The 248,445-nt window shown below is 36.5% G+C and overlaps 10 protein-coding genes across 20 annotated transcripts; 3 read left to right on the top strand and 7 right to left on the bottom strand.

Annotated features, from left to right (window-relative positions):
- The first annotated feature begins 27,740 nt into the window (after positions 1-27,740).
- Positions 27,741-80,969, top strand: LOC127958641 (cell surface glycoprotein MUC18-like). Of its 5 annotated transcripts, none has more exons than XM_052557555.1 (16): positions 27,741-27,895; positions 67,556-67,680; positions 68,483-68,705; positions 68,806-68,876; positions 68,975-69,062; positions 70,134-70,313; positions 71,342-71,469; positions 72,525-72,672; positions 73,280-73,395; positions 73,518-73,659; positions 73,753-73,883; positions 73,968-74,115; positions 75,058-75,096; positions 75,965-76,094; positions 77,900-78,014; positions 78,134-80,969. In XM_052557555.1, exons 1-16 carry the CDS (start codon positions 27,814-27,816, stop codon positions 78,152-78,154), a joined length of 1,887 nt encoding a protein of 628 aa, XP_052413515.1. In that variant the 5' UTR covers positions 27,741-27,813; the 3' UTR covers positions 78,155-80,969. The 5 variants fall into 5 exon arrangements, with proteins under 5 accessions (XP_052413515.1, XP_052413513.1, XP_052413514.1 ...); XM_052557553.1 differs by having other exon boundaries at positions 27,742-27,895; positions 77,885-78,014; XM_052557554.1 differs by having other exon boundaries at positions 27,742-27,895; positions 68,480-68,705.
- Positions 80,970-88,488: 7,519 nt separating this feature from the next.
- LOC127958640 (TLC domain-containing protein 5-like) lies at positions 88,489-92,054 on the top strand. The gene is made up of 2 exons (XM_052557551.1): positions 88,489-88,846; positions 91,197-92,054. The coding sequence occupies exons 1-2, from the start codon at positions 88,651-88,653 to the stop codon at positions 91,724-91,726; spliced, it is 726 nt and encodes a 241-aa protein (XP_052413511.1). The 5' UTR covers positions 88,489-88,650; the 3' UTR covers positions 91,727-92,054.
- Positions 92,055-93,451: 1,397 nt separating this feature from the next.
- On the top strand, positions 93,452-171,314 carry LOC127958637 (rho guanine nucleotide exchange factor 12-like). 3 transcript variants are annotated; one of them, XM_052557546.1, is made up of 39 exons: positions 93,452-94,928; positions 128,974-128,994; positions 132,501-132,595; positions 139,290-139,388; positions 139,727-139,776; positions 141,000-141,057; positions 141,153-141,346; positions 145,118-145,237; positions 145,970-146,098; positions 146,212-146,337; positions 146,415-146,507; positions 147,839-147,949; positions 148,111-148,203; positions 148,313-148,355; positions 148,597-148,729; positions 148,871-149,008; positions 152,715-152,747; positions 153,581-153,695; positions 153,776-153,872; positions 157,297-157,503; positions 158,405-158,549; positions 159,505-159,540; positions 160,232-160,386; positions 161,404-161,550; positions 161,628-161,713; positions 161,961-162,086; positions 163,952-164,066; positions 165,047-165,147; positions 165,227-165,304; positions 165,590-165,665; positions 165,808-165,975; positions 166,132-166,219; positions 167,312-167,389; positions 167,477-167,571; positions 167,739-168,008; positions 168,167-168,409; positions 168,796-169,010; positions 169,865-169,940; positions 170,027-171,314. In XM_052557546.1, the coding sequence occupies exons 1-39, from the start codon at positions 94,897-94,899 to the stop codon at positions 170,035-170,037; spliced, it is 4,296 nt and encodes a 1,431-aa protein (XP_052413506.1). In that variant the 5' UTR covers positions 93,452-94,896; the 3' UTR covers positions 170,038-171,314. The 3 variants fall into 3 exon arrangements, with proteins under 3 accessions (XP_052413506.1, XP_052413507.1, XP_052413508.1); XM_052557547.1 differs by having other exon boundaries at positions 93,470-94,928; positions 153,584-153,695; XM_052557548.1 differs by lacking the exon at positions 128,974-128,994 and having other exon boundaries at positions 93,470-94,928.
- Positions 169,710-174,946, bottom strand: LOC127958638 (centrosomal AT-AC splicing factor-like). Of its 2 annotated transcripts, none has more exons than XM_052557549.1 (11): positions 174,747-174,946; positions 174,089-174,252; positions 173,914-174,012; positions 173,705-173,771; positions 173,557-173,619; positions 173,305-173,366; positions 172,201-172,315; positions 172,078-172,108; positions 171,913-172,008; positions 171,699-171,831; positions 169,710-171,578 (listed from the first exon to the last, which is right to left on the bottom strand). In XM_052557549.1, the coding sequence occupies exons 1-11, from the start codon at positions 174,861-174,863 to the stop codon at positions 171,473-171,475; spliced, it is 1,053 nt and encodes a 350-aa protein (XP_052413509.1). In that variant the 5' UTR covers positions 174,864-174,946; the 3' UTR covers positions 169,710-171,472. The 2 variants fall into 2 exon arrangements, with proteins under 2 accessions (XP_052413509.1, XP_052413510.1); XM_052557550.1 differs by having other exon boundaries at positions 172,201-172,306.
- Positions 174,947-176,502: 1,556 nt separating this feature from the next.
- foxr1 (forkhead box R1) lies at positions 176,503-179,299 on the bottom strand. Its single transcript, XM_052557545.1, has 6 exons — positions 179,092-179,299; positions 178,882-179,004; positions 178,055-178,287; positions 177,653-177,921; positions 176,801-177,033; positions 176,503-176,720 (listed from the first exon to the last, which is right to left on the bottom strand). The coding sequence occupies exons 1-6, from the start codon at positions 179,210-179,212 to the stop codon at positions 176,692-176,694; spliced, it is 1,008 nt and encodes a 335-aa protein (XP_052413505.1). The 5' UTR covers positions 179,213-179,299; the 3' UTR covers positions 176,503-176,691.
- A 1,672-nt stretch (positions 179,300-180,971) lies between these two features.
- Positions 180,972-192,935, bottom strand: LOC127958634 (POU domain, class 2, transcription factor 3-like). 3 transcript variants are annotated; one of them, XM_052557543.1, is made up of 13 exons: positions 192,826-192,935; positions 192,376-192,432; positions 190,338-190,372; positions 189,780-189,881; positions 186,065-186,170; positions 185,848-185,936; positions 185,188-185,361; positions 184,227-184,368; positions 183,960-184,093; positions 182,956-183,120; positions 182,314-182,353; positions 181,992-182,106; positions 180,972-181,892 (listed from the first exon to the last, which is right to left on the bottom strand). In XM_052557543.1, exons 2-13 carry the CDS (start codon positions 192,422-192,424, stop codon positions 181,853-181,855), a joined length of 1,191 nt encoding a protein of 396 aa, XP_052413503.1. In that variant the 5' UTR covers positions 192,425-192,432; positions 192,826-192,935; the 3' UTR covers positions 180,972-181,852. The 3 variants fall into 3 exon arrangements, with proteins under 3 accessions (XP_052413503.1, XP_052413502.1, XP_052413504.1); XM_052557542.1 differs by lacking the exon at positions 192,826-192,935 and having other exon boundaries at positions 192,376-192,522; XM_052557544.1 differs by lacking the exons at positions 192,376-192,432; positions 192,826-192,935 and adding an exon at positions 190,544-190,604.
- Positions 192,936-205,900: 12,965 nt separating this feature from the next.
- Positions 205,901-214,997, bottom strand: LOC127958633 (high affinity cGMP-specific 3',5'-cyclic phosphodiesterase 9A-like). Its single transcript, XM_052557541.1, has 20 exons — positions 214,934-214,997; positions 214,648-214,772; positions 213,327-213,397; positions 213,164-213,241; positions 212,996-213,039; positions 212,814-212,868; positions 212,637-212,707; positions 212,470-212,557; positions 212,298-212,379; positions 212,100-212,174; positions 211,506-211,592; positions 211,318-211,422; positions 211,170-211,252; positions 210,883-211,039; positions 207,676-207,789; positions 207,490-207,594; positions 207,064-207,192; positions 206,892-206,987; positions 206,547-206,616; positions 205,901-206,407 (listed from the first exon to the last, which is right to left on the bottom strand). Exons 2-19 carry the CDS (start codon positions 214,714-214,716, stop codon positions 206,566-206,568), a joined length of 1,560 nt encoding a protein of 519 aa, XP_052413501.1. The 5' UTR covers positions 214,717-214,772; positions 214,934-214,997; the 3' UTR covers positions 205,901-206,407; positions 206,547-206,565.
- Positions 214,998-217,254: 2,257 nt separating this feature from the next.
- On the bottom strand, positions 217,255-227,751 carry LOC127958626 (glucose-6-phosphate exchanger SLC37A2-like). The gene is made up of 18 exons (XM_052557533.1): positions 227,123-227,751; positions 226,310-226,391; positions 226,044-226,134; positions 225,203-225,281; positions 224,979-225,114; positions 224,459-224,535; positions 223,388-223,554; positions 223,056-223,093; positions 221,924-222,067; positions 221,230-221,320; positions 221,076-221,138; positions 220,898-220,983; positions 220,371-220,419; positions 219,789-219,862; positions 219,519-219,597; positions 219,183-219,280; positions 218,983-219,047; positions 217,255-217,633 (listed from the first exon to the last, which is right to left on the bottom strand). Exons 1-18 carry the CDS (start codon positions 227,176-227,178, stop codon positions 217,618-217,620), a joined length of 1,491 nt encoding a protein of 496 aa, XP_052413493.1. The 5' UTR covers positions 227,179-227,751; the 3' UTR covers positions 217,255-217,617.
- A 1,317-nt stretch (positions 227,752-229,068) lies between these two features.
- Positions 229,069-237,059, bottom strand: LOC127958627 (coiled-coil domain-containing protein 15). Of its 2 annotated transcripts, XM_052557534.1 has the most exons (10): positions 236,634-237,058; positions 235,365-235,514; positions 235,077-235,226; positions 234,859-234,975; positions 234,593-234,769; positions 233,144-233,239; positions 232,317-232,420; positions 231,382-231,576; positions 230,595-230,743; positions 229,069-229,390 (listed from the first exon to the last, which is right to left on the bottom strand). In XM_052557534.1, the coding sequence occupies exons 1-10, from the start codon at positions 236,835-236,837 to the stop codon at positions 229,341-229,343; spliced, it is 1,392 nt and encodes a 463-aa protein (XP_052413494.1). In that variant the 5' UTR covers positions 236,838-237,058; the 3' UTR covers positions 229,069-229,340. The 2 variants fall into 2 exon arrangements, with proteins under 2 accessions (XP_052413494.1, XP_052413495.1); XM_052557535.1 differs by lacking the exon at positions 233,144-233,239 and having other exon boundaries at positions 236,634-237,059.
- Positions 237,060-238,029: 970 nt separating this feature from the next.
- On the bottom strand, positions 238,030-245,426 carry LOC127958630 (hepatocyte cell adhesion molecule-like). Its single transcript, XM_052557539.1, has 7 exons — positions 244,987-245,426; positions 242,097-242,438; positions 241,721-242,002; positions 241,545-241,638; positions 241,366-241,451; positions 240,621-240,691; positions 238,030-240,278 (listed from the first exon to the last, which is right to left on the bottom strand). The coding sequence occupies exons 1-7, from the start codon at positions 245,072-245,074 to the stop codon at positions 239,949-239,951; spliced, it is 1,293 nt and encodes a 430-aa protein (XP_052413499.1). The 5' UTR covers positions 245,075-245,426; the 3' UTR covers positions 238,030-239,948.
- Positions 245,427-248,445: the final 3,019 nt, after the last annotated feature.

Genomic DNA, 248,445 nt, shown 5'->3' with positions numbered 1-248,445 from the left:
GTGCAAGGACGTATGAAAAATATGCTATGTAAAATCAGTTGCATTTTTTTTTTTTATTGGTAAAACCAGACTGTGAGAGACGTCAATGCAGCCGAGCAGCTCATGTGGGGAATCAATAGACTCTTGAAAGCCCTGCTTGTATCAGCAAATCTACTCCTTGCACAGTCAGAATGAATCAATTCTGCATACAGATTATCCTTTTTTAAGCCAACTCAGGATTTTCTTTAAAAAAAAGGCTGTTAAATAAATCTATAGGCTACATACTGATGCAATCATTTACACAAAGACATTTATTTATTTTTATACCATTTATAATTCATTCAGCATATGCAGCATATATTGCTAAACAAGGATATAAGATGAAACTACATGATATTTTTGGTTCTCTTTCTGCATTCAGCTCAAGAGTTTTTGTTCAGATCTTTAAAACAAACAGAGCACGGCTCACTTCTGTCCCTGTTGCATTGCATAACAGAATTGGTACAAGATATTTTGTTGCTTTGGGGATGATTGAATCATCTGAGGCAGGGCCTCAAAGTTACGTGAAACGAAACCCTATGGCACTATTGATTTCCACAACGAAGGTAACGTGTATCATTTCTGAGCTAAAAATAGTCTCTCTCTGGCCAAAAACATCAAGGTTGCTTACTGAAGGTATGATTTTAATGTTCATAAACCAGGTCTTTCTTCAATACTTCCAACAAACTGTGATTTTACAAAGATTATCTAAGCAAAGGGCCGCTTCCCAGGGTCCTGAGAAGTTTTAGCAGCTGAGAGTGAACACTTAGCAGTGTTTTATAATTAGCAATGTTTGCTAACGCCATCATGACTTTTGCTCATACTTCAAGAGATAGGCTAGTTCTCCCAAAAATGAAAATTCTGTAAGCATCTATGTCACCTGCCTTTCTTTCCAACAATATTTTTCAAAATATTTGAATATATATTCAGATTTGTGTTTCACAGGACTCATACTCAAACACTTCACACTGCAACTACAACACTATACCAGGTGAGGTACTAAGCAAGTTTACTATATCAGAAAAAAAAAGATATCAAAATGTATTACAAATTTACAAATCATGCATCATGATAAAAGTATTGTGAGGTCATAACATACAGTATTGTATAAGGGACCACACAAAAGACTTTATTAATTGATCTGCCAATGTAATCACAGTTTGTGTGAAAAGGAATAAAAGTATTGTTTTACTGCCACTATTGTTAATTTCAACTGGAAACTAGCGAATTGTACGTACAGGTATGTTTTTAAAGCTTTGCAAAAATGAAGGTAAAGGGGTGTTTGTGTTTAATAATGTTCCTCTACAGATCAAACGAGCAAATAATTAACCAATTGATTAGTTTAAAAAAGGAAACAAAGACTCCATAAAGTTGCACTAACAGCTACCTATGTTCAGACCCAATTTATTTATTGATTTTTATTATTATTTATTTGTATAATATATTTTCGCAGGGCCAATTTAAGCCACCTTTGCAGATGTAGGTGTAGGCAGACTTTTGTTAAGGTATCTTAGCCTGACCTATCAGATCTTTTAAGTGTTTTTTAAGTGTTATGTGGCTATTTTTTATTCTGTTGTCCAAACAAATATGGTTATATTTGTATACCGCCCTCATAAAAAATACACTCTATGGCAAAACATCTTGCTGAAGTCTCACGCATGTTTGTTTTGTTTCTATGACTTCTAGTGAGGATGTGTAAAAGTGACTGTAATCTGAAAAGAAAATATCAGATCTGGCCATATATAACTTGCCATTTTAGTCCATCAGATATAAGGGGGGGGGGGGGGGGGGGGGGGTATTGATTACTTTTTAGGTATTGATTACCTAAAAAGTAATCAATACTCTTAAAGGGATAATTTAACCAAAAATGATCATTCGGTTATCATTTACTTATTTATAAAGTTGTTCCAAACCTGTATTAAATATTAAGAGGATTTAATACAGTGCAAGTCAAGGGTCACCAAAACTGTTCGGTCAAGATAACATATGCCCATTTTTTCCTGTGTAGAAATAACCCCCCCCTCCCCCCCTTTTTTTTTTTTTTTTGCTTTTGCATCAGCACTTATAATAAGTTACAGTGTTGGTAGATAACACTGAAATATTTGGGGCCTCCCAAGCAGCTTTATTAATCCCCCAAAAATCTATGTGAGGAGCATTTCCACAGTGTGCCCATCCCTTGGCCTTCTGGCTGTAAGCAACAGGAGTGCATTGTGGGTGGGAGAGCAGTCTTGGCGTATTCTGGGGGACAGCTGGTGACAGACTGTTTGTTCTTCTTTAGGACGACAGCCCGGCGCAGTCAGGGAGAGGTCACCTTCTCCACGCCTTACCGAGCTCTGAGAAGCCTGAGATTCAGATTCGTCCTTCACGATTCTCAGCCACCAAATTGGCGGCAGGTACAATGTATGTGCAGAGATTCTTTGATCTTTAACTGTTTCCACAAACACTGGATGAACTGATATCTTATCTAGCAATATAAGCAGATTAAGATGGAAGACTGGCAGAAATATTTTGTCTGAGTGAACAACAATGATCATGATGATTAAGGGAAACTAGTTTAAACAGCAATGGTGGTTAAACCATTGGACCATTTAATACTGATTTTAATGACAGGACACAGAACTTGTTCACAGTGTTTGATGTATTAACAGTACTATTGAAGTTTTTTTGTTTTTGGCATTTATTTGATCAAAATAAAGTAAATTAGTAGTATTGTGAAATATTACAACTTTAAAATTCTTGTGTTAAACCAAGCTAGTGTCACATGATCCTACAGAAATCATTCTCATATGCAGATTTGATGCTCAGGAAACATTGTTCAACATCTTATCAATGTTGAAAAGTTGTGCTACTTAATATTTTTGTAGAAAGCATGACATTTCTTTTCAGGATTCTCTGATGAATAGATAGTCCAAAATAAATTTGAAATTGAAATCTGTTTACAAAAACATTATAAACATCTTTAATGTCACATTTGATCCATTAATGCATCCTTGAAGTATAAAAGTAATCATTTCTTAAAAAAAAAAAATCTTACTGACCGCAAACTTTTTAAAGGTATAGGTTTACCTGTTTTGAAGAATGAATGAATAATGCATTATTAAAACACATCTTAAAACACATCTCTTCCATCTTTATTTGAACCTCTAACTTTAACACTCACTATTCTAATTCAATCCAAAATCTAACTATATGAATTCCAAACTTACAGTGACAGGGTTAAAACAGTAGCATTTTATGATACTAATAAATAAATATTAGCAAATTCAAAGCTGTAACTTCAAATTTTGAGGTCATGGTTTAGGAAAAACATATTATATATACATATTTGTGAATATTTTTGACATTTTTTGATAGAAAATTAGTGGAGATTTTTTTAAAGTTGCGTATTCCCCCCGTATCTCCGGTGGGACAGTTCTGTCACAAAAGACTTCCACAAGAGTAACCCTTAAACATATTGACCAACACCCCAACAACACTAACCACCATATAAACCAGACTGTGCCAAAAAAAACAACAAAAAAGTTGGTCTTTTAAGAAAGGAGGGTGTGTATGTGAATATGTACACCTCTAGCCATCAGCACAATAGAGGGGCGGCCCAGGATGTAGAGCAGTGGTAATGAGCAGCGCTAAGGAGGTCTGGGGCTCCTTCTATATTCTGTCACTCATTGAGGGGGTGTAGAGCAATTTCCCGCCGCACAATTATCCCCCCTCAGAGTTAACAAAGAACCCTTAATGACATCCCCATTGGCACGGCTCCAAATACGAGTGAACAAGGCGGACGACTGGGGCTTTCACAAATGTCTGTCTGACCAATTGTGAAATTGTGGGCTTTATCCATGCATTGGACCACTCAATAATCATATGCATGTATACATGTGTAAACCCAAGGACATTTTGGTTGTGAATTTGTTTCTGTGAGATATTTAGAAATTGTATTCAAGTTCAAAAGAAGAAATAGAAATCTTATGTAACACTATGAACGTCTGCTACTTTTGATTAATGTATTGTAAAAAAATAAGCCTTTTTTTTAAGATTTAAGCAATGTAAATGAATAGTAAAATTACATCAAATTGAACTGGATAATTGTTCGTATTTTAATTGAATAATTGATTAAGGATTATTCAGTTCAGTATGATGGAAGTTTACAGTTACTTAAAAAAAAGCTTACTTTTTTTTGTTGTTGTTCTTCGAATCTTAACACAGACCTTTAAATCGTATTATATGGTTTCCACAAAAATATTTAACAGCCAAAAAGCTGAGAGCTGTGACATCAAGACTTAAACAGAAAACAGTTATTTTAAATGTTAATGTTATTTCCAAAACTACTGTTTTTACTCTCTTTTTAATCATATAAATGCAGTCTTGGTAAGCAATATATTTTTCCTCGTTCAGTTTAATTTTGTGTGTGGGTTTAAAATCTACTTGACCCCATGAGTTTGCAAAGGCACGATGCTTCTAGAAGGGGCTTTTATAAAGGGTTTTAAGATGGTGGTCTGCTACTCCCTTCAGCTCCTTCAGAGTGTTAATGAAGAACTTCAAAGGTGAAACTGTCCCTTGAGGTCACAGCGCTCAGCTACTGTAATTGAAATACGTGAAATGCATATGTTCAAAAACAGAATAGAGTTACTAGCACATAGCTGGGACGAGGGGTTCAATTTGCATAATTTAAAATTGTACTGGCAAAATGGTTCTTTGCAACTCAGCAATCTCTGTTTGGGAAAGGTAAGTCTATGCATTTATTTAATTTAGTGTGTGTCACGCTCTCTTTTGTAGATATGCTGTTTGGGAGTTGATAATTAAGATACAATTGGAAAACTAAAGAAATGCTTTAAGTCTGCCTGTCAAAAATGTAAATTTTATCCACACAGCCTGAATTACTCAGTTCATTTCATATAAATATAATGAAGGTCGAAATATTTCTTTAATTAAGAATAACATTAGCATAACAGTTGTTCAGTTTTTATCATTCTTTTTTTTATATAACACAAAATAAGCATTCAAAGGACATAAAAACATATTTTTTTAGTCATGCATTCCCAGCATTCTGCATACATAATATATAAGGTCAGATTTCAAAGATCTGTCATTCTGAGTCTTATAAAAAAAAAGAAAAAAAGCTACATACATGTCAGTGCTGCAGTGCCTTCAGGCCGATACCATCTGTAGCATTATGGCCCTGGCATCTAATGGCAGCCATAAGAAGACATGCCCTACCTAAGAATGAGATCTCTGTTAACAGCTCATAGCAGTTGAACTATGCGGTTTGGTTTAAGGCCAGGAAGAAAATTGACCAGGTGTTACTCTGCTGTGTACAGCAATGTAATGATATAACAAGCACTGCATGTTAAATCATGCTACCTGGATGCAGTGTGAAAGATGTCTATCTAAAAGCAGTAAAATAAATAAATAAATAAATAATATTCATAAAAAGAAGCTTATACTTATGAATTCATAATTAATTAATATTTAAGGGAATAGTTAACACAAAACCGTCAATTTGCTTAAAACATACTCACTCTCACGATGTAGAGGAGTTTGTTCCTTCATTAGAACAGATTTGGGGAATATTAGCAAAACATCACTTGCTCACCAATGCATCCTCTGCAGTGAATGGGTGCCGTCAGAATGAGAGTCTAAACAGCTGATAAATACATAATAATTATCCACAAGTAATAAGTACTAAGTCATTCTTCACTGCTAAAATAACATGCGCGTAAATTATAACATTAATAATTGTTTAGCTTTGCAGGTAAATTTATCTTATTTTGAGAATATGTTATGTTGCTGGAATTTTTTATGAGATACTGGTTAACAATAACATTTTTGTTGGATAATGAAACTTGACAAGGCAGAGACTTATTTTAACATCTATTTTTTTTTTTTATATGTGATGTCATTGACCAGTATTTCAGTCCATAGTCTCACATCATCCTCTTAACACAGCACAGATAATGAGTCAGTAATTCGATTCGTGCCATTGTTCTGCTCAGTTACTTCAGGCTACACAAACGCAAAAGAATATAGTCCACCAGCCTGTATAATTATAATCTCTTTTGACTAAACATGTCAGGTAAAATGCCTTTTGAATAGTCAGGATGTCAAATCAGTTTACTGCTCAGAGGAACAATTCTGAAGTTGAATATTACAGTAGAAATAAAAAAGCCTTTCCACTCTTTCAGGTGCTGTCTTCTAATACCAAGCTTTTCCTCAGTTTGTGATCACAAAAAAATAAAATAAAAATGGAAGTCTTGGGTAATACAATTTCAAAGCCTCTTTCTTTGTGTGTGAGTGAGTGAGTGTGTGTGTATGCGTGTGTGTGTGTGAGTGTGTTTGTGTGTGTGTGAGTGAGTGTGTGTGTATGTGTGTGTGTGTGTGTGTGTGTGTTTATTGTATTGTATTGTATTGTGTATTGACTGAAAGTTAATACCTTTACATGGTAAATATTTTTTATTTTATTTTAATTGGACTTATACACTACTGTTCAAAACATTTGGCAAAGGTAAAGGCATTCACATTGCTAAAAATATTTCTTTCTTTTTTTATTTCTTTTATTTCTTTCAATTCATCAAAGAATCCTGAAAAATAAATAAATAAATGTAATCTACATATCAGGAAATAACAATAACAATACATATAAAATAATGTAGTCGTTTGTATTTATAATGTAATGTAGTTGTTTTGTTTGCAAATCCAGCTGTGTGTTGACTACCTATTAATAATTTCTTTGAATGTTTTCTTTGAAATTCCGTTAAACTGCTTTTCTGTCATGCATATTCAACATCTTGTGGGTGTGGTGAATTCATTTCATATGCACACTCATGAGTTGTAAAGGAGCCAGTTCTTAAATTATGAATTTTGTCCAACATTGACCTACATCTATGTGGGCAAGAGGTTCACTTTATATGTGAAACCGATCAACAATCACATCTGAGATTAAACACCGTTTGAGAGAAATTCATTATGCACCCTTTGTTAACATTAAAATGATGAGTTCCCTTTACTAATGGAAGTCTTTATCACATTATGAGTCTGAAAAGCCATTACGCCTCATGCTAGTAATTTATGATTTATCTTGCCTGTGTGATTGCCCTGAGGAAATCTGTAATAGAACAGTCTGAGGCCTCCCTTTGACAGCATATGCCTCTCACCCCCCTCTCAAAATGCCATTTTTGAAAGCCGGCTCATTTTGGAAAAGCTCTTATCGAATAAACGCACAAGTCAAATCTGTGGCTGCTAGCTGTGCCTTTCGATTGCAGCGGTCATGTGATTATGCCTGTCTACTGAAAGTAAAGGCAATTCTGCCCCTCCTTGCAAAAGAACATGGCTTTCCACAAAGAAAGGATTGTGTTCAGGGACTTTTCTCCATGTGAAATGGTCCCCACCTACTAAGATCTAGTGTTAACATATCAGACATTCATCAGGGCTCTTTAATGGCAGATCCAAACAAGATCAAGCCTGCATTTGGCCTGCAGATTAAAAAATACATCTTATGTGCTTCCCACCCATAGCCACATTGCAAGTTCCTGACAGGGGCATATTTTTTCTGTATAAGACATTATAAAGAGACAAAATCAGATCTATAGCGTTATATGTGCCTCAATCCTGAGTGAGTACGTTTTGAGCACCGAGAGCTATATTTTGCAAGCACATTACATTATATTTTGAACAGAAATTAACAATTGCAAAAAAAAAAAAAATTTGTTTGAGCAAAGAATAAACGATTCCGTGCTCAATAAATGTATTTGCTTGTTTGCTATTATATATTATATTGACGTGCAGTAATAACCCCTCTCACGCAGTTTACTCAGGTGCTCTCTCACAAACTCTCTCTCTCACTCTCTCTCTCTCTCAACCTCTTAATTCTGTGCGCGCTCAACTCTTGATACACGCTCACTCAACTTACAACAGCGTTACAAGTGTGCCACAAAATCAACCAATCGGATCAGTTTAAACATCAGTTTAATTATTGCATTATCTTAGGGACTTTTAAAAGCCTTCAAGTAAAATTTGGTGTTGAACTTGTCTAGTGCAGTTTGTGCTATATGAATATAATAAACAGCGAGGATGGAAGTAACCTTAAAAGATAAGTTTGCTCATTTTCAACAATTTTATATTGTTACAATGTCAAGTGAACAACATGCACTCTCTCTCTATGTTACCTGCACCCAGATATTAAATTTATTTTGTTGGTAAAAGTCTAATGACAATTGACAACTGCAGGGTTTTTGTTAAAGGTGCTGTATGCAACTTTGACTGTACTAAAGCATAAAAATACCATCATGTTTACAGATATTTAAGAAACATTCCAAGTTCAAATGCTTATTTCTCCAGATAACAATATGCTACATCCAATTATTCCACTTTGATTGTGAGTTCAATTTCGGAATGTCAGTTTTTGATTTAATCTGTGTGATTCCACCAACTGTCAATTTAACCAATAAGATTTTGACACTGGGGTTGCCAGATGGTGGAAAACATAACGTATAATAGCCAAGGAAACCAGCAAACGAACTGGATAAAAGATCACTGATTATACCTGACCTAAAAGCCTTCTCACCCATCTAAAATATTATATTAAAACACGGATAAATCAACTCATCGACTTATAATAAGGTTTGTCGCCTTCCATTGTCAATTGTGATCATTCCTATTATGAGCCCTCAATCTGGCAACCAGCATGCATGTTGCATCTGAGGGGGCGGGAGAATCAACTCGCTCCAGTATTTTGAATTTGGACTGCAGTACCCATTAAACTCCAAGCTATCAATATTACACACTGCACCTTTAAAGGGCATCTATGATGTACCTTTTTACAAGATGTAATACAAGTATGGTGTCCCCAGAATATGTCTGTGACTTTATAGCCCATACCTCAGATATTCTACCAAAGAAAAAAAAAAAAAAAACACACATCTGAAACACTCTTTCATGTCTTATTGAGCTTAAACAAGTTTATGTTTAAAATAGCAAGCAAGAACAACACAGTCGGTTTTGTCTATGAAGTTAAAAAGCTGGGAAAAAATTGCATGTTTATAGTAATAGTAAATCGATGTATTAAATGCATTAATCAACATCTACAATGTTAATATGACACAAAATCACTCATTGCTTTGGACTGAATAACGCCTATAGCTTCGGTAAGAAGATATTTTTTTTACTTGAATGCCGCTTTTAAATGCTGTAGCAGGAAGACAAACATGACGGACTGTGTGTGGGACACTGCTTATGATTTATAGGGATTAAAAAAAGGAGCAGGTGGATTTGTATCATTATTGGGTGGTTGTGTACACACACTGCCAACACATATTTATGTTCAAACAACACATAAAAGATAATTTTGCATAAAAGGTGCCCTTTAAATTCACAGACCGAATAGATGCACTTTTATACCCAACCATGGACCCTCGACTAATCAAAGCGGCTACAACAAAACCAAAAGAAAAAGTGCATTGTGGGTGTGCCAAAAGGGAATGCCACAGCTTTTCTTCTCTCAATCAGTTTTTCATCAAATCTTCCTATTTCTACTGCATGGACAGTCATGTTTTATTAAAATCTCATCTTTTAAGGTACAATACCATTTACCTAACTTTTAGTCATATCTAGAAATCAAAATATCATACATTTGGTGGGCTCTGTTCAGTTAAGGCAGTAACAAAACTCCCATAACCCCCTAGCAATGTCTTAGCACCCTATATATACACACCCACACACACACACATACACACAAAAAAACATATATACCCATTTGTATGTTACCCCCCAAAAAATGACATGATGCATTTTTGGAAATCCTTCTTTCTCCCCTGAAAGCCTCATCCATTTTCTGACAGCTGTTTGTCTGCCTTGGTCTCTCCTCCACTCCCCCGCTCTTTCTCTTGTCTCCACCCATAGCAGCTGCTCCCTTCTTATGGGCTACCATGTAAAACTAGCATAAACTATCCATGAAATCACGTCACCATTCTTTGCCAATCCACCCCCATATCCTGGAATGACTCTTTTGCACTTAACATGATATACAGGTGCATCTAAAAAAAATAATAATATGTATTTTTTATTAATTGAACTTTATTTTTTGTAATTTAATTCAAAAAAGTAAACTTTCTTATATTCTAGATAAATTGCACACAAACTGAATATTACAAGGGTTTTTTGTTTTAATTCTGATGGTTTTCAGTTAATTAAAAATTCATTATCTCAATAAAATTGAATATTTTCTCAAAGATCTATCAAAAGAAGATTTACAAAACAGAAATGTTCAAGATCTTCAAAGCAGGTTTAATTATGCCCTCAATACTTGGTTGGGGCTCCTTTTCTATGAATTAGTGCTTCGGTGCAGCATGGCATGGAGGCGATCAGCCTGTGGCACTGCTGAGGCATTATTGAAGGCCAGGTTGCTTTGATAGCGGCCTTCAGCTCCTCTGTATTGTTTGTCAGATGTTACTTATCTTTCTCTTAACAATACCCCATAGATTCTCTGAGAGGTTCAGGTCAGGCATGCTGGCTGGCCAATTAAGCACAGTAATATCATGGTAATCATGGCACAGTGGGCAGGTGCTAAAGTCCTGCTGGAAAAGGAAATCAGCATCTCCAATAAAGCTTGTCAGCAGATGGAAGCATAAAGTGCTCCAAAATCTCCTGGAAGATGCCTACATTGACTTTGGACTTGATAAAACACAATGGACCAACACCAGCAGACTTCAGGGCTCTCCAAATCAGAAACTTCATACTGGACTTCAACGCTTGGATTCTGTGCCTCTCCAGACTCCAGACCTTGATTTCCAAATTAAATGCAAAATTTACTTGTGGAACACTGTTCAACAGTCCAGTTAATTTCCTCCTTACCCAAGGTGAAATGCTTCTGATGTTCTGGTTCAGGAGTGCCTTGGTTTTAGGAATGTGACAGCTATAGCCCTTTTCCTGAGGACGTCTGAGTGTGGTGACTCTTGATGCACTGACTCCGGCTTCAGTCCACTCCTTGTGAGGCTCTTGGCTTTTCCTGAAAATCTTCCCAAGGCTCAAGTCAGTAGTCTTTTCCATAACTGTGGTTGCATGTTCTAAACTAGCCCAAGAGGTACCCAGTAATTATATACTAAATAAAAAATTAATCAAACTAATTAAGTTCAAAATGGAATATTCTAATTTTCTGATACTGGACATTTTATTTTCCTAAGCTGTAAATTGTAACCATCAGAATAATAATAATAATAAAAAACTCTTGAAATATTTCAGTTTGTGTTCAATGAATTTAGAATATAAGAAAGTAATTTTTTTATTATTATTAAATTACAAAAAATAAAGACCCTTTCCATGATAATCTAATCTTTTGAAATGCACCTATAGTCTTTATCGCAACACCATCCATTATAGAATGTACAACATAAAACTGGATGCCTTACAGACAGACTAGTGTCTTTTTGTCCATGTCTGTTAGCTTTGAGGTCATCTATATGCTAATGTAATCCTAAAACCTGACAAAATTCACTTTTAGCAGACATGCATTTGAAACTTACAGTGTGGGAGAATAGACCAAAATATTTATGACTTATGCAGATGGGAAAAAAGGCTGGTTCACACCAACACAAACATTCGGCGCAAAAATTCTGTTCAGCCTAATGCATAAAAAAACAGCAGATGGGCTGAATAAATATTCAATTTCACTATTTGACAGTAAATGATGCTTAGAAAAGAAGCAAAACTATCTCTCGGTAAACAAAGCATTGTGCAACTTTCTGTTACTTAGACAAGCAGTAATTACAGACGTACTATATCTGGGCATGTAAACAAAAGTGCATATTCTTATTGGCTGGCTAGCTTTATTCACAGTGAGACATATCTGGAACAGTATATGTTGCATTGATTGCATGCAAATGTTTGTGCCGGTGTGAGCAGATGCATCTGAGCCAAATTTTCAAATTAAAATGTTTTATTGCACCAGATGTTTGCACTGAACATTTGTCTTTGTGACAAATGAAGGCCTTAAATCTGGTTAGATTAAATTGTGTTCCAAATTTCGCACTGTACTTACTGTATCCTGGGTCAGAGTAATCACATACCCCTTCAAATTACTGAGCCAAATGTTGTCATCTTTTTGCAGAGTACTTGTATATGTGGATTTTTTGCATATAGAAAATGAAGCCTCACAATTGGCAAGTAGGAATATATATTAAAGGGGGGGGGGGGGTGAAATGCTCGTTTTCACTCAATATCCTGTTCATCTTGAGTACCTATAGAGTAGTACTGCATCTTTCATAACTCCAAAAAGTCTTTAGTTTTATTATATTCATAAGAGAAAGATAGTCTGTACCGTTTTTTCCCGGAAAAACACGACCGACTGGAGGCGTGACGTGTGGGCGGAGCTAAAGAATCACGAGCGCCTGTAGGCTTTTGCGTTGAGAGCATGTGGAAGCTGTGACATTACCGTGAGGAAAAAACCATCATCCCAAACAAACCATGGCTAACAGTCAGATTCGGCGTATATTTATGATCCAGAATCAGATCCAGAGGCTGAAATTTAACAAGAGCAGCATCAGCAAAGACGTCTCTATGTGGTATGTACTGAAACTGTATATATTTGCTTAGCGGTTTTGGAAAATGACCCACTTTATGTTGTCTTTTTTTTTTTTTTTTAAGCTGTACATGTGGAAAGTGCAGTTTTATGCCAACATCGCATGTTGTTTACTTGATGTGCTTACGCGCCGATAGCTAAGTTAACAACACAGAGATATTTGAAGCAGTTTTACTCACCGCCTGCGGTTCCAACACACGATCATGACCCTTTTTCGTTGGGACTGCATTATCCTTAAGAAATAAACGATAAGCAAATCCGGCGTCAAACTGGGCCTTGTTTGTAAAACAAGCATCTTCGAAATGCAGGGAACAAACACAAACACTTGCACAACTCCATTGATGCTCTGTAAAAATAAACTCCATCCACTGGTCCCTTAATGCTGTTTTTTTTTTGGTAATCTGTGCAGGGTTGTCTTGCCCTGGCAACCAAAAACACACTTCTTTTGTGACAATTCGGCCTCTCGCTATGATCAGTGAATGTCCTCTGCTCTCTCTGCTCTGCTATACAGGAGCGCGCGCTCTTCCGGCAGAAGTGCCCTTAGGACCCATATAAGGGTCCTATTTTTTTTTACAGCTTTTTTTATATCAACAATTTTACTACAAATACTATGGTTAAACTATGGTTAGTGTATTAAAACCATGGTAAATGTGTGGTTACTATCAGTGGCGGTTCTACATTGAAATACACCCTGGGCGAGACCCCTTTCGAGCCCCCCCCACCAACCCCACCCCCCACACACACAAAAAATAGCAAACAAAGTTCTGCATAAACAGCAATATTTTATTATAACAACTGTTTTCATATGATGTGATATCATTGCATGCATGTTTCCAATTTGCCATTCCTGCACTTGTTAAATTGATGTTCCTCTTGGAAAACAATTTGCAGCAGAAGCAAAAGAGGCTGTTGTTCTTAATTGAATAAATCAGCCAACTTCTTGCCATCTTTTCACCACTTACTAATGTCTTCTTAAAATATTAATGGTGGCAACTTCTCCCATTACTCTCATTCCTACGGAAAACAAAGCCAGGTGGCACTTTACTTGGTCCTCTGTGAACCAGCTCAGTCCGAATCCTGTCAGTCAGATATGAGGCCAGTGGGGCTCAGTGGGGGTTCAGCTCCAGGCATTTCTATCAGACAGCACATTGGCATATTACTCAAAACACATAGCAGTGAAAAAACACAGTCCTACTCATAAATTATCAGAAATATTAAAATTACATTAAATTGCAGTTGTCTTGTAGCCCACACACACACACACACATACACACACACACACACGATATGCACACCTGAAAGCTCATGCTGGGTAGAAGTAGAGGCAAAGAGGTCTTCATCCTCAATATCAGATATTTGTGGAGACATATGTGTAGCGGAGGAGGAGGTTGGCTCATCCTGACCAGTGGCAGAGGATGCTCCAAAATATTTTAGAAGTGCCCCTGAAATTGCAATTTAACTGCATTTGAAATCAAAAGACCATAGGATAATGTTTTATAAAGTTAAAACAGCCTAGGGTCAAATTAACTCAAAACATAATAGAAGGGTTACATAAACATGCTCTTACAAACTAAATGTCTGTCATTACACACTATATCCTCCTAGACCCGGAAAAAAACATTTATTTATTTCATTTTTTCCCCCATGTCATCACATTGTTTAGAGCATAGAAACAAGTAGTAAAACAAATACATTGAAAAATTATATTTTATTCACGTTATGCTATGGTCACTGGGACTCAGTTGTTTAAAAAAATAAAATGACTTTAAATTATATGTATAGGCAAAAACAAAAACTTTTTGGGTTTCAGGATATTTTTCAACCAAAATTTGTATATCAATCTAACTTTCATGGAGGTACCATTAGGTTGCTGCCTCAAATTATACGCATGACACACTTTTAAAGCATCATAGCAAAAAGGCTAACAAAGAGTTATACCCACCACCAATTAACATTAGCCCTTCATTCATGAAATGGATACTGTAATCATACAGAGAAAATAGTTGCATACCTTTATCTTTTGCTCGTTTCTCCTCTTCTTCTTTTTCGAAACTGGGCACCTGATGGCTTTGACCTTTTCTTTTCCATCTCTGTTTATTTGGCACTCGACAATCAACAGATTTCCCATCCCCCCAACTGTCACTCAGGACCAGAAGTCAAAGCTAAACCAATTCACCTTGATGACCGCATAATCGTTTTGTATTACCTAGTTTCATTTGCAGGAACTATAGGCCTGTATATAGGCCTGTATTATAACATTATGAATGAAATGTGCGTTATTTGGAAGAAAGTCGAGGTGTGTGACTGACTTTAGCCCAGGCCCGTCGTCAAGGGGGGGCATCGGGGGGCAGTGCCCCCCCAAATGACTTTTTGTGCCCCCCTAAACGTAACGCACAGAACAATTAACCAAACTTGCATTACTGTGCATTCACACCGCCGGCGTCGAGAGCGTCAAAGTGGCCGGAAGTCATTCATTTTCAATGTAAACCAGCGTGCGAGGAGCGGCGCGGCGCGACTTGGCCTTTGAGAGCGTCGAGCAGAGTTGAAATCAAGGCAACTTTATGGTAATGGGCTATGACGCGGTTGGGCAGCAACCAATCGGAACGTAGAAGTCAACCGCTTGAGAGAATTCCAGAGGACGCAGCTCCGATCACATTAGTTCCCAAGCAAAATAGAAGACAGGTTGATTATTGCTGTTTCGCGTTTGCAGTAATCTATGATGTGTCCCTGTTTGAGTACAGGGACATAAAAAAATAATTAAAAGTGATACATGGACCAAGGTGTCTGAGATCGTTCATTTTAAGTAAAGGATCTTAATATTTCGTCCACAACAACATTTAATGAGATTAATTTATAACGTTAACCTCCTTGTGGTTAGTCTAAATATTAAGATCAACAAGTCTGTTTGCTTTGCGGCCACTTTTAATACAAATTAAGCAGTCGGTCAACGTCAGAGCACTCACGCATCTTTCTGCAGTGTCGTGAGCAGAGCGGCAAGAGCGATTTTTGACGCTCTCGACGCCGCTGGTGTGAACGCGCAGTTAGACGTTTGATATTGATTTAGATTGTTGCAGTTGCACTAATAACGTTGTTTCAGCAGAACTTGGCTCACATGAACAGTAATCACTACAACGGTAACACTAGAAATGCATAACACATTACCTTCAGAAATGATTCAGACGATTCATTATTAAACGCATTATTACACAGAACATAATTTTAAATATAATTATATTCATAAATGACTGTTAAAACATCCCAAAACAGCACCCAAACCTTGCAAAGACCTACCTCATTAATTATTCAAATACAACAACCAATGGCAAGTCTCCAGCAGCAGACCTTTCAATATGTTATTTTTGTGTTAGTAGTTTTATTAATTCAAATTACAATATGCAGTTTGTGTGTAAGTATATGTATATATAAATCATGCAATTCATTTAGTTAAGCATACAGTATTGTATTGTTTATACACAATTCCTTTGCGCAGCTGAGCTGCGTGTTGCATGTGATCTCAGAATAAATGTTTGGCGGTTTTGGAAATGTTAAAAGACAATAAACAGATACGTTGAGATCAAACGGTGAAGTATTTTATTTGAATAATTGAACAAAACAAGACTATTGTGGTCTATTTTAGTTATAGCCTAATATGGGTTTATGTTATGGTCCGTCTCAGATCATTAAAAAAAGTGTGCCCCCCTATGAAAATTAAATGCCCCCCCATTTGGTTTGTTCTGGCGACGGCCCTGCTTTAGCCTATTGTTAATTATATTACTAGTGTGGATCCCCCGTCCCCGTCCACCCCCGCCCTGTCCGTTCCATTTGAGAGAGACCCAGAGGTGAAATGTCGCACGCGCCTCTCGCCCCACTCCCTTACACTTCTCTCACAACACAAAGCTTCAGTGGATATTTTCAGCAAGCAGGGGCGCCGGCAGCTGCAGGGAGCGCCAATTTGCCAATTCCACACACAGTGAAATGATATAAATGACGAAAAACCGCTTCGAGACACAGAGGATTTTTTGTTTATCTACTCGTGCTGCCGCCCCCAATGTGTCCCGAAAAAATGACGCCCCGGGCGGCTGCCCGGTTCGCCCGTGCCTAAAACCGCTACTGGTTACTATGGGTTAACTATAGTAACGTCTCAGTTACATATGGTAACCCTCGTTCCCTGAAGGACCGAACGGAGATGTTACGTTGATGACCGATGAATTGGGATATCGCTTCGCTAGACCAATCTACATCGAGTGTAAAGTAAACGACATTATTGCACTACATTATTATAACCTTCAACTTTTTAGTTTCTCTTTTTATACATTTTTTTTACCATTTGTATGGCCAAATAAATAGAATAATGTTTGTGCTTCTTTATTACATCCTGTCATGTACTGGTGAATTCAGTCTCAGAGAGCAATTAGGAAACATGTGAATTTTACTTTATTAGGGTAAGTTAGCCGTGAACAGCACTATAAGAAGAACTTGTTATCTGTGGCTGCGTCTGTTTGATATGCAGCCATCTGTAGTTTCATTGAGCCAGTCTAATTTCTCTGCGCTCAGTCAGAAGTCTGAATGAGATTGAGTATGTAGAGGTGCAGTTCACAAAGCCCAGAGCACAACACGCTAATGACTGCCGCTGCCTGCAGGCTGCTCTGCAGCACTTACAATCACTGCGCCACTGACTGTAATATTAGCCATATTTGTTTGCTGAATTTGTTTTCTCCTGGGCTTTGTGGCAGACCATGTCCCCCGAACAGCTGAGCTCTAATTGCTTTTCTTGCTTGATGCTCATGGCCCACGCCGAAGGCAGGGTTCTGCTGATTTTGTTACCCTTGTCAATTGGGGAAATTGGGGACCTTGTCTCGAACATCTCAGAGGAGTCCACGGGTTGACCTGTGCCTGCAGCTTTTTCCTTTTCTCCTCTGATGGGTTAAAGCAAGAGCGGTACAGGATACCAGTCAGCATGCATATACTGTACTGTGTCTTTTTGTAATTAAACGCTTAAGCGGTTTGTTTGTTTATATATTATGAATTACTTATTGATAATTAATTGTTTATGATTATTAAAATTATATTGAAGTACCATTTATATGTTTATTATTATTATTATTCATTCTAATTATCATTAAATTTGAATATGCTTTATTACAATACTTTTTTTTCTTACTTAGTTTCAGTTGTTCATAATTTCTTCCTCTTTTTTATTTATTATATTTATTAATATTCATTTATTAATATTCAAAAAAGCACCTTGGGCTAGTAAGTAACCACCTAGCAAACACATAACAATGCACTTTAGCAACCACCTAGCAGTGGCCAAGAAACACAGAGAAAACACATAGTAATGTCCTAGCAACCATATAGCAATGTGCTAGCAACCACATAACTGTTTTGCCCTAAAGGGATAGTTCACCTCGTAATAAAAATGTTGTCATCACTTACTCATCCTAATGTGATTTCAAAATGTTATGGCTTCTTCCTTTGTATACCTGGGTGTCTTTCCTCTGCAGAATATAAAGTAGATATTCTGAAGAAAGTTGGTAACCAAACAGCTTTAGTGACCATTGACTTGCTAATTTATCCAAGTATTTTATTTTATGTTCCACATAAGAAATGTCACAGACGTTTGGGACGACATGAGGGTGAGTGAACAATGACAGAATTCATGTATTTATTTAGTGAGCTAACCTTTTCTCTTTTTCCCTGAATCTCTTCAAGCTACCAGTGCTAAAATTTTCTTCAGAGGATTCTAGTTACCTATAGTTGTGGAGGTTGTTGTGTTTTTTCTTGATGTGTTGTGATTATACAAGTGAAGAAAGGAGATTTGACAGTTACATCACTATAACAAATTTTGAGTTGTGAAGCATATCCCTTCTTTTGTACTCCAGCGTAGCATGGATAAGTGATTCAAATGAGTCTCAATGATCATAGAAAAGCGTTTCCACCTCTTACAAATCACCATTTTGAGATATCAAGTGTGAGTTCAAGGGTAAGGGAAACTACAGTCATAATGAGGTAAATGCAAACTGTCCATCAGCCTAATGAAGATTAAAAGGTGCCAATACTGTTTAATACTTCATATTGCCCTCTAAGTAGCCACCTGGGTCCCTACAATGTCCTGCTGGCAGTCTCAAGAAACCACCAGGCACTCTAGGGTGTACCATTACTAAAACCCCGCCCACTTTCCTTTGTGGTTTTCTGCCTTCTCACACATTCATCCAATCAGAAAGTAGCATGTCAGTGGTGGTTTACCACAGTGATTTATTAGCCAAATATTGCCACTTCGAAGGCTGCTATGGTAACGGCTGCTACCGGAGGTCAACCAAAACCAGGTCTCCCTCCTAACACACAGGCACACATGGAAATACATTTACACACAGCAGTGCCTCCAGGGACTGCCTTTCACCCCTTCAGCAAACAGTCACACTCATATATCTACTGTGATGCACTTATCTATTCACAAGAGAGACTGAGCATGACACTTTCAGTAAGAGGTTTGTTGCACAATGGGAGGAAACAAAATGTCACAGAGGAACTTTTTAAACCAATATAGCTGATAATGAACAAAATTATAGTTCAATGCTTTTTTGAACAGATTACCTGTATATTGATTAATAAGTACCACTACAATGTTTAAAAATAGTATTTGAAAGAGTATACTGTGAAATAATTTTTACATGTAATCATAATAAATCATAAAATCAGTTTGTCACAAAATAATGTATAGCAATTTTCTTCTATGGGAAGCGAGATGTTTTAGCCTTATTTAGTGATGTACTAATTACGAATAACATACATGATTTAATGAATACATTGAGTTAATCCGTAACTAAGGAGAAGGGGTTATTGATTTCCACATAAGTGAACCAATCATGGTAAAGTAAAATAATGTAATGTGACATGATGCTACCTTTGCTATGTACCTTCCTTATATAAACTGTTGTATCCTTGTTGCTGGGGGATTAAAGCATATTCAAAGGCATTGTCTGGAGTCAAATGGGGAGTCATCTCAATTACCACCAGTAAAATATGGAGTGCCACAAGGATCTGTCCTAGGTCCTCTGCTATTTTCAATATACAAGTTGCCCCTTAGTCAACTGTTATGCTGATTATAATATCTCAACAAGACAATGTAAAACTTCCAAATTATCTAAGCTAACAGAGTGTGTTAAAAATGTAAAAATTTTAAATTATAAATAATTTGCAAATAATTTTCTCCTATTAAATTCGGACAAGATAGAGATATTACTTATTAAATTTTTTTTATTATAAATAATTTGCAAATAATTTTCTCCTATTAAATTCGGACAAGATAGAGATATTACTTTTTGGACCAAAAAAAACATTACACAGAATCTAGTAGATTACAGTTTGAAACTAGACGGATGTACAGTTACTTCAGAAATCTGGGTGTTATAATAGACAGCAACTTGTCTTTTGAAAAACATATTTCCCATGTTACAAAAACAGCATTCTTCCATCTTAGAAACATTGCCAAGCTATGAAATATCTTACCTGTTTCTGATCCAGAAAAACTAGCACTATTTAGGTGGTTGTCCTGCATCTTCAATAAAAAAGTTACAGGTAGTCCAAAATGCTGCGGCTAGAGTCCTTACCTGGTCAAGAAAATATGATTATATTACCACAATTTTACAGTCTCCTGACTGACTACCTATTAAGTTCCGTATCAGTTACAAATTATTATTACTTACCTATAAGGCCCTACATGGTTTAGCTCTGCCATGCTACAATCTATCACACTCCCTGAAGACACAAAATGCTGGACTTTTTGTAGTTCCTAGGATAGCAAAGTCCAATAAAAAAGGTAGAGCTTTTTCGCATTTGGCTCCCAAACTCTGGAAGAGCCTTCCTGATAATGTTTGGGGTTCAGACACACTGTCTCTGTTTGAATCTAGATTAAAAACACATCTCTTTTGCCAAGCATTAAAATAATGCATTTCATAATTTGTGACTGCAGTTGTATCTGATCAAATGCGTATTATTATTCTTTAGCGTGGGTTAAACTAATTAATTTTACTTGGTTGGAACAGCAGCTACACTAATTATGTCTCTATTTGTTTTTCTGATTTACATCCTGTGGTAACTAGGATTTACACAAGCTCCAGTCTGGATCCAGAACACCTGAGAAGAGATGATGTCACCCCCTCAGAGGACCTCAGATGATGCTAATCCTGAAACAACATACAGAACTACGAAATATTGCTATAAGTGTGATTGCATCATAGAATAATTGCTGTTAATAATGTTCATCATCTGGTTGACTACGTCTTGTATTAATTTTTCTGAAAACTTCTGTCATATGCACATAAACTGACAGTCACCACTGATAAGCTACTACTAAATATTGTAGAAACTGAATTTTCTGTAAACTTGCTTTGCAATGATTTGTATTGTAAAAAGCCCTATACTAATAAACTTGAATTGAATTGAATTGAACTGCTGTGCAGCAAGGGTCAAAATAAACAAAGGGTCAATTTGATGTTTATAATGAGTGTTATAATTCTAGGTTAAACTAGGCACCTCCTGGAGCAGTTGCCTATCAAGTGGAAAAGGATTAATTGGAGTTTGCTGAACAAATGTGAGCGAGAGGCAGAGGCACGCTACGAGAAACTAAAACAAAAAATGGAAAGGAGGCTACTACAAAAGGGGAAGTCATTCATGTTGCTGGAGGTTCTGTAACACTACTGCCTCAAGAAGAGAAGGACTTCGAAACAGATGGTGAGACCTCTTATAATGAGACAAAATCTGTGAGAAAACTATTACATTAAACCACAGACCCCTGAACTTAAAGAAGCACTCAGTCAAGTGTTCAAAGCGGTAAAGAGAGAAGCTGGAAAGCCACCTTTTATACACCCAAAGGAAACTCTGTCAAAATCTGTGAGAGGGAAAAATCTAAAGGAGCTTGTAATTTACCTATGCTCCAGTTTCCAGTTGCAGGTGTGGGTGGAGAGACCATGGGATCTCTGGAAACTTCAGAATGTGACAGCTGCCCTTCTGGACCCAGAAAAGGGTATAGAGTGCTTTATCAGGGCAGTAACACATGTTGATATCACTTATAAATCCACAGGTCAGGTCTGGGCTGCCATTTTCAGTGGAAAGCTGGGCTTGAATAGGACAGAGGAACAGGCAGAGAGGATGCTTTTAGCCCTGCACTGCAGCGACTGGATAAAAAAGGAAAAGAAACTCAGGAATGGAGAGCTCAGCGGACAGAAATAATTAAGAGGCTGAAGTTGGCTTACTCTATACGGCCTGACTGGGGAGCCATAACCAACACCAAGAAACTGAAAGAAAACTGTGAGTGAGGCTGACATGTAACCTGGAAGTGGTGTTGCAGCATGCTAAAAACGCTGAGCAGAATGAGGAAATTGTTTAATTGAAAAGTATTTTTCTAAATTTCCAAACAAAATTTTTGAAGTCACAAATTCTGTCATCATCAGGGGTACAAGATGAGAATATTTTGTTTTTGGCCATGGATCCAAGGGATCTCCAGTCTTCCTCTAAGTGAGCTCACGAGCAACCACCAAAAGTTGGAAATTATACTTGCGCAAAGAATGACAAAATTGTTTAAGAAATTTTAATTAGCTCACTTAAATGCAGGCTTAGGTCTATTGAATTATTTTAAACCATTTAATTGATTCCATTTTGAAAAGATAGGTTTATGTCCAGAAACTCAACCCATGGTGGCCAACATCAGATGGACTGTAGTTAATATCCTAATGTTTAGACATGGTTGCATGGGGAATGCCCCATAAACCATTTAAAGATGACAGGCCAGATAAACAGATGACAAAAATACTTAACCTGCAGGTGAAAGCAGTTTTATCAGTGTCAGGGAATTGTTCATTCTAAAATTAAGGATGAGTATAGGTGCCGTTGTAAGCGGCATCTATCCATAACAAATGTTTATTTTGCATTTTTAATCAAATTTTGTGTCAGAATCGTCTTTGATATTACTATTTAAATTGAGTAGTATAACCGTGCTATTTTAAACATATCTATTTAGTGAAGAAGACGTTACATTTTTGCAAAATCTGCTCATGACCCATTGAGGGATAGGTTCAGGGGTGGGGTTAGAGGCGCTCCCCCCCCCCCCCCCCCACCAAATATAGAATATTTTAGTACAAATCAAATCTTTAATTTGAAAAAAAAAAGCTTTTCTCATGAGACTGTATTGGCACTTCTGTAAGAATACTGGAATTTTTCAGAATTCTTTCAGTATTTTCCCCCAAAAATCCAATGTCAATTATCCAATCCCCCTTTTTTAAGCCATCTCACAATTTGCCTAAACAAGCCACAAAATACTACACACAATACTTACTGGTCAAAAATAAAATAAAAATAAAATAAATAAATAACCCAAACACGAATATAAAAATAACCTTTCACACCCGAAGGGTCACTGAGGAGGTTTGGGGGCAGTATTGTTCTCTCCTGGTCAAACTCTCATATTTCATCCTAACATTTGGCTGGGGTGAGTCTGACACCCCTGTTGTGACACGTACTGCTCTTCAGTCTGTGAAACTGGAGCTGGTGAGCATGACAGTCTCTGCCCCTCTCGTGAGGTGGAGAATAGCCAATCTCATCACATTAACCACAATCACTGGCCTTTTTCTATTTTTCTTGGTGTCAGGAAGTAATATGGCTGGATATGTTCTGGTGTAATGGTGTTACACCCATGACCTGCCCTGGTGCCATGGCAATAGCCAATTAAATGTCTATAAGCGGATGTCTGTTAACAATCAGATTGGTGTTCTGACACAAGAAGAAGCAGCTACAGGCTTGGAAGACACAGTGAGAAGAATAGGGAATATTTTTTACCTGGTGTCATTGAGAGATGACACCAGTAGATGTGATATTTACCCAAAGGGGTGGTGTTGGATGACTGAATAACCAGACTGGGACTGCAGGTGCTGGTGGGCATGGAATCTAGTCTTTGTGAGGTCAAACGCATGGATTCCACACGCACACACTTACTGCATCATTACCATAACTGATCCCATAAAGTAGGTGGTCTCATCCATCCACATAAGCCTTGTTAGATAATCATAACAAATAATTATCATAAATCTGGATGATTTTTATTATTATTATTTTTTTTTACAGCTGTCTCAAAAATGAAATTCTGTTATCATTTACTACATTACCTTATGTTGTTTCAAACCTGTAAGACCTTCTTTTTTCTGTAGAAAACAGAAGGAGGTGAATTGTGATGTTTTACAATTAAAGCTGATAGTGACCTGCTGTCAAGCTTTAAAAAGGACAAAAGTTTGGGCACCTAATGCCAAGTCTTCAGTGTGTGGAACAGGCAGAATTCTGGGCTGTGACATGAGCTTAACAGCTACAAAGAATGTCTAACTTACTGTTCTTGGCAAAGTAAACTGATGTTGAATAGATAGAATGTGCACACCTGTGGATCAGACAAACCTCTCTTAACCCCCATCACTTCATCAGTGACAGCAAAGATCCAAATAACCCCCATTAACTGCACACACTATAGTGTTACAAAATGTATACATACAGTGGACCCAGATAGTATTTGGATAATGATGAAGACTTAAAATGTCTAACTCTCATTGCATTAAATACAGAATATCCAACTAAATCTGTAAAAGATAATATTTTGCACTTCCATCCTTTTTTTTAAATACTGTTTAGCACAGACATGTTACTGTGGCCAAAACAACAAACAAAAACAGAACTTATGTAAATAAAGGTAGTGCACAGTAGTCAACTGTAGTCAAATTACAATTATGCATGCTGGCCAACACAAAATGTTTTGCTGGAGACAAACTAATTTTCCCAGCATGGATTCTCATCCAAGTTTTCTAAACAAGTTTTCATCATTTTATGTAAGACCTCTCACTTTATGTCATCATACAATACCTTCTTGTTCATGCTAGAGTCCTTAAAGAGATAGTTCACCCAAAAATAACAAACCCAGAAGACCTTTGTTCATGTTTGGAACACAAATTTTGATATTTTGATGAAATCAGAGAGCTTTTTGATCCAGCAGACTGCAAAGCAGGTGACATGTTCAAGGCCCAGAAAGGTAGTAAGGACATCAGTGACATCAGTATTTCAGCCATAAAAAGTGAAAAAGTGCAAGTTAAGTAACTTGTGGCCAAGTATGGTAACCCAAACTTGGAATTTGTGCTTTTAACCCATCCAAGTATAGGGGATGAGGAAGAGGAGACTTGTTAATAAAGTTGTTATTTTTGTTTTCTTTGCACACAAAAATTATTCTCGCAGCTTCGTAAAATTACAGTTGAACCACTGATGTCACATGGACTATTTTACAGATGTTCTTGCTATGTTTCTGTGCCTTGATCGTTGTAGTTCCCTTGCTGTCTACGGGAAAGTCAGAGAGCTCTCGGATTTCATCAAAAATATCTTAATTTGTGTTCCAAAGATGAACAAAGGTCTTACAGAATGACATTAGGGTGAATAATTAATGACAGAATATTAAATTTTTTGGGTGAACTATGCCTTTAAGTTTGTGTTTGGCAATGCTACCCATATCTCCTGTTTGCTGGAACCTGTAACACCGCTATGAGACATACAGATGGGATGGTGAGATGAAGTAACCTGGACAAGATAGTTGAACATATGGGACAATTTAGGGGGTTGAGTGGATAGAGACAGTAAAAGGACAGATAGGGATTGTTTTGAGAATGAATAATGTAGAGCGATGCATAACAAATGTGCAATGCAATTTCTTCCTTCAGAGTTTAGGAGAATGTTTGTGGACAAGAAGATGGAGCAGGGAAGAGAGAGGGAGCAGAGAGAGAATTCTGGATTCTGACTGAGTCAACATCAAAGCTGTATGATTCTCTTTTTTCCCTCTTTGGTCATATATGATTTCCTTCAGGGGCCTCAAAGCGCACTTATAAGTCTTAAGGCTCAGTGTGTGGAACCCCTTAATAATACTGACCTGGATTTGGTTCACTGCCAGCTTTTGTTCTAATTACAGCTCAAGTGCACTCTCTGGGTTTTAGACTTTCTATTATTTTAGAATAGAGAGACTTTTCAGTTACGTGAACGTTTACGCTTTTCCTCAGAATGAGTTTAAGTACCATTTTCAGATATTATTAAAGGGATTGTTCAGCCAACCTTGAACATTTTGTCATCCTCATTTGGAGGTCTCAAGCTCCAAAAAGTACCATCAAACCACTATAAAAGTATCCATATGAGTTGCATGCTAAATTCCAAGTTTTCTAAAGTTGGCAGCTTTGTGTGAAAAGCAGACAACACTTGATTGGGTTCTCTGATAAATTATGATATGATAAATCATATTCTTGTAAATAGGGGAAGCTTTACAGTGGGTTACTCAGAAATAAAAATATTTTGTCTTCATTCATCTTCATGTCATTCTAAACCTGTATGAATGTCTAGAAGAGTGTTTCAACTGTTTTGAGTATGTATGTGATCATAAATATTTTGGCCAGATATGAAAGGAGTATATTTCTTATATCTTAAATAGATAAAAACATTCTTTTCTTCTTTCAAAGAAAAAAAAGTCAGGTTTGGAACAAGATGAAGGTGAGTAAATTCCTTTACATTTCAGTCGGTTTCTTACACAAAGTTGTGCATACAACTTCAAAAAACTTACACAGTTAATATATATATATATATATATATATATATATATATATATATATATATATATATATATATATATATATATATATATATATATATATATATATATATAATGTTCTAAATGCCCTTGTCACAATATGATCATATGAAAAAAGCAGCCTGAACATTATCCAAAATATCTTTTTTTTGATTTACTAAATTAAAAAAAGGTAATAGGCGTTTTAAACAGCATTAGGGTGTAGTATGACAGAATTTTTTTTATTTTTTATAATTAGAGATCTTATTTAAACACTGCTTTATTTTTGCCCCTTTTATGTTGTATACTCATCCTCAGCCCCTATATTGGGGAAAAAAATATAAATCTGTTTACATCAATCCGCTTCAAGAACTATATGAGCGCAGTTGTGAATGAATGTTGTGTTGTTGTTGTTATGGTCTAGTTTTGAGTAAAAGGAGCATGGAATGATGGCAAGAGGCTGGGGAGACAGCTGGAGTGACAGACCTCCACTGCCCCTCTCTCACTCTACACACACACACACACACACACACACGCACACACACACACACACCCACACACCCCTCCCTCCAGCAGCTGTTAGTTGAGGTGATGGAGGAGTGGTGATAACAGTAGAGGTTGTTAACAACCTGCATGCTGACACACTGGGTTGGAAGAAGTCCCAGTCCTAAAACAACACACAACCATCAACAACACCTCCTTCCAGAACAATGTGAAACATTTTTCTCTCTCTTGTGGAGAGAGTTCTTTATAAAATCCGGCCCCAGGAAAAAAATGCTTCATTGTTTACCATAGGCATACCTGACATCTGATTGATTTAATATTTCTATATTTAATGCTACAATCCATCCGAATTTGCACTGATTATAATTATTCAAAATCAGTATTATTCATGCATTATCATCAAGGAGAAACACAAATATCACATAATCAATTATATAAAGACCTACAAAAGACCTTGACAAAAATACTGTGGTGAAATATAGTTTATACCATATAAAATACACACTTAAAATGAAGGTTTTTGGTAGGCATCCATGGGTCCATTCGACAAAAAGTTCTTTATAGTGGAAAATAGTTGTTTGTATTATTAAACTGTTCTTTGTTCTAAGAAAAATATGGTTATTTAAAAAAATATTTGGGGAACCCAAAAAACTTTCTTCTATTTTTGTTTTTAAGAATGTACCATCCATATACCAAGTTTATTTACAGTGAACTCTAAATTACTTAAAATAATATGATGATATTATTTAGGTACATGTCCATTAAGGTGATATTAACAGGTAACATGTCCAAAGCATCCTAGCAGGGCACTTTTAATGTTATTAGAACAATATAACAGAACAATAAGTCGTGTTATACACTCTTACGCTCGGGTTAAACAAATCAAAATATATTAAGCGACCAAGAAATATGATTTTAACCTGATTTTGTAGGGTGGAGAGCACTGATTGAATGTCCCAAATTTCCTCCCACTCGCAGCAGGACAGCACAATAGCGAACAGACGAGCAGCATTTGTGCAACTCGACTCCATCTTCCTCCCTCTCTCGCGCTCCTCCTGGCCAAAACTGCCGCGCTCCTCTCGTGCGCTTCATTCAGATGGATAACTCCAGGAGCATGGCTATGACAAACACTTCACTTTTACTGTTTGTTCTTCAAATGTGCGCTCTTGCTTGGCAAGGTAAGACAATTTTAGCCTAATCTTGGTATGCGGTTCTGTTTTTTGTTGCGGTTTAATTCTGTGAGAAACTTTGTGGAGCGTTTCGACCGCGCGCGTTTGAATGGGATGCACTCGGATGTTTGGAGATGCTGCAGTTATGGTATACTGTAAGATAATAATGTGTTTCAACCGCGTTGTTTAAACCGTTCTTTGTGTAATAGAGGGATATCGACTGTTTAAAGTTACTTAGACGCCATTTGTGAAGCGTATTCACCTTTTCGCTTTGGAAAAGAGTTGAGTTTGTTATCAAAACACTCTGCACGTGAGCCCATAAATATGTTTAGCTCCTTCAAACTCACGTTAGCCTACTGCAGATACATAATTGTAAAGTAATTAAATGCACTATTAAATACACTGTCTGCATTAATACTTGCAGAAGTCAATTTTAGAATTTCTCATATCCTTATGTTAAATTCGCTGAAAATGTTACTTATACTGTTAAAACTGGCATACTTGACAGAAAACAGCAGGTGGACTAAGTGCTTTGAAACATACTGTACTAGAAAAATATACTATTTAGTCTACCAATTATCCTGTTTTATCTAGTAAAGCAAAGGAAATATGTTTAACTAAGCAAATATTTCAAACTGAGAGGTTTTATGTTCATAATTAACCAATTTGCTGTTGCCTCTGGTTGTATTATTATGTCTGAAGGGGTTCAGATCATGAGACTAGTCACAAATACAGGCTTTGTGTGTGTCTGTCTTCAGATACGATCTGTGGAACTCTATTAAAGGGCGCTCAAAAATGTGATGATATGAGAAATTTTCACAGCGATAAGAAAGCTGTTCACAATGTGCAATATTCAGTTTTTAAATCATACTTTATTATACTAACTCTGTTAATGCTTATATATGTTCAAATTGCCCTGAGGGTCTCATTCAGCGTGGCACTCTCTTTAGTACATGACCTAGACAACTACTGAACTAGCCCTTCTCATTAGGTAGCAGATGATGGACCCCCACTGCCTAATCCTCTCCTTTTCCATCTCTCTCTATCCTCTGTTGTGTCGTCCATCTACTTTTTTTGTCTACCTTTCTATACTGTTTTTCCACCCTCATCTCTTTTCCTCTCTCTCTCTCATAACATATTTTGCTGGATGTGAAGCAGGACTGTCCTGTAATGCTGGTTTCTCTAAAGGGTTTTAATAAGCCCCTATCCTACCTTCTGTTCACCCTTGTGTTTAGTAAGGTCCCTCCAGTTCCCTAGAAAATGAACTAAAGCTGTCTGTCCTGGGTTATTGACTGAACACCCCGTTAGATAACAGCCCCTATGATTAAAAGGGGTCACCTTGCTCTCTCAGGGTAGGGGGGCGATTTTTCATCCAAGAACTTGACATTGAAAATGTCATCCTTACAAATTATAGTGACTGTGATGTGGATGACAGAATGTGTACTGAAAAAAGGCTTTGAAAAGTTATTATTAATATAATTAATAGTATCATTTATTACTAATTTTATTTATATTTTTAGTAATTTATAATTTTTAATATCGTGTAAATTGTGACACTAATAACTTATGTATTGTAATGAACCATATAAGTCCCAATATCAAAACAGTTACTCGAATCATAATAATAATAATGATAATAAAACTACAGCATAATAATATAAGATATAATAAATAATATATATTTATATAATAGTAATCATTTTCATACTGTATTTATGTGTGTATGTTACATTATAATCATTACTCATTTTTTAACCTTTGTAAAAACAAATATGTAAATGTATTTAAAATACAGGACCTAATACTAAAACAGTTAAAAATAGTAATATAAAATTATTCATATTCCTATTATTATATTAAAATTAATTTAACTGGTATTATATTATTCATCAAATTAACTGACATATACAGAATGACAATGGGAAATATCTTTATATCAAGGCCCTGTCAATAAAAAGGGAAAACCAGAGCTTGAATGAAAAATCCTAATATAGGACATCCGCCAAAATATGCATTTTAGCCCAGATGTCCATACTCATTCCTTCAAATTCATACGAGCTGCATTGTGTGCCAGCGACAAAAATGCTTTGCGTTAGACTTCCTGCTTCCCATAGCAGCCTGTGACCCACAGAGGAGGCGATACAATTGAGTGGCTGTTCCTGGTTTGAGGGGGTTTCTATGACCACAATCCTGGGTTGAGCCCCTGTCTGTCACTCTTCACAGTGAATGTCATGTACCAGCCTGTGGGAATATTGTTTTGACTTGGGAGAAGGTGCAAATCAGTGAAGACCTCTATGTATGGATAATCTGCATTGTTGTTTTGGTGTTCGGCTTCAGTGAGCGACAACGTGGATCAGATGAAGGTTGAGAGCCTTACACAATATGACTAAATTGTCATTATTTGCAGCTATGTGAAGCTGAGTATTGTTGTTTATGCACAGCTGTGTGTATTGGGTACCATGCAATATGAAACATCACTGATAGTAAGGAAAGATGATCTTGAGTTGAAATTAATCTCCTATCTAATCCAATCACACTAAATCTCTGATGACTCTTACCAGCAGGGGGCAGCAAGAAGGCAATTACCTGAACAAAACTAAACACGTGTTATTGATTGTAAACATGTAAGCATGCAACACATATGCATTATGTATGATTGTGTGCTGGAGGTCTTGAATTGTGCATTGTCTATTTTAGTCCCACCATCCTTACCTCATATTCAACTTTACTGCAGCATTGCTGCACACATTCACAATTCAAAGTTCAATTTGAAGCATGCAGTGCTGCATTTTAGTGAATTGCTGCAGATGATCTCATCAGAATCGCATTCATTCAAAAAGACATTCATGTGGGTGTGCTTTTAAACAAACTAAATGATTTGGAGGAGTCCAGCATACATCGCCAGAGAGAAGTGTGTTGTTTCACCAGAAGAACCAGATATGACATTTTGATTAAAAAAAAAAAAAAATGCAGTTGCACAAATAATGACTGTTTTTATACAGTTTTCTGAGCATTCACAACAGCTTCCAGCACACAATGGAAAGAAAGCCCTGTATAATTAGGCTGATTACCTTCTTAGTCTGTATTTGCATAATTTTGTTATTGCATTCTAAAACCATTAGGTCGAGTGCAACAGAAGGAAACATGCATTTTAAAAGAAAAACTTACTAGCCACAAAAAAATATTAAGCAGTACAACTATTTTAAACACTGATCAAATTAAGAAATGTTTCATGACCCCAAACCAGCATATTAGAATGATTTCTGAAGCATCAGGTGACACTGAAGACTGGAGTAAAGACTGGTGAAAATTCAGGTTTGCCATTACAGGAATAAATTACCTTTTAAAATATATTAAAATAGAAAACATTTGTTTAAAATTGTAATAATATTAAACAATATTAACATTTTTAACTTTGCTCAAATACATGCAGCGTTTGAGGCCCCGTTTACACTATTGCATCTTCATTTTAAAATGGCGTTTTAGAGTGAAAACGATCCTCGTCTACATTGGCGTTTCTGCTGTATTTCAGAAACGATCTCCGTTTACACTGCAGAACCTAAAATGCATGTCACGTGACCATTCATGCAGGTAGAGCCATAGATATGAATAAGTAGATTCCCTATTATTTAGATTATGGATTCATCTACGTGCTTGACATCAATGCACATGATGTTATTGTTTACACAGTCGTCAAGGAGCAGCGGTGCAAATGTGGGCAGCCATGCCAATGTTTTCAAAACTCTCCGTTTTGGTCCGTTTACACTGAAATGCAACCCCGGAGTTTTCAAACTAAAACGGGTTCTGCAGCGTTTACAGAAGTTTCCGTTTAGAGTTAGAAAACGCTGGAGCAGTGTAAATGATAGACGTAACCGTAGCAAATGTTATGTGTTATAAAATGAAAAAGCACTAGTGTAAACGGGGCCTGAGAGCATAAGCGCATTCTTTCAAAAATATGTAAAATTCTCACCGACCCTTTTAAATGTTAGTATATACATTTAACATTATACAAGTAGGGAGTAAAAAAAAGTAATTGGACACATCCAAACTAACACCAGCGAGTCCCTGATTTTTATGGGTTATCTTCTGGTAAACCCCAGAAAATACACTGTATAAGGTCAGGCAGAAACTATGGGGGACATTTCACTCATAATGAAATATTTTACACCTGTTTACAAAAGATTCATCCCAATGAGACGACTCAGTGCTCAATCAAAGCCCTTTGCTTTCAAGTATAATTTAGTATTAGATCTCTTTTGATCACATCCCTTAAATCAAGGTTTTGATCTCATGATAAGATTTCCCAGTAGTGATGAGCTGAGACACAGGCTAGACGAGTGCACCGCGGGCTGCTCCTTGAAGTCCCCCGCTTTGAGATCAGCCGAAACAATGGCATGGCATTCCTCAGTTAAATGCACTCATATCTCTGGCAAGAAGCTGAATGGGGGATGGTAGCTGAAGGTGTGCATGTCTTAGATCCACAGGTGAGTTTACAGGGTTAGATCACTATCTAATGGAGATTGTGCTTATCAAAGCCTTTTGTGAGTTGACAATTGTGTCGTTGACAGGAAAAGGCTCTGTGTTTGTCATCTAGTCTTCATCTGAGCTGTATTTGAACAAGAGGATACCTTAAAAGCACTGACTGTTTCAAGAATGAAGATAACTGTGTCTAGCCATTTTGAGAAGGAGTCCAGCCCGTCTCAGTCTGGCTTGGCTGCTCCACGTTTTTTGTTGGCTTAGATTTTAATATTAGTATGGTCCGGGAAGTCTGTCAAAAACTTGCTGCTGCCTTGAACTGACAAGGGCCGTCGGAGCTGCCAACGTGTTTTATGTTACTTCATTCAATGATCTGTGTAGATTCTTGTATTTTCAGGCAAGCTCTGTGAGGCACAACCTGCCATCGTAGTTGTGATCCAACTAAAGAATAAATCTGTAAAACCGTAGTCTTATGTGGAATACAGTGATGGCATGTTTATCAAAGTCAGATGTGGAGACTGACCACATTAATGAAGCATGAGAATGAATAACAATCATCCAAGTGCAACGAAGGGGGTGAAGAATTTACAGTGAACGGATGCCAGCTCTTTTTGCCCCTCTCCCTTTCTTACAGACTGTTTTTTTTTTTTGTAAGCTGTAAAAGGATTCCCAAATTAGTTTTGACACACTCAAATAGTCCCAATTGTATTTATTTATATATATGTATTTTTTTTTATTTATTACAGGCTATTCAATAATAAAAAGAGCAAATACTCTTTAAAGGATATTTGAAGACTTCTTTTCTTCTGTGGAGAATATTTTCAGTGGCTGAAATTTCAGTACACCTATACTACAATAATTGTTCATGTATAATGCTTTTTTGTTCACTTTTCAAAAATAGAGAAAAAATAACTTTAGGTTTAAATTGGTCTAAAGGGAAACTAAAGAATTTCATTGTACATTGTTAAAAATGTCTTTTTAATATAAATGCTGTTCTTTTGAACTTTATTTTCATTAAAAAATCCTTTAAAAAGTATCAGTTTCCACTAAAATATTAACCAGCAAAACTGTTTTCAACATTAATAAGAAGAAGAAATGTTTCTAAAAATTCAGCTGACTAAATCACATTACAAATCTCCTTTTGTGTGTCAAAGAAAATGTCATACCAGTTTGAAATAACATTCAGGTAAATTCATTTCTAGGTGAACTATCCCTTTAACATTGAAATATTTAATTATTAGACTGGTTATCGCTTTCTAAATTTCTTTATATGACATGGAAAGTACAAGAACATTTTCCCCACCCATAAATTCAAAATAATCTCCTTTTGGATCAATAGCAATTATATGCTTCATGCAACAGTGTTAAGGACACAGCTTTAATGCCATTAAAATAAATGGGAAATACATAGTATATACTGATAAAAGACTTAATTTTGCAGACCACGTCCCATGTGATTCTCCGGCTTTATCTCATTATTATTCTCCACACTTAAAACCAGCTTAGCGCACCCTTCCAAAATGCACAATTTAATTGGCTGAATGCAGCCCGTCACTTTTGGAGAGCCCCATCTGTGGGACACGTAACTGGCCAGGAACAGATTCGAGATCTGGCAGAAGTCCTCACAATGCAAGGGGGATTTCGGAAGTCCTCGGATAATGTTTTCTCCAAAATCTCCCTCTAAATCACTGCCTCTCACCCCCCTCAAACCTGTCCGTCTTTATCTCTTTACATCTCTCTGTCTGTCTCTGTTTACCATAAAATCCACAGACAGCTGCAAACACCTGGTGGCGAACTCATTTCTGAGGAGGCAGATGTGGATGTTTTTTTCTGGATGTGTGTGCAAGCGTGTGTGTTTAGTAGGTTGCTCATGTTACCGAAATCATACACCACAATAGTAGCACCTCCAGTCTTGCTGTCTACCCCCATCCCCCATGGTCTTAATCGCCTCCTCCCACATCTCCCTCATGCTCACATGCCCTTCACTCAGGCTTGGCTACCGGCCCATTCAGAGGAAGCCAGGGGCTTCAGGCCCTTTCGTATGTTTTACTTTCTCCAAAATCTTTATTGATTTTTGCAGACATTCCTGCAGTTGCTGTGTTTGTGTTTCAAATGGTTGCAAAGTAATTCTCTGTGTCCAAGTCCTGCCAAATAACCTGGCAGAAGACTTTTGCTTTTCACTAATGTTATTAGTTAATTAGATTTTTGTGTTTTTTGGAAGAAACTGTGAGTGGGGTTTTGCCAGGGTGTTGTTAAGTTGTTTCCAAGGTGTCATCAATGTGTTTTTTTTTAGTTGCCTTAAAGGGAAAGTTCACCTGGTAATCGAACTGTTTTAGTGCCCCGTTGACTTACACAGTTTTTTGTCATACAGTGGTCAAAGTCAATGGGGAAATGAAACTTTTGAAATTTTTCTTTGTGTGGACTATATCTTTTAATAAGAATCACTTATGACTATTTACGGAAGTCTAAAGAGGCCATGCATTATAAATTTTTTCTGTCTTAGGGTCAATGACGTGACCGGACATAATTTTTTTTTTTTTCGGATCTTTTAAATTATTCAAAAATACATAAAAATGCTATTCATGTAAACAATGACTTGAATTCACATCTTCTATGATGAGCATAGTTTAAGTATTAAAATTAGTTTGAAATTTTCCTTGGGCATAAATGTCGAAATTGTTAGGGTGTTACATATCATTAATAACTGAATACATTATCCACTAATAGTCACGTGATGCAACCAGTAGGCATCATAATACATTATACAAAAAATACAGTTATAAGAAAATGATGTAAAAAAAATATGATTTCTATGTGGTGCAACCCCCAAAATTTTTATAATTACTAGGGGTGTAACGATTCACTTGTTTTCTCAATGCATCGATTACAAACCCTGACGATGCATAGGCATCGAACTTGAAAAATGATTTTTGAATCGTGAATCGCCAATCTCAGACTGTAATCAATTTAAAACGCTAAGAATCGAATGAATCGTGATTTCTATAGCGATTCATTGCTTTCAAAATATATACCATATTTTTCTGACTATAAGTCGCACCGGACTATAAGTCGTATTTATTTAGAACCAAGAACAAAGAGAAAACATTACCGTCTACAGCCGCGAGAGGGCGCTCTATGCTGCTCAGTGTAGACTACAGGAGCAATGAGCAGCATCTCTGGCAGCATAGAGCACCCTCTCGCGGCTGTAGACGGTAATGTTTTCTGTTAGTTCATCTCTCTTGGTTCATGTCAAATTAATTTTGATAAGTCGCACCTGACTATAAGTCGCAGGACCAGCCAAACTATGAAAAAAAGTGTGACTTATATACCGGAAAATACGGTACACATTACAATAACTACACTCTCTGTATCTTACCGACAGGTTAACTGAGCAGTCAAAAGCTGCGTATTTATTGCATGGACGGAGCATAAATGTGTCTAAATCATATGCACAGTTCCATTGAATTAATGTTTTTAACAATGCTGATGAACCGAATGTACGAAGGGACTGTTAAAATAACCACAGCATTAACAATGACCTTGAAATAAGAGCATGGGGTTTATCTGATAATCCGATGCATGAAAGTAGCATTTGTTGCTTTAGCAAACAGACATCTGGCACGTTTTCTCTCAGGATCATCATTCGCTGATGGAGAGGAAAAGTTTTACTAGGGGTGTATTTTATTTTGTGAAAATGAGATAAAGAAGTTTTCACACTGAAAGTGAAGTGATCTCGCTCTCATAGACGTGCCAGGCTATATCGGCAGCTAAACTGAATAAAAGCAGAATGAACTGATAAAACGTTAAGAATAAATAAATAAATAAAATGTACGAATGATGCAGTGCTAATTTACATAATTTATTACAGTACAGAAATTATAAACTATATTTTCTACCTTATTCTGTTCAGAAAATTTAAACAATAGCTAATTAAATGTAGTCACCAATATAAACAACCATAAAATTGCCATTATGAAAAAAATATCGATTACAAATGATTATTGTCGAGCAGTGTATTTGATTTCTTACAGCAAATTAAAATTAATAAAAAAAATTAAAAAAAACTTTTAAAGCTCTTTTTTTTAAATCTTGGCTTACATACATTTTTACGTATGCCATAGCATCCTTAAACTAGCATCTAACAATGGACAAAAGGTATTTATTTATTTTTTCCTAACCTGTGGTTCTCTTACCATAAAGGCTGGTGTAATTTGCCCCCTGACTAAGCATTTAAAGAATTTAGGGGAAGCATTTAAATAATCATGTGAATGCACTTAAAGAGTGCAAAATCGAATCGTTATAATCGAATCAAATTAAATGTAATTGTGAATCGAATCTAATCGTTGTAAATTTTCAAAAATTGTTCTTGAATCTAATCGAAAAAAAAAAAAATTATGAAACCAACATGAATACAAAGTGCACATGTTAAAGAACTTGGTACATGTGTTTTAAAGATTTAAGATTTTCCCTCTTTTTTTGTGTACACCATTCAACATCTTCTTTACTGGTTCTGTTTTGTGCCGTTAATGTGGCAGAAAAGTAATCCACCTTTACATTTTCTAGATATATCATCATGAGCTCTTCAGGTGTTAGTGGCATGTGATCCTGCACACGTCTTATTATGTAGTGGAATGCCACGAGATGTATTTCAGTGCTTTTTGAAATCTGATCAAGACATATGTCATCCTGTGTGTCTATATGAGTATCTTTCTTGACAAAGGAGCTGTCCAGATATTCATTGTGATTCTCTGCTGATTACTGAGGGCAAAAATTCCTCCAGAAGCACCACACCCTTCACATCTCTTTGTCCTCCAGCATGTTGCACTCTGCTACTGTCTTGTCTTTTCTTTCTTCTTTCTTTCCATCTCATTTATAAAACAAGTCATTTCATCATTCCCGAGTAATATTCAGGAATGTGCCAAAATTTCAACCAAACTTTACAACAGTAATGTTGAAAGAATATAAAATAGTCCACAAAATCTGAGATGTTTTAAGATCTTCTTATAACAGAAACCAAATGACTGTCAATTTAAAATATGTAGTTTAGTTTTTTGGCTGTTATACAGTATTTACCAAGAATATTGTTTCAGTGCATCACTAAAAATGTGTCACTGTTAGGAATGTAACAATTCACTCAACTCACGATTCACGTGAAGATAAGATGAGATTTAAGACAAATTATAAATTAAATGTGTCCTTTTATTATTGAATTGAATTTATTATTTAAAATGCTGCCCATTTCTTTGTGAAATTGAAATATAACACTATAATATATTAATATTATTGCTCTTTTGTTGGTTTTGATTGCTTCTATTGTCCTCATTTGTAAGATGCTTTGGATAAAAACGTCTGCTAAATGACTAAATTTAAATATGATGTAAATGTAAATTTAAAAATGTAAAATGTGAAACAAGCCACAAATCAAATAAGAAACACAAAATAAATCTCTTCATAGAAACAAAATAAAGCTTTGTCTATACTCTTTCCATTTAAAATTAGAGGCAACCACTGCATTTTAATCATGATCCAAACAAAGATGCTGCATACATGCAACATGAGCATTTTTTAAAAAATCTTAATTAGATTATATAATTTCAAAATTTGAAGCAAAAACTTTAATATGAATTATACAGAGGCAAGGTGAAAAAAAAATACCATCTAAACTTTTCTAAAGACAGTAAGTTCCCCTCAGATATACATTCATATAAACTACTCCTAATTGAATTGCGATTTGTTTAGCATTTCAACCGATTTGAATCGTCACATATTTAAAACAATTTTCAACCGGCTCATGGTTAATCATTACATCCCTAGTCACTGTTGTTATTTTTTCAGTTGTTTTTTGTTTTTTAAACATAATATATCTTTTTAGTACCATATGCTGTTGCAGACACCAGATTGTGTGGGCAAATGATCTTTTGACTATGAGTGATGAGTATACAGTCTGATAAATATCATGCGGGTAAAGGTTAGCGCGCACATATTTCAGTCAAATCAGTAAAACAGAAGTAAACAGAATGTTCTTCATCTCCGAAATGTCATCCAGGACCACACAAACAGTTTGCCCTTTCTCTCCTAAAGGTACGTCTTGTTAGAGTCAGATTTTGGGCAGTGTGCAGGCACACAAAATAATGCTTTAGTTTCTTCTGTCAAAGATATATCAATACGGCTATTCCAGCTGGGATAGATTTCCCTTTTCTGACCAGAACATTGCCATATTGAAAGCCCATATGCTCTACAGTGGTTCAGACTAGACTGATTCATGCTCAGTATCTTGCATTCAAACTCTTCCCAAAATACTGTGGGAGAAAACATGTAACTGATCAGAGATCTGTCGAATGGGGTAATATCACCCGACACCCACAGCGGTGGGCACTATGCCAACATCCTGCCATCAGCGGCCCTCTTTTCATTCTTTCCCGTACTCCCCGTAGATCTGATAATCAAGCATAGTGGGTTCATACTGGCAGATCCCGTACCTAGATATGAGTGTGTGCATATGCACATGCATATTCAATAATGTACTCCCACAATTCATAGCCCCACTCAAACCCTGCTGTTGTGCTAATGCAAGTCTTTGTAGTTGTTCTCAGCTGGGAATATGGCTGGTAATGAAGGCCTGTATGTAATATGGTGCCACTGGACTGTAATTTATAGACATTCTTCAGGAACAAAGTCATTGAGTAAAGACCACAGCCAAGATTTTCTTTGCCATTTTATGATTTGTGTCATTAATAGGGGTGTAACGGTTCACAAAATTCACGGTTCGGTTCGATACGATTCACTGGTGTCACGGTTCGGTTCGGTACGGTTTGGTACGTTTTAGATACAGCAAAAAGAAAAAATTGGCAGATAAATTTCCTTGATTTTTAAAAAATGTTTTATTTATTAAAACTAACAAAGTATGTTTTTTTTTTTTTTTTTTTTTTTTTTTACATTGAACAATGATGGAGCTATTCTTTACCCATATTCTATGGGTATACTGTATAAACAAAAACAGCTCCTTATAAAAAAAAAATGAAAATGTTATATTGTTGTAGTAGTTATGAACAAATACAAAGATGTAACTTTTTATATGGAACTCTATAACTCTTTATATTGAGTGTGTTTTTACTCAATTGGTTCTCTATAGGGCTTATGTTTTTTGGAACAAAGCAGGGATTATGGTCTGGCTGAAATGGGCTCGTGAAGGAATATTGTAACGGGGCTCAATTACATTCAGCATGTTCTTAAAACCTGCGTTTTCCACTACAGAGTAAGGCGCTCGCTCACTCAGTACGCGCTGAAGGCTCGTTGGAAAATGGCCAAAGGGTCTTTCACACAGGATGCGGTATGCGCGGCGCTGGACCCTGGGCTCAACGTTGCCCTTCAGATACAATGCGATTTGCGCTGCGCCATGCCAAGAGCAAAGTAGGTGGAGTTTTCAAAACTGCCCGTGCATACGTTCTATTTATAACAGTTCTTCTATCTAATAACGTGCAGGCCTGTTAATTGTATCGTACTGCTCAGGAAATTCCGACACAGTACAGTACTAGTCCATTTTGATTTCCGTGTTTGTTTGGTAAAGTGCATCCAAACACCAGACCTGTTGGTTATTGGAGGATTTTCTATTTCTGGTCTTTTAAATGCATTAGTCATTTTTGAAACGAGCCTTCAGCGCTTAGGCTACTGAGTGAGCGAGCGCCTGACTGAGTAGCCTAACATAAACATATAAGTTGGTGTTTTTTTCTTCTTCGGGGGTGTCAGGGGCGTTGCCTGTTACGTCGATTGGGTTATTGGGCTACCTTGTTGAACGCATATCATTATATTTAACAATTTTTTTTTCCAAATATAATTAAATAGTCCAACGAACCGTTCGGTACATACTGCGTACCACGTACCGAACCGAAAGCCTCGTACCGAACGGTTCAATACGAATACGCGTATCGTTACACCCCTAGTCATTAAGTAAATTTATATTTATTCACAAATCTGTTACAATTTTATTCAGATTTGTTTTTAAACCTGAAGGGTGTTTATTCCATCTGCAGTTGGTTGGACGAACAAGTAGTTTTATAAAAATGTTGACATGCACAACAACAATATGCTGAAAAAACTTCCAACAACAACACAAGTGCCTCCCTCCAGCTCAGTCCAGTGGTGTCTGAAAGGTAGAAGGGCAATGGTAGTTGGCCCTGATCCAGAACGGTGAGTTCAGCACAGCGTCATCGAACACCATTACAACGGTGCGCTGGCTGAGCTCAACCGCATACTCCAAAAAAAACCCCCCCAAAAAAACTTGTTCAACACATGGAAACAAAGCAGAGGGGAAAACATACCAATAAACTATTTTGTCGATCCTGTGTTCTGTCAGGGATGCTTACGGAGAGGAGCAAGGGATGAGGGATAATCATAAACAACAGGGGTGGGAATTGCAGGGTACCTCACGATACAATACGAATCATGATACATGTATGTGTAACCCAACCTGAATACAACATGGGAACTACTAGTGGCTAGTGGTACTGTTCTAGTACAAATGGCGGTGGTTAATGCTGTATGGTGTTTAAATGTAGTGAATGTACTGTGACCATCAGCTCAATGAGTAGATTTAAGAAATCAAACAAAGACTAAATGGATCATTAATGCCAGCATGCCATATTTCACAGTAGCAATGTCAAACTACCAAAAACTGGATGTTTGCTGCAAGCCTGTATATTAATACTTGACAGTGGCCATTTTGCTTCCAAGGTTCCCCCTGGATTCTGGATGAAACTTTTGCTATTTAATCCCTTTGTTGACATGATCATTTTATCTGGCACTGAAAGGTAATATAATACAAGGAATATTTTACTCTGATGCCTGAGATAATCTTTGTGGTGAGGTATTTCTTTTTTTTTTTTTTTTTTATCTAGGAGCTACACAAACCTTGCACAGCAAATGTGGTGTTATAGTGTGAGAAATGTAAATACTTGTACTCTTCTGTTTGATGAAAGATTCACTTTAATTTATTTAAATGTTTTGTTCACTAAAATTCCCAACCTTTTGGAATGTTAATATGAGCTAAGGTGCCATTTAAACAGAGAGAGACAGATAATGTTAACAATACATAAGCTAGGCACCAGGCAGTATTACTCACATGGAAATGGTTACCGGTCAGAACAGCTGGATTCAGCCAAAGGAGACGTCTTACTCGAGCCTTTTATTCACTGAGAGCATATCAGACCAGACATGACATGCAGAATTATGTCAAAGCCATCGAAAATAATTGAGTTCTCGTGTACAGATCAGACTGTTAGGATTATTCCATGTAACTTATGCTGATCATAACTGGCAGCTCAGACGTTTTAGCTCTGCCAGTAACAACAAAAATCACAACTGAGATCTCTTTATTGTCCCAAATGAGACCACATTAGAAGCATATTTAGATTCTTCTTCAGAAAAAAAAGACCCCATAAATCTCACACTAGAGTTACAGATGACATCTCAAGCTCTCAAAAGTCTTCAATATGAACCCAAAAATTTTTGCCCATGTTAATTTAATAACTCTGTATTCTTATTGTATGTCAACAATTTGTCATGAGGAGTTTTAGGGGAAAGATCTGATGATACAACTTAATTGAGAACACACATTACATCTTCTGTGCAATAAAATGTCCTAACAAAAATTGTATATATACTGTAGAATATGCTCCACTGTTTTGGGGTCAATTAGCCTTTTTAAATTATTAAAAGAAGTATTTTATGCTAAATAATGCTGCATTATTTGATCAAAAGTACTATGTAACTGTAATATTGTAAACAATTATTACACATTAAAACAACTTCTTTCAAAGATGTGTTTATTGTTCCACAAGCCGGGACTCAAACTCAGGACGCCCAAAACACAAAACCTGCTTAAATACATTTTAAAATCTAATTTATATCTTTGATGAAAAAAGCTTAGTCTCCAGCATCATTACTCCAGTCTCACACGATTCTTCAGAAATCTCTCTAATGTGCTGATTTGGTGCTCAAGAAACATTTCTTATTATTTTCAGTATTGTGCTGCTTAATGTTTTTTTTTTTTTTTTGTGGAAATGCTGATGTTTTTATTTTTTTAGGATTATTTAAAGAATAGGATAAAACAGGTTTATTTTCAATAGATGTCTTTGATAACATAAACATCTATTAAAACTTTCCTTTCAAAAATGACTCCTTTCAATAGAAATTAGCCTCATGTTATTTAAAATAAAGTTTGGTTTTACATTTTGTTCTCAGTTTCTAGTGCTATTCATCAAATGATGGAGAAGAGCATTATATCCAAGAACTCGTAATAAGCAAGTTTTTTTTTTTTTTACTTTGACAGAACAATTCATAGAAATACAGAAATAGAGAGGTAAAGGGAATCAGGAAAGTCCAACAAGTGGGGCAAGAACATCAGGAGCCCAAAGACCTTTATTTGTCTTCCAGAAGGCTATGCCTTCAAAAGTTTTACAGACATTTCTGAGTCAAATCTAATTCCATCTTAATGAACTCCATGAACATCAAACAAATGCTAGATCAAAAAAGATAATTGATGATTTGAAATGAAATCACATTAAATATTAGCAGAGGAGATGAATGACAAATATCAACAGATACAGCTGTCCCACAGCTGTTACATGGTTCTCTTCTCCAGACTTGAAGGAGTCCCTTGTTTTTAAGACACTAATATACTGTTCATCTTTACCCTACCTCAACCAGGTGGTATCAACTAGACACATGCTTTTAAACTCTTCATGTCAGGCTTCATGAGATACATGTCTCTGGACAACTGCCAGGGAGGACTTGAGTTGAGCTCACCCATGTTGACAGAATTCATTTTAGAAGAGTAACTTAGTAAAGCTGTGAATATGTTATATGGACTGGGAATATGTAACATTAAAAGTGGTCCATTACTGCAGTGGAGAGCTATATAAATCCTTGTTGATAGTGAATAAGTGCAGCCATTGGAAGTGCATCCTTTCCCTCACAAATTATACAGACTCATGGCGCAGGTCTTCATGCAGTGGGAACCCTTCTTGGTGGGTCTTGGGGGCCTATATTTAAGTCTGATGTCTTTTGTCTTTAACCTCTCACCCTATAAGTGTCTGCTTACAGAGTTGCTCTCATGGGCCCCTTTTTGTCCCTTAGGGGCCAGATTTATGATCTGCCTTGTGGAATTTCTTAAAAATTTGCCTCAAGAGTCTTGACTTTCCCTTATTACATAGGCTACACACTTTATGTTTGTAAAGGTTCACTTTCTTTTGGATTGAAATACATTGACTGCAGTGTAGATAATTCTTCATGCAAGCAATTAGTGAAAACCAACAGAGTGTCCATGATAAAAAATAATAATTAAAAACACCTGTTTAAAAGTAGTTTAGAACAATCCTGTGTGCCAGCTTCTTAGAAAATGTTAGTAGTCATTTAGTGTCACACCTTGAATGCACAAGTGTACACCATAATTTAAAAAAAGGTATTCATTAAGGTAAAAGTTAATATATTACAAATAACTTAAAGGGATATATCACCTAATAATCAAAATTATGTCACTAATAACTCGTCGTTCCAAACCAATGAGACCTCCGTTCATCTTAGGGACAGAGTTTAAGATATTTTAGATTTAGTCCGAGAGCTCTTAGTCCCTCAATTGAAACTGTGTGTACAGTATACTGTCCATGTCCAGAAAGGTAATAAAAACATCATCAAAGTAGTCCATGTGACATCAGAGGGTCAGTTAGAATTTTTTGAAGCATCGAAAATACATTTTGGTCGAAAAATAGCAAAAACTACGACTTTATTCAGCATTGTCTTCTCTTCCGTGTCTGTTGTGAGAGAGTTCAAAACAAAGCAGTTTGTGATATCCGGTTCGCAAACGAATCACTCGATGTAACCGGATCTTTTTGGACCAGTTCCCCAAATCGAAACTGAATCGTTTTACACGGTTCACGTCTCCAATACGCATTAATCCACAAATGACTTAAGCTGTTAACTATTTTAATGTGTCTGACACTCCCTCTGAGTTCAAACAAACCAATATCCCGGAGTAATTCATTTACTCAAACAGTACACTGACTGAACTGATGTGAAGAGAGAACTGAAGATGAACACCGAGCCGAGCTAGATAACGAACAAAAGACTGACTCGTTCACGAATCAAGAACCGTTTCTGTCAGACGCATCCGATTCGAGAACTGAGGAGCTGATGATACTGCGCATGTGTGATTCAGTGTGAAGCAGACCGACACAGAGAGCATCTGAACCGAACTGATTCTTTTGGTGATTGATTCTGAACTGATTCTGTGCTAGTGTTATGAGCGTGGGTAAACCGAAGGCTTGAATCAAGGGCAATCATCGTCAATGACGCCATTATGTCGAGCGCAAAAGAACCGGTGAACCGTTTTCTTCAACCGGTTTATTGAATCGAACTGTCCGAAAGAACTACTGGTGATCCGAAAACCGATGCAACCAGTTCTTGACTCGTGAACGAGTCAATCGTTCGTTCATTTTCTGGCTCGGCTCGGGGTTCATCTTCAGCTCTCTCTTCACAGACTGAGAGCTCTCGGACTAAATCTAAAATATCTTAAACTCTGTCCCAAAGATAAATGGAGGTCTTACGGGTTTGGAACGACATGAGGGTGAGTTATTAATTACATAATTTAGATTTTTGGGTGAACTATCCCTTTAAGTTATAATTCATAAATATATGTTTTTGATTAGTTTGACTTAATGTTTAATTACTATTTCTTAGAAAAATGGCTTATAAATATTTGAAAACCTTCAGAGATCAAAGATATACAGTATAAAGTACTGTGCTCCAACATGCAGAAATATACATAAAATAAATGTAAAAAAATAATAATAATAATATGGAAATTACCATCAAACCGTTATTATTGAGTTTTAAGGTCAACATTAAGATCACATCATCTGGTGTGACTCCTTAATAAGGATTTTTTTTTTTTTTAATGAAGCTTTTTCTTTAGTATGATGTCAGGATATTATTATTTTTTTTTTTCATAAAAGAGGTGTGTTCAAGTAATATGAAGTGCATTTTTGAGGTTATAAAATAAATAAATAGATCCAGACCAAAAAATGAGCACATGACATCAACGACCCAGATGTCGTCTGACACTCTATTACGACTTGAAAGAATATGTGCATATTGTGTTTCTTGCCTGCAGTATGACCTCACACCTTTACTATCAGGTACTGATATCTGCTCTGATATATGATATGCTGGACAGAGCTGTATGGTTCTACTTTCACAAAGGCAACAGATCTTTTTTTTTTTTTTTGTACATATTTCTTTAGTAAATGACAAGCTGCAGTGTGTCATGAATGGGGTGGTTGAGATCAACTATCCCATTCTGTCCCAGTATTCATTATTGAACTGAAGACTTTTCCACTTGGTTTGGTTGGAGCGCTGCCACATGTACAGAGCCATTTTAGGGTGTTTTTATAAACAAAATTGTGTAAAAAAAGTAAAGTCTATTAAAACCTTCTCATCTGGTTTTTGAGGGTTTTTTTTTTTTGCATGCTAAGCGTGTAACCTTTGTGGCCTGCATCCTATTTAATTTCATTAAGGTTGCTTCTAAAAGCAATTTATATGCACTTAGTCACTGAAACAAAGCCTTTAAAGTGCTTTCAAATCCCATATTCAAGTGGTTCCAAATTTCTGATGTGTAAATGAGAGTTCAAATGAAATGCATCCTTTCATTGATTACAGCAGGTTATTAAGGATAAATGACATAGACAGTTTACAATTTTGATTGAAATCAAAATCTAAATGACTTATCAATACTAGCATCAGCCAATTTTATAAAGAAAAAAAAGAACATGGGGTAAAACTTTATTTTATGGTCTCCTTGTTACATGTTACATGTATTGAAAACAATAAACTGTGCAAAACTAAATGCAGCTAACCCAGTGCCAAACCCTCATCTTCTTAACCCTAACCATATAGTAAGTACATGTAGATAACTAATATTACTCAGTATGTATAATTACTTTACACTGTAACAAGGACACCTTAAAATAAAGTGTAACCAAAAATATAAGTATAATAAAATATTATATGATATAACTACACAAATAAGTAATTAACAATAATTACACCACTTTAAATAAAAGGCTAAATGTCTAATATTTTGCCTACAATTAGTGCATAATATGTACAAAAAAGTGTTAGGTTTAGTGTGGGCCTTAACATTAGTAAAACTCAGCCTCGCATGGCTAAGTGTATTGCTTTATGAATAAATCATTCACAGACTCATGCAGGCTATGAAGAACCTTGTTAAGACTGTCAAGTGTACGAGTATTGACATAAGAAAGCACCCCCCATATCAGTCATGATTAACACCTGGTTAATTATTCATTTTTCTGGAGGGAGCACAGCTAGTTGCTGATGATCCTTGACACATGAAGAATTTTATCCTGTGGTTTTTCAGACACAATTTAGCAATTTTTCAAATATCATATCAAATGTTTTTCTCTGTTTGAGTGGCTGCAGACATGGAAATGAAGCCCTGAACTATTCCCAAAGCATGATCATAATGACAAAGAAGCACGTTTGTTGTACTGTACTGGGGTATAGATTTGTGTAAAGGCCAAGTTGGTCAGGATGATGAGTCAGTGTGTGAGTAGTCACAGCACAGCAAGCCAGCTCTGCCTCCGACCGACTGGCATCTGCTCTCACAGCTGACGCCAGGAACTCTAACACCGCAAGAACCAAAACAAACACACAACGTCATACAGCCTTTAATTATTGAGATGAGGGACACAGGTAAAGGAAATCTCTCCTCTCAATGGGAAATTGAAGTGAGAAACTCATTTGTAGGACTAATATCTCTTTTTGAGTCATTTAACGTTGTGAGAGACACCTGTGGAAACTTCGCTGGATGCTACAGCTCAATCATCTCTAGCTTGCTGTCAATTACCACAGAACTGTAAACACTGGTGTTCAAACGTTTGGGGTCCATCAAATATTTTGGAAAGAATTCTCTTGACGAGAAAAATTTATTCTTATTTTACAATATTATTACAATTTGAAATAACTGTTTTCTATTGTAATATAATGTATTTTAAAAGGTCATTTATTCCTGTGGTGACGAAGCTGAATGTATAGCAGCCATTACTTCAGTCTTCGGAAATCATTCTAATATAATGATATGATGCTTAAGAAACATTTCTTATTACATGGTAGTCTCTGCATATTAAGATAAAGTTATTATAATCTATTAAAATCTAAATATAATTATGAAAAAATAATTTTATTTATAATTTTAAAGTATTAATTGAGAGCAGGCAACAGATGCTGTTGATAGATCTCAACTTCTTTCTTTTCAATCTTTTCAATCTTTTTAGCTTGAAGGACTGCTTTAAAATAAAAATCTCTTCCATTTCCAGACCCTACTGTAGTTAAAGTCACTGTGATATCTAGCCGGTTGAAATGTTCATTTTTAGTGAGAGGATAGGATAATAGATAAACACTGCTCATTACACTTCATAACAGCTTATTTTCCCCAATGCTTTCTCAACTGAATCACTAAAACAAAAGTGACATGACTAAAGTTCAATGACCTGATGAAACATATGGAAAGTTTGAAAAGTTTAGATAGAGGAGAAGGTTTTGACTCTTTTTCATAAGCTGTTGCCATTAAAACAGAACATATTGAAGATGTATTATTGGGAACAAATTAATCAAATAGATATAAATATACAGTAATTAAAATTCCAGAAGATCTTGGAAAATGAAATGCAGAGAGTGTCCCAAAGAAGAAAAAGATGTATTTCAGCCTTGACTAGATCCCAAACAGCTCTTTGGATTCACTCCATTTCAGCAGGGTGGCAAATGAATTTGACACTGGGACTGACGGAGTCTAAATGAACTGGTGAGACTTCACAGACATATTTTATAATGGTCTTGAATGGCACCAAACCACATAGCTGAGGATATCTATTGCAGGACTAAAGGAGATGCTAATCCACCAGCTCTGGATGCTTACAGAGCAAAGCACTTTTCAGGATAACACTGATAAATCCAAAAGTGCAGTCATATCTGAAAGAGAAATTGACCAAAGAAAGCTCTATTCGTGCGCGGGTACTCTACTTAGCCAATATGCTAATAATGAGGGACATCATTTAGATTTGGGCCACACAGAAAGCAACGCTCTGATGTAGAGTGTTTTTTGGCCCTCAGATGAAGGTGATTGGTGTTATCTTTGAACTTGACGTTTGAAGAGATAACTAAATATCACATGCCTCTCCTTTCTCCAAGTATTAGCTGGTGTTAAAAGATCTGTATAGCGAAGGGGCGTGCAGTTGTTCAAACATTCAAGCAAATATTCTTGAGAATTGCTGTAAGTGATGAAGCTGAGCAGATTTTGTACTAAGCATAAAAAAGAAATTAGCGAGAGATTATTTTGTCTGAAGTTTAAAAAAATAATAATAAAAAAAATAAATGTAAGTATACCTTAAAGCAAATCTGTGTAGGCTACTACAGAGAGAATTTCCAAGAAGCATTTGCCAGTGTCATCTAAACTGTGCTGTTTTCTTCATGGTGGTGTCACATCCAGTCAAGCAGGAAGGAGATTTGAGCTGGAGAGCAGCCAAACCGTTAAAACTTTGCTAAAACACCTGCTGCCAGGAGCGCAATGGGAACACCGGCCAGTTCCGGATTCCACGACAGCGGTGCCGTGAGAGAGACCAAGAATGAGCCGTCTTCCTCTTTGTTAGAGAAAAACAGATAAAGAGCGGAAAAAAGAGGAGCAGTGCTTGTCACTCATAGTGTGTGGTCCCACCCCCTGGTCGTGCACTGGCTTTCTCACCAATCCCACAAATCAGTTGACGAACAGACAAGCAACAGGTGTCACAAAGGAAGCTCCTTTTTCCCAGCTGTGACTGTCCTTTACGTGGGAATCAGAAAGATGAGGCTATTGTTTGCCCCCCTGTGTCATGTCAGGGTCACCCTGTCCCTGGTGCTCAGAGCTTAAATGCTGTGTTTATCCCATAAACCTCTTTCACAGTGAGTCTGAAACGCAGCAAACACAGTAAAGCCCAAAGAGAAGCTTTCCTCAAGGCTATTGATGCCTCTGTGTGACTTTGAGACAAGACTAGAACTGCTGATGTTCTTGATGGTTAGGTATCTAACCTACTTACTTGTACAGGAAATAAGACTGAATAAAATAAAAGCAAAATAGAATGAAATAAAACAATAGCGTATATATATATGGATCACCAGCTTTCTGACAGATAGTGAGTTATGGATCACCAGCTAGTCTAACAGTCAGTGAGACTGGGGAAATTCATGTCAAACAGCTGCTCCACCAACACTGGTGCCCCTCAGGGATGTGTTCTCTCCCCTCTGCTCTTCTCCCTGTACACAAACGCCTGCACCTCTAAAGACCCCTCTGTCAAGCTCCTGAAGTTTGCAGAAGACACTACAGTCATCGGCCTCATCAAGGATGGTGATGAGTCTGCTTATAGACAAGAGGTTGAGCAGCTGGCTGTCTGGTGCAGTCTTACCAACCGGTAGCTGAACACGCTCAAAACAGTGGATGATTGTGGACTTTAGGAGAAACCTCCGCCAGCTGAGGAAGTTTAACCTGCCACAGGAGCTCCTGAAACAGTTCTACTCAGCCGTCATTGAGTCTGTACTGTGTACTTTAATAACTGTCTGGTTTGGTTCAGCAACAAAATCAGACATCAGAAGACTACAGAGAACTGTTCGGACTGCCGAAAGGATTATTGGTGCTCCTCTGCCCACCCTTCAAGAACTGTATACATCCAGAGTGAGGAAAAGGGCTCAGAAAATCACTCTGGATCACTCACATCCAACTTTTGCCATCTGACCGGCGCCTCAGAGCCGCAAATACCAGAACAGCAAGGCACAAGAATAGTTTCTTCCCCCAGCAATCTACCTCATGAACAGTTAAATGTTCCCCACTTATGCTTATGCAAAAAAATGTGCAATATCCTTATATTTATTTGTTACCCCTCCATCCTAGTACATCCCTGCATTTTATTCAGTCCTATTCCATTATCATTTATAGCACAGTTGTTTATACACTTATTTATTTGCCTTTATTTTTTTGTCTGTGTGTTGTTGAAACCTATGAACTCTTTCAGAATAGTGCATGGCATATAATGATTATTTTATGTGTTGTACATTTTTGGTATATTTATTTACTATCAAAAATACTGGGTGGATAAAGTAAGTTCTAGATTCTGATAAATATGGGCAGTGTACGGGTAGTAACAGGAATCTGGATTATGTAATAAGATTCCAAAAGAAGCCTTAGTTAGAGTATATTACATTTTAAAATGCTCATAATTAGATAACAGTTACTGTTTCATGGACTACATCAGTAGGCATACGTGTTATTGTCGCAACAGCAGTAATATTCCAGCATATTATTCTGGGATTCCCAAAAGGTTATGTCAGCCAAACCCCTTAAATTATATATTTATCTCTGAGGAGTTAACAACACATTTGTACGTTTACAGTTCTCTGATGTCAGTTAATGGCCACATTGACATTTAGTGTCTAAATTATTATTTAGTTATTTAGCCAGCACCAGCATTTGCCCATCAAGTGTTGTCCCGCGCTGCTCTTTGTTGCGTTGGGTCGCGCGATAGTGCAGGTCTCTACTCGGAAGGTGTCTGTTATAATGTTATGATCAAGGCTCTGGACTCTGAACATGACTTGATTTTCTATAACAAATTATAAAAAGCTTTAATGCCCTGGCAGTGGCAAATAGCTTTGGTTTTATATTTAATTCGATTACATTAATGTTTAAAGGGTTAGTTCCAGATGAATCCAGTTGGAGTTAAAATTAAAAATTGTCTTTGATCTTTCGAGCTCTATCAATTCAGACAGCGGGTGTTGCATTTCTTCAGTTCAAAAGCCTGAAATAAAAAGCGCTCTTCCAAAAAAAGTGTCTCACATGACCCCGAGGGGTGAACAAAGGCCTTCTGTAGTGAATTGATGCATTTTTGTAAGAAAAATATCCATATTCAAAACGTAATAATCACTTGAATCTAGCTTGCGCTCACTGTTGTAAACGGAAACAGTTCCCGGGAGCATGACGTATGAGGTCAGCTTTGCGCCGCGCAGAAGTGATGCATGCGGAAACGCAGTGGAGAAATAAAAACAAAACAATGGTCACTATAATTACAAATTCAAATCAAGGATTTGTAAAAAAGAATGTCGGAGGATTTCGATATAAGCCAAGAGGAGACTGGTTTTCCTTTGCTAAAGTAAGGAAACTTAGGTTCTTTTGATCCTGTAAACGAACGCTGGTTTTCACGCGACTCAGTAGCGCATGTGCAACACTGACCTCATACTTCATCCACCCGGAGCTGCTTTTGTGTACAATTGTTGGCACAAGCTACATTAAAGTGATTATTTAATTTTGAATATTGATATTTTTCTTACAAATGTGCATCGATTCGCTACAGAAGGTCTTTGTTCACCCCCTGGAGCCATGTGAGACACTTTGTTTTATGGAAGGGCGCTTTTTATTTCAGGTCTTTTGAACTGAAGAAATGCAACACCCACTGACTGAAATGATAGAGCTTAAAATATCAAAGACAATATTTTTTATATAACTCAGACTGGATTCATATGAAAGAAGAAAGTCATATACACCTAGGATGCCTCGGGGGTGAGCAAAATGCAGCCTAATTTTCATTTTTGGGTAAACTAACCCTTTAAGTTGAGATTTACAAGAAATATTTTAACTGCTTCTATGTAAAAGGAATAGCTACAGCTGTTAAAAAAAACACCTTATATGTTTAAAATGTTTGCAAACCAAATGTTATTGCACTCCTGTTCATATAGCAGTACTTTTAATTGAAAAAAGTGCGCAATACACTACTTTTGAATACATTATTGAATTTTGTGAATAACAATGTGATTAATCATGGTTAATGCAAAACAATCATGCGATTAATCGCAATTAAAAAAATAAACGTTGCCCAGATGTCTGTTTTTTAAGCACACAAATGTGTCTTGTGTGAATGTGTCTCCTGTTTTTTGTCAGTATTATTGTCGTAACAGAGCGGTGAGAGTATATACAAGGTTTCTGTATAAGTCTGTGTTATAGTGAAAAACAGAGTGAGTTTGTTGTGAGTACAGATGGGGCTCTGCTCTTGTTTTATCAGTGTGTTGCTAAAATCAGTTGCACTGAGCTGGAGGGGACGAGAGTTCACAGTGTGGGCGTTTAGTGAAATGAATTTAGCTCGGGAAAGAGCAGCATTAAGAAAAAAGCAATTGTTTGTCTTGTTGCTCTCACCTTGGGGCAATAAGTTAATGTATAGAGATCGACCCGAAATCTCTGTTAGTCCCAGACTAACCTGCAGGGTACTGAGCGCAGAGGTAGGAACGACTCATAATGTTTCTTGTTTCGACTGGTTTGTTTTTGAATGGATTTGACTGCTGCACTGAACCCTCAGTGATTAACTTAATCCCAATTAATTCCAATTCTACCTCTTCCCAGAAGCAACAAATTAGTTTGAACTTGCACTAGAAAATAGCACAAATCAGTAGAGCTGCAAAAGTTTTCTTTATTAATTAAAATCAAAATTATTAGAGAATAGTACTAGAAACAGTAAAGAAGATTTTTAGCTGTATTTGCTCTTTGTATTTCATAAAATGCGAATCATTTCATAAAATGTCAAAAAGAACCACTTGTGAAAAAGAATCAGACTTCGCCATTTACCTGAGGCTATGGATTACAGATAATAATGTTGTAAATAATTTTGCACAGACCAATCATTTCACTTCAAAGACCTTAAATTTAACTCTCAAAATAAGGTTAGTCGCTGCTTGCATTTTTTTTTTTTTGAATCACCAAGGATTATAGTTTCAGCTAATTACTTTTTATTTTGAAAAAGTGACCTACATCTTGGAGTAAATTAACAGCAACTTTTAACTTTTGGGTGAACTGCCCCTTTAAGGTGGTTGTCAGTATATTATAAAAGTAAAAACAGTTTTAGTAGTTTTGTATATTAAAATAATTTCAGTTAACAATGTAGTTTTACTGAATATTTGAACTGGAAATTTAAATTCAGTTAGCACAATTGGAAATGTTACTAATGTACACTGTAAGTCAAATTACAGCTGGTGTTTGTTCCTGTAGATTTAACAGATGAATGATTGACTGGAGTCCCAAACACTGAAGGAGACTGAATGAGAGGGAGGTACAGGAGGGTCGGCTAGAGCAGGCCGCCCTGAGCTCATTAGAGATGGAGTGAACCTGTGATCACTCTGTAATTCTCTTTGAGGGCATTAGACTGGCTCTGCAGGGGGTGGCAACATGCTCGCTCGCTGCAGTACAGTATGGGGTGTGCTTAAACCCCCACCCTGACCGGAGCTCTCTGATGGGTGTGATGAAAGGCATGATGGAATACCAATCTGGCTTTGTTGTGGACTTGTTAATATTTGTCAGAATACAGAGGACTGGGGGTTATGCACACGCTGATCGTCTCGATACCTCAAGCGATGGAGAGTCTAATGATTGACTGGGATGTGGTGTACAAGGACCTTAGTTAGCCCCCAATTCCAGATTTCAGACTTTTTTTATCTTCCAGTCACTTTCAACTTCATAATGCTATTCCACATGAAAGCCGCAACCCATAAAAGCCGCACTAGGGTTGTTATGAAATATACAGTAGAGCAGAAGCATTGATTTTTTTCACGCTGTGAGCGTGGTATTCTGTTATTCTTGGACAGAGTGTCTCTGCCAGTGGAGGGTTCCTCACACCCTCTTCCTCTCTCCCTTTTAAGTGCAGTCTTCCAGACAAGAGAGCCTTTTGTTAAAGTCCCGCTCGACACGAGAGTTGACGAGATACAGGGCCACTAGTTAGAGGGCTGTAATAACAGAGTGGCTGATATAGGTTTTGTCTTAAGTCTCATTTTACTGACCTTCTCTGTTTAATGTCAGCAAAGCTTATTCTCCATGGTTCGATTTTTAAGAGGAGATAACTTGAAAAACAACTTCACTTTCCTCTGAAATGCCATGTTTGTTTTCTGAGCGTCTTAACAGACCTGAAGGTATAAAATATGAAATGCACCAGCATTTTTGGGGTTTTTTCCTTCAGTTTATGATTAATCTGATGAAAAAAGTCAGCTGGGATTTCAGTTTAAATGCTTCTTAAAAAACTAACTTAATAATATAGAAAGAATACTTTTACATTTAACCCCAAAATCAAAAAAGATATTATATAATAATTTATATAATAATATAATAATCATCATAATTATATAAATATTTTTAAATATTAAGATTTGCGTAAAGTTTGGGGGCAGTTTGGTTTTATTACACTTTTTAATGTTTTGTAAGTGTATTATGGTCACCAAGATTAAGTTTATTGGATAAAAAAATACACTTAAAAACAATATTACTTTTAAATATTATTACAGCTTAAAACTGTACTTTTAACTATTATAATTATTTAACTATTATAATTATTTCTGTGATGGCAAAGCTGAATTATGTCTTACTCCATTCTTCAGTGTCACATGATCCTTCAAAAATGACAATGTTAGCTAAAGAAAATATATTTTTGATATTATCAAGGTTGAGAAAATTTGTGCTACTTAATATTTTTTTGTAGAAATATAATAAAATGTTCAGGCTTCTTTGATGAATAGAACATTTTACTGTCAGTTTTGGTTAATGTAATGCTAAATACAAGTATTTATATATGTATTGCAGTATTCAGAAATTGTGGTTTTCTTCATTATTGAAAAATAATAGCTTGCCCTGTGTTTTCCTGCATTTGGATTATTAAAGACTGTTTATGATTATCCCTCGTCTCCAAGTTCTCTCCCCTCTCTCTGTAGCAATCGTGACAAGCATTGTGTTGGAGTTTTATGTTGTTAAGAATCATCACATTTTCTTTCAGAAAATATACAAATGTTGTTTTGCACTACATTGCTTTAGAACGAAGAAACCTTGAGTATAAATTGCTCATACTCATGTCATGGGACAGACAAGTGGAAATGGATTTTAACATGGAATTCTCACTTGTGGTTCTACCCCATTGGGCAAATAACTTTACCCTCATCAGGGGCTTGTAATAGAGCAGTTATTATTTAATGTGCCTGGGGGGTTATTCCTGATTGGCCTCCTTTGTTATGTTAATCAGACTATGATTGGCCTCTTGGGATCAGATGTAGTGTTCAACTGGATCAGCCTTTAATGGCCCAGAGTGTCATCCCAGTACGCTGACATTGTACTGAATAGTAGCGTGTAGAAATTTAAAATCTATGCAAACTGGATTTTATTGTGCACCAAACATTTGCAGTGCAATGTTTTTGGCTTGAATGCATGATTTCTACTAAATGTATATCGCCATAAATCTACTATGTCTTGCTGGACACTCAGTGGAGAGAATATTGATTCACCAGCATATTTACAGCGTGTTGTCTGTAAATAAAACATTGATTTAGCTCTTGAAGGGGGCTCAGCTTGCATACAGGCTGCTGAAATATTCATGAGGAGGCATGCTGCACCAGAGGGAGTAATTTTACTCTTTTGAAAAAGCACTCTCAGCGATATTTTGTGCAAAACTTGTCATAACAAACAGCAAATTAGCGATGCATTAAGTCTTGCTTGTTATCACGGGAGTTCAAAATGCTAATGAAAATGAGTCAAACTGCCCTGTTGCTAGCTATGTGGCATAGATCTTAGTATTATAGAAGGGATAGTTCACCCAACAGTACAATTTTGTGATTATTTACAGAACTACATTTGAGAAGTATCTGATATAACAATATATATTTTTTTGTTTATACAATGGATGTCGATGGTCACCATTAAAAAAAGGCAGCAGACACTGAATGGCCGTCTCACTCAGGGAGCTCCATCGTGAAGGATTTGTGCCAGTTCTTGCTTCACAAAGACAGAGCAGATCTGGAGACCACACAGCTCAATGTGTGCATACGTGCATGCATGTGTGTGTTCCTCAAGTTCCTTAGATCTCATGTTATGTTGTGTATTAAGATACATTTGGAAAAGTGTTGGTGGAGATTGTGTTTGTGTGTATGTAAAGGAACTTTGGATTAATAAACAAAACTTGGGAAACAAGATGGCAGTAAGACACGTCCAAGTCTAGTGTTTGTGTAGCAACCTGGATTCTATTATGTCTTGGTTGATTTTTGTTATTGATTTTTCCTTCATGATATCCCACAGTCCAGTGCATATAGTTTTTGGATACTTTACTTCTGGAAAGAAGTCAATTATTTTTTAAATGTTTTTCTTTATTTTTTATGTATAATTGTAATTCTACTGAGAAATAAACAATCATTTAAGTAGGGATGAACTGATATTAAAATTCTGAATGAAAAAAAAATAAAAAAAAATAATTTTACAGGTAAATTTAGGCATCAAAACTGTATAGTAAACACTATGAACACTATAGCCCCTTTCACACTGCACGTTGGACCCGGAAAATTGCTGGAACATTGCAGTGTCACCTTCTGTGTGAACGCAAACATGTCCAAGGAGCTCTGTGTGAACAAAAGCCAGAACCAATGCCAGAAAGGGCGTGTCGTAGTGATGACGCATGTTATCATGCAACTTTTTTACCACATGTTTTGAAGACAGATCAACGTTTGTGACGAAAAAATATGTGCAAACTGTAATGAACCAGAGATCAGTTAGTTCCTCACTTTCTGTGGTGATGCTGAGAACGTTCGCTAGCTTAAGTCAAAGTTAACCTGCCTAGCGTTTTCAACTCGTACATTACATGTCACATCTTGATGTCACTTGTCTTTACAGGACGCATGCACATATTCCAGGTAATCACTGGCAGTGTGAAAGTGCAAAATCTAGCGCCCCGGGAACAATTGCTGGGACACATTACCTGTGTATTTTGCGGAATTGCAGTGTGAAAGGGGCTTATGTTTATTTTTTGCTGAAGATTACACTTAACAGTTGTTTAAATCAATAGTTATTTTTTTATTTTTATTTAATCTAGATAAATAAACTTTTAAACTTTAAAATAGTCTATTAAGAATAATCATTGCACATCATCGCTTCCAAAAGGGGGTTTTCACAGCGAAGCCATAGAAGAACCAGTTTTGGTTCGACAAAGTACCTTTCAGTGAACAGTTCTTCAAAGACACATTTCTTTTTAGTGTGAAGAACATTTTAATAATCTAAAGAACCTTTTTTCCACTGTAAAGAACCTTTTGTGGAAGGAAAAGGTTCCACAATTTTTTGTTCTATTAAAAAAAGAAAGTCATACAGGCAAATTTTGGGGTGAACTATTCACAGTAAGGCAGTAAGATAGTGACGCAGCCATTGTGTGTGACCTCTTTGATCCCAGGTGCGTGTGGGGTGTGATTGGTGATTCCCTCCATGTCAAAGAACAGGTCACGCTTGCCTTTCTCCAGTTCTCTTCACCTTTCTCTCACAAGGCTTACGCATTCTCAACTCAACAAACTTTAAAGAGACAGGTGAAAGAGCCTTGATTTAGAATGTCTAAAGCTATAGATTAGCAAACTTTACTAGGATTTCAGGATCAAACAGCAGCTATTGAGTCTGAGATAGTTCAAGATTAGTGAATCCTTCAATAAGCATGCTATCTTTGAGAAAACAGATCGAGCATAGAGGTTCATTTGGTGCCCAGTCATACTAATGTGATCTATGTGGGAGGTCTGTTGTGACACATTAGTGCCAGAGGGGGAGGGTGGGCATCATGTTGAAAAACACCCTGTTCTCAGTCAGCATAAAGCCAACAGAACACAACCCAGAGATGAGTCGAAGAGATAGTTCAGCCAAAAAATTAAAACCAACATTCATGTCATTCCAAATCTGGATGACTTTATTTTTTCTGTCGCACACGAGTTTAGCTACTCTTTTACTTACAATGAAAATGAAAATGTATAGTCTTGCACAAAGCACCATAAAAGTGCTCTATATGACCTCTGTGATCTAAAGTCTAGGTCTTCTAAAGCCATATGCCAAAGCTCCAAAACGTCTTGGTTAGGTTCATTTTAAACATCACATGAAAGTCACAACCTGGCATAAAATATCTTGAAGCATCTCATATATACATGCATATATCTAGATGTTTTCATTGGGCACACGCACCTGGCCCTAAGTTAAGTGCAGTGTCTTCTACAAACGCAGTTAAAGGCAAGGTGATGAGTAGATTGAAGTTGGGCTCAGGTGGTTGTGCTGTGGGATGTGTTTTTCATACATTTATTTATTCTTGGAGACTGGCCACAATTTTAAAACTGATCGATTTTCAAAAAGGCTTCGTTGAATAAACATGAGTAACGTTACGTACTGCACGTTTAATAATAATAATTCCTTACATTTATATGTTTAAATATCAAAACGAGGCACAGGAGTTTTTATATCACTGTTTTTCTGAAGGAAGACTTGCATGTTATATGCCTGATAAAGCAGCGTGTGAGCGTACCAGCTCTGCTTTGTTTACAGCTGTTACTGGGGAAACCTCTATTTCTCGCACTTTATGTCTATGCTTTAAAACATCTCCTGCTGGCAAAGAATGAATTTGCATTTTCGCTTAGTCCGCCCGATCCACACAGCAAAAATATTTAGTTTGTTATAAAAAAAAATCTACTCTAGAGGGACTTGGGAGTTGTTATTGATTCTATTTGGAAGTCTACCGGAAGTTAAGTTAGGTCCACAAAAGCGCGCATGCACAGTAACGTTTGTTTATGTTGTTGCCCTTGAAACCGTATATATATATATATATATATATATATATATATATATATATATATATATATATATATATATATATATATTAGGGCCGGGACTCGATTAAAAAAAAATAATCTAATTAATTAGAGGCTTTGTAATTAATTAATCGAAATTAATCGCATATTAATCGCATATAAATATTTGACCTGAGAACAGTGAGAAGTAATTTTTTTTTTCACATGGATTTATAGTATACCATTGAATAATGACTGAATACATAAGCTTAAGCAACAAAATATTGTTTATTTTTGTTCAGCCAAGTCTAGCAGACCAGTGCAATTTTTGCCATGAAGTGTAGCAATAGCATATTTAGAAACAATTTAGAAATAGTACATTTCAGAAATTCAGGAAGCTTATAGGTGCTGGAACCTTCTGTAAAGTGTTTTTTAAGTAAAACACAATACTGTCAATTACATTCAGAACATTGGAAACACTGACTATTAGAAAACATCTCTCTGTTGCTTCAGAGGCCATAACATACTAAGTCCAACTCTCAATAACCTTGGCCAAAACGATAAAGAGTTCAACATAAACTGCCAGTAGCACCAACAAAATAATACATAGTTCAACATAAAGTGTAAAGTCCACGCTAGCTGCTATATGTTTTGCGTTGAGGTGATACTTGAGGCTCGATGTGCTGCTGTGATATGCTAGTTGGTGCTCCAGTATAATCGGTCCGCCGAAACTCATCCAGTGAGAAACGTTCCGCGGTGCAAAAATAAGTTCTTAAAAATGCGGGAATTATTTTTCGGTAATTAATTAATCTTAGTTAACGCGTTATTTTTTGTGTAATTAATTAATCTCAATTAACGCGTTAAAGTCCCGGCCCTAATATATATATATATATATATATATATATATATATATATAATAGTTCTAGTTCATAGTTCAATATATAAAATAGATCATATATACAGTGTTTCTTCATTTCATTTTTGCTCTGCAATACTGGATTCTGATTGGAAAATCATAGTATATTATATTATAATAGTAAGCAATACAATTTAGTATCACAAAATAAATGGCAAAAGAAATTGCATTTATACTGTTAACTGTATATACACACACACACACTCGCTGGCTACTTTATTAGGTACACCTTGCTAGTAACAGGTTGGACCCCCTTTTGCCTTAAGAACTGCCTTAATTCTTTGTGGCATAGATTCAACAAGGTGTTGGAAACATTCCTCCGAGATTCTGGTTCATATTGGTCTGTCTCCTGTTCTTAGCTGACAGGAGTGGCACCCGATGTGGTCTTCTGCCGCTGTAGCCCATCTGCTTCAGGGTTCAACGTCTTGTGTGTTCAGAGATGGTATTCTGCATACCTTGGTTGTAACGAGTGGTTATTTGAGTTACTGTTAGCTCTCTATCATCTCTAATCTGTCTGCCCATTCTTCTCTGACCTCTGACATCAACAAGGCAATTTCGTTCACACAACTGCTGCTCACTGGATATTTTCTCTTTTTCAGACCATTCTCTGTAAACCCTAGATATGGTTGTGCATGAAAATCCCAGTAGATGAACAGTTTTTTAAATACTCAGACCAGCCCGTCTAGCACCAACAATCATTGCACGTTCAAAGTCACTTAAATCCTCTTCCCATTCTGATGACCAGTTTGAACTTAAAGTCATCTTCACCATATCTAGATGCCTAAATGCATTGAGTTGCTGCCATGTGATTGGCTGACTAGCAATTTGTATTACCAAGCAATTGAACAAGTGTAACCTAATAAAGTGGCCGATGGAGTGTGTGTCTGTGTGTGTGAGTGAGTGTGTGTGTGTATATATATATACACACACACACACACACACACACACACACACACACACACACATATAAAAAATATAATTTTGAAATAAAGACTTTACATTACCCCTTATGTATGTTCTAATTAAAATATGTCTGAAATATTTCCTTTTGTTTTGTGAAAACAGAAAATGAAGCTGGTATGTATGTAGGGCTGCTTGATTAAATAAAAACAATTTAATAATTGTAAAACAATAATAATTAAACATTTACAGTGGTAATGTGAAATACACTTATTATTATTATTATTATTATTATTACTATTATTATTATTATTATTAATACAGTAAATACAGTAAAATTTTACAATACAAAATATATTTGTATAATAATAGCAATAATAATTATTATCATTATTATAGCCAACCTAGAGTTTTTGTGTAAGAAATGTCAGTTTATATCATTCATTAAAAAAAATGACTTTTTCTCCCAAAGTCATGAAGCCCTTTTTGTACAGTTAGGTAAATGAAGACATATCTTTCATTTTGTCAAATACTGCTTTAACTATAATTTTGAAATGTTTATCATATTGGCAACACAAAGCCTTTTTCTATTCAAAAAGACAGATAAGGCCCATGTACTTATCACAGATCATTGAAGACTGACTGTTTCAAGACTCCTCAGAGTTCAGTGAGAGGTAGGGAGTTTGTGTTTGCTTGTTGGGCTTCGCATTTGTCTTTAAGGTGAGGGAGTCACAACTTCAGGAATGAAAAACAGCGGGAGATGTAATTCATGTCAGCTGGGGCTGAAACAGAAGCTGATCTTTTTTGTTGCTGATCAGACAGACTGATGTTTCCCACTTTTGTGTGGGTAACAGGGACACAGTGTATATGTGGCAGTATAACTGGGTTAGTGTGTCCCATTGTTAGGATAATATCTAGGTTTTTACAGGAACTCTCTTTCAGTTTGTCGCCCACAATTTCTCCTCCCCTGTGTTCTGATACACACACAGACACACACATAGCTGGTCATCATCCTGCAAAAACAATGTGGTTTCAGACATCCTTACTCTTGTTATTTGAAACTCTGTCAGCACGTCCAAATATTCAGCGGTGGTTTCCAGACGTGGGTTTGCAGGGTACGCAGGAAAACTGCCCCGAATGTTAATAACACAGAGCAGCGTTTTGACATACATGGGCCTTAGGCATCTGTCTCCTCTCTGTCTCAGAGTTTCATTGGTCAGTGAATGACACAGTGTTTGATCTGGATTTGCACATTTATTCAAAATACATTCAGAATTCCTATATACATAACCTTGAAGATGAATTCATTTATTTATTTTTTACATTGAGGAGCCATAAAGATCTGTAACATATTCTCTTAATTAACTCCTAATTACCGCTTACTGATAGTAAGTAAGGTGTTTGTTGTCGTAGTAAAGTTTAGGAATGGGGTAGGGTTAAGGAATCTACAATATTGCCATGCAGAATAAAGCATTAATATGTGCTTTAAAAGTACTAATAAACAGCTAATATGCTATAATATGCATGTTAATAAGCAAATAGTTTATAGTGAGTAGTGTTCCCTAACTTAACGTGTTTTTAAAAAATCTTTACATATATGAAATTCTTAGTAGTTTGTAAAAGGAGTCCCAAAAAGTAGTGCAGCATGTTATTGTTATTTCTTAGAATCTCTTTTTAGCAAAACTGCTTATTAATATATGAAAAACAATTGTTTGACTAATCAAAGTCACGTGGAGCAACTAACAGGTGGAACCATGCAGACAGAAAAACATACAAGAGGAAATTATTTCATATATAGGACCGCAGCAGGCCCTCATGATGTGTGTCAAAGGTAAATAGACCTAAGTCTTCTAAAATATCAGATCATTTCATACTCTTCAAATCGATTTGGCTCATTAACCTTGTCCTCGTAGACACAAATTTTGTTACCACATCATCATATGGAAAATATGTTGCAAAGAATTTTGTTTATGCACATGTAATTTTGTTCATATATCTTTGTAAATTTTAGTACTTTACTTTCTTGTCCTTTCTGTTTACTTATGTTTATTATTATTTATAAGTATTGGTTTCATCTTATCTCTTTTCATCTTTCATCTTATGCTTTTTGAAGTTGTTTTGGTTTATTTAAAAAGGTTTTCTTTAGTTTAGTGTTGTTGTTTTCATTGGTTTTTGTTTGTTTGTTTCATTTAGTTTTGCTTAGCTTTGTTCCATTGTATTTGTTTCCCCCCATTTTTTGTATAATAAAATGTATAACAAGGCAAGGTTAGGTAGTTGAATATATAAATTGTTACTATTTTAGTAAGTTGAAAGGCGGTATTCATTAATTGAAAATTAAACAAAAACAAATGAAACAAACATGAAGTTTGCTTTCCTAAGAACTTGGCAGACGTTTTTTAGACTCTTCTTTCTTTCTCTCAGATAGGAAAACACCATGTAGGTCTTTGCCTCAGATCTCCTTTGACAAGATATTCTGCACAAGATATTCTGCTAATCTGATTATCCGGCAATGTTTAAGGAAAAATCATTGTTAACTTGTTTGTTCCAGGCTTTTTCAGAAATGTTTGTTTGAGAAGATAAGAAAAACACCATTTGAGGCAAACAATGTACTTCTGTTCACCTTTCTGTTTACCTGAAGACTTAAACAGGGACATATTTGAGATACTTCGGGATGTTTTAAGCTTAGATAAGGCTTGGAGGCAGTCGAGGAGAAGGAGATTTGCTCCCCAGGTGTTGGAACAATGGCTTGTTTCTGGAGGCCATGGGTGGATGGACGCAGTCGGGGCGCCTCAGTGAAGCTGTGCTAAAGGACAGAGAGGTCTGAGCAAATAGGGCCAGCGTCTTAGTCACAATGAGTGAGGCGGCTGCTCTCGGGTTGGGGTGGGGTGGTCGAGGGAGGGTGTGAGAGAGAAAGGCAGCAGCCCTGAAAATGGGGTGTGAATGCAGAATGGGACCAGCGGGATGAGACTGTGAGTTTAATAAGGCTTTGTGTGTGGGTAGGGGGGTTCAAATAGCTCTACTTTAGGGACCAAATTGTGTACACACATTGTAAAACCTGAGAAAATCTCTCACTGGGGAAATTCTCAAAAGTTAAAATGGTTTATTGACAAAGTTATTTTTTTTTTATTCTAAATATATAAGAAGTTTTTTTCTTAGAAGCAGGATGCGGGTTTGGGTTGAGTACGATCAGCTTTATATAGGCTAAAAACTGTGGTTATGGTATGTCCACATTTAGATAGCTAAACATGTGTGTAGGTCTTCAGAGTTTTACTAGAAATATCCACACATGACTGAGGTTTCTGTAAAATTATGTTTTCATGGTTCTGATTTGTCCTTTAAGTGACATTTGTGGCTATAGTCCACAATAATCTAGTGTAAAAAGACCTCAAGTATATCAGTGCTTTTGTCTTGTTTAGAATAAAATAAATAAATAAAATCTAAACATATTTAATAAATAAATACATTTACTAAATTTGCTTATTAAATAACCAAATTTCATATTTATAAAAAAAAAGTATTTGTTTTGACATTGTTTAGAGTATAATTTAATATGGCAGAATAAATGTATTTTATTTTGGTCGACTGGCAGATTTTTCTCAAATTTTTCAAATGCAAGCTCAATTTCATGACTTCATATGAAAGTTTTACTTCATAACAAAGCCCCAAGGGGAGCTATAGTAGGTAAAAGCCCAAGTTGTCTTCTTTTATGGCCAACTCATTTTTTGGTCAACTCATAGGTTGAGGGTTTTGCTGATTAAAACGGCTGTTAGCCCCTGCTGGAAGATGTAATAATAGCTGCAGTATCTGGGCACAGCATCTTCATGTACGGAGCCTTGCACATGATATGCAATAGCCATGATTAAATTAATACAATGGAATGAAATCACAATTAATGTAAGATTATTACATATTTATTACATATTAAGTAGTAGTTAATCACATTTGCCATACACTTTACTCCCATATGCGATTCATACACTTGGCAGATTTCTCTATAATGTACTTTTTTCAAAATGCTTCTGTAATGATCATGTCATCTGAGGATAAAACTTAACTATTTAATGTTTGATTCATTGCTCTTATGTCATACTCCAGGGTTTCTTTGCCCATTTATGTACATACAGTACACAATCCAGATAAAGATTAAAGACACAAACATTTGTGGCTCTATCATGCACCCAGCACAATGCGACGCAAGGCACAGCGCAAGTGTGTTTGCTAGTTTCAGTCCTTATGTTTTAAACAATCACATTTAACTTGAATCCCTTGTGAACCAATCAGACAAGCCAAACGAGTGCTGAGCTCCAGCCATTCCCATGAAGCACTGCAAATGAAAAACAATAAATCTGCACATTTTTCATATATATTTACAATCAACAACTTTAAATGGATATTTTTCCATAATTTTTAATTCAGTTAGGTCATTTGCAATGGTTCATGGGATTGTAGTTCTTTTTCTGTCATTACAGCCATTAAAAACACTTTTTGTCTGATTTTCATTTACTTTTTCGCTTTGAACTGTTTGTAATGTTTTGATTCACCTTATAGCTGGTTGGCTTGGTTCAGGGCTTATAGCACTTTAACAAAGTTTTTATTTATTTAAATTTTTTTATCTAATACACAAATACAATCTATGCAAGATCACACATTAGTATATACTAAACCCAGACCTCATTACATTATTAGTGCATCTTGTTTTAAGCAGTATTTAGTGTTATTTATTGAACAAAGACAGTGATTAAGGATATGATTAATGCAGTTTTGAGGTGAAATTCATAAAACCAAGTCTCATTGATCACTCAATCACAAGCACACCATGTGCTCCGAGGCCAACCCATCTCGGGTGTTGTTGACACATGCAGACCCCCTCCTTCCAGCAGGAGCTGTGCCACTGACCTCATACCGCTGAGGGGAGGGAGACGAGTGATGAGGTTGTTGTGTAGCCACTTCACCCCTGAACCCTCGCCAACGTCTCTCTCCTCCACCAGTCACTTGCCAAGGACGTGGAAATCCCATAATAACCCGTCTCCACGGCACCCCACCAGCCCAGCTCCCTACTTCCCAGATGTTTCCAATTAAAAAGGAGGCCTTTCAGTCCGGGCCTATTTTCTGCATGCTGGGAGAAAGAGCGAGAGAGAGACAGAGAGCAGGTTGCAGAGAGATAGAAAGGCTGAAGGGAGGAAAAAATAACTTTCTTTATAATACAAAAAGGCGGTTGAGGGTAGAGAGTGACATTTGAAAAGTCACAGTAGCTGGACACTTGTTTTGATCGCAGATATCTGACGAGCGGAAGATGAGAAGATGAATAGTATAACTCATGTATGAGTCAGACAAAGATTTTCAGTATAAAATCACGCCTGTGGTCACAAAATCTGGGTCTCGTTTTGAAAAATGCTGTTTTCTCTCTGCTTCATTGAAGGTGTGCTGCCAAATATAATCATGACACACAAAAGACACATGGTCTGTATTTTTTCAGTTGGTGTGGTGGCAGCTGCCAACAGGTCTGTGTGTGCCACTCAAAACCTCAATGATGCCACAAAAGAGACGGCCAGAAAGTAAAGAAAGGGTGGATTTTAAATGAATAGTTCACCCAAAAATGAAAATTGTGCCTTTATTTACTCAGCCTCACACACAAAGCTATTGTCTGGATTCAGAAGACTTGGAATATGCAGTAGTATTACATTATTCAATTATTAAAGTTTTATTATTAATAGTATTATTATTAGTACTAGTATTAAATTATTACAATTTAAAATAATTATTTTCTAAATGCCATAAAATGACATGGTGAATCTATTGCTTATTTGAAATGTTTCTAATTTTACTTTTTTCCTTGCTGAACAAAGTATAAATAAAAAATAAATAAAAAAATTCTTACTGACCCCAAACTTTTCCATGATTGCTTTATACCATACATTAATAATTCATAATTTCATGTTCTCAATATTTTTTACAAAAACATTAATTTTGTTGACTTATTTGTCGCTTATAAGTCTCGCTCCTCTCAGTTCTCTTTATTGTAAAGCAGAATCTGATTCTCAGGACAGTTAATTAATACAGCAAGAAATAAAAATAAATATATAGTTTAAAGTACTGGGCACATTATAGTAATAAGAATATGGAAATAGCTTGTATGGAGTTTAGATTTAGCTTATTTTCCTATGATTCGGTCATTGCTGATGTGGTATGGTGGCCTAGAGCATTCTTCAGAGTATTGCCAGCCATGTGAAGCTGTGCCAGTGTGGTTTAGCTTTCAACTTCTGCGAGATCAGTGCATCTACAAATGTGGGTCATCAGCAAGGCTGCAGAGAATCTGCCTGCAGAATTACACAAAAAGTTCTTACATTCCTCAGTCAATGTATGCACCTCTTACACCAAATATATTGTCTAATTACAATGATTTTCCCCAGAAAATTGATAAAACCTGCTTACCATCTTACCAAGTGCCTTGTCTTCATGCACAGACTTCAAATGACCTTGAACAAATTTGAACAAAGAGAGTGTTTTACTGTTGGTGACCTATCATTAACAGGAGTTTAACTGAGTTTTCTCTAAGGCTGTGGCTTAAACATTAGTACACAATCTAAAATGCATTAAAAGCTTGTTAATGTGTTTTTTTTTTTCACGTGTTGATAAAGCTGCCTTTGTTCTCTCATGGCCTCAAGCTCACAATCTCAGTGTGTTTCCTTTGGCAGCTTGGGCACTAGTGGATCTGAGGATGGAGGACACTGTAGAGGTTTACATGGATGAGTCTGCAGAAATCCCCTGCCTGTATAACTTCACCGAGCAGCCCATGATGGTCATGATCCAGTGGTTCGTGGTGAGTCCTGAAATCTCTCAGGCTCTTTCATACTTTTTCATTTAAAGGGATAGTTCACCTTCAAATTCTTCCAAAATCTCTGTTCATCTTCAAACACAATTGAATATATTTCTAAAGAAACCTAGAAACCTTATGTCCATGCATTAAAAAGTCCACGCAACCAAAATCTTTACACTGCAAAATGTTTGCAAAGGCACTTTAAAATAATCCATATGAATCAAGCAGATTAATACAAGTGCTCATACCGATGCTTGTTTCCACTACTAAATAAAAATAAAAAAAGCTAATTGGGTCTTTTTATCTTACAATTCTGACTTTTCATCTCGCAATTTCTCAGAATTGCGAGTTTATATTGCAAAGTTCTGACTTTATAACACATTTGCAAATCAAAATTGTGAGATATAAAAAATAGTCAGTCTTTTTACCCCTTAGAATTGGACTTCATAACTTGCAATTTCAATTTATATCTTACAATTCTGAAAACAAGTAAAAAAAAAAACCAGAATTGCAAGATATAAACTCACAAATGCGAGAAAAAAGTCAGAATTGCGAGTTTATGTCTGAATTTATTTCTCACAATTGGAAATTTACGAGGATGAATAAATGATGACAGAATTTCCATTCTTGGGCCAACTAAGACGTTAATGTTTCTAGATATGTAGATATGTGGATATTTGTGCTCAGACTTCACCTGGCGGTTGTAAAAATTACTCAAATGTCCCTTGGACTTACATTTGAATGAGAAACTTGAGTCAAATCTACAGACCATTTACCAAGTTTTACTTCCCATCATCCTCAGCAGGAACGTGAAGGTCACCGGGTCCGAATCTCATTCAGCGATCTGACCATGCAGAAGGTGGATGAAGACACGAGCTACAGCGATCGTATCAGTGTGCAATCAAACAGTGATGGAGAAACTCTGACCATTCAGGATGTTAAGCTGTCTGATGAAAGAGAGTTTTTCTGTCAGGTCAGTGGATTGTCAGCAGGCAGTGCAGAGGGCAAGACTCTCTTGAAGGTTTTTGGTAAGTCTCTTCTGTCAATTGAACATTCTCGCTAAACGGCTTAATGTTGTTGCTTCTTTTCCTTTAATTTATATGTAAATGTGAACTTGCTGTTTTTCAGACCCCCCAGAGCCTCCCGTCATTGAAGGTGTCCTGTCAGGAGTTTCTGTGTCTGGTGAATCCCCAGCTAAGGTACATCATGCTCTCAGATTCTCTCTGTGTGCATATATGATGTTTGTGTCAGTTATTTATGGTGGATTTAAGCCGACACATTTTTTGGATTTGGTTAGGTTGCGTCTTGTGAGACCAGGGAAGGTTTTCCCAAGCCGAACATCACATGGTACCGTGATCACATCCCCATCCACCCGACTAGTGGCTGTGAGTAAAAAACTGACAGATTTATTATATATGTATTTTTGTCTATATATTATTATCATTAATTTATCTTTAAATACAGTATAATATAACTGTATAATTTTAAGTTCTTCAATATTAATTATTTTATATGAATTAATTTGTATTCAAATGTCCTAAAGTTTGGGGTCAGCAGGTTTTCTCTTATATTCTTGAGAGGTAATGCTAACAAAGGCTTATTTATCAAAAAGAAAAGGAAAAAAGAAAAAATATTTTTACAATTGAATTGACTAACCATTTTTATATATTTAAAAATGTATTTTGTTCCAGTGGTGGTAAAGCTGAATTTTCAGTAGGCTTTACTCCAGTCTTCAGTGACACATGGTCCTTCGGAAATTATTCTAATATGCTGATTTACTTCTAAAGAAACATCTCTTCTTACTAAAAATTCTGGAAACCGTTGTTCTGCTTAATATTTTTGTGGAAACCATAATACCTCCTTCAGGATATATATTGTGCATGACTCATCAGTGCAGATTATACAAAGAGAAATGGATTTATGTGTGTAATTGTACATTAAAGAACAATAACTTGCCTCACATCTGAAACTAGAGATGTACATATGTTAAAATTCTAATAAGCCGACAGTTATTTTTTATGTTTTGGTCATTAACTGATAAGCAGAGATAAATAAATAGCAAAATTGCTACAAGTTGTCCAACCTTAAAGCTGAAATTAATTGTTTTAAATGCCACAAAAGAATATAGGCATTTGAAATTTGCTAAAGATTACATTTAACTTTGTAATTTTAGGCGAGTGTAAGATGACAGTTAAGGTAATCTACATTTAAAATATAGTAAATGCACAATTAATTATCTAATATTTTAATAGCTTATATTAACTAATTAGAAAAATTGCTTATTATTCACAATCCACTAATGGCCAATAGCAGAGTTCCAAAAACCAGCTAGACTCCTTAAGATGGTATGACCTGTTTTTTCCAGCAGGGTTTATATGAAGAATTAAGCTCTGTTTCCTCTTGAAGGTTGCCACTAATGGGAATGTATGTCTGGTGGTGTGTGTGTTTCATGTCAGTGGCGAACATGGTAACTCTACTGACGAAGGAATCCAGTGGTCTATATACAGTGCAGAGTGAGTTGCATTATAAGGTGACCAAGGAAGACAAAGACGCCCACTTTTCCTGTGAAGTTAGCTATTTTGTCCCAGGAGCTGTCAGGACATCCGAGTCCAAAGGCATCAATATTACAGTTCACTGTAAGTTCATTTATGAATAAGAGTTTTGGATGAAATGGAATGTGATACATTCAAAGTCTTGCAGCTGTGACTACTGTATTTTTCGCACTATAAGTCGCACCTCAGTATAAGTCGCATCAGTCCAAAAATACGTCATGACGAGGAAAAAGACATATATAAGTCGCACTGGACTATAAGTCATATTTATTTAGAACCAAGAGAAAGCATTATCATCTAAAGCCGCGAGAGGGCGCTCTATTTTTTCAGTGGTAGACTACAGGAGCACTGAGCAGCATAGAGCACCCTCTGGCGGCTGTAGGCGGTAATGTTTTCTCTTGGTTCATTTCTCTTGGTTTATGTCAAATTAATTTTGATAAATAAGTCACACCTGACTATAAGTCGCAGGACCAGCCAAACAATGAAAAAAAAGGTGCGATTTATAGTCCGGAAAATACTGTAGCTAAATAACACTGCTTGGTTATTTGGATTTGTGCTGGGTGCTAGTCCAAAATCCCACTTCACATAACTGCATATACATCATATTTTATCTCACTGGCTATGATTCTGTCTTTAAACATAGTATTTTTACTTTAATTGTGGAAAAAACTGAATTATTTAGCTGATAACACTCTTTTTGTGAATATTAGGTTAAAAGATCACATTAGATCTGACATGGTTTTGTTTTATGTTTTTTATATTTCACATAGCTTTAGAATATTACAGAGTGCTGTGTAAATTACTTCCAAATTGTAGCCATTTACCCCTTAAAGATTACATGATGTAAATTAGCAGCGTAAATTATTAGATTACACATTTGAAATGCTACTTTTTTGACTGTTTTACTTTTGACTCAAGTCACATTGATTTAAATAGGATTATTTTGTACCACACTGATAAAAATAGAACGATGACACACCTACAAGGGTCTATGCTTTGTCAGCACTGACTAAATGACTGAATATGAGAATTATGTTGCCTTAGCATGATACATTTGAATGAAATAAGATTCATGGCCCCTTGCTCTTTGTGTATGTGCATATGTCATATAGACCCCACGACCAGCGTGGAGATATGGAAAGAATCGCCCGAGGGCTTGGTCAAAGAGGGGGACACAGTGGAGCTCCGTTGTCAAGGCGATGGGAACCCCCCAGCACCCATCATTTTCAACCGAGAACAAGTGAGAATAGCCTCTTTTTCTCTTTTATTTGGATCCGTTTTTTTTTTTCTGAATGGGAGGCTGTAAACCATTGAGGAGAAGCAGACATAGTAGATGTCTGGCCCAGACAATGTGCTTGATATGCTCAGAGTGAACAGTACCGTTACTGATTTGCAGCTTTAAGTGTTTAATAAGCATTTGTTTTAATGACAATATGACAAAATGACAACAGTGGATTTCAAATGTTTCAGATGGCAGAATTAAAGCAGAAACCAGAGAAGTACTAATGATCTCAAAACAACTACCTGCAGTTTTAAATGGCGCAAAAAAAGAGAAAAAAGTATTTTCCAATCCATGCTAAAAAAGCCAGTCTATAAAAGTGCCAAATTGCTTTTTTTCTTATTTTACTGAAATAACTAACTAATTAGCTAATAAACCTTAGATTGTTTCCTAGCTAAAACAATTTAGACTAAACCCCCTACATACATAAATGTCAGTGTTTAATAATGTTACACTACTGAAGTGAGAAAATGAACACTAATTAGTCCAGAAATCATTTAGTCAAATTTTTTAAATCTTTTTTTATTTGTTGCTTTGTGTTTTATTTTCAAAGCAACATTTTTTCGTCTAGTATTTATATTCATATTGTATTTTATTTAAGCTTTATTTCATTTAACAAAAATAATTTTTTTTGGTCTTATTTTTAATGAACAATAACAACACTGGTGAAGGCTAGACCACAGTGGGAAAACACTGCTATAGAATGACTGCTAAATAGAGCTGTTGAATGTTTAGTTTAGTGACTAAAAATTTTTTTTTTCATTCAAAAAACATAAAGGGATTGTATCATAATCTTACTCACCGTATAATATCGCTTGTGGTTTTTGGACAAAAAAAAAAACAGTTGTTATGTAGTTTTAATGATCCTCACATCTTTACAGCTATCTGAGGCATGATTCACTATGTGTTATTTTGTAATTAACTCAGCGTAAAAGAGAGAGAGATTTACGTGGTTTTTCTTCAAACTTAAATCAAATTCCATGAACAGACTAACAGAGTGACTTCCATCATAACAGTCAGACGTGGAGCTGGATTCCTCTCAGGGGCTGCTGGTCCTGAAGGAAGTGTCTCGGGCAGATAGTGGTGTGTATGAATGTCACTCTCTGGGCTTGGATGCTGTGAACCATGACGAGGTGCTGGACACCCTTCAGCTCACTGTGAACTGTGAGTTCAACTTCCAACTTCTCATTTTTACACAGATTTGGAAACTAGTAAAGAAAATGCATTCCAGGAACCACTGTGATCTAATCATCATTGTTGCCAAATATGCTGACACCTAATAATGTTGAATAATTAAAATCTAGTTCTGTTTCTATTTCAAATGTATGCTGCTCTTTTGAGCTTTCTATTCATCCAGAAAAATACTGTACAAATAAATGCAGCCTTGGTGAGCATAATAGACAAAAAAACAAAAACAATAAAAACATCATACCGACTGTTAGAGTCTATTTATTTATTTTGCAGATACTTTTTTCCAATCCCAAGTAATTCAAATCCCCAAAAAAGTCACTAGGCCTGCTTTGTTCCACATTTGCTATTTTGCAAAATACAGAAACTGTAATAAATTCAATCATTTTAATTGTAAAAATTTAAAGAATGTGAAAGCAAGAAAGATTCTGTTTTGCTTAAGCAATATGAAAGCAATACTTCACCCCAGAATAACAATTCTGTCATCATTTACTCACTTTCATTAAATGAAGCAGATATAATTCAAGTCAAGCTCACAGCGAGGCTTTTACTCTGAATTATTGAGCTTAATGTGTGTGCTCAGATCTGGACCCAGCTGTGGTGGTGCCCAAAGACTCGGAGGTTATGCTGAAAGGAGAGAGTCTGACAGCCACCTGCAATGCCCTGTCGTCTTTAGAGACCTCCACTGTGTGGTTTAAGGTAACACTGCAGTGTGATTCACAGTCTAGACACATTAGTTTGGTCTTCCACATTCTGTTTAGAGCTTCTTCTCACCCCATCCGTTCCTTACCAAATTTGTTTGTACACGTTTGTTTGTGTAGGACGGGGTTGAGGTTGGGAGAGGACACATAATGCAGCTGCAGGATGCCACGTTTGACACAGCTGGACAATATGACTGTGAGGTGACTGTACCGTCTCTTCCAGGCCTGCTGACCAGCGGTTTTGTCCATATCATCGTACAGGGTGAGGAAGAGCGCATCAAGTGTTAAAAAACGGCTGAAACTCAGCAGAAGAGCATATATTTAGTTCAAATTGTTACTGGATATGTTCCTCCAGGCGCGCCTCAGATGAAGGATGCGGAGAGAGAGATTGAGCTGACGGAGAAGGTAGGGGGTTGGGTGAATTTGAGCTGTGAGGTGAGAGGTTACCCCAGACCCGTCATCACCTGGAGCATCACCGGCAGTCAGGTGACACTGATTTCCTCTCAGCCCTCTGCTTATGTTACACTGAGCCGTGGATTGACGCTTTTGTCTTGTGTGTGTGTGTTGTAGTCTCAGAGCTGGCGTGAGGTTGTTAAAGGAGAAATGGAGGATCAAGTCTACAGCGTTGTGATGCTTAAGGTCACCACTGACACTGTTGCTGTCTGCAATTCAACAAACGACTTCGGAATAGAGACCAAGACTTACAGCATCAGGAGCAGTAAGAGGCGAATTTCCTTATTTCCACTACAAATCAGGACATCCAGTTGATCATTAATAATAAATTGTATAATAGTAATGATTATTCATCACTATTATTTTCTCTCTCTCTCTCTCTCTCTGTAAAACACATTTTTTAATTTGTGTTTTTTAATCACGTCTTTATAACCACATCAAACTGGAGACAGAGATGATACTGGCCTTCAGTCATAGAAAAAGATGCCATTAAACAAATATAAAAATAAACTGTCTTTATTTTGTTTGTACATTTATCATAGGATTGAATGTGAATTTATTGCAATGAAAAAATTATATTATTAGGTGGAATTAATCATGAATAATTGCGATTAATTTCAGAAAAATGTGCGATTATTAATTTTTTTTAATCGATTGACAGCACTATTTTATACATTATTTATTTTACAATAAAGTATGAAATTGATCATATTTAATTTACTATTCATATATGCATTTATTTTTATTTTTTTGTGTTACATTTTAATTTATTCTTCAAATGTTTTGTCAGATAATTTTTTTAATGCCACTTGAGTCACTTAGGCTCACGAAGGCTATATTTATTTGATAAAAAAATACATTAAATACAGGAATATTGTGAAATATTGTTTATATTTAAAATAACTGTTTTTAATGTAATTTATTCCTGTGATGGTAAAGCTGAATTTCCAGCATTATTTCTCCAGTCTTCATTATCCTTCAGAAATCATTGTATTATTATCAGTGTTAAAACCGGTTGTGCTGCTTAATAGTTTTATGAAAGTGTACTGTTGTAATGTCTTTATTTTACAAGGACATATATCATCATCAGATTTATTATATAATTTTAACCATTTAATTCATTTTGAACTTTTAAATGAATAGGATATGTTTGAATATTGATTGTTTGGAATCAAAAATGCTAATGTCGTCTGTTGTTTTCTCCCAGTTCCATTCCCCCAGACTCCAACAGCTAGAAAAACTTCAGGTAACTTTTTGTTCCCCCTTTTCTGTCTCTCTATTTGTCTGTTAGAAATGATAGTATGTTTTAAATCAACACCCAGTCCATTCATCCCTGCAAAATCCAACCCTTACAAACAATGAAAGATCATCTAATGTTCATGAATAATTCATGGGTTTGATATGGCGAAGCCTCCGCAGCAGCTCGGTTAGCTTGGCTCTTCGTGTCGGCCTCTGGGCATATTTCAAATTCCGTGTGAAGAAAAGTCATAGAGCAAAAAAAAAAGCAAGCGAAAATTGAAGCAGACATTACTTCAGATACAGCGCAGAATGTTTTTCCAAGATGAATGTATAATTAGTTCTATGCGAATATTTTAACAAATGTTTTGAAGTGCTGGGCTGCAACTGAGACTGTTAAACTGTTATGGTGAAGATTGTGGTGGCGGCCTGCTGTTTTTATTGAGTAGATTTAACTCATAAAATTCATTCCCAGACAATTGTTTGTCGTCTCTCTGTGTTTATTTATAGCATTTGACAACGCACCTTAATTTTCATTATTTGACTCTGAGGAATATGAGTCTCATTTCATTTTACTGAAACACTCATTATATGTTTCATACCAAACTCATTTCATATACAAGGGCATGCGTCCTTGTCATGTTACGTGCGTTTTGAATGCAAATGTTGCTGTCTTTGTTAAAAAGTGCAGTGTAATGTGTCCTTCAGTGCTCTTTTTGTGATTTAGTATGGTATTTCACTTCTGTATTTTGCCTGAAAGCATGTTAATTGCATTTCAGCATGAATTAATTGTGTCTTGTTGAAATGCTAATACTTCATTGGTTATTATATATCAGTCAGTCATGCCAATGTTGACATGTGTTGTTCTCTCTCTCTAGTTGATAATAGTGGAGTGATTATTGTGGTGATTATTGTCAGCATCCTGTTGCTGGCCATCCTGGGCAGTGTCTTCTACTTCCTGTATAAAAAGGGCAAGTTACCCTGTGGACGATCAGGCAAGCAAGACATGTATGTAATGCCTTTTCCTTCTATCCAGTTTAATAATTAACATTAGTACAGTTAGTACATTAGTACAGTAACATTAGTACGTCTGCTAAATGCATGAATGTAAGCAATGTACAGGGTTTTTAAAGTGGGGTCAGGGGACCCTTGGATGCTGGGAAATCTGTAGAAAAGATTAGAGAAAAACTGTGTGAAAATTAAATAAATACATTTAAAAAAAAATAAAGATTTCAGTTAAATGTTAAAAATTATAAAAATAAATAATAAATGCATCTAACATTACAGCACCATAGTGAATAGAATAAGTCACAATACTGTCATATAATAAATATTAATACTTTCCAAATATTTTACACATATTTATAATGTGTAAAAGTATATAATCCCTTTTACATTTTAAATTTAATGATATTCTTTAAAGTATCCTGTAGCACCATTTAAAAAACATGGTAAATTACATATGCAGTACCATGATAATATATCAAATATGTTCTACAATAAAGTACCATTTAAAAGTTTGGGGTCAGCAAGATTTTAAAATATTTCTAAAATATATACAGGTGCTAGTAATATAATTTGAATATCTTCAAAAAGTTTATTTATTTCACTAATTCTATTCAAAAAGTGAATCTCATCATTCATCACAACCAGACTGATATATTTCAAATGTTTATTTCTTTTAATTTTGATTATAACTGACAACTAAGGAAAATCCCAAATTCATTATCGCAGAAAATTAGAATATTACTTAAGACCAATGCAAAGAAAGAAACATGAAAATGAGCATGTACTTCACTCAATACTGGGTCTCCTTCTGAAAGCTCATTCTTTTCGGCATGGCATGGAGTCGATCAGTCTGTGGCACTGCTCAGGTGTTATGAGCAGTGGTTGCTCTGATAGTGGCCTTCAGCTCTTCTGCATTGTTGGGTCTGGCATATTGCATCTTCCTCTTCGCAATATCCCATAGATTTTCTATGGGGTTAAGGTCAGGCAAGTTTCCTGACCAATTAAGAACAGTGATACCATGGTCCTTAAACCAGGTACTGGTAGCTTTGGCACTGTGTGCAGGTGCCAAGTCCTGTTGGAAAATGAAATCTGCATCTCCATAAAGTTGTTCAGCAGCAGGAAGCAAAAAGGTTTTTTCTTAGTTGTCAGTTATCATCAAAATCTCCTCCTATAATAGGATTACATTCATGCAAGGTCAAAAAATGCTTTTGTTTTCTCAGAATATGCGGTTAATATTAGAACATAAGCAGGCATTATGCAAATGTTTTACCCCATGATGGCTACATTCAAATTACTAATGACTCGTCGTTTAGACTGTAGAGACAATTCTTTATTTTGTTAGACTAATTTTATCATGCAATTTCAGCTTTACAACTTTGCGGATCATTTACATTTGCATACAGCCACATTACACACTTCCTGAAAGTCAATATTGGAAATATCATAATAAGGGGGACTTCAAGCTTAATCTTTAGATCAAAAAAATATTTTTACCTAACTGAGACTTGTTATAGCACTTATATATCATTGCTCTTTTTGTTGTTTTTGATAGCTTCCACTGTCTTCATCTGTAAGTCGCTTTGGATAAAAGCGTCTGCTAAATGAATAAATGTAAATGTAAATTAAAAAACCAATTCTGTCAAGTGTGTCCAAAGTTTTGTAGTGGTAATTTGATAAGACTTTCTAACAGCGAATTGCATATGCAATGTATAATTCAGTACAGAAGTGCAGAAAAACGTCTGTGCTGCCCAATGTTGCAGTCTGGTGTATCGGTGTGTTAATCTCTACAGCATTAATGCCTACAGCACCAAGGAGAAGACTAACAAAGATGACATCGTCGTAGAGATGAAGGCAAAAAAGATAGAGGAGTCTGTGCTACTGAAGGGCGTCAACGGGGAACAGAAACCTCCCAATGACCAGGTAACCATATATAATATATACTTAACTCTTTCTAAAAGAACATAGCAATTATCATGATGAGATGACCACGAGGACTCACTCTCTAACTTTATTATGTGGCGCTCTTTCCTGGAATAAAGAACAGCACCCTTAGCTCATAAGCGGTGACTTGTGGGACACTAAAGATGGCGTCTATACCTCCCTGCTGACCCAACAATCAAGTCTTAAGAGCTGGAGGACCTCTTGTGGAGCAGCCACCTCCTCTGGATAAAGTGGACTGGACTTTTGTATCTTGTGTGAGAGCAGCAGTATTCATGCTTGGATAAATGGGACGTAAGCGATAAAGGAAGATTGTTCTCTATTTTCTACTGTTCTTCATTGTTTTTCTTCAACCATCGACCAATTTCAAGACCAAGAGTTTCATCCTTTAAACACAAGCAAAATGAATTTCTGAGTAAAAACATTCTTACACTCTGTGTGCACCATGTTGCATCCAAAATCAATAGAGCGTTGCAGGGATTACATATGTTTGTAGGCCAAAATCTGGAATTGAGTTTCCAGTTCCATCATTCTTTTGGATAATTGTCTGAAAAAAGGTCTGTGGTTAATGCAAGCTGAGGATATTATCCCAGTTTATTCTATGACATAAAATATGGTAATCCAAACGTCTCTTTTGTCCAGGAAACCAGGATGATGCTTACTTCCGGGTTGGCCTACAAAAATATATCATCACAAGCTGTTGGAACAGGCATGATGCTGCATGAATTAAATGATTACTTCACTTCCAGAATAAACATTTCCTGATAATTTACTCACCCCCATGTTATGCAAGATGTTCATGAGTTTTCTTTATTCAGTCGAAAAGAAATGAAAGTTTTTGAGGAAAACATTCAAGGATTTCTAGGTGAGCCAAGGGGTTGAAGGTTTAAGAGGGCTCTACATGATCTCAGCCGGGTCTTATCTAGTGAAACCATCAATCAGTTTCTGAAAAAAACAAAAACAAATGTATGTACTTTTTAACCACAAATGCTCTGCGATTGGAAAGGTCATGCATGGTTAGTTCTTGGTCTGTGTACTTCAGTTTAACAAGGTAGGGCAAATACACATGTTCCAATGTGACGTGTGTATTTGCATGAAGTCGAGCTAGAGCAAGATGAGCATTTGTGAACACAAATTTTTGTATTTGTTATTTTTTTAATGAAAATGTTTCACTAGACAAGACACGTCTTCCTTGGCTGGGATTGTTTAGAGCCCTTTGAAGCTGCAGTGAAACGGCAAGTTGGACCTTCAACCCAATGGCCACCATTGAAGTCAACTATATGGAGAAAAATCCTGAAATGATTTCCTCAGAAACCTTACTTTCTTTTCGACTGAGGAAAGATAGACATGAACATCTTGGATGACACTGGGGTGAGTAAATTATCAGGAATTTTTTGTTCTGCAAGTGATCTAATCCTTTAATGCACTGATTTAAATGTGACCATTATGTAAAAATGGTTTTACTAAAGAATTCATTCTGCTTGTTTCTCAAATTAGGCTTAATGTCCTTTTTAGACCACAAAAATGTATATATTATAAATATGTTTAGCGATAGATCCTACTTGTGACCTTATTTGTTCTAGCTGTGCTTTTCTAAGCTCTGTTCAGAAAATATTTTAGATTTCCGGTTTTGGCATAATGCTGCAGAAAGCTTATTTAGTTTTTTTATTTTTTATTCTATGAACAAAAAAAGTCGATTTTGTTTTATATGTACAGAACAATTAGTCGTCTCCTGATTTTCCGGTAAACCCCAATGGACCAAATAATAAATGTAAGTTCAGTTTCAAAGGCAGTTAATTAAAAACCCCACATTAAGACACTGAGAATAACAACTTTGAAGGCTTCATAAACACAGCCCTTCACGATATTAAGGAACCCCATCCAACTTGGATAAACGTATAAACATGACCCCGGGATTCAGTCAGTTATACTTAGCTGACACTTAATAGTGTGTGTACGGTCCAACTCAAACTACTGCAGAGCTCATGTACTGTTTGTAAATAGTCGTAGGGAAGGAAATTGTAGCTCTTTGTGTTTTGACTGCTGAGGGGAATTGCAGCTCCCTCTGTTTCTGCCTCAACTGCAGTGCCTGCGGAAATGTGTCTTCATTTCACATCAATGCTAGTTACACTGAAACCTTTGTGCTGTCTTGTTTGTTTTGCGCATGTCTTTGTATTTGGTGAAGGGAAATTTTTGTTGTTTTCAGAAATGCCATGAATAATAATACTTTTTATAAAGAGAAGCAGTGCATTTAAAAACTTAAGGCTCCTTTACATTTGTCACTTTTTCAGATTTCGAAAAGCTCATTTTTTTTTTTTTTCCATTCATGTGATTTGATCTAGTGTGAAGCTTTTTCTTGTTTAATGTTGTTGAAAGTGGCTTTGGTTATTACTTTTGTAAATTAAAGACATGACACACATGTTATCTACATCAGTGCTTGAGGACGCTGAACTGTGCCTGAACGACGCTATAACCATGATCATGCATTCTTTTAGTCTCAAGTTGTGTTATGCTTATATTCCATTGAAAAATCTAAAAAAGTAAGCTGATTTTGTCCATTCTTGTTTTCAGCTTTTCTTCTACAAGTCATGTTCACAGCCTTTGTGTTTATCGAAGTATAACAGAAACACAGGTATCTTTTTTGTAGTTTAATAAACTTTCATTGTCTAAATATTAGTGTGAGCCATTTGAGACTGTCAGAACACTGTCCAACCACTGCATACTACACTGGCACCTTTTCCCTGCCTGTCCTTGTGAGCAAATTATGTTGTAATAGCACAAATTATCATTCTCATTGTAGATTGTTCGCAAACACAGTCACGCAGTGTTTAATGTTTGATTTCACTTACAGTTGAAAATTAAGTACTTGTGGTATGCGTTTGATGCTTGCATTTTTTCTATCATATTTGGCCAAAAAATAAAAATAATCTACATTTAGTGTTTGTCTCAACTTCTTTGGAAAGCTTCACTTTTGTCACATCATTTTCAGTGCAGGTCTTTCCTCAGTTGTGTTTCCTCTGGCAGATATGGATCCAGAGGAGTGTTTTTACAGAGGCTCTGTAAAGCATCCAGTGCACTGACAACAGTATCTGCTGATACAAGATGCTTTTGTTTAAATCAAGGTTTCCATGATAACTGTTTCTGAGATGACTGCTTGCAAAGTGTACATTTAAATTCGTCATTCAGTCTCATTGAAGGTATTGCTCTTAATTATTGTGTTATTCAGAGTTTAATTATGTAGTGCCGAATATAAAATATGTATACCAGACACATAATTGTAATAATAAGATAAGAAAACTTTTGAGTCACTCTTGATTATAACGGTAATCAGAAATGTCTTAAAGACAGGACCAAAGTCATGAAATATATTTAATTCAACCTAATTTAGTTTTCAGACTCCTCTTTACTCAGTTTGGGTGGAAGAGGAAGGCTGCCCTCTACAGTTCCCTAAAATAACACACCGGGCTTGTGCGGTCTTGGACAGGGCCGTGTCCAGGATTTTATATTTGAGATGGCAAAGAGGGGGCAAGGGCAGAATGCGGGGTGTCAAATATAGATCTGTTTGTACTCCCCATATATTCTATTCCATAACACCAGTGTTGGGAGTAACTTACATGTGATGGAATGATGTAATTTAATTACAAAAAATAATTACGGTTACTTGTGTAAAAATTAACAATTACAAAGGGGGTTACATTTAAAACAAATATTTTTAACACAAACACGCACATACATTTAATTGATTTATTTCTTAATTGCATGATTTAGAGCACCAATGTTTAGTACACAGAATAAGATGCATGCTTATTCAATAACTGTTTTGTTTACTATTTGGGTTTATGCATATGCTTAAAGTGACTGTTTTTTCCTCCCCAAGGTATTGTTAGATGCCAGTGTTTCCTATCACAGCTGTGGAAAGATTAGATTTTAAAAACAGTATCGTAGCTATTTCTTGTTATGATTTGAAACCTGTATTTAACCAGAATGATCGGAATTGAATCAGAATCAGATTGAACTCAAAGTAAAAAAAAGAAAGTTAAAGCTAAAGTCTGATTTTGTGGTTGGCTGCGGTTTTAAATTAAATGATTATAATCTTAATTTTAGTGATGAAGGCCTTTGAAAGTCTGCCAATAATCAGTGTTGATACTGTAAGGTTAACCCTTCCTGCTTTAAATGTTTCAAAATGATTTAAAATATTTTATTTAACAGTTGAAAATATTTTACATTAAGAAAAGTAATCAATTGTAATCTGTTATATTACTTTAATGAAGTAACTGAAATAGTTACACTATTATTAACCTGTAAACTGTAACCTATTACATTTCCAAAGTAACCTTCTCAGCACTGCCTAGCAAGTAACCGTCACAGAAAATCTTCTGCAAATCAATGGTGAAAAATTGTCAAAGATTCATGTATTCACTTGCCCTTTCCATTCCCTTATGTATACGTTTTGTCAAAGTTCAGCACTGTTTTGTATTGAAGTATGAAGAGAAAGTTTAATTTTCTGCAAAATGTGAGTTGAGTTGTCCTCATTTTAGTGCATTAACTGTCTATAACATTAATGTCAAAGGGTGAGTGATTTATGTAGCTACTAAATATTTTGATCTCATTTAAAATTCTAAACAAAAAAACTAACTTTTTTGTTATCTTTAGAATTTAAATTTTTTGTTTTGAGCATCACAGCTAAATTAATTTCCCTGATATAAAGCCTTTTAAGGTAACAAAATATGAAAAAATTGTGGCAGATATTTAGGCCAAAGTGCGTGGGTAAAGATCAAAACTTTGTCATTATTTTACCTTTGTTATTAAAAAACTGTCACGGTTTATGAATTCACTGTCTCTCTCTCGGCTTGTTTAGTGTGCAGGTGTGTGTCTGTGGGCGTGGTCCCTGATCACTACTGATTAACAGCACCACCTGCGTCCCATTGTGTGTGTCTATTTAAGTGCAGTAACTGGTGTCTCATGTTGTCAGATAGTTGTGGTTCTTCCCTGTGTTCCGTTCTGTTCTCCTGGCTGTCTTGGATCATGGATCACTTTGTTCTTCATCGGGTCTTCTTGTTCCCTGCACTGGAATCACGAGCACCTTCACCTGGAGATACAGCACTGGATCACCGAGTATCATCACTGTTGTCCACCGAGGTCCCTGCGTCACACACCAAGTGAGCTTGTGATCGTCACCACTCTCCTCCTGTGGCTTCAGCGTCTTTGTTGTCTGTTTGTCTGACCATTTTTATATCTTGTCATTAAACCGCCTTGGAATTGCATCCTGTCTCTGAGTCATGATAGAACGATCTGACCCACATCATGGATGCAGCAGGCGCTACCAGTTTGGACGAGTTAGCCTCTCGTGGCATGGCGAGGATGGATCAACAAGAGGAAAGCATCGCCAACACAGGTTGGGTGATCCAAGCTCTTGTAGGCCAGGTGTCCGAGGCCAACAACTCCAACATCTGAGAAGCCCCGCTGCGCCACCCCCACAACCCATGCTACTGTACCATTTAGTCCCGAGCCGCCTCATCAACACGAGCCCCGTTTACCCACATCAGAGGGATACTCAGGTGAGCCCGAGTATTGCAGAGCATTCCTTACCCGTTGCTCTACATATTTCTTATTGCAGCCACAGACGTTTTGTCAGGAGAAGACCAAAGTAGCGTGTCGGGCAACTTCATCCACTCCTGCCTGGTAAAAGATCAAGTCCGGTAGTAACAAGGAGGCTACTATTGGGTGGGATCTCCGCTGAGAAAACCACCTCTATACAACTCCCGGTAAGACTAAGGTGGGCAACCCAAAAGCACAACACTAGGGCACTTCTGGGGCTGAAGGTAATTTTTTGGATATTAAACTGGCATGACAACTCCACATCCCCTCACTCACAAGACTTCCGTTAATGCGCTAAATGGACAGCAACTTCCTTTCCTTTCTCATACTACCGGACCTATTACCCTCATCACCTCTGGCAATCACTCCAAGAACATTACATTCCTCCTCCTGGACTCACCACTGGCACCCGTAGTTCTTGGTCACCCCTGACTCACTCTCCACAATCCCAGTATCAATTGGATACACAATTCCGTGTCTGCTTGGAGCGTCCCTTGTCATAAGTCTTGTCTTGTGTCTGCTTGTTTGTCTGTGCCTGTATCTGTGTTCCAGGAAAAGGCAGTGAATTTGTCTACCATGCCCGAGGAGTACCAGAACCTGAGGGTAGTGTTCAGTAAGTCCCGGGGTGCTTCTCTACCTCCGCATCGTCCTTACGACTGTGCCATAGATTTAGTACCAGGTAAGACTCTGCCTAAGGGCAAATTATATTCACTTTCTGTTCAAGAGAGGGAGGCTATGTGACGTTTGTGCACCAGAGAAGCACAAGGAGAGGGAGAGATCCAATTGCAGGTAAATTTTATTAACAAAAGAGGGTAATCCAAAATAAACAGTCCAAGGAAACAAACAAAACAAAAGATGGAACCGGAAGGAACAGAACGGGAACTCGGTGGACGAGAACGCAAGGGTAAGTCTCGGGAGACGAGAACATTGGTAGCACGAAGGGTAAGGACTTCATACAAACAACAGGGAAAGACAGGTATTTATAAGGAGACTAATGAGAAAAGATTGCCTGCACCTGGTGCGATTAACTGGAGTGCAATTACTGTGAAGACAGGACCAGACTAGTGGAATTATAGTGCCTATGGTGAAGTCTCTAAGGAGAAGTGAGCTCACTAGTGGACACCCAGGAAAACAGAGACTGACAGTGTGACAGGCTATGGATACATTTTTCTGATTCTTTGGTATCCAAGTTCATTCGTCTTTCCTCATCTTCGGCAGGGATGGGGTTCTTTTTTGTTGGGAAAAAGGATGGATCTCTGCAACCGTGTATCGATTACCGGGGGCTGAACAACATCACGGTAAAGTATACTTATCCTTTGCCGTTGATGTCTTCAGCCGTTGAATGGTTACAGGGAGCATCAATTTTCACAAATTGGATTTACGTAATGCTCATCGTTTGGTCCGCATAAGGGAGGACGATGAATGGAAGACTGCGTTTAATACCCCTAGGGGGGCACTTTGAATACTTGGTCATGCCCTTCGGGATGTCCAACTCCCCAGCGGCCTTCCAAGCACTCGTTAATGACGTGCTGAGAGATATGTTTGACCAGTTCATATATGTTTACCTGGATGACATATTGATTTTTTCATCTTCTCTACAGGGTCATGTTCAGCACGTCAGACGAGTGCTTCAGAGGTTGCTAGAGAATGGGCTTTTTGTCAAAGCGGAGAAATGCGTTTTTCATGCACAGTCTGTTCCTTTCCTAGGGTACATTGTCTCATCTGAGGGAGTGCGTATGGATCCTGACAAGGTTAGGGCTGTGGTAGATTGGCCAAGTCCAGATTCCCGGAAGGCCCTAGAGAGGTTTCTGGGGTTCACCAATTTCTATATGCTTTTTATTCGCAACTACAGCCAACTAGCTGCACTTCTGACTGCCTTGACCTCCTCCAGAACTACGTTCAGGTGGTCCAATACAGCTGAGGCTGTATTTGCCAAACTTAGTCACTTCGTTTCGGCTCCCATCCTAGTTGCCCCTGATCCATCTTGTCGGTTCGTGGTAGAGGTCGATGCCAGAGGGGTATTGGCCCGATGTCATTTAGTTGGGCTATTGTTCCAGCATAACATGTCATGCAGGGGTTAATCGCACCACCTTTTTGGTAAAGCAACGATTCTGGTGGCCATTAATGACTCACGACGTCCGCAGTTTTGTTTTGGCTTGCTCAGTTTGTGCCACTGGTAAGACTTCCAACCGACCTCCAGATGGGTTACTTCAACCGCCATCAGTCCCTTCGAGCCCCTGGTCCCACATCGCTCTAGATTTGATTACCGCCCTCCCGCCCTCCCAGGGCAAGACAGTCATTTTGACCATCATGGACCGGTTCTCGAAGGCGGCTCATTTTATTCCCTTGCCTAAATTACCCTCTGCCAAGGAGACAGCGGTAACTGTTGTAGATCATGTCTTTCGTTTACATGGCCTCCCGACAGATGTGGTTTTCTGAGACTGCCTTTCTTTTGTTTCTGGAGTAAATGAGTGTAGTACATTAGTATTTGTTGGAAATATGTGTGTATCATTTGTATTCGGTGGAAAATAAGTCTGTATTATGTGTACTACAGCTCCGGGTACAGTCTCTGAAAACAAACATCCTCTTCCTGAGAACAATAAAGAATGAATCTCAATCTGAATCTGAATTTTAGATGAAGGCAAAGGTAATATTTGATTACTTCAAAATACAAAGAAACTTTCGTTATAACTTTTCTGTTTCTAAGCATTTTATTGACAATATTTCAGTTTCATTGAGTGTGAGTGATCCGTTAGTGTCTGTATGTGTGTGCTTGCAGTAGCTACAATCCAGAACTAGTTCAGAATGGCTAGTCACAGCATTAATTGTGCTATAGTGATTGAGCGGTAATGGAGCACTCTGATCTTCAGTCCAAATCACGCTGTTCAGCTCTCAATGCACTTCGATCCCATACGCTGCTTTGGGGTGGCAACTGGGGTGGCAAAGCTCATCCACCCTGGTGGACACGCCACTCTTGGATCAGGCTTTATTTGTACAAACAGGACTCACACATTATCGACTTGAACTCAGTGAGACGTGCGTGCATGTGGGTCACCTAGTAGCCTACTTTTTAAACTCTTTTTAACTTTTTTGTTTGTGTGTGTGTGTGTGTGTGTGTGTGTGTGTGTGTGTGTGACCACTGATTAAGTTGTCTAATTGAAAACTTTAAAATTCTTCCGGTTTTTACTGACTTAATTCTTAAAACTTTACAATATTGTTTTTCTTCTCTTTTTTTATTTTGTTTCTCATTGCTGTTATTTTTTACTGTGTATTTAATTTTGACCGTTAATGATAGATAGATAGATAGATAGATAGATAGATAGATAGATAGATAGATAGATAGATAGATAGATAGATAGATAGATAGATAGATAGATAGATAGATAGATAGATATATAGATTATAGAATATTTGCCTTGGGTTAAATATGTTTCATGATTTTGGTGATATTTTTCAGACATTACTTTTATAAACGAGTGGCTCAGGTTTACCATGTCATTATAAAAATTATGTGTGTGGTCTATTTCTTTCTTATTCAGCACTATACAGAATTAAACACAAAATAACAGTATTTAAGAACAATATATTCAGTGAGTAAAAAAGACAGTCTTGAATTTTAGAAAAGCCAATACAAAATACCTAAGAACATGGCAAAATGGCAGTTAATATGATTTATGTCTTTAAAAATGTTATGGTTATAATTTCACCATGTTTAATATTACATTTGTTGTATATGAGAGCAGCAGGGAACAATCTTTCTATGTTTACAATCGTGAGTTTATATATATATATATATATATATATATATATATATATATATATATATAGTACAATTTTATTATGTATCCCTCTGAACACTGAGCATAATAAATGTTCATTTATGAGGGCAGAGCACATATCTGAAAAAACGACCTGTAATGCACATGTATTGTTTTATCAATCATTATAAACCATTGGATCTTCTTGGATGAACTTGAAAAGTGACAGCATCTAGATGTTTTTATTTACATTATACAACCAAAATATATGTTTAAAAGATTGAAAATGACAAGTTATTTCTTCCAGGTCTCTGTTGGGAGGTAATAACCTTGCTCTGTCCCAGATTATAGCTAAGCTGTGTGTGGGTTAATGCTGGGGCTCAGGTACCTGGCCGCCCCCCATCCTAAGGACACTCTTCAAGGGTAGCCCATAGAGGGAGGATGCTGGGAACATCTGCTCTGATTGTGGTCTTTAAGTCGGGCATTGAGGTACCAAAAAACATGCTTGCTTAAAAAGATAAATAAAAAAATAATAAGTTGACTTAGACTCTGAAAATAAAGTTTTGTCTGTTTGTTTATTTTTTAACCTTGAAGTATGAGATGAGTAAAGTTTGAGAACAAACTTTGAGGTTGACTAAAACCTAGCCTGAACATTAGATGTTACTTGCATGATTAGCATATTGCTAGCATGTTTTAGCATGATTAGTGTTGATAGCATGTTGGTGGGATGTTTCTAGCATGATTAGCATGTTTCTATCATGATTAGTATGTTGGTACCATGTATAAACATGATTAGCATGTTGGTAACATGCCTCTTGCATGGCTAACATGTTGTTAGCATCCTAGAAAAGATATAGCACACCAAGCCAGACTAGTCTTAAGGTCTGACACAAGTTTGGTGGTTGTACCTTTAAAGCTAGGAGGAGTTAGTGTTGAAATTTTAGCTCAGAAGAAGAAGAAGAAGAAAGAAGCTTAAATATTAGATCAAATCACCCCATTGTTTAGTGTGGAATTTAGCCGGGGGTATATTGGGACTGAAGAGTCTAATCTCATAAGAAGCTCAAGCCGCTTGAGGCCGGTAGAGAAGAGGAAGTGAGCGATCAGAAGCATTGTAGTTTTACACTGTGATTGTGTCTGTCATATCATATTTTATTTCATGATTTCAGTTTTATTTTCACTTTAACCCTGATACAGACAGAAAATTGAAATATTTTCTGCACAACTGTGAATGTCTTAATAATATTTCGTCTTTCAGTGCAGAGATGCCTTTGATGATTGTGGAGACGAGCTGCAGTCTGATTGGCTGGCTCTCTCTGTATGTGCTGCTGTGTCACTGGAACAGGGAAAGAGATTGTGAGTGGAACTGCAGGCTGGTAACTTTGATCCACGGCATCCTGATCGTCTGTGTGACAGCCTACATTAGCTTCCTTGCTGGGCCGTGGCCTTTCACACACCCAGGTAAGTTGCCCTGGAAGGGTTTAGTCAAGTCAAGTCACCTTTATTAATGTAGCGCTTTATACAATACTGATTGTGTCAAAGCAGTTTTACAGTGTCAACAGGAAAATAGTTTGTCAATAATACAAGCGGACAAAAAGAGTCATTTTCCAGATAAAGTTGTAACCATCTGACATATGGAATAATATTTAGAAAAATGAAACATTTTATTTAAAAATGTAACATTTTACTGAAACTTTTAAACAAAACAGTAAAAAAGTGTACTCAACCTAATTTGTTGAGTATCACACTGAAAACGAGATCATGCATCTCAAGGGGTTTATCCCAAGTAATACATTTGTTTGCATGTTTGATAATGCTTCATATACTGTGATAAAGGAATACGGTTTTCAGTTTTATTCAGAGGCCCACACTGCATAAACATATGCAATTTGTTGCAGCTACTGTTAGTTATGGCCAAAAAAAAAAAAAAAAAGAGAGAGAAAAAAACCTCACACTGAGCAGCACTGTAATCATCAGTTTTTCAAATATGTCCATAATTCTGGATTTGCATGAAACGTATATCATCAGATATCATCTCCAAACACATGACAGTAAGTTATTTTTGAAAGAAAGAATTTTGATTTGGTGAAGCATTGCAAAGATATACAGTAAGTTAACTAATTGGCAAAGCAATACCCATTTTTACGAGTTGACCTATATCTGCTGCATTTACAGTAATTGTCCAAGTTTAACAAAACTTGACACACAAAGACAACTGGACATTCTGTGGATGCACAAGAAGTTTTTTAAACTCTGCCATGGAGAGCTACAACTGAAAAACCACTTAAAGGGATATTTCACCCAAAAATGAAAGTCATGTTGTTCCAGGGGGGAAGGGTTTCATATTTTTTTTGAAGCACCCCTGGGCGCTGCCATTGGCTAGCGGACCCCCACCTGCTGTTAGCATTCCATTGACTCCTATTCATTTTGGCGTCACTTTGACAGCGAATAACTTTACATCTGAGGCATTTAAAGACTCAATTTCTCCATTAATTATTTCTAAAGAAACACAAAAACTTATAAAAGGCTCCATTACCTTGTATCTTACATTATGGTCCCATAGAAGTAGTTTTGGTAAAAATAGGCTAACGATTGCATCATAACCTGCGACTATCTATCGCACAGTAGAGACATTACCGAATGGACAGGAGGAGAAGCTCGCAGACAATCTTTTACTGTCTATGCGCCAATCGGGGGGACAGAGAGGCAAAAAGTCAAGGGAGATAATTAATCAGAATACTTACCAAAATTTGCTCTTGTTCACGCTCGCCTTCTCTGCAAGATTCGGTGGGTGATTCAGATTTCTCTTGGCACAGTGATTGGAAGACTTAATATTGTCAGACAGGTTGCTCACGTGACATCTACGTCATGAAGCTCAGTTTGAGTCTGCGCAGTACGCTCGACCCCCAGGAGGTGCGTGCTTCGAATTGACTTCACTTGTCTCCGTTGAATCCAGTGGGGTCGCTGTGTCCATTTCTTTTACTGTCTATGTGTCGTTCCAAACCCGCAAGACCATGTTTTATCTTCAGAACACACTAATTAAATAAATAAAAAATTTTTTTTTATAAAAATCTAAGCACTTCCTGACTTCACTTCCCGTTCATAGACAGTAATGCAACTATCATGTTCAAGGCCCAAAGGTGATAAAATAGTCCATGAGACATCAGTGCTTCAATCGTAATGTTATGAAGCTATGAAAATACGTTTTGTGTGCAAAGAAAACAACTTTATTCAACAATTTTACAGTGGTATATGAATTGATATATTCATATACCACCGTAAAACTAAATTGTGTACTGAATTTTGTGAAAATCGGTCACAAGGTGGCGCTATAATACTCATATTTCCCCTTTTAGCTAATAACTCAGCAACCAGGTATAATAAAATCAAAATTCTTCTTATTTTTTTTTATCCTGCATTCTCAGTTTAAGTCCATACAAAATAAATTTAATGAAATGCACAAAAACAGTTTATTTGTACAATTATGGTGCACTGGTTATACTAAATGTATTATAATTATTATAAAAAAATGTTAATTGTCATATAAATTCTTACAAAAATGTATCACAAATTTTCCTCACAAAATTATAAAAAACATAAAAAGTATAAAACAATATATAAAACAATATATAAATAACTATGATTTACACATCCCCAAGCAATCAATACGATCAGACGCAGGTATTGCTGCTTCAAGTCATTCAAGACTGATTTTTAAATATTCAAAATATAGGGTCCCGTTTACTGAAACAAGTTTAGCATCAAGAATTAATTGGATGTGATTTTTGAACTCTCTTCCTCCTGTTTCCAGGCACTGAAAACACATCTCTCCAGATCCTGGCTCTTGTTCTCAGTTTAGGTTACTTCCTCTTTGACATGGCTTGGTGTGTGTATTTCCACACTGAGGGTCCAGTGATGCTGGCCCACCACACGATGAGCATCCTCGGGTTGGTGCTGGCACTAGGGCTGGGCGAGTCGGGCATCGAGACCTGCGCTGTCCTCTTCGGCAGCGAGATCACCAACCCGCTCCTGCAGGCCCGCTGGTTCCTCAAGCGCATGGGCCGCTATGACAGTTTAGCCGGAGATGTGGTGGACCTGCTCTTCATTCTTCTGTTTGCCTCTGTGAGGATTGGTGTGGGGAGTAGACTGCTTTATTGTGAATTAGCCTCTCCGAAGCCATTGCTTATAGTGAAAGTTGGTGGGATGGCTATTTACACTCTCTCCTGGATCTTCATGATAGACATTGCACGTTTCGCCTGCAAGAAAACTCGCACCAAATACAGACGATGGAAGGAACACAAGCTGGATGAAGCTAATGGACATGCTGTTAAAGTGAAATAGGCCTTTCTGTGCATTAGGACCGGGAAAAGTGGCATGATGTACACACACACACACACACACACACACACACACACACACACACATATATATATATATATATATATATATATGCATACACAAAAGGTGAAACATCTAAAAAAAAATGAAAAAATATAAATCCAATATAGCGACTTCTACCATTTCTCAAGTTTGTCATATTCAATTTCCAAAGCATTTCAGGCTTAATATATTATTTATTTCCACTGCATATTAAGATTTTATTGACTTTCACAAATTTATCCAAAACAAATTAAGATATTATTCATTTTCCACAACTTTTTCAAAACATATTAAAGTTTTATTCATTTTCAAAACAATTTACATAACATATTAAGATTTTATACATTTTCATAACTTTCGCGTTACATATTAAAACTTTAATTTTCATATTTTTACAATTTATTAAGATTGTATTACTTTTCATGACTTTTCTATGAAATATTAAGATGTGGTTAATTTTCAATGACTTTTCAAATTTCCACTTTTTCCATGACGTTAATATTTTATACATTTTCATGACTCTGAAGGCCTGGAAAACTGGAACACCAAAATGTGTATATTTATGAATCATGTGATGCACACCAAACCAAAGTGCTCAAAAACATAAGTACACATTGACATGAAAGTGCAGAACAGAGAACAGAGCAGTACAGTGGCATTACACTCATGGTGCAGATCTTCTAATGCTTCTAAACCTGTCAATGATAGGTGTCCTTATATAATGAAATTATCTGTTGCTGCAGAAGACAGCAGTCTTTCCTCAGCAGACAGAAAGTAGCTTCAGTGATATTTGGAAACTAAATACAATGCTGCTAAATACAATGAGTTCTTCTAAATGTGTAGGCTACGTTTACTTAAAGCAAAAGCTTTTGTTAGAAAACTTTAAAGAAGAATGTGGTGCCATGCAGATCTTTTAGACAGTATGCTGCATTGAGTCCATATGAATAAAGCCTTTTTTGTACAAACAAAAAAGATACATTTGAGGATTCAGATGAAAGTTTTTGTTTTTAATGACCTGCTTATTTGTTTTGTCTGATTATTAAAAGAAATGTGCTACACAAGAAATATTTTGTCAAAATATTCTCTGGGCCTACAACTTGTGACGGGTTTATCATCTCACATCTGCAAGTATTTTTTACAGTAGCATATATACAGTGCAGTACAATATCAGCTATATTTTTTATTGTGAAATGAATACCTCTTTAATTATCTCTGTTGACATAATTCATTTTAATTAGAGATTATTGCTAAATGTTGCTGGGTTCACAAACACTGAAAATATGATTTTCACCCATGCTTTGAACTCTTCTGAACACTGCTCGTTTTTATAGTTGGTTTGGCACTGCGGAAGCACCAGTAGGAATTAACCGCTAGGTGGCGCAAAATATTTAAATATGCTCATTCTGATAACTATTGACAAATAAATCACAGCTTTATTGTATCAGTCTGTCGTTCATTCCAGAATATGTTTGTTTTCTGTATTTCTTTTTTTCGTAGTTTATCCTAATTTGATCTTATCAGTCGATTATAAGTGATATTTAAATATTGATCTGCTTCTTCATCAGAATGTGTCTTTTTTGTTTTTTGTTTACTCATTGCAAATTCTGGCTAATAATTGAGTGAGTAATGCTCCTTGACTGCCTACTAGTTGTCAGTACTTTACCAATGACGACTAGTATGCTAGTCTTCAACACTTGGGAGGCGATAGTACTGTTTGCGGAGGGATACGCCAAAAAGTGGTGAAGCGTCACAGGCGTAGGAATCCGGGATGTGATTTCACTGAAACTCGGGAATTATCAGGATTTTTGTGATTTCTTCTTAATCGTTTTTAATCTTCGTACAGCGCCAGACTGACACATGTGACAACGCGCACGTCTGTGTTTCCTTTATCTGCGCTTGTATATAAACGGGATCCTTGGTGTAGGGATTTTGTTGGAAAAAGAACGGCTAAAAACTACTGAATTTCGGAAAACATGGAGACAAGAAGGGAAGGACCCGACTAAACCAAAGTTTCCAAACAAATTATTCCAAGGACAGAGGGATTCCGTTCGCGAGAGGAAAATATGTGTTGCACATCCGTCAAGTTTGGATTGTATTTTATTGCCGCTTTGAAACGAAGCTGTTTTGAGTAGAATTCCTGAACTGGGAACTAACGTTATGCCCCGCTGCCCCTAGAGCAAACATCAAACGATTTTTAAAGTTTTCACCCGATTTTGCGGTGAAAAATATGGGAATTCTACAAGTTGAACTAGGTAGGGAAGGAATTACAATGAAAGGTTGAACCAAGCGGATGCTTTAATCCATCCGTTGAGAGAATTCCCATTTGGAGTGGCCAGGATACATTCTTCTGAGGGAAAAAGTCCATTCGGCGTGTTAGGGGCCTAAAAAGGATGTATATTTAGTTCCCAGACTAACTTTGGCACTACCAGTTCAATTGATGGTGTGGTCTGTAATGCAAACTGACGTTTATGCAGCAGTGAAAATCCCGCGTTTGAGATTAGGTTGAGTTTAGGAATGCCGAGTTGGAAGTATTTCAGTGAGGGGAATGATAGAAAACAGTCGCGATTTACAAAGTAGAGCTTTTCGCGAAGAGCTTTTGGACTGACGCGAAATGCAGCCGGACAGTCTCGTTCATTCGTAAGGCAACACATTAACAGAAGATTGTTTCTCTTGCTTTACTTCCAGCCGTGCTTTGGGATTGACAAAGGCGACTGTATCCAGACAGAGGCGAAGGGGAAGCCTGTCGGTCTGTGTGGTGGCATTTTGGCTGGGAAAATGATGAAGCGTCTCAGACAACAGAAAGTGTTTTTCTCCATTGATCATCTATGTGTTTGCGTTTAGCATCGATTTCCTTTGTTAACTCTTGTGTTGTGTAGCGCTACAGTCAAATGACACAGACTACTCAGACCAACGCAGACAAACCGTGGGAATATCAAACATAAGCGTGTCTGTTTCTGTTCTGTTCGGTTCAAGAGGAGACTTTACCATTCACATCAAGACGGAACTGTCAAAATTGAAAAGTGCCACCCCACCCGGCTGTTGTTGTTTTGTGTTAGGGTTACACAAGGTGTTTTACCATGGTAAAATGCTAACTGGATAAGAGCTGAAGAAAATCAAGAAAGGAAAGCCCAATGAGCGGCACACAGTCCACGCTTGCTGAGAGGTAAACGATGACATATCATATTTACATGGTTGTGTTTATGATCATGATCGTGACCTGACTTAGGTTTATGACTCTGTTTATATATATCCAAAACACTGTATGTTTGAGATAAATCTGCCACGCTTAAACAAAATATATGTTATACAATTGTCAAATGATGGTTGGACATGTACCATAGTAATCCCACGGTATTCTCGGGATACTAAGTAAAACCTTTGGAATAGCCTATGAAAAAATTGTCATTCCCTATCATATATCAAAATACCATAGTAATAACATGCTTCACCATGGTACAGCTGTCATAGTACTTTTTTTATTTTTATACAGGTGTTGTCTTTAAGAGCTCAAATATTTTCAGAAATGTACTATATGGTACTACCAGGGTTTTGGTACTCCATTGAAATACTTTGTAGTACATTGTAAATACAATTTTACAAGTTTGTTATAGTATTAATAATTTGGTATGACTGTACCATGTCTGTCTGGTCTTTTATGTGTAGCTTATATGTGCAGTCAAACCTGTTTCCAACAAATTAGTCGGGTTGATAAGAAAACTGACAGGTGACCTTATGACCTTGCAGCACAAATGTACTTGTGTATCTTTCAGATAAACTCAGTGTATGTGAATATTTTTCTAAGCAGACACACTTTGAAGGGCGCTGGTTTTGTGTGACTGTGATTTGTGTTTTGGCGATGCATTAGTCACTCAGAAGCCGGAGGACTGACTGATGTGTGTTGACTGCGTGCGCACACCTGCGAGCACACAGCTTGTGACAGGAAGTGCTTCAGATGTGCGGTCACTCCAGGTATCTCGCTGTGTTCTGCTAATGCTGCTCTGAAGAGCACAGCTGGCATTGATGTCAGACTCTCTTGTTGTGGTTTTCCACCTCTTGAGTTGTTACCTGTATTACTCAACCAGGCGCACACATTTCAAAGAACAAGACACAGAAGCATGCTGGGTAAGCTAATGTGTCATCATCTGTGTGCAGAGTTGTGCCTTAATGCATGTGGTGACACTTGGTTTTCACACCAACTCTTTTAAATTATATTCTTCATGCAAACTGCGTGAATATATAAGAGGTTTGCAGCAGGGCTGAAGCTCTCTCAGTTTAGTGTCAGAATCTGAGCAGGGTATAGCTGGTTTTTAAGTTGATGTTCTGTGATAGTGATCAGGAAAGACAGGTTATCTCCTTCAAAGGCAAGAACAGGCCACCTGCTCCCAGGTGGACGTCACCGTCTGCTGTCAGTGATTATCAGATGGACATTTGTTTGTGTTATTTGAGACCTATTTATTTTGAAAAGGAAAGTTCGGATAAGCATCAGTGTTTCATGTGTAAAGATTCTTATGGTAATCTGTATTTATGGACATTGCTACTGAACCTTTGTATTTTATCTGTGCAAATTTGCGATAGTTTTATACATTAAACTGGCTGCACAGAAATTCAACAATGGATAAAAAAAAAAAAAGTAATTAAGTTTCATGAATTGATTCAGATTTGTAATATTATGAAAGATTTGGAAAGAAAATTACCTGCCAGTTGGTCAGTAGCCTTAATAGAAACTGCAAATGCATTGCTGATGTAAATCACTTGAGTGAATCAGGCCGAATTACTGTGAACTAGAGAAAACAATTGTTGCGACCTGAGCATATTTAGCAATAAATGTACCATTGCAAGTTTATTTAGACTACCTACATATTTTTGCTCCAAACCGCCATGTGATGACACATACAAAATCATGATGTGCCATCATGTTTTTAGTGATGATCCAAAGAATGAAGTTTGGAGTAAAGGCTGCACAAAAATTCAGCTTTACAAAACATTTCACAATATTACTACAGTAGTTAACTGTATTTTTGCTTTAATGAATGCGGTCTTGGTGGGCATAAAACACTACTTTATATTGGTAAATAAGAATTATTTATGGCATAAATTATTAAGACAAGTTTGAATTCCAATTATTTTGGTTAGAACTTCAGTCAAAGTGTAAATCTGGGTCAGTAACACACCTTAAAACATTTAAATGGTGGTGTTGGTGTGTAAATTCATAATATATGACTAAACCTACTTGATGGATTGACAGTGCGTTAGATGATGCATCATGGCATTCATTTGCTGCAGTGGTATAGTGATTTCCTCCACTGCGCAGCTAGAGGTTTGGCAGTGAGTTCAGAGAGCATGTTGGCATTTTTGGTGGAGAATTATTCTTCAGGCTGCTCTTGTTTTAAATTGTGTACTGGCTTCTCCAGTCTCTTCTCTGTTGCCTCACCAAAGCAAAGCTCCACTCAGCTCTCGTCATTTGTCTGAATGACTGTCTGTCTGGCACTAGCAAGTGAGTCAGCCTTTTCTCCTGGAAATCTTTTGTACGTCACCACTTTAATTTCAAAGCTGCACAAAAGTGTTTTATGCTTTTTTTTTTTTTAAATCGTGCAGGTGTGAGAAAGAAACTCAAGATATGAATCTATTTTTTTCATAGTAACCCAAGGGCTGTGTCCGAAACTTAAGGCTGTGGCCATGATGACTAAATAGGTGGATTTCTTTTGTAAATCACCTAAGAAAGAAACTAGGTTCAGACACCATAGCGTCATGTTTAATGATCTAGAACAAATGAAAGAAGAAATGACTCATCATAAAAAAAGTAAAAAAAACCCCGTCCTCATGGCGTTGTATCAAGAAATATCTGCGTCCACACAAAACCAGTGAAACCGACTGAAAACGATGTAGTATAAATGCCAGATCAGTATGTGGCGCTGTAATTTTGCTGCAGCGATACACAAAAAATGAAGAAGACTTGGCGCATGCGCATAAACCTTGCACGCTGTATACAAACCGTTGTTGTTGTTGCTCTTACGTGATGTAGAGGTGTCTGACTAGGGTTGACACATGGGGTGATGACATCATCTTTTCAGAAAATCTACGGATGGCCATCCACACGAAAACGCAAAGACTGCATTTTCAGATTTATTCACCCTGGGACTTTGTTTAAAAAAAAAAATAGCGGCTACACCTTCTGAAAATGCTGGCGAAATGTGAACGGCCCCTAATTCATAATAAACTGAGCATCTATTTGGTTTAAAATCGTTTTTGTTTTGTTTAAAATGGAGATCGCGATTACATATATAAGACAACTACACAGAATAACATGTTCCATTCTATTTAAAAAAAAAAAATACTCATTTGAATCATTAATTCAAACACATTTCAAATGAATTAATTCAGTCTCATTCATGAATGAGCTGTTTAATTAATGGATGAATCACCATTTTTTTTAAGGAATTTCTTGAGACTTCTTGAATAAACGATTAAATTAAAAAAAAAAATTAAGTCGATCTTTGCCACCTGCTGGAGTAATGTAATCAACACAATCTTTATTTGAAGAGACTCCGCTTTAGCCATTTTATTGTTTATCACTTAAAACTGGCAAGAATAAATGGAAGACATATTTATTCTTCAAGTATTTGCCCCCCCCAAAAAAAAAAAAATTTTTAATCGTAAACAAGAATCCATAAGAAACGGTATCGCTAAAATTGAAACAATACCCAACCCTACTTAAACATGCTCATTGTATTTTATGTAGAAAAAATTCAATTACAAATCAAGTACTTTATTTCAGTGGCTACTTTTCAGGTTTATTGTTTTCTTAAATTATTTAAATGTGTTGACAGTCATTTTGTGATGACCTGATTATATTTGTCTTATGTCAGCAAGGAATGCATCATCAAGGCTGTGTTGTAGATGTTGATGAAATTTTTACCCTCGCACAGTTAACCATATACAGTACACCCATCCATATTAAGTTACATTAAAACTTGTAACATTTGATATCATCACTGTCATTTTTATGGTGTAAATTGAGGTAGCAAAAGCAGTATTGGCTCTAAATATCGGCTCAAGAAAATCGGCAGCCTGTATCAGTCATTGGCTAAGGCTGATGAAAAAAAAAAATCGGTATCAGCATCGACACGCGCACAAAAAAATCCATATCAGTCGATCCCTAATAAAAACTGTTTTTTGCTATATATGCATAATATTGTTGTCGGTACTGTAACATCAACTAACTACAAGTCATTGCATAGCTCATCTTGAGTCCTCATAACCATCCAGGACTGTGATGTTTTCTGAAATGTCCACTAACATTTGCTAAACGGAAACCAAAAATGTGTGTGTTCTTACTTGTAGTAGTGGATTCATTTAGCTTGTAACAAAGTATCATAGCACTGGACGAAGGCTGTGCCATACAGCTTGCTCTTTGTCACAGCATTTCGCTGATCTGTGGCCTTTTTTTTTTTTTTTTTTACCCCGAGGCCCTCTCGGGAAGTGGTGACATCACTAATAAACAATGTCTGGCAACTGGGCCAGGCCACAAGCTCTTCCTGACCGAGCTGCCGGCCACCAGCAGTGCATCATGGGAAGAAATGGAGCTGCTTTGTTGCTTTATTTATGATGATGACAGCCATTCTTTATGTTAAAAATTACAGTTAGTCGTTGTAACTTTTATTTTTAGCATTTTCTTTGATCAATAATTTATTCATTTCTGTATGTAAATCTGTATCCATATACATATACTTAAAAAATATACTTTTTTATCATTAATTATTAGCAGTACTTTAAGCATGTAAAAGAAGTCCAAGATGGATGTTTAGGTTATTAAAGTATTGAGGCTGGTTAAAATGCTCTTTCTGTGAAGCTCTATAATGGATTCATTCATTTATAAATAACCTCTGGTCTGAACAGGCCAATAAAATTCCTACATTAATCAAGTTAGAAGTGTCAACCTACAAGTACTCTAAACACCGCAGCCCACCGTATTTCATTATTTAAAAAAGCAGTGAAGCACAGGCCACCTCCATGCAGCCATTAACAAACACGTTTAGTTAAAGAGAGAATAGCACGCTTGCTTGTGGTTAAGCACAACGATATGGTGTAATTTTTTTTTTCCCCTTAAGATACAAACATGTTCTTTAGACTTCACCTTAAATATCTTTTATTGGAGATCAAGTCTAACAACAGAACAAGCTGAAGTGTTTGTTCACAAATTCCTTGGTCTATGTTGATGTGAATGTATTAGGAAATTGCAGCCTCAATAAGTGCATCGTACACTGATGTACTGTATAACGTCATGTAACATGTTTTATAAACTTATAACAGGTTTTAACTAAACAACAGTGTTTACAGGTAAAGTAACTAATTATTTGCATATATTGGCACATTTAAACTAGGGATGGGCATTTTCTGCAAATATCACATTTGAATATTTGAGCTAAAAAAAACGAATATTCGAATATTTGTTTATTTAAATTAATTTTTATGAGACAGACGTTATTTTTCAGCAACATTTATTGTTTCCATAATATTTGAACAAGCTTACACACAATAAGCTTGAACATTACACATTGTGTTTTGTAGCTGAAAACCTTTAACAGTGCGTGCAAACAAACAAAAGTACAGATTAAAATAAAAAAAACTAAACAAAAAGTGAACAAAGAAAAAACGTAAAGCAGCCTGCAGCAATTAGGCTATTGTAGAACGTAGCCTACACTTAACTTTGAAACTTTGAAGCTGTCAGCAAATCTTTTTTGCTTTTTTTTTCTATTGTTTTACATGTTCTTGTAAAGAAATACGGGCATGTAAACATGATCGAGGGAAAGTCGGCTCCTTAGTCTGTTAACAGTAAGGCTGGCCGTGGAGAAAACGCGCTCTGACAGCACAGACGTTGGCGGGACTCACAAATAACGGTGTACTAAGCGAAAACGTTTTGTGAAGCGCTTCGTGTTTTCGTTTCACCACTGAATGGGATCCTCATCTGGTGGAATACATGGCTCCAGTAAGAACTGTTCCCACTCGTCTCAGCTGGACTCTCTGTAATCATCGCTGAAGAACTGGCTCAGACTTTTCCGACGAGTGGGCATGGCATCCTCTTCATCGTTGATGACGGCGGCTGCATCCGCACCACTCGCATCAAGGAAAATGTTCTGATAATGTAAAAAAAAAAAAGTTTTTTATTTTCTTACTTCTCTCATGTTTTCATCGAGTTACCAGAGATGTTTGTGCCGAGGGTCTAGGGCAGACGCGAGAAGAGTAGTTTTCACTGCATTCTCCAAGTTAGCGGTGTTTATTCGTTGCTTGAGAGATGGCGCAACAATGTTCTTGAATTCGGTCACTTTCTGTGATTCTCCACGGAATATTTGAAGATGTATGCAATGATGTATGCATACATCTTCAAATATGCCGTGGAGAATCATAGAAAGTGACCGAATTAGGTTTTATTATGGCGTTTTTTTTCTTTTTTTTTTATGGCATGCAAAAATATAGCGAAATTCGAGTATCATTTTTATTTATTGAATTATTAGAGCAGAACAAATATTCGAATGTTCGACTATCCGTGCACACCCCTAATTTAAAACTCATATACTTTTTTTATTTTCACTTCACAGCATTCAGCTTAACATTAGATCAAAGCAGGAAAAACTATTTATAAAATAATAATTTAACATTTTAAAGTTTTATTTTTAATTTACATTTTCGAAATTAATTTGAGAATACTTGAAACAGATTGGAAAACTTTTACAAATATAATAGTGATAACTGGTAGAAAATAAAATGCATATGTTGATTGACACTAAAACTAACTGATTATGAAATCTTACCAGGCATATTGTACTTGCAAATGACTTTTTGTTAACAATAAAGCAAAAGTCTTGTCAGATGAAGGTCCTGTACAGGACCTGCAGGAACATGATCTTCACAAACCTGAATCTGACCCAGCATTTTAACTCTTGGCTGTCTGTCGTGATCTTTATTGGATTAGTTGTCACCAACACAACATTTTGGACAAATGGTTGGAGGGGAGCCATGCTTTGCTATGATTCTGAGAGATCAGACCCTCAGCACATGACACAGGATTGTGGGAAAGATACCATCAGGTACATCCTGCTACGATGACAGATGCTCACTCATACAAAGTTACATTGACACTAATCTTGCAGGTCTGCTGGTACATAGTGTCTGACGAATCATTGTTAGACTCACATTCATGTGATGATTTACTACCAACCAGTTGTAAATGACATGGGGCCTATTTGATATGAATCGGATTGATTCTATGTAGGGTTATAGATGTAAATCAGCAGAGAATGGAGATGATGTATGGAGCAGGGCCAGCTGCCAAGCTTTTCCCAGCTAGGCTGGTTTTGTTGATGGAAGGCAGGCTTTGCTTTGTTTGGTCAGCTGATGGTCGGCAGCTCTAGTCAGCATTTTATGTGCCACTCTCATTGGCTGCACAAAAAATGTGCGCGCGCGTATTTCTGTTTGTCTGTGAGAGATTGAGAAGTTCTTGAAAAATAGATATGCTGAATATTGCCGTAATGGTGATCTCTTAAACGACATGAGATCATCTCTCTCAATTTTCTTTCTCAGAAACAGATGTTTTCTAGTCTTCTTTTATATAAGCTTTTAATTGCAGTTTTGATGGCAAGGAATCTCATTTGTTCAAAGATGATAGTCATTTATGTTTTTCAAATGTTGTTTTAAACATTATTATTGCTTTATTATAGTAGTCAATCAGAAACATTAACTATACCATTATCATAAATTGGACCTACCATCCACTCAGAATTGAATACTAGTGTACGCTTCATACTTTCTACTTTTTTGTAAAGTATTTTTTGTGTTTTTTGAATCACCACCCCACAGCTAGTTTTATTGGTCAACTCAATCACACAGCAGGCAATAAGCACTGTTAATATCATAACCGGTGAAATCTTTCGAATCGTCTGTGGGGCAGGGCTTGGACTGAACTGGTTTGAGGAAAAAAATGAAAATAGTATGTGAACAAAAAAAATGCATTATACTACAAACTAGGGCTGCACGTTTTCAAGTTTTTCATTAACCGTTAACCGAGGCCCTTAGCGGTTAATAATCGGTTAACCATAGTGTGCGCCAGGGTTTCCGTTGTCCGGTAATTTCCAGACATTGGCAAAAAAAAAAAAAAAAAGTCCGACAAAATTTAATCTCTCCGGTCAAATTGTCCTATTAAAACTACCTAATAATCCCGCCCACTAACACAATCTGAATTTGAGAATAAGCCTAAAATGTATAAAGCAAATATACACCGACCTTTGGCTATGTTATAAAGGAACAGGCTCTAGTAATGGTTATGTAACTTTCCGTGTTTAGGCGAAGGTAACAAGCAGGCTCCGCGGCCGCCTCGCTAAGGCTATGACTATGATATGTTTGACAGGTACAATATTTGAAAATCGATAATTATTCTTTTTAATTACATTTATATCTGAATTTATGTCAACCTATAGACTTTCAAATATCAAAATGTCATGAATTAATATGTATTTGTGTACAAAATGACATATAAACATATTTTCCTATTATATTTTGCCTGGAAACGCTTCCAACAAGGCGTCGGTTCTATTTCTAGCATGCACGCGTCGAGCTGCGCCTGAGCCGCGCGTCTCACGCAGGCAGTCGGCAAGCTCTAATCTGTTAACATGGGAGCCGAATTAAAAACAGACACGCCATGCAGCTGAGATGCTTTCGCTCATCGCCACGCATCCAGTGTGTCCTGACCGGCCTAATGATGCCCGGGTGTTGGCTGTTGAGATTACAACAACGAGGTTGTACTTGAAGTATATCTAAGCACTGTATTGCAATACTTGCATTTTGCCCCGTCACTCTCAATTTTAAAGTGCTCCAACGCTGTACTTTTTTTTGCCCGCTTCATATTAGAAAAATGACGACTTCTTGTGGACATTACAAATGTCTGGGAGCGCTCTGGCGGTCTCTGGTGGTGCAAAAATGTATTACAACTAAATTCAATGCACGCCATTGACGTCACTTAACCGAGCAAAATGTTTCACTCGGTTACGCAATTTTTAACGGTTAATCGGTTAACCGGTTAACCATGGACACCCCTACTACAAACATTTTAAACCGTAACATGCTACCAGTTTTCATCAGTTATTTGGCTTTTGTAATCCAATTTTTGACAATTGATCAAATACTGAGTCAGGTCATGAGAGGTTAATCTTTGTGCATTGTGTTTTGGGATACAAAATTATGTAATGCTCCAAAAAATAAAAATAAATCTATACATTAATGTACTATTACAATATTAATAATGTTTTACAGCAGTGAACGGGAGGCGATAGAATGAACTGTTAGTAATGAGGACCCCATTCGGGATCACATAAACATAGACCTGCACTCTTGAACATTTCACCTACACTAAATACAAATGACATGAGAAAGGATGAGTCATGTATGAGCAGTTCCACATGGTAATTTTGGCCCATTTAATGAAATACCCCCTCTTTAGTGTGTCTGACATGCCTCAGCTTGCGGAGTAGATAGAAAGCTGTACTAATCGTGAGCCAGACACTGCAGAAGAAGAGTTCGCTCACAAATGCGCTTTATTGTTCATTTCAAACTCACTGAAAGAGTTTAGTATAATTTGGGCAGAATTTTTTGCATTTTTATCATATGCTAATGTGATGTGTTAATGAAGAAGAGCGGGAGGGGTTAGGCTTGAGTACAACAGGAAGTGACACAATATCATGGCTTTAAAAATTGTGGTGATTTAAACTAGACTATTAAACAGGGATTTCTTACAAATGTCGCTCCACTGAGTATGTATGTATGATCAGAAGAAGTCTTTTTGTGACAGAACAGAACTGCACTGTTGAAAGGGATATGTGCACTTTCTGATATACTCACTAGATTTAATAGCAATTTGTTTGTAATGCAAAAACATTCTTTTGAAATTAGTTTTCATTTAGATGAAAACGGAAACCTCAGTTTTTGGTAATTGTATTAATGTAGTTATTGGCTAATTGAACTAGGGTTTCAGCTTCAGGTGATAAATTAAACTAGTCATAGGGCCCGTCCACACGGAGACACATTAAACTGTATACGCAAAACGTTTGTATCATATCAGTGTTTTGGGAGTCTGAAAATGCAATTTTTTTTTAAAATCAGGTCCTAGAGTGGGAAAATCTGATAACAAAACCCTTACTTATGTTTTCGTGTTTACAGCTAATGCGTATATTTTGTGAAACGAGGACGTCTTCACCCCACGTCTGACCCTGGTATATGGATACGTAACAGCAACAACAACATGAACAAACAATAAATGAATGACTATTTTTATTAACTAACATTAACACAGATAAATAGTGTAATAATTGTATTATTCCATGTTCATCATCTTGTTTTTGTGTTGGGTTTGTATACAGCGTGCAAGGTTTATTTCCATGCTCCAAGTCTTCTCTGTTTTTAGTGTATCTCTGTGGCAGAATTACAGCGCCACATTCTAGTCTGGCATGTATACTGCATTGTTTGGAGTCAGTTCAGTGGTTTCATGTGTAATCAGCTATTTCTTGAGATGACCCAATGAGAGAGAAAAAAAAGATTGGAAATGGAAAGCTCTGGCTTTGTGTGGATGAGCCCATAGTGAAATTCTTTGGAAACATGCACCACTCTATTTTTCAGCTAATCAAATTTGACATGTTGCTAATCTAACATCATTTTTAGTCATGTTGAAGTGAGTCCACACTGCTGACACATTGACCTGTTGTAGCTGATCCAAACTGGGTACAAGAAATAGATGCTCACACAGTTGAAGACTGCATCACCATAGTTTAAAATTTCAGTGCATCACCATAGTTTAGGGATTTAAACAATTTAATGTCTTTAAATTCTACTAATTAGAACATTGTTGACTGTTTGGCATTATGAAACCCATGAACAGTCTGGTTTTAGGTTTTCTGGACATATAAATTTGATTATAATTAAAATTTTCCTATAGGGAAAAAAATCGACCTCAACATATGCTCTAGCCCTTTTACATTACTATAAGGTTACAATTAACAACAGAGGCCAGAATTGACTTTAATTACTATTTATTTTCAAATAATAATATAATAATCAACACTCAACTTAAGATTGTATGCAAAAAATTAAATTGCACATAATTTTTTAAATAAAGTCTAAATTATAAAATTTCAATTTGTTGTTGATTTATTTAACATGCATCAAACAAATTAAGACATCACTAACAGGTTATGTAAGATATAAAATGAGTATGATGTCTAATATTTCACAAAATGCTGCCTTCTAGACTTAATTTCTCTAGTGACCTAATGAGCTTTGGATGCTGATGACTTGCCTGAGGTAAATGAAATGCTACTTGACATTTTGTTTACAAGCTGTTTTATTGACATCTTTCCATGGTTGAAACACTAGTTGAGTGATTACATGAGTTTCCAATGAAGTTCCACTTGTGCAGTGGTTAAAACAGTGCTGTGTTCAGAAAGACCAAAAGACCCATGTACCTTTACACCCCTACAAAGGATTGTCCATCGAGAAACAGCATTCTTCAATATGGGTAAGACATCTATAATATGGGTGAGGCCAAACACCATCGCACCATATTACTGACTGACAGTGTGTGTTTAATGTTAACCTGAGTTTAATAACTGAAGTAGTAGATCTGTTTAAATTGAAAGGTCTGTTGGATTTTAATCTCCTAAATGGCTTTGCTGCCTACAGTTCCCACAGGAAGTGTGGCCGGGGAGAGAGAGTGAGCGAGAGAGACCGTGACGGGGTTAAAGACCCGTGTTGAAAATGTAGGAAGTGGCTGTGGAAGCCAGTCTGCTTTTGGAGGCTGAAGTTTTTGGGGCCAGAACAGCCCTCGTGCTACACACACGTGACAGCCCCTTTGACTCTCCCAGCTGCGTCACCTTGGAAACTGCAAGTAATGTTGCTGCTGCTTTCCCGTCCTCCTGTGCCAGACGAGTAGTTAGGAAAGAAATTGACCTCCTCAGATCCAATCTTTGGACATGCTGCCCGCCGACTACACAGCTCATCAGTCTGCTGACATACTGCAGTCTTCGGGATGAGGTGCTCGTTGAAGTTTACTGGTTTAATGCGATCAGCTCCAGATCTTTGTGTTTTATAGTGAGAGTTGGGTCGAAAGAAGTATAGAATCTTTTTTTAATCATTCTATCAAGCATTATCCTTATTTTTTCTCTAAATTTATTTTCTACAATAAGACTTTGATCATCTTTATCCTTGTCTCACTGTTGTGGTATTCCATCAGCGAGCCAGACTTGTGAAAGGTCAGTTACATCAGTCTTGTTAAAGCATAGACAAAAGTATGTGTCGCTCAAGAGGATCTGATGCTTTGCTTTTTTAACAAGTATGTAAGAATATGAGACTGTGAAAAACAATTGAGCATGAGCTGCTTTTCTCGTTAGACGCATCAGCCTCAGAGCCATAGGGTTTACGGACTGGCAAATACCATTCAGGTTGTATGAGACCAAAGGCCAGACAAAGCCAAAAGATTTTGGAGCCACTGTACAATCAAAATGACTCATGACACTGACTGACTGCATTGTGCAGTTTTAGCTCTCATTTAATAGTTGAGGTCAAAACCCCAGTGTTATTGTTACCTAAGAAGTGAGGATCTATCAACAAGTCCTGGTACTTTTTTCATTTAGATTTTTGAGGTAAAATGTGACCTTGAAATGTTGTCACCCATAAGTATGGTGAAATACTTAAATACATGAGTATTTAAGTGGCTTGTTAGATCAAGTACTATAGAGTTTGATGCAAGCTGTGCTGTGAAGATATACACAGTTGGATGAAAATCTCCATAGGGTGTGAAAACAAAAAGTGGCTTGGGATTTGTCATGCAGATATCAATGCCAGGCTCTGTGGGTTGGTTGTAGGTGCAGTTTGTTGAGGATATTGTTAATGTGGTGACTCAATGTCCTTAAACTTAAAGGACAGGTGTTGTGTTGCTGAGGAGTAACTTAAAGGGATAGTTCACCCAAAAATGACAATTCTGTCATTAATTACCCACCCTTATGTCATTCCAAACCTGTAAGACCCTTTTTCATCTTCAGAACACAAATTAAGATATTTTTGAGGAAATCTGCACATTTTCTGACCTTCCATAGATAGCAATGTAACTGACACCTACACGGCCCAGAAAGGTAGTAAATGCATCTTAAATAGTTCATGTGACATCAGTTGTGCAAAATAATAATAATAAAAAAAAACGACTTTATTCAACAATTTCTTCTCTCTGGGACAGTCCTCTGCAATTGTTTTAGTAACAATTTAGTAATATAATCTCATGATTCATTTAGCACAAGTATGTGAATGAGCTCAGTCTTCTTATTTATAAGAGTTTAAAAATGCAGTCAGGCTAATTGTATGGGGCATGAGAGATTTTTAAACTAAATTTGTGGATTCATCTCTTACTTGGCCTCTCTCATGCATTTGCCATCATTTCAATATCAAACCAATTATTTTTTGATGCATTGCATTGTATTAAGTGGTGCCCAGTACTAGAATGCACAGAACACATCAAGCACACCGAGACACAAATGTTAAGTTTATTTCAGCAAACCTCATGTCTTATTTATTTTCAGAAGTCAATTAGTTTAAAAAGTTTCAGTGCAGCAGCTTGCAGTTCATTTGAATCATCACTCAAACATTTCCCTGTGGACATTTTTAAGGAGTAATTATTTAGTTAAATACTGCTATTTATCACTATATTTTCAATTAAATTGTGCGAGCTGATGTCAGTGTTAACTCTAAAACAAATTCACACTATCTGCTGATATAAAGGGGTGTTTTTGAAGTGCACCACCAAACCAATACCCCCCCCCCCCCACTTTTTTTTTTTTGGTCAACCAGTCATCTATACTCTGACTCATGCCACCATTAATATATCTCACGATAGCAAAGTTATTGGAGTTTAGGTAGAATTGGGGTCAACTGAATGTGCCAAAACTGTTCCTCTTCACAGTCTTCATAACTTAAGAGTTCAGTGACTGGTTGTGAGAGTGGGGTGCTTTGGTATCTGGACTCAGTATGTTGTTTCCCAGTGGACAGGGACTCTCTACAGGCAGGGACTAAAGATAACAGGTGCTTCTCAGTTCCCTCTGAACCCTGTCTGCTGTGACGTTCAGCTTGAACTGAGTTGTCAAGGATTGCTGGTGCCAGAGGAAGAGGTGTGAAAGGGGGACAGCTGCAGTGTTGTGGGTGAGTCTGGCTGCTTACTAGCTGAAGTCTCAGAGAAGATAGAGGCAAAAGGCATTTGGAGCTCTGAGGGAACTGGTGGTCATGGGGCTTGGCTTGGGTGGTGAACCACAGAGGACCTTGACTAAATTCCATTAAAAACCAGTTCAGCTTGTTGACCATCTCCAGGCGCTGCTTGTTACTCTCAGAAAAAAATAGCTTTCAACTTATTTTCCTGCAGCTTGCTCTTTACATTTCTACTGTTCGTAGACCAGTCCCTGCTTTTCCTCGCATTACATTTTCTTTGTACTCTCATTCATCTCTTCACTGTTTCCCTTTTTAAAGAGCCTCAGTCAGTTAGTAGAACCTTTAAGGAACTGCTGTTGTTAGGAAAGCTACCTATTTCACTAGTGAATATGGTGTTGTCACAAATGTTTAAATCAGTATTATTAGTAATGCATTGCCATCAAACAGGAAATTAAACTGGTCCAGTCACAACTAAAATGATGGATGTATGATAATGATTGAGTAAGCCCCCCAGGTTGCTCCAGACAGGTTGTTGCTGTTATATGCCAACATTACGTGATAGTCAGTTTTTGGTTTCACAGACAGAAAAACTGGTTTCGCATAAGAAAAAATGTTTTGCTTTTGTTCATATTGGAGGCGTTGATGTACAGTTAGCTTTTGGAGCACCTGATCATGTTGACAGCAGTTGTTGCATTCCTAAACCATTGTGTGTTGTACAGCATACGGATAATTGCCTGAAAAAATGTGAAGCATTTTAATGGACTTAGGTCAGGGGCACATGACGCATTTCATTTTACTTGAAAGAAAACACAACATAGTCAGATTAATGTGTTGTACTGTTGTATTCAGTTGTCAGATACAAAGCTGAGAACACATCACAAAAAAAAAAGAAAATAAGAAAAGTTAAATAGTTACCCCAAGTGCCACTCCAAAATCTCACTTAGATTAGAATTGGCTGAGATATGGCAATATCTCAATTGGCAATTTTAATATCATTGGCTTTGAATCAACCCTAGGTTCATGGTGAGCATTTTAAGAAACAGTTTGAGTGAGTGTTCAGGAGTATCTCTGCTGCTGTCAGTACCTGTGGTGGGGCAAAAGCTGTATTCCTGCATCCCGCGTTCTCCCCCAATTCTCTGCTCTCCAATCTATTGGAGCGAGTCTCAACAGGAGGCGCACCCCGATCACTATCTCTGCTCCACACAGCTGGCAACATCTGCTCCTGAGAGGGAGATAAGAAGGGCTTGGCCGCTCCACCCTGCCACACGTTCCACACAACATCCATGCCTGTCTGCTTCCTTCTCCAACAGACCATTACCAAACCCAGCCACAGAACCATAGCGCTGTACGTCTGCCTGCTCCGTCTCTGTAGGACTCTCCCAGATGATGGCATGACTCAGGGATTCAGACATGGCTCGACATCTGCCAGAACATCAGAATGCGTGTATGACCATAATTAACATGAAATTGTCATTGTGAATCTCTGCTTTCAGTTTGAGTAGTTTGTTGCCACTGTGGGATGTGAAGAGTGTCATCTTAAGCGTTATATTTTGCATATTTTTGTCAGTACAGTGACATTTCAAGTTTAAATTCAAATAAAACTAATGCACTGCTTCATGGCAGAGTTCCAATATAATTATAGCTTTGGGTACTGTGAGAATTTTTAAATTGATTTTGTGCCTTACATAGATGTAGATGTTCAGCTGCAGAGAACGGGATATTCATTTTCAAAATGGGATCAAATGATAAATCATTGAAATGGGAAAAATGAAGCAGATGGGAAAATGAAACAGAAGGTGGGTCCCAAAAATGCATTATTTTTCACTTTATTGTAAATTATTACAACACTTCTTCACCTAGTCTTGCATGAACCGCTCGAATAGTTCCTGTATCAAATGAAGTAGGGATGCACGATCATGTTTTTTCATGGCCAATTTTCGAGTTTTTTTTTTATTTATTTTTTTTATCTTTAAGCAACAAACAAGAAAGAAGGAAAACGTGCATAAACAAGATGTTTATTTGGTATTTAATAGGCCAAACTGGCTTATGGCTATTGAAAACAATAACCGTAACCATCTGAAATTAACGGCAGTAACTGCACAGTAAGTAGCCTACGTTCATTACAAACATAGATGGTACAGACATCAACATTTAACTTTTGTTTTTGAATTGGGTTGAAACTACAGAGAACTGGCCTTAAATTAAAAGATTAACTGTAACCACTGGAAATTAAAGGCAATAACTGCTTTGTTCTACAGTCCAAACAACACAATCAACACACATTCAATAAGATGTTTCTTAATCAACATTCAGTATTTGTTTTAGTTTTTAAATTTGGTTAAAAAAAAAAAGAAAAAAAAAAGGTCTTTACCAGTGAGACTAAATAAAAGTAAGGTATATAAATACATTATTCCAAAATGTTAAAATCAAATAATGTTGGTGCCAATGAAACAAAGATACAAAGTGTTTCATTCATCCAATTAAAAAAAATGCCTGAGGTAGATGTTGTGTTTTGGTTTCACTATATTAAGTGTTGGCTCCTTCATTCACTAACTCTATGGTGTTACTTGGTAACATAAGCCTACACTTTCTAACATTTCGCTCTTGCCTTGATGACTTATTGCATGCAAACATAACCCGCACTTGAGAATGGACATCATGCACGTCGAGCAAATGTCGGCCACATCATTCAGTGAAGGGAAATGACAGGCAGCAGCTTCTAATTCACCATTAACATTGAAGCATAAGGAGATAAAACAACATATGTATCGATAACCGTATCTTTTGTAGTAAAGCTTATTAGGTTGTTAAGTGATGACGTAAGAAGCGCTGTTTCCAGGTCCAGGCCTCAACTCGCTTCGCTTGAGAATACGACCTCAGCAGCCGTTTATGAGCACTGTTTATTCATATTAATAATTGAAGCTAAACGCTTTCAAACTTATGATATACACTACAGTCTCCGTGCTCACAGTGTCCCTAACACACATAATTTTTATATATTTTTTTAATATTTACATTTTCATTGTCTGGCTATCTGGGACTTGGGTATGTAGTTAAAGGTTAAGATTATAACTTTTTCGCTAGTATTCTATCACATTGTGAGTTTATATTAGCACCCTTTGTTGTTTTCTCGTGGTAACTGATAGAGCGTTTGGACACGGAAGCGCTGCTACGTGACGTCAGACTTAACAAGCAAATTGTGTACCAGTCCAAAAAAATACCGGTTCTCCATACCAATCCCTACTTACCATAGCCTCCTGCTGCGAGCTTCAGTGTAAATATTGCGTCAAAATCAAATCAATATGAGCGCGATTTAAGCCCGCATGATTGTAACCACTCTAAGTTTGTCTGCCTTGGGAAAGATAGCGTGTCTCCAACATAGTGATAGTCAACCAGGACTCGTCACCATTGGTATTTGTGAGATCACAAATCCTGGAAAATATGCCTTGTAGTCCAAATGAGTCGTTCATTGTAGTTTTTAAAAAAGGGATTTTTGTTAAATAAAATATCTAATTTTGAAGTGGTCTTTGAGCTTTGTAACTTTGCAGTTCTGTTTTATGCTCAAACAGCAACATTACATGCTAGTTTAAATTGAAAGAGTGAAAAAGCATAATAGGACCCTTTTAATACCCTCAACTGTTGCAGCTTTAATTACAATGGGGAGTGGGAAGGGCCCATTAAACTTGTGAGGCTGAACGACAAAATAACCTTGTATAATTCATACAGTACACGGCTGAGTGTAAGTGCAAAATGTATAGTGTGTCATTTGGCACACAGCTAGATCTGTCTTCATTCATTTCAACAAATATACCCAGATCAACATTTGGGACATTCCAAAATGAACATCTTTGTTGGTTCTAAAGCAACACTATCCAATCTGCCAATATGATTATAAGGAAGGCTTAGATAATTTAATAACTTTCGTATCAGTATATAATTTACCTATACTTTTAGGACTGGGTCTGGGTTGCCAGGTCTGTGTAACAAAACCAACCCAATTTGGTTTTGGGGGACACTTTTACGCCATCAAAACTGATCCAGAATCGCATTCCTGGAGATCAAAACCTCCTTCCAATATTTAATCAAAGTAATGGTCATGGTCTGACTTGTGGCACGTAGGTAGAATGGCTTCCATTGAGTTCAGCAAATGTGAAAAATAAAGGGACAAGTGATCCTTGTGATCATACATTGCAGAGAGAGAGCGTGAGAGCCATGGTGATATGTCACTATACCTGACTAGGCCCCAGCTATAGGGTGCTGTTAAAATTTCAGCGTACTCTCTCTCTAAGTAACTGGTGACAAAAGCAACTGCTGAGCCAAGCCTTTTGTTTTTGTTCTCCCAACAAAGTGCACAAGCCAACCTCCCCTGGTGTTACAGCACTGGGGACATGCCTGCGCTACTGAAATCCATCAACTAGAGGAGGCAGAGGCTCCTGACAGACCTGGGAGTTGCCTGGAAACTACTTCATAGCCGAGACGTGGACTGAGAGATTGTGGTATTCAGTATAGCTCTCACCGTTCATAGTCTCATTCCTGCTTCATTGCTTATCTGGTCTTAAAAGCATTCTTTCCTCCAGTGCTCAGATCTCTTGCTCCCTCTTTTCTCCATCCATACTTCAAATTTCATCCACTCAGATCAAGCAGCAGTTGTTTTATTGGTTGTTGAAAATCTTTGGCTTTATCGTGTTGGAGAAGACTGTACATTTTTTAAGGTCCTACATTTCCTGAGATTCTACTCTAAAATGCAGTCGGCTGCTCTGCTCTCTGCTGCCTGCACAGGAAACTGTCCTGAAACATGCTCTACACCAATAATGTAGTGTTTCCACTCAACCTTGATTTCATGCATTGTGGTTAGGACTGGCTGTATGGCAAAATTAAATTTTTTCAGAAAGTTGGACTGATCATTGATCAACTGTTTAGTTAACTTAAACATTTAACCACAACAACTACTGATACATCTTGTACAAAGTGTCTTATAGGCTACATATTATGTGTTCAGAAATAATAACAGGAAAATGCTTGAAGTCTCAATAGTCCAGGTACAGTCCAGGTACAGTAGTTACAAAAGTAGACTATTATTAACTATAAATGTTCTGTAAAAATGATAAACAACAGCTTTCAGCCTGTCACTATAATGCAAACATGAAATATCAGACATACAACAGTAGTTCTTTACAGGTTTTTAATTCGATCCTGCTGCTTTTCCATTGGTTTTCTATTTAAACATGGACGCATTTGATTGTTGCATTCACATCTCTTGCAGCGTCTTATGCATAAAGTGGCATTCTAAAAACACAGTGCTCAAGTTAAAAGAAGTTCACTCTACATCTTATTGCATTTTTTCCTTATTCCACTGCCCATGTCACAACTACAAAAGCGCATTCTGTGTGAAAGGAACCTAGCGATAAGTGTCGATATGTGGTTGGATCATTCTTTTCTCTTCACTGTTAACATTGGCATATTATCAATGTGTAATTTTAATGTTTGGTAATATTTCTGTTCAAAATCCCATTCCTCAATTTAAAAAAAAAAAATTGTGGAAAAACCATTCAATTCGAATTAATCAATAAAATGTGAAAAATCACCCAGCCCTAACCATTCAGAAATGTGTCAGACCTCAGTTCAAAAAACAACAGAATTATGATGCATTTGCAGCATATTTGCATGTGAGAAAGACTGCATGAAGTGTGTTGTCATACGAAAGTAAACATAGAGGCCATCAAAGTGAGTTTATGGTATATTGACAATTCAGACTGAGGCATTGTATTGCTTTGACCTAAATCAGATTTAGAATCACATATTTTGAGAAATCAAGGATGTGTTTTAGGATTAGTTTATTTGTTAGTAGAAGTGCCATACGAGTTTTCTCTAATTAGTGGTAGAAGGGTTTATTGTAGTGGATAGTTGTAGACTTGAGTAGATAAAAGCCATATGACTCTAGCACCAGGCTGTGAAAGGCTAGCGATTGAATCACCCCTCAGGAATTGTCTGGTATTTTTGGCATTCAAGACATGAAAGTATTGTTTTTGAGAATTTTTTTTTTTTTTTTTCGTAATCAAGTTGCTATAAATAGAGCGGGGTCCTGGACAGTCCCAGACTTTCAGAGCATTTAACTCACTGGCTCAGTGTTGGAGCATTCTGGCCAGAATAGAGAATGTTTTGGGAAATTCTGACATCAAAACCGTTATGGCTGCTCCTAATACGTCCAAACGTCTTTCTAAGTTTTGAAATTATCTCAGTTTTTTCCTATTCTTTCCATTTAAATCTCCCCACCACAAACCAACATAACAATCGTAAAGATTACATCTACCGCTGTGGGGAAACTGTAGCCCTTGTTCACTCTTTGCTCCAATGGTCATAATGCCTCAAGAGTAGGGATGGGTATTTTAGAAATGCTATTTTTTTTGGACCGGTACGTAATTGGGTCGATGCTGGATTAACGATAGGCTTCAGGCCAAATAATACTGTTATTGATACTTGCATTTTTTTATCTCTATATACCTCAATGTTAATAACAAATTAGAATCTGCTGCTTGTCATTTTCCTTCACTGAACGATGTGGCCGACGTTTGCTCGACTTGCGTGTGTTTGATATTCATGTGCATGTGTGGTATGTATTTGTGTGCATTCAGTCATACCAGGTAATAGTAATAAAGTGTGGGCTCACGTTTCAAAGCAAGCAACACTAGTGTCAGATCCAGTATATGCAGTGCAGTAGGGCTGTGCGATTAATTGAAATCGAAATAAAATCGCGCTTTGAGTGTGCGCGATTTCTAAATCGCTTTATAGCACAATTTTCCGCAGCCCTGACCTCCTGCAGTATGTTATCTGAAACAATCAGGATGCAGGATTTGGTTGATCCAAAATTAACGGGTGCCTGCTGTCGCCCGCGGTTACAAGTCATCCAAAAATATTTTTAAAGATATTCGGCTCGCGGTCGGTCGGGTCCTTTGAAATAAAAATGCCAATTAAACCTTTGTCATTTATATAGTACTAGACACATTTTTGAAATACATAGTCCTACACTTTATTGGCTGAATAACTGGTGCGAAGATGACGCACGAGCTCAGTCTGCACATAGAGATGGAGGCGGCAAAGAAGACTGCATGGGGAGCAACGTCGCTGTTTTTGGTAAAACATGATTTTGACGACTTCATTAAGTTTTATTTTATAGAAAACTCCTTTTAAAAGATTTTCGTTTTGTATAAATTGTATCTTAATTTTGATCCATGTTTTATCAATCAGTTGCCCGTATTTAATAAATAAGAAGCAACTATATAGCCTAGCAGACAATGTAATAAGGCGTCGGCACGATCACTTGCATTGCATGTGAATTAAACTCAGCGTGTGTCTCACAGATTTGAGAAATATAGGCTATGTATTACAGAAAGCTTGAAATGTCTTTTTTTTTTTTTTAAATATTCAAACCAAAATAAATGGGGTACTCTTTGATGATGTAATTCATTGTTGGCATTTCTCTCTGGCGTTCATGGCGAGTCTGCATTGTCAACTTCATCTTTGCAGCGACACAGAAAACACCAGTTTATTACTAAACAATAAAATTACTCCTTGCATATTTTCGAACCAGCAGGCCATTCTGGGTTGAACGAGACCATTTTTTGGTGAACTATTCCTTTAATGTTATTCAAATAAAACACAAAGAGCAAAATAACTTACTGCTCTTGACTGAAGAACTTTAATACAGTTGCTAAAGTTCAGCAGTAAAAAAATAACTGAAAATTTGAACCACTTTTAACTTAATATCTTTTTGTACCAAATAGAAACGATAAGCACCGATATCGATAAGCAGTATACACATTATACGCAGGTATCTTCATAGTCATAAAACATGTTTCTGTGACTACTTCCAAAAACTGTTCTCTTCTATCCTACAACTCTTAAAGCACAGCTCTTATGCTGACAGTGCCAGGAAAACATCATGTTGATCTCTACACCAAAAGAGACAGCAGCCATCTGATGTTTTTGATTGTGGCTGAAGCCTGTTGTAGCTAGCTAGTAAAGCATTATGTGAGTGTTTGCTTGGAATCTGACGAGTGCTCTCCAGTGCCGTCTCTGCTGAGCAGGATTTTCACTTACTACGTACCCTGAGGTGCTGGAGACATTGGAAAGCCCAAAGTTTCTGAGGATGCTTTTTTTGTCGAAATTGATGTATGAACATTGTACGAAATTGCTTTCCATTGATGTATGGTTTATTAGGATCGGACAATATTTGGCCGAGATACAAATATTTGAAAACCTGATATCTGAGGGTGCAAAAAAATCTAAATACTGAGCAAATCACCTTTGAAGTTGTCCAAATGAATTCTTAGCAATACATATTAATAATCAAAAATTAAGTTTTTATATATTACAAGTAGGAAATTTACAAAATATCTTCATGGAACATGATCTTTACTTAATATCCTAAAGATTTTTGGCATGAAAGAAAAACTGATAATTTTGACCCAAACAATGTTTTTTGGTTATTGCTAAAAATGTACCCCAGCAACTTAAGACTGGTTTTGTGGTCCAGGGTCACATATTAACTCTACTTGTGTCTATTTCACTTTGAATAAAAAAGTTAAATTATATCCAAACTGCAGCTACAGAAAACGAGCAAAGAACATTCACATGATCAGAAAAACATTATCACTGACTTAATTTATGCACTCTAAAAAACACTCCCGTTATAATCAGTGAAGTTATTTACACTGCATGATGAATAAATCTCTTATACTTAAATCGTTTTTACATCTGCACTTTATTTATGATTAATTAATTCACGAGAGAGCATAATTCAGTCAGTGCGCAAATGCTCAACAACAAAATGACTCCCCTGAACACATCGAATTGGTCATTGCATTCATAAACCCGACAGAATCGTGTGTGATGGTTAACTTTCATATTAAAAAAAGCTTATAAAGAAATATGATGAAACAAATAAGCCCTAATATTAATTACATGATAATACTTGCCTGATAATCATCATCATCATCATCTTGATATCGTAAAAGACATCAGCCAGCAAAGGCGATATCTCTGACTATCATCGAAACACGATACTATTATCTATCAATACAACCTTGTTTTAAACAGGCACACATTGGAATCATACAACAGCTGTAACAATAATGTATAAATGACTTACACATCATTACACAACATTTCGCAATGAAAATTGGAAGAGAGTTTGTGCCACATTGCAAAAATCTGATTTTTCTGTAAGCAACGCATGCATTCCCTTTTTTTTTTTTTTTTGATTCTGATTGTTGTCTTAGACATGCTCTTGGCATGTTTTGTGAGATTACTTAGTAACAGTAAAATATTAATAGTCTTCTCTTTTGATGTATACATCTTTCTCAGGTATCAATGTATCTCGTGTAGAGTTGGTATGGATTTCTGGCTCTGTATACTGTTGTTTTGATTGGCACTAAATGTTGTATTGAGCTCTTTGTTTGTCTGGTTACTGGTATCAAATTATTTCCCTGGTGGACGCTCAATGGTTGGCTTATCCATTTGGTTCAATGAACCGGATGCTTCAGTAGGGTTGAGACAGATATAATTGAGCTGGTGTAATTGGAGCATGCTTGAAATATTGATCTTTGAGATGATGTGGAAAATCCCACATACTGCAGCCAAACAACACTGCCATCACTGCATCAGCATAGTATGTATATACTGTGTAAGCTGTGGGTTACATGTTTTCATTAGGTCATTTTTACAGTGTGGAAACCATGCTTATTATTAATTTTAGTTTTAATTTTTTTTTTAAGAATAATTAAAAAACTGTTTTGTTTTTTTTTTGACTCCGTTTGGCAACAAAAATTTAGTGTTAGTGTTTTTTTTTTTTGTTTTTTTTTTTGTGTGATGATTCGGTTTTACCCACCATTGCACTACAGGTACGTTAATGTAAATGTCATTAGTTTGAAATGTTATTTATTCATTTTCCTTTTTTTATTTTTTACTCTGTTTGGCAACAAAAGTTTACTTGTGGTGTTTTAGTTTTATTTTTTTCTGATTCTGTTTTACCCACCATTGCACTACAGGTAGTTGCATTATCGTTTCTGCATATTTTAAAATGCAGAGTTATAAAAAAGCTGAACAACCAGCTATTTGTTTTGTTATAACATCTGACCTCAATTATTTACTTGCCTGTAAGGCTGAAAGTTACATATTGCAATATCGCCTTACTATACGCTAATGTAAGTGTCATTCGTTTTATTGGTAAAGTAATAGTAGCCTGGGGGCAGACATAGAGTTCTAACCCTAATGTATCACAAACCTTGAAGAACTATCTAATGAGCTGCACACAGAGCAAGACTCAACTCGTGTCAAGCGTGTTTCTTGCATGTATGCTGTCAATTAAAAAATAGATTTGAGGCCTGAAGGGATTGACCTAAAGAAACTGCCGCATCTGTCATGAACGCGGTGCATTCTACACTCTCACGCAACATTATAAATCTTTCTCACACTGCTGTGACTGGATTGTAGATTCTGAAGTGTAAATCATGTATGTTTTGAGACTTGAAGCAATTTTTTGGACTGGTTCTTAAAATGATTGAAGCCGAGGAATTGTGTGAGTAGAGCAGGTGTGTGATCGGTGTGGAAATGCCATTTTCTGGAGGCTGAATCTCATGTCTGGGACTGCATTGCTGTGCAGCCGATGGGCAGCTCAGTTCAGCTGCTGGTGAGTCAGCTGTTTGCCTTAGCTTGTGCTCCTCCAAATCCTTTGACCTTTGATCCCTGACCCGCCAGTAGGCTTGTGCATTTTTTGATGTTAAAATGCTGTTTGCAGTTTAATATTTATAAGTAAGCCATTTGCAGGTAGATTTCAACATTGTGACCAGTACAAATAAAACCAGTGCGATCAGTACAAATAAAACAGATCGGAGATATATTATATTCTTTTCAAATCTATACTAGAAAATCAATTTGCATAGACAATTTTAATCATTACAGATCAATTATTTCTTTAGGTATTGTAGCTATTGACTATTGATTTGAATCTATTTAACAGCGTTGCGAACTGCTCATATTTTGTTCTCGTTTCGATTGTTTAAACTGCAAGGATGTCAAAGTGCCACTCAGTTTTCAGCATCACAAGCATGTCTGTCTTCACATTGCCGACATGATTGAAAACGAGCTTTCTGCAATCAGAGGTTTGTGAAGAATTCATGAAATCGTTGTCTCATCATCTGCCTCCATGAGCCGTCCATTGTGTTTATTTGATTTCTTTGATATGGTTCTGTTATGGTGTTATGGTCTCTGACCGCAGCATTTGCATGAGTTGTTGACACTGGCAACAAAGGAACTAGACAGAAAAAACACGGTAGTCTCTTTTTAATAATCACAGTTCAGCTCTCAAACACATATCTGCATTCACAAACAGTCTGTAAGACTTTCTCTTGACCATTGTATAAGTTTGTGCACTTGTATAATCATCTGAGCTGCTTCAGAGCAAAATCAAAAGAGCACTTTTCATATTAAAGCTATACAAACTGTTTCAAGACGCCCAGCCTCAGAACCACTTTCATTTAAGTGATTGAATGGTGCTGCATACCCAGACTGTAAATTATCTTTATGAAGTCTCATTTACTTTACAGCTTTCAGACCAAGCTCTGCCCACTCAAACAGGAAGCAGTTGTCTGACCTCAGCTGAAGGTTGGAGCTTTTGAAAATATGTACAGTAATGCATCAGATGGGCATATGCTATTCATTGATTCAACACAATCCAATATCTGTTATCTGTTTACAGTACTTAAAGGAAATCCTATATTATGTTTTCAAGTTTAAAGTAAATGTTTTATGTTTATATATATATATATATATATATATATATACTGCGGTTTAAAAGTTTGGGTTTAGTAAGATTTACTTTTTAAGAAATTGTATGGTCATAAGTAGAAATAAAGATATTAAATTCTATACAGTTCAACATTCTGTTAATCAAAGAATTCTGAAAAATATCAGTTTCCACAAAAATATTAGGCAGCACAACTGTATTCAACATAGATAATATAGTAAAATAATAAATATACAAAAAATTATAAATACATTTATAAATGCTATAATGCTAAGAGTTCTACAAATACGTTTAAATATTGATGTACTTAATAAAACACCCTGCAATTGTACTTACTACACTGGTATACCTAGTCTGCTAAATTGTACTAATTTTGTACTTTTGTAGTGTTGAAGTTCAACTAAAAATATACTGAATACTGAAGTATAATTTGATTGTGCTAAAGTGGAACTTTTGGTAGTAAACTTTAGGTACACTTTAAATGTCTTGCATTTAAAGACTGCTATTATTCAAAGATCATACAGGATTTCTTCAAGTTCCAATGAATATATGTTCCTCTCACCCTCTTTAAGTCCCTGCCCCCACCAGCCCATTCTAATCATAATAAAACGTGAAGAGACAGTGTAGCGTGAAGAAATGTGCGTCCCGGAGCACACGCGTTCTGTCGCTCTCATCAGGTTTATTGGGGCAGAATGAGGATTGCTCTGGAGATGACACCCCATCCTTCAAGCGCTCGGAGACTGTGAAAGGGGGCAATAGGACAGAAGGTGTGGTCGCTGTTACCATCATGCTCGAGGCATGTTCTGCTGTGATCATACATATTTTAAGACCTGCCAGCCAATGGGATTCAAGGAAAGTGTAACCCACAAATTAGGTGGAAACAAAGAGGAAGAAACCCAATGTGTTTTTTAATTAGCTCATTTCTTTAAGTTGATTGAAACAAAAGTGGTAAGGACAAGTAAAGACAAAAAGGCTTTACCATGGTGCATTGATGATATCAGATTGTTCTTTAGTTAAACTATTCATAGCACTCCAGTATACTTCAAAGAAACCACAGTACTTTCATGGTAGCTGTTCAAAAACATGATATCAAAAACATATCTAAAAAAACCGTGTATTACCATGTCACACAAGAAATTTCCATGGCACCATTAAGTTTTGTGGGCATTAACCATGGTATTGCCATCTGAAAGCATTGCTTGCCATTGGATCACCTCAGTACTTTTTTGTAAATGGGTGCCACTTCCAAAATAATGGCTCTGTCACTGCACCCTATTTATAAAACATGTTGTTACCATGAAAAATATCTTTAAAATTAAAAGAATAATAATAATAATGGTATTACCATGTCTAAACACGTATCTTTTTTTTTTTCCCTTAAATGGTTCTTTGAATTAACGTAGTTGTTCATATGGTTGATAAGGGCTCTAACACTAGCTTGCTTTATTCTTTTTCTCTTCTATTTGATTTATTTTTATTTATTATATAATAAAAAAAAACCTTGCTACGTGTACTGCGTTAAGCTAACGGAGACTTGTTATAGCACTTGTGTATCACCTCTCTTTTTGTTGTTTTTGATTGCTTTCATTGTCCTCATTTGTGAGTCGCTTTGGATAAAAGCGTCTGTTAAATGACTAAATGTAAATGTTTGTGTTTTGTATAACATCCTGTATAGCAGTGCTTCCGTGTCACTTCCTGTGTGCAATTCATTGATAACTTGTTTGGTTAAAGTCCAGTCTCGTACTAATAAGCTTAAGAGCTCAGAGAGGCAAAGACGCACAAATCATTTCAAATGCAACCAAACACCCACAAATGACTCTTTAATCCAGAGGCTGCTGTTGGCCATCAAATGAAGGAAAAATTAGGTGCTATATGTTTTCTGAGCAGCTTAGCATAATCATTATTCCCCTGTTACAATAGCATCATATTACAGATCTACTGCTATTGTTGAGTGATTACCACTGCTGCTAAACCAGCTTGCTAGTGGTGTTTTTGAGAGACATAGCTTGGGAGTCAGCTGCTGTTTGACTGATTTGGGATCAGTAATAGATTAAGGGTTTGAGAAATTGTGTTTTGTTCTATAGTTTGTTTATCTGAAATGGTTTTATGATATGAGTAACTTGTACAGTGATCATTCTGTCATCATTTCTTCACACTTAAATTGTTTCAAACGAGTGTGACTTACTTTCTTCTGTGGAACATAAAAGGAGAAACATTTCAGAATAGGGCTGTAGCTATCGAATATTTTAGTAATCGAGTATTCTACCAAAAATTCCATCGATTAATCGAGTAATCGGATAAAATGTGTTTTTGCTTAATTAAAGTGCAATATTATTTATGCGAGAGAAAATAAGACTCCTGGGGCTCTTAAAATGAACAAATAAGTTTCCTTTTTTAGAATTTTTTTTTACTTTTTAAATGCATAAAATGCATTGCATACATCAAAAATAAACATTTAATTATTACCCATTGTTTCTCTGTCTGTACTCGTAATGTGAACAATGACAATAAAGTTGACAGATGAATTAAGTTCATTTAAGTGCCATTCAGTTGGGGTTTAAAATAAAGCATTTTCTGAGATGCACATTAAACATTAAACACATAAAACATTAATTTAATTTATCTTTTAATTATTAAAAATTAAGCAAACTTAACTTTTTGGTAAACAAAGGGGATTTACTATTAAAAATAAAACATGGAAGAAATGTTGTGTGATTAAACCTTAAAAAAAAACGGACTTTTATTTTGACGGGTCGACGTACCTTTACAGTTCTTTGTATTGTGATGTGACAACGGTCAAATGCTCATGAAGTGACTGTCAGTGCAGTTCTGGAGATGTTATTCATGTGTTCACGTCCTTATTTAGTGAGACAGTACGCGCGCTTCAGTGTGTGTGATAAAGGAACTCGCGCTTCTGCTCCATTCATTAACAGAGACACACAGAACATGCAGGATTCATATTTAAATAGACTGTTCCGGCTTAATATTTACAGATATTAGTCCATATTTGATTTGATGTAAGTGCAATGGCCTATTTTTGATTAATTCATTCACAATTTGTCAAATTTCGTGCCATTCCGCATTAAACTGTTAAACTCCGTTAAACTCCGTTTTTATGACTGGATTCCGCGATTCCCTCCGCGTTTTCTGCATCGCGGAAATCATATGGCCCTAGTTGTTGTATGCCAGCTCTATCTTGCAATGGACACACGCCACGACGTTCTCTTCACGTTTGCCCGCGCAATCGAATCAAAACACTGCTGACTCCTTGCAGTATGCGATCTCGGATGCAGCGCTTGCGTCTCCTTCCACTTTGTGGGTGACGTAAACGCAATGTGTCACATTAAAAAATCATTGCGAAAGAACCTGACGTGAGATTTAAAATAAATTAAAAGAGGCTTCGAGGCAGAGGAATTTTCCTCGATCATTTTTTGTAATCGAGTAACTCGAGTTACTCGAGGAATCGTTTCAGCCCTATTTCAGAATGTGCAAGCTGCTCTTTTTCATACAGCGAAAGTGGACTGTGTTCCAAAAACAGAACCCTAGGGTTCATGCCGGATCTTCCCAAGTCTTAAAATTAACATGAAACGGAAATTCATTTTTAAAATGCATATTAATGATCTTACTGTGAACAATTCATCCATTCATGTGTTCAGCCTTCTTATAGCTCAAACAGTAGACAGTGGTGCTAGTGATGCCAAGGTCGATTCCAAGGGAATTCATGCAATTATATTTGAATTCAATATAACTTGCTTTGGATAAAAGCATCTACCAAATGCATTAATAATAATCACAAGAATAATATTACATTTTTAGTTTGTCCTAAATGACAGACTTTTCCCTAGTGACATTTACTGGACTGCTAGAATTATTTTATTCACCAGCGCTTTCTTACAACTTCAAGCTGTCATTCAGATCTTTCAGTTCCCACCATAATCGGTTGCATTAGGATGTACATCACATATGGGAAGAGATGCTAATGCTGTTTCTATGTTACAATTTCTTTGTGAGATGAATAGACCAAAATTGAAATCATTATTCATTTCATCTCTTCATTATTCACTATTTTAATTGCTAATGTGGTAAACTCTTAATATATAGTGATTTTGTTCAAAATTAGCTTGCAGAAGCTGTTGAGTATAAGGTTGTGGAACAAGCTTATGTCATTCTGAATGCAAAAACACTTTATTGGCTTGGATGTCTGTTTATTATATCCCTGAGAATATGTGGATTATTTATTTATTTATTTATTTTTTTTAACTGAAGTCTGCAGGGTCCAAGGTATTGGTACACAAGATACTGTGAATTTGTTGCCATGATACATTTAAACTGAATTAAAATGAGGGAACAAATTAGAACAACATGCATTGACATGATTTAAATAAAATGAGGGAACAATATCTATATATCTATCCTCATGTCAACACTAACATTTATTAGTGAATCTTTTAACCAGGTTATTTTTGTTGTGTGATCTCATTTGTGGGTGTCATTAGACTCTTTAAAAATAATAAAGATTCAAAAGCAGCATTGCCCCGATGCTAAGGACAGATCGGTTCTTTATAGTGAATCAATGAAACAGGTTAACAAAACAGTCGGATGCAGTTTGTGATTCTATCTTTTTACTGGATAATACATCAAAAATTGCTGAAACCGTCTTTGCCCTACAAAGAATCAGCGAAACAAAACCATCTGAATCACACAGACAGCGGAGTAAGAAAAGTAGACATGAATTCTCTCTTTTCCTCTAATCTCTTGTGAACTGGATTATGAAGCTCTTCCTGTTCCCACAAAGTCACGCAAAATAATTACAGATTTTCCCTTCTTATTGAAATCGGCTTTTCTAACTTTTCAGTTCATAGTTCTTTCATTTTCACTTGGCATTAAGAAAAACATCCATTTGATTTCTCCCCGGGTTGATGTTCTCTGCTTCGATTGTTGTGGCCTGGATCGGCAGTGCTTCAGATTGTTTAACCTGTGATTTTTGTTTGTTGGCCACTAAAAGCTTAAAGACAGTTTTCCAGAGAAAGAGAGAGCAGTAGAAAGCGCGAGGGAGCAAAGCCCTGAGAATTTTTATTTTAGCCCAGTCCTGCCCCCTGCCTTCACTCTTAGCCACCCCGAACGCCCCTTCCCCCCTCCCTCCCTCATTCACACATTCAGGAAACAGGGGACCCTGCCAGAAGCCCTTTCTGTTTCCGGGAATCAGGCCCACAGGGCTGCTGTGTAGTGGGCCGGCTCTGACGTGAAGGCTATTGTTCCCGTGCGGAGCTCCATTGTGCAGGGGAAGGAACAGCAGCAAAAACAAAAAACACCCGCGGAAGGAGCTGAGAGGGAGGGAGGGAGGACGAGATGTCTGAGTTATTTCAGTAGAGAGATTCCTTCCCCAAGAGCAGCCCGCTTGCTGATGAGATACGCCGACTCTTGCATGTTCAGCTGCAGAGTTTATCGCTGTGATCTATCTCAGGAGTATGTCATGTTAAAGACTGACGCACATATCCAAAAATACATGTGACTCACGAGAATGGAGGATCTGATGTCTGTGGAAACATCACAACCTGTGTGTTTGATGAAAGCCTTACTGTACACAAGCAGTGTCTTTTCCACTCTGTGGTCAAGGGCAGAAATCCCTGCTGGAAAAACCATGTCACACCAGCTTAACATGTTCAGGCTGTTGTTTTTTTTGAAGCAGGAGAGTACAAAAAATCCATACTTTCAAAATCACCTGGTCGATTCATTGTTCTTGAGCGAGGCTTGTATGATTCAGGTGATTTCAGGGTGAGATTGGTTATGGGTTTCATACCTCCAGACACGTTTTTAACTTGTCAACTCTTGTAATGGTACATTCAAACTACAGTGTAAGATTTAACCATGTAACCATTCTGTCTGAATGTGTATGACTGTGGCCATTAAAGGATAGGAACAGCGAAAAAGGCTATTCCAAGAATATTTTACTGTGCAAGCTGAAATCTAAAGCACTGCACGTTGTTAGCATGTTACTAAAATGTAGTTTAAGGGTTTTTAAATCTGGAGTCATGGGACCTCCAGAGGGTATGAGGGAAGGAAAACATTTTTTTAGGGCTGCACAAAATCGGAATAAACCCCGAATCGCAATATGGTTTATCAAATAACCATGGCTACAATTTATTTACATACATGTATGTGCTGTTTGTTTCAGAGTGAAGCAGGGCACTCATTTATACCAAAATTCCTGAGACGGTCATAAATAAGTATTGTAAATTTACAGTTGTACTGTAAAATATAATAATAATATAACAGCAGCAACTATTTTACAGTGGTATATTACAATAGTAATTATTTTTAGTATTATATTTAATTATAACAACAATATTAACAATAACTTCAGTTAAATATTGCAATTATTAATAATAATAATAATAATACATTTCCCCAAATTGTTGTCTTATGTCCAAATTAATGTAAAAATTATTGCAATTAACATTTAGTTATTTACTACATTTTGCATTATTGCTTTTTGATTGTGCTTTCTAAATACTGGTTAGAAATCGATAGGTCAATCACAGTTATTTCTTTCTGTTGAGGACCCAGGCTTTAGGAGCAAAAAAAAAAAACGGGATTTCCATACAGTTCAGTAAATGTTTATTTGTTATATTTTATAGAGACTTTCAGAATTTGCTTTGGCTTCAGTGCAATAACAATACGAAAGCAGAGTATTTATTTTGTCATGCAGTGAAGGTAAAACTCTCACAACCGAATCATCAAACTTATTTCAGTCATTGTAGTGACCTGATATTGACCTGCTGGTCAAAGGTGGTCTGTTAGCTCTAACTAGGCTTAGCGATCTACCGGAACGAAACAGTATTCACAAGTTGGTAGTCTGTTGTTCAACCATCTTGACCAGTTTGGAGCAGCTAATGACTGTAAGTGTCCTAGTATAAACTATGTAAACTTACTACGTTTATTAGGAGCTGTTTGTAGCTACTTTTTCCCGCAGGAATGTACCCCAGATACAATTTTTTTTAGCAATTTCAGTGTGTTTGCTTTATGTAGAGGATGAGCCTTTGTTTTGAAAGCAGACTAAATTCTGACAGAGGTAATGCCGGGTCACAGGGAAGTACTTACAGCTGAATCTGACCCTGGTAAAGTACATGAAGCCATTGGCAAGACACACTAAACAGATTATGGGCAGCACACGGGGCAGGGGAAAGTTTAGGGTGAATGAAAGTCAAATACACAAATTTCTTATGCAACACCAGTGTCAGCAGTGCAAAGTTTCTATAGGCAGTTACAACAACTATTGCCGTAAAGCAGAGCAAATTAATGCTGAAGTCTGTCAATTCTGCAGATCTGCAAAAAAAAATGATGTAACGTTTCTGAGAAAACAAGACAGAAAAATAACAACGCATGGCCCTTGTGGGCTTGTTTGGATATGTTTGGAAACTATCATTAGTGGTGCTTGCTGAGGACAGTATGTCAACCAGTAGCGATTGCACTATACTGTTTATCTGTGGCGGATTATCATTCACTAGATTATCAATAAATAATTGTGTAGCTAGGATATAGAATATTTCTGGGTTGAATTACCTATAGTTGCTTTGTTGTATACGCTTACCGTAATGTAAGCTGCTCTGGTTTTACTATTTTAAATAAAAATTTTATATTAATATATATTGTAATAAATTAGAATTCATAAAAAATGAATTAATTCAAAAATGACATTAATGTATAAATATTATTGAAATTTGGGTTCTGACAAAGTTGTAAGTAGTAATTGCAACTGTAAGTAGTAATTCCATGTTAAAATTTATTTTTAAATAATGTTAATGTGCCACTCATATACACTACGATTCAAAAAGAATGAGGTCAGCGATTTTTTTCTTTTTTTATTGAGCAAAGGTGCATTCAACTGTTTTAAAGTTATTGACAATTTACATTGTTACAATTCTGTTCAAATTGACATATATTTACATAGAAAACTGTTATTTTAAATTGTAATAATATTTCCCAGTATTGCAGTTTTTTTTTTACTGTATTTTTGATTAAATACAGCCTTGGTAACCTTAGATACTGTTAATATAAATAAATAAAAAATCAACCTTTTGAATGGAAATGTACTATGAAAACGTACTATTGTTAATATTCCATTAGCATATTTTTTCAAACACTTTTTCTAAAAAACAATTCCTTTGTCTTTCAGGTTTCCCAAAAAAGCGAGCAGGTGAGTGCAGTGCCTCCTTCCTGTTGCTCTTTCCTAGTGGAACACCCTCATAGCCCCAGAGAGAAGTGCGGCAGTCAGACAGACAGCTAATGGCAGTTCTCTGCAGGCAGTGATATGGGCAGGTTGAGCGTAGACACAACACTGATGCAGCCGCTGATATGAACATGTGATAATAAAACGCTCAGATTCACAGCATTAGCTCAGGCTTCACACACTTGTAGAGGTCAAGTCATATCTTTTCTTGCATTCAGACAAAGTTTTACTTGGAGGAAAAGAGTTATTCTTTTCACTGAATTACCACTAATGTTCAAAAGTTTGAGATCAACTCACCAAGGCTGCATTTATTTTGTCAAAAACACAGCAAAACTGTAATATTGTGAAATGAATGATATTTAAAATAACTTTTATGTTCTAAATATATTTTAAAGTCTAAATATGTTTTGTCAGAATTCTTTGATGAATAGAAAAAGTTCAAAAGAAAGGTATTTATTCGAAATAGAACATTACAAACTTCTGATCAATTTAATGTGTCCTTGATGAATGAAGAGGTTTCTTCCAGATAAAAAGTATTTATTTTTCAAATTTTCAATGGTAGTGTAGATCTATTTTCGTTAAGCCAGCAAAACAAAAGTATGAGGAAGAAATCCACAGTATGTTTTTAAATGGATAGTTCACCCAAAAATGTAAGACCTTCATCTTCAGAACACATTTGTTATATTTTGATGGATTTGATCTGATAGCTTTCTGACCCTGCATATTAGACAGCAATGCAACTACCATTTAATGCCCAGTAAGGTAATAGAGACATTGTTAAAAAAGTTAATGTGTCATCAGTGGTTCAACTGTAATTTTATGAAACTATGTGAATAATTTTTGTGCTCAAAGAAAACAAAAATATGACTGAATTCAGCAACTTTGTCTCTTCCTTGTCAGCCGTCACCACAAGAGTACCACAACGCATACATATGATGCTGTTGACGCAGGAGCAAACTAATCGCACATTTATTAATAAAGCATTTAAATCATAATTAATTGCCTACAAAGCCTAATAAGTGTTTAAGCGCACGCAGAAGTAATGATTAATTATGTGTCAGAGAAAAACAGTAAGGAGGCTGGTTTTCTATTCAGCGGTAAATTCCATCAGGTGCGTGAATTCACATAGAGCAGCTGTTACTACACAGAGCCGTTGTTAACGTCAAGCTGCGCAAATCCACGTTCATTATCAGCGTGGATTTGCACAGTTTGTCAGTTAACACCTGATAGAATTTACCACTGATCAGAGAACCGGCTTTACTGATGAGAGGCGCATTAATTTTCTGTCGATATTTATTGTGCACCCCTACTTTTAATACCTTGTTGATTTCGATTTTAGAGATGATGTCAGCAACACTGACTCGTCATCTTCGCTTTAGTGGATGCACCTGTATGTATCTTTCATAGAAATTAGATAATCTGAAAATATTTGTTTTCCATTTGAATTGGTTCATTTGAAAGTAAGCATTTCACTCTCTATAGATATTTTTCATATCAGTTTCATTATTTTACAAAAGTGCAATGTTTTTTTGTTATTGTGAGTGCACACAAATAGGGTTGGCAATCGAAAATCAATTCTGATTCCAGAATCAGATACTTGAGGTCAGGAATCGGATACTTGTTGTCAAATTAAAATTAAAATATTCCGCCTATCAATTCCTATGTTTTTTTTGTGTGTGTGTTTTTTTTTTTTATATAGTGAGGACTGGACCTAGCGATTTGCAAGGACATTGCTTGCTAATCTAAGCACTCCAAAGTTTGGCTACATAAGCCTTTGATATCTTTGATTGCTAAACATGTTGCAAAAGAGGTGTCTTCACCAACATGACAAAGCACTTTGATTTAATAGATTGTTAAGATAACGAACACGATTCAAACACCAACGTGATTCTATTCCTAAATTTACAATGATTTGTCTCTTTCATTCCTCAACCTTTGACTTGTGCAATTACAATGTTGTTGGTTCACCTAAAGAGAGCATCTGTAGTGGTTAAAATCGAGTACATTGTTTCGCCAGTAGGTGTTAAAATTATTTTGCTTTGAATCATACAAGAGATTCGCTAAATAATGCTGATTCATCCAGTAATGAAACAAGTACACCTTGAGTAATTTAATCATTAATTCATAAATTACATGTGATTTTTGTTAAGTTGGCTAATGTTTTTTTTCTTTAGAATCAGGAGAGAACCACACTTACATAAAAAAAAAAAAAAAAAAAAAAAAAAAACAATTCATGAAGAATCATGCAGTCCAATTTTGCACACAAATAGCTCTTAAAGAGTCCAGTTTTTTTCATGGTATTCAGCTCCAATAAATGGTTTGCAAAAAAGAGACACAGGATAGATGTTTGATATCATTATTTAATCACATTGGAATCGAAATTGGAAATCAAAAATAATTTGAATCGCTAAGCAGAATTTGAATAAATAAAATTAAAACAGTACCCTACACACACAAATAAATGTAGTCTTTACAGATTTGAAAGATGTATTGCTCTTATTTTTATGACAAAAAATGAAAGTGTATTTTAGGAGCAAGTGACCGCACCGATGCCTTCATCTTTCCAGCAGTGCACTCACTGTTTGACACTGTTCAGCTTCCTCATTCCACACAGACACTTGAATAACAGATATTACTCTAGGTTAACGTTAGATTGAGCAGCCATGTAAAGGTGCTAACACTTATATGTTTCCACTGAAAAGCCATATTTGAGGTCTATGAATTATAGGCGAGCATTTGGATGTCCTAGCCGATGTACTGTATTACCACATAGACCAGCTATTAACGATCTGTCTGTCATGGACTTCGTGACTTTGCCACTTCCTGTGGATTTTTTTTCTGCGACTAATAAAATTGAATACAATTTTGGTCAGCCAAGTCTCTTCTGCTTGACTAACAGTTAATCGACTTTTAGGGGCAGCCCTAGAAAAATATTGAATAAAGTTGAATAAAGTCATTATTTTAGTTTTCTTTGAGCATAAAAAGTATTCTCATAGCTTCATATAATTACGGAACAACATGAACAACTGATGTCACATGGACTATTTGAACGATGTCCTAACTACCTATTTGAGGCTCAAATGTGTCAGTTTGGTTGCTGTGAATGCAGCAGAAAATTTGTTAATGACCGAATTTACATTTTTGTGACAGATGGGTAGATAATTGCATTTATTAAGTGTGTAAAAATAGCTAAATAATTGCAGTCGTAGGGACAAAAACAAAAAAACAATCAAAAACAAATCAAAATCAAATCAAAATTTACACAATATGCCAATAGCCTTGTGGGCAGTGTTCCGACACGTAGTACTGTTCCCACCCCCAACCCCCCCACACTTCACTTCCTGTCTAAATATTGTCCTGTACTTATAAATGTAAAAAGGCCAAAAATAGTTTTTGTGTGCTGCTGGATAAGAATAGCATGATGTGGCAGTGATGGTGACCCTTTTTTCCCATTCATGTGTATGTGTGCACAGGACAGGAAGTATTCTCAGCAAGGATCATCCCCCAGACAAAAAGCCCAAAAGCGACAAGGCGTCAGTGCCCCCCTCGCATGAGTTTGACCCCACAGGTAAGAACCTGTCTGTTTTTTCTCCTTTTAAAGGACATCTAAATAATGCGTAACTGTCTCTCTCTGTTGTTCCCCCCACTCTAAGAGTATTTTGTGGTGCAAAAAGAGATGTTTCAGTATTATTTTGTTTGAAAACTAAAAGTAACTGACCACTTTAATCAGGTTATTTATAGTCAAATGCTTATATCTGGGTTGTGACAGCTTGGAAAGTGTGCAGATAAAGTGCACGTTGCTCTGAAGACCAGTGAACCGTATATCTGTAGATTTATTGTAGCTGAGAGATTGAATGCAGACCCAGTGTGCTGCTTCTGGACTGCTTCAGTTTGTATGAAGATAATTACAGCAGGAACATGTCAGCTGTGACATCAGAGGGACCACAGGGACCTCAATCATCATTTAAATGCTGGAGTAGCACCTTGTTTAAAGGCTTAGCACTGACTTTGACTTCTGCTCACTGCTGAGTAATGTGTTCATGGATCAGACTCAGTGCAACTCTAGTAAACAATAGAACCTGCCATTAAACAAATCAGCAATATACACTACTGGTTTCAAAATTGGGGTCAGTATGTTATATATATATATTTTTTTATACAAATTACAGTTTTTCAGAAAAGTTGTAATAAATAGGTGGCAGTAAAAAAAAAAAAATATTGTTATAAAAGTGTCAAATAAATGCTGTTCTTTTGAGTGTCCTGTTCATCAGAGAATCCTGGGGGGAAAAACCTATCATAGTTTTTACTAAAATGTTAGGTAGAACAGTTTCTCATCATTGATAATAATAAGCAATGTTTTTGAGCATAAAAAGATGATTTTTAAAGGTTCAAGTGATACAGAAAATGCTGGTTTTACTGTATTTTTTTTTATCAAATAAATGCTGCCTCTCAGTGCAGGGACCTCATTCAAAAATATGCTGTGCTATCGAGCTGATAGAAGAGCAACTTTGACTGAAATAACCACTCGTTACAACCGAGGTATGCAGCAAAGCATTTGTGAAGCCACAACACACACAACCTTGAGGTGGATGGGCTACAACAGCAGAAGACCCCAACGGGTACCACTCATCTCCACTACAAATAGGAAAAGAGGCTACAATTTGCACGAGCTCACCGAAATTGGACAGTTGAAGACTGGAAAAATGTTGCCTTGTCTGATGAGTCTCGATTTCTGTTGAAACATTCAGATGGTAGAGTCAGAATTTGGCGTAAACAGAATGAGAACATGGATCCATCATGCCTTGTTACCACTGTGCAGGCTGCTGGTGGTGGTGTAATGGTGTGGGGGGTGTTTTCTTGGCACACTTTAGGCCCCTTAGTGCCAATTGGGCATCGTTTAAATGCCACGGCCTACCTGAGCATTGTTTCTGACCATGTCCATCCCTTTATGACCACCATGTACCCATCCTCTGTTGGCTACTTCCAGCAGGATAATGCACCATGTCACAAAGCTTGAATCATTTCAAATCGGTATCTTGAACATGACAATGAGTTCACTGTACTAAAATGGCCCCCACAGTCACCAGATTTCAACCCAATAGAGCATCTTTGGGATGTGGTGGAACAGGAGCTTCGTGCCCTGGATGTGCATCCCACAAATCTCCATCAATTGCAAGATGCTATCCTATCAATATGGGCCAACATTTCCTTGTTGAATCAATGCCACATAGATTTAAGGCAGTTCTGAAGGTGAAAGGGGGTCAAACACAGTATTAGTATGTTGTTCCTAATAATCCTTTAGGTGAGTGTTAAATTCCGTTCCAATCAGTCTGTTCCATAAAATAAAAAAGAAAGCAAAAATACTACTAGTCCACCCAACTTTGTACTTTAAATTCACTAAAAATCCTTCCCTTCGCCACTTTCAAATTTGAATCAAAAATGTAAAATTGAAATGTTTAAGTTCAAGTGAGATTTGAAACTGCACCATTTAGAGAAATTGTGACCCATTATGACACACTTTTCATTTTTGAGTGAACTATTTTAAGCACTTTCTCATTTTTCCTTTTTTATTTTTTTTTTACTCCGTTTACCCATATGGATTTTAAATGTTATTTTTATCTTTACATATATGCATTAAGCAGACACTTTTTATTTAAAGCAATTAACAGTGAAGTTAACTACAGAGCCAACATTATTTGCAGTATCCAATGCTACATTTATTATAACGCTAAATTAAGAAACAAGCTAGAGCAGGGGAGGAACATAGAGAAGAAAAAGAAGGTTTTTATTTCATTGTTGTTTACATTTTTTTATTCTTTCATGTTTCACTGCGAACAGCATTATCAAATGTTTATTCCAGACACATGAACCAAAAGTGAGCAATATAAAAAAGTCCATTGTCACAGTGTTAATGTTCACACTCAGTGGAAAAGCTCCATGGGAATATATAATTGCAGTAAAAATGTGCTCTTAGTATACTGAAGTGAATTTATCACAGATCTGTGTTACAAACCTGGATTACAGGATTTACAGTCTTTCTTGGGAGTAACCAGACATAACTGAAGTTATCAAATCAAGCACACCAGCGCCCATGTTGCCATGCAGTATGGAAGTTCAACTCTTGATATGGTTTAAGCTAAGCGGTCTGGTTGTGGGAGGCCCATCTCATCACAAGCTCCGGATGTTGTCACAGGACTGTAATCCCTCTCGCTCTCTTCCTGCCGCAGGGACGCACAGCTGTGCGGCCATCAGTTTATTTTAGTAAGGGATCTAACTGAGTCATCAAGGAGGATATGAAGGGTGTGTCTCAGATGGGTCTGAGTCATCGTTTTATAAAATGAGTCAGGAGGAAAAGGAAGCAATGTCTGTTTGGTCATGGATAAACGGTCTCAAATTTGATCAAAGTGTGATTTTGTAAAATAGTGATACCAAAATTAATAATGTTTTATTATTGTTTTATCATTTTATTATTATTATTATTTTATTGTAAAATAAGTAGTTTTAACAAAAAAACTTTTTTTTTTTTTTTTTTGAGCTAAAATCTTAAATTAATTCGGCAGAATTCCACACATCACTTCCAGATGGAGCCTGAATATCAGTTACTTTTTCTCTTTTTAGTGTATTTTTTCAATTGTGTTCTTTCTCTTGCTGTCTGTCTGTGTGTGTGTGTGTGTGTGTGTGTGTGTGTGTGCCGCATGTTTTCTGCTGTCAGAACTGGCTGTTCACAGTGTAGAAGCCGACGGAAGGCCAGAGTCCTGCGGTAAGGGTCACTGCCGCTGCTCTGGGGATTTGCTGTGGTTTGTGTGTGTGTGTTTGTGTGAGCCTCATTCGTTTTCCTTTGTGCCCGCCCATCAAACTTGGCCTGCACTGATGTCTAAACATGTCTTGGTTAGGGTTGTGCCGATAGACGATCCATCGCCAATGGCTGACAGACGTCACAATGTTAAGCTGAACCCCCACTGCCAATTCAGTGTTCAGAAAGGAAATTAAGTGTACTACGGAAACCCTAAATGGAATAAATAGCCAAGAAATGGGAGGATAGAAAAAAATATATTTCAATACTTAGTCTCGCTGTTATATCATTGGGTAAGTATAGGCGACTGTATATAAATTGCGGGCATCAGGGAGACGCTATTGAATCCGCTTTTGATTGCACGCTCTTATTTTACTTTCACTTTCACTTTTGAGATTCAAGATCAAAATGACTATACTGTGGATCAGCAGTACTTACCACACATTTGACAAGAGTAAATGTTTGTCATTAGTGCTCAGGATCTACAAATCATTCGGCACTGTCATATCAGACATTTTTCCTAACTCTGTGTATGTGGTAAGTGAAGTTGTACTGCAATGCTACAGGCTACCTCTGGCAATCGTCTAACCTTTTAGTGGCTTTTAGAACATGTTATTTGTTTCATGCTTTGGGCACACCCATAACCCCGCCTCCTGATGTCATCGTCCATCACAGTGTTTCTCTGTAGACATTGTCCGATGCCAATTTGGTAGACATCGCCCAACCCTAGTGTTGGTGTTGGGCTGTACCTTGGTGGAGCTGGATTTACTCAAAGACATGTCTAATTGTTAGAGATCTAGAGCCTTTTACATTATTTGGGTAGCATGCTGTGCCTTATCCTCACACACCTTAACCTTTCTGCAGTAGTCTCTTTCTGCTGACGCCCTCTGGCTCTTTTCATCTATTCTGTTGAGTTCATGCCTTTTAGATTCTTTTATCTTAATTTACAGTCATTTGTTTGATGTAAGTGAACAGAATGAATGAACAGAGGCTTAGAGACAACATACTAGTTTTATTACATGTTTTTTTTGTCCATGAACTGGGCATAGGCACTGCTGATTAATCATTACCAATATTTAAAATGGTTTCTACCTGTTTTTTCTTCTTCTCTGGAATATTAAAAAATAGTTCAAAAGCTATAAACGGCATTTATTTGAAACATAATTTACTGCCTCTTTGTTGAATACAATATTTTGTCAGAAGAGGTCCTTCACAAGGGGATCAACATATTTGGGATCCTTGGCTTAAAATTTTTAAACTGCTGTTCTATGCTACAAATACAAAAAAAAAAAAAGAAAATAAATAAAACTGTGTGCTTTAGAATTCTGTAAAGGTACAATACTTCAAAACTTGAAAATCAAAAATCACTGGCAGGCTCACAGTCTCAAATTGCAACATTTACACAGAGTACAATCAGTAAAACAACTAAAATAATTTTTCAAATGAGTGATTCTTTTGAATCAGATAATGCATGAGAACAAGGAGTAGTCGTACCAACAGCTTCCAAAGATGCATCCAATGAGTTAATTCAGGCCAGATGTTGTCTGGTCTTGTTTTATTGAGGGTTGTTGTCACAGATTTGCCATACTCCAGTCCAAGTCCAGTCCAGTATAATAGCTACACACTCAGCCGGAGTGTTTGTGAATGTGTGTGTGTGTTTTTGTGTTAGTAGCACAAATGGAGGCCGATGCACTTTTGTAGCCATCACACATGAATGGCTTAAGAGCTGCACCAAAGCATTTCAGCCAAACACATTGCAGACTGATCCAGTCCTGCGAGATGTTTTTGTTTTTTACATGTCCACTTTTCACACAAGCAGTGTCCATGTTAAAACTGTTAACAGACACCTGTCTACAGAGGCGTCAATTTATTTGATTTTTTTGTTGTATACATATGCATTGGCAGAGGCTGTATCATGATTGATTTAATTTTAAGGACCATGATTTTAGTATTTTAAACATGCATTTTTAATGAAATCTTTCGTTTAATACTTCATTGCTCATAGTTGATTTATTCTTATGTGATGGATTTATTGTGAGGGATTTATTCTTAATTGATGATGCCAGCACAGATATGACTGCATCTAATCTCACTTTATAGTCATCTCCAAAGCAAAATTCATCCCATTTACATTATAAATACACCTTTAAGTTCTTATTGTAAAATATGCTTTAACATTTTAATTCTAAGAAAAAAAGGTTTCTCTAATATTTCATCATAATTTCATAACTGATCCAATTCTAAATCATCTTTCAGTTTTTTAATTTTTGCTAAATAATGATCATTTTCTTTTCTTTTTTGTTGTCTGTGGGGCTTATTTTTTGCGGTGTGTTCCACTCCTTGGCGGCAGTTTGCCCAATCCAGAACTTGATTGGCTGTTCAGTTTAGCAGCACATTCTAGGCTAGTCATTCTATTCTAATGTTACATCATCTTGTCCTAGCAATAACAATGAGTCATTTAAAATGAAGAACCTTATCAGCATAACTGATGTTCAAAAGTGCAAGCAAGCACTGCTTTATTTACGTTTCGTATATATCCCTGTTTCGTTTTCTTCCTTTGAATGACAAACAGGCTGTAGATTTGCTGATATAGCCAGTTATTTCCCTCCACGCAGGTGGAGAATGCACGGGATAGTGCCAGTTTGTTGTGGTGAAAAGTTATTTTAAAATTACAAATATTTCAAAATATTTCAAAATATTACCATTTACAAATATGTCTGATTCCAGAATTAAAATGCGTTGGAAACACCATTTCATGCTTTGATTTATATATATATATATATATATATATATATATATATATATATATATATATTTATATATATATATATATATATATATATATATATATATATATATATATATATATATATATATATATATATATATATATATATATACATGCACTAAAATCTTTAAAATAAAATCTTTAAAAATGTCAAATTTTATTTATTCCTGTGATGGCAAATCCAGTCTTCCATGTCAAATGATCCTTCAAAAATAATATAAATATTATGAAATTGTGCTCAAAAAGCATCTCTTTATTAATCTAAAATTAATACGATTTTTTATTTTATCTTAGTGCCCCCAAACTTTTGAAAGGTGGTGTACAGTATGTTTGAGTAGCTTTCTTACATTTTCTCACATTGTCTTCAATGTCAGAAGCGATCTAGAAAAGAAACCGGTTTTTGTTGTTTGTCTCTTTTCTAAAGCTCTTTCATGACTGAGTGCATCTGACCTGCTCCAGGCCTTTCCAGAAATCATTTTTGGCGTGTTTATCCACTGTCTCTCAGCCGTTTGAGCTGGTTTTACATACACACAGCCACTATACTGTATGTGACCAGGAATAACACACTCTTCTTTATCCAGCTCCTTGAGTGCTACTTAGCAAGTCCTCATCCTCTCTCTTGCCCTCTCCATATCTTTCCATTGCTTTATCCCCCTCTCTCCCTCTCTCTCTGTCTCGCAGGGCTTGTGCAGCGTTGTGTTATCATCCAGAAAGATGAGAATGGCTTTGGGCTGACAGTGAGCGGCGATAACCCTGTGTTTGTACAGCTTGTAAAAGAGGGTAAGAAAGACACAATCCCTGTTGTTCATTGTCCTTGTTTTGCCCTCCATAACATGCACATGCAGAAGAGTTTCAAGAGTGACTTAAACACACACTTGTCTCCTTTAACTACCAAGGCATGGATAATTATCTGCTTGTGTAGCACCACAGCACAGTATAATTACGACACTAACAGTGCTAAATACATAGTTGCTTTTCCCGTAGCTACAGTGAGACAGTGAAAATGTGTGTTCAGGCTACTTGTGATCATCCTTACTCTGCATTGATCATGTCAGATGGTAGTGTAGTATATTTTTCAGCCGAATGTATGATCTCTGTTTTTCTTGTTTTGCATGTAGATGGAGCTGCCATGCGAGCTGGTGTTCAGACAGGTGACCGGATCATAAAGGTGATGATCATCTGGACTCCACGGTGATGAGGATCAGAATTAATAATCAGAGAAGTAGATTGTCGAGATTTAGTTCAAAACGAGCAGAGTCTGTTGATGGGGCTTGTGTCTTTAAGCCCAGAGGCTAGCATACACACATCCTCTCCAGACAGCTCACCTGATGTCAGCAGCATGTCTCGTGTGCGGTGCTCTGCCACCTGCTGGAGAATTATAGCTCTGCATGTTTCTCTGGCCTTACTTATTAGTTCAGAAATTATGATGAGACCTACACTACCATTTGAAAGTTTTTAGTCAATACGTTCCTTGGTTTTTTTTTTTTTTTTTTTTTTTTTTTTTTTTTGAAAGAACTCTTATGCTCGCCAAGGCTGCATATATTTACTAAAAAATACAGTGAAAATGGTAGTATTGTGAAATAGTAAAAAAAAAAAAAAAAAGTACACACATACATATAATGTGTTTGTGTGTGTGTAGAAAACAGTTAATAGAAAAGTGCTTGTGGAGATTTTTTTTTTTTTTTTTGTGGAAGAATATTAAGAAACATTTGTCAGGATTCTTTGAAAGTTCAAAAGGAAAGCATTTATTTAAATTAGAAACATTATAAAACATATTGTTGTTATTTTTGACCAGTTTCATATTTCCTTGCTGAATAAAAGTATAAATAATAAATATTCAAAAATAAATAAATAGCAAACATTCTGACCATGAATATTTTTGAATGGTAGTGTATTCTCATATCATATTGGTCAGAATAATCTGGCCATTTTTACCAGTTTTCTTTTTTCTTTTTTTTCTGATGGGAAATGTAGTTTGGTCATGCAAACTTGTCAACTCATAAATGTTTTTTTTGTTTTTTGTTTTTTTTCTGCTAGGCACCAAAATAATTTTCATTTAAATTGTCATTGTTTAATTTGCACTTAAGTAACTGATAATAAAAATGGACAAAAACTGTATAGACTTACAAAATAAAAAAAATAAAAAATACTCAACAAAATATTAAATGTCAACTAAAAGTACAGAATGTAACTGGCAATATTGTTCTTAATGTTATGAAGCAACTTTTTAAATATTGTTCTTAATGTCAAGAAGCTCAAATAAGTTTATGTAAACAAATTGTTTATTAAGTGAATACATCACAAACTAAGACTAGTGCAGCATTCTGGTTTAAGTAGCATCTGTGAATTTAATTTAATCAATGTGTTTCATGTTTTTGTTTTTTCATGCAGGTCAATGGGACATTAGTTACACATTCAAATCATGTAGAAGTTGTAAAGCTAATAAAATGTAAGTAGTTTGTGTCTTTTTTTTATTAGGTTATTCACATTTAAAATGAGCAATACTGTACAGTTATTGGTGTGTTTATCTGTGTTTGTGTACAGCGGGCTCCTATGTGGCCCTGACAGTTCTGGGGAGACCGCCGGGCCTGGCTCAGATCCCCCTCTCAGATGGCGAGGGGGAGGAGGGGCCTCTCTTCTCACTCACTTCCCCTCAGTCCCCGGGGCCCATTGGTCCAGACCGCTCGTCTTCCTCCCCCAGCCCCTCGGAGCGCAAACTGACCCCTCTGTCTGTATGGGTAAGAACTGATAAACAGCCTTGATCTCCTTCAGTCTTCCATAGCACCGTATGCCAGAGTCCTGCACGGGTCCATTTTTGGAGACCCGCGCCCGCCCGTACCTGCAAAATTCAGCACCAGATCCGTTTCGTCACCCGTGATAATATAAAAATGAAATCTGCACCCGACCAGACTAGTTAATATTTGACCCATTACCTGATCCGCACCCGCAATAAATCACACACGCTAAAATCATTCCAGTTAAAGTGCTTTCTTTTTTATCTTGCACCTCTCTCAACATCACAACAGCATCATGAATGGGCTAATGAAACAGGCTAAAGTGTGCTTTGTTTTGCACCATTCAAGTAGCCTACCATTGGCAACTAAATAGGCTATGGAACCTGATAACTATACGCAAATAGACCCATTAATAATAAAAAAAAAGAACAAGAAAAAAATACAACCTGAGCCTGTCGATCACAAACTATGCATTTACTTTCCCTTAAAAGGATATCGTCCACAGGACCAGGTTTAAGTTGCGTTCTCCGTTCTTGAATTACAAATCCAGCTGTGGAAAAGTCTCTCTTACTCGCACTCGAGAAGCATCAATAAGTCACACTGTCGCAGTGGTGGTGACGTGATGGGTCAAATGTCATATCATTGTTGCGTATGTGTAATGGTGTTTTAGTGTTTTAATGGTGTATGCCTTTCACTACTGGATGTGTTTGAAATGTCACAGCAGCAAACAGCAACAGCAGTCACATGCACCCTAATAATTTATACATTTTAGTTTTCTTTGAACTCTCATTAGTGTTGTGCGATTCTGGATAAATTTAAAATCCAGATTTTTTTCATTTATTTAAATTTTTTTTATTTATTTTTTTTTTGTAAGAAGGAATTCTGATTGGGATTTCCACTATTCTGAAGGAAAGCATTAGACAGCCAAAATAAAATTTTATTTACTAGAGGTTCTGACAAAATGTTCATTGCTGAAAAATCTTGATTTTAATTAAATTATTTAAAAAAAAAATTGAATGAAGTAGTCAGTGTCTCATAAATAATGTAATGACAAATACTTTTTTTGCTGCCTACTGGCATAACGAGATCATCAATAAAATATAATTATTGTCATTGGGAATAAGATCGCATGGGTTTGAATTAGGAATGCACCGAAATTAAAAATTTTGGTCTTAGCCGAACAAAATGAAACACTGGCTAAATACTGAACATGTTTTTTCCAAGCGGCAACCTTCCACTCCCTCTCTTGAAACCAACATGGAAGTGACTAAAACTGCAATTCATCGACTGGCCGCTGGAGCCTGGCTCCAAAAGGGAATAATCCGAAGATTCCCCATGTTAAAATGCCCAACTTTACAGCAGAAAAAAACATGTCTACAGCCCTGTACAAACATTTTTTTTTTTTGTCTATATAGCTTATTTTGCCCTTCGTGACAGCTGTGTGGGGGTGATTTATTTTTTATAACTTTAAATTATGTTAAGCCTTAAAGTTCTGCATAATTATGGGCTCAGCCACCTACCGCTGCACTCACTGCCATCGCACTAGGTGGGCGTGGTTTCAGCAACCAGCTCCCGCCTTTTTACAATTATCTGGGAGTGCCGCTCGTTGACGCGCTGCCAGGATCCCAATGTTATAATAAATGTATTAATAGAGCTGTTATAAGGTAATTATCTTTTTTGTCTATTATTTTATTTTACAGAACGACAGTAAAATTACAATACTATCCTTTATGAATGTCGATGGAGTTGTTGCTCGGCTTTTATTTTGGCAGAAACCCGCCGAAAGATCTCAGTGCTTCTTTTTGTTGACAACAGCATGCAGATTTATAAATGATTCTCATTACGAATTTGGGAAGATGTTTCTCGCACGTATCACATTGTCACATGTTACTAAGCAACTGACAAGACGTTCAGTGTAGATTTTCTCAAGCTTTGGACTTTGAACCCTTGTGCCGCGAGTTTGTGCAGTGCTATCAGCATACATGCAATTCATGCGTGCATTAGAAAACAACATTCTGCAGTTTTACTAATAGTTTGGGGTCATTTTGTGATTTCAGACATCGTACAGTAACCTAACCACCAGCATTAGCTACCTATTCTCATCGGAGATGTGATGCAGCACTAAACAGTCTCTCGCTGTCGATGCTTCGTACTAGTAATGATTTCTGCGTCTTTCTCTGATAGTTTTAAATATATTCACACTGCCGATATGTTTTGCTGCATTAGTGCATGCCTCTATTTGATTACGTTAGTCATTGTTTGGTAAATATTATTCGGCTTATTCGCTTTTTCGGCCACACACTGAAATATTTTTTTTTGCTATTTTCGGCCAAATAATTTCGGTTGCCGAATATTCGGGGCATCCCTAGTTTGAATCAAGATGCTCAAGAAATGCAGCTCTAGAATCTCAATATTGAGATTCATCAAGAATCCTGAAAAAAATAAATAGCTAAATCACAGTTTTCACAATAATATTAAAGGGGGCGGGGGTGAAATGCTATTTCATGCATACTGAGTTTTTTACACTGTTAAAGAGTTGGATTCCCATGATAAACATGGACAAAGTTTCAAAAATTAAGTTGTACATTTGAAGGAGTATTTTTGTTCCCAAAATTGTCCCCTCCCATGCCAGAGACCAGGGTTCGAGCCCCGCTCGGAGCGAGTCGTTGCTGCTGCTGCTCTCGTTCAGTTTCAGCCTCTGGATCTGATTCTGGATCATAAATATACGCTGAATCTGACTGTTATCCATGGTTTGTTTTGGATGATGTTTTTTTCCTCAAGGTAATGTCAGCTTCCAAACGCTCTCTACGCAAAAGCCTACTGGCGCTCGTGATTCTTTAGCTCCGCCCACATGTCACGCCTCTAGCCGGTCATGTTTTTCCAGGAAAAATCGGCACAGACTATCTTTCTCTTATGAATATAATAAAACTAAAGACTTTTTGGAGTTATGAAGGATGCAGTACTACTCTATAGGTACTCAAGATTAACAGGATATTGAGTGAAAACGAGCATTTCACCCCCCCTTTAAGTAACACAACTATTTTCAACAATGATAATAGTACGAATTGTTTCTTGAGCAGATATCTGAAGGTTCATTTTAGACTGGAGAATGATTGCTGAAAATTCAGCGTTGCCATCGCAGGAATAAATTATACTTTAAAATATATTAAAATAGAACCCAGTTATATTAAATTGTAATGTTTCACACAGTATTTTACATCAAATAAATTCAACCTTTGTTGAAAATTTCTGACCCAAACTTTTGAACAATAATATATAATGGTTATCTGATATGTACAATTAAAGTGTAGTTAAATCTACACATCTAGACTTTTTAAATATAATACATTACTTTTTTCTTAAAGAAGTTTATTAAAATAGATGACTATGGTGCTGATTAAGCTGCCATGCATTTGTAGCATATTTTCTATCAAGTTTTGAGAACTGAAACCCTACTTGAAATGCTGCGGCCTTGCAGAGTTGCTTAGAAATACAGCATGAATACTGTGATTTATTAGTATTTGTAAATGTGTGCTTTATGTAAGCATATTCAGTTTAGAACCATTGGAAAGTATTGAGGTAATTTGCTGAATTGAAGCTATTATTATAGACTGACTTATGTGAGTAGGACCATCATTGTGCTGATACGTGTAAGTGTACTTGTATCAACCACGTGATGTTGTGACAGCAGCCTCTTGAGTTTTCAATCTCACATCCTCTATGACAAGAGACGGTGGAATGATCAGAGCCACTGTGATGTTTGATCAATTACAGGCCATGATGGAGGAGCACAGCAGGAACCCTGCTCCTAAACTACTGAAGGAAATCCAGGACGCCAAGAAGCACATTCCACAGCACCAGGAGCAGCTCAGCAGGCCCTCTGGGACTGGACAGGTACATACAGACATGCACACACATACACACACACACACACAAAACAACTAGGGATAACTAAAGCTAAAACCATACAAACATTTTCATTTACTGAAATAAAACAAAAGAACCGAAACTTACTTCATTTCGGCTTGTTGCCAAGGCAACACTTCTCATTTTCATTAGTTTGTACTAAATGAAACTAGCACTAAAATAACTAAAACTTGATCAAAGTAGAAATGTAATTTTCTGTAAAGTTGCTTTGCAATTATTTGTATTGTAAAAAGCGCTATACAAATAAACATGAATTGAATTGAATCAAAGCTATATAAAAACACAAAAAAACGACCAAAACTTGAACTACACTTAAAATGACCTGACATGCAACAATACGATTCCCAAGTGAGCATTTTGTTCACACTAGATGCAAAGTATCTACAGGACACAACAAAATAAATTACAAATCAAAGCCAGCTAGAAGAGGTGGGCGGTCTCTCTCTCTCTCTCTCTCTCTCTCTCTCTGCAAGCACATGGCTGTCTCGCAACAAGATGAATGCATACATACAAAAAAGTATTTTTTGTATGTTGCTGTTACATCATCAACAAAACTAGGCAGAGAAGTAATAATTCCTGACCCTTTGTGGTCTTCAGTAACAGTCATTAGTTTAACTAGTGGTGCGGAAACTACACTTCACATTCTGGAAATGTCATGATTTTGCAGTGCTAATAAATGTTTGTTGGGGTTTGTTGTAGGATGGCTCCTTATCTCCAAGGCTAGGAGAAGGAGAGCAGGAGGATGGAGGGGGAGATTTGGATCAGCCCCTTTCATGGCAGGGCGATGCTGGAATGGAGCCACCGTGGACCAACAATAACACAGCCCCTGTCAGTAACAGTAGACCTGCTTCCCATCAAACTCACCTTCCTTATTTCGCGTTTACTTGGATGCTGATTTATGGTTCCTTTGTGTAAAATTTGCTGTCAATTGATCTGTGCAGGTCACTCCCAGTCCTGTCCCAGAGAGTCCATGCCAAAGAGAGACCCCCTGCCACAGCCCAAAGACCACACCCCGAGATAGCCTCAACTCCTGTCCATCACCGGACGCTGAAGACACACCTGACCTTGTGAGGGGCCTCTTTGACCTCATGTCTTCATTTGTAGTTTCTCAGTGCTGTGCATAATTTGAACGCTTCTCATTTAGGATTCTCAGTCGAGTGTGGGGAGCCCCTCATCTCGTCTGGTAGCACAAATCATTGGTGCTGAGGACGAAGACTTTGACACAGAGCAGGAACAGGTAGGGTTGACGGTGGTTTGAATATAGTCAACATTAGTGCCTTTTGATTTTTGTACTCACAGGCTTTGTTTCAAAAACTAGTAAACTGCCTAGATATTAACTCATGGCAAAGTTATTTTTTGTTCTTAGCTTGGGGGTAAAATAAAGTTTAAAATACCTGAGCAGCTATAGAATGCTAGCAAACATCCCAGCACTACCTGTGCTGAGAGTGGTGTTTAGATGATTATGTAATATGTACTTCAGGCTTCCCTCTTAATAACAAAATAAACACAACAAAATGACGGTGGTGAGAAAACAGCAGTTAAGAAAGCATCTGTTCGTAATGATCTGGATATGCTCTGCAATTTGGCTCTATAGTTAACTTAAGTCACATCACGTTTATTTATATAGTACTTTACAAAATAGATAGCTTTAAAGCAAGCAGCTTTACAGTATTAAACATGAAAAAGTGTGTAACTTAAAACATCAGTGTTTACTGATGGGAAGTCATGGCCTAGTGGTTAGAGAGATTGACTCCTAGAGTTGTGGGTTTGAGTCTCGGGCCGGCAATACCTTGATTTAGGTGCCCTTGAGCAAGGCACCGAGCCCCTAACTGCTACCCGGGCACCACAGCATAAATGGCTGCCCACTGCTCTGGGTGAGTGTTCACCCTGTGTGTGTGTTCACTGCTGTGTGTGTGCACTTGGATGGGTTAAGTGCAGAGCACGAATTCTGAGTATGGGTCACCATACTTGGCTGAATGTCACGTCACTTTCACTTTCTATAAAGCAGCTTTCCAGTTTGTTTGTGTTTACTCGCATTTGACATTGACAGACTGAAAAGAAAAATTAAACGGAGAAGATTTCTATTTTAAAGAAGTAAGAGTCGCAGAGCTCACATACCTTGCCACAACTTTGTTTTGATGAGATTTTATTTTGAAATGTATTTTTAATTTGCTTGAGGTATATTGGGGGTTCAACCAAGCATTTTTCTGTTGGTCAATACAGCTAATCTTTGTGAATAACTGATGCTAAATCTGCAAATGGAAATCATTTGCCCTCACACAAAATTCCTGATTGTGTGTTCCTATTGAAGTAACTGGATTTTGCCCACAAAAATGTATTGAACAATCCTAAAAGTAAATGAAGATGATTTAGAAGGTAACTACATAGGTAGACAGTTGATATGAAGGAAGCTTACTAGCATTTGGAACAGAGCCCAGTGTTTTTTCATTGAAATTAGCAAAACCTTTTATACATTTACATTCACAAGCCCATATTTAAGATATGCTTTAAATCATAAAGTATATTAATGTGTACTAGTTAATGTAGGTTAACTCTTTCTGTCTCTAGATGAATGGCCAGTGTAGCTGTTTTCAGAGCGTAGACCTCCTTAAATCTCGGCCTGCTCACCTGGCAGCTTTCATCCATCATGTGGTCTCTCAGTTTGACCCTGCACCACTGGTGAGATCGATCACCCCTCTTACCCACAAACCTGGAATTTCCAGGAATCTAACAAAATGTTTATAAATGACTTTCTATGTTCCATGAATCTCTCTTGCATGCTTATGGTTTGTGCTCAGACCAGATGAGTCACATCACTTGTTTCCCTTCTCGCTCCCCAGCTGTGCTACCTCTATGCTGAAATTTACAAACAGTCCAGCTCCAAAGAGACACGACGAATCCTCATGGATACCTTCTTCGTAGAAAAAACAGCTGTGAGGAACTTTAAAGCAGTCTCAACTTGTTAAGCTTGTGATAGATGATGTGGTTTCTGATTAAGTGTTGAAGGTTTTTTATTTTTTTTTTTATTTTTTTTTTTTACAGAGCTTGAAAGTAACAGTACCCGAATCCATTATCGTTGACCTGGGTAAGGTCAAACCTCTAAATTCAAGGCCTGTTATTTAAAAATAAAAGAACAAAATATATTGGCTGAATAAAACAACAGTTTAACTGTCTGCTATTTAGTTTCTTTTTTTAATGAATGTGTATTTGGTAAATGAGTAAATTCTGATTATCGATAATGGTGCCATTACTCTGTGCATCTAATTTTAGTGGCATTTTAGTGTAACTTTGCATGACTTTTATACATGTGTTTTGTGTTTGCACAGAACGGACTGCACACTCAAATAATGCAGAACGGAAGAAGCCGGAGCCTATCTCAGAGGATGTCCACCGGCAATATGTGCAGCAGCTGCAGGACACACTACTACCTGACATCCAGAAGAACCTAGAAGACTTCAGGTGAGTTACACTAATCTCATACACAATCACAATCAGATAAAGACCCCAACACACACACTCAAACTTCAGTGTATCAGCACAAGTGTTAGTCAAAAACTTCTCTTCCACTAAGTCCACTTGTGCATTATCTGTATGTTTCAGGCACAAGCGCAGTATGGGTCTGACCCTGGCTGAAGCAGAGCTAGCCCGTCTGGATACAGAGAGAATGAGAGACCGTGTGGCTCTGGAAAAAGAGCGATCCTGTGCAGAGCACATTATCTCTAAGATAGAGGATGTACTGTAAGTTGCAATTGTTCATGCTGACATGTATGTGAATATACTTTTAGATGATGCCATTTGTTCTTGAGGTTTCTAGTTCTGTGTATGGTAGTTGGTGCTCACACACTACAGATCACTACCATTTACATACCCATTTAATCATGTTTACAAAGCTCTTACAGAATTTTTTAAGATGTTCACAATTCTATTTAAAAAATGTCACTGTCATATAGCTTTATGGGCAATCATATCTCACTGATAAACATGATTGCTGTCCATGACTTTAAACCTTCCTCTACTCCCCTAGCTCAGGGTGTCCCTCAGGGCTCTGTTTACAGTTCTCTTCTTTTATGTTAATATACATATTTAAAGAGTATGTACATTTTGTAAGATACTGTATATTTGCAAGGGACCAGTATGTAAACTGAGGTAAGGCTGAAATGATTCCTCGAGTAAGTCGATTACAAGAAATGATCAAGGCAAATTCATCTGCCTCGAAGCCTCTTTTAATTTATTTTAAGTCTCACGTCAGGTTCTTTCGCAATTATTTTTTTAATGCGACCCAACGCGTTGACGTCACCCACAAAGCGGAAGGATACACAAGCGCTGCATCTGAAATCACATACTGTAATGAGTCAGCAGTGTTTTGATTTGAGGGCACGGGCAAACGTACAGAGAACGTCGTGGTGTGTGTCCATTGTAAGATAGAGCTGGCACACCACAACTAGGGCCCTATGATTTCCGCGATGCAGAAAACGTGGAGGGAATCGCGTAATCCAGTAATAAAAACGTATTTTACAGTTTAACGCGGAATGGCACGGAATTTGCCAAATTTTGAATGAATTAATCAAAAAAAGGTCATTGCACTTAATCACATCACGATATGGACTAATATCTGTAAATATTAAGCCGGAACAGTCTATATAAATATGAATCCTGCATGTTCTGCGTGTCTGTGTTAATGAATGGAGCAGCGGCTCGTCTTCCTTTATTAACACACTGAAGCGCGCGTGACGCTCGCGGTGATTTCAGCGTCTGCTGTCTCACTAAATAGGACGTGAACACATGAACATCTCCAGAACTGCTCTGACAGTCACTTTATGAGCATTTGACCATTCGATTTGAGTAAAACTAGCGTCACATCACATACACAGAGCTGTAAAAGTACGTCAACCCGTCAAAATAAAAGTCCTGTATTACTATTGTTCAGCAGAATGTACAAAGCCTACTACTAAAAAAAAAAAAAAAACACATTTAATCACACATTTCTTCCATGTTTTATTTTTAATAGTAAATCCCCTGTTCACCAAAAAGTTAAGTTTGCTAAATTTTCAATAAATAAAACATAAATTAATGTTTTATGTGTTTAAAGTTTAATGTGCATCTCAGAAAATGCTTTATTTAAAACCCCAACTGAATGGCACTTAAATGCACTTAATTCATCTGTCAACTTTATTGTCATTGTCTGTTCTTGTACTGTGAACAGAGAAACAATGGGTAATAATTACATGTTTATTTTTGATGTATGCATTGCATTCTATGCATTTAAAAAGTAAAAAAAAAAAAATAATTATTTATCAAAACTAATTTGATATGAACCAAGAGAAATGAACCAACAGAAAACATTACCGTCTACAGCTCTCTCGCGGCTGTAGATGGTAATGTTTCTTCTTGGTTCTTGGTTCTAAATAAATGCGACTTATAGTCCAGTGCGACTTACATACAGTATTGTTCAAAATAATAGCAGTACAATGTGACTAACCAGAATAATCAAGGTTTTTCGTATATTTTTTATTGTTACGTGGCAAACAAGTTACCAGTAGGTTCAGTAGATTCTCAGAAAACAAATGAGACCCAGCATTCATGATATGCACGCTCTTAAGGCTGTGCAATTGGGCAATTAGTTGAATTAGTTGAAAGGGGTGTGTTCAAAAAAATAGCAGTGTGGCATTCAATCACTGAGGTCATCAATTTTGTGAAGAAACAGGTGTGAATCAGGTGGCCCCTATTTAAGGATGAAGCCAACACTTGTTGAACATGCATTTGAAAGCTGAGGAAAATGGGTCGTTCAAGACAGTGTTCAGAAGAACAGCGTACTTTGATTAAAAAGTTGATTAGAGAGGGGAAAACCTATAAAGAGGTGCAAAAAATGATAGGCTGTTCAGCTAAAATGATCTCCAATGACTTAAAATGGAGAGCAAAACCAGAGAGACCTGGAAGAAAACGGAAGACAACCATCAAAATGGATAGAAGAATAACCAGAATGGCAAAGGCTCAGCCAATGATCACCTCCAGGATGATCAAAGACAGTCTGGAGTTACCTGTAAGTACTGTGACAGTTAGAAGACGTCTGTGTGAAGCTAATCTATTTTCAAGAATCCCCCGCAAAGTCCCTCTGTTAAAAAAAAGGCATGTGCAGAAGAGGTTACAATTTGCCAAAGAACACATCAACTGGCCTAAAGAGAAATGGAGGAACATTTTGTGGACTGATGAGAGTAAAATTGTTCTTTTTGGGTCCAAGGGCCACAGGCAGTTTGTGAGACGACCCCCAAACTCTGAATTCAAGCCACAGTACACAGTGAAGACAGTGAAGCATGGAGGTGCAAGCATCATGATATGGGCATGTTTCTCCTACTATGGTGTTGGGCCTATTTATCGCATACCAGGGATCATGGATCAGTTTGCATATGTTAAAATACTTGAAGAGGTCATGTTGCCCTATGCTGAAGAGGACATGCCCTTGAAATGGTTGTTTCAACAAGACAATGACCCAAAACACACTAGTAAACGGGCAAAGTCTTGGTTCCAAACCAACAAAATTAATGTTATGGAGTGGCCAGCCCAATCTCCAGACCTTAATCCAATTGAGAACTTGTGGGGTGATATCAAAAATGCTGTTTCTGAAGCAAAACCAAGAAATGTGAATGAATTGTGGAATGTTGTTAAAGAATCAAGGAGTGGAATAACAGCTGAGAGGTGCCACAAGTTGGTTGACTCCATGCCACACAGATGTCAAGCAGTTTTAAAAAACTGTGGTCATACAACTAAATATTAGTTTAGTGATTCACAGGATTGCTAAATCCCAGAAAAAAAAAAATGTTTGTACAAAATAGTTTTGAGTTTGTACAGTCAAAGGTAGACACTGCTATTTTTTTGAACACACCCCTTTCAACTAATTGCCCAATTGCACAGCCTTAAGAGCGTGCATATCATGAATGCTGGGTCTTGTTTGTTTTCTGACAATCTACTGAACCTACTGGTAACTTGTTTGCCACGTAGCAATAAAAAATATACTAAAAACCTTGATTATTCTGGTTAGTCACATTGTACTGCTATTATTTTGAACAATACTGTATGTTTTTTTCCTCATCATGACGTATTTTTGGACTGATGCGACTTTTACTAAGGTGCGACTTATAGTCCGAAAAATACGGTATATATGTCTTCAGAAAGATAACAGGGCTTTTTAGAATTAGAAAGAACCATGGATGGCAGCCATTCATTGTTAATCATTATTTAACAGGTTCCCATTTTACCCAGAGATTGACTAAGATTAAACCTAGACTAAGATGATTGTATTTAGATTAAACTAATTATGAGAACATCGTTAGGTTTAATCCAAAATGGGTAAATATTATGTTACACTATTTAAATACTGTAAGGAAAACACACTGGAAGTTGTGTGTCTCTCACACTTCAGTAAATTGCAACTTATGTTTTGTTTCAGATTGACGTCACAGGCCACAGAGGAAGATAAGTGGTAAGGGGAATTCTCATGTCCTCTCCCTCCATAAAGGACATACAGTATTACATCACCCCATATTAACCCCTGAAACACTGTACTGCCTCACAGATTGAAACTAAATCCAAGGTCATGCAGAAATTTAGTATTTAATGAAATGGTACAGTTTTACATTACTTTATAAAATATTAAAACAAAACCTTAAAGTGAAAAGGTACATTTTAAAGGCAAAAACCTGCTTCAAATCACACTAGCCCTGTAGTTTCCCTCCCAGTATTTGCTGCAGTCTTGTGAGTGGTGTGTAGTTGCAGCATATGATCAGACAGGAGCCCATATGGGCGGCAGCAGCAGGGACTGAGGCGCTTTGTGTCCGCCCAGATGGCATGCAAGAGAGTGGAGCCTCATGAAGCCTCTGACAGGAGCTTGTGAGGGCTATTTCTGCTCTGGCACTGACTGTGGTTACGCATTGTACAAGTCATCTGTTTAGCTTGTAAGTGTTTGTGAGAACAGCATTGTAAGTTCTTCAGCTGGGGTCCTAGCTGTCAGAATAATTTTCTGCACACTGTAAAGTATTTCAGCATGGACTGAACGAGGCTCTTGCTCCCCCTGCTGGAAATGACGTAGTGATTTCTCACAATAGTCAGTTTTAAACCACCATTGTGAAACTTGCAGGTTGGTTGGATTAGAAAAATATCAGCTAGATTTTTTATTTTGGCTGAATGATCAACACCTGGGCTTATATGCAGATGTAATAAAGCAATTTGAATGAATTACTACTGTTCAAACTTAGGGAGGTGAACAAATTCCAAGTATTTTTTAGTTTTTCCTCCTAATATCATTCTCTTTCACAGTAGCACCATGCAGTTTGTGATACTGTCATATATGAAGCAGCTCGGCGTAAAAGTGAAGGAGTCTCGAGGGCTGGAGCACAAGCCCAAGCTAATGAATCTTTTCCCTAAGATCAAGGTACAAACTTTCTCACTCTGTCTCCAAATGATTCCATGAAACAAAATAAACCTAACCATTGTCTCTGTGCTCCTTAACAGAGAAGTATAAAGCCTGAGAAAGATGGAAGTGAGAAGAAAACTCGATTTCCTAATGTCTTTCCTCCGAGACGGCCGAGCAGGATTGACACTTCAGCAAGTAAGCGGATTTATTTCAGGAACAGTTAAACCAGTGGTTCTCAATCTTTTTGATTCAAAGACCCCCACTGGCCAAAAAAATTATTTAAAGGCCCTTCCCGTTATTAGCTAAGATAATTCCTCTTCTGATGTAATAATGATAATGCTGCTTGTTTTCAAACTCTTTTTTTTTAACATTATTCAATTAACCAAAATGTATTTTATGATTTCAACAGCTACAAGATTCTGATTCTATATGTTCTTTAAAAAAATTGTTTTGGAAGGGGAGAAATACATTTTGTGTGTGTGTGTTTAATATATATTATTTTATTAAGTTTTCAGTTTTTTTATTGATATGCTTTAAGTAGGACTGTCACTTTTGTGAAAAAAATCATTTTTGATTTTTAAGACATAAGTGTTCATCGAATCGATTGTAAAATCGATTTTCCATGTCTAAAAAAAAAAGATGTTTCCTTTTTCAACTTCAAATAACGGACGAACATAAAGAGAGCGCTGGAAACGCACGAGTCAGCAATATTTCTTATTTATTGGCATGAAGTTTCGTGCAGAATAACAAACAGCAACAGGAGTGCAACATTGTCGAAAAAATATATATCCAGAGGGGACGGCTGCCATAACAAAAGAAAAACATCACTGCAGGCTTCAACCCGGCTGCATTTATGATTTAGGTAATTCAAAAATCTCCAAGATTATTTTAAATAATGATCAATCCATTTCAAACAACCGTTCAAAAAATGAAACTTTAAATGGAGTTGAGAACAGGCCGTGTGTGTTTTTTTATTGAACGTAACTACACCATTACAAATTTATTGGACAGGAAAACAAGTCGATCAACATTTTGGGGGTCCAGAGCAGAGCGTTTTTTATTCACTATATGTCCAGCTGTTGAGAAGACGCGCTCCGACCGCACTGATGTCTCAGGTACAGCTGCGCAAGGTGGGGGTATTACTGCCAATTTTCCAATCAAAAAGCCGGTCGCTGTCAGCTTGCAATTGTCCTTTTCATAACTCAGAATCTCTTGTAACTAGATGCGCGAATGAGGCGAATTCGCATCTACCGCACCGCGAGACCTCCAGACGCGCGTAAATGCGTCTTTACATTGACTTAACATTGAAATCATTCGCGCCAGTTGCTCTATTCGTGTTTGGTGCGAACGCAGCATAAAGAAGTCACTTTCGACGTCACTGGGTCTGGTTACGCACGTAACATTGCTGGTATTTTCTGTCTAGCTTTCGCAAGGCATACTGCACTTTCAGAATTCTTTATTTTCTTTTTCTGCTTGTTTGTGAATTTTGTTACATCTATATTTTTTAATTGTTTAATTATTTTAAAATTAATAGTGTACATATTTGGTTAAAATCGATTCCCTATTTTCATTTTCGAAACTTTTTTTTGGTTGGTCTGATCGAATGTGCAATCGATTTTCGAACTAAAAGTGACAACACTAGCTTTAAGTAATCTGGCCTTGAGAACCACTGGATTACAACACAGGTTTAGTTTTGTAGTTATGCAGACAGTAGCAGAAATGTCAGCTATTCATAAACAAGGTCATTTACATTTAGACTTAAAGGGACAGTGGTAAAAAAGAGAGGCCTGTTTAATTCTGGGATCTAGAGATGGTGAAATGGGATTTATAATAAATTAAATAATATTTCTTAAACCCAGAGGAATACTATAAGTGAATTTAAAGTGATAGAAATTATGAATTAAAAACTTAAATTTTGTTTCAGTTTCTAATAGGGTCTCTTTGTGCCTTAATTTAGTTCCTTGTGAAGCTCCTTGTGGGTTTATTTTACTTCCCTGTTTGTAACCATTTTATACAGACAACCACCCACTTGTAATCTTTATTTTGAAGAGACAAATACAATTCAGTACTTAATGCAATTTTTTTTCAGCTGGCCCTGCCACAAATAAAATAAAATAAATAAATACAAATTTATAAAATGTTATAATTTTTTTGTAATTATTTACATAGTAAATAATGTTTTACTTTTTTTTTTATACCAGTGAAATTTCACAATTCCCTTTTCCAGTTTTGATATCACAACAAAAACTACTATCATAACTATTATTAAGTTAAACATTAGTGAAGCCTAGTAAACAGTCAGTAATAAAATAAGAAGAACAATAGAGCAAATAAAAAAATTAAAAAAAAGTTTTTCAGGTAGGTCTAACACTAGTATGCATATACTATATATATATTAGAGGTGGGCATAGATTAATTTTTTTAATCTAGATTCATTTTACTGTGATCTTGAAATTAATCTAGATTAAAATGGCTCATTCGAATTCTGCTGAAGGCATTCAGAATATGTGTGTTACCCAAATAAAATTGACAAACAGTAAGTCTTTGAGAAGGGGTTTATCAAGCTAGGTGGTGCATTAGAAATGTACATCTCCTGTTTCCAAAATGCATCACAAACTGCTTGAAAAAGCTGTAAACTAATTCCACATTGCACAAGCAGGGACCCGGTGAAGGTTGTACCAGTGGGCCCTGTATGAAATTGTCTAATTTGTATGTTCATTTATTTTTATTTATTTGTGCTATTTACACAATGTTTAAGGTTTTTTCAAGTTTGTAGGTGTCAAGGTACAGAAACTAAATAATTAAATGTAAAAAAGCACTGGATAGTCTTCAATGTAAAAATGAAATATACAATGAAACCTACATTTATTCAGACACCTTCAACATTTCTCACATTATTACAGTTTTGCTATATATATATAAATATCTGGTGTCTGAATAATTTTTGGTTTGACTGTTAAAACCACAAAGTAGTCAAGAGCAGTGAGTGATTTTCATTTTCTTGGATTAACATTAGAGCAGCCATTAGCTAAATTAGACGCGGTCACTGTAAGAGACCATGAACGCATCCAATATAATACACATCCCATTTTTTTCCTCAACTGTTTACTTTCACTTAAGAAATAACAGACAGTTTTTTCGAGCATAATATCCAAGGTGGATATTTTGACACATTTTGTATGTATTTGTCGGCACCAGAGCAAAAATATGCAAATTCAATGTTCTAGTGTTTTGAGATGCCTTTCTCTGCGTGAGCCCTGAACACCAGAACACCGCGAGTCGGGCTTTCGTTCCGGTGCAGGAGGGACTTTGAGGAGAACTTTGCGGAAGAGAGCTCGGTTCAGTGTCGCTGTCCGTTAGGCTAAATATCAAGGTGAAAGTCATCATAGTTCCTAACCCAACTTTGAGAATAGATTAACGGCGATATTTTTTTTTATCGCCCGATAAGAGTCTCGCGTTAACGGCGATAACTGCCCACCACTAATATATATATATATATATATAATAATTTTTCCATCAACTGTCCTGAGGGTCTTTCACACTAACCAGGGCGAACAGGCAGTCCTTACTTGCGAACCCTGACTCTTATGTTGTTCTCTCTCTTTCTCTTGTCCTGCAGTCAGCAGGGCTCTGGAGCCGAGGCAGCGTCCGACAAAGCCTCCGCTGCCGCTGGGCACCGGAGAGCAGGCAGATGGCTCGTCTCCTCCTGTACGGAGCAGTCAGTCGAGTGAAGTCTCAGATGGCACCACTGCCCAGTTCACGTCACCCCCTTACAGCGCTCCAGCAGCACAGGGCACAGACGGCATCAGCCGAGAGCCTGAGGCTGGTGAGAGACACTTCACAGATCATTGATGTCAAGTGTCTGTGCTTTTAAAAGTTTTCTTTTTTGATATTTTTGGGGCTTTCAGGTGATTACCGATTTAGATCAAATGAATTACATTATGTGATAATAATCAAACCGATCATTTAAATTGTCATTTTGGCTGAGAAAAGCCCCACAAAGATCAGCCGTGATTATTTTCTTGCCAACACTTTACAATGAAGTTCCATTAGTTAAGTAGGTTAATTAACGTGAACCAACAATAAAAAAGTTTACATTTTAATAAAGTTTTTCATAAATAATTTATTAAGTGTAATGTTAATTTTTTACGTTTGCTAATACATTATTCAGATCAAAAGTTGGACCTGGTAATATTTTTTTAAAATAATAAACAACGAACAGTAAGTTGTACGTTTATTAACGTTACCAAAGATGAATACAAATTATATTTAAATAAAAATAAATACTGCATTAACTAATGGGAACTTTTTGTAAATGTTAAAATGTCTCTTAAATGTCTTTAACCTTTCTCTCCTTTTTCTCCTGTCCACTGTCATTGTCCCCTCTCATAGTTATCTAACCTTAAAGATCAATCTTTCTGTCCTCTTACTTCATCATATGCATCATATTTCTACTTATATTTTCAGTAGCAGTATTACAAAAATGTAGAATCTTATTTCTTGACTAAAGATTTGAAAAATGTCTAGTTCGAAGTGAAATTACGAAAAAGGATGGGATTCTATTTTAAGAAAAGAGGGATATTTCTTAGGTGCTTCAATGAGAGTTTATTCAATGTGTGCATAATTGAGTTGTTTTTTTGTGCTCGTTCTTTAAACATTCAAAGCCCAGTAAAAGACAGTTTCAACTTGCCTTTCCTTATGAAATTTCTCTCTGGCTGTTGTCTTAGGAGGACTCCCCTCTTCTGCACTACCTAGACTGGGGGACGGTGTCGTCCCGGGAGATCTGCAGGACTCGTCCTCCTCAAACACTCACTTTGACTTCAGCCCCTGTACACTGGAGCATCTACAGGAGGAGGAAGCTGAGACAGACAAGTGAGTCAAGTGATCACCATCCAGGCTTATATTAATAAAATTAAAAAACTTTTTCACACTACACACAATCATTAGCTGTTATGTCCCCAGCAGGTACTAGAACAATATAATTAGCATCCTGAATGAGACATTTCATATTCATTTCTAAATACAACATTAAAAAAAATAATAAACACATTTAGATATTGTTTTATGATATTTTGTGCACTGTTCAGACTGCGGAACCTGAAACAGGTTTGAGTCAGATTATTTTTTTCCTAAAAGACAGTGATAGTAAAGACATTTATAATCTTACAAATTCAAAATAAATGCTTTTCATTCCAACAGAAATGTTAGTTTACACACAAATATTAAGCAGCACAAAAGTTTTGAGTTTTGAATATTGATAATAATAGTAGTTATTTCTTGAGCAGCAAATCATTATATTTGAATGATTTTTGAAGGATCATGCGACCCTGAAGACTGAAGGAATGATGCTTAAAATTCAGCTGTTTTCATCACACAAATACAGCTTTGCCATATAAAATATATTAAAACAGCAATAATTTTTAATCGTAGTAGTAATTCACAATCTTCGTGTTTTACTGAATTTTTTTTAATAAATGGTAGTGTAAATAAGCCTAAAAATTGTCACTCCTTTTACATTGGATTTAAGGTGAGCAGTCGCAGTCTCATAATCAGGCTGTTTTGAGTAAGAGCAGTCTCATCTATCTCGGTGACCACGATACAGGCCTCACAGCTATTTTTGCTCCATAAGTCTCTGTAGTGATTTATGCACATACAACATTTAAAACAAAGCTTTGCTCTGTGGTGCTCTGCTCTGTGAATGGGACAGACAGAGAATGAAGCTTGTGCCTCATGACCTGGGGCTGTTGGGAAGAGAAAGAGATTTGGGATGTTGGGATGTTGGGATTCTTACTGCTGTTGGGTAATTGGACTGTGATTTACCCTTCAGGACGCAGGACACCGGCACCCCCAGGGCTGACAGGAGGTGAGTGCTCTCTCTCTGGTGGTTGACCAGTGGTGGTTTGTCAGTGGCCGATGCTGAAATCACTTCTTGGCCATTTCAGACAAAAATATAAGCATTTATGTAACAAAACATTTGGATCCCATTGTATAATGATATAATTTTGGCTAATTCTTTTATGAAAGTGGGAACCATGGTACAGCTCTGATAGAATTTAGTTTTTCTGACCTACTGTAAGGGGCATTTAGTATGTTTTCCTTGATAGGCTTCTATGATTTCTCTGTTATTTATATATATATATATATATATATATATATATATATATATATAATAAAAAAAGTTCAACTGTATAACCATATAAGGATACTATAGGCACACTCTACATAAACTTCGTCTCCAGAGCGGAGTTAATTCCTTGAGTTAATAAAAAAAAAAGACTTGATGGAATTATGATGACATATATTACTATTTGTGTAGTAAAATTAACCTCTCAACATAAATAATAATAATATTCATTAAAACTTGTTTTTATGTAAAATTTTAATTAATAATATATTTACACTTTTAAAAATTTTACTATAAATTAGCATTAAATTATAAAATTGTCATAGAAATTGCAGGGCTTTATTATTGTTCAGAATGTAATGAATGAATAATTTTTTGTTAACGTTTTATGAATTTAAATGGTTAGATGTGATTTGGCGTGTTTGTACAGAAGGATGGAGCCGCTGTGCTCTGGAGAGGTGCAGAGTGAAGATGATCAGTGTGCTGAGGTAGAGCTGGAGCCTCTGAACTGGCAGACGCTGGTGAGCAGAGACGTCCTGTCCACACTAACCCCTCAGGAAATCAAGAGACAGGAAGTCATCAACGGTAAGTGACAAGTGTGGCTCACCGTATGAGCAGTGGTTTGGGAAGTGTCTCCCTGAAGTGATCACAATTTATTTTCTTATTTTCATTTCTCATAAACTTCAAGTTTCATGTAATGGATGAACAATAGGTCCATTCGCACTGCTGTAGTTCCAGTAAATCTACAGTACTAAAGTACTGGGACGATTTTGCGCTAACTATTTCCCAGTACCATTTAAAGGTGAGTGCTAGGAGGTGATGTAAGCTGGTCGACAGCGATGTCATTTGTGCGCGGCTTTCAAAGAACAACGTTAACAACAGGAGGATGGAGGATGCTTGTGATCGGAGCTGTGTTTTTTTTTTGTTGTGTCTCGCGACTTTCACAGTAATGGACGTTGAATGTCAACATAAACGTAAAGCGACTGAAAGAAAGGGAAGAAGGAATCTCCAACGATAACTAGCAGCGATACATTTGCTACAGGTTCCTACACTTCAGCGTCCGTACATTTATCGCTGTTCACCATACTTGCGAAATAAGTTGACACAATGTTTTCGAACATGTCTGGCCAATCAATGTCTAGTACTCACGTCACAAATAGTACCAGTTGTGCTGGTTAGACCCTGCTCCAGTTCTGGCGGTGCGAAAATGCATAAAATATCAGATAATTTGTTACACAATTCAAGACATGGATCTCTCTCCATTAGTTTTTATGCTAGTAGTACAATTGATTTTTGATTTTGATTGAAACACTGTTACTGGACATCAGTGTTTTTACCATTATTAATCAAAAGTGAATAAGTAACACAAGTAACCTTACGTATATATATATATATATATATATATATATATATATATATATATATATATATATATATATATATATATATATATATATATATATATGTAAAATTAATTCCCTCATTTTATCCCAGGAAAAACAAACATATTCTGATTAGTCCCAGCACAAACTTGAGAAGCAGTTAACAAGTCCAAACTATCCTGTGTAACCATCACTCTCCTTCCTGTCATTGCTCTTATAGAGTTGTTCTACACAGAGAAAGCACACGTTCGAATGATGAAGGTTCTGGAGAATTTGTTTTACCAGCCGCTGATCCGAGACTCCATCCTCCCTCCTGCAGACATCAAAAACATCTTCAGCAACCTCGAGGAGATCGTACAGCTGCACAGTAAGTCTCATAACTTCTTAACACATCTGAAGTAAAGATTCCTCCTAAATACTCTCTTCCTTCTCGTTTCACTTCAGTGTCTTTAACAGAACAAATGACTGCGGTTCGGAAGAAAAATGAGACGGCGCTCATTGACTCAATAGGAGATGATTTGCTTTCCTGGGTAAGAAATACGCAAAAAATGTCCTGCTTGAAAATCCTGATTGTTCTAGTGTATGGTAGACCAGCTGACGAACATGGTGGCTGGTTTGTTGCTGTATCAAATTGATATGATCTTCCACCTAAACCAGCTTGGACCAACTAATGACCATGAATGACTAGTTTTAGCCAACTAGAAACCATCTAAATTCAGTTATTATTAGATTTTCTAGCAGGGATGTTTAACACCTAAATTGTGTCTCTACCCAAAGTTCAGTGGAGAAGAAGAGGTGAAGATCAAGAGAGCTGCGGGCACGTACTGCAGTAATCAGCCTTTCGCCCTGGAGCTCATCAAGAGCAAACAGAAGAAAGACCAGCGCTTCAGCTCCTTCATACAGGTCAGTGGCCTTACAGAGCAGTGGTTGCTTTCATCATTGTAGGTAACACTTTCTTTAAGTTGTGTGTGTGTGTGTTTTATCTGGCCATTCCTGATGGAAAATATAGTAAATGTAACTACTGTAATAATAAAACTTCCTAATCATCGGGAAGGAGGAGGCGGGAACCGGCGGACAATCAAAATGAAACTTTCATTACAAAAATAAACACAAAACAGCGCATCAGCCCCTCACGGACGACTGATGCGCACAAATAAAAAGCAAACATAAACTAAAGCCCAGGCTTGGTCCTCTCTCATCCTTCAATGTCGTCGCTCCAGTTTTATATCCTTCCATCTCCTCCGCAGGTGTCGCTCATTTCCCAATCACTCCACCAATGTTGTTTTCGTCAACGATGATGACAACGAAATGATTTCGTCTACGTACCTTTTTTTATGACGATAACGCGACGATGACTAGCTAAAATGGCTCTAATGTGACTAAAACATGACGAGATGTTTTCAAGATTTCGTTGACGAGACGAAAATGATTATAAGTCTGACGTTCACAATGCATATCATTTCTGCCTGTTTTGGAGAAGCAGGCGGGGCTGCACCTGGGACGGGGATGCACGTACCTTTAAATGCGCAGTTGACCAGCGCAGCACACTGTGACTCCATGTTGCTTTGAGCACATCATTCTGCACCCGCAATGTGCATACGCGCTTTGTGCTCTCTGTTTTGAAGCGTTTCATATTAACATGGTTTTGCGCACTGAAAGATTATTAAAAGCCTATATTTTTATACCTAGCCTACACAATACATTTAAAATGAGCATAATTTAATTGTATAGTATTTGTGTGTAGTGTAGGCTATATAAATACATACACTTCTTAGCTCTTGACATCCATATATAAATATAAAATTGTGATATTTGCTGCGGGGTGAGGGCTTCGATAACTCTCTCTTTTTTTGACCATACATGTGTTTGCATCCCTGAATGTTTGTGTCACTTTTATTAGACAGGGTTGTATGGTGTTTGTGTTTACAAATAATATGCATCTTGTTGTTGCACTGGCAGACAAGTTGAAGCACAAGTTGTAGAGCATAAGTATGTGTTCCTCAATAGCTTATATTATGGGCACGTTGTTCATTGCACTTTAGCAATTTATCAAATAAAGCCACAATTGCCAAAGTAAGAATGTTTTTATTCCTGGCTTTTTTTGGAGTAAAACAGTGATTCCACTGTTACCACTTTATCCGTGTGTAATGTTGTAGTTGTAGAAATGGTTTAAACTTTAAACCATTCCTTTATAACTGTGATTACTGGTGAAAATAGGCAATGTGCTGAAATTTTAGAAGAGCATCAATTCATGGAAAAATAACTTGAAATATGTGGATAAAAGGTTTCTGCCCAATGCGACCATGAAGTACAGCTTGGCAGCACTGCATCTCCATCAATGAGAAAGTCTAGTTTATTATGCAAAGCTTTTAAGGTTAACTGTTGTTTTATGAATTGCAACACTCGTTACAACCTGTCAAACCTAAGTCCATTTCCAATACTTTTTAATCTAAATTAATAACTACTTTTTAGTTTTTTACTAAAATTGACTAAAACTTAATTAAACCTTTTTGTGTTTTCGTCGACTAAAACTTGACTAAAACAATCAAGTTTATAAGTGACTAAAATGTGACTAAAACTAAAAAGCATTTTCGTCCAAAAGACTAAAACTAAAAGGGCTGCCAAAAACAACACTGCACTCCACCGCCTCCGGCCTCACTCGTTCCCACGTCACTCGCCCTCGCCCCACTCGTCACAACTACTATTATATATTTCATAGATTATAAATGTAAGTAAATGTAATTAATATAGAAGTGTTTGTATTGCAGGAGGCAGAGAGTAACCGACATTGTCGCAGGTTACAGTTAAAGGACATTATTCCTGTGGAGACGCAAAGACTCACAAAGTATCCCCTCCTGCTGGAGAACATTGCCAAAAACACAGGTACAGTCCTTTCTTCTTTATCCCAAAACTCAAATTACACTTGTCACAATTGATCTCAAATATTAGGCTTGTTGTTCAGTGTAACGTCAATACAGGGGTGGGGGGGGTGGAACGATCCTCCGACTTGATTATCTCTTTTTGAGCGTAGTTTTTTCTGCATATGAACGAGGGTGCATTGTATGCGATAGAGAGTCATATTCTGCTTCCTTATACACAAGCACACTTAACATTGAATATATATAGAAATTTGACTTTCACTGCGCAGGATATCCGCTGTGAGAAATGTTTCACTCAGAGGTATTTCAGTTTTAATCTTCGTACTGCTTTACACATGCAGAATTTATGCCTCTTCTGAATTTAATTATAAAAATGTTGCATATAGTCTTTTTATTATCTTTTTAGTCGTGGCTTAGTGGTTAGAGAGTTTGACTCCTAACCCTAGGGTTGTGGGTTCGAGTCTTGGGCTGGGAATACCATGACTGAGGTGCCCTTGAGCAAGGCACCGAACCCCTAACTGCTCCCCGGGCACCGCAGCATAAATGGCTGCCCACTGCTCTGGGTGTGTGTTCACAGTGTGTGTGTGTGTTCACTATTGTGTGTGTGCACTTGGATGGGTTAAATGCAGAGCACGAATTCTGAGTATAGGTCACCATACTTGGCTGTATGTCACGTCACTTTCACTTTCATTTTTTTTTGGTGCACAAAAAGCATCGTCATCGCTTCAGAAAATTACATTTGAACCACTGGAGTAACATGGACTACTTCCATGTTTTCACTACCTTTTTTGGGCTTTCAGAGTGAAAGTTGCTTAGGCTTTCAATGGAGAGACTTTCATGTAAAATATCTTCAGTTGTGTTATGACTTCCGAGGATGAATGGAATAGAATAAAATAGTTCTGTGCATTAATATGATTGTATAAAAGCTGTTTTGGTGCAGTTAATCTGTGATTTATATATAATGGACTTGTCTTTTGCCTGCAGAGGATCCTGAGGAGAGAAGGAAAGTGAAACAGGCTGGCGAATGCTGTCGAAAGATTCTCACTCACGTCAACCAGGAGGTGAAGGAAGCCGAGAACAAACAGGTGTGTAAATAATACCTGACCTCAAATCAGTGCTGTACTCAATCATTCTGAGCTGATCCCGATCCTCTGCTGCCCCCAGAGGTTGGAGGACTACCAGAGACGACTGGACCTGTCCTCACTGAAGCAGAGCGAGAACCCCATGATCTCCGAGTTTAAGGTGAGACTTCATATTTAAATATTTGAAATCCATTAAATGAACCTGTAACTGATGACCAGTGTTTTCTTGTGGAACTAGGCTACTTTAACACTGTCGCTGCGGGTGGTTCTTCATGTCCGCCAGTTAAAGCAACCCCAATAACATGATATTTAGCCCCTGTCATAAAACATGCATTTGACCCTCCTCAAAACGTGATTGGTCTAGTTTTGAGTAGCATTTGAGTGGGCTTTATTGTGAAAACTTGGAAACTCATTATAAACAAAATTGATTTTACTCTCCATCTAGAACCTGGATTTGACTAAGAGGAAGATGGTGCATGAGGGACCGCTGTCCTGGAAGGTCAACAAAGATAAAACTATTGGTGGGTGTGGCTTGTCACGGAATTCAGTGTAGACCCGACTCAAATTAGAAATGTCTTCTAGGGCTGACATCATGGAAAACATCAGGGAACAAATGTTATTGTGAAAGGTTTTCATTTGATGTGTGTGTATGTGTGTATTCAGAGCTGTACACATTGCTGCTGGAGGATATATTGGTGCTACTTCAAAGGCAAGATGAGAAGCTGATCTTAAAATGCCACAGTAAGAATCTGGCGGGCACTGCTGAAACCAAACACATCTTCAGCCCCATCATCAAACTCAGCACTGTGATGGTGCGCTCGGTCGCCACTGGTAAGAAGTGTTGCTTTCAAAAACAGACGAGAAAAGTGGGTGGAATGCATTACATCATACGTTTGTCAAAATGTGTAGAGCAGGTTTTTAATGGCTTCTTGATAAAGCATATTCAAAAGTAAGTTGAACTAACATCGTTCTCTGAATGCATTACAGACAACAGGTCATTCTTTGTCATCTCTATGTCTGATAATGGAGCGCAGATCTATGAACTAATGGCTCAAACCGTTTCTGAGCAAAAGACGTGAGTGCTGCATTTTGTTAATATGCATTTAATAGTGTTCTTATCTGCTATTAAGAGCTCAAAATTTCCACAGTATGTTTAGCCTCTAAAAATATTATAGTATTTATTCATATTTAGAATTTTATTATTAATATACAGTACAGACCAAAAGTTTGGAAACATTACTATTTTTAAAGTTTTTGAAAGAAGTTTCTTCTGCTCATCAAGCCTGCATTTATTTGATCAAAAATACAGAAAAAAATGTAATATTGTGATATATTATTACAATTTAAAATAATTGTTTTTAAATTTATTATACTTTAAATGATCATTTATTTCTGTGATGCAAAGCTGAATTTTTGTATGATTAATATGATGATTCATTATCAAAGTTGGAAACATTTCTGTTGCTTAATATTTTTTCAGAACGTGTGATACTTTTTAGGCTGAATAAAAAGAAAAAAAAAGAAGCAATGTTTTTAAACTATAAATATTTTGTAATAACAATATACACTACTGGTCAGTAATTTTTTTTTTTTTTTTTTTTTATAAAATCAATACTTTTATTCAGCAAGGATGTGTTAAATTGATCAAAAGTGATAGTAAAGAAAATATATTATTAGAATATATGTTATTAGAATTTTTTATTTTTATTTTGAATAAATGCAGTTATATATAACCTTTTATTCATCAAATATATTAGACAGCAGAACTGTTTCCAGCTCTAATAAATCAGAATATTAGAATGATTTCTAAATGATCATGTGATCGACTGGATGTTACATGTGACACTGAAGGCTGGAGTAATGATGCTGGAAATTCAGCTTTACATCACAGGAATAAATTATTTATTTATATATTCAAATAGAAAACTATTATTTTAAGTTGTAATAATATTTCACAATATTACTGTTTTTTCTGTATTTTTGATCAAATAAATGCAGGCTTGATGAGCAGAAGAAACTTCTTTCAAAAACTTTAAAAATAGTAATGTTACCAAACTTTTGGTCTGTACTGTATATATATCTATTGCATATTGTATATTATAATATAATATCATTATAGTTATATTATAATTCATTTAGGCTTAAATGTTCAACTTTTAATCACTAGGTGGCAGTGTCTGATCACACAACGAGCCGATTGTATGAAGACCAAACTACACAACATCATTCCATTACCTCAGACTGAGTGAGTTGAAGTTTTCTGCATCATTTAGAATATGAGAAGTGTTTTATAAGCAGTAAGGTGATCTAGAACATGTGACATGTTTTGCAGCGTGGAACGAGAAGCGGTCGAGTTGATAAACTCTGGTGTTCAGAAACTAAACAAAGAGTCTGAGCCCATTTCTTTAGTGAGCATTCAGTCTCCAGGTAAACGGTTCTGTTCTTTTATTTTCTGAAGATGTTTGTGAGAGAGAGTGACTAATTCGATACCGTAATAATAGTCTAGCTATAAGGTGGTTAATTCAAATAGAGTAGTTATAGCATTATCCATCTTCAGAAATATCTTTCAAAAAAAAGCGGTATATTTTCTGTAGAAAAAGATGGCACCGAGGTCATGCCAACCCCAGCATGTGGCACCAACCCATTCGAGACCAAATCTGATGAGGAGGAGGAGGAAGAAGAAGAAGAAGAAGAAAACTCACTACAGGATCAGGGTGAAGATGATGAAGCGTTCGTGGTGGCCGATATGACCGATCGCCTTACATTCCTGAAGCAGCGCTCGAGGCTGGGCATCGCCATAGACGAGGACGAGGCCGAGGCCTTCGAGCTCCAGCCTCTCAGAGCTGATGAAGCTCTCAGAACACGTGAGTAGAAGACACGACCCCAGTGCTGCTAGGAGCTGTTCCTCTCACTTCTGTATACCTACTAAAATCCAACAATAAAACAACTAAAGCCACACTGGATTCACTCTAACCCTGCCAGTCTGTCAATTTCTCTACTCATTTCTGTTTTTTTTTCCCAGTGGCAACACTAAGGCAGCTCCTGATCAACCACATGTCCAGTCAGGAGGACACAGACAGAGACATCGAGAGGCGAGAGCAACGGGACGATGTGGCGAGGACAGGCTCTCAGCAGGGGACGGAGGACAGCACTGCGATCAGGTCCGCTGTTGAGAACGGCTCAGAGAGGACCGAGAACAGAGCGGAGAACGCACAGGATCTGCCCTCTGGAGACACCGGCTTCTTTGAGACGTCTGAGGAGTGTGGTGTGTTGTCCTTTTTAAAGTCAGCAGGAAATGAAAGGGTCTTGATAATGGCCAGCTGACGCACATTGTCCCACTTAATATAAGACTGTTACAAATTAATAAGCAAATAGACATGAGAGGTCGATTTGATTTGAATCTGAAAAGAAAGGCCAGAGTAAAAGGAGAAAAGTTATTTATGTGATGTGAAAGTGCCAGCATGTGGGAAATGTGCTTTTCAAATAACCTAGTGCCCACTCTCCACCACAAATGTGTGCTTTTGTCCATACGTTATGCATTTCATTGCTTTCGTCTACGTTATAGTAGGGTATACATTGGATACACTACATTTACACTTTTTAATCTCAGCCTGTCAGCATCCTGTAACCATTCCTCTTGTTTTCTGTCAGTCTCTGCAGGCAGTTATATGGTGCTGGAGGTGTATGGCGAGAGCAGCACAGATGATGTGCAGGGCAGCAGCGGGGAGCCGGTGGCAGCGGGAGACTCGGGCATTGACTTGAAGAAGCTCCTCTCTTCCTCCTCTCAGAGCAGCGGAGGACCAAACCTCAACAGACAGATCATGACACACATACGGATACTACAGGCCAACCTGCAACATCTGAAGGTGACGTGTTTCTTCCTTAAAAATAGGCAAATATAGTGACCAAAAAGTATTTGAATGCATACAGGGCATCAGATTTGTTGAATCAAATGACGTCAAAACTTAAAACAATAGTTCACCCAAAAAGGTTAGGTTAGCACAAAAGATGATATTTTGAAGAACCTAACAGTTGTTGGTCCCCATTGGCCTCCATAGTAGGGAATTAAATAATATGGAAGACGATGGGGACCATTAACTGTTTGATTACCAGCATTCTTCAGAATACCTTAATTCATGTTTAACATAAGAAAGATACTTAGAATTTGAAAGTCATCGGGGAGAGTAAATGATGACGAAATTATTGTTTTTTAGGTGAAAGATCCATTTAATGGCATCTGCTTACAAATGGTGCTAGATTGTTTCTCAGAAGTAACTTTTCTTGCTGGCTGTATGGCTATTTGGAATTTGTGAAAATTGCTAAAATATTTTAATATTCTTATAGCAGGAACAAAAAACTAATATTCTCTCTCCATAAAAAAAAAGGCTGAAATTAGTGTCAATTTTGTCCCATTGACTTCCATGGTAAGGTAAGAAATACCATGTTTATATTTTTATATTAAATCATTGCATCGTTTAATTATATTCCCAATTTAAATATATCACTTGCAAGGGTCCCCTTACCTGAAATATAAAGGCAGCCTTAAAATAATTGAAAGATAAAAAAATAAAAAATAAACTGTTTTATTGTGAGAAGATTCATACATTTAACAGTGTGACCAAGTGTCCAACTATATCAAAAACAAAAATCAGGTAAATGTCTTTTTGGTTTTAGTCTATCATAGCACAAATAAACAATAATACTCAAATCTCTTCTGCAGGATACAGAAATCAAGTATAACCAGCTACGCCAAAAGCTATCAGAGGAACCCGCTACTGACACAGAGGAAGACAAAGGTACTGCAGCTGTTAGTGGTTTGATGTTGTGATGCCCTAAAAGAGCTTTCATTCATAGTTCTCTTTCTCTTTTATCCATCTCTCAGATAAAAGTTAGTGAAGTAGAGCTGTCTTCCTGTTTATTGAGACGGGAGGAGACACAGAGACACTGGGCTACCCCTCCTAAAACATCGCTCATGCATGGACGGAGACGGACAGAATGGGCAGGAGATCTGGAGTTTGTGTTTACACCACACTACAAGACGACCCCATCACAAATCTGTCCTTCTGAACACCAGTCTGGTCTCAGGCTACTTTCTTTTACAAGATTGCCATGTAAGGACGTTTCATCACTCCACCATCTGCATTCAGAGGACAGAAGACTCAGCATTCCTTCAGCAAACCTAAGATATTAGAGTCTATATTAGCCAATGAAAGTATCTTTAACCTGGCTAGCATAAACCGAATGCCTGACTTCTGTTTTGATACGGCGTGCGGCATATGTGACTTTACGATGTAGAAACCATGTTTGACATCAGCGGTGAGTAGTGTGAAAAACTTAGTGAAGTCCTAGAGTGTGTTATTAGATCTCCATTATCACGTGAGCCTAAAATGAGCTCTCAGACAGGAACGGCCAACGTTTGCGGACTGATGATGAAGGTAAATGATACTAGTAATGAGTCAGGGGATGGGCTGATGGTTGTGGTGGTGTCTCTCCTCATTCCTCCTCTCTTAATAAAACACATGCTATTTAATGAAGCTACTGAAAGCGTTTTCTCTGGCTTGTGGCCACGGGAAAACCGGACCTTTTGTAATGTTGCCGGGTCGAGCTGATACGACACACGTTTTTCTTGGTTTTGAGAATGAAGTTAAATAGAAAGAAGCTTCAGTGCAGGAACTTGATGAAGACCCTGAACGGTCCATTTTAAATGTAATGTATTGTACAATTATGACCAACACTGCATCTCTTACAGAGACCTTTTTCTTCTTCTATTGCGTTAAGTCATGTATTATGTTAACAGAAACTACTAAAAAAAGAAGAAAAATAAAAGACTGCAAGGTATCCTTTAATATTAATGTAATCTGTATTTTTATTATTCTGTCTAGACGTTTGAGGTATTTTATTATATTATGGAACATTAATATGGTCTTGGCTTTCCGTTGAGAACATCAAATAGCTCTAATGGATGAGATTCTATTAAATTTGACTGAACTGATGTATCGTTCAAAATGGAAAGAAGATATTGCACATTGTGTCTTCATTTTATCACATTTACCTTTTTTAGGAGAGTGGAAAGGATATTTTGTTTTTGGATTTATGACCAAAAAATAAATGACACATCTGTAGCAAAAAAAAAAAAAAAAATGTATTCAATAAACTGGAAACACAAATGACGTTCATTTCTTGTCAAAATTCTTTCAGAAATGCACAAGCTGGAACGAACGCATCATAAATGTTCAAAACTTGTCAACTCCTTAAGATACTAGTTCTCAATATGAGATAACCAATAGTCCACTTTTCTAACACTGCTAGTATATTTGGGGCATCCACTTCATAACTCTCCATTACTGAGGTCTTTTTGCTTCTTTGTTGCTTTCCCATCACCTTCCCACTTCCTCTTCCCCCTGGATTTTGTCTCCTCCTCTCTGAACTGATGCCTGTAGGGGGAAAACAGTGTCAATAGAAACAAACTATACACTGTTAAAGTAATTCTTATTTGGATATAATGTCTACAAAAGCTACTTTGAACCTACTGATGTGCAGTAGTTAGGGCTCACCTAGACTGCCAGCGTCTGCCACTATTCCACACACGTCCAAAAGATGGCAGCCAGTTGGCGTCAGTATGTGAGCTGTGGTCAAAGTTTGCGCCCACACGGTTGGCCGGAAGCTTCTTGAGCTTCTCCTGCTCCTCTGTAATTCAAGATTTAAGACCGTATACAACTTGCCTTACAACAAAAACAATGAGTGTGATAATGAGAGTGAAGTGCATACTGTGTTTGAGGAACCCCTGAAGTGAGGGGCCCATTTCCTGCCGTCCACTGCCTGGGGCTTCATCAGGCTCCTCCAGGAGCCACGGCGGTACAGCTCCTACAATTCAACAAAACCTGCTCAGTATCTCCTCAGAGAATAAACCCAAACCAAATGGGTTTTACTCACCAGTATGAACGTTTCCACTGCTGGACGAGTCCTGTGAATGGGGAAACAAGCCAAAATTATCTCTGATCTTTTTTTTCATTCAAATTAATAATTTTTGCATATGTATAGTGCAAGTAAGATTACCTGGTAACCGATGAAAGTTAAGTTGAATCCTGGTTCATTCCACTGACTGTGTGAGGCGAAATCCTCGTGGCTCGGCCCTGGTTGTGGCTCCATTTCATAAGAGTGACTGTGGGAACTTCATGTCAAACATCAAAAATCATGCTTTAGACATTACAACCTCTGTTAGTTCCAGATTACATGAAGAAAAACTCATTTTGATCATCTCGTGACACAAAAGAAGCATTTAACTTCTGTATTCACACTAGTAAAAGATTTGGACACCTCATATGTATAATTCATCAAAACTGAGGAATTGTGTAGTGATTAAAAATGTTAAACAAACAAAAAAAACCTGTAAAAAGTAAATTAAATTCATATATTCATATATAGATGCATTTTGTCTACAAAACCAGTTTTGAACTTTATATTTGCATAACGATTGAGGATGCACCAAACAGTAAAAAACCCCACACTGATACTTCCTTTTTTTTTTTTTTTTTTTACTTGCACCAGTATTTCTAGAAACACTTCATTTTAACAATGACATAATATTTTCATCATCTATAAACATTATTGACTATACTCATGCAATATAATTTTTTGTATGACCGATGTACTGTTATTTCTGTTAACCTTCACATGGATTAGATTGTGTTTCCATTCATCTCACTCGGTCTTTGCTTAATGTGTGAAATATATCTCACACCAAAAATATACAATAACTATAAAAAATTTGGTGTCGGTAAGACTGTTTTTAAAACTAGTTTCATATGCTCTACAAGGCTGCATTTATTTATCAAAATACAAAAATACATGTATAAATAAGAAAGATTCTGTGATTAATAGAAATTTCAAAAGAACAGCTTTTTTTTTTATTAATGATTTTAACACAAAATGACAATTTTATAACTGTGTTTTTCTTACTTTTGATCAATTTAATGCATACTTATGCAATGAAAGTATGCATTTCTTAAAAAAATAAATCATCTTACTGACTCCAAACTTTGCACACTTGTGTACTGTATATATGTGTGTATGTATGTATGTACATAGGTATTGGAGCATTTTAATATACACGTATTGGAGCAACAGTTTAAAAATTACGTTATTTTACATTTCTTTTACCTGGCTGTATGTTGACTGCTGTGTTGGTCCACTTCAGCAGGATGCACCAGGTCTGGATCAGGCTAAGTTTGATTCAGGAAAGTCAACAGTAATGCTCCATGTTTTGTTTTGTTTTTTTATTACATCATTTTCCAGCAAAGGATTTACTTGCTAATTAGCAATAGAGTTTGAAAAAGTCACAAATAATACTTCCAATTTCCAAAAACGAATACTGAGATATGGATACGCTTGGCGATTCCCAGGAAAACAAACCTCTGATAATGACTGAAGGACCTCCAGTCTGAGCTGCTCCTGAGATCGGATCACTGCAGCTTGCTGAGGATGAAAGAAGAGACGAAACGTTTTAAAGTTCAAATATAGTAAACCAACAACAATTAAATTACCTGTAAAACACCTTTACCTGTTTAATAAACACATCCTCTTTTTCCTCAAACTGTTCCAGAGACTTGGAAACTTCAGACTTGAATCTAAAAAAAAAGGTGGTCTTCATTTATTTCTCTTTAGAACATCTGCAAACTTTTACAGTGATGGCATCAATGTAGTAATATACTGCAGAAGTGCTGTAACGAACACATCCATGTTTCCAAACATAAACAATCAAGCAATAACCTCTCGGTTTCCTCTTCTGTTATGATAAACTTGTCTCGCAGTTTAGGATCTGCTTTATTGTCCCACCAGAACTTGTGTGTGTTTGTCCGGTGCTCTGGGCTGAAATGAGAAGGGCTCAGTAAATTCACTGCAAGCTCTGCATGCGTTTCTCAAAGGCTTCGGCGTGTGATCTTACGTGCTCATGTGCTCCAGCAGTCCTCCGTACAGCACGCTGATGTTACTGTCAGTCACGTGTTTCTGCACCTCTAGCGCGCAGCAGTAACACCAGAACTTCTCGTCATGATCGGGACTGTATTTCTCTACCTGAGGATTTTTAATCGTCCGCTTTGCTTCTTTGACCTGTAATAACATGCATAACAACAAATAAGTTTATTAGAGTTCATGGCACCAAATTGTTTTCGACATTCAAGTTAAACTTAATATCAATGAATATCTATGTATCTAACTATCTATCGAACTATGACATTTTGTGGTTGTCAACCACCAGCTGAACCTGTTCATAGATAAGTAATCCTGAACTGCATTCACATAGTCGCTTACATTTATTAAACCATTATTTAAACAGGAAAATATATTACGTTACAGAATTGTCCTGGCCTAATGTAACTTCTATACACAAAGCCTACACAGACAAAAATCATACGACATTAAAAATATTTACAAATCATTGACTCGTCCTCCAATTATCAATTTGATACCGCTTTATTAAAATTAACTGCAAAACTGGCTTACTTGATGCACGTTTTATGATTTTTACGTGTAACCCAATAAAATAGAAACATTATTCGTTCTGGAGCCACTGTGGCAGCATCTTCAGCTGTTAGCACACTTACCTTTTCCATGAATTTGACAAGAATTACTTTAAGTTTGCTTTGGTGGCTTTTCCCATAAATGTGTCCTTTTCCAGAAAAATCAGTTTTTCTGCAGATAGAGCAGTAAAACGCTCCCATTTGGCTGTTTTTGTGTTTGTTTCTTTAGCAACTGCAAACGTGATGTCGTCAAAACATAGTGAAACTATGTGATGTCAAATATGCTGCAGCGCCCTCTTGTGATTGGGATGATACATTGGAATTATCGAGAGGGGTCTGGAAACGATAAATCAAAGCAGCATAAAGAAAGACACACACACACACACACACACACACACACACACACACACACACACACACACACACACACACACACACACATATATGGCAGGACTACATCTATTTTCCATTTGACACATGCATACAGTAAATATTTGACTTCTATCTAAAACACCACTAGGTCTCCAGAAAAACCTAGACATTTTAACTAAATACTGCCACGATTAGACCCAAGAAGTCAACATCAAAAATAAAAATAAAAAGATTCATAGATATTTCAGAAAAAAAAGGATCTAGACCAACAATGTATTTGATATAAATAACACCGCACTTCAAGATGCTCTACAATATAATTATCTTGGTCTGGTTTTTATCTTTCACTGGAATTTTCAATTTGGCAATTAAACATTATTTATAAAAGCCTGCACACAAATGAAATTATGTAAAACAAACTTCTCCATCAGAATTTGCAAAAAGATTTCTGATAGTGTCATACTGACTATTGCAAGTGAGATCTGGGGTACGAGTAACTACAGTCATCAAGACTGGCACAAGCATTAAAAGGTCTACACTTCCACAGAAACGCCTAATAATCTGTGTATCCTCCACAGTGAAAAATACACATCCTAAAGAGAGTGTGAAAATGACAAATTGGGAATAGTACTTGATGAAGGACTCGATGAAGGAATCATATTTATAAATGCCACAAACTAAGAGGCAAAGAGTGAGCACATTAGTAATACCATTAATGTTTATGTAAATATATTGATGTATTTTATTTATTTTTCTGTTGTTTTAATTCTGCTAATGTACAATGTTTTGGCAATATTTAACTAGTTATGCCAATAAAGCAATATGAATTGAGAGAAATCTCAGACATGTGATTTGTTGCTCAATAATTTATCGATTTTGAACAAGTTTGGCATTATATACACAAGCACACACACTTTTGTTCTACAATTAAATTATGTTTGCTTAAACTTTTATACATCCAATCTACAAATCCATTCATCCAACAATCCTGAAATATGAAGGTTTACACAAAGATATTAAAGCAGCTAAAATAACATTGATTCCAAGAATCTTTATTAAAAGCACCAATAATGACAGATAATTATTAAGCACCAAATCAGCACATTATAATGACTTCTGAAGGATGTACGTGACTCTGAAGTCTGGAGAAAATGTGCTAAAAATTCAGCTTTGACAAATAACATTAAAATAGAAAAATCATTTTGTTTTAAGAACCCTTTATTTTATATTTTAATATTTAAAGTGTTAAACCATAAATCTTTTGATTAATACCTGCCTTTTTTATCAAATAAATAAAAACTTGGCTGGCAGAGACTTTTCCAAAGAGAGAGAGAAAAAAAAAAAAAACACCTAAACCTTTGACATATGATTGATGTCTTGTTAATTTAGATATTTAAGACTTTTAGGCATTACTTTACTTCCAGCGGCTTTAAAGGAAATAGCAGCTGCTTGAAAGAAACCACAAAAGTCCACAAATGCATTTGTTTATTTTATAAAGGCACACAACGTCATTGAAGAAAAAAAAAAAAATACCCACACACCTTTACCCAATATTAGTAATAACAAAAAGTGCAAACATTCCTAAGTTCATAAGGAAATCAAAATCACAGCAGGTCGAGTTGTCCAGCCTGATGATATCATAGGGTCAAAGTTGGGGTCACAGCACTAACAGTGCTTGAATCATATCTGTAACAGACATAAGAGAGATTGAAATCAGTTCGAATGGATTGAGGTTTACCTCACCACTCACTCCGTTCTGTCCTGACCTGGATAGTTCATGCTCCTCTTCAGCATTCTGAAGGAATCTCCTGTAAGCGTGTTAATTTCATCTCTCAGTCTCTGTCGGCCATCCAGCGTGAGATGCCACAGACACGACTTCCTCTTGCCGTCTCCAGACACCTGCTGTGGGGTCTTTTTAAAACTGTTGCTGAAACACAGGTTATGGCGGATCGTGTTTTTCCACCCATCTGGAGCTGTAATGAAAAAGGGGAAGTGCTCTCTAGAAAGACGGAAAGAAAATGGAATAATGAAAAACAAATTTCATAATTTGGGATATTTGTGCATGTTAGAAAGAAAGTGAGTGAAGCAGTGATAAATCATTCATTAGTAAAGGTTCTTTATGGCCATCTTTAGTCCATGAGGAACCTTTAACATCCATTGAATCTTTGCATTCTACAAAAGGTTCTTTGTGGAAAATGTTCTTAAAAGAACCCTTAAAAAAAAAAAAAAAAAAAAAAAAAAAAAAAAAAAAAACGAACTTTTCACTAAACGCTCTTAAAAATAAAAGTGCTTCACGATGCCATAGAAAGACCTTTTTTGTCTAATAGGTTCCATAAAGCATAAGTAGCAGCAGAAGAGGGTTCTTCAGATTATAAAAAGGTAAGAAAGAGATGGTTCTTTAAAGAACCTTTGACTGAATGGTTCTTTGTGGAACCAAAAATGGTTCTATGGCATCACTGTGAAGAACCCATTAAGCACCTTTAGGTTGTGAAAGGTTCTTTCGGGAGACAAAATTGATTGTTATTCTATGTCATCATTGCAAAAGCAAATTTCTGGAAGCTTTATTTTTAGAATGTACGGTCAGTGTTTGTTCACATCATGGAGTATATAAGAGAGACCTGGTGAAGTTATAGATCTGCTGTACGTTGAGACTGCCGTTACGGCTGCTGCTGAGCGCCATTGCGATGAGGATGCAGTAGTTCACAGGAGGCCGAGGCCATCCGCCGTTCTTCAGGTTCAGACTGTCCTGCAGGGCTCTCTGAAGCCTTCTGTTCTGTGTCAGACCCAGTTTGCGAGTGGACGCTTTGGGTGTCCTCCCCTTCCGCGCACCCTTTACCTTACGACAAACAGGCACGTCTACAGAAGAAGCGTCATCTTCGTCTGTGAACTGGAACAAGGTGGAGATGCATCAGATATCCAGAGTCTTTCACCCAGTTTATTCATGTGCCTTTTATCCTAGATATATTTCTCTAATGTTTGCATGACATAAGATCAAGTACACAATGCAGCCGTTCTCATACCTGATACTCGCTGGAGAGGGAGGTTTCGTGCGTGGACTCATTCACACAGGTCTCATCAGGCAGTATCGCTGGGTGCAGACTGTGTTCCAGAACCGGTGTTGTGGTTCTTGGCAGCGCTGACTGCGGTGTTGGTTTTGGGGGTGTTGGGGCTTTGGGGTAATTACTAGGGTACTTTATGGGGCAGGCCAAACTAGGATTCACCATCAGCCACAGATTTGGTTCTATATCAGGCTCTTTAAAAAGACAAACAAATACATTTGAAGTGCACCATGACAAGAGTTTAAGAAACTGAGCTGAAAAAAAAAAAAAAAAAAAAGAAAAAAAAAAAAAACACCTTAAAAAGGAATATATACAAGACTTCTATTGGAATTTCTTTCAGAATTTGTAACCAATCAGTAAGGACCCTCAAATAAACATTCTCCAATAATTAAGTAGCCTCCAGTTTTACAGGATATATAAGTCTTAGATTATTATTATTATTAGAAGTAGTAGTAGTAGTAGTACTGTATTGGGCAGACAACAAAAACGGCCAATGGTTATACAAAACAATTTGTTTAATAATTTATTATTAAGGAAATATATGTTTTAGAATTGTTCCAAATACAAAATTTTCTCTTTTTTTATCTTGTAAAATAGTATTTGCAATATTTATGGTTTCAAATAAAGTCATTCATAAACTACAGCAAATAGGTGCATTTGTAAGTTACACAACATTTTCATAGGGTCTCTGGCATCGAAAATATTGAACAGTTTTGATAAGGTGTATGGTGTTTGCGGTGTTTTGTTGATTAGTGTGCGGTCACGAGCAGGCCATGTCTGATGAACACCTCTGCTGCTGAGGGGCAGCTGGTAGCTGCTGTGCGCTGCCTCTGCTGCTGCTGCTGGTAATGATCTTCTGGAGATCCTCGCGTAGTGCCACTGCGCCAGATACTGGTCAGTCCTCTTATCATCTGCCAAACCACCACACATCATCCACACTGAAACACGCCTCTCTTTCGCATACTTGAGGCAATTACACTGAAACAAAGTACTTTTACCGTGGTAAAACTGATCAGTCGTCGTGGTTAACTTTATTTCCTCATTCATGTCCCAGTCATGTAACCCGCTGGTCAAATGAAGGTCGAGAAATCTGCGTTTGGATTGAAGCTGTAAATACATGTCGTAGACTTTGTAAGAACAGCTAGCAAACGTTTGTAAACAAATCCCAGTATCTCTTTTATTTTGAAGAAATGTCGTGGTGTCAGTAAAGATAAACTGTGACGATATCGTTGATTAAAACAGGTGGAAATCATTAAGCGCCATTATTAGCAATCCAAGGTTTAACAAGTTTTCATTTAAGCTACTACTAGGGTTCATTGTCACGCTTATTGTGAGTATTATTATTGTGCGAATTGATTTTTTCTTTTTCTTTTTTTTTTTTTTTTTTATTTTAGCTATTATTTTTTATTTAGTCAGTTTGGCCATATGATAGCCTACATTTTGACTACAAAATGTCGTTTAAAATGTCCGGGGGAAAAAGGACCATTTTTCAGAAAAACAAAATTTTAAAAGATAATGTTGTAGACAGAAATATTTTTCCGCTGTGGCCAGTAACTCAGAAGTGTGGTCTATCAATACCAGGTGGTATTTTGTAGAAATGTAAAAAGACTTCAGTATAATCACTTTGAGCATAAGTTGCACATTGTTACTTTCGACCCCATCGGTTGGGACGAAAGTAACACAACAATATAAGCTAGATTTTTTTTCTGTTATTCTTATTTATATTAAGTATACCTGACTATGACCTTGTTAATATATAACTCCAAACATATTTTGTCCTTTATTTTTGAAAAAACTAAATAATAATAATAATAATAATAAATTACATTTTCATATTTTCATTTTAAATTTAATTTTATTGGCAATTTCAATGTTTTTTTTTTTTATAGAACTTCACAGTATCATGCACCGGAACAAAATAAATACTTTTGTTACAATTGTTACTTTCGTCCCGACAGGAACTCCTGACATTTAAACCCAATTTACTTTTATACTGAAAAACTAAAAAAAAAAATGTTTAGGATGTGTTAAAGCACTAAATAACCTGTAGATTGATCATTACTGTGACACATGAAACAAAGAAAAAAAGCGTTACCTTTTTTTATTCGAAAACACCTTAATGGACCTAATTGCGGGAAACGATCACGTGATATTTCTCAGCTCCGTCAAGGGTTGCGTGTTAAATATAAAGGTAAAACAGAAGCAAAACTCGAGAGGTTGAAAAACTGAATGTGAGAACTTGTCATATTAACATTTGTATTTGTAAGTTGAAAGTTACACTCACAGCTCTGATATGGAAAGCTGAATCTTTCAATTTGCACCACGGAAAATGATCAAAACGTTTTGAATTGGAAGGTGCAGATTAATAGTAACAAATGTGTAGAATGGCATTCACACAAAGAAAATGATATACACAAATGTTAACGACATATTTACTTTTGCACTTTACTTCAGTTTCGCTGCACAACGTCAAACCGCTCAGATCTGGCAGTAGGCTACAGTTCAAATCCTATCGCTCAGACTTTTGCTACTCTTTTTGCAGTATTCCTGTTGAAAAACTCACTTGTGTACTTGTACATGCAGATGTGAGAGAGCAGAGCCGGGGGCGGATATTTTATTGGTCGATGCCCGACCAATGAATGAACAACACCAGCCATCGCGACTTGCCACGAAAGACATTTGTGTTTTATGCATTTGTAACAGTTATTTGTTAAACACTGCAAACTGTTTTCACTGAATATCCTTAGCTTTGACAGGATTTTAAGACACTGCATTCATTTTGTCATTCAGGTATTATCTGGTAGACAAATAATGCAACATATTTCATATTTATATCGCACTGAATGTAAAAAAAAAAGAGAAACAGATTTAAGTGCAAATTTTAATAAGTCAAACAGAGAAACAGAAATATACAACAGTGTTATTCAAATAAAAAAAAAGCAAAGAACAACCAACCAAACAAACAATATCTAGATAATATTATTAGTCATACATAAAAGCTAAAATGTGAAATTTAAGGAACTTCAAATGCTTTGGACAATGTTGGATAAAATTAGAGTGAACTGCATATAAAAATTTTCCCTGACAGAAATCCTCAGAAATGTCCAGAAACACAAAACTAGGTGTATGCCGAAAATATATTGAGAACTGTAAACTGTTGAAGGAACCACTAAATGTTGTCTCAACTTTACTACAAATATCAGAGCCAGCTGTTCCAGTCTTGACCTTGAGCAGGGCCAATGATGCTCAAGAACACTAGCGTATGAAACTTCTTCATAAAAGTACCCTTTTACGTCATTTAAAACAAGTCTCTAATAAAGCTATATGTAAACAAGATATTTCAAAATCAGTGGTTTTGTTTTTGGTTATGTGCAGTTGTTCACATCAACGTTATCAATCCACAAAAAGCCAGATTCGAACCTTCATCTGCAACAAAATTGGCACAGAGATTTGACACAGAAAGTGAAATAAGGTTTCATGCACATTAAAGCTCTGCTGAAAATGCCAAACATGTCTGTCATGTTCTTTATCACAAGATTGCATATCTAAACAATGTGCCATTGCTTATTAGTGCTTTTTCCCTTCGGTATTAGCAGTGAAGCTCTATTCACAAGCCCTTTGAACATAAGACCACGAGAGGCAGAAGAGTGGTTCCCTGTGTTCTGCCTCCTTATTTAGTGCTGCTTGTAAACATTACAGGATGAGTATTTCTCTCTCGTTTGGTACGTTATGAAGTGAAGCTGTTGCCTTCAGAGCGGCTCAGTGGTGGTATGACGTGGGGTTCCAGCGATACCAGGATCTAAGAAAGAGTCGAATTCATCATTTGTACATTTTACTGGTTTCTAGTCAGCTCAGGTTAAGATGGCTGTGTGTGTGAAGCAACTTGCTGTGGTTTTACCCTGGGGAGTTGAACGTCTGATTGACCCCCTGTGTGGTCAGGGGGCTGGATGTAGTGGACAGCGTGCTGGGGGAGGAGCCTCGACTGGGGCTGCTGGGGGAGGAGCTTGATGACACTGCAGGAACAACAATCAGGTCAAATTTATTTGTATAGAGCTATACACGATAAATAGAATTATAACGCAGCTTTACAGGAAGTCATGCTGTTATTTTGTTATGCCTTAGTGCTCAAGTATTCATGAAAAGATGAATGGATAAAGCAGGTGAAAAGTCTGAAAAAAGATGTTTACAAATCTTTGTTGAGGGACCAGCTCAATACTTACCACCTCCAGTGAGCGGACTGAATGAGCGGGAAGTTGAAGGCTGAAACAGGAAATGAACAAAATTAGTGGGAAATCGGGTGGAGAACATTTTTAAGGAAAACAAACATCGCTTCAACCACAAAAGCATGATGTACACTACACAAAAATACAGAAAAACTTAAATATTTTGAAATATCATAATTAAATGTACCTTTTCTATTTAAATACATATTTTAAAATCACATTGTTTTGATGGCAATTACTCCAGTCAGTCTTGAGTGCATTTGCTGTGACTTTTGAGCAATTTATTTCATTCTTACTGAATAAAAGTATTAATAATAAAAAAAAGAATAATGTTCTACTGACCCCAAGGCTTTGAAATGTGTAATATAATATAATACAATGTAATATAATGTTTAGGACAGTTCTCTAGTGGAAAGTATTGCCAAATCTCAATGTTTTATTAAATAAATTTCTACTTTCCTTAAAAACGTCCTGTTTGAAACAAGTAAGATCTGTCTTTATCCATGTTGAACCAGAGATTATTAGTAACAAGACTTGAAAGTCACCATTTAGGTTGTGTTGTTATGAGTGTGTAGCGTGTGCATTATGGATCATGTTCTAAAGTTTTGCTAAGTTTCAGTAATGATTGCTCAGCCTCACCAGACGAGGGTTGTAGTTGTGGGACTTCATAGGTGAAGAGGAAATAGGGCAGTATATCCTCTTCTCTTTCTGCCGTCGGTTGCAGAACCAAACTCGCACTACTTCTTTCTCCATGGATAGCTGCTCTGAGATGAGTGTGATCTCTTCAGAGTTGGGTTTTGGGTTCTGTTTGGGGTAGAAAGTGTGTTTATGTATCACAGGCAGCAGGGGGCACTGCAAGCAAACTGCTGCACTTTGTCATTGCCGAATGAAAAAGACCATGTTACCTGTCTAGAGCAAAAGTTTCAGAATCTTAAAACAGTTTAAGATCAAATTATTCTTGCTTACTGTATTAATCAAATGCTCTTTAGAATGTGAATGTCCCTCTCCCTAATTAATTGGACTGATATGACTAGCAATAAAAATAGGTAAATAATAAATCATGGTCATATGCGGTAAATGACGAAGCACCTGAAAATACATGCAAATTCATACAGGGTTATCATATAGCTAAAACCATAAAATGCTACTTGAAATAAAATAACTAACTAACTGAATAATAATAAAATAAAATAAATAACTTTAAACGTTTTTTAAATATATTTTTTAAATTTCAGCAATTTGGCATTTTTTTTTGTTTAGTTTCAATACATGTTTTAAAATAAATAATAAGAAACTAAGTAAAAATGAGTAACTAAAAATAAAATAAAAATGATAATTGTTATGTTCTATTGTTATGTTTTTATTGTGTTAGTTGTATTTTGTAGTTGTTGTTATTATTTAATCAAAACCTCTCAACTTCAGTTTGATTGATAGCAATTGGAATGCAGGATAATAGATATATAACCAGTATATACATATGTATTTGAAAAAAAAAATGTAAATCTGATTTTGCAAATGAAGTCTTCACACACACGCACAAACATATGCAAAAACTAAAATGAAAATAAAATTATAAAACCTAATTTAAAAGAATAATAATAACATAATAATATCTCAATAAAACTCAAATAACACAGACTCACATCTCCAAAGCGTTTCTCTAGTGTGAGTTTGATGTTCGTTTCGATGCTTGTTCTCTTTTTCCTCTTTCTCCCATAACCCTCCAGAAGGGGAGGTAGGGTGGTGGGGTTGGTCATGGAGTCGGACGGTGAGTTCTCTGAGAGGGAAGACAAGGTTGAAGATCGCAGATATTTACAGTAGAGTGCAGTCCACAAAACAAAATCCTGCTGATGCTTCGAGAGAAACCATTAGTCAGTCAGTTCTGTCCAGGAGAGGGCAGCAGCACATACCTGCGTCACTCAGCCACTTCTCCAGCAAGGGCTTGAGCTTGCACATGTTTTTGAAGCTAAGATTGAGAGCCTCAAAGCGTGAGATGGTAGTCTGACTGAAGTCATTTCCATACAGCTTTCCCATTGCCAGACCCACATCACCCTGCAGCCACAACACACACTGGTTTAAGAACTGGATTAAGGGTTGGGCAACATTGACTATCACAATTATTGGCTTCTTTTCAGTTTAGATATGAGTTTCTAAAACCACAGACATTTGAAATTACAGTTAAAGTTATATAACAAAAACAGCATTTTTTTATACTTTACATACATCCATATATTGTATTATATAATATAAATCATATATATATTACAGAAAAAGTAATAAAATGGAAATTAAAAACGGTCACAATATACTTGAATTTCGTTGGCCTGACAAACATGAAAACATCCTAAATTTTGGTTAAATATTATTTTCTATTTAATGAATACAGACAAAGCATGTATAGTCCAGAATAATAGAAGTATTTGTATTAAACATAATGAAATGTATTTAAATTAAATGGTGACTTTTATAGACTGAAAAATACCTAGTTCCCATGTGTTGTATTGTTGTGCAAAATTAACTGCATTAAAAATAAAAAGTACTTACTTATTATAATTTTATTTAAATATTATTCTATTCTAATTCTACTTCCTAAAATTCAAATTTAAATTACAGTTCTGCATCATGTTTTCTGCTTTACCATTAGATCAAATTCAGGAACTGACTCAACATTTGAAATGCATTCTCAGTTCAGTTCTGCTGCTGATATTTATAATGTAACATTTATATTTCAAATAGAGATGTATGAAAAAAAGAGAATAATACATGAAAAATGTTCATATAAATCAATACTATTATTAAAGAGATAAAGATAATGAAAAAAAACTATAAAATACACAGCTAAAAGAGTTATAAAGTCAGGCACAGTCTTACCTGAGTAAAGCCGAGTTTGATGCGTCTCTGTTTGAAGGCTTTAGCAAACAGCTCGAGTTCCTCCAGGTCATTGGGTTCCTCTTGAGGGGATCCCACATGTTTAGGCACCTGTAGGTGAGACATATCCAGGTGTCCGTCCATTGAGGAGCCAGCCAGACCTGACCTGCTCATTGCCTTATGAGAAAATTAAAACTTTTAGGGTCTAGATAAGCAGTTTTAATTGCTTACATACTATTTGTCTTATCGGCCGATTCTTTATTTTTGTTTATTTTATTAATGCCCTCTCTTTTGTTTTTTTCCTTTTCTCATGTCCATAAAAAAGTAACCTGGTGTTATGCATTATGGTAATATGTCAGTATGGTAATACTGTGTTTTTGCTATGTTATATCTATCAAAGGTTTGCACAAATTTACATTTCTTATGATAAAATTATTTTTAAATGAAACTAATAAAATGACAAAAAAACAATGCAAATGCAAATAGAAAGTAATTTTAAAAATGAATAAAAAGGTAATGGTAGTGATAAACTTTTTTTTTTTTTTTTTTATAAAGCTTGGCTGACAAATGAAAGATACTTTTGATTATTCCCATTATATAATCCCCATTTGTTATATGGAAAAAAAAAATATATATATATTGTTGTTTTTGGCCTAGATGTACCTGAGGGGTGAGTGCGAGGCCAGGCTGGTGTGGTAGGAGTCCTGTCTGGGACTGGGAGGGCAATGAAAGCAGATTGGGCTGCAGCAGTGCTGTAAACATCAGTATATAAAAATGTTTGTACTGTAGTTACAGCAGACAGACATAATGTTCTCTTGGATGCAGACTGATGAACAGCATTATCCCTAACATGACCCAGTGACCCAGTACATCCACTGACCTTGGTGTCCTGATTGGGCCTGCGAGAGGAGAAATGATGAAGGAGAGGACAGGTGAGATCCAGGCATCAGGACTAGTTGGGGCAGAGAGTGCAGGGAGGGCAGCTCCTAAAAACACCAATCATCAGCCATATTACACCACAGTTACTCTTGGTGTAAACTTTAGAGGATTGCATCCCACAAAAACATGCTCAGGTCACATTTTGTCCAGAACAAAAACAGAAAAGAAAGAAAGAAAACCTATTTTGCATAAAGTCTATTAAGATTTTTTGCATTATTAAGCACATTTGCCCCAAAATCTCATTACCCTAATGCTTTTGTTTTTAATTTACATTATTCTTAATGGTTATAACTATTAGATTCTGTTTTCCTGCATTAATACAATTCATTTCATTTCAATTATTAATTTAAATCATTATAAATACAAAAGAGTGAAATACTAATATACATATCTATACATGCAGGGTTCCCACACCTTGGTTAAAGGGGTCATATGATGCGATTAAAATTTTCGCATCATATGATCCTTTTTCTTTGGAGTGTTACAAGCTCTTGGTGCATAAAGAAGATCTGTGAAGTTGCAAGGACTAAAGTCTCAAATCCAACGAGATATTCTTTATCAAAGTTAAGATTTGTGCATGCCCCCTCATGTCTACGTCACTGTGTGGGGAGATTTGCATAACACCGCTGTGTGTTTCCATGTGAAAGTGAAACTACTTTGTTTGGCCTTAAAAAGAGGACGATATCTGGTTTGTCATGCCTGGAGTTGATCCGTGCTGGTCTCTGAGGAAATACATCAACTTTGCACTGTAGATCGCTGGATCGATGTGTTTTATATTTAAAGAATTTGCCACTAATGATTCGAACGTGAGTTTTAAGCAGTGTAGAGTCGTGCTTGTTGTTTGTCGTTTCTCAGATCACAAATGCAGACATGGTTTTATGTTTATGCAGCGCAATACGCAATATGCAACACACAATATAAGTGTGTTTTTGCTTTGTTTTGAATTGTTTTTATTCGTTTTGTCTGGTCGCACCAGGACACGGCATTACAGTTTGTTAAGGGGCGTATCATTGGACAGCTGGCTAATCAGAGCACACCTCGCTTTTCAGAACGATGAGCTTTGTAAAAATCTAAAAGTTTCAGAAGGCAGGGCATAGAGGAGCAACAATAATGTACATTATGTGGAAAATAATGTGTTTTTCTCCACCTTAAACCACATAAACATTGCATTACACCAAATACACAAAATAATGTTCTTTTTAGCAACATCATATGAACCTTTTAACTTCAAATTCAAGGCCCTTTCAAGGAATTTCCAGGTCCAATACCCTCAAATTCAAGGATTTAATGTGACACATTTCAAGTGAGAGCAAGGTTACATCGTGTTACCTTGTAAGAAAATGTTGTTTTTGGCCATATTACAGAGTTCTGATAGTCTATTTGTCACATTTCTGTTTCGACTTAAACTGAAGAATATTCGGTACATCCTATGTATTCTAAAATAATCTTTAATTAACTTTTGCATTAGGGTTGCCAACTTCAAAAAATTAAAATAAGGGACAACTGTGATTCTTTTTAGGAAAATAAGGGACACTCAAAATATTTGTTCTGTACCAATTCATTAAAGGGTTAGTTCACCCAAATAGCAAAATTATGTCATTAATAACTAACCCTCAGTTTGTTCCAAACTAACTGTAAGACCTCCATTTATCTTTGGAACACAGTTTAAGATATTTTAGATTTAGTCAGAGAGCTCTCAGTCCCTCAATTGAAACTGTGTGTACGGTATACTCTCCACGCCCAGAAAGGTAAGAAAAACATCATCAAAGTAGTCAATGTGACATCAGAGTGTCAGTTTTTTGATTAATCGAAAATACATTTTGGTCCAAAAATAGCAAAAACTAAGAGTTTATTCAGCATTGTTTTCTCTTCCGTGTCTGTTGTGAGAGAGTTCAAAACACAGCAGTTTGTGATATCCGGTTTGTGACAGATCATTCGATGTAACCGGATCTTTTTGAACCAGTTCACCAAATCGAACTGAATCGTTTTAAACGGTTCGCATCTATAATACGCATTAATCCACAAATGACTGACACTCCCTCTGAGTTTAAACAAACCAATATCCCGGAGTAATTCATTTACTCAAACAGTACACTGACTGAACTGCTGTGAAGAGAGAACTGAAGATGAACACCGAGCCGAGCCAGATAACGAACAAAAGACTGACTCGCTCTCGAGTCAAGAACCATTTCTGTCAGACGCTTCCGATTCGAGAACCGAGGAGCTGATGATACTGCGCATGTGTGATTCAGTGTGAAGCAGACCGACACACAGAGCGTCTGAACCGAACTGATTCTTTTGGTGATTGATTCTGAACTGATACTGTGCTAATGTTATGAACCGAAGACTTGAATCAAGGGCAATCATCACCAATGACGCCATTACGTTGAGCTCAAAAGAACCGGTGAACCGTTTTCTTCAACCGGTTTATTTAATAGTTTATTTAACTGTCCGAAAGAAGAACTGGTGACCCTAAAACCGATGCAACTGGTTCTTGACTCGTGAACGAGTCAATGTTTTGTTCATTATCTGGCTTGGCATTCATCTTCAGTTCTCTCTTCACAGCAGTTCAGTCAATGTACTTTTTTAGTACATGAATAACTCCGGGATATTGGTTTGTTTGAACTCAGAGGGAGTGTCAGCCACATTGAAAAAGTTAACAGCTTATGTCATTTGTGGATTAATTTGAAAATATAACAACTGAACATCTATGAAACTTCAATCAATTAAGCATTTTTTTAACAATGACATTTAAAATGTTGAACTAAAACATTCTTGCAACCAATGAGAACTTGGAGTTGTGTGGGCTGATTTTGGCACTTGAATTTGTTCTTCAATATTAATGGTTTATCAATAAATGTGTAATTTTGTTTCTCTATTTAACAACATTAACTGGCAATACTGAAAGACATCTTCCCTCAGGTAGATTGCATGTTTTCTTGCCTAGCTGGATGTGCGCCTATAATAAATTATCATAAGTTTCTTACTTATGTTGAACACAAAAGATGATATTCTGAAGAATTTTGAAGAACTAAACAGTTGTTGGTCCCCATTGATTTCCATAGAAGGGAAAGAAACACCATGGAAGTCAATGGGGACCATCAGCTGCTTGATTACCAGCATTCTTTAAAATATCTACTTTTACGTAAAACATAAGAAAGAAACTCATACAAGTTTGGAACGACATGAGGGTGAGTAAATGATGGCAAAATGTTAGTTCTTCGGTGAACTTTTAAAGTAAACAAATACTACAAAGTTTCATAAATAGCTACTTGAATAACAGAATGCATATTTAATATAGATTTTTTTTACATTTTAGATTATATTTTACCGTATTTTAGGAAATATTAAATTATTATAAATTATTATCAAATGCTACCATGTTTTATAAATACTTGAATAATGAAATACATAAATACAATAAAATAAATGCTTCTCATTAAACCTGAATTAATAAAATAAATACATCACTTTTTTTCTCATAAATGAAAACACTTTAAAGTAAAGTGTTGCTTTACTGTTATTAAAGTAGTACTGTTACAGTGCCTCAAAAAAGGCATTTTTTTTCCATTTGATATTTTTGTGCAAAATATGTGACCCAAACATGCTCTTGATGGATTTCATGACTCCCTATGTCTGGGTTTATGAAGCTGTACCCCAGTAAGCTGGCCTCCAGGCACCGGGGATCCCTGAGTTAGGTGGCATGTCTTGTGTGACGAAACAGAATGAGGTGAATCATTCAGGTTCTCAGTCTTAATCTGCACATGAAACAAAGACTTTGTTAGACAACACAAACCTGTGAACACTGCTGTGTTTTGGTCCTCAGGCATGTGTGTATGCGTGTGTGTATACACACGCTCTTTGTGTGCACTCGGAGACCAGTAAGGCTGCTGGACTTGTTCTGCCGGAGAGGGCCATTAACAAACATTCCTTCCCCTCCCGCAGGCACAGTATGCAAATGACCTTACAAGCCTGAAGCTAGTTCCTGTGTCCTCAACACTAGATCGTATGACAGGCTGATCTGATGAACTAATATAGTATTATTGCTCAAATATCTCTCATACTGGAACACTGGAAAACTTTAGTAAACTTTTAATCTGTTTTGCCCTTGTAGTCTCGAGTTTCTTTTCATAAGAGGAGCAATGAGCTGTTCTGAATACCAAAACAGCTGTTTACAGATGATGAATATTAAGTCAAACATTGTTTGTACTCACTTGTCTGGTGAAGCCAATGCCGTTTTGTTCAATGTCTGGAAAATGAAAAGATAATCACAGTGAAAGTCACGCATTAACATTCAAGAATCCCTCACCTCCCACAGGATCCAGCTAATTTCACAAAACATTTTAGTTTTTCATTTAAACTTTAATTATGATTTTTATTATTATGATGATTTCTTTTAAAGTCCAATAATTAACCATACCATAAAAACAAACTCCCAAATGTTCCATTAAACTGAGCGAGGAGGGTTAGTCGGGGGTTCAGAGGTCGTCAATACCAGGTAATCTCTCTTCATTTGAAATTCAAATCCATCTCTATGAGGCCGTGGTTAGAACGGCACTCACTCACTCCACAATATGGAAATCTACCCTTCTCCTGAGCCAAACTTCCAGTATGGAAATCATCAGATCATGCAAATGAGTTTCCATGGCAACTTTTAGAGGCCTTCACATTTGAATACTTACAGACCTCCAGGTGCATCTCTTACACTCTGTTTCTCTCTCTCTCTCTCTCTCTCTCTCTCTCAGACACAATTTGAAATAAAAAATAATGTGACTATAAAACCTGCTGTAACATATTCTCTGTATTTTAATGACATTATATCATTTTAAAATCACTGATTTTAAATTCAGAATGTTTAGAGTCATCAAGTCACATGTTTGCACATAAGCTATGATACTTTTAAAATGATTAAATAAAAAAGAGACTGGAGTATATTTCACAATAATCGGTCTGTTGTAATCTATAGTCAGAAAGTAAACCATTTCTTTGGAATTAATTTATAAGCAATTGTGTCTTTGCATTTCAAAAATAATACAATTTCCTCAAAACTAAACATAAAAAAATTGATTTAGACTTCAGTAGTGTTCCCGCAGGGTTTATGTAATAAGACTATTTGTAAACATGAACAACATTTTTCATTCAATCCAAATATTTGTAGTTATCACATGACCTGATGGGACATCTGATGGGTCTAACCTTAACCTTAATCCATACTCAAACAGTTCACACCACAGAGGTGATGGAACATAAATGAAATATATAAAAAACTTTCAGTGACAATACTCTGGTCTCTCTGAATTGTAATTTCTCTCAGGTTCTTCATTTAAAGAAGACTGTTCCTTACAGAAGCCATTGTAAGCAGACCATGATTCAGTATCGCCTGAAGCTATGAGCGCTTCACTGCAAACAAACCGCCACATACATCCTGGTAGACTTCTCAGCCATCAGCCTGCACTCATCACGCACCTAACTGTGTATTCAACTCAACATACGTCACAAAAAAAACCGTTTTATTTTAGAAGTACAAAAATGTGGGGACCAAAAAAAAAATTATAAAAAAAATTATTTTAGAGTTAGAAATCCACCTAAAAATGACTTTGGCACAAAGCCACTTGCACAGACTTTCACGTGTGAGAGCGTGACCAGTGTCTCATCAACACAAAGAGTTATTTTATGTTCATAACCACAAACGGTTATTGTGAAGAAGCCCAGTGGCAGTTCGTGAAATTATGATCCTCATTTCGAAGGAACGTAAAACTGAATCAAAAACACTGTACTGTACAGTTAACCACAGTATCAAAAAAGACTTGATAACAGGAGAGTGGACCATTTGTGAGTAAATTACCTTAAAAAATAACCATTGGATGTCACTAAAAGCAGTGAAATTATGTTCAATATTTAAGAATAACGACCTAATATTTGTAATGTAGCATAGGATATTTTTACATTTAGCTACATGTATTTAATTAGTTTTAATTAAATATTTGACTTACTGAAGTCTGCATGAAGACACAGTTGATGCTATTTTACAACATTACAAAGCTTCATCAGAAAACTATTTTATATATATATATATATATATATATATATATATATATATATATATATATATATATATATAATTAGCATATAATTGACTATACATGTGTGATGTTATTTACATTCAAATGTCAACATACATTAATCAAGAGCTAATTTGACCATCATTTCAAGGCAAATGACAATATTCCAGAGAGTGAAAAGTCTCCTTACCAGCTTGTTCATGCTGAGATTCTGTCTGTTCAACAGCTTCTGTGCTCATCTTAATATCTGTAATGATAAATACAGCTGATTTTCCTACAGGATCACAACTTTATGCAGACACTGGGGCAATTCATGCCATGGCCCGGCCAGTAAAATGATCTTGAGGTTTATTCTAATGTGTCCAGCTTTCAAATGCTCTCCTTTATGTAAAGGGCTTGTTGTAATATTCATAAGTGCAAGGGTATCCCCATTCATCATTCACCACAATCGCTCTGTCTCTCCACCCTAATCTCTTCTAGTCAAAAACATTTAAATCTGCCAATATAGAGAGCTGTGAACAGGTACAATGCAAAACAATATGATTCCACAAAACGGTCACTGCTTGAGAAGACAGCAGGCATCTGGGAGAAAAGGCTTAGTATTTTAGATAAAAACTTTGAGAAGTACATCTACACTTACCTTATAGCAGGAAACCCCACGGATCCAGGATCTGTTGATTATATCCCTGCGTCTGTGGTGCTATTCTCAGGTCTTCAATGAAGAACTGAGTGAACCTTTCTCAAAAAGGTTCAGAGAAATACATTTAGCAAAGTGGGTTAGTAGAAGAGCATTCACCTCTTCAGTATCCCGCACCAGCCAATAGACACGTCATTTGCATAAGGCCCTCGTGTGTCCTATCCAGACTCTGACTTTTTGCATAAAACAACAATAGGCAGACAGCAAACTTCGAAAAGCTTGAGAATAAAGAGCATGCGTTCAACTCTACCTGTGTCTATGTACACTGGCAAACTTAAAGTGTGCTTGGTCTTTGATTGAATATGGCATAGCTCTATTTATTCAAATACATCACTCTGCATAAAGGCTGGAATTATGATTGTTCTTTTCACTAGTCATAGATATAAGAGAACAGATTTGACTGAAGGCAGCATATATACATTCCCAAAGTGATATGATTTTTAAACTTTTAAACTTTTTGTTTTTCAAACACAGCTTACATCTCAGAAGTGTTGCCTCATTATTCTGGCAATAAAAGGGTTACAGTTCATGGCACAACAGATAGCAAGTTTCTCTAGTCAGAGTTCCCTGGAAATGTGGAAATGGATCTGAAAGCCAAACTGCAAATTACAAGTGTCTCTTGGGTTTTTTAAATCACCAAAATTATTGTGACATAATTTATTTGATTCAGTCACGCTTGTATTTTATTCTCATCATTGACTGGATGCAGTTTTTAAACTGTATCCAATGAGATTTTGTTTATGTCACCCACACTATTCCATTGAATTAGCCCACTAGTTTTTCTCATGACTTAATAATAATAATATGTTAGCCTAATAATTCTGTTACATTAATTTGTGTACTATCTAGAAATGTGTTCCCATTAAGTTGATGACACCATCATTTATAGTAATATCGACGACACATGTGGTCACTCACATTCGTTATTTTACTGCATTTCGAAGATTTCATGTCAACTAAACGTGTATCCTTATCTTAAAGTTAAAAACGTTAACACTGCAGCTGCGTTCAGCAGAGCGTGTGTTTGTGTAGACTTACTCTCTGGCCGGTAAGCTCCACCTCTGCTGTACATTCACGAATTAAACACGTTACGTTCATAAGTTGAACTTTCCCAAAGATTAATTTTACTGTCACACCATCCAGAGTGAACATAACAGAAGACTCACACTAGAGGGCAGCATTCAGTCTCTCAGGAGATGATGAGACACAGCATGCTAGTGATGTTGATTTGCATATGAGTTGTACGTAGACTGTGGTTTAAGTAAAATAAACAAATGTGTACTTTGAGCACATCTTTTTTGCTTTTATTAACACACACACACACCCAAAAAATGCAGATGACACATAAAGCCAGTGTACTACGTATGCACACTTGCACAAGCAATGCTACATTAGCCTACACACATTCATAATGTACTGTAGGCCTACACAAATAAAATATGCTTTATATCTTAGTTTAATTTAACGTTTTCACTATAGAGTTGAAATTAAAAATACATTGATACTTTGAAAATAGTTGGCTAGATACTATAACATTTTAAAATGCTGTATTTCAACCAAAGAATTTTGCTTTAAACAATCAGGCAAATATGATATTAATGTTTTAATGTTTTTTCAATGTGGCAGGCGATGGTGTAGTTCTGGTTTAAACATTTAGGGGGCCGAAGTGTGACCTATTTTAGTGGAGCACATTTAGAAACAATAGCTTAAATGTGCCACAACTATAATAACTATAATGTAAATCTAAAAGGAAAAATGTATTCCCTTAAAAGATTATCCATTATAAATACAACAACAAGGTAAACAAAATTTACAACAATAAATAAGCAAACAATAAATAAATATATTTAAGTGCTGGTGCAAGATTGTTCTCTCCTTTTTTCTTGTCTCTTTATGTGCCTTTTTTAGCTAATGTTTGATTAGATAATGTTTGACTGATAGCATTTTAAAGTGCCAGTTTCTTAAACATGTGTTGATGGAGCTTTTGGAGGAGCAGCTTTACTTGGTGATGGTGGTCAATCAGGTTCCGGAAGTATGAGAGTATATTGTCGATGTAAACGATCACAACCTATGTAGGAACTCCGGGAACACCTTGTTCAGAAAACCTTGGAAGGCGGAGAGGTTTTGGTGAGGCCATACGGTAAAACTAGGTAATCATAGTGGCCGGAGGGGGTGATGAATGCCGTCTTACAATCATCATCTTCATGAATACGAACAAGGTTAATAAGCATTTCGCAGGTCCAGCTTGGAGAAGATGTGTGCCCCGTGGAGTTCCTTGGAGAGTGATCGGTACCAGGGGAAGTGGATATGGAAGTTTTACCGTTTGGGAGTTCAGAAAACGATAGTCAATACATGGCCGCAGGCCCCTGTCCTTCTTTCCCATGAAAAAGGAGCTCAAAGCTGCTGGTGAAGTGGATGGTCGGATGAACCCCTGGTTAAGGGGCCCACTGAATGGTCTAGGCAGAGCAAAAAGGCGAAACTCGCTCCAGCAAGTAACTTCACACCAGTACCATCTAATTTCTGGAGAGTGGAGAACGAGCCAGGGGCATCCCAGGATGATATGCACCATGGTTCCCTCCAGTACCAGAAACGTGATTTCTTTCTCATGCAAACTGCCGATCTTAAGTTTCAGCAGTGGAGTTCTGTATTTCACCCGCCCATGCCCTAGTGGTTTTCCTTGTATAGTTTCGCCTCTGAGTTCCTGGGCTAAACATGAGCGGGGCAGATGTATTGAGAATGTACTGTGAGATGAAGTTGCCCGAGGAGCATGAGTCGATGAGGGATGGGTGTGTAATAGAATGATCTGGAGTGAGTAGTTGCACTGATAGCAAGGAGAGCGTGGAAATAACTGGCTCTAGTTTAAGGGTACTCACCACAGGGCGTGGGGGTTTGACGGGGCAGGTCCCAATGGCGTGATCTGCTGCAGCGTAGTAAACGCTGAGTCCAGCCATGAGGTGGCGAGCACGGTCAGCATGAGAGAGCCGTGTGGAGTCCAGTTGCATCAGCTGTGGTATTAGAGGACTGGTGGTGGGTGCGTCAGACTGGTGGGGGCTTCAAATGTGTGGCATACTGACAAGCATTGGGAGATACAATTGGCTTTTTGCATGAGCTCTCCAATCCAACAGATTCATCATAGATTGCAACATGAGCACGGATACGGGAATCCAATCCTTGTCAGTAGGCGGTGAGAAGAGCTGCCTCATTCCACCCTCTGGTTGCTGGCAGCATCCAAAACTGCAAGGTGTAGTAATTGGTGGTCAAATCACCTTGGTGCAATTGAAGTAATTGATCTGATATGGAGATTGTTCCTGTAGCGGAGCCAAAAAACTCTTTGAAATGGTTAGTGAAAGCTTCATAGGAGTTAATTTTGGCATTGTTGGCATTCCATATCGCCCACAACAATGCTCGACCAGAGAGGAGGGAAATCATAAAAGCTACCTCTGAGCACTCTGTGGTAAATTTCGATGGTTGCATTTCAATGAATAGCGCAACTTGTAGAAGAAAGCCACCACACTCAGCTGTGTCACCCACGTAGGCAAGGCAAGGCAGGTTTATTTATATAACACATTTCGTACACAATGGTAATGCAAAGTGCTTCACATAAAAGAAAGTAAAATAATCATGAAGAAAAATAATAACAAAATTAAAACAAGCAATTTTAAAACTTTTTAAATGATTAAAACATTTACTTTAAAATGAATTTAAAAACAGTTAGAAAATGATTTTAAAATAAAATGAATAAAAAAAACAGTGAAAATATAGTGCAATCAGTTCGGACATTGCACAGTGCTCATTCAATAAATGCACAGCTAAACAGATAGGTTTTGAGTCTAGATTTAAATGTGACTAGTGTTTTAGCACATCTGATTTCTTCTGGAAGCTGATTCCAACTGCGGGCGGCATAGTAACTAAAGGAGGATTCCCCTTGTTTTGTGTGAACCCTTGGTATTTCTAACTGACTCGATCCTAGTGATCTGAGTGCTCTGTTAGGTTTATATTCAGTGAGCATATCTGCAATATATTTCGGTCCTAGGTCATTTAGTGACTTATATACGAGTAAAAGTACTTTAAAATCAATCCTAAATGTAACTGGAAACCAGTGTAAGGACCTGAGGACTGGTGTGATATGCTCAGATTTTCTGGTTCTAGTCAGAATCCTGTCAGCAGCGTTCTGGATGAGCTGCAGCTGTCTAATGGTCTTTTTGGGAAGGCCGGTGAGGAGCCCATTACAATAGTCCACCCTGCTGGTGATAAAGGCATGAACAAGTTTCTCCAAGTCTTGACTTGAAACAAAACATCTAATTCTTCTTGCAATGTTTTTTAGATGATAGTATGCTGATTTAGTTACTGCTTTGACATGACTACTGAAACTGAGGTCTGTCTCCAGAATCACACTAAGATTCCTGACTTGATATTTAGTTGTTTGACCCCTAGAGTCAAAGTATGCATTCACCTTGAAAACTTCATCTTTGTTTCCAAATGCAATGACTTCAGTTTTTCCTTATTTAACTGAAGATAGTTCTGGCGCATCCAACTATTAATTTTATCAATGCATTGGCAGAGGGAGTCAATGGGGCTGTAGTCATTTGGAGATAAGGCTATGTAAATCTGGGTATCATCAGCATAGCTGTGATAGGCAATTTGGTTCTTTCTCATTATTTGACTTAGTGGAAGCATATACAGGCTAAACGAGAGCGGTGCAAGAATTGAGCCTTGTGGGACTCCACATGTCATGGACGTCGACTTAGACTTATGCTCTCCTAGACTCACATAATAGCCTCTCCCTTCTAAGTATGGCCTGAACCATTTGAGTACCATCCCAGAAAGCCCGACCCAGTTTTCCAGTCTCTCTAGTAGTATGTTATGATCGACAGTGTCAAACGCAGCACTGAGATCTAGCAATACCAGCACCGATATTTTGCCAGAGTCAGAATTTAAGTGAATATCATTTATTATCTTAATGAGTGCTGTCTCTGTGCTGTGATGTGGACAAAAACCAGATTGAAAATTTTCCAGGTATCCATTTGAGTTTAAGTATTTGTTCATCTGATTAAAAACTACCTTTTCTATAATTTTGCCTGTAAAAGGAAGATTAGATATTGGTCTGAAATTGCTCAAAATGGTGTTATCAAGATTGCTCTTTTTCAGGAGGGGCTTAACAACTGCAGTTTTTAGGGAGTTTGGAAATGTCCCAGAAAGAAGTGAGGTGTTCACCATTTTTAAGAGATCTGCTTCTAAGCAGTTAAGCACACTTTTGAAAAAAGATGTAGGGAGTGTGTCAAGATAGCAGGTTGATGATTTTAGGTGTTGCACTATGTCTTTCAGAATTTTGCTATCAATTGTTTCAAAAATAGACATAGTATCTTTTTGATATTGTGGCCTATTCTGTCTGATCTCTGCATTACTTGAGGATGTGCTAATCGCCTTCCTGATATTGATGATCTTCTCAGAAAAGAAGGAAGCAAACTCATTGCATTTGCTGTCTGATAGCATTTCACTAGGAATTTGACTTGGGGGGGTTTGTCAGTCTCTCAACAGTGGCAAAAAGAGTACGAGTGTTATTTAAGTTGCTGTTTATAAGGTTTGAGAAGAAATGTTGTCTAGCTGTGGCTAATTTCACATAAAAAGCATGAAGGCTGTCTTTATAGATGCAATAGTGAATTTCAAGTTTTGTCTTCCGCCACATCCGCTCTGCTTTTCTGCATTGTCTTTTCATAGTCTGAACTGCTGTTGATCTTCTCCAAACTGATTTCTGTTTGTCTTCTTACTGACTATTATTGGCTCAATATCATCAATAACATTCTTAACTTTTGAGTTGAAGGAATCAAGTAGAATATCAACAGTCTGCAGAAATGCTAGGTGTTAAAGATATAGCTTCCATAAATAGTACACTTGTGTTCTCGTTTATGCATCTCCTTCTGACAGAGACAGATCTAGATTCAGGGGTAGCAGAGATCAACACATCAAAGAAAATACAGAAGTGATCAGATAGTGCTACGTCCTTAGTAACTGGTGGAGAATGCGGGCAAGGCGAAGCCTAGACAGCGCAGTTGGGAAACAGCACAGTTGGGAAACATCTGGTGACGTCACTCCCTCTCGCTTGCAACTGTTCATGAGAACCCGGACTGGGACGGAGAAAAACTGGGGACAGCCTCCCAGCCACAAAAGGGGTAAGTGACTTTTCTGTTATTGTCATTTTACCCTGTGGTTGGTTGAGGCTGTCACTAAAACCCGGTTTCTCTGTCCCTGTTCCGGTGCGCTGCGAGGGGGAGGACCGCCTGGAGAGGAATCCCCGCCCACTCCGACCGTAAGGAGTCTGGTTGACGATGGTAGCACTCCTGTGTGGGCGGCGCCCTGATGACGGGGATGTCGCTTGGGAGGGGGAATGTGACGAGTCAGCTGCCTCCTCCCTGATTGTCACCGGCACCCCGTCCTACATCGCCGCCCTTCACCAGGCTCCAGACTGGAGTGGGTGTGTGAGAGGAGGGGCGCTGGACGAGTCAGGTCTGGCGGCGTGTGATGGGGCACACCTGAAGGGAATGGAGCCTCATCACAGCTGCTGTTCAAAAGCCCAACGGGCCTCTCCTCAGGAGACCGGTCTCGTCCCTGTGCATGCACACTGGTGTCCTCGTGGGTCCAGGAAGGGTGCGTTGAGGGACTCCCGCACCACAAGAGACGTGAGCTGCCGGACCCGCGATCCGGAGGAGAACCGCACCCGTTTACACGGCCGACGGGCCAGGATGCCGGGCCGTCCATCCCCTACCAGCGCCGCGGCCAACGAGAGAGATGCGGCCGCTAAAGGAAGCCGCCGCCCCTCGCGCCCCGGACCGAGGAGGGGAGCGCGTGCGGCTGCCGGACTCTGCCCCTTACCTGGACCCTTCCTCTATGAACACTGCCCGACCCACACGAACCCCTCAGCACGACGAGGACACCAGATTCCCTGTTATTTTGGACACTTTTCCTCTTTGGTCACCTTTTATCCCCGTGTTATTTTATGATTTCTGTTAATAAAAGCCTCTCCGAGGCCTGACGCCATGCCCACTGTGTCTGTCTTGTGCTCGTCCCGTGACACTGGTCTTAGTCCTTAGTTAGATGAAATGTTTAGACCCCTACTGATGATTAGATCCAGAGTGTGTCAACCTTTGTGTGTGGGTCCATGCACATGCTGAATCAGGTCAAAAGTGTTTAGAACCATTATCATTTATTTTGTAGTTTTGTTTTATGCATTATCTATGTGAATATTAAAATCCCCTGCAATTGCAAAACAGTCAAACTCTGAGGAAATCATTGATAACATTTCTGTGACCTCTTCAACAAAGGCTGGAGAGTATTTTGGAGGCCTGTAAATAACAATAAACAGAATGCGTGGAGGACCTTTCAGCACAATCCCTAGATATTCAAAAGACAAGTACTGACCAAATGACACTTGCTTGCACTGATAGACATCTTTAAATAGAACAGCTACACCTCCACCTCTCCTAACAGTCCTGCAGACACTCATGTAAGTGAAGTTAGGAGGGGCTGCTTCATTAAGGACTGTTGCATTGCAGCTGTCTTCAAGCCATGTTTCATTTAGAAACATAAAATCCAGATTGCTTGTGGTTATAAAGTCATTGATTAGAAATGATTTGTTTTTTAGTGAGCGAATGTTTTAAAGAGCTAACTTGATGGCAGTGATTTGTGTCTTTACATCAATCTTAGTTTGATGCATAATAGGCCGCAGATCTGATGAGTTTGCCCTTTGGCTTGAGAAGGCCTTAGACTTTCTATCACGTGATAAAACTGAAATAGAGAAAGCTAAAGGCACACTGGGAGCTGCTATCAGTTGTTTTTGGTTCACATTCAGCAGATAGAGGGTTTAGGCCCTGGCGTTGTGGCAGGGGTCGGAGAGCTCTCATATAGGAAGCAGGCATGGCCATGGAACAGACAGAGGCAGACTGGAGGAGTTGTGACTGGCCTGAATGAAGCCCGGATGGTATTGACCAGTTCCTCGAGAACCTCAGTGGGAGGCCGTGGATGCATGGATGTGAATGTTTCAGGTCTAGTCTTCTGTCACAGATCAAGCCAGAGACAACAGCTAAGTGAATAAACAGGCAGGTTTGTCGACAGGCTTGAGGAAATAGATTGTGAGAATCAAATTGCAGATGAGTATCAAACACTATGATCAGTTCAATGGTTCTTAGCTGAATGCTGATGTGTGGTTTCTTCACAGGTCCATAGGAGATCGGAGGCCAGTAAAGGAAGAGAACAGTGTTGGAGAATCATCGGTGAATCGTCAGGAGATCTAGAGGCAAGTACAGACGGGTAAGTATTGCACATATAGTCTGTGAACAGTTCAGAAATGTGAACAGTAGACCAGACAATGAGTGACTGAGAGGAGCGTGTTCTTAAAGGTGACTTGATTGGAGACGGCAGGTGATCAGAATTCAGGTGCGTGCGTTCTGGTGTGAGTGGTGGCTGATGATTGTGATGACAATGAAGGCAGTCACTGCATGGCTTTGCTGACACCTCCTCATATTAAAATACCCCTGCATCCCACTGATATTCATATATATATATATATATATATATATATATATATATATGTTCACACACACATACTTTCAGTTGTGGTTTACGGGGACTCTCCATAGGTGTAATGGTTTTTATACTGTACAAACTCTATTCTCTATCACTCTACACCAACCCTACAACTACCCCTTATAAAGCTTTTTTTTACGGGGACACAGGAAGTGTACTCATAAACCATGTTTATGTTGTAGTACCCATGTCATTCTACACATTTGTGACCTAATAAACCATATATTTACAATGATGTAGTACTATAATAAAACATGTAGCACAAACTGCAATATATAACAATTGTATGAACTACACAGTGAAACTAGTATCTTGTTTGTGTGTAATCTAAGTTAATGTTCCAATAGTATTTCATGAAAAATAAGTCGTAACCGATGATTCTGCAAGTGCACGGTTTAAAGAAACGAAAACACAATGCAATGTTTTGAATACAGGACAGCCTGCGTTATATGTAAATACTGCTAAGAGTTTTGTGCCCAGACTGTTGAAACATGAGAGATCTAAAATTAGTACCAAAGTGATTGCAAATCAACAACAAGAGAGCAGAGACTAAGAGAAGAGAATACGGAGCCTCGCCAGACTGATGCTCACACACCCATGTTGCATATCACAAACCAAAGCAAAAACTCTTCATAAGACATCTGCAATTGAAATGTAAATTAGAATTATTCAAGGCTATAGAGAGCAACTTAGCTGAGAATAAGAAATTAGGTATCTACTGAATAAATTTGCAACAAATTGATATCACAATATGTTCAGAGACACTAGTTTGGCAGCCACTAAGGCCTTTTGTTGAAGCTTTATATTCAAAATGTGAATTGTCTGGAAAATGTTTATGATGATATTTAAAAAAAAAAAAGTCGAAGATATCATTTTCCAGCAGTTAAACTGTCACAGATTATTGTATTACAGTATTTTTGGCAATGCGGTAGGCAGAATCACCTAAAGAATAGTTCACCAAAAAAACAAACAAACAAACAAACAAAAAAATATTGGTTCTCACCTATTTTTTCACTTGACAAGACATTAATTGACCAACTAGAGTTATGTGGATCACTGGGCATTATAGTGATGTTTTTATCAGCTTTTTGAGCTCTCATTCTGACAGCACCAATTCACTGCAGAGGATCCATTGGTGAGCAAGTGATGTAATACTAACTTTTTCCAAATCTGTTCTGATGAAGATTAAAAAAAAAAAAATCACTTATCTACATCTTGGATGGCTTGAGGGTGAGTAAATTTTCATTTATGTCTGAACTATTTCTTTAAAGACGAAAGCAACATGGTAAAACCAAGTAAATAGAATGAATAAGGTTTAACATTAAAAGAAAAAACAGAGATACCCACATTCAGACATCATATTGTAAACCCTTTGTACAATGGGATTTGAATATTTATCATAATACTCTCCTTTATACTAATGTCATCAACACTGGGAATGTTATGGATAAATTAGACTTTAACATTCCAATATTTTAATGAAAAATTTAGTAACGTAAAAACTGAAAAATAATGAAAACAAGAGCTACAATACAACTGCCCCAATATGAACTAAACATACAACTTATAACAATAAAGCTAATTCCTGCCCTGAGGTACCATTATAGTGATGTCCAAAAGTAAGAAAAGATAAATGGCTTGACAATCCACATCAAAATATAAATCCTTTCACTCCCATTAAAGGCATTAGTGTCAGAGAAAGTTTGTAAGGGTTCGGACCATGGCCCTGGCCCCGGCAGTACTTCAGCTAACAGGGTAACCACTCCAGGTTTAACCTGTAATTGCAAGCGCAGGGCTGTCATGGGTCTGCTGTAGAGCTGCAGCTCTGAAAGTCTGTCACATTCAAACTCAGAGAAAATCAAATAATGAACCTTTAACCCCTGTCAAGAGAAAAAGACTTGGTTAAAAGGCTCCCAGCATGCAGTCATGCTCATTTTCAAAATAATAATAATAATAATAATGGTTTAAAAATCTAATTTTGACAAAAAAAAAAAAAAAATTTGCCCTTGGCACAATACTAACTGAATTCAAATAATGCAGAGAAAGGATGGTCAGATTCATCGATTCACATCGGTGCATAAGCATGAAAGTTAGCAATGCGATGCAAAAGTGTGCATCAAATACATGTGTCATGGTGCATCGTTTCTAACAAATTTGCATCAGAAAAAAAATATATATATTTTTTTTTAGATATAATTATTAGTAGATGTGCTATACTTTTATTATTTAGATGCATAGAGATGTGTATCGCATCGGCCCCAGTTATGGAGATGCACAAATGGCACATGATCCTTCAGAAATCATTCTAATATGAATAAAAAAAGTTGGCATTGCTTCACTTAAAGCTAATGGCTTCTTGAATATAGAGAGGTGTGTGTGTTTGTGTTTGTGTGTGTGACGGTCAAACTGTTGTGAGACAATCATAATGACACTATATGGAGTGGGAGGAAGTACTTCATAGACGCAATGTATACAAGACAGCAAGGTCCTGATAGATAAGATTAGTCATAACTGCTGCTCTTAAAGGAATATTTTGGGTTCAGTATAGCTCAATCTGCAGCATATGTGGCATAATATTGATTAGACTAGCTAATGAATTTGACTTGTCCCAACTCTAACATAGAAAATGTTAGTATTTGAGATTTCCACACAATAATCATGTTAACACCTAATGTTTATATCTAGTAGCTACCGTCTTAAAACAGTAAGTATTTTAATGTTTAGAAATTGGCCCAGTTCACTTCCATTTTAAGTGCTTCACTGCAACCCATTTATGCCAAATTTGTGGTTTTCCAGCAGAATTTTGGGATACTTTTATACTGTTGCCATAATTATTTATTTTTTTTTGTCAGTTGAACCAAGCCAGTTAAAAAAAAAACCCAGAACATTCTTTTAAATGCATCCAAATCATGTGCTTTAATTTTTAGAGGTAATTAGTGCAAAAACTCCTTTAATCACAAATGGAAAAATTATAATGTAACAAAATATACAATCATGGATGTTCCATGCTCTGTGTTTCTTCGGCTGCTATGCATATTGAATGATGTTTCCCATACAGTCCACAGCATGACTTTTGGCTGTATGACACCGGTTTATATTTTCATAAAAACATAGCCTTTTTTATGTTTTTTAAAAATGTATTTTAAATATGGGGTTGTGATTGTTGTTGTTTTTCCATTTGACAATAAATAAAGTTAAATCTGTCAAATAATATTAAGTTTAATACCCTGTAATTTATTTAATTCTCTCTTGCATCAAATTAGAAAACAAACAAACAAACAATGACTGTATAATGTGTTCATATCACAGATAAACTAAAGGCCATATATTTAAAACTTTGTGTAACACTTATTTGAAAGTGTCTGTTACATGTTACGCATGTTTAATAATAACAGTAAATTATGCATAATTGCATGCAACTAACCCTAAATCAGAAGTAATTAATTAACATTACTAAATATTAAATGTATGATTACCCTGTAATAAGGACTCCTTAAAATATAGTCTAACTAAGTTTCATTAGAAACTCAGAAACTCCATCAGCTCAATCTAATGATTTTACTCACACAGGCTCAAATAATCAAATCAGATTCATGTAAAACATAGCTCTCTATTATGACATAACATCATGAAAGTTTAAGCAGACTCACTGTGAAGTAACCTTCCCAGTAACCTCATGAATTCATTTATCACCAGACTCTCTGCAGTCATTTTAAATAAGCAGAGCCTTGAACTGCTGCCAGGGGATTCAGACGAGTAGTCTGGAACTGATGGCATGAATAACTGACTAAATAATGTAGTTCTTAGAAAGTTAAAAAGAGAAATACCAATTATCATATTTTTGTAATATCCCTTGCAGGTCACACTTTATTTTAAGGTTCTCGTTATTAACAGACCATTAACTACAACTTATAATTTGTCCCCCACCCCACCATCTAAACAACACTTTATATAAAAAAGAATGACGTTTTATATATTTGAATTTATACAAGAACTGCATTTCTTGCATATCATTTAAGGCAATAGGAAACATCATGAAAATAGTATTTGAGAAAAGTATTTCACTCAAAGCTTCCTTAAAGCTGTCATTCTGTAAATGACGGCTGTGTAAAAACTGTCACATCCAGATGCAAAGAGAACAGAGTACAACAGACGTCTCTTGCACCTGCAGCCCTTGAAAACACCTGTACCTTTAAACAAGTGTCTCGGACACATTGCCTTAACAAATTCCTTTCTTGAAACATGCTTTACTGTTTTTTCTTCTTCTTCTGGGGACTAATTTCCTTAAAAAAAGAAAGATATAAACATTTTACAGCTTTCTTAGTGGAAAGATGTGATTTTTTACTTTCCCACAAAAAAAAAAAAAAAAAAAAAAAAAACACCCTGCCCAGAGTCGATTATTTCTTACATAAAAACACACCAAATTTTGGCATCCATGATTAATGAATATTTTATTGATTAGCTTTTTTTTGTAAGGTTTTCTGTTGGAACAACGGTTCACACTTTCCTGAGTTATTACTAAATACATTTTATTAATAGCTGCCTTGGTGAAATCAGTATCTGCAAAACACACTCAGTGCCAAAGTTAAAAACAATACATACCAAAGTATAAAACAGTATGTTGTCATATTTATAACTTGAAGCAACTTCAAGTTATAAATCTTGACTGCTCATTTCTGAAAAGTGTTTATTTTAGTCTAGCCTGTGACAATAAAACTATTTCAGGGCCAAGCACTTCATCTCAACAGTGAAGATTAATTAGTCCAGCAAAATCAACAGAATCAGTCATCTTGACCCCCTCTTTACTACTGATGACCACCTTTTCTGGACATTCTTGATGTCTCAATACAGAAGGGGGTCCAACACTCTCCTTCAGAAATAGGGTGCTTGAAGAGCCCAAACAGTTCAAAACCTCAGTTTTCAGGAAACTAGGAGCTGGGTTAGCCTGAAATGACAAGTAAAAGGATGACAGAATTTTTATTTTTGGGTGAATTATTCCTTTAACTCAAATCTGAAGAATCTGAAGTAAGTCTTCTAGTTGATTCAATAAACGTTCAAATGTTTTGAATGTTCTTCTTTCATACCATAAAAGAAGCAAGTTGCCTATTTCTTCTTTCCACTTAAAGACATACTCTCCGTTTTCTTCTTATGTGCCTGAAAAGAGAGCAAAACCATCATGCAAGTATCTTACAATCTTAAATTAATTAAATGGTTTCATGAAGCACCTTTAACATCCATGGAACCTTTCCATTAAATTCCATTCTTTATAGATTTGCAGATTTATTGTTCTTCACACTAAGAGAAAAATGCTTCTTTTAAGAAAAGTGTCTTTTAATAAATGGTTCTTCTAAGGAATCACCCCTTTTGGAAATCGCACCTTCTGATTTGCACACAAGGCCACTGCTTCCTCTACATGCTCAGTTTGTTACCTCTGACATGGCATCATCTATCTGCTTGAGCTCCTCATAGTGATCACGGGAGTCCCTCAAAGGCTGAACCATGATCTCCTCAATCTGTGGAAAGAGCTGAACATAGACACATAAGTAAACTTCAGTTCACAGTTCCAGTTCACACGTCAGTCTGTATAACTGGTGTACCAACCTTCATGACGGTCTCAAACATTGGGATGAGGACGAATTTGATGAAGCCAATTTGTGCTGTTGGTTTGGTGACTTTATCACGATCCATAAATGGAGCCACAGGAAGACCTTCTGACTTTTCTCGGTCACTCTGCCAAAACAAACCAAAATGCAAGCTATAACATAAAATGGAGTCCAAAGGGTTGATCAAATCAAAATCTTCTATTGGAAGTTCTATTGGAAATAATCAGAAATTTGTATGTTAAACAAAATAAATTAAATATTTAGGTTGTCCACGCTGATTAAAAGAAAAGCAAAAAACTTACTGAGTCCAAACATTTGAGCGATAATGTAAACATATTGCAAAATAATAGAAGCATAATAATAAGCTTTTTACCATAATCATTTTCAAAGCACTCGTAAGCAGAAGCTGCTTGTATTGAGGTACCTGGATGAAGTACTCCTCCAGGAGACAGTCCACCCATGGCTCTGCCACCTCAGTGGGTCTGACCTCGTTGGAGATGTCACAACACTTGATCAACACCATCTTCAGCTGTAAAGACGGAATTGCTTATACAAGGCAAAGCCAACAAGTTTTTAGCATGCAATTAAATTCATAGCAGGAAACACATACGCATTTAACATGCTCCTCATTGGTAAAGTCAAAGTTGTCCACTTTCTGTTTGAAGGAGTCCAGTATGTCTCCATGTCTGGCCATATCTGTCGCCAGGATAAGAGTAATGATCGCCTACAACAGACACCAAAAAAATACATTCAGGATTGTTTAGGATGGCCAGCTAAAAAGAAATTCACTAGTCAAACCAAAAATTATTCAGACATTCAGATATAATTTTTGATATCTTTCTACTAGTGGGTAGAGGACACTAGTTAATTTATGTAAGTAAGGATAGCATATACCAAATATTTCTTCATACAGAGGACTTCCAGTGAACATTATCAAATTTTGAGACAAAAATTATCCAGACACATACACCTGACCATGTTTTGCTTAAGTGTTTTTTCTTCAATTGCCAATGCAATCTTTTTACACCACAGACTGAACAAAATTAAGCATTGCTTGGTAATTGGTTGACCTAAATTGGCTAAATTTAACAGTTGACAGCTTTTCAGCCTAATTAATTGCATACCTTTTTATCAAAGTTATCTGACATTTTAAGATGAATTTGTTCTTGTCATATTTTATTACCATTTTCTAAACTATAGCAACTGTGACTGTGATAATGTGAGAAATGTTGAAGGTGTCTGAATAGATTTTGGTTTCACTGTATAATGTTGGTGATCAGTATGAGCTTTTCTTTGTTATAATAAAAAATGATTCTAATAAATGGTGTTCTTTTGAACTTTCCATTCAGCAAAGAATCTTGAGAAAAATGTATCACAGTTTCCATACAAATATTGAGCAGCAAAACGTTTCCAGTATGTATGGTAACACTTGTTCCCTGAAGGAGGGAACGGAGACGCCACTTCGGATGACTGATGAATTGGAATATCCCTCTGATAGACCAATCTACTTCGAGTGTAAACTTATTGCATCCAGCTGCAATCACTGATCACAGCGTGAGCATTAAAAGTTCAATGCATACCAGATTTTCATTGAGGAGCCGAGCCAGTGACCTGGCCACTCAGCGGTGGTACAGCAGTCATGGCGATGGGACATGACAAAACCCTGTCCTCATATCGGCTCGAGGGACTGGCTCAATCACTTCCTTTGTCAGTAGGACTGCGATCTCCGCACACAAGACAGGAGCACTTTTGTGGGGTAGCATAGCCGAGGCTGATGATCCGCAGAAGCCAGCGAGAATGGCTGGGTAGCACAAGCCAGGCACCCAGATACCGTGCAAGCTGAAAGACCTCTGTACCCGCAGTGAGGCAACGAGGTGGAACGCAGGGACCTAACTTGGGTGGCTTGTGACCGGACCGGAGAGGGGTCTGGTCTTATTCTTGAACCGCTCGCTGCTGCCGGGTGGCAAAGGAGGAGGATGAGTGAGGTCTGGTGTTGGACCATCCGCAACTCTCCGTGCCCTTCTGTGACTAGCAGCCTAGCAGCTTTCTATCTCTCTGGGTCACCTGTCCCATCACTCGAAGCGCAAGTCAGCGACAGTTCTCCGCTTTTTGAGAATGTCTGGATTTTGAGCATCCTCGTGCAGGTTCTACAGTGTCTTGGCCTGGTGCATCTGCAATGACGCTGTAGCAATTAAGGCGGAGGCAGTTTCTCCAAAGGCAGTAGTATAAGCATCACCGGACAGGTCAGACAAGTACCTACAGACCCGGGAGGGGAGTTAAGAATTAGGACACAACTGCATCGCAACCGACCACTCAACCAGGGGGACCCTTGTATACCCCCTCAGTGCACCACCATCGAGGGTGATGAGGGAGGTGGAAACAAGGTGAAAAAGGTGCCATCCACAACCTGGTGAGCTCCTCATGCACTTCTGGGAAGAAAGGCATGGCGCTGAGAAGCAGCACGAGCCACCTCAAGAAACCAATCATCCAACCTTGATGGCTCAGGACGCGGTGGATATTTCCACTCGAGCCCTGCCTGCATAGCAGAGCTGTCATCTCTGGATCTGATTCAGGCATTGCCACTGTCAGAGGCGGTAGCACAGCCAAATCTTCCTCAGAGAGCCCTCCCTGCAATGCAGCAATCGACATCTGGTCGTCGGGAGGAGCACCGAAGGATACCGCTAGTACGCTCTTTGAAGAGGGTTGGTTTCCTGAGGGGTTGCCACCGTTGTGATCCTCAAAACCACCTGTGCCACTGCCGGAAATTGTTTTGCTTGTTGGCTGCCAGGACGAGCCTTAGATCATGGCAGTGGCAACGGAGCTCCGCCCCCTTGAGGAAACGGAGCCTGGGCCACAGCTCCGAGATGGTCATCTTCCCACGATGGGAACATGACTCATCTTCGAACACCGCCTCAGCGTGTTTGTCCAGGCACGTGAGGCAGTGATCGTGAGCATCACCCAGCACCAAGTAACGACTGAATCTAGAAATGCACGAAGAAACAGCATCTTTAAAAAGACGATCGTCTTTACAAAGTACCCGTTTATTGCTCTTTTAGGGAAATGCTCACGAGAATGAGAAAGGAGAACAGGAGAATGGCCACTTGCAACCTGAAGTGGTTAGTGCAACCTGAAGTGAACAACCCACTCGACACAGGAACGACCACCACTGAAGCGCTGTACCGCCAACACCAAAAGCTTCTAAGAGCAAGTTGAACTCATAGTTCACTGAAGACACTTGGATGGAGCAGAACAATGCTGTCGCTCGGCTCCGAAGCAGAAAGCTGTTATGCATTGCACCTGCTGCCTTTTTATGTTCATGCTGTGTGCAATAATTGCATGCCAGTTTGCATTGGCTCATTTAGTAGATTGGTCTATCGAGGCGATATCCCAATTCGTCGGTCATACGACGTGAAGTTGAGAGTGACCGACTAAAAGGGAACTATTTTCAAAATAAATAATGACAATAAATGTCAATGCAAATCAGCATATTAGAATGATTTCTGAAGTATCATGTGACACTGAAGACTGAAGTAATGATGCTGAAAATTCAGCTTTGCCATTACAAGAATAAATTTCATTTTAAAAAACATTAAAATAGAAAATTTTTCAATTGTATCATTATTTAACAATATCACTGTTTTCTCTGTATTCTGTTAAAATAATGGATCAAATAAGTCTGCCTTGGTGTGCATAAAATACTTTTTTAAAAAACCAACAGCAAACCTTTGAAACACTGGTTTTATAAATCTATGAAAATGCATCATCTGAGCACTACAGTGTTCCTCTGTGTAGAAATGGCATCTGCAGCATGAAGTACCTGTCGTATCTGTTTGAAGGAGTCAGGCTCCACATTGGCAAATATGTTGCACTCGGGCATAGAGATGATCTGGAAGGCCACAGCACAGTGATGGTTCTCCAGTGGAGAGATGTCATTATAGCGCACAGCCAGCTCAGTGCGAGCATTAATCTGATACCTGGTGCAGAGGGCAAAACTTTGAGCAGTTCCTGTAGAAGTTCTAGATACACTGGCAAACTGCTGCATATGATAAGACAGTCAGTGTTGTCTGTCAGTGGTATTGTTCTCTTAGAGGGTCAGTGACATACGTGTTGTTGTATCCCGGGTGGTCCAAATCATGACACACTGCTGCAGTCATCAAAATACACATGTCTGTCATAGTCAGCCTCTCCTAGGGAACAAAAGCAAGTAACGTGTTGATCTGACAAATGCACACTCCTGAGGACAGGACCTTACCTTAAGGTTACACAGATGGATCATTCCATACATCATCTGGCTCACACAAAAACAGTGGCGGAAGTTGTGGAAAGGGTTGTCGCGGTAGTTTTCTTGAATTCCAAGCTTCATTTAGCAGAGACACAGCAGGAGAGTTTTAGTGCTCCAGTTAACTTCAGAAAATAAATCTTCAGGAAAGCATTTCTTACCAGCCATCTTTTTAGAGTTATGGGGTTAATGTTGAACTCCTTAACCAGTCCAAGGTCATGATACATATACTCCAGACAGCTAAGCATCTGTAGACAGTATTAATTTAATTAACAAACATAATTCACCACATGACCTGTTTGCATTATAAAACAACTAATGCTGTTAAGCAAAAAACAAAAAAACAAAAACAACAAATTCAGCATTACAAATGTGTAATTACACATATATTTAAATACATGACAGAACAGAATAGAAATTATAGAACAGATGGAAATAGAATTACATTAAAGTTTATTTTGGTTTACCCTAAATGCTTGTTGGCAGTACACTTAAACCATATTTCAAAGACAATAGAAATAATTATGCAATTAAATATAAAACTGTTCTTAAGTCCTACTTCAGTGGGTCAAAAAAAAAAAAAAAATCACATTTAACATAAATTTCAAATAACATGTCAAATAACTGTTTCAATTAACATGCCATTTATTGTCCGTAAGTGTGATTAAATGTTAGTTTATTATCTGTTTTACGTGAAATGCAACTGTAATTCCCTATACTGGGAACTTCTACAAAAACAAAAACTGATGACAAACCTCGTTATGTTCCCAATGCCATACATCAAAAGTAGGCTTTTTCAGAGCCTCTATGGTTTCCTGAGAAAGCGTGTACTGCACAAACACAAAACACATAATTTACTATGACTATAACAGTACTGCAATGATTTATTTGGCTGCAGTATGTAAGCCAAGAAACAAAAAGAGTTTGTTTGTTTATTAACTTATTTATTTTACCTTTGGGTAGCTTGGGACATCTCGCCTGGGAGACAGTTTCTTCCCATCATCAGTCAAATTGTATTTGCAATTGCAGTTCACTCTGGTTGTAAGAGATAAACAACCAATTAACCAATTTCCTAATGGAATTACTGTGCAAAACATAAAATAAAATAAAATGAGTTGCTCTTACCTCACTCCTCCTCTAGAGGTCATTTCATCCCTTAATTTCTTCAGATCATTTTTACATTTCTCAATTTCCACCACTTTCAGTCCCTCCACTGTAACGATACAAAGACTATAAGCTCACAGAATCAGGTTTGAGTTTTGACATGCATCGGCCCTGAGAGAATCACTCACGCTCCACTCTCTTCTCCAGCATGGCTAGTCTGTTGGTCACTTCAGTCTTCAGCTCATTGATCCTGAAAGCCCTGAAACAAATATTACATTCATTACCATGCACTCACTGATCTGAATCATAACATTATTTTAAAACAAATGCAGACTCATTTCCACAGAATATGACATACTGCTCACCTGCTGAACTGCTCTGCCACTTGTGACAGGACATTCTGGAACATGTCTTCCTTCTCTTTTGAGGGGAATAAAAAAGAAGTTTATAGGGTATGTTACTGTCATTTGCATTAATTTTTAATCCAATTTTACTTAACACATGGCTAATTAGTAATAATGTAATTAGTAAAAAAAAATCCCCATACCTCCTCCTTGGTTTGTGGAATGAGGCATAACCTTATATAAGTTGCTTGAAACAAAGAAAGAAAGTAAAACAATGAATACTTCTGAATTATTCATTAAATTACAATGATATATTAATTACAGTAATAACAACAACAACTGGTATTCTTATTACTATGTTGAGTTCTTACTTAGGTGTATTTGCAGGCATGGTGGGGTCAATAGATATCATTGCTCCTTCTGAGTCAATCAGAAGTATAGCCGTGTTTCTGGAGAAACGTGAGAACAACATATTTGAGACACTTTTGAGATGATAATCTGCATTAAACACTTCATATATGAGAAGATACTGACCTGGCAATGTTGGATGATGAACAAAGAAGTTCCTTGATATCACATGGGCTACAGTGGCGACTGAAAATCACCTTAAACATGAGAGATCATACATGACAGCTAAGTGAGTCATTTGAATGCTAATTGAGATGACGAAGAAGTAGAAATAAAATAGCATTATTTGCAAATCATTTACTAATCATGAGTCTTGGTATCAGTGAGGCACTGAATATGTCATCATGACACTGCGGCTCTAGTGAGCAGAGCTGGATTTGCCCTTGGCAGGTGTCACAAGTGCTTGTTTGTGTCAAAGGCACCTGTCACCAACACTGACCCCCAATATATTTTTAATACAAGTAGTTATCCTAAAAACAGTGCCTGTCATAAAATTCATTAAATGTCTATAGCCTTTAAGCATAATAATATTAATATTAATAAAATGTTGTCCCTATTATACAAGTAGCTACACTACTAGTAATTTTTTTTTTGAAAGACAATAAATTAATATTATACTAATTGCAATACTAATTCATTACAATGCTAATGAATACAATAAGAATTCATCACTGATGGATTAAATTGATCAAAAGTGACAGTAAAGACATTTAAAAGACAACATATTTCCATTCCAAATAAATGCTGTTCTTTTGAAATATTTATCTTGAGCTAATAATAAATAATAACATTTCATGATATATGTTATGGTATCAATTAAATGCAGCCGTGGTCAGCATAAGATTCTTCTTATGTTAAAAAACATCACAAATCTCACTGACCTCAAAACCGTTAAACTGTTCAAACAGAAAACACATCTTACAATCTTTTTTTTTTTTTTTTTTTTTGTGATTGAGATCGTCTGTGATTAGTCTAAATCATGCTATGTTAGCCTAAAATTATTAGATACAAAAATGTAAAACAATGGCATTTATGAAAGCTATAGGGCAAGGATACTTTCATCCAGAAATTTCACAAAAACTTTCATAATTTTTGAAGGATAGAACAATAAAAATGGTATTCAAAATTCAGACAAATGGTTCATCGACAGTTTCTGTTTGCTTGAAGCTATTGCCACACCTATTAAAAAATACTGTAAAAATTATTCAGAAGAGTTGAAGTTAGTTCAGAGAAGCTCTAGTAACATTTACTTACTAACCCCATCAGCCCATGACATTCATACCTTTTTATGTGTGCCACCAAATACTTTTTAGGGTCATTGAATGTTTGGATAAAACCCTGACATAGCTAATCGTATATTAGCAATTGCACTTTTATGATTAAAATGCATCTCATTTTGATGCAATATTAAACATACAGCTTTTATCTGTGAAATCTTGAGACTCACCCTTTGCACTTTTCCATCCACATCCAGATAAATAGTTTTAGGGGTATAAGATGAAGAACTCGACCCCATGATGACCTCTGATACCAACAGATGATCAACAGATACACAATCTGTAGCTACCTCCTCTGGAACAGAAAATAACACTTACAAACAAACAAACAAACAAACACAAACAAACTAAAAGAGTTACTTTCAGCTGCTGATTTAGTATGATATAAAGTGGATCTATGATACTAAAACAGCGATTTGTAGAATGATAATTGACAGAGCATAAATAAAACCATACCTCAGCATGTGCCATTAAATCTGATGCAGCCGAGATGCTCACTCCGAGATGCTGATGGATGCTGTCGCTTCGCCAGGAGTCACAGCTCTGCCCTTTAAGTAGGCTATCATTCACTCCCCTGCTCTCCAGCGTTGCCAAGGAACTGTTAGAGCATTGAGCTGACTATGTACTCCATGTCATCTACTGCTTAGAGGTGACACACATACAGCACTGGTCCTTTTCATGACACATGCAATATCTATCTACCCAAACTCTCTCAATAAAGAATAATTGAGTGCTTGCTGTGTTGTTTACAGTTTTCCTTATACTTCATCAGTTATGATTAGAAATGTTTTACTTTTAAATCTGGATTATGGATTACAAATTAAATACTTAAAATATAAAATTTTAAAGTACTCCAATCAGACTAGTTACTTTTTTATGGATTACATGATTGCATTTTATTTACATTCAAAATGTATTGATTCTCCCAAATTCCACTTTTCATCTTTTAAATATTCCTCCTGCAGTTCCTTAAAAAAAAAACATATAATTATTTTTTTAATGTACTTAATGCTGTGGATAACAACAAATGTGGATAACAACAAAAGTATACACACACACACACACACAGTTTGTACTGTACTATAGAAATTACACTTAAATAATAATAAGCAATTATAGACCCATTAGTACTCTTCTAGAAGCTTTAAAAATTGAAAAAAAAAATCTATTTATATTTTTTAAAGTATCATTCAACAGAAACTAAAAATTATTTTCTTTTAGAAAATATTATATCAAAATTGAATAAAGGTGGCGTGGTGGGATCTTTTTAACAGTAAGCATTTGACTAAATCATGTGGTTATAATTAAGTTATCAAATTATAATTTTACTAAACTAAAGTAATTAAATGGATAAGATCATCTTTAACTGACAGACAAGTGTGTTTAAGTAGGCCATAAAATTTCAGTTAGTTATTCATTCAGTTGGTGTACCTCAAGGTTCAATATCAGGTCCTTTGTTATACGGTTTGTAAATTAATGACTTGCCTGATGTTTGTGATACAGTTACAGTATAGACTTGCATGCTAAAAGTAAAAAGCAAGCTGCAGACAAATTATCAGCAGAAATTGTTAATATTACTGGATAAAACTGGTTAAAAAATTAATGTTTACATCTTATTGTTAGCAAAACTGTATGTATGCTTTTTTCAAGTCTGCAAATAGAGATCTGGACCCAGATGTTAGCAGGTAGAAGGTTATCAGTAGTACATAAGTATAAATATTTAGGCATACAGTAATACTTGACTCGCAAAAAAAAAAAAAAAAAAAAAATAATAAGAAAGAAAAAAAAGTAAAAAAAGTTAAGAATATAGATCATTTTAATCTGACCAATTTTAGACATATTAGGAGTAATTTAATCACTGAAGCTCAAAGTTATCTATTATTATGCTATGATTTTTTTTCACACAAAAATGTCTCACCAGTTGGACAGACAAGTGAGACTACTTTCAATAGAAGACTCTATAAGCAGGCTTTTAAAACATAAGAAAAAAAGGTCTAATTTATATAATCACTGTATATTCTTAGCTAAATGAGTTTTTAAGGGAAAATAAGATTAGATTTAAAGATATTTTACTTTTGTATAAAATTTTGCATGGTATGGTCCCACCTCCAATTAATACACAACTACAATTATTTATAAAATAAAGTAAATACATGTAATATTGTGTCCTTTTTTGACATTTTTAATTAATTTCAAAGTGTATAATTTTCATAAATATCAGGTTAGGGCAAACTGAAAATGTAAAAATGTATAGTTATAATTTATGAATTAATCCATTAATTACAAAACTGATCACGATTTCTGTTGTACAAAACAATGGCGTTTTACTTTCATATGTTATGTTGTACATTTGTACGGTTTAATTAATTGTTTTTTCAGTGTTTCTCATGTTTTACTGTTAAACATTTGAAGTATTGTAACAACTTGCCCCATAACAGTATGACATTACCCTTTTTTGTAATAAATAAATTAACATAAATTAATAAAGTAACATAAATAATCATAACTAAATATAATATAAAAAAATTATGACTAATAACAGCTTAAACTCTCCAGAAAAGATTTATAACAGAGCATTATTCTGTAGATATGAGGGTTTGCCTTTCCCACGATTTCTCATTTTGACAGGAGCTGATAATATCTAACCCCTAAAGCTAGAAAACCAGCTACCAGTAACGTGCATCCATAATCCTTAATACTCAATTCTGATTAGATTCACAGCTAGCCAGCCCAATAGCAAACAGGAAACGTGAATGACCACACAGAAACCAAGCAGATAAAAGGACAAAGCACCAATGGCATATTTTAATGCTAGAAAAAAGGTACATTTGTGTTGAGCAGTCACTAAAAACATTCGGTATTAAAATGAAGAAGCTTAGTGATCCTGTTGTTTTCGTCCCGCTCAGGCCACGTGTGGATAAGGGTGTTTGTAACTCCCCTTCTCCTTTACTGCAGCAGCTGAGCTTTGTTCCATTGTCAGTTTAAAAGGATGAAAGTCTCATGTTACAATTTTCATATAAAATAACCCTTGGGCATAAAAAGGCTTGGTGTGTTGCATCAATCCATGGTCCCTTTTTGTCGTTATGCTGCAGGTAATTTTCTGTCGCAGGTGTGATATATTCTCTTGTTCCACGGCCGTCTTAGATCTCTTTGAACCTGAAAGAAAAGAGCAGATGAAACCACCGCGAACACATGCTGCAAAATTAAACGCTTCCCTTTTAATCATCAGATTCATTTGACAAAATGTCTAAAGTGGATAGCGGAGACCATTAGTGTAATGCATGCATTTCAATATAATAAAAAAAGGACCAAAAAACATCTTTGCACAAATCAAGCTTTTTTTTTTATGGAAAATTCATAACCAGATTTTGTTCAAGCTAAAAATGTACTTATAATTACAAGGGTGTCAGAGAAATTGAAGTGCACACATCATTTTCCACCTTGACACAGATCTCTGCCAGTCATTTGGGACACAGTGAAAACTAACAAATCCCGAAGCGAGTCGCAGCTTCTTGGAGTAATTGTGATTGCCTTGCAACTACTAAAAATATCCTCCACCGAATCATATTAAAGACAGGAAGGCCCAATTAATTCAAGTACAGCGTCTCTTTGGTCATGACATTTTTGGCAGCCACTAATATTAAGTACATGTAATGGCAATCAGCCCAATCAGCAGAATTCAGGATATTTAAAAGCCGCTAGCTAAAAAAAGAAAGTCAAATATAAACCTTAATGAAGTCATCTGCCAATAAAGTCACCCCCACCCCTTTAATTTCGTTTTTAATTTTACCAACTATTGAACACATTAAGCATCAAAAGTGGTTTTCAACATTGATAATTATAGCAAATGCTTACTGAGCATCAAACCAGCATATCAGAATAATTTCTGAAAGATCGTGTGACACTGAGAACTAAAGTAATGATGCTGAAAATTCAGCTTTGCAGCCACAGGAATATAATGCATTCTAAATTATATTCATATCGAAAATAGTTATTTTAAATTGTAATAATATTTCACAATATTACTGTTTTAACTGTATTATGCATCAAATAAATACAGCCTTGGTGAGCAATAAGAGTCATTTTTCAAATACATCAAAAAAAGTTTTGAATGGTAGTGTATATAGTGTATTTATCAGAATCAGCTTTATTGCTAAGTATGTTTACACATATGAGGAATTTGTTTTACTGACAGAGGCTCCACAGTGCAACAGAATGACAATCACAAGACAGGACATAGATGATAAAAAGAATAATATAAAAAATAGACAAAATAGACAATGTATAAAAAAGCAAAAACACAAAATATAATAGACAATTATGATGTACAGGTATTATATGTGCACATTTGAAATGTAAACAAGTATGGTGTTGAATAGGTAATGTATATAGTGATGTGTGTTCCAAGATTGTTGTTAAGTGTTCATGAGATGGATTGCCTGAGGAAATCTTCAAACATATTTCACCATAAACTCAAAGAACAAGAGCAAATTAGAGATATTTACCCTCTCAGCCTTGTAGTGTGTCCACACCATCCTCTGACCTCCTTATACACGAGCCTGGACAACAGCTACACAAACAAGAACAAGAGGAGACCGTGAAACACCAGCCTGAAAACACTTTCATCAGGACAACTGAAAATGATTTATTGGATAACAACAGTAATAATAACAAAATAATAATAGACATCAGCTTTTAGTCTCACCAGACAGGCCAGCACATCAGCAGTAATGAGCATATAGAAAACATTATTCCAGCCGGTGGGAGAGATCAGACCAGCCAACAGAGGTCCAACAGCGGCACCTAGAGCCCAGTAAACACATTTCTCAACATGGGACTACCTTCACAGGACACTGTGAAGTTTCCAAAACAAACACTGGTTTCTGAATGTTACATTTTTATTGACTGTCAATAACCTTTAAGAAAATTATTTGCAAATGTAATATTCACTGCCAGATTATAACACAAAGTGCATTCAATGTTTGACTTAAGTCGGCATCAAGCTCAAGAAAAAATCAAAAGAGCCACATTCCCAGCATACCTATTGATCCAGTGCCGTCAATAATGGCGGTCACAGTGGACAGTGCTCTGGAGTTCCCTCTCAAGCACTCATGGGTTCCCTAAAAGATAAAAAAAAACATTATGAAATGTACAATACAAAGTGCTTGTCGCATTACAAAATAGATTATTGATCAGTTATTGACGGCAGGACTTGTAGGCTGGTCCCAACGTATCGGTTTTGAACCTTTTTTTTAAGACTTTACAAATATCCACGTGAAGAGCACATGGAGGAAAGGTGCCCAGCGCTTACTAAGTCAGCTGATACAGCAGTGGTGATGAGGGCATAGGGTCCATTCACGAGAGCACCACACCACAGCAACATGCCTGCAGGAGGAGATACAGACAAAAAAAAAGATTTTGTTTATCTGTTGTCAATTTGGCACCTTATATGATAATTTACAAGATCAGCTGATCTCCTTATACTTGACATTATACAATATTATGATTACTATTATGATGTTTCAAAGGCAAACATAAGGTTTAAATATTTTACATAAAAACTGGTCCCACTTTACATTAGGGGGCTTTAACTACTATGTACTTACATCAAAAAAAAATAAGTACAGTACATGTATGTTCATATTGTATTGCAAATAATTTTTGCTGCTATTAAGGTGGGATATGGGTGAGGTTAGGTTCTGGGTAGGTTTAAGGTGTAAGGGATAGGTCAACAGTGTGATTATAAATATAACTACAGATTTATTAATTACAGATATATTTATGCCTGCATGTAATTTAAGTACAATGCAAAATATGCATGTACATAATAAGTGCATTGTATCAAATTATTAATTTATGTGCAAGTACAAAAAGCCATGTACTCCATACTCACCTATGGTGGTTGGCAAGCCGTTCTGCCCGATCTTATTGAACAGGAACAGCTTGGGGAAGGAAAGCAAACATGAATAAGCAGCAGATCTCAAAGGAAAGAGAAACCCGTCCACGCGTTTACACAGGTTCACAGGTAAACTCGAGCTTGAGGGTTTCAGATGTCTGTAAAAACTCTGAGCAAACTGCATGATTTACCGACAACACTTCAGGTTCTGTAGCTGCGCAAAACTAGCCAGCTTTATTCTTTTTGACCAGGCGAATAGCGAACAGCAAACATTTACAGTGCCACTGGACATAAGCATTGCACATTAAAACTGATATAAACTTCCAAGTGTAAATGTTATAGTCCATAAAGCTAGCAAATAAACATGCATGTGTTTTAATAATGGTTTTACATACTCATACTAGATTAAATCAATCTGGAACATCTTGTTGAAATAGATGTTTGCATTTTGCCCAAACTCTGAGCAAAGAAAGAAAGAAAGAAAGAAAGAAAGAAAGAAAGAAAAAGAGAACAGTTCAACTAACCATTGGAGCAGCAATGATCAACATGGCACAGCAAGTAGTGGCTCTTCCTCCACTGTAGTCAGATATCAGTCCAGCCAGGATGCCACCTAACACAGAAAACACCCTTATACCACCAATCTCAAGAATCAACCTTAGATGTTTCTTATTCCTATAAACAATTTAAACGCCACATACTTACCCACAATTCCTCCAACATCAAACAGCGTAGACAGGTCACCAGCTTTTTTAGGATCAAAATGAGCTAAGAGAGAGCAGACTCAGTGACTTTTTTGACAATTCATTTGTGTCTAAGAACTGAGTTAATATGAGAGAATCTGATGAAGCCTTCTTACCAACATTAGCGATGTATAAAGGAAGCCAGTAGAGGAAGGTGTAGCTGACCAGCTTGGCAAAAAGCAAACACAAGGAGAACTCTATCACACCCTGCAGGACGAAAACAAGACGATGAGCAAAAATGACAGGATGCTATTTACTCCTGTCCAACAGCTAGGGATCACTCGGTATCGGCAGATACTCAATATTCAATGACTCAGATTGAAAAAAAGAAAAAAAAAGAAGAAGTCAATATCAGAACATACCTAGCAACCACTGAACGTAAATTATACTGTTCTCTATCAACTTGTACACTTGTAATCAAATCTGCAACATCATATTGCCTAATTTCTAACACTACCCATTAGGATTATTTTGTAGCATTCCTCGGGTTAGTTACTTCTCATAAAGAAGCAACTGCTAAATAAATAAATGCATATCTAAAAATTGTCTGACAAGTGGCCCAAACAGAGTATTATGTTTAAATACCATTACATAAGACTTCATATTTTAAGAACAGATTGAATCTTGAACAGTTTATTATTTTAACAAAAAAAAATGGTATTTAGGTTGGGAAAGCAAAAGCATTATTTCTGATCCAAGAACCCCAGACACTTCACAGGATTGGCTCCTCTCTCAGTCTCTTCAAAATAACACCTTACATTGGCTGACTAACAGCTGTGGGTGTAAAACTGAGAAGAAGGGGTCACTCACAGGAATCCTGAGCGCTCCGCAGAAGCTGATGGCTTCTGTGTGGTCCTCCACCGTCTCCACGGCTGTGGAGGTGGAGGTGTTAGTGCTGAAGATCTCCTCATTACTGGACGAGTTCCTCAGCAGAGGCTCCTGCTCCACACTCTCCTGAACACATTACAGGCTGTTAGTGTTATACCAGTAAAGATAAAAAGTGTTTGTTAAAGGAAGAACATTAAGTGACAGTACTTTCAGTACATACGTGCGGGTGGAATACACTACACAACGTTTGAATATATTTATGCCACAATGTTTCAGTCTGGAAGAGTCAGCCTGCAGATTTTGAGTTTCACAGAAAACCACAGTGTGCGCACAGACCGTTTTTTTTTTTTTTGTTTCAGTCAGAGGATATCAATCATATTTGATATTTTGATCTGAATTTAGAACATGTGTCTCCTATCAACATTTACCTTGCATTTCATAATTTAGCAGACACTATAGAGATGCTGTTTTGAGCCTGATGGTAACTTTTAAATGAATAAAAAGAAAACCAGTAGACAGAATAGAAATAAAATAGAGTGGCAGTGTCAACAGTTTCCATATTTCTGTGTAAATGTGTTGTGTTTGACAGTCTCTCAGTTCATGATCCTCACTCATTTAGGTTTTCATATGTCAGCAAGTGTTTGATGCCTAGAGTTCAAAATCTGTTCTAGATTTTACATAATCCAGCCTTTAATCATTGAGACTAACATCATAGATCAAAAGCTGTATCATAGCTCTTCTCATGCTTGTAAACTCGTGCAGATTTCTCTATTACTTCTGCTTTCAATTCATAGGCCATGTCTCAACCAGATCCACTACAGTGTTGATCTGATCAATTCTCTTGCTGCAAAAAAGAGGCCAAATGTATTGCAAACATTCAATTTTGCTTTCAGTTTGGCAACAAAATGTTATTGATTTGTAACCAAATGGCAGTAAATGAGAGTTAGCCAGCCTTTTCACATAATCAATTTGCAAATAACGCAACTTAAATGGGAAGGGAGCACTGCTGTTTAGCTGTTTATTCAAGTGAAATAATGGTTTTGTGACATATGCAGGTCAAAGAGTCAATCTCCAAAATATTTTGCATAGTTTTTTAAATGGTCAGTGAACTCACATGGTGTTGTGGTTGAGTACAGTTCACATCTTCAGGTTCTGTAAAAACATAACAGAGTTGTGATTTCGTTAGCACTTCTTTTTTTCACAAAATGAATCATACATTTGTTCATATCTGCAGATAGTCAGTATTATGTTTGTGTTGACTTTATTTAATTTCAAATAGTAACTATCAAAAGTGGTTACAATAATAATAATAAAAAAATCTCTAAGTTAAAGTAATGGAAAATTGATGTGCCTGTAATTTAGTTGCACAATCTTTGTTTTAGTTTCACTTCTGCTCCTGTTTTGCATATAATGGAAAATTTCCTTCCAATCTAAGGTGTGACTTACTTTCAACCAAGAACAAAAAGCAGATGACTCCAGCGGCAGCGATGATGATCCCAGGCACAATGAATGACAGGCCCCACGCGGACGACACATAGGCCCCAGCGATGAGGGAGCCCAGGATGTTTCCTACTGAGGTGTGAGAATTCCAGATGCCCATGATAAACCCACGCCTGCATCAGAGAGCAATTTGGGATTTTTTCAACTACATTGAAGATTGAAGTCAACAGCTTATTAATACACTACCATTTATAAGTCGGTAATATTGTAAATGTCTTACAATTAAAAAGGACTGCTCTATTTGAATATATATTTAAAGTGTAATTTACTCCTGGGAAGACAAATCTGAATTTCCTGCAGGTATTATTCCAGTCTTCAGAAATCCCAATAAAACATTTCTTTTTACAATTATTGATCCCAACAACAGTTGTGCGGTTTTATATCATTTTGGAAACTGTAATTTGAATTTTAAGAGATTTTAATAGCATTGTTTGAAATGGACATCTTTTGTAAAGTCTTACATCACTGTACTGTAATTTCTGATCAATGACTGATTAATTACTGATCCCAGGCTTGTGAACTATAGTGTACATCTTAATGTGCACAATTCATCAATTAAGATGTTTAAAATCAAGTTTAATATCTTACCCTGCATTAAAAAAAGACTCTGCCTTCCTTTGACATCACTTAGGCCATGCAGGCTATTGGATAATGTTAATAAACTGTTTATAAATAGAGATTTATGAATTTTGTTAACTAAATTTCACAACAGGCTTAGTTCCTAAATTAAATACCGTTTTCATCATACAAACAATTTCTGATGGATAAAAAAATCAAGTATTGCCACGATTTTTCTTGTGAAATATCCTATTTCACTCTGAAATGTATAATTTTGCTGTAGTAAAATGGGTCACAATTGTGGTTTAAAAGAAAAGTTCACAGCAGACTGGTTTTGGAGTGTGGAAGCAAGAGAGATCATTTAGATCTCGTTTTTGTGAAAAAAAAAGTGCAGATACAATTCTGCACTGTCGACAGCGCACAAACTGAGAAGCAGCAAATAACACAACAGTCACCTACTTTCCCTTCCCAAACCAGTTCCCGACACACGCTACCACCGCCGGCCAGCCTGTAGTCTGCACCAGCCCATTCAAGGCCTGTAAAAGAAAAAGAAAAAAAGAAAAAAACCATAGGAATCAGCAAGTCTGAAGAGCATATGGGTTTGACATGATCAAGATTCGGTCATGTGTTATCCGTGTGACTCATACTAGCATGACTTAAGATTTACTATGAAATAACTCTGGGGCTGTAGGACTGGAATACAAAGAGCTAAGGAAAGAGAAAATGCTCAACATAATGTACACGTCAAGCATGCTTTCATAAGGTTTTTATTTGATAATAGCCAACATACTTTTAATTTAATTTGGAAAAACTCCCTTATGACAAGAAATGTGTGATTGGAAAAGAATCACTTCTTTTTTTTTTGGTTTCATATTGAAAAATTCTGGTGCTCGCTTTGGTACTTTAAATGAAGTTTTTGATGGACTGATACACATTTGGAGATACACTGGCTTAAATTTAGAAAGGAGAACTAGCTTACCTGAACTAAGCAGTAATACCACAAAGAGTGGATTTGCCAGTAAAAGCCCAGGCCGAACAGAGCAGTGAAAATGCCACTGAGAATCATCCCTGAGCTCAGGTAGTAACGCAACGGCAATCGCTCTCCGAATATCCCACTGTCAAAAATATTTCAGAACCAGAGGTTATACCTCAAGCAAAAAACACTAACCAAGAAAGTCCAACCAAGAAAACCCAATATCATACCTAAAGAACATGCCGATAGCATATGCAACAAGAAAGCAGTTGTCCAAGACTCCAAACAGGTTCTGGTAATTGTTCTGGCCTGGATTTAAAACAAAGAAATACATTGATGAAACTAGTAAACAGTAATTTGTTGTTGTTGTTTTCTATCAGCAAGGGCACATTAATTGGTCAAAACATTTCTTATCCAACAGAAGATTTGGATTTCAAATAAATTATGTTCTTTTGAACTTTTTATTCATCAAAGAATCATAAAAAAACTATATAATTTTGATATCTTATGCCAAAAATCATTTGGATATTGAGTAAAGATCGTTATCCATGAAGATATTTTGTTAAATTCTTACCGTAAATATACAAAAAATGAATTTCTGATTAGTTCCAGGTTTTCAAATAGTTATATCGCGGCCAAATATTGCCCAATCATACCAAACCATACGTCAATGGAAAGCTTATTTATTCAGTTTTCATATATAAAAATAAACTTAAGATTTTGTGGTCCAGGGTCACAAAAGTTTAAAAAAGAAAAATGTTTCTTGAGCACCAAATCAGCATATTAGAGTGATTTTTGAAGGATCATGTGACACTGAAGACTGACTGCTGAAGATTCAGCTTTGCCATCACAGGAATAAATTACATTTTAAAATATTTTACAATAGAAAAATATATTTTAAATTGCATTATGTGTCACCATTAAGTTTTTACTGTATTTTTTTTTTATCAATTAAATGTGAGCATAAGAGACTTTGAAGTAAAGAACAATAATTCTCACTGACCCCAAAGTTTTGAACGGCAGTTTATGTAAGAAAAACATAAAATATTTTAAGCAAAGAATCAAACTCACCAAAAGGAGCCCAATCACACCAGGTGTCATTGTCAGTGATGTTGAGGTCTGCTGGATGAACAACATTAGAGCAGTTTCTGTGCAGCTGACTCTGTCACAACATAAAATTATTATTTAACACATTTTATTCTTCATTTATTTCATGTAAACACAACCATGTGATTTATCAGTATAACAGAATCCTTTTGTTGCACGTCTTCTTTTTAGGTTAGGCCTATCATGCAGCTAGTTAATGTTTAGTTGCCAGGTCCTCTGACTTTTATTACCTTGACAATACTGATAGGCTTTCGAGAGAGGTGGTAGGTGGTGTAGAAGACAAACGTAAGTAGGAGGATGAAGAACCGGTACCTAATCAAAAGGAATAAGTTTTTGAAATAAAAAATGTACAAGTTAAAAAGCATCAGTAGTGGTTAAAGTGAAATCTGGAGTTGTCTGTAGCATTAAATAAAACAGCCAGGCAGTGATAGAAATGAAACCACACTTACAGGAAAACAGCTTCACCTAAGGCAAACACACACACTGAATGATCTATCTATACGTTTTATACATTTCCTGTGGGGGAAGCACGTTTAACACAGTGTACATCAGTTCTGAGGGCGATGCATGCTCCAAAACAGAAACCTCTAACATTTAGGTCACAGTACTGTACTTTAACTTAAGTACTAATTTTACATTCATGAGGTCCGCATATATTCATAAATCATGTTTCAATTGTGATTTAAGATTCTTAATAAATAAAATAAAAAAAGCAATAAATGAAGTTGTGCATATACGAACTGTGATTCACTTTACAGAGTAGTTAATTGGTGAAAAAATAAATAAATAAAATTATATATATATATATATATATATATATATATATATATATATATATATATATATATATATATATATTAATTGCCTTTATTCAACAACTTGACATGTACTTATTAATGTTCGAGGAACTCTTAAGCAGCAGTAAAACTCAATATAAGTAATCATGTCTGTTACAATAAGATCTCACATGATGGGAACACATTCAACATCACAGAGCATGTTATCGGTATAGTCTGCTGTGTTTACATGGGCCTGTTACTCACCAGCTGTCTCTAGAGAAAGAAGTAATGAGTTTGATTCCCGGGGCCAGAGTTCTCATTTTTACAGTTAAAGTTGTCTCGTAGTAAAAAAATAAAAATCAAATAAAGATATATTTTTTAAACTACTTTATAAATTATGTATAAAAAAATCCCATATCTATTAAGACTTCTAAAATCCACAATTTTAAGATTAAAATCAAGAACAACTCAAATACACAACGAAAGCTGACTAACGTTAACTTAATCGCTTTGTCTCCGATCAGTTTGCGCTCATTTCTTGCGACCTAAAACTACGAGTCCATGTAATCATGTTCTCTGAAAGCCGGTGATCATAAGCCAGATGAAAAAGTTGCATTTAAAGTATCGGAGACGTGTTGTCACTTCCCAGTTCCAGAGGTGGAAAAACCGTGAAGCGCTCCGAATTCCCAAAGATTTCCATGTTTGCCTTGGCCGGTGTCCATCTGCGATTCAACCTGGGTGCTATTAATACCCCTGTGTCTGGACTTACACATCACATGAGTATTAGCTAGGCCTTATTGATCTTTAGCTCGTCCAGTGCTGGTGTAGCGTCTCCATTTTCCATACAGGGCTGCCTGCGGCTCTCTCTCTCTCTCTCACACACACACACACACACACACACACACACACACACACACACACACACACACACACACACACACACACACACACACACACACACACACTGGATCTGTGAACATGTGATACATCGTGACGTCACATTCACAAGGGCTCAAATTAACCCTTCGTTCTTCGGCTTTCTATTTTACTTTTAAAATAAATTGGTTAAAGCAGTTCTTAACAAACCTGATTCATTTTGGACTATTCTTACCAATCTTGTTTTCTCGATCAAGAAGGAGATCTCCCTTTCTTATTGTTATGTAATTACAATGTCATTGTAATTACAATATCTTAAAATGCCTGTTAAATAATCACATTTTCAGAAAGAAGTACTTTTGCTGTGGAACCTAATTTATAAACATAATTTTAGTCCTCACTGCTATTTTATTTGTAATAATGGTGATATTCTTTATAAAAATTAAATCTTTTTTTTTTTCAGATTGGGTCAGTAATAATGTTATTATGGTTTCTGATGGTTTCATACAGTCCTATTTGTGGTGCTGTAGACAACTCGTCTCATCTTATCTCTTTTGGGAATGCAGATATAGACAAAAAAATATATTTTTAAAGGATTTCTGTATCTTTGTACATGCTTTATATGTTTTGTATGGACCAATTATTTTTTCTTTTTTTTTTTTACACAAATGTAAATTTCAGGGTGCTACTTTTTTGTTTTCTGTAAGGAACTAAGATCCCACCTAGACACTATTCTTATATCCAGCAATAAAGCTCTTAAAACTGTCCCACAGCGTCATTTTTAGAATGTTTTTTTTTTCATGATTTTGGACCCTTTAACTTTATTTTCAATTAATAATAATAACAATAATAATAATAATAATAATATCTGACTTAAAATATTTACTTTAGTTTAGAACTATCTTTTTAATAAAAAAATAACTGACACAGTGTTTATGCCTTTATGTTCTATACTATATATTACACAAATCCTTTCAATTCATGAGCATCTGCTTACACTGACAATATATATACACACACACACATATACATATATACATACATACACATATATATACATATATACACATATATAGTTATATACATAATAAGCCCAATCCTTTACCTATCAAACCTAACGTCCTTTATTAGAAATAAGGATGTTGTTTTCTGGAATGGAAATAAGTACTTCTTACTTCCACAGACAGAAATAAACATGACTGCCATTCATTTACTGACATCTCAACCTGAAGCATATGATGAGGGAATATATGAGGATAATGGCTGAATAACTGTACAAAAGGACACATACACATTTACGTGCATAGCTGTGACACAATAACCAGTCACAGCAGTTGATTTTCCCAGTTCAATAAGGTTTATTAAAACAGTAAAAATGCTGTAAAAATTACAGAGAGGTATGTCAGGAATTTTAAAACCAACTATGAGAACAATGAAAACATATCACACCATAAAATCATTACATTAATACAACACAACACTTCAGGCTGCCCAGTCTTAAAACATGTTCAATAATGACTCTAAAGATGGAATAAAATCACTTCCTTTGAAAATGGACATCCATAGAAGACGCCTTCCAGGTGGACGAATGCTGTCCAAAGCCTCCTTACTTCAGATCACAGCTTAGTAAGATAGACTGCAGGGCCTGAGCATACGCTGCAGAAAACAATCAGAAAGGACCAATAAATAAACTCTAAAGTTGAGTAAATGTCCAAAAAGTTGAGCAATGGTCACGATTACCCTTGTGAAGGAGTTGCTTAATTGTAGTGAATGTGTAATTGTAATCTTAAAAGTATATAAAAAAAAACAAAAAAACAAAACAAAACTACATTTGCAGATACAATAGATACAATATAAAAAAATGCCACTTACTGTAAATGTACTCAAAGAACACTTTCATGGTTACGTTTTCTTAACTTAAAGGTACACTTGTAATAATGTTATTAACAGATATTTTTAAATAGTAAAAATTACATTTTAAATCTTTTTTATTTCTATTTTTTATGTGCTAAGATGCTTAAGCACATGTGAGATACTTAATTAACTGGAGTGTTTTATTCAGTATTACATTTAAAGTGAAAATATTTTAAATGTACTAAACTTCACAAAATACATTACAAATAACAAATATACATTCAATATGCAACATTTTCTAAAGAAACTACATTCAAATGTATTTTATTTTAGCTAGTCAGTTAATTTAGCAGTAAATGTTAACCATATTTTAAAGATAAACAATATATTATATTTTCGTTTAATTGTATGATTGTAAAACATTACATTCACTTTCACTTGAATATATTGTTTTGAAGTATATTCCTTCATAATAAGTACTCGTTTTAATTGAAAACTATGACATCTTTTTTCAGAAGGGTATTTAAAAATAGTTTTTATCTTGTTATAAAATAAGGCTGTTGCTGTGATGAACTAAATCCATGATTAAACTTCAGACTGTCTGGTAAAAATATGTACCGTTATAATTTGTCATGAGAAGTGGAATAACAAAAGATGTCAGTTGTGACCGGTCCCACATGCATTGTCTGTCAAGTCATGGTACTGTGAGTAACAACATTCATGACATGAAAACAGGCAGGACGTGACAAGTTCCCAGCAACACACTCCCAACCAATCAGAACATTTCTGAAGTTCAGTTAAAAGAAGCAGGAATTAGGACCAATGATATTTCTCTGTGGGCGGGGCTATGCCACACACAATGCCACAGAAATAGGAACCAATCACCTGACAAAACGTTGTGTCACTTGGACAAAAAAAATCAGAATTACCCAATACACAGTGTAACAAGACAAAGAAAAGCTCTATTATTCTAATAAAAACTGAAGACACAGAGTGTGTAGTTTACCTTTCGGATTGTTGTAGAAGATGCAGTTGTTGGCGCAGGTGTCCGGATGACTGTCCCAGAAAGAGTCTCCACAGCAGCACAGAGGAGGCAGCTCGGTTTTATTCTTCTCCAGCTTCTCTTTCATTAGAGCCTGCATGGCCTCAATGTATCTGTCACACAATCATCACAGCTCTTTACATACTATTAGAGCACAATTCTGGAAAACAATAGAAGTTATGGTGTATTTATGTTTCGTTTATGGTTATATTTTAGGCTAGGTAAGATGTTACAGATGTTTTATTGTTTTTTTAAATAAATTAATACTTTTAGTCAGCAAGGATGCTTTAAATTGATCGAAAGTGTCAATAAAGGCATTTATAATGTTACAAAATATTTTTATTTTAAATGAATGCTGTTCTTTTGAACTTTATTGTCATTAAAGAATCCTGAAAAAAATTCACCATGTTTTCTTCAAAAATACTAAGCAGCACAACTGTTTTTAATATGGGTAATAATAATAATAAATCTTTATAAACACCAATTTAGCAAATTAGAATGATTTCTGAAGGATCATGTGACACCGACTGCCAAAAATTCAGCTTTGCTATCACAGAAATAAGTTGCATTTTGAAACAGTTTAACCACAATATTTTAATCTAATAATATTTTACAATATAACTGTTTTTAAAGTATTCATGATCAAATAAATGAAGCCTCTAATAGATTTTTTTTTCTAACTTCCCACCCCAAACTTTTGATGCATTTATAATGAACATACTCATAGCAAGATAACTTGTGCAGTATGTACCGTTTGCTTTCTTTGTTCCTCTTTGTTTTCTCTCGTCTCTCTACCTTCTCTGCTGCCTCCTCCTCGTCAAGTCTCAATCGCTCCAAAATCAAATACTCCCTCTCAGCCTTGTCTTTTCTTTCTTCCTCCTGCTGTCGCTGCCTCTCCATCTCCTTCTCCTCTGCTTTCCTGAGTTGTTCTTTTTCATTCTTAATCCTACACACAGAAAAAAAAGTTCTCAGAGTTAATAAAAGAAAGTATAAAGCGCAACATGAAGTCTTTTGTGTTCTTGGACAACATAATAAAAGAAAAATGATGTGTGGTTACTTGCTTCAACAGTACAAAAAATGCACTTAGGCTTAAGGCCAGATTACTAAAATAAACTGAAACAAAACAACTTCTTTGTAAATTTAAATAAAACGTTTTCAAAAAAATCAAATACATTTTAAAAGAATGTTTAATGTTTATATTAAATGTATTGTATATAATATGTTCACATACGTATAAATTAAGTTTGAAATCATTTATTTTTAACTAAATTCTGTATCATCTGTAAAGGGTATACTATACATTTTAAAACATTCTATAAACTGGCTCTACCAGTTCAGGTATAGGAAAACCCATATTAGTTAAAAAGTTTACAATATGTGTATTTGTTATAGGAGTGACATTTTTAAGTAAAATTCATGCCTTTTTTATATTGGTCTTTGTGTCTAAGAGCAATCATTCTAACAGTCTTATTTTTAGTGCATTGTTATCATTATTTTACAGTAACTAGTCAGTCATGTAAACTATTTCCAGTAGCCTGAATACAAGAGAGATGCCAAAAGAGAAGTGAGCAACCATTATGGGGAAAGAAATGAAAATAGACATGCTTTTTAGTAGAAGTGAGATAGGCGATGTAAATGTGTTGCTTTTGCAGAGAAGATACTTGTAAACATGTGGTGAGATTTGACCTTGCAGTTCTCTTCAGATGTTTCCTGTGCCTTTGGTGTTCCTTCACTTGCTCTCGCTCAATGTCCAAGAAGTGGCGTCGATACATGAGGAACTGAGACTGTCTCTGAAACAACACAGTTAGCGCTTTGAAGAAAACAAGATTCCACCTAAATCAAGACTAAACACGAAATACACTACCAGAAATTATATTTTTATTTATCAGTGATCCATTAAATGTAAAACAGATAATACTGAAAAAAATGATCACCATTTGCGCAAAAATATTAAGCAGCACAACTGTGCTTACAAGAAATGTTTCTTGAGCAGCAAATCAATATATTAGAATGAATTTGCATGAATCATGTGGCAGTGGTTTTAAAATATATTAAAATAGACAACAGTTATTTATTTACATTTAGTCAGTTAGCAGACACTTTTATCCAAACGCGACTTACTAATGAGAATGGAAAGAATTAAAATCATCAAAAGAGCAATGATATGGAAGTGCTCAAGACATAGCAAGGTTCTTCTTTTTGTTAATCATAAAATGAAAAAGAAAACAAACAGATAGAAATCAAAAAGATTAGAATAGAGAGATTGTTCGATTTTTTTTATAAAGAAAACAAGTAGTTAATTAACAGATTGCAAGTCTAAAAGTCTAATTTAATTGCTTGAATTGTATTTGCTTTTATTTAATTTGTTTGAATAATTATTAAAATAATGTATATTTTAAATTATTAGGTATTTATTAGAAGATGTAATTGTATTTTTTACATTTATTTGCCACAATTATAAAAATGTACACTGATCTCCCTAATAAAAAGCATTATAAAGCATAATTCCCCACCTGCCTCTTCAGCTCCTCCTGATTCTCATGAGGCCAAAGCACTTGGGAAGCTCTGTAGTCAGTTGTGAAGGAAACAGTGGGATCTGGCTCATACACCTGCAGAGACACCAATATGCATGCAAGAAATAATAAAAGGCATTGGTTTACAGAATAATATTATTTTATGTTGAACATTTTATAAGGGCCATTTGGTGTAAGACAGCACTGATTCAGAAAGTACATCATTATTCTGAAGCGCCCACTTAAACAGGCAGAGAATGTCTATGCTATATGTAAAATGTGTAAATGTAAATATGTATATGTAAAAAAAAAAAAAAAGCAGTGTGTGATGTTTTAGAGACTGGTGAATTTAAAATCAATGGTGTTACAATAATAATTAAGTAAACAACACACTGTTAGCTCATTAAAATAATGTTACAGCAGCAGTATTAGGAGTTTTGGACACCAAGAACCCTCCCAATATGACAATCCCCTTGTGATGCACCTCATCCCTAAAATATAAAGACAGCTATATATTATCATGTATTTAAATGCATTTGTACTGTGAAAAGAAATAGTATGTGTGATGTGATCAAGAGGAGAAAACTAATTGTAGAAAAATAGTTGTTTCCAAATGAAATGTCATTGTCTAAAGCTAATTACTTTTAATGAACTTTTCCTCCATAAAACTATATGCAGATTTGTTGTTTTTTCTTAATCTTAAAAACTAGTGCTGTTAATAGAATAAAATAATCACAATTATAGTTAGAAGCAGAAACAAATGTTAATATTATCAAATTTGGAAAAAATGAATGTGTAAAAAGTGAAATGTATTCATCTAAATGTTAAAATGTGACAGCCTTAACATATGTCTAGTATCTCATGCCAGTTAAAAACAAACAAACAAACAAACAAACAAACAAACAAACCATCAAAAATAAAAAAACAATAGACCAGGGATTTCCAAAGAGTTGACCAGGGACCAACAGGAGTGCGCAATGTTGTTGTGTGATGGGAGGGTTTAGAGAAAAAAAGAATGTTCTAATAACACACACACACACACACACACACACACGCACAAACACACACATATGTATACAGTATATAAATTAAGAAAACAAACAATTGTGCATTGTTCACATGAAGAAAAAGCATGTGCATGCGTCTTGGTACTCTCCAAAATGGCGCATAAAAGGTTTTCATGTAGCTTCATAAAATTACAGTTGAACCACTGATTTCACATGAACTACTTTAACGATCTCCTCAATACTTTCTGTGCGTTGACCGCGTTAGGACCCTGGCTGTCCGTGGAGGGTCAAAAAACTCTCTGATTTCATCAAAACATCTTAATTTGTTTTCCGAAAATGAACAAAGGCCTTACAGGTTTTAAATGACATAAGGGTGAGTAATTAATGACAGAATTCTATTTTGGGGTGAACTATCCCTTTAAACCACACTACATCTTCTTACCATGTCATTCTGAAAAGTAACAGTCTTGCTTCTGTGGCGATGCAAATGAAGAGGTTGATCATGCTGCCCCAAAAGCATCTCATCTTCCACTTCAACATCCTGCTCGTTCTCCTCTCCTCCATCATTTGTACTTTCAGCATAATCCTTCTGATCTTTCCAAGTGTGTGATTCAAGTTTCTGTATATAACAAAAGGCGAAGATATTAATACTACAACATTGATTGTTCAGGTCTCAAAAATGACCCTAATGCATCATGCATGACTCACTTCTCTCGCTGTGGATCTTTTCCATCTCCCACCAGGTAGCTGTGAGAGTTCATCACCCTCTTGCACTGTCTGATGAGCAGCTAGTCTGTGTCTCACCTGCTTCCTGACTTTAGTGACCTGGACAAGCGTAAAGAAACTCACCCTTACATCTCTATTCTGCCAAATCACACATGCAAAATGATCCACATAGATGTATGAAGCTCTGTAAACACCCGTACATGTGTATGTGTAAGGTGATGTGAAGAAACAGCCTCCGTCCCCGGAGCGCTGACACAGCGAAAGCTGGGACTGCAGATTGCTCGCTCCCCATGTGTCCAGGACGGGAATAAATTGATGGTTTGTTGCGATACTTTGCTGTCACATTCAACCTGAAGATAGTGTTCACATTAATAATTTTATGAGCGTGGGTATTTAAGAATTCGTTAGGACACATTTGGAATTTCCACTGCCATATATAGTTCAAGTAAAGCGAAGCCATAATAAGATGTCATGAAGTGATCTCTTACTGTCTCATATGATTTCAGTAGCTGCTGTTGTTTGCGCAGACGGGTCTGCTGCAACACACGTTCACGGACTGCATGCTGAAATCGGCGCAGACTCTCCTCTTTCTCTCGTCTTGTCTCCTCTAGAAGCTCTTCTGTGCGCAAAGCCTGGACCTTCCATGCACACAGGGATACATTTACAGGACATGTGTGTCTGTGAATCCTTTAGCCGTCTGCATCAGATACCCACTAGTAGGAACTTTCCATAAATCTTCTTCAGTCTCAAGATGTCATTTTTATATGAGTCTATTGGTTTGGGTTTGCAATTTATGTAAAACTAATTTGAGATATGTCTAAAAATGGTGTCTCCAAAAATATCCTAAAAACACCTCTCCAAGATGCGTAAAAAAACTTACCTGCAAAGCTAGCAGAAAAACTATGCGCAAGAGCACCTAGGACAAAAGATGCTTTAAATTCAAAGGATGGTCACACTAAATGTTGATTTTATTTAGTTTATAGAATTGAGTTGATAAAGAAAATCTATTCATGACATTATTTTCGAGAGCATCCTCATTTTACAGCATTTTTACACAAGTGTGTAAAACCTTTAACAGTACTGGAGCTTTGCAGGTAGGATTCTTGAAGCATCTTGGAGATGTTGCCACAGTTCTTCTGGATTCAGTCTGTCGCAGTTTGTTCTGTTTCTTCATGTCATGATATATATAACCAGTGGTATTATTACTGTATTATTATTATTACATATTTTATTAGGATTTTTATTTGTACATTTTCTTTTACTTTTTTTTTTGTATTATTTGTATTCATTTTTATTTTATTTTTTTACTATAGTTTTTTAATGTATTTATTATTGTTATTTTTCATCAGTTTTAGGTGGAATTAAAAGCTTTTTATGTTGTTTAATAAATGTATTTATTTATTTATTTTTTCAATTATTTTATTACAATTAATGTTTATTTTATTTCAACTTTAATTATCAAGTTTTAGTTCATGATAGTTACTCAGATAACGGCAATTGAGATTTTGCTCAGTAGCAGCTAATAAGATGTTTGGGCCCAAATGTTGGATTGTGGTTAATGTACTTTTTTTTTTTTTTTTTCTATACATTTCCCTTTAATTGTTGAACAGGCCATAATCATCTTGAGATGGATGGATACAATTAATGAGACACCAACATGAACCGTAATACTGTTAAGTGCATTCAAGAAAACTCGTGTTCAACATCTCTAACTTAATGTACATCTCTCATGTTATCATATTATTGTAAGTTGTTACCGCGGGATGCTCGTGACTCTCATCGCCGCTCTCCACCCAAACAGCCACAGGCGCCACAGCCGGGTTCCTCTCTGCCAACACTCTCACATCTTTGGCCTTTCTCCTGCTTCCAAAGGTTGTCCTTTTGTATTCTTTTAAGAGCTTCTTTTGTGTCATCGAAGAGCAAACCCTTTCTTTAACGTTAGATGTTTTTGCTTGATTCATTTTCGCGGAAAACCCTGGTAACTTGGATATGAATTGGTAACTTAACGTATAACTATCATTTACGGCATTTTGGGAGCCACTTATGTTCAGTGACTTTTTACAGTACAGCGGTTCATAATATTGTTACTGTCCTTATACAAATAGCGTTAATATTTACACTGCTGTAACTGTCAGAAGTATAGCTCCGTTGTCAATGACGCTAACAGAATCACAACTTTCAGACACACACGCCCATTTATGCTTCTATTGGCTACAGCTTGTAAAGGTAAACTCTAATTCGTCGAAAGCAACGCCATTCAAAACTTGTGGCGATTAGGTCACGCCCGATGTGCTCATAAATGAAAGTTCGATTAGAAAAAGAAAACCTGCTCGTTTTAGTTCCACAATGACTGAAATTAAATATGGTGGTTTTACGCAGAATTCCATATACTTAAAATTCGTATAAATCTGATTTATATTGTGCATCAGTTTTAAACGGGGCTGTGTTACTATTATTATTATTATAAAAAATAATTTGAAACATCGTCTTATCATTTTAAATGGCCACTGTTGTTAGAACTGTAAGCTCGTTTTCATCAAGGAATAATAATAATAATAATTAATAATAATAATAATAATAATAATAATAATAATAATAATAATAATAATAATTAACTTTATTATAACGAATGCAATTTAAACTTAGAATTCCAAGGTAAATAAACAAACTTTGAAAAAGATGAAAAAGTCGCAATACTTAAAATAATGATAATAATAATAATTGTAATAATAATTTATTACTATTATTATTTGTTTTAATTTTTTTTTTATGCTTCCATGACTACTTATGATAGTATATTAAAACTTTTTGTTTTCATGCTTGAAGCTGTTTTGGACGGATTGTTTTTACTCTGTGTTATTTATTAGGATTCCCTGCACTTATTTGGGTTTCTGTCTCCAACTTATACATTTATGCATGGGTATGAATCAACACAAGAACAGCCTGCTCCCTTTACAATGCCTGTTCTCAACGGCCGTGCCCTTGCGTAACAAGGAGCCTACTGTGTCCTTTGTGTGAATCAGCATGCACATTGTCTCTCCCTTTTCAGGAACAGTATGAACTTCAGTGAGAAAGATTACATAATGCTCAGATTATGAGCAGAAGAAGATTGGACAAAATAACAACAAATGTGTGAAAGATTGGACTCAGGTCTTTCTCAATCTTCTACTTAACATCTTTATTACAGATCAACTGAACTTGTGATTTACATTCACCAAAATAAAAACAGGAAATGGAAAAACTAGAAAAAGAAAGACAAACATTCACTGTTGGCTTGACAAAGTTTCCTGAAGTATACAACAGGGTTGTTTAATCTCACATTTGGGTCAAATGTGGACTAACTCAATTGATGGGTTAATTTTTTTAAATCAAAAAGTTGGGTCAAACTAAATTGCTATTGTGTTGTGGTCTTCTGGGTGCTAAGTTATTTGAACAGTTTCTACGGCAGGCGTAAAAAAAAAAAAAAAAAAAAAAAAGTAAATTTACCCCCCATTTTTTTTATGTTAATGCATGTAAATGTTCTGACATACAGTATAGAGTTGCATTTGCATCTGCATTTTTATATTCACTCTATACTGTATGTCAGTATATTTACAGACATAAACATAAAAAAAAAAAAAAAATGTTGGTTAGGGTGTACTGAATGGTTGTTATGCAATTACAGTAGAGTATTCTGCTAATTGGTTGCTATATTCAGAAGTTTTTTTTCCCCAAAAAAGGATATAGAATACTGGTTGAACAATATACTGTATACTGGTATTAGAAGGTAAGCTAAATGTAAAGTTAAAAAATATTCCTAATATGTTGACATTTTTGTTGAAAATAGCCTGCTTTTATTTGTTGAGACATGCCTTTACTTTTATAGACCCGTAATTGAATTATTTGCGATGTCTGAGTTGTGATGCGCGAAAGGGATGTTTGCTAAAGCTGTTTGAAAACTTGCTTTATTTTGTAGTTCTGCCAGATGACACTAGTAGCGCAGACACATGCTACCTTACCTTAAACTTGATGTAATAAAATAACTAAAACTTTTGTATTTTTGTATATTTTTATTTGTTATTGTTATTATATGTCTATTATAGTAGTTGTGCAAAGCATATAATCAAATACTTTTTTTTTATCCCCCCTCCACCGCACGTTTGATAATGTCAAATTGGTAATGAAAAGCCCATAGTTGTAATTAAACAAATTTAATTCAACTATAAATAATCTGTAGGACTGTGCCAAATTGGTGGATTTAGCTTAAAGGCTTTGTCAAGCCAGCACAATCACATTGACGTACCCAGACATCTCTGACAGCGAAACTATTCTAGCGTGTTAAATCCACTAAACATTCACAATGTGCTTTGAAAAAGTGTATTAAAGGGATAGTTCACCCAAAATGAAAATGTTGTCATTATTCATCCTCACGTTGTTCCAAACCAGTAAGACAACACAAATTAAGATATTGTTGATAACACATGAAACCTGGCCCTTCATAGACAGCAGATGTAAGTTACAAGAATACCTTTTGTGTGCAAGGAAAATAAAAGTAATGAGTTAATTTAGAGTTAACCTGCTAACTCTAGTTCTTCTCTTCCGGTCAGTCTCCTCCACCATTTATTTGTGTCGAACACTGACACAGAAAAGAAGATTTTTTTTTCATAAAGTCGTTATTTTTGTTTCCTTTTCAGACAAAAATACTTTTATAGATTCATAACATTACAGTTGAACCACTGATGTCACATGGTCTATTTTAATGATAGCCTTACTACCTTTCTTGCTGTCTATGGAGGGTCAGAGAGCTCTCGGATTTCATCAAAAATATCTTAATGTGTGTTCCGAAGATGAACGAAGATCTTACAGGTTTGGAATGACATGATGGTCAGTTAATGGCAAAATGTTCTTCTTTTTTTCATCCCTTTAACATGATAAAGCTAAACAAGTTTGAAATGCAGAGTTTTGGAGCATAAACATATATATGTCTTTACAAATTTACATACATTAAGGCAAAAGTATTTGTGGAGGTCAAAAGAGTATCTGTCTTTTTGCAGCATGTGCATGGGCTCTGCAAAAGTGGTCAGTGCTATCATTTATGTTTTTGGGAAGCCTCTGGGTTCCTGTGGAGGGGTGGATAGATCCCTAGGTATCCTGGCTGGAGACGATGACGCAGGGCGCTGAGAGGCCCGACCGGACTCTCGGCTGCGAGTTGAGGAGGAGGCTGGTGGGCTCTGACTGTGTACCTTCCTCCGGCGATGGTGCGGTGGAGATTTAGTGGAGGTGCTAGGGTATCTGCGAGAGGAGCGCGCTGGCAGCTCAAGCGAGTCGGATGGAGGAGGTATTGAGCTGCTGTAGCTCGGAGGGCTGCTGCTGATGGAGGTGCATGTTTCACACAATGACGCTGGTTCGCCAGGAGGAGAATCCTGAGGATGTCAAGTGCAGGCATTTACAGTCTTTACACGCCTACATCAATGCACTTTCATTTTATCAAGACACGCAAAACAAAGCTGTTCTTGTAGCTCAGAAATAGGATAATCTCATAACCTATTCTGCTGTACAGTATATAAGAATGTGTGAGAAAAGCATAAATATTAATGTTAAATGTAAAGAAATGTTGCAGTCAGGTGAATGCTGGTTCAACCTTTGCTCTCTGAATCATAGACAGCTTTACTGAGGTAATGAGGCACTCATCCACTTGAAAAGCTATTTTTAAACATAAAGCAGGTATGCTGGGAGAGGGGGATTAAATAATGATGTGATAATACCTTCTCTTTTAGGATGTAAAGTGATACAGGATTCCTGAGCTCATGATCAATCATTATTGGGATGGCATCATCTAGAAAGATATATAAAAATTTAAATGGTGGAGCAGAGAAACATAGCGGTATTACTGATACGTTGCTTTCTCTTGTCGTTACACTTGTATATTTACTATATTAAATAACCATTTGTTGCAAATTGTATGTATTGTACACTTGAAAATAGCATATTTGACCAAAATGTCAGCATTGTCAGCAAGCTGAATAAATATTGATATGGTAAATGTTTAAATAGTTACCAATGAATAGGACACTACATTTTGTTGAAAATCTGTGGGATACTGATTAAAAACTTCTTATACATGTTTACTTTAATAAGAATGAACTCGTGAATAAGCTGTCCTCAGTGATTGCTGATCTTTTTCGATATTATGGAAGGCAACATTACAATGTCTGTTTAACAGAATATTTTTCCTCTTTTGAATTGAGAGATGAGTAAACTTTTTTTTTTTTTTTTATTCCTGTGGTAGTAAACAATAAAGCAGATATTTTAACTGATAATTTTGTCAGTTCACTATACCGAGGGTTATGTTTTATGGCAATCAACAATACATCAGAACATTTATTTTAATTTGATCATAAATCATTAAAAAGGTAATACATGGACCTGTTTGCTTAGTGTGCATTTGTTGTTATCAGCATTTAATATGGAGAGTAAATCAATATGAAAAAAAAACATAATTATACACACCCTCTGGCTTGACGTCTTGATACCTGATGTGATGGTTTTGTTGAATAGATCTTGGTTTAATAGTTTTGGACTTCTGTCTTTTTGATCTGTTAATTAAAGTATTTGTAGTGACATATCAGTTTACCATCATTGTTAACATAAGAATATACACAAGGGGCAAAGAAAGAAAGAAAACATACTTCTTTGATGGCTTCCAGCAAGCACACACAGTTACAAGAATGACAAGGACGAAGATGCCAACTGTAGACAATATGATATAAAGAGAGCTTCTTTCTGGAAACAACAGAACATTTTTAGCCATTTTCAGCAAACATGACACAAATGAATGAATTCTGTTCAAATAACCCGTCCTTACTGTAAACGGTGAGTCTGACTAGTGGACTTCTCATGCTACTAATGGGGTTCTCCACCATACAGCTGTAGACATCATCATCAACAATCTGAACACGTGTGATGGTCAGGACCTTCTGATCCCGGGACAGCAGAAGACGGGTCTCGTTTAGTAATGGATGACCACCTTTTGCCCAGCTGTAGGTGGCCTTAGTGCCTGTTTCATGGGTGCAGTTTAGTGTGAAATTCTCCGTCAGTTCCACCACAGTGGAGGTGACCATGTTGACTTGTGGCTTAGAGATTGGCTCTGGCAAATTTTTAGGAATGGTTTTATTGTTATGAGTTGCTGGTATCAGTAGATTAATAACAATTATGATTCTGTAATGTTACATTTTTCTTACCATCCACCGTCAGATCGATGCTGCTTTCTCCAGTGAAGGTGTCATCCGTGATGGAGATCTCTACTTCATAAGTGCCCTCATCAGACAGCCTGAGGTTATGGAGCAGCAGCGTCCCATTCTCAAAAACAAGGATACGGTCTCTGTATTCTGGTCGCAGGTTACCAATGATCTCCGTACCGATGGACTGGACCACTGTAACAGGTTTGTCCCTTTTCAATTGCCATTTGATAACAGGAGGGTCCAGACTGGTGCTTGAGTAGCGGACCGAGAGCAGAGCTTCTCCACCCACTGTCCCTCTGATTAGGGTGTCAAGACTGGTGATGTTCACTCCCTGAACACATGCTGTGACATAAACAATCTAATTTAAAATCTGCCAAAATGTGAAGAGGCCAAGTCAGCAGTGAAGTCATTATCAAAGAGTTTATAAAGAGTCATTACCTGAACTGTTGTTGACTGCACTCAAAAAATATTTAGGCCTAAATTTAGGATTTCTGTTTTTGAATTGCATGTAAAATCTGGAGTTACTCAATTGTAGGAGAAAAGATTACACATTATATAAATTAAAAAGTATAACATTTTTATACTAACCCAGGTTCATTAGAATTCCCCTATTGTTTCCACACACAGGGAAGATTATACTTAATTTGTCAGTTTGTTAAGGCATCATCCTGTCTTCTATTTGACTGTCAATGCACATAATGCTAATAACACTCATCAGATCCCATTGCAGAGAGGGCAAAAACACAACTTAGAGAAAGTGCATTTTCACAGTCCAAGACACCTTTTACAATCCAACTCTTATGATATTGACGAGTCACATTTGAGCACATTCAAGCCAAAAATGGGTAACTACTCTGTTATGACACTCTCGGGAACAGCAGGCGAAGTCATAACAAATAACTAACTATATAATCAAGCATAGTTCTAGCAATATACACTACAATTTACATTTAAAAGTATGCATTTTTCTATTTGAATATTTGAAAATGTAAGTTATGCCTGTGAGGGCAAAGCTGAATTTTCAGCATCATTATTCCAGTCTTCAGTGTCACATGATCCTGTACTATAGGTTCACGCATCACTGTCAATTTTCCTCTATGGCTTGACTCACTAATGCCATACATGGCATTAAAGCTGTTAGAATTCTAACGTAAAGCATCAAAAATTATCATTCTCTGTCTGATAACCAGCAGAATAAAGGCTGTGTGGAAACAGCCAATATCCTTGGTAACTGCTTACAGTGCGAAAGGCCAGCCAGAGATGAGCACACAAAAGCTTGCATTGTTTGGCCCAATTTCCTGGCATGAAAAGGACCTACTGAGCGACAAACAATCATTTTGATTAGATGAAAAGTGACACACGGGGCTCCTGTGACTCTGTTGATGCCAACATTGGCCAATTGTACTACACAAACAGCTTTTTAAGTATCATTATGTGCAGATAGGAATGGGTTTTCATGATGTTGTAAATAGCAATATAAAGTACACTAAAAGTCGTCTTTGTCCTTCTAGTAACATTGTATTTGCTATCTAATGCTGCTATCTGTAACACTAGACAACAAAAACCAATAGAAACTTTTTTTTTTTTTTATTTAAATTTCTAAATATCATTGCATTATATTGCATTATGCACACACACACGACCCTGGACCACAAAATCAGTCATAAGGGTACATTTTTTTTAAATTTAGATTTATACAACATATGAAAGCTGAATAATACACTTTCCATTGCTGTGTTCAGTTTTTATGTCCAGAAAGTAAGATTAAATTTTGTAATGTAAATAAATGAAATCTAAACCTTGAATTAAAGCTTTTGTTTTCCTTAAGTTGCTTCAGTCCAGTAATTTTTTTTTTCTTGAAATTTTACTTACAATATGAAGTCATTGGTAACACTTTATTTTAAGGACCAATTTTCACTATTAACTTTTTGCTTACTAGCATGCATATTAATAGCATATTGGGTGTTTATTAGTACTTATAAAGCACATATTAATGCCTTATTCTGCATATTCTAGATCCCTTAATCAAGTCATGTACCCAAAAATTAACAATTACCTCACTAACTATTAATAAGCAGCTAATAATGAGTTTATTGAGAGAAAACGCTTAATGGTTAATATTTCTATAGGCTATTGAAAAATACTGAAAAAGATTGTCAAGGCAAAAGACGTACCAATTTACTAAAAGGCCTTCTATATGCTAAAAATATATAAAATATAATTTCGATGACAAATGACATGTAGAAGGTGGAAGATTGTGTGCAACGTTTTTCAACAAAGTCTAGATTATGATGGTCATTTAGGGCCTTATTTGCATATCACATATGATACAGTAAGCTTTATAGGGGTTAAATAAAGTGCAATAGTTCTTTTTCAAGCATAGCATTTCATAAAAAGACATTTGGCTCCAAATGAAAAAAACAAAAGATATTATGTTATTAAGATAAGAAGTATTGTGACATTTTTTGGCTGCCAAACATCCACAAAAACATCACACTGATTCCAGAAAGATTCACACTGATTAAAAGATTCCAGAAAAGCTCAAAAAGCAATACCAGTTAAAAACTTTAGAATGTTTTTTATTTGCTACTTGATTTGATATTTGTTTACCTTATGCTATGAAATCCATATATCACATGTGTGATAGAAGAGCCCAAAGGGGTCTAAATACAATATTTATTTAGTCTACATCAATAGATAATATAGTTATGTTCTGGTTTCTATTGATTAATAAATCAGTCTGAACTAGACATTGACCGGCAATGACATAAATTCAATATAAAAGGGAAATTGTTCTTTAACTTCCAGCCATAACTACGCCATAAGCCCTCAGTCAAGGCCAACAGTACAGCATTGTTTTTTGATAAAAAGTTACATTTGTCCCTCTTACCTGAATGAATCAGAACTGCAAGGATCAGGAGGAGAGGAGCAGCAAAAACAGTCGATGCCCAAGAGAAAGCCTCCTTCTGTGCCTTCATCTTGGGACTAACATTCACAGTCTTACCAAAACAATTAGCATGATTTATTCACTCTGAGCACGTCCCTTAACTCGGAGTCTTGCCATCCTCACAAGGCTGGGCTATGCCATGCTGCTGACACACACACACACACACACACACACACACACACGGATGGGCACTCACACACACATGTGCATGTGTGCACGCATTATCACAACCAGTATACTATGATGGCATGTTTGTGTCGCTGAATGGGTCTGTTTGTGTAAGGGGGAGAAGGGGGTTCTAATATATGTGTGGGGAGATTGTTGTTGCTTCATGGCCTGACAGTTGTTTTTCACAAATTATTTTTTCTTTAGTAATTAAGATAATAATATAATGAAATAACAGGATTCTTAATAATAATAATAATAATAATAATTGTGCAACAGGACTTATAAATAATATATTATCTTATATCAATTAAATTTGAGAAATTAAACTAATGGTATTAAAAAATATATAAATAAAATAAAAACAACGACAATGACAAAGACAAAGCAGCATTAGCAGTAGTTTACAGGGATAATTCAAACAATAACAGAAATTCCATCATCGTTTAAATGCCCTTGTGTTGTTCCAAACATGTATTACTTTATTTCTTCTGCAGAACACCAAACATTTTTACAGCAGCTCCCATTGGCTTCCATTGTATTTTTGCACATATTTTTGGATGAACTATCTCTTTAAGACTCTAAGAGAACCAGTTGATTTTAGAATGTGCAAATGGGCAATTGACAAATAGGCATGGACAAAGTAGATTTTATGGTGAAATGTAATTTAATAGTTTCAAAATAGTTTTAGAGTTATGATGTCATATAATACCTAAATGAAACTCAGTCAATACAAGAACAGAATTTTGTCAGTGATTTGTGATTTATTTCCAGTAACGTTGCTGAATTTATTTGGTATATAATATTTACCCCCAAATTTGACAAACACAACAATTACACAGTCTGTACAACTTTTGCTGTTTATTAGTAATTTTCTACATACAGTATTGAAACCTTTGTATTATTCTTATACATCTGCCCATCTGTCTCTTTTGAACGCTGTCTCTTTTAAGGCTGTCTCTTGCCTTAAGTTATAAGCTGTTCATGTTTTTAATCAATGAAAACATGCTGTAGTAAAACTGTTGTAAAGATTTTGATATGCAAAATACCCCACAAGTTTAAAGATTCTTTCAATGCCAGGAACCTTTTAATAAGTTTAGATATGAAGCTGGGGTTTCATGGGGCATACAATGCTGCCCTCCACTGGTTTTAAATCACCAAATTGACCCTTCCTTCTCTGTCCCACTGTAAAATGGACAGTGTTTCTTCAGGGTCTCCAGGTTGACTTTATCTCTTAATGAATAACAGTCATTCATTGAACTGGGGCAAACACAGAAAGGAAGGAAGGAAGGAAGGAAAGAAACAAGGAAGGAAGAAAATCTTTCCTGTACATAAACTACAGGCTAGGTGCTAATCACCTTAAAGCAAAGTGAACCTTATCCAAATTCACATTAACATTTATGTTCACATTTCTCTTTAAAAACAGTGCAGTACAGTACAGGAAGTAATTAAGCCAGTGACTAATTCGTTTTCCATATACTGTAAGTCAGTGTAGGTGTAATGACCTCTTGTCACAAACAAGCTTGTATATGTCAGTATGAACATGGTTTCTGTTCTAAACAAAAGGCATATTTACCAACAAAAAAAGCAGAGATGAAAGGCGAACATATGAGCCAACAGAAGCAGGAGGCAACACTATAGCAGATTTTGTCTGTGTTGCCATTGGAAACCTGAGTGAAATTCATATTTCATAACTCTCCCACCCCCGGCTGAGTCCCTGGACGTGTCAGAGCGAGTGGGAGCCAACGTGGGCGTAAAGTGGGCTCAGAGGCTCCAAAGCAACTTAAGGCTCTCATCCCACAGTGCAACACAGAGCAGGATATTCAGTTACTACTCATGGATTCAGACATGCTTGGGTTGTTGCTATGATGAATTCCTGGAGTTGTGATTTGCTTTGATTTGAACTATGTGCCCTTAAGCGCCTGTTTTTGAGAATGGGTCTTAAAAGAGTATTTTTAGATCAGAAAGTAGTATTTTTTTAGAGATGTGTTAATATGTGAAAGAAAAGGAAATAACGTTTTATGATAAACACACACACTTCTGTGATATACACTATTCAATTTTGTTCATTTCATGGTGGAATGCCACATCAGACAAAGACAAATTTGACCTTGAATTGAAGACAATGGAGAATTCATGAATCCATGTGCTTGTTAAAAGACACATGAGGAAACCTATCATGTGCAGGTTGTTTGCTTGGGAATAGAGTACACACATACAGCACTCAAAGTTGCTGTTGAATTTACTGAGACAAGCTCACATTGAGGAAGCTAATATCATCCCACTTGTCCCTCTTTTTGAGGGATCAGGGACAAATGTCTGCCGAGGTAGCAGAAAGACTTAGATTGTGGGTATAGCAAAAGTTTTCAGACAGTGGTCACTTTTTCTCAATCCTGATTGCTGGCTTGAACAATCTGGTGGATCAGGAGGCCCAGTCTCTGGCATCTTCCGATGCAGCAGGATGCATGTTGCTGGTGACATTTAGCTCAGAGGTGCTGGATGAGGTTGGAGATGACAAAGAAACTGTATACAGCAAGCCCTCTCCTTCAGCCGCACATGTAGGAAACTGTTGGATGTTATGGCCCATGCCACAGCTAGATTGGAACTGTGTCACCCCAAGATGTTAAGGAGATGCTGGCTAGCTAATTTTCACAGGGTGAGGCATCCTTATTGAAGGGTCTGGTCTTGCCGTCCAAAAGGTTACAGACCACTTTTTGGTTGTTTGGCAGATCACATGGAGCAGTGGGTTGGGCTGGGGATGCCTTGCACAAGATGTGTTGCAGGCATACCTGATCTTCTGACTTGGATCAGGGGCAGGGTTTGTCCCCTGAACAGTGCTGAACTGCTTGACACCACAGACTTGTCCATGCTTGTCCATGCTTGAGAGGCGAGAACATGTGCTCAGAGAAGTGTGCTGGGGGCACAAGAGGTTAAGTGCTTACATCAGGCTCTGAGACTGGATTAATGATGTAAGAAATGTGTGTTGCAATAATGGATATTGCACTTTTCATGACAGTAATCTGGTAAATTCAGTACACTGCTGAGGTAATGGATAAGGAGGTTGGTTGCCATCCATTCTGGTTCCAGTTGCCTTCTTCAACTCGATAAGAGTCTTGAGATTGAAGGAAGAAAAAATAATCTTTTCTCTTGAGCTACTTCAGAGCCTCTGGGACTGATGACATACTGTACAAGCATTCCATCAATTCTCCTCCAGCTGAGAGGTTATGAGAGTGGGCA

This window comes from Carassius gibelio, chromosome B5 (assembly GCF_023724105.1).
Source record: "Carassius gibelio isolate Cgi1373 ecotype wild population from Czech Republic chromosome B5, carGib1.2-hapl.c, whole genome shotgun sequence".
NCBI classification, from domain to species: Eukaryota; Metazoa; Chordata; class Actinopteri; order Cypriniformes; family Cyprinidae; genus Carassius; species Carassius gibelio.
This window is presented reverse-complemented; position numbering and strand designations above follow the sequence as displayed.

Excerpts from the sequence above, each read along its gene's own strand:
- LOC127958640 (XM_052557551.1), top strand. The coding sequence starts at position 88,651 with ATGCCTTTGATGATTGTGGAGACGAGCTGCAGTCTGATTGGCTGGCTC. Across the intron at positions 88,847-91,196 it reads GTGGCCTTTCACACACCCAG|GCACTGAAAACACATCTCTC; the intron begins GTAAGTTGCCCT and ends TCCTGTTTCCAG.
- LOC127958633 (XM_052557541.1), bottom strand. The coding sequence starts at position 214,716 with ATGGGGTCGAGTTCTTCATCTTATACCCCTAAAACTATTTATCTGGAT. Across the intron at positions 212,869-212,995 it reads TTCCACAAACCAAGGAGGAG|AGAAGGAAGACATGTTCCAG; the intron begins GTATGGGGATTT and ends TCCCCTCAAAAG. Across the intron at positions 207,595-207,675 it reads ATGAGGAGCATGTTAAATGC|CTGAAGATGGTGTTGATCAA; the intron begins GTATGTGTTTCC and ends CCGTCTTTACAG.
- LOC127958634 (XM_052557543.1), bottom strand. The coding sequence starts at position 192,424 with ATGAGCACAGAAGCTGTTGAACAGACAGAATCTCAGCATGAACAAGCT. Across the intron at positions 190,373-192,375 it reads ATCTCAGCATGAACAAGCTG|ACATTGAACAAAACGGCATT; the intron begins GTAAGGAGACTT and ends TTCATTTTCCAG. Across the intron at positions 183,121-183,959 it reads TAGAGAAACGCTTTGGAGAT|AACCCAAAACCCAACTCTGA; the intron begins GTGAGTCTGTGT and ends TACCCCAAACAG.
- LOC127958638 (XM_052557549.1), bottom strand. The coding sequence starts at position 174,863 with ATGGGAGCGTTTTACTGCTCTATCTGCAGAAAAACTGATTTTTCTGGA. Across the intron at positions 173,620-173,704 it reads AGGATGTGTTTATTAAACAG|CAAGCTGCAGTGATCCGATC; the intron begins GTAAAGGTGTTT and ends TTTCATCCTCAG. Across the intron at positions 172,109-172,200 it reads TAACTTTCATCGGTTACCAG|GACTCGTCCAGCAGTGGAAA; the intron begins GTAATCTTACTT and ends CCCCATTCACAG.
- LOC127958630 (XM_052557539.1), bottom strand. The coding sequence starts at position 245,074 with ATGAAGGCACAGAAGGAGGCTTTCTCTTGGGCATCGACTGTTTTTGCT. Across the intron at positions 242,439-244,986 it reads TGCAGTTCTGATTCATTCAG|CATGTGTTCAGGGAGTGAAC; the intron begins GTAAGAGGGACA and ends TTTATGTCACAG. Across the intron at positions 241,639-241,720 it reads AGTCAGACTCACCGTTTACA|AAAGAAGCTCTCTTTATATC; the intron begins GTAAGGACGGGT and ends TGTTGTTTCCAG.
- LOC127958626 (XM_052557533.1), bottom strand. The coding sequence starts at position 227,178 with ATGAGAACTCTGGCCCCGGGAATCAAACTCATTACTTCTTTCTCTAGA. Across the intron at positions 223,555-224,458 it reads AACTGGTTTGGGAAGGGAAA|GCGTGGGTTTATCATGGGCA; the intron begins GTAGGTGACTGT and ends TCTCTGATGCAG. Across the intron at positions 219,281-219,518 it reads TGACGGCACTGGATCAATAG|GTGCCGCTGTTGGACCTCTG; the intron begins GTATGCTGGGAA and ends ACTGGGCTCTAG.
- LOC127958641 (XM_052557552.1), top strand. The coding sequence starts at position 27,814 with ATGGATAACTCCAGGAGCATGGCTATGACAAACACTTCACTTTTACTG. Across the intron at positions 67,681-68,479 it reads TCATGATCCAGTGGTTCGTG|CAGGAACGTGAAGGTCACCG; the intron begins GTGAGTCCTGAA and ends CATCATCCTCAG. Across the intron at positions 76,095-77,884 it reads CGATCAGGCAAGCAAGACAT|CATTAATGCCTACAGCACCA; the intron begins GTATGTAATGCC and ends TAATCTCTACAG.
- LOC127958637 (XM_052557546.1), top strand. The coding sequence starts at position 94,897 with ATGAGCGGCACACAGTCCACGCTTGCTGAGAG. Across the intron at positions 164,067-165,046 it reads GAACATTGCCAAAAACACAG|AGGATCCTGAGGAGAGAAGG; the intron begins GTACAGTCCTTT and ends TTTTGCCTGCAG. Across the intron at positions 168,009-168,166 it reads TGATGAAGCTCTCAGAACAC|TGGCAACACTAAGGCAGCTC; the intron begins GTGAGTAGAAGA and ends TTTTTTTCCCAG.
- LOC127958627 (XM_052557534.1), bottom strand. The coding sequence starts at position 236,837 with ATGAATCAAGCAAAAACATCTAACGTTAAAGAAAGGGTTTGCTCTTCG. Across the intron at positions 234,976-235,076 it reads ATCACCTTACACATACACAT|GTCACTAAAGTCAGGAAGCA; the intron begins GTACGGGTGTTT and ends ACGCTTGTCCAG. Across the intron at positions 233,240-234,592 it reads TTACTTTTCAGAATGACATG|GTGTATGAGCCAGATCCCAC; the intron begins GTAAGAAGATGT and ends GTGTCTCTGCAG.
- foxr1 (XM_052557545.1), bottom strand. The coding sequence starts at position 179,212 with ATGTATTTACAGCTTCAATCCAAACGCAGATTTCTCGACCTTCATTTG. Across the intron at positions 179,005-179,091 it reads GACTGATCAGTTTTACCACG|ATGATAAGAGGACTGACCAG; the intron begins GTAAAAGTACTT and ends GTGGTTTGGCAG. Across the intron at positions 177,922-178,054 it reads CCCTCTCCAGCGAGTATCAG|TTCACAGACGAAGATGACGC; the intron begins GTATGAGAACGG and ends ACCTTGTTCCAG.